The sequence below is a fragment of the Pelophylax lessonae genome, assembly GCF_965119305.1.
Source record: "Pelophylax lessonae genome assembly, chromosome: 6".
Taxonomy (NCBI): Eukaryota; Metazoa; Chordata; class Amphibia; order Anura; family Ranidae; genus Pelophylax; species Pelophylax lessonae.
The window spans coordinates 165,406,182-165,651,566 of record NC_138773.1 but is presented as its reverse complement, the minus strand read 5'-3'; the positions used below and the strand labels follow the sequence as shown (position 1 = coordinate 165,651,566).

The 245,385-nt window shown below is 43.6% G+C and overlaps 1 protein-coding gene across 1 annotated transcript; it reads right to left on the bottom strand.

Annotated features, from left to right (window-relative positions):
* Nucleotides 1-42,646: 42,646 nt before the first annotated feature.
* LOC309558683 (ectonucleotide pyrophosphatase/phosphodiesterase family member 7-like) lies at nt 42,647-235,589 on the bottom strand (the record flags this gene model as incomplete). The annotated part of the gene is made up of 10 exons (XM_082261740.1): nt 42,647-42,653; nt 42,836-42,941; nt 53,388-53,643; nt 68,797-69,426; nt 89,612-89,817; nt 104,006-104,187; nt 234,549-234,838; nt 234,915-235,068; nt 235,152-235,320; nt 235,409-235,589. 10 exons carry the CDS (start codon nt 235,587-235,589, stop codon nt 42,647-42,649), a joined length of 2,181 nt encoding a protein of 726 aa, XP_082117866.1.
* Nucleotides 235,590-245,385: the final 9,796 nt, after the last annotated feature.

Genomic DNA, 245,385 nt, shown 5'->3' with positions numbered 1-245,385 from the left:
AAATAAACAAAACAAACCAAAGATGCCGGAATGGTCATTGTCTCAGCTCTCACACTTGGGTTTTCAACTTCAATGTGTTGGAAGTGTTACCGGTAACAATGGCAGTCCCATATCAGGCCCAATGCCTGGAAATCCTGCTACATTTGCAAAATTTTATTACCGAAATGAAGGAACATTTTTTCCCTAAAATGTTCTTTTTTTAGTTTATTTAGCAAAAAATAAAAAAACCCAGTGGTGATTAAACACCATTAAAAAGAAAGCTCTGTGTGAATTGTGTGAATAAAAATCTCATATGGGTACAGTGTTGCATGGCCACACAATTGTCGTTGCTCAAAGGGTGACAACGCTGAAAGCCTAAAAATGGCCTGGGCAGGAATGGGGTGAAAGTGCCAGCAATGAAGTGGTTTAATACCCCCACAACATTGTAATTCGACTCAATCAGGACCTAAATTACTAGACCAATCCATAACCCTCCAGTCAGTGGCGTATCATCCATGGCTGCAGGGTGTTCAATGCACACGGGCCCTGGGGGGGGGGGGTTCCACTGTGCCCTGACCCACATTGCACCCATGGATGAAACAAGTCTGAGGCACTAAAGGGCGGCTGTCAATCTTGGCATACTGGCTGCTGTCACTCTCTGGGGCCCGCCCGCTGTTACCGCCTGGCACCCGCTCCTGTCACAGGGGATCTGTGTGTGACTCGACTCACAGTCACGCACAGATCCTGTTTTTGGAGTTGCGGGGACTGGGGAGGTGGGTTTGGTTTCTCTGTGGGAAGCAGCTTTGATGTCACTTTAATCCGGCACTAACTTACAAGGGAGCTCCACCGGAAAGGAGAGTGGATGCAAGTAGGCAAAAAAAACAAAAGGAGTAGGCTTGCAGATTGCCCTAAACATGCCTTGTTGATATAGCAAAAGTGTAATGTTTTGATCAGCTTTTAAATTAACCTGGAGTGGGGGGGGGGGGGGTAATTAATTATTAATGTACAGCACTCAGGGCTTAGTGTGCTGCTACTGCCACTAGTCCCTGATGCATTAGAGACCAGCAGGGCTGGCCCTACCATGGGTACTGGTGGGTCCAGGTGGAAATTTGACAGGGGCAGAAAATCAGAAGCGGACTGTGCAAGGGGGTGGGCCTGTGCCGACAGCCACAGTCTCCTGACACCAGATGTAGCTTATCACTTGCCACCGGATGCAGTGTAAGGGCTCTTTCACACGGAGTGGACCGCATTGCGATCCGCTCCGGTCCTTTTTTTTTTTTTTTTCACTGAGCGGATGACATTTGTGTCATCCGCTCCGTATGTCCGCATATCATCCCATCTGTTTGCGGATGATATACGGACATAATGTAAGTCTATGGGCATTGCGGATGTCAGCGGATGACACCGCTGACATCCGATTTTGCTTCCTTTCCGTTTTTTGAACGGAGGAAAAATAGGATTCGGTTCCCTTCCAAAAAACGGAACAGAACTGAAAGGAAGAAAATCGGATGTCAGCGGATCGTCATCCACTGACATCCGCAATCCCATAGACATTCATTATGTCCATATATCATCCGCAAAAAAATAGGATGATTTGCGGACATACGGAGCGCTGTGTGAAAGGGCCCTAAATCTGTAAGTGCATTATGTTTTAAATAAATTATTGGCTTGTTCTGACATACTGCACCATTGTAGTCTGTTTACTATCCTGAGGTGATCCTGTTTCCAAGGGGACATGTGACAATTTCATATCATCATTGTATTCCCATTGATTGAGATGGACATCTTTAGGTCACTACTAGAACAACGTATACCTCTGTTATATGCTGGTGTTGACCTCTCTATAATATGAGGGTCAACACTATCTGGTAAGCAGTTTACCTCATATTCATGTGGTGCTTGGCGATATGATTCCATCTACTTTTTATTCACTGGTGTGTGGAGAATTCTTGTTCACCCTTCATATGGATGTAGCACCCTACAGGGTAGGTGCTAGGTATAAGTATAGTGGGCCTTGGCTGCCTAACAGCAGGGCCATAATTTTCAGCTGGGCTGTCATGTCTCCCAGGTGTGACTGCTGAGAGGGGAGTCTTCCCACTGGCTCCATGAGAGGATTCTCATTGGGCAGTGGAGGAAACCAAATCAGAGGCACATTCAGGCCTGTATTTACCCCAGAAGGCAGATTCTGCCGCAGATGATTCTGGGAGTGGGTATAAGTTTGATGGGAACACATAACGCAGCGTCTTTGGTGGGAAGCAGAGTCCCAGGAGGGCGAGTACGGCTGTCTCTCCTGTCAGAAGGATCGGGTGTCTCAGGTGGTTGCCTGAGAGTACAGAGAGAGCTGAGCTGCAGAGAGGATCCGGTGTGCCGAGGACCAGCGGAGATAGAGGGGTTCAGTTCCAGGAAAGCCTTCCAAGTTCGTGAGTATTGTGAATTGCCCCTGAGGGTCTGCCTAGTGTAGAGGGGACTACTCCAGTGAAGGTCCCAGGGATCCAGGAGCCAGCTAGTGTCAAGGGGGTGCCTAGTGAGAGGACCCTGAAGTGTCAGAGGGGGTGCCTAGTCAGAGGACCCTGGAAGGAACATTTTTTCCCCAAAATGTTCTTTTTTTAGTTTATTTAGCAAAAAATAAAAAACCCAGTGGTGATTAAACACCATTAAAAAGAAAGCTCTGTGTGAATTGTGTGAATAAAAATCTCATATGGGTACAGTATTGCATGGCCACGCAATTGTCGTTGCTTAAAGGGTGACAACGCTGAAAGCCTAAAAATGGCCTGGGCAGGAAAGGGGTGAAAGTGCCAGCAATGAAGTGGTTTAATACCCCCACAACATTGTAATTCGACTCAATCAGGGCCTAAATTACTAGACCAATCCATAACCCTCCAGTCAGTGGCGTATCATCCATGGCTGCAGGGTGTTCAATGCACACGGGCCCTGGGGGGGGGGGGTTCCACTGTGCCCTGACCCACATTGCACCCATGGATGAAACAAGTCTGAGGCACTGAAGGGCGGCTGTCAATCTTGGCTGTCACTCTCTGGGGCCCGCCCGCTGTTACCGCCTGGCACCCGCTCCTGTCACAGGGGATCTGTGTGTGACTCGACTCACAGTCACGCACAGATCCTGTTTTTGGAGTTGCGGGGACTGGGGAGGCGGGTTTGGTTTCTCTGGGGGAAGCAGCTTTGATGTCACTTTAACCCGGGCACTAACTTACAAGGGAGCTCCACCGGAAAGGAGAGTGGATGCAAGTAGGCAAAAAAACAAAAGGAGTAGGCTTGCAGATTTCCCTAAACATGCCTTGTTGATATAGCAACAGTGTAATGTTTTGATCAGCTTTTAAATTAACCTGGAGTGGGGGGGGGGGTAATTAATTATTAATGTACAGCACTCAGGGCTTAGTGTGCTGCTACTGCCACTAGTCCCTGATGCATTAGAGACCAGCAGGGCTGGTCCTACCATGGGTACCGGTGGGTCCAGGTGGAAATTTGACAGGGGCAGAAAATAAGAAGCGGACTGAGCAAGGGGGTGGGCCTGTGCCGACAGCCACATTAAAGCTGCTGACTGTGAGCTTCCATGGACCATCCAAGTGAGTGAGCTGAGCACTATAACTGACACCTCTCTCTACCCCCCACCTCCCTGTCCCCCCTCTCTCTTTCCTTGTCCCCCTTCTCTCTCCCCCTGTGCCCTCTTTCCCTCTGCCCCCTCTCTCTCCCTCCTCCTGCCTCCTCTCTCTCTTCTCCTGCCCCCCTCTCTCTCTGCCCCCCTCTCTCTGCCCCTCTCTCTCTCCCCAGCCCCTCTGTCTCCCCCTGACCCATCTCCCTAGCTCCCTCTCTGCCGCTTCTTTCTCTCTCTCTCTCCCCCTGCCCCCTCTCTTTCTCACTGCCCCCCTTTCTCTCTCTCTCTGTGCCCCTCTCTCTCCCCCCCTGCCACCTCTCCCCCTGCCTCCCTCTCTCTTTCTCACTACCCCCTTTCTCTCTCTCTCTGCCACCCTCTCTCCCCTGCCCCCTTCTCTTTCTCCTGCCCCTTCTCTTTCTCCTGCCCCCCTCTCTCTCTCTCTGACCACCCTCTCTCTCTCTCCCCTGCCCCCTTCTCTTTCTCCTGCCCTCTCTCTCTTCTCCTGCCCTCTCTCTCTTTCTCTCTCTCAGCCCCCCCTCTCTCCTCCTGCCCTTTCTCTCTATCTCTCTCTCAGCCCCCACTCTCTCTCAGACCCCCCCTCTCTCTCAGCCCCCCACTCTCTCTCTCTCTGCCCCCCTCTCGCTCTACTCCTGACCACCCTCTCTCTCTCTGTCCCCTCTCTCTCTCTCCTCCTGCCCCCTCTCTCTCTGCCACCTCTCTCTGCCCCTCTCTCTCTCTCTCCCTCTGCCCCCCTCTCTCTTTCTCTCCTTGCACCCCCTCTCTCCCTGCACCCTCTCTCTGTGGCGGCAGGCAACGGTGGCAAGTGACACGCTGCATCTGGTAGCAAGTGACACACAGCACCTGGTGGCAGACGATGGTGGCAAATGACAAGCTGCATCTAGTGGCAGGCGATGGTGGCATGCTGTAATATGTAGTAATAGAAACATTGTGATTTGATCATCCTGACACCATATCAATTATGGTGTCAGGATGATTTAAGTGCCAACACCAGCCATTCGCCCGAAAAATCACCCCAGCTGCTGAATTCCTGTCAACCCTGAGACTAAACCCCCCCCCCCCCCGGTCCTTGGCAAAATTGTCCCTGAATGGCAGTTTGGAAATGTTGTCACTTTCCCTCCAGGCCGCTCTGATGTCCCATACAAAGGCTGTACCACATCCCTCCCCGGTTCAGCCAATGGCAGGCAGGCGTCAGTAGCTCAGTGGGTTCCTGAATTTTTTTTTTTTGGGGGGGGGGGGGCAGCTTTTCCTTCTTGGACCCAGGCAGCACAATGTCTTGGGCCAGCCCTGGTGACCAGTGGCAGTTAACCCTTTGAGCTGCATTAGTGGCCCCACTGGCAGCATTTATTAGCCACTTCATGATGTAGCATAAAGGGGTTATTTAACGCTGACACTGATGCCACTAATGCATCAGTGATTAGTGGCAGTAACAGCTCATTAACTCCTGAGTACTGCACATTACTAACAGCATTAATTAACACCCCCTCCCCCCCCCCCCCCCCCCACACACTCCAGGTCGCTGTAATAGCTTAACACAACACTACATCAACAAGTTACTGACTACTAATGGTGAGGGATGTTTAAAATAGCGATACCACTGACTAATAGACAAAATAAAGTGGCATTTCAGCTTAGGCGTAACTAGCCTTCAAAAATGCCACCTTCCACCTCCTGATACCCTCATTGACTAACCTATTTTCAAGCTGCACATGGGAAAGGGGGGATCACTGGAGCTAGAACATGGGAACCCATGGGTGATTTCATCACTTTAGGCTTTACCAGCCATTATCAGCACTCTCTCCTCTCCCCTGCAGCTGTCACTGACTCACAGAGGAGTGGACCAGAGCAACCTGAAAATAGGTAAGTATATACAGCACATCTTTTCTACACAGGTTAGTCAGCGTAGGTGTTAGGAGGGGATAGGGGGAATGTTTTAGGCTAGTTTGGTTTAAATTGAAATTCAACTTTAAGAGAGGTTTAGGTAGCATAACACCACTGACCACCAATGCTGGGAGTTATTATGCTGCTACTGACGCCTGTTTTGGGTGATTATTGCGGAAACTGGCACCTATGCTGGGAGTCATTATTGCGAAACTGGCACCTATACTGGGAGTCATTATTGTGAAACTGGCACCAATGCTGGGGGTTACTATTGCGTAAACTGGCACTAACACTGGGGGTTTGTACAGAAACTACCCATCCCCAGCATAGTACACCCCCCAGGTCAGTCTGTACCTATCCCCAGTATAATACACCCCCAGGTCAGTCTGTACCCATCCCTAGTATAGTACACCCCCCAGGTCAGTCTGTACCCATCCCCAGTATAATACACCCCCAGGTCAGTCTGTACCCATCCCCAGTATAATATAACCCCAGGTCAGTCTGTACCCTTCCCCAGTATAATTAATACTAATATAAGAGCAGTATATGGATGTACAGGATGGATTATAAGAGAGGTACATAGATCTACAGGATGGTATATAAGAGGGGTACATGGATGAATAGGATGGTATATAAGGGAGGTTCATGGATGTCGAGGATGGTATATAAGAGAGAAACATGGGTGCAATTTCTTAACACCGTAAATCTGAAAATAGATATACAATTGTATAAAGTCAAATTGCAGAATTGCATTTGCACATGTGAGTTATAAGCTACCATGTATCCAGGATAGAAATTTTAAAGTTTGACTGTGTTTTACCACTCTTATGACTGCATTGCACAAGTAAAACATCCCTCCCTATCCTGGTAACTTTTTCAATTGTGGTATTATCTTTAGGTTGTGATTTTGGTCCACTATAGCAACCCAGCCACTCTATGCCCTATTCATACTTTTTGGTATGGGGGAGGTTCACAATTGACATCTTTGCCCCCTCGTTTTGCACTGTACATTCCCTGTTTAACATTACCAGCTCCTCCAATAGCTCAGCTGGCAGAGCAGAGGGCTGTAGAGAAAAAAAAAAAAAACATTATCACATTCTGCACTTCATGTAAATCATCTCAGAGTCTATTTAACCACACCCCCTTTAAGCCACGCCCAATATCTAGCGCAATTTATACGATGCCCACTCCTCACCGCAATGTGCTTCGCACACCACATTTTTATTTTTGCCCATGTCTAGGGCCCTCTTTTGATCTTGCAAATGAGCCCACTGATGTCATCATATACCCCTGCCTCAGGTTCTTTTTTTTTTTAGCTAATTGTTTCAAGGCACCTAGATCATTAGGCAGCAAAGCAACCCCAATCTATACCATTTGGTTTAGATGTGATGAAAAAAGTAAACAATTTCCATTGGTTGTGCTTAAGTTTTCACACGACTGTACCTGTTCCCCTCTTTGTGGTGCTATATTGAAGAGAAATTGTCCCCTGAAGTATTCTACAGAAACTATAGTCACTACTGTTGGATGATTTCCATTTAATGAAGCATCATTCAGCATCATGTATAGTGGGAAAGGTGTGTATTCACTATCTTCTGTACAGGTGACTTTTAAATATATATGTAAAAAAAGGTAGTGGATACTTACTTCTTCTGTTGCAGAATGTCACTCCTTTTAAGAGTAATCTTCCCTCAAAGTCTTCAGAAACCAACATTACCATAAGTGTTGATCTCTTAAACCACCACTACACTTGGTAGTTTGTGCTGCCGACACCCCATGATTACTACCATGGGGTGTCGGATAATTTCTCTTCAATGGAGTGTCATTCGAGAGCATGTGCAATGAGGGTTGAATGTCCACTCTCTTCTTTACACTCTACAGTAAAACCTTGGATTGCGAGCATAATTCCTTTCGGAAACATGCTTGTAATCCAAAGCACTCTTATATCAAAGCGAATTTCCCCTTAAGAAATAATGGAAACTCGGATGATTTGTTCCACAACCATTTATTCATAAGTCCTTCAGTTTATATTCCATATAAAAAGATTATAGGTTGTGTAACCATAAAATGTCCATCCACAAATTAGAGCCTCAATAGGGGATTAGAAGCAAAATCCGGCATGAACTACAGTATATAAAACAGAAGAGAGGCGCCTCTAAGTGTAGCAATATGGTTACATTTAATGAAGGTTCAACATTTATGTCACGAACCGGCAGGACTGATAGTGGATCCTCTGGACCAGAGAGGCGATGGCGTGGGTTGTACTAGAGGACCGGTTCTAAGCAGTTACTGGTCTTCACCATAGCCCGGCGCAAGGCGGGATGGATTTGCTGCGGCGGTAACTACCAGGTCGTGTCCCCTAGTAACAACTCGATCTCTCTGGCAGCTGATATGGCGTGGTACACAGGGAGTAGGCAAGAGCGTAGTCTGATGTAGCAGAGGTCAGGGCTGGCGGCAGAGATTCAAAGGCGAGTAGTCGGTAACAGCGGGTTCGGCAACAGGCAAAGCAAACAAACTCAGTAGGGAACGCTTTCTCAGAGGAACAAGGCACAAAGATCCGGCAGGAAGTTGTGGGAGGAGAAGGTATTTATGGGTAGTGCACAGGTGAAACCTAATTAAGTCAGCACTGCCTCTCACAACCCTTAACCCTTAATAACCAGTTTGGACCAGGCACCAATCACCTGTGCACTGGTCCTTTAGATCTAAGAGACCCGATGCGTGCGCGCCCTAAAGAGTGGGGACGCACACGCCGAGACGCAGGAGCGCCGCCTGGGGACACACGCTGTGAGCGCTCCGAGGCCAGCAGGGGGCCCGGAGTGCTGAGCGTAACAGTACCCCCCCCCCCCTCTTTGGTCTCCCTCTCTTTTTGGTACCCAGGAACTCGCGGATGAGACTGCGGTCCAGGATGTTCTCCTCCGGCTCCCAAGATCTCTCCTCAGGACTGCAGCCCTCCCAATCGACCAAAAAAAATCTTTTCCCCCGGATGACCTTGGTCGCTAGGACTTCTTAGACCGAAAAAATATCAGAGGTACCAGCGACAGGGGTGGGAGAAAGAAGTTTAGGAGAGAAGCGGTTAAAAATAGCAGGTTTGAGGAGGGAGACATGGATAGAGTTATGGATTCGGAGAGAGGGAGGAAGATGGAGCTGGTAGGACACCTGATTAATGCGGCTCTTGATTTTAAAGGGACCCAAGTAAGGAGGGCCCAACTTGTAACTTGGAACCTTAAATCTGATGAACTTCGAGGAGAGCCACACTTTGTCACCGGGACTGAATTCCGGAGGAGCTCTGCGACTTTTATCATCCTGGAACTTCATACGGGCCGAGGCCTTGAGGAGGGCTGAGTGGGTCTCTCACCAAATAGAAGAGAAGTCCTGAAGGAGGTCCTCTACAGCTGGTACAGAAGAGGGAGCAGAGGTCAGAGGCAGAGGTGGCAGAGGATGACGCCCATAGACCACAAAAAATGGGGACTTATTGGAGGCAGAAGATTGCTTGAAATTATAAGAAAACTCCGCCCAAGGGAGTAAATCCGACCAATCATCTTGACGGGAGGACACAAAATGGCATAGATAATCTCCCAGAATCTGGTTCACCCGTTCTACTTGGCCATTGGACTGAGGGTGATACGAGGAAGAAAAGTCCAACTTGACTCCGAGCTGACCACAGAGAGCCCTCCAAAATCTGGATACGAACTGCACCCCACGGTCCGAGACGATGTGTCTGGGAAGGCCGTGAAGGCAGAAGATGTGTAGAAAAAACTGTTTGGCCAACTGAGGCGCGGACGGGAGACCAGGCAGGGACACAAAGTGAGCCATCTTCGAAAATCGGTCCACCACGACCCAGATGACCATCATACCATGGGAGGAGGGAAGATCAGTGATAAAGTCCATGGCAATGTGCGACCAAGGGGTCTCAGGAACAGGAAGAGGCAGAAGAAGACCCGCAGGTTTCTGACGAGGAGTTTTGTCACGAGCGCAGATCACACAGGACTGGACGAATTCTGTGACGTCTCTCTCCAGAGAGGGCCACCAATATCTTTGGGAAATTAACTGAAGAGATTTCTTAATTCCAGGATGACCGGCAAAAAGGGAAGCGTGGCCCCACTTGAGAATTTGTAACCGCTGACGAGGAGGAACGTAGGTCTTGCCGGGAGGAAGAAGACGCAGGTCCACAGGAGCAACCGAGATGAGACATTCTGGAGGGATAATGTGTTGTAGAGTGGGTATGTCGCCCACCACATCTGAAGAGCGAGAAAGGGCATCAGCCCTGATGTTCTTAGCAGCTGGGCAGAAATGAATCTGGAAATTGAAGCAGGCGAAGAAGATGGACCAACGGGCTTGGCGGGGATTTAGTCTTTGAGCTGACTGGAGGTAGGCTAGGTTCTTGTGGTCCGTAAAGATGATCACAGGGTGAGGAGCACCCTCGAGAAGATGTCTCCATTCCTCCAGGGCTAATTTAATTGCCAGCAGTTCTCTGTCCCCAATAGAGTAATTCTTCTCGGCGGAGGAAAAGGTTTTAGAGAAGAAGCCACAAGTTATGGTCTTGCCTCTGGATGACTTCTGAGTTAGCACAGCTCCGGCTCCCACCGAGGATGCATCCACTTCAAGATAGAATGGCTTGGAAGAATCTGGCCGGGACAGAACAGGTGCAGAAGAAAAGGCGGCTTTCAGGGACTGGAAGGCCTCTTCAGGGTGAGGAGGCCAGGTTTTGGGATTAGCACCTTTTCTAGTCAAGGCCACAATGGGAGCCACCAGGGTGGAATAATGAGGAATAAATTGTCTGTAGTAGTTGGCGAAACCCAGGAACCTCTGTATGGCTCGGAGGCCAGAGGGGCGTGGTCAGTCCAGAACCGCTGAGAGCTTGGCAGGATCCATTTGAAGTCCTTGGGCAGAGATGATATACTCCAGGAAGGGCAAGGAGGAACGCTCAAACAGACACTTCTCAATCTTGGCATAGAGGCAATTACTCCTGAGACGGGTGAGTACTTGTTGGACATGGACTCGGTGTTGCTCCAAATTAGAGGAAAAGATAAGGATATCATCCAGGTATACTACTACACAAGTGTAAAGAAGGTCCCGGAAGATATCGTTAACGAACTCCTGGAAGACTGCAGGAGCGTTACAGAGCCCAAAGGGCATCACTAAGTATTCAAAATGGCCGTCCCTGGGGTTAAAAGCGGTCTTCCACTCGTCTCCCTTTCAAATGCGGATCAGGTTGTAGGCCCCGCGGAGATCCAGCTTGGTGAAAATCTTGGCTCCTCTGAGACGGTCAAACAGCTCAGAGATCAGAGGCAGAGGGTAACGGTTTTTAATGGTAATTTTATTGAGTCCTCTATAGTCAATGCAAGGGCGGAGAGAACCATCCTTTTTAGACACAAAGAAAAAAAACGGCTCCAGCAGGGGAAGAAGACTTCCTAATAAACCCTCTCTGTAAGTTCTCACGTACATAGTCTGACATGGCCTGAGTCTCTGGAGGTGAGAGAGGATAAATTCTGCCCCGAGGTGGAGTAGAGCCAGGTAACAGGTCAATAAGACAATCATAAGGCCTGTGAGGAGGACGAGTCTCAGCTTGCTTTTTACAGAAGACATCCGCGAAACGGTGGTAAGGCTTGGGGAGACCTGGTGGCGGAGGAACTAGCGGGTCCCGTTTGATAGGAGCAGGCTTGAGACACCGGTCAGAGCAGGAGGAACCCCAACACAAAATCTCACCGGTGGACCAATTCAGGACAGGACAATGGCGTTGCAACCACGGTAGACCCAGCAGGAGTTCGGAAGAGCAAAAGGGAAGAACAAAAAATTCCAGAGTTTCTGTGTGTAACGCCCCAATGTCCATCCGCAGAGGCTGGGTACGGTATTGTACCGTAGCAGAGAGTCTCTCCCCATTGATCGTAGAAATGAGGATAGGCTTGGGAAGACGGATTATAGGAATTCGGTACTTGTCGACCAAGGAGGCGTGAATGAAGTTGCCGGCTGAACCGGAGTCCAAGAAGGCTGCAGCAGAGAAGAAGGACTTGGACGAAAGGAACAACTGCACGGGTATGATGAGACGTGGAGAGGAAGAATCCACACCTAGTAAGCGAGCGTTTCCCGAACGTGGGGGACGAAGAGAACAGTCCTTAAGGAAGTGCTCGGTACTAGCACAGTACAAACACAGGTTCTCGTCTCTACGACGGCTTCGTTCTTGCGGGGACAGGCGAGACCGGTCCACCTGCGTGGCCTCCACAGTGGAAGACCCATAGACAGGTGGAGGTGGACGCTGGAACACAGGAGCCAGACAAGGGTAGCGTTTAAGATGAGCTCTTTCCTTTTCAAGATGAAGTTCCTCTTGTCTCTCGGAGAAACGTTTATCGACCCTGGTGGCCAGCAAGATGAGGTTACTCAGGGTAGTAGGCAGGTCACGTGCAGCAAGGACGTCCTTAATGTCACTATTGAGTCCCTTCTTAAAAGTGGCACAAAGAGCTTCATTGTTCCAGTCCAGCTCGGAGGCAAGGATATGGAACTGAACGGCATAATCACCCACGGTAGAACTTCCTTGGGACAAGTTTAGCAAGGCAGTCTCTGCGGAGGTAACCCGGGCAGGTTCCTCGAAAACATTACGGAACTCCTGACAAAAATTCTGGACAGATGCGGTGGCTGGATCAGCGTGGTCCCAAAATGGTGTAGCCCAGGCCAGGGCCCTCCCGGAGAGCAGACTGAGGATGAAGGCTACCTTGGCTCGCTCAGACGGAAACTGTTCAGACAGTAGCTCGAGGTGAAGAGAGCACTGAGACAGGAACCCTCGGCACAATTTAGGATCTCCGTCGTACTTATCCGGCAGAGACAAGCGGATTCTGGACCCGGTGGCAACCGCTGGTGTGGGAGGTGCAGCAGATGCTGACGGAGGAGCTGGCTGTTGCTGAGTTGGCAGGAGCTGCTGCAACATAGCGGCCAGCTGGGCCAACTGTTGACCTTGCTGGGCCACAATGGTGGTGAGGTCCGCTAGGCTTGGCAACGGAACATCAGCGGGATCCATGGCCGGATCTTACTGTCACGAACCGGCAGGACTGATAGTGGATCCTCTGGACCAGAGAGGCGATGGCGTGGGTTGTACTAGAGGACCGGTTCTAAGCAGTTACTGGTCTTCACCAGAGCCCGGCGCAAGGCGGGATGGATTTGCTGCGGTGGTAACTACCAGGTCGTGTCCCCTAGTAACAACTCGATCTCTCTGGCAGCTGATATGGCGTGGTACACAGGGAGTAGGCAAGAGCGTAGTCGGACGTAGCAGAGGTCAGGGCTGGCGGCAGAGATTCAAAGGCGAGTAGTCAGTAGCAGCGGGTTCGGCAACAGGCAAAGCAAACAAACCCAGTAGGGAACGCTTTCTCAGAGGCACAAGGCACAAAGATCCGGCAGGAAGTTGTGGGAGGAGAAGGTATTTATGGGTAGTGCACAGGTGAAACCTAATTAAGTCAGCCCTGCCTCTCACAACCCTTAATAACCAGTTTGGACCAGGCACCAATCACCTGTGCACTGGTCCTTTAGATCTAAATGTCCCGGTGTGCGCGCCCTAGAGTGCGGGGACGCACACGCCGAGACGCAGGAGCGCCGGCTGGGGACACACGCTGTGAGCGCTCCGAGGCCAGCAGGGGGCCCGGAGTGCTTAGCGTAACAATTTAGCAATTCACATGGTTGATGACTAAAAGAGGCACATCTAAGAATGCAGGAAACTGGGGTAAAGCTCTCCACATAGACCGTCCTCCTCACCACCGTCAGTCTGCAGTTGTGACCAGGAAGAGCGATCTGAACGCGAGGCTTGAATCACTTGTGGAGCGCAGTCTGGAAGGGATGACGTCGATGGCAGTGTGGAGGTTATGGTCTATGTGGACAGCTTTCCCCCTGATGCCTGCATACTGCATACTTAGATGTGCCTGTTTTATTCATAAACCTTGTGAGTTGCTAAATGTTGTACCTTCATTAAATGTAGCCATATTGCTACACTTAGAGGCACCTCTCTTCTCTTTTATACTCCGTTGTCACATAACTACTTGTATATCAAAACACTGCTTGTTTATCAAGTCAAATTTATTTTTTAAATTGTGTTTGTCTTGCAAAACGCTCTCAAACCAAGTTACTCTCAATCTAAGGTTTTACTGTATTTTGTTAAAATCTCAGTCAAAAGAAATGCTTTAAACAGCAGCATTGTTCTTGTCGCATGACAGAAGGAGGACCAGTTCTGAATGATACTAACTTTATTAGGTTAAGAAAGAACCAGAGAAAAAAGGCAGATTGCAAACTTTATTTTATTCTTTGGATAACTGATGTATGACAGATCTTAGCGAAGACTTATATATGTGGTCTTAATTTAAAATAAAAGTTAAAATCTTACATAATATTTTATATTTTTCGGAAGTCTCAGGAAAGAAACAGTTGGCAAAACTATAAGCAGATTACCACGTCTACTAATGTGGATTTTGAGATGTAATTTGGCTAAATGCAAATAATTTCTGTTTCAGTAAATTTATAAAGGATATCTTTAGCTTGACTTTTTTCAAAATCCTTTAGTGTGGTTCAGAATTTTGTTATTTTTTGCCTCTGCAGAAAAAAAAGAAAGAAAGAAAATCTTTAACTACTCATCCACCATAACACACAATATGAAAACATAGGGCTACATTAATGCAAACACTGGTAGATCAACAAACTACTGCACATAACACATTATTCCTATTTTTATGGTTGATAAATTTCAAATTTCACTTTCTACTTTATAAGTGCTATGTCGAATTAAAACCAGAGATACGACAAACTTTGTACAGCTAGAGATGAGCTTGGATGTAGAGATGAGCTTGGGCATCCTCCAAAGTCATCTCTAGCTGAACTCCGAACGCGCACTCTTTCTCCATCGGGAGTTTATAGACTTCTGTTTCCTTATAGACTCAAAAGTGGAGTAGGGATATGGGACTTTTTAGGTGCACAAACACAATGTACAGAACACTATTTCATTAAAACCATAATGTTTATTTGAACCTAATAAAGTTTAAAATATTTGTACAAACATTTGATCTTGTTACCTAGATGTATACAGTATTTTAGTGGAACGCTATATTTCCGAAATGTTTTGCCTTATTTGGCTTCTTCAAAGGAGAGCGTAATGGTTCACTATTTAGGGGAAAAAACAGAATCAATAGTAAATAGTAATATAGTACAATACATTTACATTTGATACATAAATAGTATACAACAAATGGAATGCAAATAATACACACAAAGGAAAAAGAAAAAAGGAAAACGGCTGCACCCCTTATACAGGTTTAATTTCCCGCCTTACAACATATAGAGCTCCCTACCTCAAATGTTGCACCTTGTGGTGGGGCTAAAAGAAGGGTAAATTGAGAGGAGTCTGTCATATAGTGTAAGGGGGGAACTGAAACCTGTATAAGGGGTGCAGCCGTATTCCTTTTTTCTTTTTCTTTTTCCTTTGTGTGTATTATTTGCATTCCATTTGTTGTATGCTATTTAAGTCTCAAATGTAAATGTATTGTACTATATTACTATTTACTATCGATTCTGGTTTTTGCCTCAATAGTGAACCATTCATCACGCTCTCCTTTGAATAAGGTGAAACATGTTGGAAATATAGCCTGATGTCACTTTAAAATACTGTATACATCTAAGTAACAAAATCAAATGTTTGTACAACCTGTATAAAATTGGCCCTACTATGTATGTATGAATGTGAGTTAGGGACCTTAGATTGTAAGCTCCTTGAGGGCAGGGACTGATGTGAATGTGCAATGTATATGTAAAGCGCTGCATAAATTGACAGCGCTATATAAGAACCTGAAATAAATAAAAAAATAAATAACTATTTTTAACTCTATTAGGTTCAAATAAACATTATTGTTTTTATGAAATTGTATTCTGTACATTGTGTTTGTGCCCCTAAAAAGTCCTGTATCCCTACTCCACTTTTGAATATATCATAAATTGGGATGTTGGTGCCATTTTTTTATCTGGTCGTGTTCTGTTCACATAGATTTTTGGATTTTCTGTTTTCATATAGTGAACCTTTCCTTACTTGCACATATTGTCATACAGGGTTGCTTCTCAGCCCTTTTGTGTCATCAATAAAGTTATATTAAAAAGTAGAAATAATAAAACAATCAGTAAACTAAAATAATGATTATTTATAATAATAATGATAAATAATAATACAAAAAAAAACTGCTAAAAAAACACCAAACACAAAAAAACCACACAAGAGCAATACATATACTTATGTAAGACCCCTATATTTCTGAAAGTTCACCACACTAAAAACATTTCCTGCAGTATGAGTCCACCAAAAACATTCCAAAAGAGTGCTATAACGCTTTAACCAGGATTCAAGATAAAGCGTAATACCTAAATCATTGTCATTGTACAGATCGATTATGAAACTTGTGCAAACCCAGCACTCTAGCTCCACATGCTCAAAAAATGCACCTTCTTCACTTTTCACATAAAGTATCTCACAAAAGTGAGTACACTCCTTACATTTTTGTAAATATTTTATTATATCTTTTCATGTGACAACACTGAAGAAATGACACTTTGCTAAAATGTAAAGTAGTGAGTGCACAGCTTGTATAACAGTGTAAATTTGCTGTCTCCTCAAAATAACTCAACACACAGCCATTGTCTAAACCGCTGGCAACAAAAGTGAGTACACCCCTAAGTTAAAATGTCCAAATTGGGCCAAAGTGTCAATATTTTGTGTGGCTACCATTATTTTCCAGCACTGCCTTAACCCTCTTGGGCATGGAGTTCACCAGAACACAGGTTGCCATTGGTCTCCTCTTCCACTCCTCCATGATGATGACATCACAGAGCTGGTTAATGTTAGAGACATTGCGTGAAAATGTCCAAATTGGGCCCAATTAGCCATTTTCCCCTCACCAGTTTAATGTGACTCATCAGTGCTACAAGGTCTCAGGTGTGAATGAGGAGCAGGTGTGTTAAATTTGGTGTTATCGCTCTTACTCTCTCATACTGGTCACTGGAAGTTCAACATAGTTACATAGTTTGTGAGGTTGAAAAAAGACATCAGTCCATCCAGTTCAACCCATGATGTGTGTGTGTGTTTGCTGTTAACCGTACATTGTATACCTCTGTATGTTGTGGTCTTTATGGTGCCCATCTAATAGTTTTTTTAAACTATCGATGCTCCCTGCTGATACTACTGCTTGTGGAAGAGAATTCCACATCCTTACTGCTCTGACAGTAAAGAACCCTTTATGTATTTTAAGGTTAAACTGTTTCTCCTCTAGTTTTAGTGAGTGGCCACGTGTCTTATTTTATTCCCTTTCTCTGAATAGTTTGTTCCCTATGTTAGGGTCATCACCAGTACAGTATTTGTACATTGATATCATATTCCCCCTCAAGCGTCTCTTCTCCAGAGAGAATAAGTTCTGAACTCTCTCCAGCTCCAGCACATCCTTTCTGAGGACCGGTGCCCAGAACTGGATGGAATACTCCAGATGTGGCCGGACCAGAGTCTTGTAGAGTGGGAGAATAATCTCTTTATTTCTGGAGTGAATCCCCTTTTTTTCATACATGCCAGTATTTTGTTGGCTTTGCTTTCAGCGGCTTGGCATTGCATGCCACTGCCAAGCTTGTTGTCCACTAGTACCCCCGGGTCCTTTTCCATCTTAGATTCACCCAGAGGTTCCCCCCCTAGTGAGTAGCTTGCTTTCGTGTTTCAGACGCCCAAGTGCATTACTTTACATTTTTCAACATTAAACCTCATCTGCCATGTAGTTGCCCACCCCATTATTTTATTCAGGTCCACTTGTAAGGTTTCCACATCCGGCATAGAAGATATTGTGCTGGATATCCCCACCTCTAGGTCGTTTATGAGTTAATTAAACAGGATTGGTCCCAGGACTGAACATTGGCGGACCCAACTTTCCACACCTGCCCAATCCGAGTACTCCCCATTAATCACCACCCTCTGGACTCTCCCCTGGAGCCAGTTCTCTATCCAGGTACTCACCCTATGGTCCATACCTATGTACCTTAGTTTGTACAGTAAGCATTTGTGGGGAACTGTGTCAAATGCCTTTGCAAAGTCCACATACACCACATCCACAGGCTTTCCTTTGTCTAGATGGCAAATCACTTCATCGTAGAAGGGTAATAAATTGGTCTGGCAAGAATGATTTTTCATGAATCCATGCTGATTACTACTAATAATACAGTTTTCATTACTAAAATCTTGTGTGTAGTCTCTTAACATCCCCTCCAAAACCTTGCAGACTACAGATGTTAGCCTGACAGGTCTATAGTTACCCGGGATATATCTCGGCCCTTCTTTAAATATTGGTACCACGTTGGCTTTTTTGCAATCAGCTGGCACCATACCCGTCTGTAGACTATCCTTAAAGATCAAGAATAATAGTCTGGCTATCAGCTGGCTGAGCTCTTTAAGAACCCTCGGGTGCAAGCCATCCGGTCCCGGAGATTTATTTATTTTAAGTTTCTCTAGTTTAGTTCTAAGTCTATCCTCTGTTAGCCATGGCAGTACTTCCTGAGGTGTAATATTTAATTTAGCATTACAAGCTGGGTTAGTGTAGCCCCTCAATTCTTTTGTGAAGACTGAAGAGAAGAAATTATTTAACACTTTCGCCTTCTCTCTGTCCTCTGTGGCCAGCTTCCCTTCATTGTCTTTTGTGGGGCCAATGTGTTCTGGTCTCACTTTCTTACTATTTATATACTTAAAGAATTTCTTGGGGTTTTTTTTACTCTCTTCCGCTATATGTCTCTCGTGTTCGATTTTAGCCGCCTTGATTTCACTTTTACATTTCTTGTTACACTCTTTGTAATGCTTGAATGCTGCCAATGACCCCTCAACATTGTATTTTTAAGGCCTTTTCTTTTGTAATAATATGCATTTGTATGTTGGAGTTTAGCCACCCAGGGTTTAGTTTTGCTCTTTTAAATTTATTTGCCTTTGGAATGCACTGGCCAATCCCTTTGTTTAATATGCTCTTGAAGCACTCCCATTTTTCCTCCGTGCTCTTTGTTCCCAGGGTCCTATCCCATTTGATATTTTCTAGCAAAGAGCGCAATTTTGGCACCTGATCGCAAAGAACTCTCTGAGGATCTGAAAAAAGGAATTGTTGCTCTACATAAAGATGGCCTAGGCTATAAGAAGATTGCCAGGACCCTGAAAATGAGCTGCAGCATGATGGCCAAGACCAGGTTCCACCCAGAACAGGCCTCGCCATGGTCGACCAAAGAAGTTGAGTGCACATGCTCAGCATCATATCCAGAGGTTGTCTTTGGGAAATAGACGTATGAGTGCTGCCAGCATTGCTGCAGAGGTTCAAGGGGTGGGAGGTCAGCCTGTCAGTGCTCAGACCATATGCTGCACACTTCATCAAATTGCTCTGCATGGCTGTCATCCCAGAAGAAAGCCTCTTCTAAAGATGATGCACAAGAAAGCCTGCAAACAATTTGCTGAAGACAAGCAGACGAAAGCATGGAATACTGGAACCATGTCCTGTGGTCTGATGCGACCAAGATAAACCTCTTTTGTTCAGATGGTGTCAAGCGTGTGTGGCGGCAACCAGGTGAGGAGTACAAAGACAAGTGTGTCTTGCATGGTGGTGGGAGTGTCATGGTCTGGGGCTGCATGAGTGCTGCCGGGACTGGGGAGCTACAGTTTTATCGTAGCATAGAGGACAGGATTGCATGTCACTGTACAGCAGCACAATGCACCACGCTGCTGTACAGTGACATGAATGTTATTGAATGAATTGTCATTTTTTTGTGCACTTTAAATAAAGTTGGTAAAAAAACAAAAACAATAGGGACACTGTGTGATGCTAATTTCAGGCACCACAGTCACACCAGCCAGTCATTATGCCCACCCTCGCTCACCTGTCAGAGGAGAGGAGTTGTAAATGGGCCACATTTATAACATTTACAGTTGTAAAGACAACTTACAATGGAGATAAGAGAAAGCTAGGCAAATAACATCTTCAAAAAGAGGTCAGAACTCAGCAACAGCAGATTCTATAGTTCACTTAGTATATGTTTCCTTTGAGCACATTAGCTAGAGAGATATAAAGAAGCCATTCTGCAAACATCCTTCCTTTATCATCCATGAAAGAACAAAGGAATGTAGTCATTTTCAAATATTTGGGTTATTTTGATCCCTACAGGAAGTTTAGATATTGAAAAATACGAAAATGTTTAGCCAGTCCCCATATAAACCCACCTCCTCAAATACCACCCTACGAGGTTATACGCCTTTTCCTTTATTTTTTTTTTTTTTTTCATTTAAAATATTGGGCTGATCCTTTCCTTTGGTAACTTCAGTTTGAATTTTGAGAAATGCTTCTCGGGATTTTCTATACAAAGCCAGGGCAGCCATCAGAAATTTTGGGGCCTCTTACATAACTATAGGTCTGAGCCCCCCTGGGCCATGACCACTAACTTTCCCTAGAGCCCACTGGCCATCCCACAGAATCCACCTACTTGCCATCCCACCAAGTCCTTCAGTGCACCCACTGTTATTTTACAACTTAATATATGAAAATGAAAAGTGAATTCCGATTAATCAGTGCTTTCAAGATTTACCAGGAAGGAATTATATGTTGGCCACAAAAATATGAAGCATTATATCAGACCCTTGACACCTACCAATCTCTATATAGGACCCCCTGACACCCACTTACCTCTATATAAGATCCCTGGACACCTACCTACCTCTATAGAAGACCCCCTGTCCCCCTCTATATTTACAGATCCCCCCATCGCAGTGGAGTGCAGGGAGTTGATGAGAGAGGCCCGCTCTTCCATCCATAAATACTGACCCTCTCAGGAGAAGAAGACCCCTGAACATAGGAAGTGCAAGGGGGCGAATAAAAAAAGCCTCCTATCCATCCAGGAATACAGACAATTATAGGGAGACCTCCATCCAGGAATACAAGCCCCCTCTGATCACTCCACTACAGTTTAATTTAGCTTGGGGTCTCCTTTAACTGCAGGGGGTGATCAGAGGGGACCCCAACACAGAACCCCTTTGCCCACCCCCCTCCAGGAGAAGTAGACCCCCAGCTAGGAGGACTGCAGGAAGGTCATCGGGGACCCCCACACATACCCCACTGCCCACCCTTTATAAGCAAAAGGAGACGCCCACTTAGGAGGACTGCAGGGGGGTGATCAGAGAGTACTTCAGCACAAACCCCCTTGTTCACCTCCCTCCAGGAAAAGGAGACCCACAGCTAGGATGACTGCAGGGGGTGAGCAGAGGGAACCCAGACACAAACCACCCTACCCACTCCCCTTCAGGAGAAGGAGACCCCTATCTAGGACTGCAGAGGGTCATCAAAGGGGACCCACTTTTCTCCAGTAAAAGGGTATCCCCAGCAAGGACTGCAAGGGGTGATCAGTGGGGGCCCCAACACATAACCCCCCTCCCCACCCCCCTCCAAGAGAAGGAGACCTGAGCTAGAAGGATTGCAGCCAGCTGCCTTCCCCCCTCCTCTGATCGAGATAGTGAATGGTGTGTGCTGTGAGTGGGCATATCGGGAGCTGTAACACTGTACAGACATTGCAGGCGGTCGCAATTCGGGGATGAGAGAGGGAGACTCTTAGTAACAGAGCAGGAAGGGGGAAATCCTGCACTGTCCCATGGCTGCTGCTCCAGCTGCTCGCTCTGGCCGCATCAGCTCTCTCCTCCCTCACTCATACCGCCCAACTTTTGAACATGACAATTAGGGACATTTCAGAGACATAGTGACCAGCAGCGTGCTGCAGCAAAAAAGTGGGTGTGACCAAACATGATAGTGGGAGGAGCTTAAGGGCTGTGGATAAAAAAAAAACCCTGGGCTTCCTCGTACCTATAAAATTAGCTTTGATTGCTGTGCCACAAGCTGGAGCCTCAGGGATACATTTAAACCTCAACACAATAATTTAAAAAGTACTTCCAATACATCTGGTTTTGTATACACTGAAAACAAACAATGAGCTTAATGGATTTTGAAGGACCTGAGGAACCCCGGGATGGAGCCAAAAAATAAGTAGTACAGTACGTGGAGCACATAATAGCAAATGATGGTATAACAGTGGGAGTAGCTTAAAGAGGGATGATTAAACAGAAGCTGAGCCTAGTTGCAGTATACAGTGCAGCATTGTTTGAACAAATGAACAACAGAAGAAATCTTATCTCAAATCTTATCAGAAATATGCAATATAACACTTAGGGCTCATTCAAACTAGTGGTTGTAGGGGTGGTAAAACCGTGGCTTAGCCACAAGGTTTTACCACCTTGCCAAGTGCTCCCCCTTTAGCTGCAGAGGAAGCAGCCAGGGGTGTACATATGCTGCAGCCACAATGCTTTGCTTCATGGCTGCAGCAGGAGTTATATCCCCTGATACATTGGCGGGCCCCAATGCACACTGACCACAGCCTATTCAAGTGAATAGGGACGCTTTGCAAAGCACTACTTTTTCAAATCGTACCCCACCAAACTGCATAATACTGCAGTACCATATGGTTTGGTGGCCGCACACACACTGCCATTAACAATTATTGGCACCCGCGTGCGTCTCACAAGGACAGCATGATTGCATGCAGTGCAGGAAATGCACACGGAACGCGCCTTACTGTGTTCCAGTGTGAACCAACCCTTAGGGAGATAAATTTGAGAGAGGGAAGGATCACTATGGTATATGGAAGAAATGAAAGAAAGGATCGCTATGGTACATGGAAGAAAGGAAGGATGGATCACTATGGTACATGGAAGGCAGCAAGGATCACTATAGTACATGGATGAAAGGAAGGAATGATCACTATGATACATAGAAGGCAGGAAGAAAGGATCACTATGGTACATGAAAGGCAGGAAGAAAGGCTCATTATGGTACATGGAATGCAGGAAGAATGGATCACTATGGCATATGGAAGAAAGGAAGGAGGGATCATTTTGGTACTTGGAAGGCAGGAAGGATCACTATGGTATATAGAAGGCAGAAAGGATCACTATAGTACATGGAAGGCAGGAAGGCTCACTGTGTTATATAGAAGGCAGGAAAGATCACTACGACAAATGGAAGGCAGGAAAAATCATTATGGCAAGTGGAAGGCAGGGAGGATGGATCACTATGCCACATGGAAGACAGGAACACTATGAGACATGGAAGAAACAAACACTACAGGACATGTAAGGCAGGAAGGATGGATCACTACATCACATGGAAGGCAGGAAGGATGTATCACTATGGCACATGGAAGGCAGAGACACTATAGGACATGGAAGGCAGGACGAATGGCTAACTATGGCACATGGAAGGCAGGAAGGACTGATTACTATGGCACATGGAAGGCAGGAAGGATGGATCACTATGGAAAATGGAAGGCAGGAACACTTTGGCACATTTAAGGCAGGAAGGATGGATAACTAGGGCAGATGGAAGGCAGGAAGAATGATTCACTAGGGCACATGGAAGGAAAGAACACTATGGGATATGAAATGCAGGAAGGATAGATCACTATGGCCCATGAAAAGCAGGAAGGACAGGTCACTATGATACATGGAAGGCAGGAAGGATCACTAAGGCACATGGAAGGCAGGAACACTATGGGATATGGAAGGATGGATAACTACGGCACATGAAAGAAAGGATGGATCACTATGGCACATGGAAGGCAGAAAGGATGGACCACTACGGCACATGGAAGGCAGGAAGGATGGATCACTACGGCACATGGAAGGAAGACAAAGAGGGGAGAAGAGAATTCACTCACCACAGGTTAAGGCAGACACCGTGTGCACTGGCTGCTGTAATGTTCTTTCCCACATAACCCCTTCACAGACACAGCATTGGCTGCATACTGGGGGTTGTGGTCTGGCACAGGGGGATACAGGGAGAAGATGGAGGACAACTAACCTACCTCCTCCTCCCTCCCTGTATGGGATGTAGAGCCGAAGGGCAGACGACTGGGTGAGCTGTGCTGGCTGCGAATTGAGCGAGCCACAGTCTTGCCAGCTGCAGAGCAAAACGGCACACCGGACAGGGAGATTAGTGGAGTCAAGTACCGGTACTTGGCCCCACTGCGGGATTCAACTCAGATTCACAGGACACCAGGATTTACTTGAAATCCCAGGACGGTCCCAGTGAATCAGGAATGGTTGGAAGCTGATTCCTGTGGCTGGTGGATGCAGAGAAGGCAGGGAGACTGCTAAGCCTGTGCGGTCCAGTGAGCTCAAGTGCACCCCCACCCCCATAGAATAATGTTCCGCCCAGGGCAAGTGCCTGGTCAGCAGCAACATCTTGTTGGTTGGGGTCAAGACCCCTCTGCTTCTTGGGTTTGTGAGTACACAAACCCTTACAAATGACTCTCTTGGGGCCTAGATGTTTCACAAGACACAAAAAGGTCTGTCCCACTGCAATGGGTGACCTCGGTCCATATGCGTTCATTGTAAATAGGGGCGATTTCCTGGTATTTCCAAAAGGAACCAATGCATGCAATATAGATTTTGGAACCCCTGTGGGGTACACACTACAAGAAAATTTGGGCAAACGATCGTTCAATTTTGCTCATTGTTTCACAGTAGGGATGGGCCGAACACCCCCCTGTTCGGTTCGCACCAGAACATCTCGAACAGGGAAAAAGGGGACATGTATCAATGCAAAAATTAGTTTTTTTTTAAACAATCGTTTTTAAAGGAGCAGTGATTTTAATTATGCTTAAAGTGAAACAATAAAAATGAAAAATTCCTTTAAATATAGTGCCTAGGGGGTCCCCTTAGTCTGCCTGTAAAGTGGCGCATCTGTACGATGTATAGAGCCTGCTGCAGCAATACTGACATTTCTAAAGGAAAAAATGTCAATTAAACTTTCTTGGGGCTGTAATGTATTGTCGGCTCCCGTCAATACAGATAAAAAAAGAAAAAAAACTGCGTAGGGTTTCCCCCCCCCCCCCCCCCGTCCATCTCAGGCCCTTTGCGTTTGGTATGGATTTTAAGGTGGAACGCAATGCCAAAAAAAAAAAAAAAAACGCCATGGGGTCCCCCCTAGAATCCATATTAGACCCTTAGCCGAGTATGCAGCCTGGCAGGTCAGGAAAGGGGAGGGGACAAGCGAGCACCCCCCTTCTTTACCATACCAGGCCACATGCCCTCAACATGTGGGGGGATGCTCTGGGGGAGGGGGGCTCTGCCCCCCCTACCCCAGAGCACCCTGCCCCCATGTTGATGGGGACAAGGGCCTCTTCCCGACAACCCTGGGCTTGTAAGCCCGGGTACCTGTTCAAGAAACGCTGCACAACCAAATTCAGGACATGTGCCAAGCATGGAACATGTGTCACGTGTCCCTGTCGGAGGATGAAAAGAAGGTTGGTGCCATTGTGGCATACAACCATTCCTGGCTCAAGCTGCTGTGGCATCAACCACCTCTGAGCCTGCCCTGCAGAGCTGACAGAATCTCTTGCCTGGTGTGGCAACTGTCCCCTAGACAGACCAACTGAAGCACTGCATGGCATCTTTTAGCCTGACTGTTTGCGTAGCCCTTTGAACGCTTAGGGAGCACTGCTGGTTCAGAGGACAATTCAGCAGAAGAGGCCATAGAGGAAAAAGAAAAGGAAAAGGTGGAGCAGACAGATGTGGCTGAATCACCACCAGATTTTTGGAGGCGTGGTGGTGGTATGCTATAGGCCCCCCAACCAGAGGGACGAGGGTGAGGTGGACCTCATGTTACAGATAGGATTGGCAGCAAGGATGGGAAATGTCATTATAATGGGGGACTTTAATTATCCAGATATAGACTGGGCAGAAGGAACCGCGCACTCAGCCAAGGCTAGGCAGTTCCTAAATGTTTTGCAGTTCAATTTCATGGTTAATGCACCGACAAGAAACAATGCGGTACTTGACCTACTGATTACCAACAATACAGACCTGCTCACGGATATAGAAATACGGGACAACTTAGGAAACAGTGACCATAGGTCAATTGGTTTCAATATTAATTACAGTAATAGGAAACACAAGGGTAATATAAGGACACTGAATTTCAAAAGAGCCAATTTCCCTAAACTGCGCTCGCTGCTAGAAAATATCAAATGGGATAGAACCCTGGGAACAAAGAACACGGAGGAAAAATGGGAGTGCTTCAAGAGCATACTTAACAAGGGGATTGGCCAGTGCATTCCAAAGGGAAATTAATTTAAAAGAGCAAAACTAATTCCTGGGTGGCTAAACTCCAACATAAAAATGTATATTAGTGCTAAAGAAAAGGCCTTCAAAAAATACAAGACTGAGGGGTCATTGGCAGCATTTAAGCATTACAAAGAGTGTAATAAAAAATGTAAAGATGAAATCAGGGCGGCTAAAATAGAACACGAGAGACATATAGCGGAGGAGAGTAAAAAGAACCCCAAGAAGTTCTTTAAGTATATAAACAGTAGGAAAGCGAGGCCAGAACACATTGGCCCCATAAATGATAAAGGAAATATGGCCACTGAGGACAGAGAAAAGGCGGAAGTGTTAAATAATTTCTTCTATTCAGTCTTCACAAAAGAATCGGGGGGCTACACGAACCTTGCTTGTAAGGCCGAACTAAATAATACACCTCAGGAAGTGCCGCCATGGCTAACAGAAGATAGACTTAGAGATAAACTAGAGAAACTTAACATAAATAAATCCCCGGGACCGGATGGCTTGCACCCGAGGGTTCTTAATGAGCTCAGCCAGGTGATTGCCAGACCATTATTCTTAATCCTTAAGGATAGTTTACAGACGGGTATGGTGCCAGCTGATTGGAAAAAAGCCAACGTGGTACCAATATTTAAAAAGGGGCCGCGATATATCCCGGGTAACTATAGGCCGGTCAGCCTAACATCAGTAGTCTGCAAAATTTTGGAGGGGATGTTAAGGGACCACATACAAGACGTTAGTAATGAAACTGGTATTATAAGTAGTAATCAGCATGGATTCATGAAAAATCGTTCGTGCCAAACCAATCTATTAACCTTCTTCGATGAAGTGAGCTGCCACCTAGATAAAGGAAAGCCTGTGGATGTGGTGTATCTGGACTTTGCAAAGGCCTTTGACACCGTTCCCCACAAACGCTTACTGTACAAACTAAGGAAGGTAGGTATGGACCATAAGGTGAGTACCTGGATTGAGAACTGGCTTCAGGGGAGAGTACAGAGGGTGGTGATTAATGGGGAGTACTCGGATTGGGCGGGTCTGGAAAGTGGGGTCCCCCAGGGTTCTGTCCTGGGACCAATCCTGTTTAATTTATTCATAAATGATCTAGAGGAGGGGATATCAAGTACAATCTCAGTATTTGCAGATGATACTAAACTAGGCTTGCCAATATCTTCTATGCAGGATGTGGAAACCTTGCAAGCGGACCTGAACAAAATAATGGGGTGGGCAACTACATGGCAGATGAGATTTAATGTTGAAAAATGTAAAGTAATGCACTTGGGGGCCAGAAACCAGAAAGCAAGCTACTCACTAGGGGGGGAACCTCTGGGTGAGTCTAGGATGGAAAAGGACTTGGGGGTACTGGTAGACAACAAGCTTGGCAGTGGCATGCAATGCCAGGCCGCCGCAAGCAAAGCCAACAGAATACTGGGATGTATAAAAAAGGGGATTCACTCCAGAAATAAAGAGATTATTCTCCCACTCTACAAGACCCTGGTCCGGCCACATCTGGAGTATGCTGTCCAGTTCTGGGCACCGGTCCTCAGGAAGGATGTGCTGGAACTGGAGAAAGTCCAGAAAAGGGCAACAAAAATAATTAGGGGAATGGAGGACATCAGCTATGAGGAAAGACTACAAGCACTGAACTTATTCTCTCTGGAGAAGAGATGATTGAGGGGGGATATGATATCAATGTACAAATATTGTACTGGTGACCCGAGCATAAGGAACAAACTATTCAGAGAAAGGAGATACAATAGGACACGTGGACACTCACTAAAACTAGAGGAAAGGCGGTTTAACCTTAAAGTGCGTAAGGGGTTCTTCACTGTAAGAGCGGTAAGGATGTGGAATTCTCTTCCACAAGCAGTCGTATCAGCAGGGAGAATTGATAGTTTCAAAAAACTATTAGATGGACACCTTAAAGACCACAACATACAGGGGTATACAATGTACGGTTAAAAGCAAACACACACACACATCATAGGTTGATCTGGATGGACTGATGTCTTTTTTCAACCTCACTAACTATGTAACTATGTAACAAGCTCCAGCACTAAACCCTTCCCTGCATCGTTCCCAGCTGCCAGCAGAGTTACCCAGTGGGCCATGAAGGAAATGTAACGTCCCTGACCATGCCTGCTTGACCATGAGTCAGCAGTAATGTGAACCTTGCTGCTAACCGCTCTGTCCAATGAGGCCAAAACATTGCCTTCCACATGATGGTACAGAGCTGGAATGGCCTTACATGAAAATAAATTTCTTTTTGGAACCTGCCACTGTGGTACAGCACATTCTGCAAATTCATGAACGGTGGCAGATTCTACCACATATAAAGATAGCAGTTGTAGTGCTAGCAATTTTGCCAAGCTAGCATTTAGACGCTTAGCATGTGGATGGCTGGGACAGTATTTTTTTTACGGTTCAGCAACTGGGGTAGCGAAAGTTGCCTAGTGGTGAAATCAACAGGTGGTGTACGGCTAGCAGATTGGGTGCAAGTACCTGTTGCACCCATTGCTATACCATCATTCCTCTCAGTGCAGGTTTTTGAAAAGACTTGAGGTATAGTAGGGGTAGAGATCCTAGATGAGGAGCAAGGAGAAGTCTGCATTTTTTATGATGTGGGTCTTTCAGGTGCTGTTGCCAATGGACTGCATGACAGGTCATCATATGTCTTGTCAAGCATTTGGTGCCCAAGCGGCTGGTGTTCTGGTCATGCTTGATCTGCTTCAGACAGGGATTGCAAACAGCAACGCTGCAGTTTGCTGCACATGTGTTGGAAAAAGCCCACATGAATGAACTTTTGGAAGTCAGCGGGGAGTTAGCAGTGCCCTGCACCTGTGGAGCTCTGTGGTGTGATGCAATAAGGTGGCTGCCCTTAAGCCTGCCCCTTGAGGACATCCTACCTTGTGGGATGTGTGCCTCCTCCTTCCCCTTTCTTTACTCCTCTGTTCTCTCAGGCACCCAAGTACAATCAGTGACCTCATCATCCCCTCCCTCCTCGTCACTGGAGCAAACTTGGCAGTATGCTTCAGCTGGGGGAACATGACTGCTAGTTTCTTGTCCGTTATTGTCACCCACTCTCTCTAGACTCATGTTACTCCCTTCCTCAACCAAGGAACCCACATCGGAGCATTCAAATGGTTGCGCATCCTCCATCAGCATGTAACTAACACTATGACCAAATAATTCAGGTGACTCCTCCATGCATAATGGTGGGGATATTGAAGGAGTCGCTGTGGACAAGGAGCATGTGGAATAGGCCACTTTGGCAGCTGCAGTGTAAGGCAAGCTAGTATGAGCCTGGGTGACAGAGGAGGAGATGAAGAAGGATGAGGACGGTTTAATTATCCACTCCACCAACTCTTCTGCATGTTGTGGCTTGAAAAAAAAGGCCAGCACTGGGAAAAAAAAGACAAGCGTGCCCCGCCTGCAGAGGATGCACCATGTCCATGACCACCGCTTTTCACTAAGGGCACAGAGGCTGCTTGCCCCCTTTTGGTGGCCTGTGAACGTCTGCCTCTCCTTGTCAACCTTTCGGATAAGATGGGGTTTTTTGGGGGGGGGAGTTTTGTAACTTTTTATTGTAGAGTGTGGGGAGGGAATATGGTGCTTGGGTGCAATACTTTTGTACTTTGTGCACTATAAACCATTTTATTATAGTTATTTTTTAATAAAAAAAATTAATAAAGCCAAAAAAAAAAGAAAGAAAACCACTGCTAATGCAGAAGGAATAGCACATGCAATTCAGAAGGGAGGACAGCAGTTATGCCCTAAATATTATCAGTGCTGTTGTGCCACAAAAAAAGAAAACACCACTGCTAACACAGAAGGAATTGAATCTGCGACACAGAAGTGGGGACAGCAATTATGCTCTAAATATTATTAATGCTGCTGCACCACAAAAAATAAAAAAAGGAAACCATGCTGATGCAGAAGAAATAGCACCTGTGATGCAGAAGTGGGACAACAATTATGCCCTTAATATTATTAGTGCTGCTGTGCCACAAAAAAATAAATAAATTATTATTATACAAGATTTATATAGTGCCAACAGTTTGCGCAGCGCTTAACAAAATGAAGGCAGACGTTACAATACAATTTGGTACAAAGGGAATTAGAGGGCCCTGCTCGTTAGAGCTTACAATCTAAAAGGGAGGGTTAATTGATACAAAAGGTAATAGCTGTGGGGGATGAGCTAATGGAGAAAGCGAAACAGTGTATTAGTTAGTAGCCGGATAGGCTTCTTTGAAGAGAAGGGTTTTCAGGGATCGTCTAAAGATGGATAGATTAGGGGACAGTTGGACAGATTGGGGTAGAGAGTTCCAAAGAATGGGAGAAGCTCTGGAGAAATCCTGGAGGTGAGCATGGGAAGAGGTGACAAGGGAGATAGAGAGCAGAAGGTCTTGGGAGGACCGAAGAGAGCGGCTTGGTTGATATTTTGAGATCAGGTTAGTGATGTAGCTAGGGGCAGAGTTGTGGATGGCATTGTAAACTATTGTTAGCACTTTATTTTTATTTTATTAGTTGGGTGAGTGGAAGCCAGTAAAGGGATTGGCAGAGAGGGGTGGAGGACACTGAACGGTTGGTAAGGTGGATGAGTCTTGCAGCAGCATTCATTATGGACTGAAGGGGGGATAATCTATGTAAAGGTAATCCAATGAGGAGGGAGTTGCAGTAGTCGAGGCGAGAGATAACCAGGGCATGAATTAGAAGCTTGGTGGTGTCCTTGGTTAAAAAGGACCATATTCTAGCGATGTTGCGGAGGTTAAGGCGGCATGATTTGGACAGGGATTGGATGTGAGCCTGAAAGGAGAGTGCAGAGTCCAGGGTTACCCTAGCACCCTGGCATGTGTGGAAGGACTGATAGTTGTTTCATTGATCTTGACAGAGAATTCAGGGGAAGGGCCACGTTGAGGAGGAAATATTATGAGCTTGGTTTTAGATCGATTCAGTCTAAAGAAGTGGTGTGACATCCAGGCTGATATGTCTGTTAGTAGATCAGTGATGCGGGAGGAGACCGATGGGGTAGAGAGGTAGATTTGGGTGTCATCAGCATAGAAGTGGTAGTGAAAGCCATGGGAGGCTATTAGCTGACCCAGGGAGGAGGTGTAGATTGAGAATAGTAGCGGTCCAAGGACAGAACCTTGGGGGACCCCAACGGTAAGAGGAGTTGCAGGGGAGTAAGTGGAATTGTAAGTGACACTGAAGGTGCGGTGAGATAGGTAAGATTTGAACCAATGGAGAGCACAGTCACGGAGACTGAGCAAACTGATTTTTTGAGAAGGAGGGGGTGGTCAAAAGTATCAAAGGCAGCAGAGAGGTCCAAGAGTAAGAGTACGGAGTAGTGACCATTGGTTTTAGCTGTTAGTAAGTAATTTATAAGTTTTAGGAGAGAAGTTTCTGTGGAGTGCTGCTGGCGAAATCCAAATAAATAAAAATAATCACTGCTGACGCAGAAGGAATAGAACCCGTGATGCAAAACAGATAGGGGGACAGCAATTATGCCCTAAATATTATCAGTGCTGCTGCACCACAAAAAATAAATAATATAAAAAAAATAAATAAATAAATCACTGCTGACACAGAAGGAAGAGCACCTGCAATGCAGAAGGGGGGACAACAATTATGCCCTAAATATTATTAGTGCTGTTGCGCCACACGATAAAAGAAATACTGCTGATGCAGAAGGAAGATCTACCTGCGACACAGAAGGGGGAGTACCAGGGCCGGACTGGGTATGAAAACCAGCCCTGGAAAAAATGACATACCAGCCCCATAGCATTGCGTCATTATACCAGCGCAACATCATTTTCAGCGCAACCTCCCTCCCCCTAATACAATGCTGTTCCCCCGGCCCCGCCCCCTTATAAAATGCTGACCCCCCCTCCCCCTAATACAATGCTGTTTCCCCCCTATCCCTAATACAATACAGACCCCCCAGCAAGCCCCCCTCCCAATACAGACCCCCCAGCAAGCCCCCCTCCCAGTACAGACCCCTCAGCAAGCCCCCCTCCCAGTACAGACCCCCCAGCAAGCCCCCCTCCCAATACAGACCCCCCAGCAAGCCCCCCTCCCAGTACAGACCCCTCAGCAAGCCCCACTCCCAGTACAGACCCCCCAGCAAGCCCCCTCCCAATACAGACCCCCCAGCAAGCCCCCCTCCCAGTACAGACCCCCCAGCAAGCCCCCCTCCCAGTACAGACCCCTCAGCAAGCCCCCCTCCCAGTACAGACCCCCCAGCAAGCCCCCCTCCCAGTACAGACCCCTCAGCAAGCCCCCCTCCCAGTACAGACCCCTCAGCAAGCCCCCCTCCCAGTACAGACCCCTCAGAAAGCCCCCTCCCAGTACAGACTCCTCAGCAAGCCCCCCTCCCAGTACAGACCCCCCAGCAAGCCCCCCTCCCAGTACAGACCCCCCAGCAAGCCCCCCTCCCAATACAGACCCCCCCAGCAAGCCCCCCTCCCAGTACAGACCCCCCAGCAAGCCCCCCTCCCAGTACAGACCCCTCAGCAAGCCCCCCTCCCAGTACAGACCCCTCAGCAAGCCCCCCTCCCAGTACAGACCCCCCAGCAAGCCCCCCTCCCAATACAGACCTCCCAGCAAGCCCCCCTGACAGTACAGACCACTCAGCAAGCCCCCCTCCCAGTACAGACCCCCCAGCAAGCCCCCCTCCCAGTACAGACCCCTCAGCAAGCCCCCCTCCCAGTACAGACCCCCAGCAAGCCCCCCTCCCAATACAGACCCCCCAGCAAGCCCCCCTTCCAGTACAGACCCCTCAGCAAGCCCCCCTCCCAGTACAGACCCCCAGCAAGCCCCCCTCCCAATACAGACCCCCCAGCAAGCCCCCCCTCCCAGTACAGACCCCTCAGCAAGCCCCCCTCCCAGTACAGACCCCTCAGCAAGCCCCCCTCCCAGTACAGACCCCCCAGCAAGCCCCCCTCCCAATACAGACCCCCCAGCAAGCCCCCTCCCAGTACAGACCCCTCAGCAAGCCCCCCTCCCAGTACAGACCCCTCAGAAAGCCCCCCTCCCAGTACAGACCCCTCAGCAAGCCCCCTCCCAGTACAGACCCCCCAGCAAGCCCCCCTCCCAGTACAGACCCCTCAGCAAGCCCCCCTCCCAGTACAGACCCCCCAGCAAGCCCCCCTCCCAATACAGACCCCCCAGCAAGCCCCCCCTACCAGTACAGACCCCTCAGCAAGCCCCCCTCCCAGTACAGACCCCTCAGCAAGCCCCCCTCCCAGTACAGACCCCTCAGCAAGCCCCCCTCCCAGTACAGACCCCCCAGCAAGCCCCCCTCCCAATACAGACCTCCCAGCAAGCCCCCCTCCCAGTACAGACCCCTCAGCAAGCCCCCCTCCCAGTACAGACCCCCCAGCAAGCCCCCCTCCCAGTACAGACCCCTCAGCAAGCCCCCCTCCCAGTACAGACCCCCCAGCAAGCCCCCCTCCCAGTACAGACCCCTCAGCAAGCCCCCCTCCCAGTACAGACCCCCCAGCAAGCTCCCCTCCCAATACAGACCCCCCAGCAAGCCCCCCCTCCCAGTACAGACCCCTCAGCAAGCCCCCCTCCCAGTACAGACCCCTCAGCAAGCCCCCCTCCCAGTACAGACCCCTCAGCAAGCCCCCCTCCCAGTACAGACCCCCCAGCAAGCCCCCCTCCCAATACAGACCTCCCAGCAAGCCCCCCTCCCAGTACAGACCCCTCAGCAAGCCCCCCTCCCAGTACAGACCCCCAGCAAGCCCCCCTCCCAGTACAGACCCCTCAGCAAGCCCCCCTCCCAGTACAGACCCCCCAGCAAGCCCCCTCCCAATACAGACCCCCCAGCAAGCCCCCCTTCCAGTACAGACCCCTCAGCAAGCCCCCCTCCCAGTACAGACCCCTCAGCAAGCCCCCCTCCCAGTACAGACCCCTCAGCAAGCCCCCCTCCCAGTACAGACCCCCCAGCAAGCCCCCCTCCCAGTACAGACCCCTCAGCAAGCCCCCCTCCCAGTACAGACCCCCCAGCAAGCCCCCTCCCAGTACAGACCCCTCAGCAAGCCCCCTTCCCAGTACAGACCCCCCAGCAAGCCCCCCTCCCAATACAGACCCCCCAGCAAGCCCCCCTTCCAGTACAGACCCCTCAGCAAGCCCCCCTCCCAGTACAGACCCCCCAGCAAGCCCCCCTCCCAATACAGACCCCCCCAGCAAGCCCCCCTCCCAGTACAGACCCCTCAGCAAGCCCCCCTCCCAGTACAGACCCCTCAGCAAGCCCCCCTCCCAGTACAGACCCCCCAGCAAGCCCCCCACCCAATACAGACCCCCCAGCAAGCCCCCCTCCCAGTACAGACCCCTCAGCAAGCCCCCCTCCCAGTACAGACCCCTCAGCAAGCCCCCCTCCCAGTACAGACCCCTCAGAAAGCCCCCCTCCCAGCACAGACCCCTCAGCAAGCCCCCCTCCCAGTACAGACCCCCCAGCAAGCCCCCCTCCCAGTACAGACCCCTCAGCAAGCCCCCCTCCCAGTACAGACCCCCCAGCAAGCCCCCCTCCCAATACAGACCCCCCAGCAAGCCCCCCCTCCCAGTACAGACCCCTCAGCAAGCCCCCCTCCCAGTACAGACCCCTCAGCAAGCCCCCCTCCCAGTACAGACCCCTCAGCAAGCCCCCCTCCCAGTACAGACCCCCCAGCAAGCCCCCCTCCCAATACAGACCTCCCAGCAAGCCCCCCTCCCAGTACAGACCCCCCAGCAAGCCCCCCTCCCAGTCAAGACCCCCCAGCAAGCCCCCCTCCCAATACAGACCCCCCAGCAAGCCCCCCTTCCAGTACAGACCCCTCAGCAAGCCCCCCTCCCAGTACAGACCCCCCAGCAAGCCCTCCTCCCAATACAGACCCCCCAGCAAGCCCCCCCTCCCAGTACAGACCCCTCAGCAAGCCCCCCTCCCAGTACAGACCCCTCAGCAAGCCCCCCTCCCAGTACAGACCCCTCAGCAAGCCCCCCTCCCAGTACAGACCCCCCAGCAAGCCCCCCTCCCAATACAGACCTCCCAGCAAGCCCCCCTCCCAGTACAGACCCCTCAGCAAGCCCCCCTCCCAGTACAGACCCCCCAGCAAGCCCCCCTCCCAGTACAGACCCCTCAGCAAGCCCCCCTCCCAGTACAAACCCCCAAGCAAGTCCCCCTCCCAATACAGACCCCCCAGCAAGCCCCCCTTCCAGTACAGACCCCTCAGCAAGCCCCCCTCCCAGTACAGACCCCCCAGCAAGCCCCCCTCCCAGTACAGACCCCCCAGCAAGCCCCCCTCCCAGTACAGACCCCCCAGCAAGCCCCCCTCCCAGTACAGACCCCTCAGTAAGCCCCCCTCCCACTACAGACCCCCCAGTAAGCCCCCTACCAGTACAGACCCCTCAGTAAGCCTCCCTCCCAGTACAGACCCTTAGTAAGCCCCCCTCCCAGTACAGACCCCTTAGTAAGCCCCCCTCCCAGTACAGACCCCTTAGTAAGCCCCCCTCCCAGTACAGACCCCTTAGTAAGCCCCCCTACCAGAACAGACCCCCCAGTAAGCCCCCCTCCCACTACAGACCCCTTAGTAAGCCCCTCCACTACAGACCCCTTAGTAAGCCCCCCTCCCAGTACAGACCCCTTAGTAAGCCCCCCTACCACTACAGACCCCTTGGTAAGCCCCCCTACCACTACAGACCCCTTAGTAAGCCCCCCCTACCACTACAGACCCCTTAGTAAGCCCCTCCACCACTACAGACCCCTTAGTAAGCCCCTCCACTACAGACCCCTTAGTAAGCCCCCCTCCCAGTACAGACAGACCCCTTAGTAAGCGGCAGCCCCCTCCCAGTACAGACCCCTTAGTAAGCCCCCCTCCCAGTACAGACCCCTTAGTAAGCCCCCCTACCAGAACAGACCCCCCCAGTAAGCCCCCCTCCCAGTACAGACCCCTTAGTAAGCCCCCCTCCCAGTGCAGACCCCTTAGTAAGCCCCCCTCCCAGTACAGACCCCTTAGTAAGCCCCCCTCCCATTACAGACCCCTTAGTAAGCCCCCCTCCCAGTACAGACCCCTTAGTAAGCCCCCCCTACCACTACAGACCCCTTAGTAAGCCCCTCCACCACTACAGACCCCTTAGTAAGCCCCTCCACCACTACAGACCCCTTAGTAAGCCCCCTCCCAGTACAGACCCCTTAGTAAGCGGCAGCCCCCTCCCAGTACAGACCCCTTAGTAAGCCCCCCTCCCAGTACAGACCCCTTAGTAAGCCCCCCTCCCAGTACAGACCCCCCAGTAAGCCCCCCTCCCACTACAGACCCCTTAGTAAGCCCCTCCACTACAGACCCCTTAGTAAGCCCCTCCACTACAGACCCCTTAGTAAGCGGCAGCCCCCTCCCAGTACAGAGTACAGACAGACCCCTCAGTAAGCCCCTCCGCTACAGACCCCTTAGTAAGCCCCTCCACTACAGACCCCTTAGTAAGCCCCTCCACTACAGACCCCTTAGTAAGCCCCTCCCACTACAGACCCCTTAGTAAGCGGCAGCCCCCTCCCAGTACAGAGTACAGACAGACCCCTCAGTAAGCCCCCTCACCTGCGATCACATCACATGTGGTGCATGACGTCTCGTCTGTTTCACAGGAGGAGGGACCATCCTTGTCGGCGCCGTGACAGGCATTCTTCAGCAGCCGCGCCAGCCACAGCTCGCCTCAGCTCATGCACCACACAGCACCGCCGCCGATCCGCCGCGCAGGGGCAGCCGCCTCGTGACGTCACGCCGTTCACAGCGGCTGACGTAGGAGAGACGGAGCCCAGCGGGGGGCGGGGCAGTGCAGGCCTGCAGTGTCCAACCATTATCAGCGGCGCCGACGACCGGCGAGCGGCCCCAATCAATGCAGCGGCCGCCAATGCTTAAAGCGGCGCTGCGGGCGGCCTGGTCTTAAAGCGGCCCCAGGGCCGGCGGCCCATCGGGAAATCTCCCGGTATCCCGATAGGCCAGTCCGACCCTGGGGAGTACTAATAATGCATCAACAGAACCTGATGCTGCTGCTGCAAAAAAAAATATATATATCTCAATGAAAAAAAAATAGGATCAGTGGGGAGACACAGACGTGTTGTATACATCAACACTTCAGTGGCACACTATGCTATTTTATTACACAAGAATCTACACACCACCACACTACACTGACTGTACTAAACTGAATAAACACACACAATCCCCTAACTACCTGCCCAATCTCCACCCCTAACACACTATACAGTACATGGCTGCTGTGTAAGCAGCAGCCTTACATAGTGTGGGGCGTGGACTTAGCCCCTGAGCCATGATTGGCCAAAGGCTCCCTGCATTTGGCCAGTCATGGCTCTAACAGGACATTGTGCTGTGATTGGCCAAAGTATGCAGGTCAGGTGTAAGCTTTGGGCAAGCACTTAATGGACTGCGATCTCTAAGGAAGAAAATAATGTACAAAAAATGTACGAAAACGGTACGTATTACACGAAAGATGTTTCGATCTGTTCCCGTATGAGAAAAATTTAGAAGTTTGTCCCTTCGGACATTTTCGTTCAGAAGGTCAGAGTCGGCTGTCAAAAATTGTGTACACACTATCAGAAAATCATATTATTGTTCCTCGGACGAAAATGTTTGCCCGATTTTCTTATAGTGTGTATGAGCCTAATGCTGTAAGGTCATTCTTATTGGAGTCTTATACTGTTCTGCATTATGAGGCTGTCACCTTCTGTATGTCTGCAAGTCCCTTAATATTCTCTTTAGATTTTTTTTATCAGACTGTACATGAGTAATGCAGCAATCTACTTGCAGGGGTTCTATGTGGGCTTTGGCCCCTCCACATACGTATTCAAATCTGACCCTACTGGACCTCCACTTGTAACAGTGCTTGAGGCTTCTATTACCATCTCTAATTCATATTCAAAGTCTCCACAGTCTTCTAGAAGGAAGTAGACTGAGATCATCTACGAAGTACTTCTGAAGTAGTGTAGTAGATGAAGAATGGGGTTCTTGCTCCCATCTCAAGCTCTCCTGTGTTGCGGCATTGAGGCAGGTGTGTATCCTGAGCACTAGATTCCTCAAGGTTAACAGTATAAAGGGTGGCAGAAAAGCCTATCAATAACTATTCTTAAAAATGTTCCCTTCCTCTTACTCCTATCTATTTTAATCTGCTTCAGTTTGGCCACGTGATCCTGCAGCTCCAGCTCCCCTGCATCAGTGAGATGCTGCTTCAAGAGAGAAGAGGGAGCGCCGACAACAGTTGAGCCACGGGAACCTATGGGTGATGTCACGTCTCCTGAAATTGACATTTGTTGTTGAGCACTCCTTTATACGGCCGAGCCTGAGCTGCAGAATTACCTAATATGACTGGAGCAGATTTAAAAAAGGTAAGTACACAAATCTTTTTTATACAGGGTAGGCAGGATATGTAGAAGGAGGGGGAGGGAACATTTTTAGGAATTATAGCTAGGCCTTTCTTCCAGCACACAATAGGGTGCAAATGCCAAGTGCAATATTGAAGGTTGGTCAGCTTGCCTGTTAGGCCACGTGATTCCCGCTCTGGATGCGATTTGGAGTTACACAACTTTTTTTATATATCTTACCTCTGTGAATATTTATTTGGCTGTATGTTTTTACATAATAAACCTTTCCGTAATGCACTAGGTGTTTGCACCCTCCTGTGTGTTCTTTTACGGTTGTGTACTAGATTCCTCAATCTGAGGAGGGCTGCACCAGCAAAGCACACTTGAAGGACATTATTCCACGGCTACCTGATGGTCAGCTGCTTTTGGGGACTTTATGGCAGAATGCTAAGCGCTGGAAGTGATTGTGTGTTTTGTAGGCTTTTCTTCCACTTTAAAGAGTGCCTAAATTAAAGGGGCTGTAAATTCAGAAGGTTTTTTTTTTTATCTTAATGCATTCTATGCATTGAGATAAAAAGCCTTATGTGTGCAGAAGCCCCCTCACCCCCCCTAATACTTACCTGAGCCCCATCTCTGTTCAGCGATGTCCACAAGTGCCTCAGTCATCTGGGACTCTCCATCCTGATTGGCTAAGACACAGCAGCAGCACCATTGGCTCCCACTTCTGTCAATCAAACTCAGTTAGCCTATCAGGAGGGAGAGGGGGTGGGGCCAAACGGCAGCTCCATGTCTGAATAGATACACGGAGCTGAAGCTCGGCTCAGATTCCCCCATAGCAAGCTGCTTGTGGTGGGGGCACTCAACAGGAGGGAGGGGCTAGGAGCTCCAGCCAAGGACCTGAGATTAGGAAGATCGGGGCTGCCCCTGTGCAAAACCACTGCACAGAGGAGGTAAGTATAATATGTTTTTTACTTTAATAGAAAAAAAAAAACAAGACTTTACAATCACTTTAAATCATGGGTGTCCAACCTTTTGGCTTCTCTGGGCCACATTGAGTGTAGAGAAATTTTCTCGGGCCGCATACAAAATATATACTATAGTTAAGGTATATAAGTAATAAAACGCCGCCATGCTCTTCCTGCACCGCCTCGCCTCCCCCCCCCCTCTCCGCACTAATTTAACACAACTAGAGGATGACCATTGAAATGGAATTGGTATACACAGGTTTACTTCTTCTGAGAGATATTAAAGGGACAATCTAACCACCATGACCACTTCAGTGATTTGCTCATCCAATGCAGCCTAAACAGTGCGTGCCCATCCAATGCAGCCTGATCAGTGCCCATCCAATGCAGCCTCACCAGTGCATGCCCATCCAATGCAGTTGCAACCTCTGCCTACAGTTGGTTGGAAGCCAATGTGGCCTTGCCCCCGACTCGACTTCCTTCCTCCCCAGAAAAAAAAAAAATTGTCAGGGGGCAGTGGGCCGCATTGGCTGCCGTTCTGGGCCGCATGCGGCCCTCGGGCCGCAGGTTGGACATGCCTGCTTTAAATGTTTATTTTGCCTGTCCACCGCAAGTCAGGCATGGTACTAAAGTATCCTCCACATCTAAGCAGACATGAAGCCCATGTGAAACACAAGCCTAGATGCTTGCAAGAGACCATCACAGCTGAAGTGCAGGGCACCAGATAATTGTTCCAAAAGCTCCAAGTCATAAATGTTTTCGAGATGGGTCAGTTTAATTCATATAATTTATCCACACTAAAATTAATTTACAGATTTGAGTCATTGCCAATAAAGTACAGAGGGTTATGAAGTGATAACTCAAACTGATTAAGTGGGAATCCAACTGTCAGTTTTCACTCTAGCATCTGGCTGTTAACTTATTATGTTTAAAAATACCTTTTTTATGTTATTTATTTAACCTTTCTTTCCATGATGTCAGCAGTTTAGGGTGCTCCACTTTAGACTTCAGCTTTTACCTGGTTGGTGTTTTTGTTTGGACATGACTTGTCTGTCCAACTTTCTTTACAAATATCTTTTCTTGTTGGTCAGCTTAAAAGTAGGGTATACACATATCAAAATTTGGCCGGTTCAGAAGAGCTAGATTTTCGATGTGTGTGTATATCTATCTGTCTCTGTTTAACAGAAGCCGGTGATGCTGTTAAACCAGCTTTTAATCAGTGCATACAGCCAATGGCTGCAGTGTTGATAAGTGTATTCTGATGGGGTGGGGGTGGTCAGGGCCGGTTTTAGACAAAGTGGGGCCCTGGGCAAACCAAAAAGTGGGGCCCCAAATTTGCGGACATGGTACAGGACATGTCAGGGGCTGTGTGGACATGGCACAGGACATGTCAGGGGCTGTGCGGACATGGTACAGGACATGTCAGGGGCTGTGCGGACATGGTACAGGACATGTCAGGGGCTGTGCGGACATGGTACAGGACATGTCAGGGGCTGTGCGGACATGGCACAGGACATGTCAGGGGCTGTGTGGACATGGTACAGGACATGTCAGGGGCTGTGCGGACATGGCACAGGAGATGTCAGGGGCTGTGCGGACATGGTACACGAGATGTCAGGGGCTGTGCGTACATGGTACACGAGATGTCAGGGGCTATGTGGACATGGTACACGAGATGTCAGGGGCTGTGTGGACATGGTACACGAGATGTCAGGGGCTGTGCAGACATGGTACACGAGATGTCAGGGGCTGTGCAGACATGTTACACGAGATGTTAGGGGCTGTGCGTACATGGTACACGAGATGTCAGGGGCTGTGCGTACATGGTACACGAGATGTCAGGGGCTGTGCGGACATGTTACACGAGATGTCAGGGGCTGTGCGGACATGGTACACGAGATGTCAGGGGCTGTGTGGACATGGTACACGAGATGTCAGGGGCTGTGCGGACATGTTACACGAGATGTCAGGGGCTGTGCGGACATGGTACACGAGATGTCAGGGGCTGTGTGGACATGGTACACGAGATGTCAGGGGCTGTGCGGACATGTTACACGAGATGTCAGGGGCTGTGCGGACATGGTACAGGAGATGTCAGGGGCTGTGCGGACATGGTACAGGAGATGTCAGGGGCTGTGCGGAAATGGTACAGGACATGTCAGAGGATGTGCGGACATGGTACAGGACATGTCAGAGGATGTGCGGACATGGTACAGGACATGTCAGGGGCTGTGCGGACATGGTACAGGACATGTCAGGGGCTGTGCGGACATGGTACAGGACATGTCAGGGGCTGTGTGGACATGGCACAGGAGATGTCAGGGGCTGTGCGAACATGGTATAGGAGATGTCATGGACATCTAAGGGGACAGCAGGAAGGCACACTCTCAGGCTCACCTGAAATCACAACATGCTGCTGCTGGCGCGTGTCTGTTGTGTGGGACAGTGTGATAGGAGGGATCGGCATTGGCGCGCCCGTTGTTATCACTGTCAAATATATTCCAAAGAGAGCCATCACTTAGTATTATTAATATATATTCTAAAAAAAACTATATTTAAAATAATATAATAATTATATATCTTTTTTTTTTTGGATAGATGGATGGATGGATGGATTGATGTCTCATCCTATATTATGTGTGAGGCAGGAACAGGTTGCCAGTAATATATGCAGTGGTAGGGCAGGTATTTGTGGCATCACTTACTCACACAATGTCAGGCTATGAAGTGGTGCAGTCAGCGGGGGTAGAGGGGCACACAATACCCTCCTGTGTTCTCTGCTCCCCAGAGCCCTGCCAGGGAGGGTGACATTAGCATGGAGACAATGCTGTGACGCCGGGTCCCCTCTGCCTATTGTGAGAGGACAGACACGTGTATGGGTATGTAGTGTCATTGAGCGGGGGGGGGGGGGGGTGGCAGCGTCTTTGCAGAGACCTCCAGCAGGCAGCCACACAGCCAGTCACAGTCTGTTGATCCACCCGCCATGCAGCCGCCCCGTGACGTCATGCCGCTCACAGCGTAGAAGAGTAAATATCGGACGGACTGTCCGTCACTCTATCTGGAGTGCAGCGGGGGCCGGGGGCGGGGCTGCAGCGGCATCATCACAGTGGCGCGGCTCCAATGCTTAAAGCGGCGCTGCGGGCCTGTGTTAAAGCGGCGATGCGGCCCCATGTTAAAGCGGCGAGGCGGTAGGCCAGTCCGGCCCTGCCGGGGCCCCTGGACATTCGGGGCCCTGGGCAGTTTCCCAGTTTGCCCCCCCTAACGCCGGCCCTGGGGGTGGTGAGGGGGAGTCTCTCAGGTGCAATTTCCCAAAGTGGTGATTAACTGTTCAGGTTGATCCTGGGTGTCCTTTTTTATTTTTTTTTGTGGCCATTTCAGTGTTTGCTTTTGCCTTTTTCTTTAATCTAGCCTATGATTAGGCATTGAATCTTTCAGATACACCTTGTAGTAGGATTTCTATATCTTTTTAGTTTTTTTAGTGGCTGTTGCCCACCCCTCAGTTCGACTGCTTTTGGAAGTTACATACTGTATGTCTACGAATTTCTTCATTAATGTGTACTTCAATGGATGATAAATAAAGTAAAATGCATGATGGATTGAGGCAGGGTTATATGAGATCTATCTTAATGGGGCATTATACCTTAGATATATAAGAATAGCTACATTCCTGTGCCCCTCTATGGACTGTAAGAAAAAGATTTTATATTCATTATAAAAATCGTATTTTCATGTCCACCCTATAGATAACAGCCTTGTGGTTTGATGTAACAGTAATCCACCACTTTAGGATCATCAATGTGCAGCAACTAGAATGTTTAGATTTACAATTGCAGCTTATTAGTGATAAAGATTATCTTAGTACTTACTGTTTTCTTCTTTTTATAGAAATGTATGGGACATAGAAAAGGAAAACTAGAAATATCACTCCAGTTATTGCAGATAACACAATCGCAGCCACGTTCACTGAGTCATCTATGAAATAAAACAAATTATTATTGAAACACAAGATCCGTTATAGTTGTAAAAAGCTACGTTTAGATTACTTCAGCTATTCAGTCACACAAAATAGTAAAAACAGTGCTGTGATAAAACACATAGAAGTAGTGTAGGGTAAGGTTGGGGTGGGCAGCAGCCATCCTTCTAGGTTCTAACCACACTTGTACGACTTGTCATGCAACTCTGTACACATAAATTCACATGACAAGACACAGTTGGATCATTGGAAGTCGTTTAAATCTATGGGACTTAAAGTCGCAGTTTCAATAATTTTTATTTTTATTGATATGAACATAGAAACAGAACATAGAGATGCATTGCATAGTAAATAAACATTACATAAAAGAGTGTAGCGATACAGTTGACCACACAAAGAGGCGTTAGCCTGCAACCGTTCCCCTCACGTCAAATAGGGGCTACTTGCACCTGCAATAGCAGATGACAGCAACTATGAGAAAGTGAAAAGGTTTTCCAGAGAGAAATTGTCATAGATGCAATGCACAAAGGAATGGGTATATAAACACAAAACAAAACATAGAGTCCATAGAGATCAACGGTCCTACATAGCAGGACCGTATGATCTGTGCTGTTACACAGGGGAGAAAGACAGGTGGCTTTGTTTACATTAGCCGCCTGCCTTTCTCCCGCTGTATCCGACGATCCCGAGTGACCGGCGGACATTGGGTCCGCCGGTCACACGCGCGGGCTGCTTAGGGAACGAACGGGGGCGGGAGCGCGCCTCCTGCGGCGCGCGCTCACCCCCTATTGGCTCACAGGCTAGTGACGTACCGGTACATCACTTTGCCTGTGAGGGGCTGACCGCCACCGTATATAGTCGGGCGGCGGTCGGCAAGTGGTTAAGGTACAGACTGACTTTGCTGCATTAAGGGGGGCAATGGATAAGGCCATGTATTGTAAAATCTTAGATGACAACCTTCTTCCCTCAGCCAGAAAACTGAGGATGGGTCTTCCAGCATGACAATGACCCAAAACATACCGCCAAAGCAACAAAGGAGTGGCTCAAGAAGAAGCACATTAAGGTCATGGAGAGGCCTAGCCAGTCTTTAGACTGTAATCCTATAGAAAATGTATTGAGGGAGCTGAAACTTCGAGTTTCCAAGCGACAGCTAAGAAACCTAAAGTATTTAGAAAAGATCTGTAAAGAAGAGTGGACCAAAATCCCTCCTGAGATGTGTGCAAATCTGGTAACCAACTATAAGAATAGTCTTACCTCTGTGCTTGCCAACAAGGATTTCTCCACCAAGTACTGGGTTATGTTTTGCTTGGGGATCAAATACTTGTTTTACTTACTGAACTGCAACTCAATTTATAACATTTGTTTTATGGGTTTATTTCTGGATTTTTGGTTGATATTCTGTCTCTTTTTTTTTTTTTTCAATCAATAGTTTTTATTAAGATTCAAATATAAATGAGAAACAAAAAATCACATTAACAGAATGTGAAATAAGTAAAGAAAATAACCACAACAAGGTAGAACATTATCCAAAAGTAGATGGTACAGTGTTCAAGTATCAATACATGCATGCATGTAAATGTCAATACAGTTTGTACCGATGCAGAGAGAAGACGATAGGCGTTGAACCACCCCGACTCAGAACCCCTAGGGGAACAATGTCACTAAGTCACGGGTCGTCCCCACCTCCCGACACTCTCAAGATCAATACAAATAAAGCTAAGCTCAAAACAAGTGGAACTAAGCTAAGTAAAGGGTTAGATTATAAACTTCTAGTTTCAGGTGTCAAATTGGGCCATTCCGACCAAGCTTTTTGAAATTTGTGATGCGTTAAAGTATTGAAGGATAAGGCTTTTTCCAGTTTATAGTTTATAGTTCTCATTAACCAAGGTGATTGACTCAGAGAGATTCGGGGTGTCGGTGGTTTTCCATTTTCGTAATATTAAAGTCCTAGCTGCCGAAAGGAGATGTACAATCATTTGTCTATATGCGAGTGGATATAATTCAATGTTTAGATTTAGTAAAGCTAATTCAGGTTTGGGAGGCGTTAAGATTCCAGTGATGGATGCCATACATTGGAAAATTGCTTTCCAAAAGCTTGTAAGGGAGGGGCACTCCCAGAGGATGTGTTGTAGGGTACCAATTTTACCACATTCTCTCCAGCATAGTGGAGAGAGGGAAGCATTCATTTTGGATAACCTATAGGGAGTGAAATACCACCTATTCACAATCTTAGTTATCATTTCCCAATGATTTGTCTAATGTGATAATTTGTGGGTAGAATTGATCGCTATTTGCCATTGTTTTACGGTGAAAGATTGGTTAAGCGTTTTCTCCCACTTCAGCATGTGTTATGATTTGGTTTTGAGGGAATCAGATGTAAGGCAGGTTGATATTCTGTCTCTATCGTTTAAAATACACCTATGATAATAATTATAGACCCTTCATTTCTTTGTAAGTGGGCAACCTTACAAAATCTGCAGGGGATCAAATAATTATTTTCTCCACTGTATTTGGGGGACAAGGATGGAATGGAACTACAAGTCCCAGGAAGAGAAGGATCTGGAGAAGGAGGAAAATGAAAGGTGAAGCCTAGAGATTAAGGCAATCACATTAAAGAAAGTGAAAAGGGACCATCTCAATGGGCATCTGGGTCAGAGATAGAGAGAGAGAGACTCTGCTGCCAAATATACACATATGTCACAGCTATGAGTGAGTGCAACTGCTAGATGCTGAGTCACTGCTGACATCACCGGTTCAATAATTAAAACTCTAACAATTATACATTTTGTGATGTAGTTGACTACAACTGTTCTAGGACTTACTGTAATACAATGTACTAATATAATACACTAATACACAATACATAATACAGTAATGATATGTATATTTCATTTTTTGATGTAATGTTATAAGAGAGGGGCACTAGACGATTACAGTTCTGTGCTTTTTGAGCATTAGGAGTGAAGATGCTTTAAAGGAATGTAATAGTAAATGGGATTAATGCACACATACAGTAACTAGTCAAAAGGAAGGCTGTCAGAACCATTCCCTGTGCTTTCAAAATTTGGAGTTGGCTTATGAATGGAATTGATTTTGTTATTGAGCAACAAAGTAAGATCTCTCATGATTTTTTTAATGTATTTAGCTTTCGTTATACAACATTCGTTTTCTCAATGTTTATAAGCGATCCTAATGATCTGTTCATCACTTCATCACATCTTGCTCTCAGAGATACCTGTGAGAATAGTATTGTTCTTTCATGATACTTTTCTGCAGCAGACCTGTCTTCCTGGTACAGTAGTAAACAAAAAATAGTGACAGTGTTGATCTGATGCTCAATTAACAATTAAGCTGTCAGAAAAAAAAATGACAGTAGCAACAAGGGACACAAATATTGTGAAGCTAACATGCAGAGATGATAACTAATGTTGAATCTATCATTTTCCTTCACAGTCAACATCTCTGTGCATGGCTGTAAATAATTGTTTTTCGGGAAGGATTGGGGGTTAAACCTGTGGCTATAAGTGTAAGAAAATTGCTGTAACAGTAATGGGTTTATAGCTTGAGCCTTCTTGCTGTATACATAGTTACATATGCCACAATCCAAAACCTTGGTACACAGGTAAAATTTTATTTTCTTTCAATGCAGCGGGGCTAAAAAAAAAAAAAAAAAAAAAAAACAGACAGATCGCCATACTAACACAAGCGATCTTAGTGTCTCCTTCTCTGTGCCTTTATATTTTGACATGGGGACTGCCCCCCTGCCAGAACACACTGATTAGCGCTTGCAGCCAGTGATCAGATGCTGTTTTCCAGCATGTCACTCACTTCGACAAAAGCTTGTCTGCCAGAAAGACAGCTGTACACACTGACCGCATGTCGGTTGGTTTCTGTTGAACCGCCAGATACTTGCCGATAATCTACCCATGTGTACCCAGCCTTATACCCACAAAATATAATTTGTGAAAAATGAAATTTTTCCACTATATGTCCTTTCCTGCACACAGCCTACCTTGAAGAAGAATTTCATTAACATAGTCAATATCATAGCTCCCAACTGTCCCTGATTTCGAGGATCCGGCCCTGATTCAGAACAAAGTCCCTCTGTCCCTCTTTCCTCCTTATTTGTCCCTCATTTTGGTCTGATTAACCACTTTACCACTAAGCCTATTTTTGACACTTTTTGTTTACAAGTTTAAATCCGTATTTTTTGCTAGAAAACGACTTAAACCCCCAAAAATTATATATATTTTTTTAGCAAAGACTCTGGAGAATAAAATGGTGGTCATTGCAATATTTTTTGTCACGCGGTATTTGCGCAGCGGTCTTTCGAACGCCATTTTTTTGGAAAAATTACGGAAAATAACATTGTACTGCATTTAAAAAAAAACTAAACAGTAAATTTAGCCCATTTCTTGGTATATTGTGAAAGATGATGTCACGCCGAGTAAATAGATACCAAACATGTTACAGTTTAAAATTGCGCACACCCGCGAAATGGCGACAAACTACGGTCAATAAAAATCTCCATAGGCGATGCTTTAAAATTTTTTAACGGTTACCAGTTTAGAGTTAGAGTGTAGCTCTTTTTTTTTAATTATTGCTCACGCTTTGGCAATCGCGGCAATACCTCACATGTGTGGTTTGAACAGCGATTTAATTTGCGGTGCGACTTCCAGAAACGTTTTCTTTCGTGCACGAGCTAACGGCGACGGGGGCAGCAAAATTTTATTTATTTTTTTTTTTTAATTTTAACACAGGTTTTTAAAAAAAAATAAAAAAATCTGATCCCTTTTATTGCTGTCACAAGCAATGTAAACATCCCTTTTGCAAGGAGGAACAGGATGAGCACTTCAAGAGTGTATATGACAAGCGCTGTATGGGTCTATGCCAGCATTTGTTACTGGGGTGAATAGGGGGTTAAAAAAGGGGAGGGCTTTACATGACACCCATATAAAGGGGGTCTGATAAAGTATTGAACAGTTCAGATAAGTTCAATAAGTTTAACGTCTATATGGTAGTGGCAGCCATCTCATCAGAGAAGGAAGGGCTCTGTAAGGAGGAAGCAAACACAAAGAGCAGCGCTGATTTAAGTGTAGAGTAAAAAAGCAATGGTACACTTTATTAGAATGCACTCTAATTTTAGTGCATTCTAATAAGGAGTATCATTGATTTTTTACTTTACAGGATGAGCAATGCCAGAGCCCTACAAAAAGACCTTCAGCAGGCTACTGGTGTGAATGTCTCTGACCAAACAATCAGAAACAGACTTCATGAGGGTGGCCTCAAGGCCTGACGCCCTCTAGTGGGCCCTGTGCTCACTGCCCGGCAGCGTGGAGCTCGATTGGCATTTGCCATTGAACACCAGAATTACAGATGAGAGCAGTTTCACCCTGAGCACATGTGAAAGATATGAAAGGATCTGGAGAAGCTGTGGAGAATGGTATGCTGTCTGTAACATTGTTCAGCATGACCGGTTCAGGGGTAAGTCAGTGATGGTCTGGGGGGGCATATCCATGGAGGGATGCACAGACCTCTACAGACTAGACAATGGTACACTGACTGCCATTTGGTATCGGGATGAAATCCTTGGACCCATTGTCAGATCCTAAGCTGGTGCTGTGGTCCTGGGTTCCTCCTGGTGCACAACAATGTCCGGCCTCCTGTGGAAAGAGTATGCCGCCAGTTCCTGGAGATTAAGGAATTGATACCATTGAATGACCCCCATACTCACCTGACCTAAATCCAACAGAACACTGGGACATTATGTTTTGGTCCATTCAATGCTGCCAGGTTGCACCTCAGTCTGTTCAGGAGCTCAGTGATGCCCTGGTCCAGATCTGGGAGGAAATACCCCAAGACACCATCCGTCGTCTCATTAGGAGCATACCCCGATGTTGTCAGGCATGCATAAAAGCATGTGGGGGCAATACAAACTACTGAGTACCTGTCACGTACCTGGTCCTGAAGCCAAAATGCTGAGAGGACTCTCCTTGCGGCTGAGTGCTTGGTGTCCCTGAAGGTGGTAACAGGAAGCACGAAGCCCAAAGTAGCAGGGATTGCCAGCTGTGCCCCAGATGAGGGTTGGTGGTAGGTAGATCTCTCTGCAGGTGAACACCAGAGGAGGTGAGCACTAGGACCCAGGAGTGCTGTGGAAGTTGCAGACTGCACACAGCAGGAAGTAGTTTGTAATGGAGAGTGCAGCTGGCAGGATCAACAGGTAAGTACTGGAAGCAGGTTCTGCAGGCTGGGTACAGTAGGTGGGTATCAAGGCAGATCACAGCAGACAAGGCACAGCTGAAGGCATAGTCGGGGACAGAAGCAGAGGTCAGTAAGCCAGTGGTCAGCAGATTGGATAGCAGAGTCGTGGTTAGGCAAGCCGGGGTCATACACAGGGCAGATGACAAGAGAAGATCCGTGAACAATCCGAGGTCAGAGCTGGGAGCAAGACAAGAGGAATCCAAGAACAAGCCGGGTTGACAACAGGTGATCAGAAGCAGCAACAAACACAGGAAGCTGGAAACAGGAACGTGAAGACCAGTTAGCAATGTTCATGTGCCACAGATATCCTTTTAAAGGCCAGAGGGTGCTGGGATTGGACGTCCACTTTGTGCGTCAGCACGCACACGTCTTCGCCCTAGCGGACGTGCGTTTGCAATACGTGTGTGCGTATTCATGCGGGCGCGGCCATGTTGAGAACTGGTTAGTGTGTCAGGTCTATGAATGTTTAATCTCCGGCTAGTTCCCTGACAGTGCCCCCCCCCCTTATGGGCAGCCTCCGGATGCCCAAACGTGACACCTTCTCAGGGTTTCTGTTGAAGAATTCTTGCAGTAACCTATGGGCATGAATATTTTCCTCAGGCTCCCATGAATTTTCTTCAGGTGGGTATCCCTTCCACTTAACAAGATACTGAATATGTCTTCCTCGCTTTCTGCAGTCCAGTATTGCTTCCACCTCAAATTCGGTTTCCTCGCCAATAGTAACTGGAGGTGGCGGTGGGTCCTCCCTTCCTGGTAAACGATCTGGAACAGCAGGTTTAAGAAGAGACACATGGAAGACTGGGTGGATTTTGTAAGATTGCGGAAGAGAAAGTTCGAAAGCCACAGGATTGATCATTCTTTTAATTCCAAAAGGTCCTATGAACCTTGGTCCCAGCTTACGAGAAGGACAGGGGAGTTTTAGGTTGGCCGTAGACAGCCAGACTCTGTCACCAACCTTGAAGGCCGGGTTCTCCTTTCTCTTCTTATCATAATTCCTTTTATAGTCACCCTGGGCCTTTTGTATTGCCTCCTGCAGGGTCTGGTAGTTCGTAAAGATGGAGGATAATCTATCTTGTACTGCGGGCACATCAGTTTCTGGTAGAGAATCTGGAAAAAAGCATGGATGAAAGCCATAGTTAGCCCAGAATGGGGTTTGGTTGGTGGCCGTATGCACTGAGTTATTGTAGGCAAATTCAGCACAGGGGAGCAGAGATACCCAGTTGTCTTGTGAAAAGGTGGAGAAACACAGAAGATACTGCTCTAAGGTCTGGTTGGTCCTCTCTGTCTGACCATTGCTTTGTGGGTGGTAGGCTGAGGACAAGCAGACATCAATATTTAAAGCTTTGCAAAGTGTTCTCCAGAATTTGGAGGTGAATTGCACGCCTCTGTCCGATACAATGCTTTTGGGCAAGCCGTGAAGTCTCACTACTTCTTTAATAAAAGCCTGGGCCGTGTCTGTGGCCGGAGGTGTGCCCACCATAGGCACAAAATGCGACATCTTAGATAATCGATCAATGACTACAAAGATGGATGTGAATCCCTCAGCAGGAGGCAGGTCCACTATAAAGTCCATTGACAACATCTTCCAGGGCAAATCAGGAATTGGTAATGGTCTTAGCAGGCCCCAGGCTCTGGTGTTACTTCCCTTATTACGAAGGCACGTAGTACATGAGCCAACATAATCCTTACAGTCCTGACTCAGGCCTGGCCACCAAAAAGATCGTTGAATGAGCTCAATGGTCTTGTGTACCCCGAAATGACCTGCCAATTGATGGTCATGACATGCCTTCAGGACTAGGGTCCTTGCCTTTTGTGGAACGAAGATCTTGTTATTTTGCCAGAAAAAAATTGTCTTGTTTTTTCAAGGAACGAACTTCAGACTCCGGACACTGAGTGGAAGCTTGCTGGATGGCTGATTTTAAATCAGGTTGCAACAACAAAAAGTTTTGTGGTGAAAGGATGGTACTGGAGGAGGCTACTTCAGGGGTCTCTGGCAACATTCGTGAAAGTGCATCGGCCTTGCCATTTTTTGACCCTGGCCTGTAGGTGATATGAAAATTAAATCGGGAGAAGAACAAAGCCCACCGTGCTTGCCGAGGCCTAAGGCGTTTAGCAGTCCTGAGATATTCCAGATTCTTATGATCTGTAAATATCATCACTGGATGGGCAGCTCCTTCCAAAAGATATCGCCATTCTTCTAAGGCTGTTTTGATAGCCAGTAGCTCCCGATCACCGACATCATAATTTCTTTCTGCTTGACTCAGCTTCCGAGAAAAAAAAGCTGCCGGATGGAGCAAGGCTTTAGGCCCCATACATTGTGACAAGATTGCCCCAGTGGCGACCTCTGAGGCATCAACCTCCAAGACGTAAGGTAGAGCAGGGTCTGGGTGCCGAAGTATTGGAGCGGAGGTGAAAAGAGCTTTCAGTTTATTGAAGGCCGCCTGGGCTTCCTGGGACCACTGGAATCGGGAATGTTGACGTGTGAGCTGGGTAATGGGAGCAATAATGGATGAGAACCCTTTAATGAATCTCCTGTAAAAGTTGGCGAACCCCACAAATCTTTGAATTCCTTTTTTATCCACTGGGGCAGGCCATTCCAGGATGGAAGACACCTTTTGGGGGTCCATAGCAATACCATCAGTGGATATAGTCAATCCTAGGAACTGGATGCTTTGTTTCTCAAATTCGCATTTCTCTGCCTTGGCGTAGAGTCCATGTTTCCTGAGGGTAGACAAGACTTTCTTTACGTGCACACGATGCAATTCAAGAGATGCAGAGAAGATGAGAATATCATCAAGATAGACTATAAGAAAGTGATCCAGAAATTCTCTAAAGATGTCATTTACAAGGTGTTGGAAAGTGGCTGGGGCATTGCAAAGTCCAAAAGGCATCACAAGGTATTCAAAATGTCCGAAACGGGTTCGGAAGGCCGTTTTCCACTCGTCGCCTTCTCTAATTCGGACTTAGTTGTATGCGCCTCGTAGATCCTGTGCGGCTTGTGTGAGGGCTGTAACTTGTTGGCACAAAGCCTCTAGCGGAGACGCACCTCTGTCGGCTTCAGACATCTTATGGCTGACTGGTACTGTCACGTACCTGGTCCTGAAGCCAAAATGCTGAGAGGGCTCTCCTTGCGGCTGAGTGCTTGGTGTCCCTGAAGGTGGTAACAGGAAGCACGAAGCCCAAAGTAGGTGGAAGCAGGTTCTGCAGGCTGGGTACAGTAGGTGGGTATCAAGGCAGATCACAGCAGACAAGGCACAGCCGAAGGCGTAGTCGGGGACAGAAGCAGAGGTCAGTAAGCCAGTGGTCAGCAGATTGGATAGCAGAGTCGTGGTTAGGCAAGCTGGGGTCATACACAGGGCAGATGACAAGAGAAGATCCGTGAACAATCCAAGGTCAGAGCTGGGAGCAAGACAAGAGGAATCCAAGAACAAGCCGGGTTGACAACAGGTGATCAGAAGCAGCAACAAACACAGGAAGCAGGAAACAGGAAGCTGAAGACCAGTCAGCAATGTTCATGTGCCACAGATATCCTTTTAAAGGCCAGAGGGTGCTGGGATTGGATGTCCACTTTGTGCGCCAGCACGCACACGCCTTCGCCCTAGCGGACGTGCGTTTGCAATACGTGTGTGCGTATTCATGCGGGCGTGGCCATGTTGAGAACTGGTTAGTGTGTCAGGTCTATGAATGTTTATTCTCCGGCTAGTTCCCTGACAGTACCATTTTGAGTTGCTGCAATGAAATTTCAGCAAAATTAACTAGCCTGCTTCATAATTTTTTCACTTTGACTTTTGGGGTGTCTTTTAATTCTCTGTAGGTTGATAATTTTAATTTCCATCAAACAATGTGGCATCCTTTTATTCCTAACACATTACCAAGTCTATATCAGTATAGATATCCAGCATGGTATTTTTCCCCATTGAGCTCTGATGTGTTCTCGAAGTGTTCCTTAAATTTTTTTGTGCAGTGTATGTATGAATTATATGCAAACAAAATGGCTAGGCCCTGACTGAAAGCCAGAGCTGATGGTGGTTTGTAAGGAACAGTGTGCTTACAGGGCACATAACGAAAAAACAAAAATTCAAATAGTACAACATGAGGGTAAGATAGATTATTTCACTGAACCATGTAATAATTTTTGAAAGAAATAGGTGAAGTGGCAAAATAAAAATTGGGTTTTTACTTACTCTTCTGGTCTTTTGACTGGTCTTCAGGGTCATTTGAAACTGCAAGTAAATCTTGGGTAATTGTGAGGGACCCATTGTGGGGCTCAGGTATGATACCCAGAAGTTTACACATCAGAGGGTATATGTGTATGCTTTCAAATGGTTCAGAAGTGTAATTCTTCTTGAAATCTGGACCAAACGCTCGGAATATCATTTGCATGTCCATTTCTTTGTTGTCAAATCCGTGATCTCCCTTGTTAATATATAAAATGAATCTCTGCAGAATATAAAAAAATACTATGTGATAAAATATAATATAAAATGATATTATATACTGTATGTCAACTAAACAGTTATAATTTGTGCAGTGAACTACAGTATACACAGAGTTGTTTGAGTTGTATGTGTATATTATATTTATAAAATTCTTTAAGCATAACGGTATTTCCTTTTTTACTGTTGTGAGGTACTCACCATCACTGGGAGTGAAAGACAGATACTTAATGGACACTGGGAATGTGGTTTGGATTGCTTTAAATGGGTTCGGTGTTTACACTTTTAATATTGTGTATTGTACTACAATGTCCGAGACGGACAGTCTTTCATGGCGGCAGCTTCCTATTGTCTGTGTATTGAGGTGTGATGTGTATTCTGTTAAGCCTGACTGTCCCATTGTTAATTGTTAATGAACTCACATATTGTTTCTGTCCAGATGGCTAGATAATTAGTTTAGGTTAATTCTATTTCTGTATACAATTTCATCTGCATATGATAATGTAATCAGACAACCCTTGACCTGTGTGTGGTAATTTGATCAGGAGGGGGATGTCCATGCTATAAATAAATTCTGTGCGACTGTTCAATAAAGGAGAAGGTTCCACAAACAAGCTAAGTTGTCAGCTAGCTTTGTATTGGGGGCGGCTGGAAAATCTGATATCTATGTTCAAGACTGAAGGAAACAGACCTTTTGCAAAATTATTAGCATCTGCAGTGTGCAGGTTGATGTAGGCTCTTGTGATGTTGAAAAGTAAACATAGATGGTTCGAATCTTAAATGGTTAAGCAGACACCAGCCAAGATTTAAACTATGTATGGGTAGACTGATTCTACTCATGTTGCTTGATGGATTAACTTGGGTACAACCAGCCTGTCAGATTTTTCATGCTATAGCCGCTAGCAATAAATACTGTATGTTGAACACAATAATCACTGTGTGAACACAATAGCTACGTGGGAGGGTTTCCCCATCAACACTGACTGTGTTGATAGGGGAATTGAGTGAAGAAAATCGGATCATATATGACCAGCCTTACCCAGTCAAACGCATTTGCAAACCCTCATTTTAGATCCAGTGCCACGAAGTTCCTGAAAGAATATTTACCTTTCACTTATATCTCCTCCATTCTTACCTCATTAGTTGTCTGAGAATACTCAAAGTCATTGGAGCCAACACATAATTCTATAATTCGAATAAACAGCAAGGGGAAAAGATTGCCAAAGGAAATAATATCTAATCTTAAATTATATAACTATAGTTAGCATAAAACATGCCCCTTTCATTTACTTTTAACGATATGAATAATTTACATTTTAAAGCGGTATTAAAACCAAAAACAAAAATCGAATATATTGCAACTTACCAATCATTAGATGTAGTGGCTGTATTAATTTCCTTTTTTTAAGGTTTTTTTCCTCTCTGTTTTCCCCTGGTGACTTGGACAGCAACACACCCCCTGTATTATACAGACTATACAGACAGCATTTTGGATGAATAAGCACAGGGGGCAGATTTGGACTGCTCCATTGTCAGTTTGGGGAAGTGTTGGATGTACTAGCAGGTATAAAAACAATAGCACACTAAAGCTGAACTCCAGCTAACACTTTATAATCAGTTACAGTAATGTTTTTTTTTCCTTTTGTGATAAAGGGTTTACACACATAAATAAAAGCTAATCATTTTAAGCACTCCTGTCAGTGGTAAATAGTCTTATCCCTTTAACTGCAAGAGAATAACAGACTAATAGGCTGGATCACCAGATAAAAACAAAAGAAAGAAACAAATACAGTCATCACATTTCGGAATTGGTAATATGCAATATAATAAATGTATGCTTTGGGGTTTAATACTGCTTTAAGGCACATAATATATGAGGTTAAAAAATGCACAAGCTCACATTTTTTTTCCTATACTTTATTAAATGTTTGCATATTTTTCTGGGTTGAACAATACGGCCTTATTAAAAAGTTTGTATATGTGTCGGAAGACTCTCAATTAGTAAAAAAACAAATGACACATAAAATACAGCAAATGCATGCCAGTTCCCATGTGCCTTTAAGCTGTAATCAGGAAAACACTTTGGGGAAGTGTATAACTATAAAGATGATCTACAAGTAATCACTCTGCCAAAGACAATGCTACTGATACTGAAACATCTAGTTTCCTGGTACACCAAAAAGTAATCCTAAAACATAAAGTCCAAAAAAAACAAAGCCTGGAAAAGAATAAACGAATACTCAGGAATCTACTATTAGTTTACCCCTCACTTATTGCTAAACATTTCATCATAGGTGCCAAACAGGATTATTATTCACAAAACTAAAAAAAAAAGGTTATAGGCACAAACCCAGGAAGTGCTATGATACAGTAAATATATGTTTATTCATTAAAGAATACAAAAATAATAAAAATAATAAAACTGTCAACTATGCTTTATGAAGAGGTTTAGGTAAAGTTGTCTAAAAAAATGTTTGAGATACTAAAAGAAAGTGCTGGAGGAGCCTAATCCAGCATTTACTAATCTCAGTAGAAATAAGGAGACATGTAATGTATGAAAACAATAAAAGAAACAATTATGCACATAAAAGTCAAAACAGTTGCTATATAATTGTTGACATTCAAACTATTGTCCATATAAGTGTTTTATACCAAGTACTTTTATGTCCCTCCCCAAATACTATTATAAAGTGAACCTGTAGACCGGGCATCACTAAATGGCGGCCCGCAGTCCGCGTCCGGCCTAAGCTACTGCTGTATCTGGACCGCCGTGACCGCGCCATTTAGCTGACGATTTTGCACCCCAGCCTCCGCTGCTGTCATTAGCAGAGCGGATGACGGGAGGCTGGACAATTCTGGACTGGGGGAGGAACCAGCATTGCATGGAGAGAGGCAGCTGCCTGAATGAACTTTTCACATTAACCAGGAGGCAATTGGCTGCTAGGAGGTGGTCCTAGCAACCAATCACCAGCTTGCTAACATGAAAGGTTTACCTGGCAGCTCCCGCACCCCATCTAGTGCTGCTGTGCCTCTGTCTTCAGTTCAGGATTGTCCTGCCTCCTCCTTTCCACTCTGTGTAAGGTAGGAGAGTGAAGGGAGGAAAGGACATGACTGTGAACTTGTGAAGGATGGGTCATGTACAGGGGGTCAGTGCTGTGTGTGGGAGGAGGAGGGGGGGGGTCATGTAAAGGGGACAGTGCTGTGGAGGGGATGTGAGGGGGGCAGTGCTGTGGGGGGGATGTGAAGGGGGCACTGCCGTGGGGGGATGAGAAGGGTCAGTGCTTTGGGAGGGATGTGAAGGGGGCACTGCTGTGGGGGGATGTGAAGGGGGCACTGCTGTGGGTTATGTGAAGGGGGCAGTGCTTTGGGGGGGATGTGAAGGGGGCACTGATGTGGGGGGATATGAAGGGGCAGTGCTTTGGGGGGATGTAAAGGGGCAGTGCTGTGGGGGTGACATGTGAAGGGGGACGATGTTGTGGAGGGGTATGTGAAGGGGCAGTGCTGTGGGGGGATGTAAAAGGGGCAGTGTCGTAGGGGTGACATGTGAAGGGGGACAATGTTGTGGGGGGAAGTGAAGGGGGCAGTGCTATGGGGGAGGATGTAAAAGAAGCAGTGCTGTGGGGGTGACATGTGAAGGGGGACAATGTTGTGGAGGGTATGTGAAGGGGGCAGTGCTATGGGGGGGATGTGAAGGGGGCAGTGCTTTGGGGGTGATATGTGAGGGAGGGACAGTGTTGTGGGGTTGTGAAGGGGGCAGAGCTGTGGGGGAATGTGAAGGGGGCAGTGCTATGGGGGGGTATGTGAAGGGGCAGTGCTGTGGGGAAATGTGAAGGGGGCAGTGCTGTGGGGGGTATGTGAAGGGGGCAGTGCTTTGGGGGAATGTGAATGGGGCAGTGCTGTGGGGGGTATGTTAAGGGGCAGTGCTGTGGGGGATGTGAAGGGGGCAGTGCTGTGGGGAGTATGTGAAGGGGCAGTGCTGTGGGGGTATGTGAAGGGGGCAGTGCTGTGAGGGGTATGTGAAGGGGGCAGTGCTGTGAGGGGTATGTGAAGGGGGCAGTGCTGTGGAGGATGTGAAGGTGTAGTGCTGTGGGGGGTATGTGAAGGGGACATTGCTTTGGGGGGGATATGTGAGGGGGGGGAGTGTTGTGGGGGATGTGAAGGAGGCAGTGCTGTGGGGCGTATGTGAAGGGGGCAGTGCTGTGAGGGGTATGTGAAGGGGCAGTGGTGGGGGGATGATATGTGAAGGAAGACAGTGCTGTGTGTGTGTGTGTGTGGGGGGGCTGATGTAAAGGAGGACAGTGCTGTGCGGGGAAAGTGAAATGGGCAGTGCTGTGGAAATGATATGTGAAGGGGGACAAGCAGCTGCAAGAAAAATGTGCAGGAGCACCAATGGCTCTTAAATGCACTGAAATACAAGGTACGGTTTCCCGCACACGGAAATTGCATAGTACAAATGCACCATGGAGTTTCTATGTGGCTGCATTTTTAAAAAGGTGCCAGGGCCTTTTCCCAGCAGAAAATGCAGGCACATCAGCCCATTCAAATGAATGGGCTGTCGTGCCTGTACACCTGGGTGGTGATGTAAAGAATCTGAGTCATAGCACAAAAATGCGATTTGGACCTCTGCTGGAAAATGTGTTTATTATTCGGACCTCCGTGAATTTTAATTCATTACCCCTGCGGTAGACCTTGTATTGTAAATAAACATACTCTCTTTGGAGCTGTCTGAAGAGAATAGGGGGTGGGGGAGTGAAGAAAAACATAAGTAAAACATGAGCAAAAGAGCAGAGAGCTCCATCTTTGGACTGCATGTAATGACTCAAAACTCATATGCATAAGGCAATGCAATTATGACTATTTCTTCAGAAATTAGTCTCGCTTGAATCTTTCTTTTGATCCTGTTCAGTGCAGGAGAATTATTCATTACTCTCTCAAAAATCTTCTGTTAGTACCAGAGTTCAGAAGACAAACCCATGGTTCTTCATAAATGCTTTCCTCCTGTATCAGATCATTACTTGTAGGCATGTTTTAATGAATGTAGCTAATTCCTGCAGCTGGTCCAGGCTGGGGAAGGGATTAAAACATCTGGGTTCTCTTTCTTTTTGGTTCAGGCCCATCTGTGTTATAAAAGAAGGAGACCGCTGGGAGAGAGGGTGCGCTAGGATAGTGCTGAATTTACCAGTAGCCAAGGACAGCATCCAAGTCATGGACAATGTCTATATGGATTCTCAGCTCATGGAGGTATGCCTGGGCCACTATGCTATTTTAGTTTGATTCAGGGACAGGATGTTATTCATCTTGTATTATCATGATGCCTTTCTACAGTAAAGTTATGTTAACCGTTCTAAGCCTGGTCTGAGATTATTCAAAGGGGCGCATGTTGGTCCTGGTATATTCCAAAGAACCTGGGTCTGTAATTGCATTTTGGGGTAATAAGTAACATTATTACAAGAGGTTAACTTGGCAAGACAAGGCAGAGGAGTGTAGTTGCTATGGATAAGCAAGTGGAGAAATAAGCTACAAGGAACCAGACGTTACGCGTGGTACCTGGTAAGGTGACAGGTCCTCCAGTAGCAAGGGGTTGATGTTCTGAATCCCTCCCCAGCATTCCATCTCCCATAGTAACTGGGAGCAGACTAGCATTATGGAGAACCATGGCCTGGTCATGTTGTACGATAAGGACAGAGTAAAGTAAAAGCACACATGAGGTCTACACAATGTGCTTGGCCGGACCTCATTTTGTTACTGGGAGTGAAGTAACAGAGATAAGCACCTCCCTCCCAATGGAAACATACAAGTTGCAGTGTGTAGTGACATGGGACAAGTCACTTTTCAGAGGAACTCTGCACTTCATTACTGCACGCAGTGAATGCTCATCTCTAAGTCGGGAACTGCTTTAATGTTAGATTTTTCACGTGACCGCAGTCTCTGCCTGGTCCCAGGCATTGATGAGCATGCTCTATGTGAGATTTGCCTCATGTGCACGGGCACAGTAGACCCCGCCTACATGCTGGAGATGCCAAGAGGGACCTGGAGATATGCTGCATATATTCTGGTCCTGCCTAAAATTGTTCTGGATATATATAATATTATAGTTAGAAGCAAAAATGGCAGATCCTGCCCTCACAGAGGACCCTTTTTTTATCTACTTTACAATTCATGCATCCCACAGAAAACCTATTGTAGATTGATTTTATGCTATCTTCTTAGTGCCAACAAAGCATGCGTCCCTTTGAGGTGGAATAGCACACAACCCCATCCCTGCCTATGTTGGCCATGAAGGTGGAGGAAATACCCATAATGGAAGACTTTATTAATAGACATGAACTCTATTCGAAAACTTGGTTTTACTGGAAAGCATTAATCTTCTCTGATGAAGGAAAATCTGTCTTGATGGATTCTGGTAATTGTTTTTTGCTCTGGACAGTGCCTGTTCCCCCCCCCCCCCCCACGCCTTTTTTTTTTCTTTATCTCTATTTTTTGAATACTAACTTATTCTTAACATGACTTACTCCTCTATCCAATCTCACTTCTACTTTGTTAGAGTCAACTTTGCCATACATCCTGATATACATTGCTATTACTTGAGGTCTCTTAAGCATGGTCACAATAGTGATTTATAAGCATGTCTGCGTTTGATGATTCTACTCGTCTATGCTGAAATTACTGGGTAAGATACTTCTTTACTACTTTGTTTGTGAAGTACTGGTAACTCTCCCTTTTCAGGGGAAGACTACTTGTGCTTGTTGCAGGAGCAGATCCAGGTGGGTAATGGGGCAATTGCCCCCCCGGGAAAATAGTGGGCTGGCTGGTGCCCGGCGGGTGAGCGGATGGGCAAGCCGGTGAGCAGGCATGCCAGTGAGTGGGCTGGCAGGTGAGTGGGCGGGCCAGTGAGTGGGCCGGCAGGGGAGCAGGCGGGCAGGGGAATGGGTGGGCAGGCCAATAAGCGGGCGCCCTGCATTACCGCAGTTCAGCTTTTGAAAGAACACCGTCCTCACTGTGCAGCCATGGGCAGCAGAGAGATTACATTATCTCTCACTACCCACCTTCACTCTGGGACACTGGGAAGTGACAATCCGCATCTTAAGGCAAGTGACAATCCATATTTTGTGGCAAGTGACAATCCACATCTTGTGGCAGGCGATGTGGCAAGTGACAAGCTGCATCTGGTGGCAGATGGCATGGCAAGTGACAAGTTGCATCTGAAGGCAGGTGATGTAGAAAATAACAAGCTGCATCTGGTAGAAGGTGATGTGGCAAGTAACAAGCTGCATCTGGAAGCAGGTGATGTGGCAAGTGAAAAACTGCATCTGACGGCAGGTGACATGGCAAGCGACAAGCTGCATCTGGTGGTAGGTGACGTGGCAAGTGACAAGCTGCATCTGAGGGCAGGTGACATGGCAAGTGACAAGCTGCATCTGATGGCAGGCAACGTGGCAAGTGACAATCCACATCTGGTGGCAGGTGACGTGGCAAGTGACGAGCTGCATCTGGGGGCATGTGACGCGCCCAGGGCTCCCACTGATTCTGCATTATGGTGAGTTGAACTATTTCATTTTATATTACAGTGTAATAGGAAGAATAATGTGCTTCAATTATCCTGACACTATATCAACCATGGTGCCATGATGATTGAAGCGCCAACACCAGCCATTGCCCCGAAAATTATCCACAAAATAACGCAACCATACCCCCACCTCCCCCCCAGGACTTGGCATAATTTTCTTCAACTCAGCCGGTCCCCAGTGCCAAAAAGGTTGGGAACCTCTGCTCAAAAGACCTGCGGGGAGATCACGAAGATCTCCCGTGAAGTTGATAAAAGTGTTAAGACTGCCGCCACTGTCACAGCTGGCCTTAACACTTTCATCACTGTGGTTGGGAGGTCTCACTATTCTTCCCTAACTCCTCCGTGCTGAAAGTTGCATCATTTTAATAGGTCACTTCCTCTCTTCCTCTCAGCCGCAATGGAGGGAAGAATAGTGACACTGTTTGACAGGATTACATTTCCAGGGATTGATTAGGTAAGCAACACCTTATTTTATGGCAGTGCCCCTCCCGAGACTAGACTCTGGATCCGCCCCTGGCTTGTTGACTGTTCTTTTTTATTGTGACGCAATCTGTACTAAGTCTATCTAATGACTGGTTTAAGGTCTTAACTTTTGGCTTATCTGGAATAAATAAAGAATTTAAAAACTCATATGCAGTATTTCATAGTTTCTTGGCTAATTAAAACTTAAAGCGGAGTTCCGGGCAGAGAAACGTTTTTTTTTTTAACATACCCCCGGGACAGTCAGGGCTAGCACATTCCACAATGGCTAGCCTCTGATCTGTCCCGGTTCGCACTTACCTTTTAGAAGAAATACTTACTTAGAAGTTTTCTTCCACAGCGTTTCCATCTCGGTTGTGGGCAGCTGAAGCCGGCGCGGTCCTCTTCTCTGTCTTCTTCCGCGTCTTCGTGTCCCAGAATGCGCTGCACCGGCCCCTCTCGTCACTTCCGGTGCGGCGCCGCATTCCTAAACAGCTTCTGGGCATGCCCAGAAGCTGTTTAGCAGGGGAATGCGGCGTCGCCCGGAAATGACGAGCGGGGCCGGTGCGGCGCATTGATTCCTGGGAGCTATGACGTTTAGCTCCCAGGAATCATTGCGAGGCAGGAAGTGACGGGGAGAGCCTCGGCGCTGGAGGAGGAAGCTGTCATAGGTGAGTATTTACGATCGTCAATTACAAGGTGAGTTTTAAAAAAAAAAAAATCTAACTATCCAATTCCTTTTCAGGTTAGGCTGAACTAGCGGACGGGCACAAAAAAAAAATATCGTTTTTGTGCCCGGAACTCCGCTTTAAGAACATTTTTTTTTTTTTCAAAATGTATTTTTAGTCCTCACCTTGACCACTACCACTATACAAACCACTATACACTTTCTTTAGTCACTAAATGTTGCATGTGAAAACAATCCGTTTAGACAGTGATATGCTTCAAATTGTTTATGCTAATAAAGTTTTTGTAGGTAACACAGGTAGGGAAAGGCTCTCAACTATAAACAGTAGCACTGTTTACATTTGTGACCACTGTGATTGGCTACCACAACGATCATAGGGCACAGATCCACTATGATTGGCTCTGTGCATTTTACCTATGACCTACACATTACCTATGAATGATATTTATGCCTGATACATAAGCTTTCTAAATCACCTTCAAATAGTTTTATGGCTATTTTCACTTCTGTTACTCTTTTTCCCCTTCCATTCTATAGCCCATTTCTCTCTACTCTGTAGCTAACTACTTTTTTTTTTTTTTTTTTTTTTTTTACTTTTATTACCCTATGTGTGTGCTTTTCAGAGATTGTTGTCTTTGCAGAGTTGTCTTAACATTCTGCTAAACATTTATGTTTTAGTACTGCTTGGACTAAAAAGAAGCATGTAGACTCCCAAAGTTTTGTCCTGATATTACTTGTTAGTGCAAATGAGAAATCAAGTAATGAGGATTCAAAGTGGGGAATATCGAAGAGATATAGCTGAGAAAAATATGAAAAGTCCTGTGACCAAACACTTTAACCTCTTGCCTAAGGCATATATGCAGAGGCAAGAAAAGTGGGCTTAGACGCCCAGCCACCACATATATGCATCCACAATGCCCTGAGGTTGTGTGCTGAGAGTGCGTTCACTGTATGCTCGCTCACATTACAGTGACCTACAGTAGCTGTCATCGACAGTTCTAAGGTCATGGCTTCTGAAATCATGTGACTGTTGTGAGCATCAAGGAGTTAAATTAATTCAGCAACAAACACGGCTGAGTATAAATTCTGTGATAAATTCTTTTTCTAACATGTCATTTGCTGTACACACAGCAAATTTGATAAATTACCTTTGAGGAACTACAATTTATGAAGCACTTTATGGCAAATGGTTTACAACCATTACTGCACGTTTCCTCTCTTCATATAGTTAATGACCTGACAATATCTATATCTTTGCATCCTGTCAGGATAGGGATGTTCATCCACGATGCTCGCTTACTGGGAACAAATTCAGAGTGGACAAAATAAATCACATAAGTATGTGACTATTTAGTTATTATAAGCAAATACCTCTGAATGACACAATTTTGCTTGTAGTCCAGAGTTCGGTAGTAAGTCAGTATTTCACTAATCTTCTAAGATTCCTTTTGGTAATTAAATTATTTATGTTGTTTTCTTTGTTTACCCGATTTCTGAATATCTTCTTTCCAGATTGCAGACAATTATCACAACTATTGAAAAATGACTTACAAAAATGATTTACTCGCTGACATTCATTAGAAATTAGGGGTAACACTTGGGTGCTTGGGGAAACCTCTTCAGCATTACACCTCCCACAAAGTTCTAGAGGCTTCCTATTTGTCTATTGCTTCTATTTTATTTTTGTTTGGTCTAACCCCTTCTCAGGAGATCTTTTGTCCAAAACGCTCAATAAGAGTTCTCAACAGATGACATTTTTTAGGCTTCAACTTTCATAAATGCTTTGCTAATCTTTAGAAGGCTGTCTCTAAATGTTGAAATGTTCTTGAAACAAAGAAGATGATTATGTCATCCAGATAGATAAATAAATGTGTCACACAGACAATATTCCATGGCATTTTGAAAGGCGGTGGATATGTTTGTAAGTCCAAATTGCATTAGTTTAAATTTGAACAATACCACGGGTGTATAAAAGCAACTTTTTGGCAGATCTTTCTCTGTCACTGGAATTTGCCAATAACCACTTGCCAAGTATTGCGTTGAGAAGAATTGTGCCTTCCCTAATGCTTTTATGATGGTTTTACAGTAAACCCCCGCTCCATCGCTGTTCAGTTTTTGCGGTCCCGGTATATTGCGGGTTTTTTTGTAATGTTATTTTACTATATAAATCATTAAAAATGAAACATTTTTGTGTTTTCCATAGCTCTTGCTATGTCTCTCAGTATCTTTTTTGTGTTTAAATTAGTTTCTATTGTTTTAAAAGTGTGTTTAAAGACCTTAAAGCGGTAGTATCCCGCTTTTTGACACTTTCACCTACAGGTAAGCCTATAATAAGGCTTACCTGTAGGTACAAATAATATCTCCTAAACCGGCACGGTTTAGGAGATATTTACAGTGCATGCAGCCGCTCGCGCGAGCGGCGCATGCGCTCTGAAGGTCCGGGGGACCTTCAATGAAGTTGCCGGGAGCTTGCCGGAAAAATCACTCCCGCGCGCATGCAGTGACGTCATCGCGGCTCCGGCCAATCATCGCGCCGGAGCCGTCTCTTCCGGCCAATCAGCGCGCCGGAGCCGCCGAACCCGGAAGAGACGACGAGGGACCATGGCAGCGCCCGCAGCGATGTCCGGGGGTCCGTGTCGGGGCTTCGTTTTAAGGTAAGTTACACATAATGGGCTAGTATGCGATGCATACTAGCTCATTATGCCTTTGTCTTGCAGGTTTTTTTTTTTTTTATTTTTTTTTTTTATTGAGTTTACAACCGCTTTAAAATGCTTTTACACGTACAGTAACAGTAAAAAAAACATGCCTACAATGCATTTTAATAGGGTTTTTCTATTTCGCGGATTTTCACTTTTCGCGGCTGGGTCCGGAACGTAACCCCGCAATGGAGGGGGGTTTACTGTATTTGTGCAAGTGCTGCTCAGTGCATCTGCATCTTCATCTGCATCTTCTAGGTGCTGGGATGAACTCAAGATGGCTGAAGATCCCATATCCAAAAGAACCCAGCGAGGTAGCTTGCAGACATCACATTGCCGGAGTACAGGGGAATATAGTTCTACATCAAACAGAGCTGGCGGGGCCTGTTGAAATCTTCTAGAAAATCAGCCTAGACAGTAGAAGCACTTAGGTCATTGATCGCTTATGCTGTGGCTTAACTGTAGAATCTACTGGCAGAAGAATGCTTTAAAAAAATGCTTCTATAGATGCTTAGAAGAAGGGCTTTTCTTCTTTCCTTTACATGAGCTGAGTGTTACACCTTATAAGCCCAAAGCATCCTTAATTAAAAGATAATTTTCAGTTGTGTCACTGAAAAAAGCTTATCCTACCACACTTCTGTCTTCCAGCCACAACTCTCAAGAATGGTCCTGATCTCCCTGCACAAGTGCCAAAATGCTTGTATAAACGCTAAAATAAAAGCCTTCAAAATGTCCAAAGACAGCATACTTAGTATCTCCCTCACCATATAAGCACAATGTTGGTTTTTGTTCCCCTTTTCCATTTTGTTACATTGAATTTCTGTATTTAAAGTGCAAATAAACTCTGTTTTTTACAAAATCCATTCAATTTGAAAAAAAAAAATAAAAAAAAAAGAATCCATTCAAATATGTATTCTCAAATTAAAAAAAAAAAGTCCCTTCCATCGCTCTGTCTTCACCAAACTTCCAAAATATATATATATTTTTTTGCTGCTGTGATATAACTTCATATTAAGAGGGTAACTATGGTCCCACTGTATGTAGGAACCTAGCCACCATCTCTTGCTTGCTCCATAGATGGACTAGGGACTAAGGACATAGAGCAGTACACATCACCACAACTAGCCTCCACTGCTCGTTCCAAACAAATAGAAATTAGGGGGGGGGGGGGGGGTTGGGGCAAAGGAGAATTTCGGAAGCTCAAGGATGCTGTTAGTAGGCAGGAAAACACAGTAAGAATGAATGAAAATAAATTACAGGGTCATTAAGTGGTGGATTTGTGTAGATTATGTTGGAAGAAAAAGGATATCTTTTAGTATCACTTTAAAACCTCCTTCAAGCGTATCATAGACTTGTCAAACTGTACCAAGTTGTTACTTTGCATCAAACTGCTAATAGGTTTATGGGATTCTCAGTATCATTCACATCAGCTATTGACCAAACTTAGTATTTTCCTGATTATTACATAATTATATTTTTTAATTCACTATTTTGTGTTATGCAAAATTCCTTGTGCTGCTTTAATCCCTGTATTTTACTGTACAGCCATGACCCTTATTTAGAATGTTTTTAACATTATTAGAGAATTCTATTGCCCTTGCACTTTTGCTTGGTGGCGAGCAAGGTGGTTTATTTTCTAAAGGCAAATTGACTGTGCACTTTGCAAGTGCAGTTTCTCCAGAGCTTAGTATATGATGTGAAGTTTTACTTTGCAAAGAATACCGGATCACATGCAAGAAAAATAACAAAAACAGCATTCTTGCTTGCATGTGTTTGGATGATGGAAATCAGCAGAGCTATTTGCCTTCAGGAAATCAACCCACATATACTGTATACCATAGAGCAGGGCTGTCAAACTTGGTTTTATCATGGACCACATAACCATTATGGTTGCCCTCAAAGGGCCGGTTGTATCTGTAAGACTATATGTCCAGTTCACCCTACTCCCCCTTACAGTAAATGTCAAGAGCCCCCCCACCCTCCCTTACATCACAGTGCAACCCGCTTACACTTGTGCTGCTGTTGGTAATGACTGGGGGCAGAGCTTGTAAGCAGAAAGTGCAGTGTCTGGAGGAGGACCAACTTGAAGGCTGGGGGGGCTGAGGCTGCATGGAGAAGTGGGGTGGGGGTGGAGATGAGGGGGGTGCCACAGCTGCAGGAGAGGTGCGAGGGCCACATAAAATAGCCTGGTGGGTCAGATTAGGCCTGCGGGCCTTGTGTTTGACACATGTGCCACACAGCATCCACTTGTAACCAGGCTTTGGAAAGAGGTAAACCTTGAAACGCGGCTCCTATTTTACCCCCACTCAGACATACTGTATACTGCAGACTCTTCTAGAGGTGCCATCAGTGGACTGACACTTCTACTCGTTTGGCATCTCTGGAGCAGGTATCATCGTTAGAGTCACCGTAATTGTTGGGTTTTTCTCATTGCTCTTTAATCACTCAAGATACCGACATGTACTTACCCCACCCTCCATCATTATCAAGCCATTTTTTTGTTTTAAGTGTTATGATAGTTGACCAACAATTACTTTGTCATGCTACACCATCAACTTTCTTTTGCTGCTTTTTAGTAACCACTTTGTTTGTATTTTTACTATATAGAGAAAAAAAGACAAAACATTTGAAAAAGAAGGTTCTCTAAGGCCCCTTTCACACTTATGCGACGCGATTTTACCGCGATTTTGTGGCGCGATTTTGACGTGACTTTGCCGCGATTTTGACGCAATCTTGAAAGCAATGGCTATGGCTATGGCTCAAAATGCAATCAAATCGTGGCAAAGTAGTGCAGGAACTACTTTGAAGTCGGTGCGACTTCAAAACGCACTGATATGAATGGGGCTCATTGAAAATAATGGAAAACGACTTGTCATGCGATTTTGCGGTCCAAAATCGCGGGACAAGTCGCACTAGTGTGAAAGGCGCCTTACTGTCTGTTAGGCAGAGTTCACACTGGCGGGCATTAAACATTAAAAGCAGTCGTTTGAGAGGCGTTAAAAATGAGCCTCAAACGTCTATGCACAAGATACAATAGACAGCACATCGTGCTGTTCATACTTTCAAAACATGAAGCGTTAGCGTTGCTTCGCTTCAAAATTAAAGCCTCATGTCAAGTCAGGAGGCGTTTGAAGACTTTCAGCGCCTCCCATGCAAGTCCATGGTAACGCTTCGCAAATCTGGCAGGCATTTGCGATGAGGTTTTGGTGAGGTTGCGGCGCATTCAAATAAGTTTATTTCTATCACTTTCCATTGTGGAGCAGTTTTAACGCGCTTTAACGGTCATCAAATGCGCCGAAACCATGCATAGGGAATTTATGGAGTGTTTTTAACACTTGTAAAATGCCCCATACTCATTGACTCATTGAGGCCTGTCTGACGCCCATACTAACGCCATACAAACACTATAGGAGCGTTTCTTAAGTGTTAGAGATTTAGTCAAGTGTGAATAAGTTCTTATAAAACATATCAGATCAAAATGCCAGGACAGTACAAACATCCTCAAAATAACCCCTTTATAGATAGATCGTATTATTAATGGCAATAAGAAGTCACCCTTAAAATGAGAGTTTATGGTTATATAGTTTATGATTTGGTAATGTTGACATATTCATGTGAAGTGTGAATTTTAATTTTAACTGCACTTTAGCAAAGGCTTGAAAGGTGTAACTGTGTCTATACTTTTACATTATAAAGCACAAACTAAGCAACAAAGACAACACCAAAACATATAATGATTGCACTTACACTGTTCACACTGTAGCCGAGATCTCCATAAAGCAGAAGTGGTAATATACGGTTGTGCTTGGAAAAATGGAAGCGTTCTGGGAATTCCTCCTTCCTATATACATTTAAATGAGGATGTGCACCTTTAAGTTTTTGATAAACTTCTTCTTCCCGACCTTCTTTTGGTAAAATCATACCAAAGCCGCCATAATCCAATATGTCGAACTTCACAAGGTCTTTAAAAGTAATGTACTTGGACAGTAAAATCTCTTCTGATACATTAGGTTCTTTCACAACGGTTGTCATGCCATGGTCAGATGTAATAATTACATTTAATTTACTTTTTAAGTTGTTGTTCTCAATGGCATTTAAGAGATAACCAATGGTTCGATCTATTTGCTTTATTATTGTTTTCCTCTGCTCAGTTTCTGGACCCCATAAGTGGCCTGTTTTATCAGGCTCTCCATAGTAGAGGGTTACAAAGTCAAGGCCATCATCAGTGAACCATTTCATAACTATATCTATGTTATCTCTCCATTCCTGCTCGTCACTGTCAGGATGGTCTGACAACTCCGCCAAAGCTTTATACACTGTTTTCCCACTGTAATTAGCATTTCCTCCCGGAAAATGAAGAGAACCTGCTCTTAACCCCTGTAAAGAGAAAACAAGACAATCAGATTGAAGGAATGTGTAATAATGTTAAATCAGATCTAATGAATCTAAGCTATGACAAGCTGCAATTGCATGACACATGATGGATACATTCAGTAGGTATCACTTTTACCACAAAAGGCACAATCTACATGTTAAGGCCCGTACACACGTACCGATTGTCGGCCGTAAATATTTGGCCAACGTCCGATCGGCCGATTGTCGGCTTGTTAGTATGATGCTTCCGACAACCGACTGCGACTTTTCGGCCGAACAAAATCTGGTGTGCAGGCTATAAAATTTTTGTAGGCCAACAAAGAACGGCCGATTGTTCATCAGTCAGTACAGATTTCGGCCGAAAGAGCAAAGCAGATGAGCAAGACTGGGCATGCTCAGAGAAGAAAAAACACACGGAAAGTTAACCATCACATGACATCACTGCTGCAGTCGGTTGTTGTTGGCCGACAAAATTCGTGCGCAGTCTTTAGCACTTTTCAACCTACACGACAGCACCGGACAAAAGACGGCCGATCGATCGGCCGACAATCTGTGCGTGTGTACGGGGCTTTAGTTTGCATGTTTTCCCTTTGTTTGCCTGAATTCTATTTAAGCCCTCTAGTTTCATCCTACAATGGTTGCTCAATAAATTTCTGATTAACAAATGCATTCATAAGCTCTAACAAGCAGGGCCCTCTAATTCCTCCTGTATTGAATTGTATTGTAACTGTATTGTCTTCCCTCACATTGTAAAGCGCTGCGCAAACTGTTGGGGCTATATAAATCCTGTATAATAATAATAATTTCCACCTATTTTGGATTGCAGTTTTGACGTTTTTTAGCGTCAAGCATTCAGTTTGACTTTACACTATTTAAACTATTTCTTTCATTCCTTCTCTGTAACCTCAAAAATCACCTCATCCCAGTAAGCAATTTTAAAATCTGGCATAGTGTAAACGGGATTAATAAAATAATTTTCTATTATGAAAGAGCTGTATTATTTCTATTGTATCTTATTAAAAATAATGTAAAGTGCCTCCAAATAAAAAAAAAAAGTTAACTTGCGAAAAACAGCATTCACAAGTGGTAATAATTTTGAAAACCTTGTTTTTTTCTATATTTCACAATTATATTGTATATAAACATGGGGGGCAGGCGTATTGGCGGATTCTACATATTTCAGGATTTAATGCTAATATAAAAACATGGAAGAGCAAGCTTTTGAAAAATTGAAATAGCCAGTCACTTGGTCAACCATTAAAATGCTTTGCCAAATCAGACCTGGCCTATTTCTGTTTGGGGGTTATTACGATGTTTCCTTATGAGACACCACTCTACCCTCTCAACTAAGACTAAAAAACAAAGAATGAGTGCTCTATATATACACATTAATACAAAAAAGGGTACCCCCAATGGTTTGGGACTTTATATGCCACTAAAACACTGAAAAATTAGGCAAAGGAGTATGTAAAATACAATTTTATTACATAAAGAAAACCAACAATAACTACATACACATAATTATATATATCCAGCAGACAACTGGATATGCGTAAGGTTAAAACTTGCATGCAAGGACAGACCAGTATCCATACAGAAGACTCCTAGGCACCATTGGTGGAGAGAACTGGACAGGACCCTACGCGTTTCTGGTGTAAAAACCCTTCTTCAGGGGTCAACCAAAGTTCAATGCACTAACTGTACCAAAGGAAGTCCTCCTATAGAGATAACTGGGCTGTCAATTAACAACAACTCACCCTAGCTCCACCGCACTGTGGGAAGATAAAGAGCTATGTTTCGGTGCTCAGGCTGAACGTCCAAACCAAATGTTATATGAATAAAGCCGGCACACGAAAAGGCTTCTTCCAAGTGAAATTCTTTATTTCAGCATGGATAGCGGTGACAACATGACAAATTCTGACACGCTTCGGCTTTACGCCTCCCTCATAGCATGTACATGTACAATAAAATCAAACTTATATAATGTGAAAACTACTCCTAAAATTAGGGGCGGTATAAACTTAATTGCAATTAACATCAATACATAACACCAGGGGAGAGGTGGTGTGTTCAAGTCGGTCAAAAATCAAGAAAGGTGTCCCATAGGAAAACAAACATTAAGTGCCGGTCCACACTTATGCGATGACAGACACCGCATGCAATTCGGAGCGCACTGCTCCTAAAATCCCATGCGATGTCTGTGCGATGCACACTCAGCCACACAGATTGCATGGCAGAATTAGCATCTGAATCGCACCGAACACGCACAGTGCGATCCGACTCATGCGCGAACTGTCTGCTCGCACCGCGACACGCGAGCTGCCCCGGGGGCGTCGCTAACTTAGTATCGACACCCCAGCGATTCGCATACAGAAGTGCGAACCGCCATGCGAGTTCAATGCGACGCAGGAACCTTGCAGTGGAGTCGCGGGGTTCCCGCATCGCACAAGTGCGAACTGGCACCACCCCTTAATAAAATTCACAATTATTTCAAGAAAAGGTTTATGTCCATCAACAACCCAGGGGGACTGCTAGTGCCTGATGGAGGGAGGAGCCTGCTAATGGAGCTGATCCCAACGGCCTGCTGAGTCTCTGAGCCACCGCCCAGAGAGATGTGAGGGAATGCTCTCTCACCTAGCCTCAATGCCTGCCTAGCTGGATCCCGCTGCCCCCCCACCCACCCCGCTACCCGGAGGCCCCGACCCGGTCCTGGTTGCCGACCCCCCCTGAGGCTTGGAGGAGGGAGAACGAGCACCCTGGGTCCCTCCGGGAGACTGGAATCGGCTGTGTATTGGAGAGGTGGCCGCCGAGTGCAGGAGCTGCTGAGAAGCTGGGAGAGCCGGCATCCAGGATCAGGAGAGAAGGTTTGATTGGAGTGAACACCGTCGAGGGGCCAGTGCTGGAGGGATCCAGTCTGGAGAGACCCAGCAACATTGGATATCGTAATCATCCCCACCATACCACTCTACAAGGGACGCCACAGATTAGCCGAAGGGGACTGGTGAGAGGGGAAACCCCCCAGAATTTTCATATGAACGATATCAAAACAGTCTTTCTTAAAAATACTATCATCATTTTGGAGTGTATAAATTAAGAGCTAATGTGACTGTGATGGAAAAATGGTGTGGGACCCTGCTTGCTTGAGTGCGAGAGAAACCCCCAGAGAGGTTGTACGTTTATTTTTTAACATCAGCTCTTCTTAAAAAGCACTGTCTTATTATCATCTATGAGTATGTAGCTTAATAGAACAGAGGGACTAATCTGAAAAAAGTGCGGGACTATGCTTATTTAAGCGAGAGGGGAAATCCCCTAGAACCCCCCTGCGTTGGATCATAAAATCAACCTTCCTTGAAGCACTGTTAAATTATCACCCAGGAGTATATAGCTTAAAGAGTCAATGAGACTGTTGAGAAAAAATGTGCGGGACTCTGTTTACCAAAGTATGAGGGGAAACCCCTATAGAATTGCACTACATTTGATCTCATTCCTGGTCCTTCGTGAAAGTATCAGTATATTTTCATCTATGAGTTTATAGGTTAATGAGTCAGAGGGATGGTTCTGAAAATTGTGCGGGACGCTGCTTACTTATGGTAGAGGGGAAACCCCCCAGGATTCTATTCCACATGATCTCAATATCAGCCCTCCTTGAAAGTACTGCTGGATTATCTTTCATGAGTGTATAGCTTAAGAATTGTCGGGACTGTTTGGAAAAAATGTGTGGGACTCTGCTTACTTATATAACTTAAGAGCTAATGTGACTGTGATGGAAAAGTGGTGTGGGACCCTGCTTGCTTGAGTGCGAGGGAAACCCCCCAGAGAGGTTGTACGTTTATTTCTCAACATTAGCTCTTCTTAAAAAGCACTGTCTTATTATCATCTATGAGCATGCAGTTTAATAGAACAGAGGGACTTATTTGAAAATAGTGCGGGACTATGCTTATTTAAGCGAGAGGGGAAATCCCCTAGAACCCCCCTGCGTTGGATCCTAAAATCAGCCTTCCTTGAAGCACTGTTAAATTATCACCCAGGAGTATATAGCTTAAGAGTCAACGAGACTGTTGAGAAAAAATGTGCGGGAATCTGTTTACCAAAGTATGAGGGGAAACCCCAATAGAATTGCACTACACCTGATCTCATTCCCAGACCTTTGTGAAAGCATCTGTATATTTTCATCTATGAGTTTACAGTTTAATGATTCAGGGGGATGGTTCTGAAAATTGTGCGGGACACTGCTTACTTATGGTAGAGGGGAAACCCCCCAGGACTTATTGCACAGGATTTCAATATCAGCCCTCCTTGGAAGTACTGCTAGATTATCTTTCATGAGTGTATAGCTTAAGAATTGTCGGGACTGTTTGGAAAAAATGTGTGGGACTCTGCTTACTTAGGGAGGGGGGAAACCCCCTAGAATCCTCCTTCATTGGATATAATATACCGGCCCTCTCTGAAAGCAAAGACATATTGTCATCTATGAGTATAAGGCTTAAGAGAAGGTGGGTTTGTGTTGAAAAGGTTCGGGACTCTGCCTGTTTGAATGAGAGGGGAAACCCCCCAGAATTCCTATATGACCAATCTCAAATACTAGCTTTCTTAGAAAGCACTGCTACAGTATTTATTTACGAGTGTATGCTTAGGAGCCAGTTGAACGGCCCTGGAAAAAGTGCGAGACTCTACTCACTTGGGTGAGTGCGGAGGCCCCTCAGATCTTGCTTGCGCGCATTGAGAGATGTGCGGGAGTCTGAGTGCTTGAGTGAGAGGGGAAACCACCAGGGTTTTCATACGTTTGATTTCAACAAACTGCTTCCCCTGGTAGCACAGCTATATTATCATGCGTGAGTCTATAGCTTAAGAACTAGGGAGACTGTCGTGCAAAAAGTGTGGGACCTCTCTTACCTGAATCACTGAATGATATATATGATATTTAGTTCATACTGAGACATAAGAGGAAGCTATACTGAGGGCTTATTCCCCAGAGCCGAATCCACAATGAGAGGTAAACCGGCAAAGGAAGTGGCAGGGAAACCTCCAAAAACTACAGCAAGCCCAGGAACAATTAAAAAATACATGACATCTGAGGGAAAAGATCAAAACACACAGCAAGAGGATCAACCGGTTGTTAGACCCAAACAAAATACAGAGGGAACCAAGAAAATTAAGAATCAAAAGCATATAGGAGTAAGTGGAGAAGAAAGCCTACAAGTGTCAAGAGAAAGCAGTATAACAATAGAGGATGGAGACATGAATAGAGAAGAGAAATTTAATGAAAAAGATTATCCACCATCAAAATCAGAAATGCGGGAAATGTTTGCCAGCCTTGAAAGATCCATCAAAGCCGAGATGGCTACCTTACACGTCGACTTTGGGCATATTCTGGGCAGAGTAGAAGAAATAGAAGAGAAGGTGGAGTCCCAAGGAAAAGAACTAAAAAATCTAAAAGAACAAATGAGAAAAATGAAAATGGAGCAGAGAAATATATTATACAAAATCGAAGATCAGGAGAATAGAAATCGTAGAAAAAATCTGAGAATAAGAGGATTACCAGAGAAAGGGCCAACAGAAAAATTAGAAGAAACCCTGGAGAAGTTATTTAACCCTCTGCTGGGAAAGGCGACCACAGATAAAATTGAGTTTGAGAGAATTCATAGGTTGCGTAAACCAACCAATCTACCAAAAGAGAAAACAAGAGATGTGATTGCAAGATTCCATAAATACGAGACAAGGGCCCAGATCTGGGAGAAAATGAGAAGTAGACCGGAATTAAAATATGACGGGGAGGACATTCAGATTTTCCCAGACCTGGCAAAAGAGACAATTAACAGAAAACGCATTCTTAGACCAATGGTAGAAATATTAAAGAAAAAAGATATACAATACTTTTGGAACTTCCCTGCAGGCTTAGGAGTGAGAAGAGATGGGAGGACAGTACTACTTAGATACCCAGAGGAAACCAAAGACTTTTGTGAAGCAGTAAAAATCCCACTCATAGATATTCCAGGCTGGACAGACCAGGAGTGCCCAGAGGAAGAAGTTGATGAAGGAGAATTGAATCAGTGGAAACAGAAGAAAAAGATGAAAACAAAAGGATGAAAAGGGACTGGGGGGACCGGGGGGATTGGGGGAGGGGGGGAGGGCTGGCGGAAGAAGGGGAGGAGGGGAGGAGGAGCAAGTAAGAATAAAAAACAGGTGGCCCTATGGAGATCAGCGGGCCGTCACCATTAGACCCTACGGTAGGGAAGATGGGAGGGAACGGTGACCACTAGCAGAGCTCGACCTCGGCCACAAGTCGATTGGAAAGGGAGGAAGGAGAATCGACAACCCTGATGGAGGGACCGGGAATAGTTGGGGGAGGGGAGGGTAGGGGTGGGAAGAGGAAAGGGGAAGAAAGAGGGAAAAAGAAGTCAATAGATCAAAACGTCTCCTATAAGAAAATACAAGAATTAAGAGAACCCAAAAGACAAGAAAAATCAGAGGGATTAATGCCATCTCTTAGGGATCCCTGGTGTTGGTTGAACAGTTTTTATGGCCACCTTAGAGTTGAAGAGATGATAGAGAAAGACAGTAATGAAGATTAAGAAACAATGGTTATAGTTAACATATTATCTTACAATGTCCGAGGTTTAAACTCTCCAGAAAAAAGGAAAAAAATTTTAAAAGAAATTAGTTATTTGAAGGCAGATCTGACATTCTTACAGGAGACTCATTTATCTCATGCAACTAATATTAGATTATATTCTAAGAGCCATCCTACCTGGTATTACGCGGACTCACCCGGGAGGAAGTCCAAGGGAGTAGCCATTGGCATCTCTAGGGACCTTGGATTTGCTCTCGAGTCGAGAATGGTAGACCCAGAGGGAAGATACCTCTTTCTAAGAGGAAAAATAGGAGATGAAGATTTGACCCTAGTAAATATATATAGCCCTAATGAGAGACAAGTAGACTTCCTAGGTAAAGTACTGGGAAAATTAATGGAGTTTAAAAAAGGAGGAGTCATACTGGCAGGGGACCTCAATCTCTGCCTCGACCCTAAAGTAGATACCACATCAAAAACCCTACGGATAAATAAAGTACAGGCAAAGAAAATAAAGGAAAAATTATTTACAAATCAACTGGCAGATATTTGGAGAATTCTCCATCCGAAAGATAGAGATTATACATGTTACTCAAGTGCACATGGAACATACTCAAGATTGGATTATATACTAATCGAACATAGGTGGATCGAAAGGGTAAGCGAGGCTGAGATTGGGGTCAAGACTTGGTCGGACCATACCCCCATTATGGTAAAAATAAAAATGGCGAAAGAGCGGCCTAGGATGGATGCTTGGAAAATAAATGAGGAGATTTTTGGAGATAAAAAGTGGGAAAAAGAAATAGTGAAAGAGTTGGAATTCTATTTTCAAATAAACGATACAAAAGATGCACCAAAAGACATGGTATGGGAAGCTCATAAGGCTTATATGAGGGGCATATTTATCTCAAAGGGGACCCAAAGGAAAAAAGAAAGAATAAAAGATAAGATTAGGCTAATGACAGAAGTACATCAATTAGAGCAAAAACATAAAAATACACAAGATATATTAATAAATAATTTACTTGAGGTGAAGAGAGAAGAATTGAAAGATCTACTAGAACAGGAAATAAAGCAGGAAATGAAAAGATGCATAAAAGAAAAATACATTGAAAGTAATAAGGTTGGGAAAAACCTAGCAAAAATCCTGAAAAAGAAGAAAGGAAAAAATTTTGTAGATAAAATTAAAAATAAAAATGGGGAAATAATTCAAACAACGACAGGAATAGCCAAAGAATTCCAAAACTACTACGCAAATCTGTATGCAGTAAAGAAAGGTGAGATACAGGGGAATGAAACAGAAAGGAGGGAGAAAATCAAAAAATACCTTGTAGACGCAGGATTGACAAAGATAGATGAGGAAAAGTTAACATTCCTAGAAAGACCAATCTCAGAACAAGAAATAGAGAGAGCTATTAAAGAAACGAGTCTAGGTAAAAGCCCAGGACCGGATGGGTTTACCATAGGTTATTATAAAAAATTTAAGGACATTTTAATCCCAAGATTTAAAGAATATATAAACGGAATAGGGACTCAGTACGAGATGAGTAGAGAGGCCCTGTCAGCATCAATCACAGTTATACGGAAAGAGGGAAAAGACCCGGTACTATGTTCTAGTTTTAGACCCATCTCCCTACTTAATGTTGATACTAAATTATTCACAAAAATTTTGGCCACTAGAATGAAGAACCTAATGGGGGAGTGGATACACAATGATCAAGTAGGATTCATCCCGGGGAGACAGGGACGGGACAATGGGATAAAAACTATACTGTTGATAGACCATATGATAAAAAGCAGAGCTCCCAGTCTACTTCTGTCAATAGATGCGGAAAAAGCATTTGACAGGGTAGACTGGGAGTTCATGATAAACACCCTAGTGGAGTTGGGAATAAAACCTAGAATGTTAGCCTGGATCAAAACTTTGTATAATCAACCAACTGCAAAGGTAAAGGTCAATGGAACTTTATCAGACTCGTTTAAAATGCTCAATGGAACAAGACAAGGATGTCCCTTGTCTCCGATGTTATTTGTCTTATCTTTGGAATCACTACTGGCAACTATTAGAAATAGTGTGGACATCGGGGGCATAAAGGTGGGACAAGTGGAGCATAAGGTATCTGCCTTTGCAGATGATATCCTGCTTTACATAAGTAATCCGAGGATTACTTTGCCCAACATAATTAAAATAATGAAACAATATGGAGAACTATCCAATTTAAAAATTAATCAAAAAAAATCAGAAATATTAAATATTAATATCCCTAAACAAGAAGAGGAGATGTTAAAAAAAGAATTTCAGTTCAACTGGAGAAAAGATGAGATTAAATACTTAGGGATAAAATTAACCCCAACTCCAGAAAAACTCTACAAAACAAATTTTCTAGAACTTCTGAATGAAGTAAGATCAGAATTAAATAGATTATCTCCGAGAATTTTTTCCTGGATAGGGAGAATAAATACGATAAAAATGATAATCCTGCCAAAAATTATATATAAATTCCAGATGATTCCGATTTCATTACCTCAAGTATTTTTTAAAACACTGAAAAGATTAATATCCCGCTTTATTTGGAAATACAAAAAGCCAAGGGTAAAGTACACTACACTATGTAAAGGTAAGGGACAAGGGGGATTAGCCCTACCCGACTTTAAAAATTATTATTTTGCAGCAATACTCACAAGGGTGATAGAATGGACAAAAAAAAATAATGATAGAAATTGGGTGGTAATAGAAAGCACGATGAGTGGTACACACCTAGCAAAAGTTATATGGATACCTGAGAGGTTTAGAAATCTGGACACTAACACGCATATAATCACAAGACATGCTATTAAGGTTTGGGATAATATACATAAAAAAGAAAATTGGAAACACAATTCACCACTGATCCCGTTACAGGGCACAAAATTTTTTGCACCAGGGGAAGAGAAGGAATTGGGTAAATGGATAGAAGAAGGAGAAGCACAATTAGGGGATATAGTAGAGAAGGGGAAAATTATAACCTTGGCGGAGCTGAAACAAAGGAAAGAAAACTGGAAGATAAATGAGTGGAGGTATATCCAACTAAAGCACTTCACATTGTCACTACCGCAGCCATTGAGAGATAAAAACGACCTCCGCCCTCTTGAGCAATTATGTCTTAAAGATAAGATAATAAACAATATTTCGAATGTGTATAAAATACTATTAACAATAACAAAAGAGAGAGGAATAACATTAAAAGAAAAATGGGAAAGAGACCTCGGCCCGTGTAGTAACAACAAACAGTGGGATAAGAGCCTTCAATTAGTACATAAATCCGCGATAGACACCAACACGGAGGAGATGAACTATAAATTGATCACAAGGTGGTACAACACTCCTGATAAGATGGGAAGAATTCAGGTAGAGAGTTCAAGACTTTGCTGGAGGGGATGTCAGATGGTAGGGACTATAGCCCATATATGGTGGGAGTGCCCAAAAATTAAAGTATTCTGGAGTGAAGTTATAGAATTAATAAGTAAAATTACTAAAATAGATATTCCCTTGGATCCTTGGAAATGCATGTTTCATGGAACCCATATGTCAGTGAAACAATATAAAAAAACATTACTCCCTCACTTATTAAACTCAGCTAAGAGCTTGATTCCCTTTAATTGGCAAAAAGAAGAGGCCCCCTCCAGGAAAGAATGGTTGTTAAAAGTAGAGAAAATAAGAAAGTTGGAGCAGCTGAGGACCTGGGAGGAGGAAGAACAGGGGAATGAAGAGGAGATTTGGGATGAGTGGCAAGAGTTTAAGGACACAAGGGAATACAGAGAAATAATAGGAGTCGAATGATAAGAAGAGACGGGGGGGGGGAGGGATAAGGAAGGGAGGGGGGGAAAAAAAAAAGGGATAAAAGGTAATATGTGTAAAATGTATATGAAAAAATTCTCCAGCGATTGGAGTGTTGTAAATAATTTTTTACCTGGAAAATTTAATAAAGAAATATAAAAACAAAAGGTTTATGTCCATCCTATTGTTCATTCCACTAGGTGCTCTTGTATTTAGCTTGGGTATCCACCACACCTCACGCTGTAGTAAAGTGCGGTGTATATAGCCTCCTCTAACTGGTCTTCCAACCTGTTCTAAACCAAAAAAGGAAAAAGAACTAAGGTTACCTCCATGGATTTCTCTGAAATGTTTAGACACACTAGAAATATTTTTGTCATTGATGTTTGATGCATCATTGAAATGTTCAGATATTCTTACTCTTAAAATCTGAATGGTGCATCCAATGTACTGTAATTGACAAACACTACATTCTATGATATAAATGACCATTTTAGAATTGCAGTTTATAAGACTTTCTTGTAGAAAAGGAGATCACATTTTTACTTTTTTTATGTCTTGCACATTGTTTACATGTGAGAAAGCCACATGGATATGATCCCACAGTCTTCAACCAAGAAGGAGATGTTCGAGGACTGTGGGAACAAAAAAGTGAAGGTGATTCCTAAAATGGGAGCTCTCCTACTGGAAAAATTACAACCTTGCTGTAAAATATTGTACAGTGCGTTATCTGTATATAAAATGGGAAGGCAACGTTTGCCAATTTTCACTATCTGGTCATATTGTGCTGAATATGATGTTACAAAATGTATGCCTTTTCTGATTCTGCGAGAAGAAAGTTTTCTATCTTCAAAGACCGGGTTAATTAACATATTACTTTCTTTCTCATTAGCTAATCGATTACCTCTATTTATAAACTCTCCTCTATAATTACGTTCTTTTAATCTATCTGATATAATCCTGCATTCTTGTAGGTAATCTTAGTCCTAGGAACAATTTCTATCAGCCCTGGTGAACTCTCCTATGGGTAATGCCCACACAGTCTGTGGAGGATGGCAGCTATTGGCCAGCAACAACGAGTTCCCAGCACTTTCTTTTCTAAACATTTTGGTATTTACTGTGCCGTCCTCCTTGTTACCTGTCAAAAGAAAATCCAAATAGGCAATTTGTACTGGATGAAAGTTATGTGTGAATTCTAAATTCAGATGGTTAGAATTTACGTAGCTCATAAACAAATCAATCATATCAATTGGGCCCCTCCACACGAGGGGAACATCGATGGGCTCCAAGTTTTCTCCATCTTTGGCCAATTTATACATGGGGTGGTGGGAAGAAAATTTTCTTTTCTCTAACAGCAATCCATACAGGAACCAGATTGAATGGTACTCACATTTTATAGATGATCTGATCCTCATGTGGAGGAGCCCAATCGATATATCGCATAAGTGTGGACCGGCACTTAATGTTTGTTTTCCTATGGGACACCTTCCTGTTTTTTTGACCGATTTGAACACACCCCCTCTCCCCTGGTGTTATGTATTAATGTTAATTTCAATTAAATTTGTACCGCCCCTAATTTTAGGAGCAGTTTTCACATTATATAAGTTTTATTGTACATGTACATGCTATGAGGAAGGCGTAAAGCGAAACGCGTTAAATTTGTCATGTTGTCACCGCTATCCATGCTGGAATAAAGAATTTTACTTGGAAGAAGCCTTTTCGTGTGCCGGCTTTATTCATATAACACTGGATGGGTTGTAGCGTCTGTGCCTAGAGGTAGAGGCCTGTACTGTGAACTGTTATGAACTCTAGCAACTGAATACAACAAAGAGGCTTGAAGACAATTGCAGCATTGTGTGGGTTAGGAACCCTCTCACCATGTCCCACAGCGCAGCAGGGCAAAGCGATGACCTTCTGTTTGGAAGGGGGCCCCCTTTGTCCTTTTCTGGTATGGCTGATGATCAGCTCGGCTAGATCTGGCCTGGGCATGCATGGATCCCCTCTCTCTCTCATTTGGCTTTCAACACAGCCTCTCGCATCTACCCCTCTGTGTTCCTGGGCTTTTCCCTTTTTATATGCTCCCGCCCCTTTGTTATCCTCTTGGACAGTGTAGTTCAGCTTCAGCTAATCTGTATGAAAGAATCCATTTTACAGCATAGTCCCAGCATCCCCAAACATTCCTGTATAGGCTGTTTGATACAGTTCTGCATAACAGTAACATAACAGTAGCATTTCACAGTGTTACAATTTTTTTCTAGAGTTTAGTAGACAGGTGCATTTTAATGGCGCATATAATGGCACCTGTGCATTCTCCCTGCAATCACTGCAGCCGTTTAGTTCACCCAACGGCTTTGCCACAAATGTTTTCCCAGTAGCATGCTGGTGTCACTGGTCAACTCTGCTTGACGTGTTGTGTTCCAGTCAGACTTCCACAGTAGAATCAGCAACTGTACAGTTTGAATAGAGTCACCTCTTGGTGTTATCACAGCAACCCCTGAAGTACATTTCCTAAAAGCCAGATTAACATGATATTCCGACATGATATTCTGAAAGTTCATGAAACCTGGTAGTAGGAGGAAGGGCCCTATGACCTCATGCACATGGGTGTAGTAAAAGAGTTCTACATATGCTGAATCTTTCTGCCAGGGACCAGAAGAAAAATCCAGCCTTAAAAATGCTCGTTTGATGCCTAATTACACGTGTTTATGTGCATTTACAGATCTATGGTGTTAAGAAGCATATGCTCAGAAAATGTATTCCATTGGCTAGAATATTAATTTATTCCAGCCATTAGAATGTGTTTGCGCATTTTTATGCACTTTTATGTGCGTTAATGGGCGTTTACAAATGTGCTTCTCTGGTAAAGCAAGTTTGGGGCTTTCGTTACGCAGAAATTCAGAGTACAAATATGAAGCTGCATTCAGAGGTGAAAAACGTGTCGTTTTTCACGCCCATATGCATGAGGTCTATTCCAAGGTTTCCACAGGGAGCCACTAGATGTCCCATACCAGTGTGTGCACTGGTATGGGACCGATTTGGTATGTTCCCTGCCACTCATGAGGGTTGTCACAAGTGTAAATAAGGCCAGGTGAGTGGAGCTCCCTCGGCAAAGAGGTGGGAAACTTTCAGTGCTGTGGCGAGGAATAGAGGATGTCTCTTCCTTTTTGTATTACAGATCTGTGGCAACCTGTTTAAGTATGAGGCTACCATTATACTACATTGTATATGACTGATGGTTTATATAACATTCTTCAGGAAAGGCAAAAATCTTGTTAAAGTGGAACATCCCCCAAAAGGGGAAGACACAGTGATTAGAGCCAGATGATAGCCCCCCCCCCCTTCCCCTCGCAGTCTTCTGGGACACATTACAGGACACAGAAGATTATGTGACCATTCACAAGGTCCAATGCAGCTCGTGCATGCACAGTAGGAAACCGGCTATGAAGCCGTAAGGCTTCACTGCCCGTTTCCCTTACTTGAGATGCAGGCACCTGTACCCTAAGCTGATTGCAGAACTGGCTTGGGTGAGGACATCGCTAGATTCCTGGACAGGTAAGTGTCCTTTTATTAAAAGTCAACTTCTACAACATTTGTAGCTGCTGACTGAAATTTTTTGGGGAGCTTGTAGCTTCTCTTTAGGGAGCCTGGTGAGGCAGAGTGGACTTGATAGAGGTCCTTGGTTCTGGTCAGGCCAAACTGAGTTGCCGACAGGGTTTCCAAGAGGTGAAGTCTGTAAATCTATTCCAGGTAACCAAAGAAACTCTGGTGGGTTTATTGCTAGAGAACCACAGGTGCCTTGTGGATTGCCTGAGCTAGTAGGTTATAGTAGTGTAGTAAGTTATTGCACACTGCATGTGGTCCTATAACTTAAAAATGACATCACAAACAGGATTCCACAACCCTATTAGACAAAACTGATGCCAAGAATGAGGAACTACCACTCCAGTGGTACTGTTAAAGAAGAAAAAAGTGAGAGAGAGAGCTGGACACTGCCGCACATGTTTAATATGATGACCATGAAGAGACCCATGAGGCTAAAGAGGAACTGTATTCCTGATATGGACTAGGGCCTTGGACAGGGGGGGGGGGGGGGTTCCTGGTACCTTCTCCGTAGGAGGGCTGTGCTTCCTCTCCTGACTATTGTGTTGGGACATCTCAGGGAGACCTTCCTGCCTCGAAAGACAATACTGAATCGGGGATTTTGACTTCAACCCAGGGTTCAGAGGGTATGGCAACCACAGATAGAACCCTGGCCGAGGACACTATTGAGAGCTTCCTGGTGGCTGCTAAATGAGAGACCAGTTATGAAAGAACATGGACTGTCCCTGAGACTGGAGAACAAGAATTTGCTCCCCTGTGAGCATATGATCTTGAGTTACTAAAAGGTGAGGTATAGCCTATCTTAAAATTAAAAACAAAACAAAACAAAAAAAAAAAAACACAAGGATTACCTAGACCAGTGTTTCTCAACCTTTTTACCTTTGAGAAACTCCTGGCAAACATTTGGGGATCTCGGTGTACCCATGAAACGTTTACATCTACAGCTCATGGAACACTGGTATGATCAATGAGCTGTTGATAATAACAATTATTTAGAGAAATAGCATGAAATAAAAGAATAAATATTAAATATACCTATTTATTGTAAAACTTGTGCTTTCTTTTTGTCAGAGATGCTTCATTCTCAGTTCAACTTGAGATAAACCGTGTGGGGGGGGGGCAGCAGGGCAGAATGCAGGGGCTCAGAAGGGCACATTACATGAGGGGGAAGCAGGGCACATTACATGAGGGCATGGCACATTATGTCGGAGCAGGGCACCTTACATAGTTAGTGAGGTTGAAAAAAGACACGTGGTGGGAAGGCACATTACATGAGGGCAGGGCACATTATGTGGGAGCAGGGCACATTAAATAGGGGTAGGGCACATTATGTCAGAGCAGGGCACATTACATGAGGGCAGGTGTCTGGAAGGGCATGCAAGTAGACAACTTGGTTCCCCTAGACAGACTTTTGTGCCTCTTCACTGGCTAATTCCTGCTTCCTCTTGTACACATAGGAATTTGGCTAATACTTATGCGAATGCATATGGACACATGCACAAACGAATCAGCATGCTCATTTGCACAGGTGACAGATGCTGACGCCAAATGGGCTATTTAAACTAGGAATAGACCGATATATCAGGGACCGATATGCCCTTTCCCCGATATATCGGTTTTGGCCCTGGAACTGGCCGATATTGCCGATATTTTTGTGACGTCATTCTGCCTTCTTAGGCCGCCTCCCTCGCCTTGAACAGCCTCGTTTGGAGTCGGGACTAGTCTCGCGGGAGTGTATCACGGCCATACACCCACCCACAGCAGCCTGGTGCCAGCTAGCCTATAAGAAGGTGTTCTGTTTAAGGGTCAGAACTTAAGATGGTTAGATGGTCAAGACAAATTTAGGGACTCAAATGTAAAAGGTAAATAATAGCAATTTATTTGTGAAAAAATCATATGTGTTTACATAACCGTTCAGATATTGATCATTTATATAGTGTATAACCAGTATATATATATTTGTTTATACTGGTTATACACTATATAAATGATCAATATCTGAACGGTTATGTAAACACATATGATTTTTTCACAAATAAATTGCTATTATTTACCTTTTACATTTGAGTCCCTAAATTTGTCCTGACCATCTAACCATCTTAAGTTCTGACCCTTGAACAGAACACCTTCTTATATGCATTTTTTGGTTAGGTCGGACATGTATTATTGAAATACAGGGACCTATCATAGCAATCCAAGTTCAAACGCTCCTTATATCAACCTTATACTATGGTGCCAGCTAGCCACCCACACCCACAGGCCCTGTGCCAGCCAGTCACCCACCCACCCACAGGCACTGTACCAGCCAGCCACCCACAGGCACTGTACCAGCCAGCCAGCCAACCACCCACAGGTCCTGTACCAGTAAGCCACCCACAGCCCCTGTGCCAGCCACCCATCCACCACAGGGTGCCAGCCAGCCAGCCACCCACCACAGGGTGCCAGACAGCCAGCCACCCACAGACAGGGTGCCAGACAGCCAGCCACCCACAGGCCCTGTACCAGGAACCCACAGGCACTGTACCAGCCATCCAGCCACCCACCGGCACTGTACCAGTCAGCAAACCACCCACAGGCCCTGTACCAACCAGCCACCCACAGCCCCTGTGCCAGCCACCCACCTACCACAGCGTGCCAGCCAGCCAGTTCCCCACCACAGGGTGCCAGCAAGCCAGCCATCCACCACAGGGTGCCAGCCAGCCACCCACCACAGGGTACCAGCAAGCCACCCATTAAGCATTAAACAAAAATGAACATGTTCAGTACCAGATTTGTGTCAAAAATTGTCTTTATTTTTCAAAACTTTAAATGTACAAAATATCGGCTCATATCGGCCGATACCGATATGTTGTGACCAAAATATTGGTATCGGTATCAGCCCTGAAATAACCATATCGGTCTATCCCTAATTTATACTGTCAGTGCTCAGGATCAATGCTGCTGTGTCTTTCAGCCTTCCCTGTATCCTGTGATCCTGTTATTCTGTATCCTGATTACATGTTGATCCGGCTTGTCTGACCACTCTCTGAACTCCGCCTGCACTGATCCTGGCTTGTCCTTGACCTCCACTTCTGTCTGCTCCATTTGCTTCTCTTCTACCAATTGGCTCCTGACCTGGCTTTTACCCAGACTACGTCTTCTACTGGCGGCTTTCATAAGTCCACCAGTGGCGTGCTGTTCCCTGTTGGCCCCTCCTCCTTTCCTGTCCATCCCAGATGATATCACATACAAGCACCTGGGATGGACGGGGGGAGGAGGGGCCAGTGGATAGCACACTACAGCAAATAGTATGCCAGCCACTTCCCTGCCTATCTTTGCATGTGTCAATACGATCTACCTGTCAGTTGCCTACGACTGACAGGTAGATCGCTGTGGAAACCCCTGGGGACCTCTTGAGAAATCCTAGGATTCAGCGGAACCCTGGTTGAGAAACACTGAGCTAGACTTTAATAGTAAATATGGTGTAAGAGACAATATACAGGAATGGCCAACAATAATCCACAAAATCTTTTTTTTTTTTCTTTTTTTCTCTTTTTTTTTTCTTTTTCCCTTCTTTCCTTTTCCTTTTTAGTTTTCAATCTTATTTTATTTGTTTATTTTATAAGGTACAAGTATACAGAGAAGAAGAAAAAAAAGGAAAAAACAATATAAAAACAAAAGTTCCCCCAAAAACCCTCTTGCTTATTACCAATTCTCTTAGTGCACAACATTTTATAGTCAGAGTGTAACTACCGAACATTCAGGGTTAGATGAATAAAAAAATAAAAAAAAGGGAATGATTAAGTTTACTAAACCTTTATATATTCTTAGTGAGACTAACTCATATCTATAATATAATTCAGGGACTTCATGACCTAGTACTCCTCTAAATAGAACACCTAATCCAGGCTTACAAAATCATTCAATCAAAGTACTTAATTCGTGTGGGTTTTTTTTTTTTTTTCTAACTAATTGTGAAGGAAGAGGATCGAGGAAGGGAGAAGATTAGGGGGGAGAAAGAGAACAGAAAAATAAATAAATTAATAAATAAGATAATAACAAAAGTGGCGTACCAAAAATATTCAAAGAAGTTCATATTACATATTAAATACGTATTAAATATGTACTCCGCTATGATCCCTGTCCACCCTCAATGGGTGTATCAGAAACCCAATCGACAAACTCTGCTGAGTTTCGAAACTCCAGCCAAAAGGACCAAGTATTCTGGTAATGTTCCAAATCACCAAGTTCTTGTGCAAGAAGTTGTTCCAGAGCTTTAATTTTATCTACCTCCATTGCCCACTCCACTAATGATGGCATTTGTAATTGTTTCCAATATCTTGGGATCACATTTCTCATAGCTGCCACTAAGTGGCGTAAAATATTTGATTTAGCCGCCTTAATAGACCCCGGCATAATCGATAACAAAGCTATCTCAGGGGAAGGAATCACTGTAGTTTCTGTCAGTCTGCTATACAAAGCAAAAACCTTTTCCCATACTTTCCAGACTTGGGGGCAATGCCACCATAAATGTAACATTGTACCCCTCTCCGAAGAGCATCTCCAGCATGCATCAGATAATGTGGAATCTATATATCTAATAGTAACTGGGCAACAATACCATCTGGTCAATAATTGAAACCCCTTTTCTTGAATCCTAGTATCTACTGATAGTCAGTGGGTTAAAACGTAACTCTTGTGCCAGTCCAACGGGGAAATAGTATGCCCAAGTTCCCGTTCCCAAACAATTGTGTAGGACGGGAATTCAGGGGGGGGGAAACTTTAATCAATAATCCATATAACAAGGAGAGTACATGCCTAGGAGGGTCCCTATAAAGAAGCATATTCTCAAATTCTGATGGTTCCCCTTTTACATCTGTCAGAGAGGAAAAGTTACTTAAATATGAGGAAACCTGTCGCCTCCACATCCACGATGTTGTGTTTTGTGAAGGTTCTTGAGCTAAAGGGTCAGTCAATAGTAATGTAGGATCTGCTTGTAACAATTGAGCTAAACGACGATGGTCCTTTTTATTCCATGGACCAAAACGAGTACTTGCAACAGCCACTGGGAATTCTGGGGTCCCAAAGAGCGGGGACATTGGTCCCCGAATCTTGGAGATTGACCCAGATTCTACCACATTGTCCCAGATCAGTAGGGTCTGATGTGTTAATCGGGCCAGTAAAGATAATTCTCCTCGGTAGGTTGTTGGTACCCAAGGTACGGCTTGTAAATCAAAGGGCTTAATATATTGCTCTAATTGGACCCACAATTTAGATGAAAAACCATGGAACCAATCCACTATACATGTAAACACTGCTGCTTTATAGTAAAGAGAAGGGTCAGGTGCCCCAGCACCTCACTTATCTTTCGGAAGGGACAGTATCTATTATCGTAATCTAGGACGACTAGAATTCCATATAAACCGAGAGAACAATCGCCGAAGTTTAATGAGATATGTAGATGGAATAGAGATTGGATTCGTCCGGAACAGATATAGGAAACGTGGAAGTACATCCATCTTTAGGACATTTATCCTTCCAAACCAAGAAAGTCTTTTAATCGAATAAGACGATAGATCCTTTTGAGTTTTACATAATAAAGGCTCATAATTTACAGCGAAAAGCTCAGATGCCTTAGTGGGGAGAGTAATCCCCAGATAACGAATGGAAGTAAAATTTGTCTTGAATGGAAAAGAGGACGAGAGCTGCTGTAGGGTACTTATAGATAGAGACACATTTAGGATTTCAGATTTGGTAAAATTGACTTTAAAGTTACTCATTCTCCCAAATTCCTCAAACTCTTGTATAATTATCGACAATGAACCATTGGGACGAGGGACAAATAATAATAGGTCATCTGCGTAAAGAGCCAATTTAGAGTGAATAGGACCAATTGTCACTCCCTATATAGAAGGGTTATTCCGTAGAGCTACAGCCAAATGCTCCATTGTTAATACATACAAAAGAGGAGAGAGGGGGCATCCTTGTCCTGTCCCGTTTCGGATCTTAAATGAAGAGGATAACGATCCATTAATTCAAATTCTTGCAAAGGGGGATGAGTATAAGGACATGATCCATCATATGTGATCCCAACCCAATCTGTTGGAAAGTCAACCGGAGAAATTGCCAATCTACCTTTTCGGCATCTACCGTTAACAGGCACATCGGAAATTTTGGGAGCATGCATAGTCCATCAAAAGAAGAGTTTTTAAAGTATTATCTCTTACCTCTTGGCCTCTAACAAAGCCCACCTGATCCAAATGAATCAGCCGGGGCATTACAGGCTGCAGTCTATTTGCTAATACTCTGGCAAAGATTTTAAGATCAACTCTAATCAAGGATATGGGACGATAGTTTGCACAAAGGGATGGATCTTTATCGGGTTTCAAAATAGGCAATATTTGGGCCTCCAACGTCTGAGATGCAACAAAATCTTAATGAAAAAAAGTAACAAAAATATATTTTATTCCCAAAGCTGATACATTTGAATTTTTAAGAAAAATCACCACAGTCATATCATGCCTAACACACAGCCAATTTGTATATTCCCCTGGGATATAATCATTCCAGCATTTGGAAGATATACCCAACGGCAAAACATGGCTTATTATGTCCAAAAGAACAGACGCACATGTTATGTCCCATCACAGAACTACTACTTCTACTATTAGGACCAATAGTATTAGGATTGCATAGATTTGCATTAATTCATATTACATTGAAAAGCAGAAATGCACTTAACATAGGCAGATGCAATGTTTAAATGAAGCAAACTGCAAAAAGCACACTACTTGACTTGGGATGGGTACACTCTCTTACTCTGTATCTACGGAGTCGTTTTTTTGAAAAGTTGATGGCTGCGCTGGACTGACCTGACCGATAGAGGGTCTGTGGGTAGGTGGTAGGTGAGAGAGGGTCACTTGGGGAAATTAACTCCCAATCAATCTGGCCCAACTGGATGAAAAAAGGCAGTGGACCCTTGTTTAGGGGTCTGGGCTGCTATCTTAAGATACGGCCTAGTGGTCGTTTCCAAAGTTTCTAGTGGTAGTCGATTAAAAGAGCGCCCAAAATCAGCAAAAAGAATCCCACTTGGATCAAAAGATCAACATGTCCTGAACATTTTCTGCTACCAATAAAACAACAATCTTTTCATCCAAGTGGGATTCTTATTGCTGATTTTGGGTGCTCCTTTAACCACTTAAGGACCGGAAGATTTTGCTGCTTAATGAGCAGGCCCTATTTTGCAATTTAGCACTGCGTTACTTTACCAGACAATTGCGCGGTCGTGCGATGCTGTACCCAAATAAAATTGACGTCCTTTTTTTCCCACAAATAGAGCTTTCTTTTAGTCATGATCACCTGTGCAATTTATATTTTTTACACTATAAACAAAAAAGAGCGACAATTTAAAAAAAAAAAAAAAAAACAATATTTTTCACATTCTGCTATATAACATTCCCAAAAAAAATATAAAAATCAAACTTTTTTAACATTTAAGGCCAATTTGTTTTCTGATACATATTTTTGGTAAAAAAAAAAAAATCGCAATAAGCGTATTTTGATTGGTTATTGCGTCTACTAACTATGGGAAAGATTTATGTCATTTTTATTGTTGTTTTTTTTTTTTACTAGTAATGGCGGCGATCTGCAATTTTTTGTGGGACTGCTACATTGCGGCGGACAGATCGGACCCCTAACTGACATGTTTGACACTTTTGGGGGTACCAGTGACATTACTACAGTAATCAGTGCTAAAAATATGCACTGTTACGTTACTGTAATAATGCCATTGGCAGGGAAGGGGTTAATACTATTAGTGATCAAGGGGTTAAATGTAAGCCTAGGGGAGTGATTCTAAGTGTGGGGGGGGGGGGGGGGTTGGGCTTGTGAGATCATCACAGGGACATATGATCCTATATAGAAGGATCACATAGCCTCTGTGATTACTTCAAGGAGAATGACGGACAGCTGTGTTTACATCACCCGTCTGTCCTTCTCTGTCAGCGGGGGGAGATGGCGAGTGGCCAGCGGCCATCGGAGCCACCTGTCACACATACTGGCTCCCCGGCTGACGAGCAGGGGTGGGAGCGCGTTGCCGGCAGCGCGTGCTCGCCCCCTAGAGTCTCCTGAGCGAGCGATGTAGCACTATGTCGGTTTGCACAGGAGCGGCCGCCTGCTGCAGTAAATCTGCGGTCGGCGGTCGTCAAGTGGTTAACCGAATACCACTAGAATCTGTATCTATGGAGGAAGCCATAGTTGTCTCCCTGATTTAAATTAAAACATGTCTTCCTCAATATTATATGGGGGGCCGGGGGTATTAGTAGTTTACAAAAAGAAGATATCATTTATGTGTTCTTTCAGCTCAGCTCACAGAAAGAGACAAGGACACTGCATTTCTGGCAAGATGAACATACATTTTCTGTTTTTGATTGTCAAACGGACTCCGCTTTTTTCAGCGGGGGATCGATCCGCCGATCCCCCGCTGAGCAGGAGAATGACAGCTGTTCTCTGCACTGTGTGTGGAGACACAGCTGTCACAGCCCCATAGATCTCTATGGGGGAATCGGATGAGAACGGACCGTCGGTCCGTTCTCATCCGATCCCATCCGATCCGCCGGACGGATGGAAAATAGGGTTTCCATCCGTCCAGATTTGACAGATCGCATCGGATCGTGTGTCAGCGGACATGTCTCCGCTGCCATCCGATGCCCCATAGAGATGCATGGGGGGACCGTTCAGATCCACAAAAAAAACGGACAGATCTGATCTGAACGGTCCGCCTGTGTGAAAGGGGCCTAATCCTGAAAAAAGAAAACTATTGCAACCACTACAACTATGAGTTAGGAAACAGCAATATTTAACATTTTTATTCTTGGGTTTAGATATCCTTTAACGTCAAAGGGAAGACAAAGCAGAGCTCCAGCCAACAATACCAAGATGAAAAGGAATAGCCCATTAAAAGACACAATAACAAAATTAGCTTTCTTTATTAAATATTACAGGACACAGAGTAGCTCTTGTATTTCTTGCTCACATGGTTAAGCGCCACCTACAGATAATTGGACACTGGCAAATGACAGCAAGTCTCCTCTTACATTACCCCTCCCATATAACCCCTCCCATACAGGTCCTCTGTTTTTTTTTGCCAATGTCTGAAGGTGATGGTCACTGCTGTACTTTTCCATGGAGGGACGCACAGACCGCTACAGGCTAGACAATGGCATCCTGACTGCCATTAGGCATCAGGATGAAATCCTTGTACCCATTGTCAGTCCCTACGCTAGTGCAGTGGGTCCTGGGTTCCTCCTGGTGCACGACAATGATCGGCCTCATGTGGCGAGAGTATGCAGCCAGTTCCTGGAGAATGAAAGAATTGATACCATTGAATGGCCCCCACACTCGCCTGATCTAAATTCAATAGAACACCTCTGGGACATTATGTTTCCGTCCATTCAACGCTGATAGGTTACACCTCAGTCTGTTCAGGAGCTCAGTGATGCCCTGATCCAGATCTGGGAGGAAATACCCCAGGACACCATCCGTCGTCTCATTAATGAGCATGACCCAAGGTTGTCTTTCATGCATACAAGCACGGGGGGCCATACAAACGACTACCATTTTGAGTTGCTGCAATGAAATTTAGGCAAAATGGACAAGCCTGCTGCATCATTTTCTCACTTTGATTTTCAGGGTGTCTTTGAATTCAGCCCTCTGTAGGTTGATCATTTTCATTTCCATCAAATAGTGTGGCATCCTTTCGTTCCTAAGACATTACCCAGTCCATATCAGTATAGATATCCAGCTGATCTGATGTGTTTTCAAAATGTTTCTTTAATTTTGTTGAGCAGTGTATAACCTTATGCAGTGGGTTGGGCAATGATTTTTTTCCCCAGTAGGGTGTTATATGGGTCCAGGAAAGTGAACCCCAGTTGAAGTCCCTGAAGGCCCTATTGAGGCACAGCCTGCTGTGGGTCCTACAGTGAGCACTGATATGTGTCCTGGTAGCCTGCTGGTACTCCCCTATAAAGACCCTCCCCCTTTCTCCCTGGTGATGGAAGGTGTGTGGTGACTAAAATGGATTTTTTCTTTTGTCTGGCTGGAAATGTGTGACATCCTTTCGTCCCTAACACATTACCCAGTCCATATCAGTATAGATATCCAGCATTATATTTTTCCCCAATGAGATCTGATGTGTTTTCAAAGTGTTTCTTTAATTTTTTTAAGCAGTGTATAACCTTATGCAGTGGGTTGTGCAAGTTTTTTCCCAGTAGGGTGTTATATGGGTCCAGGAAAGTGAACTCCAGGTGGAGTCCCTGAAGGCCCTTTCGAGGCACAGCCTGCTGTGACAGGTGAAGGATGGACCTCTTGGGAAGGGAGATGGGTCCTACTACGCCCTGGTAGCCTGCAGGTACTCCCCTGTGAAGACCCTCCCACTTTCTCCCTCGTGATGGAAGGTGTGTGGTGACTAAAATGGATTTTCTCTTTTATCTGGCTGGAGATTGTTTTTTAAGTTTTTTCACCATTCTGTACATTTTTATTTTTAGCCTCTTAGCTGTGTGTGATTATAATACTGTGCAAGTTTTTTCTGCTTGAGCTCGTAGTGCAGGGGGGGAGCGGGTTCAGCATATGGGCCCTCCGTCCTTGCATGTGTCTTTGCAATCACACTACATGATCAGGCATGTGGGGACGGGGTGGAAGCAGCATAAGTCCCATGCACCGGCAGTATCAGGTCATGCTGTTCAAGCGTGTGCATGGCGGACAAGATATGATGTCACAGGCAGAAATGGAGGAGAGAAAGCCGTATTGTTTGCACCAATTTCCAGGTTTAGACATGTGGGGAAAGACACACAGAGGTACAAAAACAGAGGCAGAAGCGCTTGCAGTCTATACTGCTGGGTACACTTGACAGGCCCTGTCTAGGTCACATAAGCACGCATATTTGGGGGGCACTGTGTTGTCTCTGAGGGTACCAGTACACTGTTACTTTTGCACAGTTTCATCTCAGCCTTGTTGACCTGAACCTGCTACCTGTATCCTGTTTACCAGTACAAGACCCGGCTTGCCCTGACTATCCTCTGCTCTCCGCCTGCACCGACCTCGGCTTGTCCCTTGACCTCCGCTCCAGTCTGCTCCTTCTGGCTCCTGTATGACTGTTTGGCTTCTGACCCAGCTTGTCTCACTACGCTCCTGCCACCAGCACCTGTTGCCTGCATACCTGCTCGGGACTTACCCGGCTATCCCTGTCTGTGGACTTCAGCCTGCTTCCAGCTACATCAGGCACTCGTGCTACTCTATACTCGGCACCTCCTGTCGGCACTATCAGGGGTCCCGAGTCAGAGACATAAGAGAGGCCTTCCTCACCATTCAGGCTCACCTCCAGGTACGTGATAGTACAAAGCAGCCAATGTCAGAGCCTGAATGAGGAACCTCTCCAATGGACGAATTATGCCATCACCTGGTGGCACTTACACAGTCGGTCAAGGACCTGCAAGAGGGCTATAATCGACTTGAGGGACGTGTCCAGTCATTAACCTTGTCATCTCCTGCAGCTCCTGCATCTCCTGCTTCTGGAGGATCTTCTGCCTCACCGGCTGTAATGTTTTTGCCACCAGAACCCCTGGTACCAACCCCGGAAAGGTTTTCAGGTGATCACAGCAAATTTAGATCCTTTCATAACGCCTGTGAGCTATACTTTGCTCTACAGCCCAGTACCTTCTCCCTGGAGGCTACCAAAGTAGACTATGTTATTTCCCTTCTGCAAGGAGAACCCCAGTCCTGGGCCCACCCTCTACTTGAACATAAGGATCCTTGCCTATCAAATCTGAACTTGTTCTTCGGAGCAATGGCTGAGTTGTATGAGGACCCTCAGAAGACCAATACTGCCGAAGCGGCCCTTTACATTCTTCAGCAAGGCCGCAGAACGGCAGAAGATTATGCGTCAGACTTCAGACGCTGGAGTGCTGACACCGATTGGAATGACGCCGCCCTCCGCTATCAATTCCGATTGGGACTCTCCGATCCTCTAAAGGACGAATTGGCCCGTGTGGGGGTGCCAGGTGTAACGCTCCTGCGTTTCATGTATGGTGTGGATTTTCAGCTGCAGAAATATTCCACTTCAGTAGTCATGTAAGAGAGATGCTGAGATACCATTCCCAACCTCAATGACTCATCATGTGTGGAAGGTCTTAATTCAGCTAGTAAATACACACACTCAACAAGCTGGATCCTAGAGTGACTTTATGTATGTAGTAACACAGTGATGAAGATTTAAGAGACAGGTTGAGTGGAGGTGGTAGGTGACAGACACTTGAAGGTAAGACAGTAGCAGATGGATGCAGGTAGGTTTAGCAATCATGTATGGTAGCAGATGACAGAGTAGCAGGTGGACATACAAGAGTGATCAACCCAGTGCAGGAATAAGTAGCAGTAGTCTTAAGAGCTAGCAATCTAGATATGCAGATGTGATAAATAGTCTTTACTATGCAGAGCTAGATAGTGTAAGCTTAGTATAAGTTTATAGAGGGTTCCCCTGCGGGGTACTTAGCACTAATAGCAATACAGCCGAAGGTTGGTTCAGGAGGAGCGGATGATCCGGAAGCGGGATGCAGGGATCAGCGCAGCGAGGTTCCGTCAGCGAGGTATGCTTGCAAGCACGAAAGCTTCAAGCCAAGTTAGCATCCAGGTAAGGGTGTTTGAACGAACACATGTGAGTGAGAACCGGCGCTTTAAATAGCCATCTAGTCCGGCGCTGAGTGACGACAGCTTCAGTCTTAAAGGTGTATGCGCACCTTTCCAAAAGAGAATGGTGGGGTGCATACACTTGTGAAAAAGAGTAATTTAGGGTACCAAAGGTACCGGAACATTACACCAGGTTCTCTGGAAGCTCTAATTAATCTGGCTATCCAGATCGATCGGCGCCTAAAAGAACGCCATTCAGAAAGGGCTGGTGAGCAACTTCGACCTATGTGGATGATGCCGCGAGTCTTCCGCCCTTCAGGGCCTACACCCTCAGTCTCTGCCACACCTGCTGCTGACATTTCAGAGCTGATGCAGCTCGGCATGCTTCGGCCTTCTCTCTCTCCAGAAGAACGCCAACGCCGTCGGTTGAACGATCTATGCCTGTACTGCGGAGAGAGTGGACACTATGTGAGATCCTGCCCCGCCAAGAGCCGTAAGTAGTTAACTCTCTCTTCTATCAACCAGGAATCGAGTTCACACAACTCCTCTCACCTGACTGTCCTTGTCTCCTTACAGCTTCCAGAAGGGGCTATCCGGGTACCCGCCATTATTGACTCTGGAGCCTGTAGCTGCTTCATCGACCAAGAATTTGCTAACCAATTCAAGGTCTCTTTAAAGCTGAGATCTAATGGAATGGCAATCCATTTGGCAGATGGGTCACGTATAAAATCTGGGCCTGTCACTCAAGAGACTCTTCCCTTACCTGCCACCATATCTGGCAACCACAAGGAACTTCTACGCCTGGATGTTATCACTTCCCCCTTATTCCCTATCATTTTGGGAATGCCATGGCTACAGGCGCACAACCCATGTATCAATTGGAAAACAGGAGAAATTGAGTTCCTATCCCCTTACTGTCGACAGCTTTGCTTCTTCCAACAACCTCTTCAACCATCTTCACTGCTATGCATGGAGTCTGATGATGAAGCTCGTTCCTCTGTTCCTGTGGTCTATCATGACTTTCTTGACGTCTTCAGTAAAAAAGGAGCAGAGACTCTTCCTCCCCTCAGACCATACGACTGTCCAATCGAGCTCCTCCCTGGAGCCGAAATACCTTTTGGACGAATTTTTCCCCTCACAGAGCTTGAACTCACAGCTTTAAAGGAGTACATCGATGACAGCCTAAGGAAAGGTTTTATTCGCCCTTCCACGTCCCTGGCAGGAGCAGGGATTTTCTTTGTGGAGAAGAAAGACCACTCCCTCCGACCCTGTGTGGATTACCAGGACTTAAATAAAATCACAATCAAAAACCGTTGCCCCTTACCCCTGGTACCAGAACTATTCCAGAGACTTCGTTCTGCTACCGTGTTTACCAAGTTGGATCTACGTGGAACATATAATCTGGTGCGAATCCGGGAAGGTGACGAGTGGAAGACTGCATTTCGTACTCGTTTTGGGCACTTCGAGTACCTTGTAATGCCCTTCGGACTCTGTAATGCCCCGGCCACCTTCCAGCATTTCATAAATTATATTTTTCGAGACTTTCTGGACTTATTTCTCATTGTATATCTTGATGATATCCTGATCTTTTCTGTTACCTTGGAGGATCATCATGGGCATGTAAGGAGTGTTTTGGCCTGACTCAGGCAACATGGCTTATATGCAAAACCCGAAAAATTTGAATTTAGCCGACAGGACATTCAATTCTTAGGTCTGGTTCTTTCCACAGAGGGCATCAAGATGGATCCGCAAAAAGTGTCTGCCATTTTAGACTGGCCAGCCCCCACAGACAAGAAAGGGGTACAACGGTTTGTGGGGTTTGCAAACTTTTATCGGAAATTCATCAAGAACTTTTCTGCAATTATTTCTCCTATCACCCAGTTGACCAGACATGGTATTCGGTTTCAGTGGACTCCTGAGGCACAAACCGCTTTTGAAACCCTGAAGACCCTATTTACCTCTGCACCTGTGCTCCGACATCCTGACCCCGCTCTACCTTATGTCCTGGAGGTAGACGTTTCCGAGTCAGCAGTTGGAGCAGTATTATCCCAACGCCAAGGAGCCGAGGCCCTGTTGCATCCTGTTGCCTTTTTCTCACGTAAACTGTCTCCTGCAGAAAGGAATTATGACGTGGGTGATCGTGAACTCTTGGCAATTAAAGCAGCTCTAGAAGAATGGAGGTATCTTCTAGAAGGAGCAGCTCACCCAATCCTGGTATATAAAGACCATAAAAATCTGGAATACCTGCGAGCTGCGAAACGTTTAAGACCATGTCAGGCCAGGTGGGCTCTTTTTTTTTCAAGATTTTCTTTCCACGTTACCTATAGGCCGGGATCAAAGAACACTAAACCCGATGCGCTCTCCCGCATGTTCTGTGAAGCGGAAGAATCTGTGATCCCAGATACGATCCTGTCTTCGGGGAACTTCTTGTTGCTACAAGAAGGCTTACTATCCCAAATCAAACAGGCATCTAGAGGAATGCCACCTCTTCCCGGAGTTACTCTACAAATTAAGGATGGACTTTTTGGGCACAATAATAAAATCTTTATTCCCGAAAGATTCCGGGTCAATATTCTGGGCCTCTGCCACGATCACACACTCGCTGGTCACTTTGGTATCCGCAAGACTACTGAACTGCTCCAGCGTACCTTCTGGTGGCCTAGCCTAGAAAAGGACTGTAGGAAATATGTTGAGACCTGTGTCACCTGCATTCGGAACAAGACAACCAGAACTAAGTCTTGGGGTCTACTCAGACCTTTGCCAATTCCAGACAGGGCCTGGAAAATTATATCCATGGACTTCATTGTGGAACTGCCCCCATCCGAGGGTCACACTACCATCTTTGTAGTCGTTGATCGACTATCCAAGATGGCACATTTCCTGCCAATGAAGGGTACACCATCAGCCGCAGATACTGCCAAAATGTTCATTAGGGAGATTGTAAGATTGCATGGAGTTCCTACTAACATAGTGTCTGATCGTGGGGTGCAGTTTACCTCCAAGTTTTGGAAATCCCTTTGTGAAAAATTGAGAATTTCACTATCCTTTTCTTCAGCTTACCACCCACAGACCAATGGCCAGACAGAAAGGACTAATCAGACCTTGGAGCAATATTTACGCTGTTTTTCCTCTTATTCACAGGATGATTGGGTAACACTGTTACCACTGGCCGAGTTTGCCTACAATAATTCTGAACATTCTGCTATTAAGCAAACCCCGTTCTTTGCCAATTATGGCTACCATCCTTCCTTCCTGGTCACCACAGTTCCCGAAGGGTCTGTTCCTGCTGTGCAGGACATGGTTAATTTTTTTACCTCCAATAACAGATTACTACAGGAAACTATGGCCAAAGCTCAAGAATGTAACAAGAGGTTCTATGACAGAAAAAGAAGAGGAGAACTGATCTTGGAACCTGGTGACAAGGTATGGCTGGCCACAACCAACCTAAAACTAACCTGCCCGTCAAGAAAACTTGGGCCCAAGTTCATAGGCCCCTTTCCAGTTAAAAGGAAAATTAATGATGTGACCTATGAATTACTGTTACCTGAGTCTTTTAAAATCCACCCTGTCTTTCACGTATCATTGCTGAAATCTACATTTCCGGACCCTTTCCCTGGACGGATAAATGGGCCTCCTTAACCCGTGCTAATCGATGGAGAAGAGGAATTCGAAGTAGGATCCATTATTGATTGCAGGAAAAGAGGCAACCTAGTCCAATACTTAATTAAATGGAAAGGTTATGGACCTGAAGATAATTCCTGGGAGCCTGTAACCAATATTCATGCAAAAGACCTAATCCAAGCATTCAAACGTAATTACCCTGAGAAACTAGCCCGTTTGGGCATCCAGAGGCTGCCCATTGGGAGGGGGCAATGTAAGAAGAGGTTTTCTGTTCAGAGTTGTGTTTCTGTTCAATCCCGCCGGGACTTGGCTAATGCGCATGCACGAATGCGCGAACGCACGCACGCGCGCGCACGCAAGCACGCGGGCACGCAAACACGCAACGTGACAGATGCTGGCGCCAAATGGACTATTTAAACTCAGCTCTTGCTCAGCTCCAGTGCTGCTTTGTCTTCAGCCTTGTTGACCTGAACCTGCTACCTGTATCCCGTTTACCAGTACCAGACCCGGCTTGTCCTGACTATCCTCTGCTCTCCGCCTGCACCGACCTTGGCTTGTCCCTTGACCTCCGCTCCAGTCTGCTCCTTCTGGCTCCTGTATGACCGTTTGGCTTCTGACCCGGCTTGTCTCACTACGCTCCTGCCACCAGCACCTGTTGCCTGCATACCTGCTCTGGACTTACCCGGCTATCCCTGTCTGTGGACTTCCAGCTACATCAGGCACTTGTGCTACTCTATACTCGGCACCTCCTGTCTGCACTATCAGGGGTCCCGAGTCAGAGGCGTAAGAGAGGCCTTCCTCACTGTTCAAGCTCACCTCCAGGTACGTGATAGAACCTCTACTGTAGTGATGCTACACATACCCCATACTGTGGTTAAGGACTCAAGTTCTTTGATGATATGCCAAATCCTCACATGTACCCCTTGAATAACTTCAGACAAGTCTCTGAGCAGTTAAATCAATGTTTACTGTAATTTGGCAAACATGTACAGTATAACATGCAATAACATTATGTTCCTAAGTGAATCTAGTCTCTTAGAAGAAATTCCATGCTTGGTAGTGCTCCAGAGTTGTCCATGTTCCAGGGTCATTCTGAAGAATTGGCATTCCAAAGGTCCCAGAAAGTGTTTACATTGGTTACCTATGCGTTTTCCCAAGTGTTCACTGGAACCCCTTTAGGACCTGAACCTCTTCACTTTTATAGAACACGGGAGGAAGGCTAGACTGCAGCGAAAGCCCATGCACACATTGCAGAAATGTGGCAAAATATTAACCCCTTCCCTCTGACCTGGGCAGCCGGGTGCTAACTTTATGCAAAGTAGGATACCTGCCTACATGCTCATCTTAAAATATTGACCTGTAATGTAATGAGGCCAACGTGTGCCTTGACCTCTATTTAGAGCTTCACACCTCCATGGGGAACTCCTGATCCTTCACCATGACAAAGTGGTCTTTTGGCCTCAGCCGTTTTTCTTGCCAAAGGTGGTTTTGGCTTTTTTTCCCAGGCCTCATTCACTGGAGGCCAATGCCCTACACACTTTGGATGTGGCTCAGGCTGTCAGAATGTATCTGCAGTTGACTTCTGCAGTCAGCCAGTCAAACTTACAGAAGGGCCAAAAAAAACGGGTCACCCAGCTCCCAAGTCTACTATTTGACATTGGATTCATCAGGTTGTCTCTTAAGCCTAAGGTTTAAAAAGAAAGGCTTTCTCTTTTTCTGTGATGGCACATTGTGACAGGAATAATGGTTCTTTCTGGGTGTAATCAAGCTCAGTAGCACAGGTCACAAGCTAAGGTGGCTACTTGGTCCTCAGTTCATACTTCTATAAGGTTTTACCAGGTAGATGTTAGAGCCTCTGAGTATTCTGCTCTTGGTTACAGTGATTTACAGGCTGCTGTGTAGTTCTTTTTGGCCTGTTGGTGGTTGCTGTGTATCCCTCCCCTCATAGGCATTGATTTAGGACATTCCAGTGAGTAAGGAACAATAGAATTGCTCAGTAGCACAGGTCACAAGCTAAGGTGGCTACTTGGTCCTCAGTTCATACTTCTATAAGGTTTTACCAGGTAGATGTTAGAGCCTCTGAGTATTCTGCTCTTGGTTGCAGTGATTTACAGGCTGCTGTGTAGTTCTTTTTGGCCTGTTGGTGGTTGCTGTGTATCCCTCCCCTCATAGGCATTGATTTAGGACATTCCAGTGAGTAAGGAACAATAGAATTGCTCTGTGTCCCATGATGTACTACGATTAAGAAACTGTAATTTCTGTCTTACTGTTTCTTGGACTACATCATTGGATACAAAGCTGAGAAGAGATTATATAGGAAGAGACTTTCAGCCTTTTGCCAGTGTCCAATTACCTGTGGCACATAACTGAAACTATGGAATAATAGAACAGTTCTGTGTGCCGTGATGTACTCCAAGAAATGGATTTTACATGTAAGCCAAAAGTAAATTTTTTGTTTGCTGCAATACTTACTTTTAGTCTAGATCATGGATGAGCTCGGGCGTGTTCGAGTTCGTACATGCCCGATCCCGCCAGGAAGCCGACACTGCACTCCGCTAATCACAGGCAGTGAGACATTTCCTGATCAGCAGCTGCACAAATCAGGGAATGTCTCACTGCCTGTGATTAATGGAGTGCAGTGTCGACTTCCTGGCGGGATCGGGCACATAGCAACTCGAACAGGCCTGAGCTCCTCTCTAGTCTAGATATTTTCTCCACAGTATTTTTTTTTTGCCACTAGATGTCCTTGGTCTGATGGCCAGCATCATTCAACCTACTTCTTCCTTGTCCTGCCCCAGCCTATGACTTAATCATGAAAGGAGAAGCAGTACAATGATGAGTTAATTTCTCTGTCACTCTGCTTTCTTTTCCTAATGACATGTGTCTTCTCTCTCACACTCCAGCCCTGCTCTACAGATACTGCAGGAGACTGATACAAAGAAAAATTCAGATACATACACTGAATCAGAGTGTACAAGTGCATTTATTGGTGTTTTATTGATTGCAGAGATGCAATAATTTGTGCTTTTCATATATGCCTAAAGTTTAACTTTAGGTGATGGGGGCTTAGGGTTAGGCACAGTTTGTTGCTCTTTGACACTTTATAAAACCTTGGTATTTGCCTTATTTTCAGCACCAAAAGTCCCGAACCAAAGACCACAGCACTGGACTCTGGAAATGGAAAACAATTGTACCAGAACGAATACTCTCTGTTCCATCTATACTGCAAGAGGATGTAACAATGGGGCAGTAGACAAGACAAAGAAGGGAAGTAAGCCATGTGTGCCTTTACAACAGATTTTTTGTTCAAATAAACAGGCATAAACTGGCCTTCTTTAGATCCACTTCAAATAATAAAGCACATTTAACAGCTAACTGAGCAAAGAACAAATATGCAGCTCTTACACACAGTCAAGCATGCCCTCATTAACTTGCTGAAGTAAAGGGATCTATTTATTATAGCAATCCCACACTAAAATGGACAGCTCTGCAACACGGTGGTTCCTGACCAATAGCTTGAGGACTAACTCAGCTCCTTACCAATCTAGAATTGGGGCTAAGACCCAACAGTCCTTATCAAGTTGGGTTCCTGTCCTTGCCTTTTCTACTTCCCAACAAATGGCGCATTTGTAATGCAGAACAAGGTTTATATAGCCCTCCTGTGTCCAAGATTGCTGCCCAAAGTTTGTGACAGTTCTGTGTCAATATATGACACAGGCTTACATAAGATTTCATTAAAGATTCTACTTGGATCCCATAGTAGATAACACATGAATCCTATAGAGGGCTCCCCCTAGCACCTGTAGTAAACAGCATTCATTTAGACTGGATTCACACTACAACAGACAGATGCCGGAGTGCTTTACCGATCTGAAAACTGTCTATTGGGGAGCAGCGTAATGTGCTGAATCGGGCACCATGCTGCTCCCCTTTTTTTTTTCAAACTTTATTTGAAGTGTACAAAATGAAAACTTTAATCATGGTGCTGTAAAGCAGCCCAATGTAGTGTGCTGCCATACGGTTCTTGCCCTAGGTTGTATTACAGTGTGAATGGGACACACAGGAAACAATTGTTTTCTGTGTGTCCTTGCGGTGACAGACGTTTTACAATGCAGTAAAATATCTGTCATCGCACAATGTGTAAATTAGGCATTAGTAATAATAGAATCAGAGCATCACTCCTCAACATCGCTGGCCAGATGGAGCAGATGTGCACTGTAGACACAGCACACTGTTCCCTGTCACCTGCCTACACACAAATACCTTTTTTTAATTGTTTTGCAGTTATCTAATATTATTAATATCTAGGATTTTTTACTTACCAGTGATCGTAGTGAAATGAGATGGAGATGTCATTGTTACAAATGGTGGGGTCACATGTTTTGCTTTCACACCTATTTCAGCCAGGTAGTCCAGTAGTGGAGTGTCAACATCTTGGTCGTAATTCCAACGAAATCCATCGAAGGATATGACAAGAAGCTTGTTATGTGTTTCCTTTCCATTTCTAAAAATGGGCTTGCAAAAAATAATGGTGAAAAGAAATAAAAAAAGAACAACAAAATAATTATATTTCATGGTGGAATATAGATGGTGTACAGTTGTAGCTCAGATCTGCTGTCACTGAAAAATTTGTATGTCAGTGACTTATCAGTTGTTTATCAGGCCAAAGCTCACTTAAGATAGTTATATCTTAACACCCTCTCAAGCATTGCATCTTCATGTAGTTTGTACTTATGTGCTGTTTACCTAGCTAGTGGCTGAGAATAGAAGAAAACATATACACTATATCATCAAAAGCCTGCTTTACATGCACATGAACTTTAGCGACATTCTATTCTTAGTTCGTAAAGTTCAATACTGAGTTGGCCCACCCTTTGCATCTATAACAGCTTCAACTCTTCTAGGAAGGCTGTCCACAAGGTTTAGGAGTGTGTCTATGGGAATGTTTGACCATTCTTCCAGAAGTGCATTTGTGAGGTCATGCACTGATGTGGACAAGAAGGCCTGGCTCACAGTCTCTGCTCTAATTCACTCCAAAGGTGTTCTATCGGGTTGAGATCAGGACTCTGTGCAGGCCGGTAAAGTTCCTCCACCCACACTTGCTCACCCATGTCTTTTTGGACCGTGGTGTGTGGCGTTGTGGGGTTGAGGAACTTGACTGGTCAGCACAGAGTCCTGAGCTCAACCTGATAGAACACCTTTGGGATGAATTTGAGCAGAGACTGTAAGCCAGGTCCTCTTATCCACATCAGCGCTTGACCTCACAAATGCCCTTCTGGAAGAATGGTCATACATTCCCATAGACACACTCCTAAACCTTGTAGACAGCCTTCCCTGAGGAGTTAAAGCTGTTATAGCTGCATAGGGGGGGCCAACTCAATATTTAACCCTACAAACTAAGACTTGGATGCCATTAAAGTTCATGTGCGTGTAAAGGCAGGTGTCCCAATACTTTTGGTAGTATATTGTATTTCACTGGCAATTAAACAATTGAAAAAATTCAGTTTTAAAGTGTATGTCAAGCCAAAGCTTAATTTTTTTTTTTTTTTTTAATTTATGGATAAGCATAACTTACTTAATATAAGGAGCTTCAAGTGCGGCTCCTGACATCATTGAAAAACCATACATAATATTCTGTGAATGTAATGCTACAGAGAGCTGTGAGAGACTGCAGACAATATATACAGTATCTCACGAAAGTGAGCACACCCCTCACATTTTTATAAATATTTTATTATATCTTTTCATGTGGATAAATTACACTTTGCTACAATGTAAAGTAGTGAGTGTACAGCTTGTATAACAGTCTAAATTTACTGTTCCCTCAAAATAACTCAACACACAGCCATTAATGTCTAAACCACTGGCAACAAAAGTGAGTACACCCCTAAGTAAAAATGCCCAAATTGGGCCCAATTAGCCATTTTCCCTCCCCGGTGTCATGTGACTCGTTAGTATTACAAGGTCTCAGGTGTGAATGAGGAGCAGGTGTGTTAAATTTGGTGTTACTCCTCTCACAATCTCATACTGGTTACTGGAAGTTCAACATGGCACCTCATGGCAAAGAACTCTCTGAGGATCTAAAAAAGAATTGTTGCTCTACATCAGGGGTCCTCAAACTTTTTAAACCAGGGGCCAGTTCACTGTCCCTCAGACACTGTTGGGGGCCGAACTATAGTTTGAAAAAAATATGAACGAATTCCAATGCACATATTTTATTTGTAGTGCACAAAAAAACAGGAAAAACAATAAAACATTTAAAAGGAAGAACGATTTTAATCAACATAAACTTATTGGTGTTTCAATGGGAATTATGGGCCTGCTTTTGGCTAATGAGATGGTCAATATCTGGTTCCATATTTGTCACTGCTAGTCGTAGCAAGTGATGCAAGTGTTCATCAGTTAGTCTGGATCTGGTTGGAGATTTCAGATGTTTCATTCAGGAAAAAGTCTGTTCACAGACATAGGTGCTGCCAAAGATGGTTGCAATTTTGAGTGCATGGTTCCTGAGATTAGGATATGTCTCAGAGGGGAGAGATGCATAGAAATTACTAAGCAGAGTTGTATAAAGTACTCGAAACCCATACTTGAGTGCAAGTGTACAAGTGCTCGATCAAAAAGTGACTTGAGTAGAAGTGGAAGTGCTCGATCAAAAAGTGACTTGAGTAGAAGAACTAAAGTATTCAACATTTTTTGTACTTAAGTATTGCAAGTAGTTTTTTAAAAATTTTGCTACTCAAGTACTGAAAGTAAAAGTACAAGTACTGTGTTATGTAGTTATTAAAGAAAGAAGTCAAAAGTTTGAACATCATATTGTTTTTTATTATTTCAAATGCAGCTTTTATTTATACATACAGTAGCATTTATTTTCGTATGCGCTGATAATACCCATGTTTTGAGCTTCATGAAACCTGCCATCTACTGTTCTGGCAGTGGTAATTTTTATAATAGTAACGAGTAACTATGCAGCACAAAAAAAAAATATTGGAGTAGAAGTATTGAAATCATCGAAAAAATGTAGTGAAGTAAAAGTGGAAGTAGGAGAAAAAAATTCTACTCTAGGAAAGTACAGATACCGCCTTTTGGTACTTAAGTACAATAGTGAAGTGGTTCTACTTAGTTACTATACATCTCTGTTAGTAAGGCTGCTTGATTTGAATGCGTCTTTCAGAGAGTCACAATTCTGTAGTTCAGCCAATTCCATTTGGTAAATCGGGTCAACATTTTCAATGTCAACAGAAAATGGGTTCCGGAAAAGCTGTATGTCCCGTTCATGGAGATGAAGCTCTTTAAATCTAAATTGAAACTCCTTTTTTCAAAATTTCTGTTTTTTCAGCCAAAAGGTTTTGAGGAGATGGAAGAAGTTTTCCTCCTTCACTTGTTTAATGAGGTCTAATTTTACTTGAAATGCTTTCACATGTGAATGCATATCACAGATGAGCTTTCCACCTCCACCTGTGCTCTCCACAGCCCCCCCGTGTCCTCTGCCTCTCCCCCAGTGCTCTTCAGCTATCCCAGTGCTCTCTGGTCCCCTGTGCTCTCCACCCCATGCTCTCCTGCCCCCCTGTGCTCTCCATCCCACCCTGTGTTTTTTCTTCCTCCTGTGCTCTCCGACCCCCCACCCCCAGTGCTCTTCAGACTCCCCATGTGCTCCCCAGCCCAGCCCCCCCCCCCCCACAAGTGCTCTCTGGCCCTCCCTGTGCTCTCGTCCCACCCTGGGTTTTCCAGGTTCCTGCCTGTGCTCTTTGACCCCCCCATGCTCTTTCCCAGCTCCCCTTACCTCTGCACCTCTGATGGATTCCCCCCTACCTTCTCCTGGGGGATCCATCAGGATGGAGAGTGGGCAAGGGGCAGGTTAACATGTCATGGGCTGCTCCGTCCAAAATGCCTGGGCCTATTTTTTGTCCCAGTCTGGGCCTGGTGGCCAAGATGGTTTAACAGGACATGTTCCACTCAGAACAGGCTTCGCCATGGTCGACCAAAGAAGTTGAGTGAACATGCTCAGCATCATATCCAGAGGTTGTCTTTGGGAAATAGACGAATGAGTGCTGCCAACATTGCTACAGAGGTTGAAGGGGTAGGGGGTCAGCCTGTCAGTGCTCACACTGCATCAAATTGGTCTCCATGGCTGTCGTCCCAAAAGGAAGCTTCTTCTAAAGATGCTGTACAAGAAAGTTTGCAAACAGTTTACTGAAAACAAGCAGACAAAGGACATGGAATACTGGAACTATTATAAGTAGTAATCAGCATGGATTTATGAAAAATCGTTCTTGCCAAACCAATCTATTGACCTTCTACGATGAAGTGAGCAGCCACCTAGATAAAGGTAAGCCTGTGGATGTGGTGTATCTGGACTTTGCAAAGGCCTTTGACACCGTTCCCCACAAACGATTACTGTACAAACTAAGGAAGGTAGGTATGGATTAGAAGGTGAGTACCTGGATAGAGAACTGGCTCCAGGGGAGAGTACAGAGGGTGGTGATTAATGGGGAGTACTCGGATTGGGCGGGTGTGGAAAGTGGGGTCCCCCAGGGTTCTGTCCTGGGACCAATCCTGTTTAATTTGTTCATAAATGATCTAGAGGAGGGGATATCTAGTACAATCTCAGTATTTGCAGATGATACTAAACTAGGCATGCCAATATCTTCTATGCAGGATGTGGAAACCTTGCAAGCAGACCTGAACAAAATAACTGGGTGGGCAACTACATGGCAGATGAGGTTTAATGTTGATAAATGTAAAGTAATGCACTTGGGGGCCAGAAACCAGAAAGCAAGCTACTCACTAGGGGGGGAACCTCTGGGTGAGTCTAGGATGGAAAAGGACTTGGGGGTACTGGTAGACAACAAGCTTGCCAGTGGCATGCAATGCCAAGCCGCCGCAAGCAAAGCCAACAGAATACTGGGATGTATAAAAAAGGGCATTCACTCCAGAAATAAAGAGATTATTCTCCCACTCTACAAGACTCTGGTCCGGCCACATCTGGAGTATGCTGTCCAGTTTTGGGCACCGGTCCTCAGGAAGGATGTGCTGGAATTGGAGAAAGTCCAGAGAAGGGCAACAAAAATAATTAGGGGAATGGAGGACATCAGCTATGAGGAAAGACTACAAGCACTGAACCTTTTCTCTCTAGAGAAAAGACGATTGAGGGGGGATAATGATATCAATGTACAAATACTGTACTGGTGACCCGAGCATAAGGAACAAACTATTCAGAGAAAGGAGATACAATAAGACACGTGGCCACTCACTAAAACTAGAGGAAAGGCGGTTTAACCTTAAAGTGCGTAAGGGGTTCTTCACTGTAAGAACGGTAAGGATGTGGAATTCTCTTCCACAAGCAGTCGTATCAGCAGGGAGCGTTGATAGTTTCAAAAAACTATTAGATGGACACCTTAAAGACCACAACATACAGGGGTATACAATGTACGGTTAAAAGCAAACACACACACACGCATCATAGGTTGAACTGGATGGACTGATGTCTTTTTTCAACCTCACTAACTATGTAACTATGTAACTATGTAACCATGTCCTGTGGTCTGACGAGACCAAGAAAAATGTATTTGGTTAAGATAATGTCAAGTGTGTGTGGCTGCAACCAGGTGAGGAGTACAAACACAAGTTACATAGTTAGTCAGGTTGAAAAAAGATACACGTCCATCTGGCTCAACCAATAAAAAACAAAAAACAATTAAGAAAACCCAACCATACAATCCCATATACACAATCCTAAACCCACAGTTGATCCAGAGGAAGGCGAAAAAACCCCAGCAAAGTGTGTCTTGTCTACAGTCAAGCATGGTGGTGGGAGTGACATGGTCTGGGGCTGCATGAGTGCTGCCAGCACTGGGGAGCTACAGTTCATTTAGGGAACCAAGAATGGCAATATCTACTGCAACATACTGAAACAGAGCATGATCCTCTCCGTGAAGACTGGGCCGCAGGGCAGTATTCTAACATTATAACGATCCCAAACACTCCTCCAAGATGACCACTGCTCTGCTAAAAAAGCTGAGGGTAAAGGTGATGAACTTGCCAAACATGTCTCCAGACCTATACTCTATTGAGCATCTGTGAGGCATCCTCAAAATGGAAGGTGGTCTCTAACATCCACCAGCTCCGTGATGTTGCCATGCAGGAGTTCTTCTATGCAGGATGTGGAAACCTTACAAGTGGACCTGAACAAAATAATGGGGTGGGCAACTACATAGCAGATGAGGTTTAATGTTGAAAAATGTAAAGTAATGCACTTGGGTGCCAGAAACCAGAAAGCAAGCTACTCACTAGGGGGGAACCTCTGGGTGAGTCTAGGATGGAAAAGGACCTGGGGGTACTGGTAGACAACAGGCTTGGCAGTGGCATGCAATGCCAAGCCGCTGCAAGCAAAGCCAACAGAATACTGGGATGTATAAAAAAGGGGATTCACTCCAGAAATAAAGAGATTATTCTCCCTCTCTACAAGACTCTGGTTCGGCCACATCTGGAGTATGCTGTCCAGTTCTGGGCACCGGTCCTCAGGAAGGATGTGCTGGAACTGGAGAGAGTCCAGAGAAGGGCAACAAAAATAATTAGGGGAATGGAGGACATCAACTATGAGGAAAGACTACAGGCACTGAACTTATTCTCTCTGTAGAAGAGACGATTGAGGGGGGATATGATATCAATGTACAAATACTGTACTGGCAACCCTAGCATAAGAACCAAACTATTCAGAGAAAGGGAATACAATAAGACACGTGGGCACTCACTAAAACTAGAGGAAAGGTGGTTTAACCTTAAAATACCTAGGGGTTTCTTCACTGTAAGAGCAGTATGGATGTGGGATTTTCTTCCGCAAACAGTCGTATCAGCAGGGAGCATCGATAGTTTCAAAAAACTATTAGATGGGCACCTTAAAGACCACAACATACAGGGGTATACAATGTACGGTTAACAGCAAACACACACACACATCATAGGTTGAACTGGATGGACTGATGTCTTTTTTCAACCTCACAAACTATGTAACTATGTAGGAGTTGAAGAGGGCTCCAGTGGCAACCTGTGAAGCTCTGGTGAACTCCATGCCCAGGAGGGTTAAGGCAGGACTGGAAAATAAGGGTGGCCACACAAAATATTGACACTGTGGGCCCAATTTGGACATTTTAAATTAAGGGTGTATTCACTTTTGTTGCCAGTGGTTTAGCCAAACTGTACACTCACTACTTTACATTGTAGCAAAGTGTAATTTCTTCAGTATTGTCACATGAAAAGATATAATAAAATATTTACAAAAATCTGAGGGGTGTACTCACTTTTGTGAGATACTGTAGTAGTTGCGGGCGACTGGGGACATGCTTCAAGAGACAGTCATAGAACAGAGACAAAAGAGATCACTGCAACTACAGCTCTTTATTTAAATCAATGCTTCTAAAATCGTTCTCCTTACAGCTCTCCTAAAAATTATTTGTGCCACATTTGATATTTCTTTCAGCAAGATCCATTATGAAAGATCCGAGTGAAATAAATAAATAAATAAGTATATTAAAAGAGAAAGGGGTGCACTGTATAGAAAAAAGTATGATGGAAAGAAATAAACGAAACTATTTAATTGCTAGAAACCAGTTTGAAAAATATTTTCTTTCACTAACCTGAGTGGGCACCTAGGTAATCAAAATGCAGAATGTTGTAAGCTAGGGCCTCCAAGGCTACACAATAAGTGCCAAAGAACTACATACAGTCCCTGAGCTGCAGGTTGGGCACCAGGTGAGTGAGGAATGGTTAAGACCCCAATCGTTTTTATTTTTTTTGGGGCATCTTATATAGTTGTCTCTATTGAGGCCATATTAGTCTTCCTTTCACCTGTTCCTTTAACAACTCTAAAAGATTGTACTTCCCATAATTTTCGGTACAGAATTAGTGGTCACCAGGACAAATAGGGAAAGTTTATTTTCCTAGCTTGGACACAGACAGCAATGACAACCTGAAAGAGTTTCAACACTTCCTCTTTCTATCCAAAAATTACCAAAATGGTAAAAAGAAAAATATATTAAGGCAAAATGAAAGCTTACTGGTCAGGGTACCCTTATACAATCTGATATTTATTAAAGAACATCATCTGATTTTATTGCTGTTTGTGTCATTTTCATTGTCACCTCTAGTGTTAACAAGATAACAAGCATCTACAGTACTACTTTTTGTTATTAGAAATGTGCGAGTATGTGGGGACATTTTTGTGATTGTTTAGTGACTGTTTTCTTTCTATGTAGTGAATGTAATTACTATGTCAGAATGTTTATACTGAACAACAAAAACTCGAGATTGTTTATTGGCGCTAACCTGAAGATAAGAGGAATACAATTTTGTGCAAATATATATATATATATATTTATTAAATAAAATCAGTGCAGAATAATATCAAAAATATAACTTGTAATAAACACAAAATGCGGAACAAAATTAAATAACATGTATCACACAGGTAATGTGAAAAATGCAATCAAAGAATATTATTATAAAATATCAAAGTAACCAAAACCCATAACTTCTGGAATGGGGTTAATAGCTTCTCATGAGCTCTCAAAATATGAAAACAAAAGTTGACAGATTTGACACTTGACCTCTCTCAGCCAACGGATATTCAAAACTCAATGTTTAAAAAAAAAATGCATGGACAAAAATTGTTACACCATGCACCAAGACTTGTTAGAAGTCAAGATAGTTTTTGATAGAATAAACTTTTACTAAGTTCATTTATTTTGAGAATACATTACAACTGCACCATTTACTATGGACTGAAATCAGACTCAAGGGGATATAATACGTATGTGTATAAATTCCCAAGATTAAAAAAATAGACCAGTCATACTGCAGCTAGAATGATCTAAATTCAAATCTTGATGCTATAAGGATAATAATGGTTCAGTCAGATGTATATGGTAAACAAATTGCCTATAGAAATTATTACTTTACTAAAGACTTCAATGTCTGTTGCCTGGGATGTCACCTTTAAATAGCCTGCTTCAGCTTCAAATGTCTCCCATTAGTGTGCCAGAACGTCAAAGTACCCCTTTGTCAGTGGGTCCTACACTATCCATAAAAAGAAGGATGAATCCAGCCTCTCTAAACCATTGGAGATACGTATTCCTTACTGGGATAGATGTGCAACTGCACTATAAGGGACTCCTCCTATATCTGCTTGCTAGTGGATACTGATAGAGTACAGGTGTGGGAGGGTGGGGTGCTTAACCCCAGAAGTCTGGTCAGACCGAATACATAACAAATAAACAAAGAGCTGGGGGGGCACACCCTGAACATGCATTTCTAAAGTTGGTGCAGCTATGAACCAAGCAACATGCATATTTACAGAGAATAGCGCACACATGCAAAAGAAATGACTATCAAATATAAAGGCAATCAATAAATAAAAATATATTTATATATTTGATAGTCATTTCTTTTGCATGTGTGCGCTATTCTCTGTAAATATGCTTGTTGCTTGGTAGGGATGATCGAACGGTTCGGGTCGACCATCGGTTCGACCCGAACATTGGATGTTCGATATTCGGCCGAATACCGAACTTTTTGCGGCAAAAGTTCGGTATTCGGCCACCAGAACCGCCCAAAATGCACTGGGACAGGAACTGGGCTTTAAAAGCCCGTGATTGGCCCAGAAACGTCTGCAAAAGCCAATGAGGGGGCAGGAGTCTCCTAGGAACGTGATTGGAGTGACTACGGGGACCAGAGGCCAATCAGGAGTGAATACGCCCCACACTATATAAGATGGCCCCGCCTAACCCCTAGCACAGTTATCCAGAGCCTGTTGAAGAGAGTTGAAGCAGTTCTGTCTGACTCCTGCTTGCTACACTACATTTCCTACATATCGAGTGGTTCTAAAGCTCCATATAGCAGAATTGTATTTAGCTTACAGCCAGTGTAGTTAGATACAGCGATTGTGCTGGTTCTTAGAGTTAAAAAAAAAAAAAAAAAAAAAAAAAAAACTTAAGGGACAGTGTCAGTCTTCTGCTGTATGGAGCTTTCTATTTAGTGGAAAGGGATATCTAGTGTAGTTAGGGAACTTTGTACTACATTAGTTAGATTTGAAAATTTAGTTTCTGTAGGGAAAGTGTGAGGGTTCTGTTTAGTGAGCACGTGGCACAGTGCTGCTGTATCACAGCAGGTATACGTGCTTGCTAGGCAGCAAAATACAGTGACAACTTAACGCCTGTTGTTCAAAGCGTTAGGTGCACTGTACAAAAGCCTTTGCAACTGTGCGTGACACGCAACTGCTGTGCTGTATCCAGCGACAACTGTGGGTCGCATAGCAGTGTGCGTTTTTCACCGCACACAGTTGCCAACGCATCAGTGACAACCTAACGCCTGTTGTTCAAAGCGTTAGGTCCACTGTGCAAAAGGCTTTGCTACTGTGCGTGAACCGCAACTGCTGTGCTGTATCCAGCGACAACTGTGGGTCGCATAGCAGTGTGCGTTTTTCACCGCACACAGTTGCCAACGCATCAGTGACAACCTAACGCCTGTTGTTCAAAGCGTTAGGTCCACTGTGCAAAAGGCTTTGCTACTGTGCGTGAACCGCAACTGCTGTGCTGTATCCAGCGACAACTGTGGGTCGCATAGCAGTGTGCGTTTTTCACCGCACACAGTTGCCAACGCATCAGTGACAACTTAACGCCTGTTGTTCAAAGCGTTAGGTGCACTGTACAAAAGCCTTTGCAACTGTGCGTGACACGCAACTGCTGTGCTGTATCCAGCGACAACTGTGGGTCGCATAGCAGTGTGCGTTTTTCACCGCACACAGTTGCCAACGCATCAGTGACAACCTAACGCCTGTTGTTCAAAGCGTTAGGTCCACTGTGCAAAAGGCTTTGCTACTGTGCGTGAACCGCAACTGCTGTGCTGTATCCAGCGACAACTGTGGGTCGCATAGCAGTGTGCGTTTTTCACCGCACACAGTTGCCAACGCATCAGTGACAACTTAACGCCTGTTGTTCAAAGCGTTAGGTGCACTGTACAAAAGCCTTTGCAACTGTGCGTGACACGCAACTGCTGTGCTGTATCCAGCGACAACTGTGGGTCGCATAGCAGTGTGCGTTTTTCACCGCACACAGTTGCCAACGCATCAGTGACAACCTAACGCCTGTTGTTCAAAGCGTTAGGTCCACTGTGCAAAAGGCTTTGCTACTGTGCGTGAACCGCAACTGCTGTGCTGTATCCAGCGACAACTGTGGGTCGCATAGCAGTGTGCGTTTTTCACCGCACACAGTTGCCAACGCATCAGTGACAAATATGCCTGGTAGACCAAGAAAAGGCATACGTGGCCCTGCTGCGGAAAGGGGCACAGCTTCTAGGGTGTCTAGAGGCAGGGGTGGACGTGGTGGTCAGTCCTCAGCCAGGCCACCATTTGGATTGTTCTCCGGCAGTGGCCAAGCTATACGTCCACAGTATGTACAGGAGGTGGTGGACTATATGAACAAACCCTCATCATCGGCATCATCTGCAACTACAGTGACCCAGGCAGAGAAAAGTGGTCAGTCTTCTGCAGTTGTCAGAACAAATACAGATGAGTCCATGTCCACCTCATGTCCTCCCTTAGACCCAATTTCAGACATGGCAGAGGAGTCAGCTGAGCTGTTTGACCACAGTGTCGGCCATCTACTCCAGCCTGATGCTCAGTCCTTTATGGAGTCTGATGTTGGGTCTGAGTTTGAGGAGGAGGCAGAGCAAACAAGAGGGGAGAGCAGACGGCCCGCTCCATCTAAGGCCGCACCTGTTGTCTCCCAGGCCAGGCCTGATGCTCAGTCTTTGATAGAATCAGATGTTGGGTCTGAGGTTGAGGAGGAGGCAGAGCAAACAAGAGGGGAGAGCAGACGGCCCGCTCCATCTAAGGCCGCACCTGTTGTCTCCCAGGCCAGGCCTGATGCTCAGTCTTTGATGGAGTCAGATGTTGGGTCTGAGGTTGAGGAGGAGGCAGAGCAAGCAAGAGGGGAGAGCAGACGGCCTACTCCATCTAAGGCCGCACCTGTTGTCTCCCGGGCCACTATACACACCTCATCTTGCTGGGCCTTTTTTGAGACATCCCATGCAGATAAAACAGTTGCGATCTGCAAGATTTGTAAGAAGGGTATAAAACGTGGCAAAAATGTCAACCACCTGGGTACAAGCTGCCTAAACAGGCATTTGACAACCCACCACTCGGCCCGTTGGCAGGAGCATTTAAAGAACCCACAAAAGGGCCAAAGATTGGTCAGTCGGCCTCCTAGTTCTCCTCGCGCTCCTCCTCATGCTCCATCTGCTCCACCTGCTCCACCTGCACATCAGTCTGTTCCTGGCCCTGCTATAGTCACTCGTCACCTGTTGGCAGCCTCCACTGGCAGGGATGATGATATAGCAGGCAGTGTCGCATCTACCTCCAGCACACCACCAGCTGTATCATCTAGACGCCAAATTTCGATTCCACACATGCTGGAACGAAAAAAAATGTATACTCCCCGCCACCCACATGCCCAGCGTCTAAACAGTAGTTTGGCTAAACTACTGGCTCTGCAACTATTACCATTTAACCTGGTAGAGTCTGCTCCCTTCCGTGACTTCGCAAAATGTGCAGTTCCACAGTGGCAGGTGCCAAGTCGGCATTACTTTTCCCGTAAGGCCCTGCCATCCCTATACCAACATGTGGAAGGCAATGTAGTGTCATCCCTGGCCAAGTCAGTCAGCCGTAAGATACACTTGACGGCTGACACTTGGTCAAGCAAACATGGGCAGGGACGGTACATTTCTGTCACTGCTCACTGGGTGACACTGCTTGCCAGTGGAAGGGATTGTAGCCAGGGCTCGGTGCTGCAGCCAGTGTTGCCCCCACGTCTGCAAACAGCTGGTGGTGTCGCTGATCCGGGTAGATCGATCACTTCTACCCCCTCCTGCTCCTCCTCCTCTACCTCCTCCATGCCCTCCTCTGCAGAATGGTCCTTTGAATATGATGAGATACCACGTAAACGTTCAAAGGGCTATTCTATGTCTCAGGCCAAAAGGTGTCACGCAGTGCTGCAGCTTGTGTGTCTAGGGGACAGGCAGCACACTGCCCCTCAGATTCTTGGGGCTCTGCAGGCACAGGCCCAGAGGTGGTTGACACCACGCCAGCTGCAGCCAGGGATGGTGGTTACTGATAATGGGTCAAACCTCCTGGCCGCCCTTCGTCAGGGAAAGTTAACCCATGTGCCATGCCTGGCGCATGTCCTGAATCTCGTGGTACAGCGGTTTTTGAACTCGTACCCGGGAATGCAGGATGTGCTAAGGATGGCAAGAAGGGTGTGCAGTCACTTCAGGCGGTCGTACAGTGCCACTGCACGTTTGGCCGAAGTGCAGCGCGAGTTTCACCTGCCGGTACACCGCCTCATCTGTGACATGCCCACCCGCTGGAACTCCACCTTGGCTATGCTGCAGCGCCTGTACACGCAGCAGAGGGCCCTCAATGAATACCTATGCGAGTACGGCACCAGCACTGGCTCTGCGCGCCTGGGCTTCTTTTCACCACGGCAGTGGCTTTTGATTAAGGATGCATGCGCTGTCCTCTCGCCATTTGAGGAGGCCACAAGGATGGTCAGCCGGGACAGCGCATGCATCAGTGACACCCTACCGGTACTGTTTTTGTTGGAGCACACTCTGCGTGGCATTATGGACAGGGCACTGGAGGCAGAGCAGCAGGAGGAAGAGGAGGACTTCCTTGCCTCTCAAGGCCCCCTTTATCCTGAGAATCCTGACCCCATTATGCCTAGCTCCCAGAGGCCCGAGCAGGATCCAAGGGTGGAAGAGGAGGAGGAGGACGATTCTGCGGGAACTTTTGCAGGGTTTGAGGAGGAGGAGGAGGAAGACATGCGGCAATCTGCAAGGCCTAGTTTGACTCCCTCGGGACACTTTGGAGTAGTACGTGGCTGGGAGGAGGAGGAGCCCGTTGAAGATAATGTCGTTATGAGTGACCCCGAGGAGTCAGCTTCTCAGGCCTTCGCTAATTTGCGACGCATGGGAAACATCATGCTCCAGAGCCTGCGAAAGGACCCCAGAATCAAGGCCATTAAAGAGACTAACCACTATTGGTTGGCCACCCTACTTGACCCCCGGTACAAGTGTAAAGTCTCGGAGCTTTTCCCATCCACCCATAGAGTCCACAGGATCAAATCCCTTGAGGACAGTCTCAAGAGGAATCTGGTGAACATGTTCCCCGACTCCCGTAGGGTGCAGGGGCGGGGACAACCTACCATGGATTCTACTGGTGGTCACGAGAGGAGCGTTGGAGAAGGCGTGCGGTTGACGGATGCCTTTCGGTCTTTTTTTAGTCCTCACCGCCCAGGCCTCTCAGCTGCCACATCGCATCGACAGCGTCTGCATCACATGGTGGACGATTACGTGAGGGCACAAAGTGACACAGAGGGCTTTTCATGTGACGAATCCGATCCACTGGCATACTGGGTCTTAAGATTAGACCACTGGCCAGAACTGGCCCAGTATGCCATGGAGTTGTTGGCCTGCCCTGCTTCCAGTGTCCTATCGGAACGGGCATTCAGCGCAGCAGGAGGATTCGTCACAGACCATCGAACTAGACTCTCCACCGACTCAGTCGACCGTTTGACATTCATTAAGATGAATCAGTCGTGGATATCAAGCTTTGATGCACCTGATGCAGACCTTGTAGACTAGGCTATCGTTGTGATGTGGCAGTTGAGCCTCAGTTTAAGCCTGGACCATGGTGCCACCCTCAAACCCTCCTCTCATTCTCTTTACGTTCACAGAACCTCATTTTGGTTATGACAAAAACGACAATGTTTGCGCACCTGTTCCACAGGTGCACACCTTTACAATTTTTGGGCCTCCTTCAACACCAGCTCTTTGGGGTTAAGGTGGGGAGGCTATGCTAAAACAAAAACGACAATGTTTGCGCACCTGTTCCACAGGTGCACACCTTTACAATTTTTGGGCCTCCTTCAACACCAGCTCTTTGGGGTTAAGGTGGGGAGGCTATGCTAAAACAAAAACGACAATGTTTGCGCACCTGTTCCACAGGTGCACACCTTTACAATTTTTGGGCCTCCTTCAACACCAGCTCTTTGGGGTTAAGGTGGGGAGGCTATGCTAAACAAAAACGACAATGTTTGCGCACCTGTTCCACAGGTGCACACCTTTACAATTTTTGGGCCTCCTTCAACACCAGCTCTTTGGGGTTAAGGTGGGGAGGCTATGCTAAACAAAAACTACCATGTTTGCGAACCTGTTCCACAGGTGCACACCTTTACAATTTTTGGGCCTCCTTCAACACCAGCTCTTTGGGGTTAAGGTGGGGAGGCTATGCTAAACAAAAACTACCATGTTTGCGAACCTGTTCCACAGGTGCACACCTTTACAATTTTTGGGCCTCCTTCAACACCAGCTCTTTGGGGTTAAGGTGGGGAGGCTATGCTAACACAAAAACGACAATGTTTGCGCACCTGTTCCACAGGTGCACACCTTTACAATTTTTGGGCCTCCTTCAACACCAGCTCTTTGGGGTTAAGGTGGGGAGGCTATGCTAAACAAAAACTACCATGTTTGCGAACCTGTTCCACAGGTGCACACCTTTACAATTTTTGGGCCTCCTTCAACACCAGCTCTTTGGGGTTAAGGTGGGGAGGCTATGCTAAACAAAAACTACCATGTTTGCGAACCTGTTCCACAGGTGCACACCTTTACAATTTTTGGGCCTCCTTCAACACCAGCTCTTTGGGGTTAAGGTGGGGAGGCTATGCTAAACAAAAACTACCATGTTTGCGAACCTGTTCCACAGGTGCACACCTTTACAATTTTTGGGCCTCCTTCAACACCAGCTCTTTGGGGTTAAGGTGGGGAGGCTATGCTAAACAAAAACTACCATGTTTGCGAACCTGTTCCACAGGTGCACACCTTTACAATTTTTGGGCCTCCTTCAACACCAGCTCTTTGGGGTTAAGGTGGGGAGGCTATGCTAACACAAAAACGACAATGTTTGCGCACCTGTTCCACAGGTGCACACCTTTACAATTTTTGGGCCTCCTTCAACACCAGCTCTTTGGGGTTAAGGTGGGGAGGCTATGCTAAACAAAAACTACCATGTTTGCGAACCTGTTCCACAGGTGCACACCTTTACAATTTTTGGGCCTCCTTCAACACCAGCTCTTTGGGGTTAAGGTGGGGAGGCTATGCTAAAACAAAAACGACAATGTTTGCGCACCTGTTCCACAGGTGCACACCTTTACAATTTTTGGGCCTCCTTCAACACCAGCTCTTTGGGGTTAAGGTGGGGAGGCTATGCTAAACAAAAACTACCATGTTTGCGAACCTGTTCCACAGGTGCACACCTTTACAATTTTTGGGCCTCCTTCAACACCAGCTCTTTGGGGTTAAGGTGGGGAGGCTATGCTAAACAAAAACTACCATGTTTGCGAACCTGTTCCACAGGTGCACACCTTTACAATTTTTGGGCCTCCTTCAAAGCCAGCTCTTTGGGGTTATGGTGGGGAGGCTCCGCCAACACCAAAACTACCATGTTTGCGCACCTGTTCCACAGGTGCACACCTTCATAATTTTTACGCCTTCTTCAACACCAGCTCTTTGGGCTTACAGTGGTATGGCTCCGCCAACACCCAAACAACAATTTTTGCGCACCTGTCACACAGATGCATATCATTGTAATTTTTTTCCTTACAAAGGCAATTATTGCTTTCATTACCAGCACTTTCATAGGGATATGGTGTCAAGGCATCGTCCGCACCACCAAATGCCCAATTTTTAAGCATCCTTTACTTCTATTCAAAGTCAAGAGACAACACTATTCATCCAAAACATCTCTAATCTTGTTCACTCTGCACTACATTGTGGCCCCTACCCCTAACCCTCAATGTATCCGTGCATATATGTCTGTTTCTTGTGAGATTTCAAGTTAAAGTGCACCAAACACCATTTTACATGAAATAAAGTGCAATTACATACATCTTTGGACTTCTTGAAACATTTGGTAATAAAAGCCCCATTGTGGAAATACACCCGTTAATTATATGCACATTTAAAGAGACAGCACCTTTTTCCAAAAAAACCTCTAATCTTGTTCCCAGTGCACTGCATTATGTCCCCATCATACACATTGGCTGAGCCGTTGATTAGGAGCAAAAGAAAGGTGCGGTTAAGCAAAAAAGTCATTTTTGAAGGTTTGGTATGCTGTAATTCTGGTTCTGGACATGCTACAGAGCTGAAACTTCACAGGTACAACTTTTAGACCCCCCAGACACTAAATCCAAAGAAATCTCTCTTTTTTTTTTTTTTTTAATTTTTTCAATAATTGGCTATCTATCAAAAACGACAATTTTTAAGAACTTTTTTTTGTGTGATTAATAGTCCCTGGGGCATGACCCAGAACCCTAGGCACTTTTTAGGGGCATTTATTGGGTTTTAGGGCTTAAAAATGGTGTTTTTTGATTACAGAAGTTCGGGTCCCATTGATTTCAATGGGGTTCTGAAATCCGAACCGAACTTTCGTGAAGTTCGGGTGTTCTGGTCGAACCGAACTTTTCAAAAGTTCGATCATCCCTATTGCTTGGTTCATAGCTGCACCAGCTTTAGAAATGCATGCTCAGGGTGTGCCCCCCCAGCTCTTTGTTTGTTTTTTATGTATTCGGTCTGACCAGACTTCTGGGGTTAAGCACCCCACCCTCCCACACCTCTCCTCTATCAGTATCCACTAGCAAGCAGATATAGGAGGAGTCCCTTAAGCCCCGTACACACGTACCGATTGTCGGCCGCAAATATTCGGCCGCTGACCGATCGGCAGATTGTAGGCTTGTTAGTATGATGCTTCCGACAGCCGACAGCGCATTTTCGGCCGAACAGAATCTGTCGTGCAGGCATTAAAATTTTTGTTGGCCAACACCAGAACGGCCGATTGTTCGCCAGTCAGTACAGAATTCGGCCGACAATCAGCAGATTTGCAAGACTGGGCATGCTCAAAGAAGAAAAAAGACACGGAAAGTTAACCATCACATGACATCACTTCTGCAGTCGGCTGTTGTTGGCCGACAAAATTTGTGTGCAGTCTTTTGCACTTTTCAGCGGACAGGACAGCCCTGGACAAAAGACGGCCGATCGTTCGGCCGACGATCGGTACGTGTGTACAGGGCTTTATAGTGCAGTTGCACATCTCTCCCAGTAAGGAGTAAGTATCTCCAATGGTTTAGAGAGGCTGGATTCATCCTTCTTTTTATGGATAGTGTAGGACCCACTAACAAAGGGGTACTTTGACGTAGTGGTGGGCTTGAGCACGATATGGCCATATGGTAGGACTAAATCCCCATTTTTATTAATTGATTGCCTTTATATTTGATAGTCATTTCTTTTGCATGTGTGCGCTATTCTCTTTAAATATGCATGTTGCTTGGTTCATAGCTGCACCAGCTTTAGAAATGCATGTTCAGGGTGTGCCCCCCCCCCCCCCAGCTCTTTGTTTGTTTGTTAGTGTGCCAGAACCTCATCCGAGCTTCCTACTTCCTTCCTGATCTTTTCAATTCTCCCCATCTCTGACTTACATTAGACTCTTATCTTATGGAAATGTGGGCGTTGATTTTGTTTTCCACATGAAAATATGTCAAATAGGGCCTCATTCACTATGTGGCTCTACCTTGCATTTATCAACAGGGGGTACTGTTTGTCTGTATAAAAGTTTGGGAAATTTAATTTAATTCAATTATTTTCTCAAAGATAACCTTCTGACCTAAGCCTTGGAGAAAAACTTAAATCTTATTGAGGTTTACCCCCATGTTACTTCCTGTCAAGAATACCGTCTACCTTGTAATATATATTAATGAACCACTGCAGTTAACATTGGAATCCACATACCACTTATTTCTTTACACATAAAAAATAATGGTATACATATCACCCTATTCTACTACATATTTAAAGCTTATACCTACTATATCAATAATAATACACATATAATTCAAGGAGTACCTCCCCCCAATATATAATCAATATCGGTTGAATAATATAAAAGTGAATATATATAAAACATTCCTAGAACTTATTCAATTAAGTAGGCCTATGTATATGCTTCATATAATAATATATAATATAATAATGCTTCATATAATAATAATTACTACAAATAATAATAATGTTTCCTCAAGCAGATTTTTAAATGAGCCCTAAAAAAAATGAAACACCCTAATCCCTTGTTTATTGATGAAATCAAGACAAGAATGACATCACTCTCATTATAACCCAGCCTGGCACCATGGCTAGTCCTTATCTTGGCATGTTGTCTGGGCCCCTTTAACCACTTGCCGACCGCCGCACGACTATCTACGTCAGCGGTCAGCCCCTCACAGGCAAAGTGACGTAGGGCTACGTCACTAGCTTGTGAGGGTCTAGGGAGCGAGCGCGCGCCCCCGGAGGCGCGCTCCCGCTCCCGAGTGGTCACGGACCCCCCCCGCGCGTGTGACCGGCGGACCCGATGTCCGCCGGCCACTCTGCGATCGGCGGGGGAGAGGGAGAAAGTCAGGCAGCTTGTGTAAACAAGCTGCCTGTCATTCTCCTCGCTGTATGAGAGCTGATCATCTGGATCTACTATGTAGATCCGTTGATCACTCTGCATACAGCTGAAGCCCCAGCCAATCACAGTTAGAATCACGCCCCTAGGGACACACACAGCCCCTCCCTCTTAAATAAAGTTAACCCCTTCACTACCAGTGTATTTTTACAGTAACAGTGCATATGTATAGCACTGATTACTGTAGAAATGTCACTGGTAGCCCCAAAAGTGTCAAAAATGTCAGTCAAGGGTCCGATCTGTCCGCCGCAATGTCGCAGTACCGCAAAAAAATCGCAGATCGCCGCCATTACGGGTTTAAAAAAAAAACAACAAAAATGACAAAAATCTTTCCCTTAGTTAGTAAACGCAATAACTTTTGCGCAAACCAATCAAAATACGCTTTTTGCGATTTTTTTTTACCAAACATAGGTAGCATAAAACAAATTGGCCGAAAATTTTTAAAAATTTTGATTTTTACATTTTTTTTGGGGGGAATTTCATATAAAAAAAAGGGAAAAATATTGCTATTTTTGCAAAATGGACGCTCTTTTTTTGTTTATAGCGCGTGATCAAAAAATCGCACAGGTGATCAAATACCGCCAAAAGAAAGCTCTGTTTGTGGGAAAAAAAGGACGCCAAATTCGTTTAGGTACAGCGTCGCACGACCGCGCAATTCTCCGTTAAAGTCACGCAGTGCCGAATCGCAAAATACCCCCTGGTCGGAATGGGGGTAAAATCTTCCGGGGCTTAAGTGGTTAAAATATTGACCTGAGAAGGTCTTTGCTAAGCCTCTATGATTTTCTGTAAGAATCTTTACCCAAAGACAATTAACTTACATTCACCTCCTGATAAAATGGCTGCCATGATGCCCATATAACAATATGTATAAAATAATATTCATGGGCCTCATATGATTCCTTTTTAGCCCCAATAGTTCTGACAACTAGAATGATGCATAGTAACATAAGGTAAACATGAGTTAAAGTCTCAGCAGGTTGTGGTAGGTTCAGGCTACTATAGTATGGATATAGCAGACATTACTTTCATTACTGCAGGCTGCTCCTGTTTTCCTCCTTTGCTGCACTCATATTATTTGCATTACACTTCTGAGCCAGGAAGCAAAGAACCGTGGGATTTGTAGTCGTGTATTCAGCTATTACTGGAAAGCTTAATCCCTTTCAGACTACATTTCCCAACAAGCCACCCACCAGGAGGGGGATTATGGGAGAGGCTATAAAAGAAGTTTCCCAGCAGGCCCGCACTCTTTTCTCCCTGGGATCGATCTGTGGGCATGCGAGCTCCGCTTGGCTGCTGTGTTCATGGCCTGCCAGGAGCCTGGGGGCCATTGCTGTCCCCATCTATGAGGGATCACATTGCTGTGCAGTACCCATCCTTGCCTTTCAGGAGGTGAAGACTCTGGGTCACTGCCTATGTGTGCTGAATTCCTTTAGGATTTGGTGAGCGGGCTAAAGCCCAAGTGCCTTTCTTGTCAACAACATACAACAAATGGACCCTGCATGCAAACATCATAATCTGGATCTCAGAGAAGATCGTCCCAGCTATCATACCTAATGTTTATTTGCTAACTGTTAGAACTTTCTATTCTTTTTTTCTGGAGATACCCCCCTCCCCCCACCGCCCCTCTACATCTTTGAACTCCAACTCCACTTCCGATGAACACTATTTCAGGCTTGATGCTTGGATTACCTGTGTCCCATCATCTGCAAGGGTGTGAGCTGGCCTGAATACTACCTGAATCCCCTCCCAATAGGAATAGAATTCCCTGCAGGCCAGTCACCACCTTAGTATAAGTGAGTTATCTGGGCCCATTTCCATTATTTAGTGTTTATTATCCCTTCTGCATATTTAACCATTATTTTCTATTACTGTCTGCTTGTTATCATGTACTGTATATACCTGATTGCAGAGTGTTCAACTCAACCAGCTTTGGGCGCAGTTCCTGGGATTGGCTGACGTACACCTTACTGCACCCTTTTTTTTGTTTTGTCAATACATAAAGTCTGCTGAGTTCAGCTTATACTGTGTCTGTAGTTCATTTAACCACTTAAGCCCCGGAAGATTTTACCCCTTTCCTGACCAGGGCCTATGTTGCGATTTGGCACTGCGTGACTTTAACGGGCAATTGCGTGGTCGTGCGATGCTGTACCTAAATGAATTTGATGTCATTTTTTCCCCCACAAACAGAGCTTTCTTTTGGTGGTATTTGATCACCTGTGCGATTTTTTGATCATGAGCTATAAACAAAAAAAGAGTGTCAATTTTGCAAAAATAACAACATATTTTTATATGAAATTCCCCCCCAAAAAAATGTAAAAATCAAAATTTTTTAACATTTTAGGCCAATTTGTTTTATGCAACATATGTTTGGTAAAAAAAATCGCAAAAAGCGTATTTTGATTGGTTTGCGCAAAAGTTATTGCGTTTACTAACTAAGTGATAGATTTTTGTAATTTTTGTTGTTTTTTATTTTTAACGAGTAATGGCGGCGATCTGCGATTTTTTTTGTGGGACTGTGACATTGCGGCGGACAGACCGGACCCTTGACTGACATTTTTGACACTTTTGGGGTTACCAGTGACATTACTACAGTAATCAGTGCTATACATATGCACTGTTACTGTAAAAATGACACTGGCAGGGAAGGAATTAACTTTATTTGAGAGGGAGGGGTTAAGTGTGTCTCTAGGGGCGTGCTTCTAACTGTGATTGGATGTGGCTACTGGTGTAAGAACAGAGATCAACGGTCCTTCATGGCAGAACTGTATGATCTCCATTCTTACACAGGGGAGAATGACAGGTGGCTGTGTTTACATTAGCCGCCTGCCTTTCTCCCTCTGTAACAGACAATTGCGAGTGCCCGGCGGACATCGGGTCGGGTCGGGTGAGTGAGCGGGAGCGCGCCTCCAGCGGCGCTCGCTCGCTCCCTAGAGCCTCACAGGCTAGCGACGTAGACCTACATCGCTTTGCCTGTTAGGGGCTGACTGCCAACGTAAATCGGCGTTAGGCAGTCGGCAAGTGGTTAAAGGGGTATACATCATGTCAGAACCTAGAGTGTTAGAAGGGCTGGGAAGTTCCCAGGGTCAGGGCAGCACAAGAGGACATGAAATTTCCAGTGGCTCCTATGGGGGGTAGCGCTACACTTATAATATTCCTGGAACCAATTTTCTGTTAGAAACAGGAATAGTCTGTTTTGGGAAATGGAGCCCTGAAGGACATCTATGTACAGACAGCCCTATCATTGGCCTACCTTGGGAAACAACAGCAAATGGGCAAGGATTGCTTATATGTCCCTCAATAAAGGGTCCATGTATAAAATATTCACTGTTTGGATGTGACAAACACTGAGGCTGGGTTCACACTGATGCGGTGCAGGAACCACAGCGTGTGTCAATATAAAGTTAATGACACCCAAAATCAGTTTGGATAATGCAGTGCGAACTGTGGAATCAGACAAAAAAGGGTTTTGCAGCTTTTTTGTGCGGATCCAGTACAAATTGGGCCATACTTTATGTATGACTCAATTTGCACCGCACTGAATTTGCATGTCATTTGTACAGGAATCTGCTGCGATTCCTGTACAAATGACATGCGATGCGGTACACCACATCGGTGTGAACTCAGCTTTAGAACAAATATCTCCATATTTCTATAATATGAATATTTACTATATCCAGTGGCATCTATTGGAATTTCTGGGAAAAAAAATATGCATTAATGGGCACTAGACGTTGGTGATATAGGCACTACATGCATTCGAGAAAATACTTCAATTTTCATTCTCATTCTCATTGTGTTGACGTTTGTCACATTCACACAGCATTTTGTACATAAACCCCTGGTGTGGTCTATGTCCTAATGAATGTAGTTGCTAGGAATAATGGTGCACTCCTCTGTAGATTTTGAATAATTCCTGATACAGCTTCCAATGTCTAGGTATCTTTATTTGCTAAGGCTGTAAAGACTTCAAAGGTGTTTGTACATTCCATGGTATGCTATGGATCAGAGTACTGTAATATGGCACACTGATTATCTTCAAGGCCAGGCAGCTGATATTAGCTTGAATGTACTGTAAAACTTCAAAGGTGGTTAATGCAATCATATTCAGACTACTTACTGTATGCATGATCATTTGTCTCCTAACTAGCTATTACTGATTTTATACTTGTGGTGCTTGCTATATGAATATGGTTTAAATGAACTGAAAAGGTAACATGGAAACTAATAACAATAGACAGGCTTTTTAGTAAATACTTCTTTTCATATACAACTTAGATCTCAACCATTTGCATTACAAATGGTTGTTAAGGAATTTTTCATAGGGAGGTATTTTATGCATGAAATTCCTAGTAGCACTCAGTAAGAGGGGTACATTTCCAACAGAATATTTCTATCTGTTCGATCTGTAAAGTAAAATTATTTTTATATCTTATCATGGTTTGTGGAAATAATAAGATAAACAGAACAAAATTGAGACTTTGTACATAGAAAAAAAATGTTGATGTCGTAATCTTTTTTATTTCTTCTTTGATAAGTAAATATTACGTTTAAATCTGGCACCAGTTCCTCAATTTGCAGATTCTCAAATATCTGTTGGCTCTCTTTCATCAAACCACTATCAAAGTCAAGTTAATTATCTTACCTTTATTATCTATTATAATGAAATTAAATATTCGGAGAAGAAAATGTTTTAGAGAAGTTCCAAGGTGGCTAAAGCAATCATTAATGCTGGCCTGTTTTTTTTGGTGTAGCATGGCTCTGGCATCAAAATCATTGGGGCAAATTTATAGAGCAGTATATGAGAAAATCATGCACCAGAAGGATTCACCTGCAGTGAATATCTAGTAAATACAAACACAAAGAAAGGGCTCTGAGGAAGAGGCACGGCCTTGAAAAGCGTCAGCCCTCCGTCTACATGAGACATTGGACTTTTCTATTGATGCTGCTCTTTGGAATTGATATGCTGGTCTATCACGCATGTTTGTGAGTAGTTGATTTTAACTTATGTTATTAAAAAGCCCGCTGAGGATAATGCGCTAGGCTGGTGCGCCCTTTCTTTGTGTTTGTATTTACAGTGTTTTCGACCACCCCGGTCGTAGAGGGCAGCAAGGTTTAGCCATATGGGATGCCAAGTGTGAGTTCCAAGATTGAGGCAGCCTGAGGACCTGGTTCTGAGCGCAGGAGCAGGGTGCTCAGCATCACTCTTTTTTCTGGAGTGAATATCTAGTGAATGTCACATGCTGCTTTAGAAATACACTATATAACCAAAAGTATTGAGGCGCCTGCCTTTACATTCTGGGAAGGCTGTCCAAAAGGTTTTGGAGTGTGTCTATGGGAAGGTTTGACGATTCTTCCAGAAGTGCATTTGTGAGGTCAGGCACTGATGTTGGATATAAGGCCTGGCTCGCAGTCTCCACTCTAATTCATCCCAACGGTTGTTTATTGGGTTGAGGTCAGGACTCTGTGCAGGCCAGTCAAGTTCCTCCACCCCAAACCCGCTCATCATTGTCTTTATGGACCTTGTTTGTGCACTGGTGAGCAGTCATGTTGGAACAGAAAAGGCCATCCCCAAACTGTTCCCACAAATTTGGGAGCATGAAATTGTCCAAAATGTCTTGGTATGCTGACGCTTTAAGAGTTCCCTTCACTGGAACTAAGTCAAGTCAAGCCCAACCCCTGAAAAATAATCCCACACCATAATCCCCCCTCCACCAAATGTTTTGGACCAGTGCACAAAACAAGGTCCATAAAGACATGGATGAGGGAGTTTGGGGTTGAGGAACTTGACTGGCCTGCACATAGTCCTGACCTCAACCCGATAGAACACCTATGGGAAGAGTCAGAGCAGAGACTGTGAGCCAGGCCTTCTCATCCACATCAGTGCTTGACCTCACAAATGTGCTTCTGGAAGAATGGTCAAACATTCCCATAGACACACCCCTAAATCTTGTGGACTGCCTTCCCAGAAGAGTTGAAGCTGTTATAGCTGCAAAGGGTGGGCCAACTGAATATTGAACCCTATGGACTAAGACTGGGATGCCATTAAAGTTCATGTGCGTGTTAAGGCAGGTGTTCTTATACTCTTGGTAATATAGAGTATGTCGCTTGAACTTTTAATAGTTTTTGTTTCTGGAACTCCCTAAGATTTCTTCTTTTTTTTTTTTTTTTCTACACATATGCATGTCTGGGAACTTTTCAGCTTTAACACAGAAATGCTGTAAATTTGATGCAGATGCTGGACCATTACTGGAATCCCTAAATCTTTGAACTTCTTATTCCGGTGATGTAAAATGTAAACAAAGCGCAGCATGTGTGCTGTCATTTCTGAGTCAAGCACTCTGAGGTGTGACTCAGTACTGCTGCAGAGGGAAGTGGAGGGAAGACTACCATTACGCGCAATCGCCGTGCATGCAATGTTTGTAAACTTACATGCAGCATGTGTGACGTCATTTTTGTCAATCAAGCATGCTGTGCTCTACATTGACTGGAAGCCTGTAGAGAAGGAGGGAGGGGTTTTGTGTATGAGCAGAACTGTCTGATCGGGGTGAGTGGGCGCACCGCCAGGATTGAGGTGAGTTCTCAGCAGGTGAAGGTGGCATGTTGTAGCCCAGGGGGTGGAAGTAGAGACAGGACAGCCCAGGGAAATCAGTCAGTTACTTGGTGGCAGCCAGATACAGTAGAAATAACTGGCTGCTACTTATCCACTTTCAGTGACATTAACCACTTCTGGACCAGAAGATTTTCCCCTTTAATTACAAGGCCATATTTTGCGATTCGGCACTGCGTTACTTTAATTGCGCAGTCGTGCGATGCTGTACCCAAATAAAATTGATGTCCTTTTTTTCCCACAAATAGAGCTTTCTTTTGATCACCTCTGCGATTTTAATTTTTTGCGCTATAAACAAAAAAAGAGCGAAAAAACAAAACAATATTTTTCACTTTCTTCTATAAACATTCCCAAAATAAATTTAAAAGTCAGAATTTTTTAACAGTTTAGGGCAATTTGTTTTCTGCTACAAAATGTTGGTAAAAAAATCGCAATAAGCGTATTTTGATTGGTTTGCACAAAAGTTATTGCATCTACTAACTACGGGAAAGATTTATGTCATTTTTATTGTTTTTTTTTTTTCTTTTACTAGTAATGGCGGTGATCTGCAATTTTTAGTGGGACTGTGACATTGTGGCCGACAAATTTGGACCCCCTAACTGAAATTTTTGACACTTTTGGGGGGACCAGGGACATTATTACAGTAATCAGTGCTAAAAATATGCACTGTTACTGTAATAATAACACTGGCAGAGAAGGGGTTAACACTGTGGGTGATCAAGGGGTTAAATGAGTACCTAGGGTGCGTGTTTCTAATTTTATGAGGGTTGGGCTTGTGGAATGACCATAGAGACCTGTGATCCTATATAGAAGGGTCACAGGCGCTCTGTGATCATTCCAGAGAGAACGGTCAGCTGTGTTTACAACAGCTGACCGTTTTTCTCTCCTAGCGGGGAGCCGCTGCAGGTGCCAGGCGCCAATCGGAGCCACCTGCCCTGTGCATCGGAGTCCCTGCTGCTGAATGGGGGTGGGAGCACGCTGCCGGCGGCGCGTGCTTGCCCCCTAGCTGCAGGTGCGCGACCGACGTAGACCCACGCCTCGCGCAGGAGGGCCAGCCTGCCTCAGTAAATCTGCGATGGGAGGTCCGAAAGTGGTTAAAGAGTCTATTTAGAAAAAAAATCACTTGAATGTTTGTGCAAGTGTAACAAGTATGTGTAACTATTTGCTAACTGCTAAATGTTTTGCTTCACACTGCAGCTGGAGATTCATTCGTCTGAACACCCATTTGTTTAGCTGTTTGCACAGGAATCTCCATGAGTATACAGTGCAGAAGTCTCCCTCATTATTTCCCCTGCTGGTTGAATGTTCTTAGCCTATAGTTCTAGGCTATTTTCTCTATTGTTGAATGTCAACTTTAATGGCAAAGTGATATTAGACACTTGTGTCACCTATGCACTGCCAGGGTCCGCCCAGGGAATGGCAGCACAAAACCCGGAAATAACCAGAACGTGTTGCTTTTTTTTTTTTTTGTCAGTGTTTATGACAAGATTCTGGAAAAATTAGCTTTAAATGTGTTCATGATATGGCAGTCTTCTTAAAAAAGCTGTTCTTCATTAGTGTATTGCTTTGCTGTGGAAGTAAATCACAGAGCTGACTTTTACCTTTGCATTGTGATTGCACATTGCCCCTTTTATCAGTCATAGGTAGCTTGTATCAAAGTGATGATACTTAGAAGAATTGGAATACTTGCCAATAACTGATAAAATCCATTATCTCTAAATTGTGTATGTGATGGTTTAACCCTTTTTTTTATTGCCACTTCCATAAAAGTTTTAGTGAAGCAGAATTCCATACAACATGACAGGTCAACAAATTTTACAGTGGCTGGATTTTAAAAAAAACATAAGCTTATGCTTACTTTAACTACATTTGTTGATTTACTACAGGCAAATAGAATATGCACTTTGCAGTTGCACTATTTTTCCTCAGAGCTTAATAAATGAGGGGAAGCTCTGCTGATTTCCATTATCCAATCATGTGCTGTTTTTTTTAATTTTTATTGCATCTGTTTGGGTATTTTTACAAAGTGAAGCTTCACCAAATTCTTTAAGCTCTGGCGTAAATAAGTGCAACTGCCCTTGCAAATTACACAGTCTAGTTACCTTTAGTAAAACAACCCCAAGACTCTCCAGTTAAATCTTGGATTATTAAAGCGTTTGTTACCCCAACACTTTATATTCCTTTTATGTGCCTGCTGTACTATATACTTGTATGAGTAAGTATCATGTTCTCTCTGTATTGCTTCCTTTGTGTGAAATCTTTGGTGTTCCTGCTAGTCCCCTTGCTTGCCTATTAAAAACTGACCACACTAAGCAGGAGAGCACATTGTGGTTAGTTCTTTAGCTATGCTGGGAACTCAGTGTACTCTCCTCCAATGATCAGACTTGTCCTGACACACCCCCACTGCACAGCCATTCACTGGGAAGCTCAGTGTGCTGCTGCTTCTCCTCCTCCCAGAACAGAGGGAATGTGATAATTTATAAAAATTGAAAAATATTTTAATAATTTTTTTTTTTTTATATTTATACAAAAATGTTTTGCCTTTCATTTCTATTTTGAACCGAATGGGTTGTTTTACAAGGTGATCCTTTACAATTACTGTTAAGCCTAGTACACACAAAACTGACAGCTCAGGAGGAGCTGCTGTACTAACCATCCGCCGTAAGTGCAGCGATCTCCTGTGTTTTTCTTTTGTGTTCTGACAGGGGGACGGACCCCCACTTGAACACTTCGGTCAGCGCTATCAGCCATTGGCTGACAGTGCTGATCAGGAGTCGATGGGCAGACCTTTTTCGGTCATGTTTCTGTTAAACTAACTGCAGTACACACGGGCTGAATGTCAACTGTTTTCTATTGAACTGGCCAATGCCACCCGACATTCGGCCCATGTAGAGTAGGCTTTACTGTGTCCAGGTTTGTGGATATGATTTGACTGTCAATTACATCCTCAACAATAAATGCAACTCTACTCCTTCATTATGTTGAACAGTCTCTCAGTGGCCCTGAAATAGCTTCTTCAGTAAATTTTGTTCTGTAAAGTATCTGTATTCTTCTGGATTAGCACCATGGGGACCAAGAAAAGAACTCATCTCAATGACAGCTGTTTTAATTGAATCAGATCACCCTGGTAAGCCTTGCAGGTCAGTAATTAGGTCAGTCACCACCCATTGGCGACCTAACAGTTTGGGCACCTCACCAATAAAAAACAAAAAATAACTTGGCTAGTATACTGAAATTATTTTTTTGCTGATAGATAAATATAAAAAGTAAAGGAATGGAGACAACTGTTTCATAACTGGGGGAAATAGAAAAATGCCACACACAGCTGTTACATAACTGGAGCAAATCAGATTACCAATCACCAATTTTGTAGCCGACACTTGTTATGTATCTGACCCTAATAGATGAACTTGCTCTGCACTTCCTGGGAGACAAATAAGTAATTGCACACAACCATAAATATAGAGTTATATACTATTTCAGCCTGATTTTTTGCAAAGCACACATTAGATCTCTAACACATGCACATCCATTCAGTCTTCTAATACACATGCACAAGCTAAAGCTGGATAGTTGGATCAGCAGTGACCAGCCAAATTGAAATCAATGTAAGGATTGACTGCTCCCATACTGAGTTGTCCCATTGTCTGTAACCGCTGCCCCTGACGGTCTTTGAGACAGGTTCATGATTTACTAATATTGTACCCTTAAGCCCCGTACACACGTACCGATGGTCGGCTTACAAATGTTCCTCTTTTCTCCCCGGGATGTCGGTGTCTGCTGAAAAGTGCAAAGACAGCACAAGGACAGCACAAGAATTTTGTCCGCCGACTGCAGAAGTGATGTCATGTAATGGTTAACTTTCCCTGTGTTTTCTATTTTCTGAGCATGCCCAGTCTTGCAAATCTGCGGTCTGTCGGCCGAATTGTGTACTGACAGGCGAACAATCGTCCGTTCTGGTGTCGGCATACAAATATTTTCATGTTTGCACGAAAGACTTTTGTCCGCGGATTGTGCGCAGACATCTGTCGGAGGCACCATACTAACACGCGTACAATCGGCAGATCCTTCGTCCACCGACGTTTGTATGCCGACGATCGGTACGTGTGTACGGGGCTTTAGTTCTTACAATTATTGGTTTTGTACTATAGCTGTTTTACCCCCTTCCGGTTCTTACTTCTAAACACCTTACATGGATATTTGCTTCCCTCCATAGCCCTCTGGTAGAGATTAGTGACTTGGTTTGGAAATCTTCAATTGCCTTTCCTACAAGTCCCCCTTGCCCTTTCCTACTACCTAATTTCCTACTACCTACAGCTCCAGACCCAGTAAAAGTTATCTCTCTAAACACTTTCCTAACCCTACCCCCCTTTTTTCTGCTCACCTCTACCCTCCCCTTTCATTCTTAACTCCACCATTGATTCTTGGATATATAATATATATATATATTCCTTTTTGTTTTTGCTTTTTACCATTCTTAACCCGCTTGTAGCTTCTGTCCTCTTCTCCTCATTCCTTTTACTGCTTGGGGATGGTACCCAGGGTTCCACCACCCACTCCTTTAAAACTTTGTTCTTACAATTGCTGCGAAAATTGTTGGCGCTATATAAATCCTGTATAATAATAAAAATAGGAATAATAAAATGTCAGTGGCCTGAACAACCAATCTAAATGGGGACAAATCCTATACTCCCTACACAAGTCCAAAGTTGACGTTATACTGTTCCAGGAGACCCATTTCTGTGCTGACCGACTCCCTACCTGCTCTTGGAGATTTTACTCCAGATGGTATCACAGTGTCCTCCCATCAACCAAAGCCAGGGGCATATCCATCGCTATACACAAACGCCTCTCAGTCCACTCTTTGGAGCATGTGACTTATCCCAATGGCCAATATGTATTTTTGAACTTTGGAATAAGCCATACAAATTTCTTTGTACTGAACCAGTATCCAATCACCTCCGTGACCTGCTATCAGCACCTTTTGGCAGATTTTGCAGAGGGCATGATACTAGTACGGGGTGACTTTAATTTACGTCTTGAACCCCTCCTTGATTCTTCCTCCCAATGTTCCCAACTATCCTACAGTCACCTTAGGTTCCTTAAGAAACAACTCCATAACCATCACCATCTGGATCTCTGGCAAACACTCTACTCTAAGGCCTGTGACTACAAGTATTTTTCATCTACCCATCTGTCCCTGGGTATTGGATCCTTCTTTGGTCCAACCACTCTACTCTATTTCTGACTTTACATTCTCCACAAGCCCCCTGCTCTTAATGACCCCTTATTGACTGACTCTCTATGTCAACAGGTGCAATCCATAATTTTATCTCCGACAATGCCACTGATGAGACCCCACTGCTGGTGCAATGGGAAGCCCTTAAGACAGTGCTTTGGGGAGTATTTTTCCAACATGAGGCAAGGCATTAATGGGAAGGGTCTGAATGTATTCAGAACATGCTTGCTAAACAGCAGTTCTTAGAGACCGTCACAAATCCTCTCTATCATAAGAACTGCTTGCCTCTATCTCTGCCACTAGATCCATCGCTGTTACAGCTTTATGAAGTTTCCCATTGGCAGAAACTGTTTTGACAATAAATGTGGCTGATTGTTGGCCTAATCTCTTCATCCTCGCTCCCAGGTGTTTATCTCTAGCATAAAGACTACCACAGGCAATTTGACGTTGGCTCCACCTTTACTTTGCAAAACCTTCCTTGACTATTTTTCAGCCTTGTAAAACCTACCCTCCCAAGCACGGGAAAGTGACTCCCTGTCATTCCATGATCACCTTTGCGATTATATTCAGGAGACTGCTTTACCAACTATTGATGTGGATACCATGGAATCTCTTTACAGCCCCTATTCTATTGAAGAGCTGGTAAGCACTTTTTCTTTGACCCCCTTTGGGCAAGAGCACAGGCCCAGATAGATTTTACAAGACCCTTAAAGAAACCCCTGCACCTTTATGCTGCACGTGTTTAATTTAATCACTGCTCAAACTTTAGAAGCTCACATTTTACTTCGTCCTAAGACCAACAAGGACCTGAATCTCTGATCTAGCAACCCATCTCTTTAAGTAGTGCAGAAATGAAAATCTATGTCAAAATGATTGCTACCTGCCTGCAGCCTCTCCTCTCAGATTTGATCCACACAGACCAAGTGGTGTTTGTCCAAAGAACCTGCAGACATCCTTGGCTTCTAGCTTGGAGGAATTCCAGTGGTACAGTGAATTTAGCAACTTCAAAGTCAATTTCACAAAATCTGAGATTCTAAACATGTCTCTGCCTCCACGCATGGTGCAGGAGGTTCAGGACAACTTGTCCTTCAAACTTTGCTCTGAGTGTCTCAAATACCTATGCATAAAACTTCTGAAAACTACATGCCTCTCCTTTGCCTTGAAGGATCTTAAACATTATGATCGATCCATATACTCATGTTTTGTCCAGATTAACATAATAAAAATGAATATCACGCCATGTTTTTTTTTTTTTTATCTCTTCCAGACCCTGCCTATAGCGATCCCTTAGCCCTTCTTTTAGACCTTGCAAACTGCTTTCACAAAGTTTATTTGGGGCCTGTGGAAGCCAAGACTTCACAGGATGATTTTAACTCTTCCCAAGCAGAGAGGTGAGGTAGGGGTGCTAGACCTCTGCTTATATTATGCAGTGGCAGGTCTCACCCGCCTTGTGAATTGCTTTCACAATTTTTCCACCAAGCAAGGGATGTCAATAGAACAGGCCTTGTGTGACCTCCTCGCCCTTCCCTGGATAGTTCATGTGTCTAGGGGCCCACCTTCCTCCTTTTCTCTTTCAATTAGCCACTTATTGTGCACGTGGCATGGCTTGACCCTAAAACTTGGTCTCTCTTTGCCTGTGGGTCCTATGACTCCTTTATTCAGAAATCAATTGTTTCCCCCAGCCCTGACTTGACCTCACTTCCTTAAAGGAACAAAAATACTTATAGGGGAATACTCCATACGGGACAACTTCCTCTGTTTCAGCCCTTCACTACCTTGAGGCGAGCATCTTTTGCCCAATAGATAGAATATAGACAACTTTGCTCCTTTTTCGGCTCCTTCCCTAACAAGGAATCAGTAACCAGGGACCCTGATCCACTGGAATTCCTCCAGGATTCTCCTCCATACACATGCTTTCCACAGTATACCAAATTCTCCTCTCCAGGCTTCACCCCAACTTTCTATCATATACTTCCAATGGGCCGCTGACCTTGATGTCAAGTTGTCTAACGAAGTTTGGACATAATCAGTTGCCCTTGCTCATTGTTTGTCCCTAGCCAGTAAACCACAAGAGACCAACTTCAAACTGCTCACCTAGCTTTACAGGCTATGCCTCTCCATTCCTGATCTTTGCTGGTGTTGTCATGCTGATTCTGGCTCACTGCTTCACTTTTGGACCTGTCAGTCCCAAATACGCCACAGATAATTCTGTATTCTGTTCTACCTGGCTCATTCAAGCATATCAAACGCTGTCTTTTATATCATTGTTTAATAAAATCTGACACATCTGACATTCGGCATGCCCCTTGGAAGACGCCACCGGTGACGAAACGTGCTGGGATAGGATTTTGCATCTATTTCATTAAATTATTTTTATATGATTGATTTTTTTCAATGATATATTTTGATCATAATTTATTCACTGCATGTTTAGTTGTTTTCATGCCACATTATTTACCATATGATTATTGTAAAGGAAATTTGTACATCTTGTATATTATTGTATTATATTTTGTATGTATTGCACACTGCACTCATTGTGCACACGGCACTAATAATGTTTTCATTACATGTTTGCATTCTTTCGAATCCTGATTAGAATGACCCTGCACATGTTCCGCCCCTTGTTACCATAAAAGTACAACTGTAATATTAACCACTTGCCTACAGTGCACTTTCACCCCCTTCCTGCCCAGACCGATTTTCAGCTTTCAGCGCTCTCACACTTTGACTGAGAATTACTCAGTCATGCAACACTGTACCCATACAAAAATTGTGTCCTTTTTTTCACACAAATAGAGCTTTCTTTTGATGGTATTTGATCAATACTGGGTTTTTTATTTTTTGTGCTATAAATAAAAAAATACTGAAAATATCGTGAAAAAACGCATTTATCTTTGTTTCTGTCATAAAATTTTGCAAATTAGTCATTTTTCTTCACAAATTTTGGCCAAAATGTATACTGCTACTTATCTTTGGTAAAAATAACCCAAGTAAGTGTATATTATTTGGTCTTTGTGAAAGTTATAGAGTCCACAAGCTATGGTGCGAATCATTGAAAATTGATCACACTTGATCACACCTGATGTACTGAAGGCTTATCTCATTTCTTGAGACACTAAAAAGTCAGGAAAGTACAAATACCCCCCAAATGACCCCTTTTTGGAAAGTAGACATTCCAAGGTATTTAATAAGGGGCATGGTGAGTTTTTTGAAGTTGTAATTTTTTCCCACAATGCTTTGCAAAATGAAGATTTTTTTTTTTTTACAAATTGCCGTATTAACAGGTTATTTCTCTCACACAGCACATGTATACTTGCAACTACACCCCAAAACACATTCTACTACTCCTCCTGAGTATGGCGATACCACATGTGTGAGACTTTTTCACAGCCTGGCCACATACAGAGGCCTAACATCCAAGTAGCAGCGTCCGGCATTCTAGGAGCACAAATTACACATATAATTTCCTGACAACCTATCGCACTTTTGAAGGCCCTGGAGCACCAGGACAATGGAAACCCCCATAAAATGACCCCATTTTGGAAAGCAAACAGCCCAATGTATAATTTTTGAGGCATAATGAGTCTTTTGAATATGTCATTTTTTTCCACAAGTTTTTGGAAAATGTGGAAAGAAAATGAAAACAAATTTTTTTTACAGAAAGCTGTCCATTTATGCAATATTTCTAACACATAGCATGTACATAGCAAAAATTGCACCCCAAAATACATTTTGCTATTCCTCCTGAGTATGGCGATACCACATGTGTAACACTTTTTCACAGCCTGGCCACATACATAGGCCTAACATCCAAGTAGCGCTTTACACAAAGTTGTCCATTTATCCACTTTAAGACTGGGCCTATTTTTGACACTAGGTGTTTACAAGCTAAAATCATTTTTTTTGCTAGAAAACTACTTGGAACCCCCAAACATTATATTTTTTTTTTAGCAGAGACCCTAGAGAATAAAATGGAGATCATTGCAATATTTTTTATCACACCATATTTGCGCAGCAGTCTTCCAAATGCGATTTTTTTGAAAAAAATTCACTTTTTTGAACAAAAAAATAAGAAAACAGTAAATTTAGCCCAATTTTTTTCCATAATGTGAAAGATAATGTTACGCCGAGTAATTAGATACCCAACATGTCATGCTTCAAAATTGCGCATGCTCACAGAATGGCGCCAAACATTGGTACTTAAAAATCCCCATAGGCAACATTTTAAAAATTTCTGCAGGTTACTAGCTTAGAGTTACAGAGGAGGTCTAGGGCTCAAATTATTGCTCTCGCTCTAACGATCGCGGCGATACCTCACATGTATGGTTTGAACACAGTTTACATATGTGGGCTGGACTTGTGTATGCGTTTGCTTCTGCGCACGAGCTAACGGGGACAGGGCGCTTTAATTATTTTTTTTTTTTCCTATTTATTTTATTTATTATTTTTTTATTTTTACACAGTTTAAAAAAAAAATGTTTTGATCATTTTTATTCCTATTACAAGTAATGTAAACATCCCTTGTAATAGAAATAGGCATGACAGGTCCTATTTATTGTGAGATCTGGGGTCAAAAAGACCTCACACCTCACAACTACACTAAAAAAGAAAAAAAAAAGAAAAATTGTTGAAAGAGGAAAAAAAAAAGAAAAAAAAAAAAGCGGCCCTTTAAACCGGTTGCTAGGCAACGTCTTTTGACGTAGCTCCGGTCCTCCAAGACCATAGAGTCGAGTGAGGGCCATCTTGCCCTCACTCGACTTCCTGTCTCTGAGGATCCGGGACCGGATAGTGTTCCCCGCTGCCGGCGGGTCCGGTAAGCTGGGAAAACGTCTGGGACGCGGCAAGAGGGGCACCTCTTCCCCTGCACCGTAAGGGTAATTCCGTGGCGAATCCGCCACTGGGACCACCCTTATCTGAAAGCTGACCGCCCGCCGTTTCAAAAAATATCGGGGTTATGGGGGCTATCTGCTGCCATAACCCCAGTATTTAGCTTTTAATGGCCGACGCATATAGTCGTTAGGCGGTCAGTAAGTAATTGCATGTATATGGCAAACAGGTGACGATGACTGATGGGGTGACAGGTGACGATGACTGATGGGGTGACAGGTGACAATGACTGATGGGGTGACAGGTGACGATGACTGATGGGGTGACAGGTGACGATGACTGATGAGGTGACAGGTGATGATGATTGATGAGGTGACAGTTGACTATGATTGATGAGGTGACAAGTGACGGTGATTGATGGGGTGACAGATGATAATCACTGACGGGGTGACATGTGACGATGATTGATGGGGTGACAAGTGACGATCACGGATGGGGTGTCAAGTGGCGATGATTGATAGGGTGACAGATGACGATGACTGATGGGGTGACAGATGACGATGACTGATGGGGTGACAGGTGACGGTGATTGATGGGGTGACAGGTGACGGGCGATGGTCACTGATGGGTGACAGGTGACGGGAGATGGTGCACGGCGGTACTGATGGCAGTCTCTGGTGACCGGTGAACTTTAGGCTACCTTCACATGTGAGCGCAGCGATCATGGGCAGAATCACTGCAATTCTGCCCGCGATCCAGAAATCATTGCAAATTGCGGGGCGCCTGTGCGTTGCCCGTGATTTGCAATAGCACCCCAAACGCTGTGCGATGTTGCTGCGATTTCCGCCTGCCGAATCGCGGTAACATCGCGCAAACAACGCATGACGCCCCAAAGAAGCTCTTGTACCTTTTTTGGGCGTCATGCGATGTTTGCGCGATGTTACAGCGATTCGGCAGGCGGAAATGGCGGCAACATCGCACAGCGTCTGGGGTGCTATTGCAAATCAGGGGCAACGCACAGGCGTCCCGCGATTTGCAATGATTTCCGGATCGCGGGCAGAATCGCGGTGATTGACATGTGAACGTTATGGGTGTCAATTTCTGGGCACTGATGAGGTGACTGTTGGGTGACAGGTGACATTGGGGGGGGGCTGAGGACTGTGTGGGGACCTTTATTTTTGTGATTTTACTTTGTTACATGTGTACAGAGCAGTAACTCACTATTTCTAGCTCTTCTCCCCTCATACTGGAAACTGTATTAGGAGAGAAGAGCTAGTAACAGTCAGTTACTGCTCTTTGTTTACATTTTGTGATCGGCTGTGAATGGATTCACAGCCGATCACATAGTAAACAGTCACTGTCAGTGACTGCTTACTACCGCCGGTGACAGCTGTGTTCCTACGGAACACAGTGCCACCGACATGACCGCGCTGCGCGCTCCCGATCGCGCATGCGCGGTCATCTCCCGGGCGCCTCCATTGTGATCGGCTGTGTCATTGGAACACAGCCAATCACGTGGGAAACAGCCACGCCCATTGGCTGTTTCCCCCCTGCCGGTGACGGGGGGTGTCCCGGGGACACCCCGACACCGGCAGTGCAGGGCGGCGCGCACGCGATCGCGCGCCTGCCCTGCTTAAAGTGCCGCCGTCATATGACGGCGGCCCAGGATAATGGTCGCACCGCTCCACCGTCATATGACGGCGGGCGGGCGGCAAGCGGTTAATGTGATACCTACATAATCATGTGTATAAAAACCTTCAATTGCGTCAAATAAAGCAGATCAGTTATTTTAGAAAGACGCAGAGTGTATCTTTTTGTGTCTGTTCTCTACTGCTGTAGTTATTAATTTGGAACCACTAATCAATATGAGGATAGGAGTTGCCTATCTATAAAATGTCCAGAACAATTATTCATGATTGCACTATTAAAATTTAGTGCCGCTTCTTATTTTATTGATTATTTATTAGGTCCTTGTTTGACCACTGCCAGATTGGTCATTGCCCTTCACTGCAGAACATCAAGTGTTCTGACCCTTCTGGTGGAGGAGATGAATCATAATGAATGCATTGAGTCACTCCTGGCACAGGAATTGGGAACCTACAAACATTGCTATCAGACCTGGCTTCTGCTTTTCCATCCTCCCTGGTGAATCCTTCTTATGGATGCCTCCCCCCAGGTAGTGTTATCCCCCTCCCCCTTTCTTCCCTTCTCTTCCACCCTGTACCCTCTACCCCCTTCCCCCATACCACCTCACCCCTTTTTCCAATTTTCCTTCCCTCTTCCCCTCTCCCCTCATTTTTATTTGTTTTTTTGGACCTTGGAACAGGGTGGGGCTGTAAGACGGTCCTCCTCAGCGTCCGCCAACCATTTTTTCTCAGGTTTATTCTTTGCTCATTTGCCTTGTTTGACTCCCAACAAATTAAGTAGCACGCCATTGTTTTTGCTGGCCTATGGTGAATGCTTTATGTGCGTGCTTATTTATTTGTATATAATTTACTGTGTGGTCCTGGGCTTAGTATTTTGTACTGTACACTGGCCATGCCCAGTCCCGGGTTGTACACCAATGTCTGTTTGATTTGATTATTATTGTATTTTTATTCCTATCATTTAACTGACCATTCCCCTTCTCCACTTTTGTGCTCCTGTTAATGCACTTCCCTTTTAAATCATGTTCTGAACTGTACATTTTTCCCTGTACCTTGTGTAAAATCTTTAATAAACTCAGATTAAAACCAAATTGTCCCCTTATGAAATCAAGGTATTGATCAATTAGCAGTGACATGAACAGGTTCAAAACAAGATTACATAGCATCAAAAAGTCCATATTAGCAAAGCTTTAGGTCATTGACCAAACTCACAGTTAGAAAACAAGCTGTGTTATGGCCATACAAATTTAATAGTCAGACATGCTATATAATAAGCTGATATATCTTAGATGGATGACATGTTGTACATATCAGGTTATCAAACAACTTAAGTCTATCAAGCAAATTGAGGCTGATGAAGGAGGCATTGCTTGCTTCTGAAACGCGTTCCCATTGGCTCTTTCAGCGGGCGGGCTGACAGCTTCTTTCCACATTCTGGCTAGAGACACTCTCCCTGGGTGGACATCCGAACACCTGATGGTCCATCGCATCAATACAGGGCTGCCTGACACCGGCTCTCCTGGACAGATTCCAGGCTCATCAGGCTCCCTCCATATGGCTTGCTCTCTTCCCACTCCGGACAGAGACCCTAGCTCCTGGCTCATACTTGGACAATCCCATACACCACAAACTGTGATCCTCACCCCCACCTGTTTGTGGGTGCTATTGTTGTCTATATTGACTTTTATTTTTAATACATTGCGCTACACTATGCCTGCTTGGGCCTCTCTTTCCCTCCCTTCTTGTATTCCAGATTGTGAATCCTCAGCCAACAGTAAAAGGCCGCCTTGCCAGCACTGATAGTGTCAGCCAGTAACATACCAATTGATATTTATTCCTACACCTCCAGGAATAATACTTTTTTTTGTTGCTTATTAATTACTTGCTAAACAACATCCTATGACCACTAGGGATGATCGAACGGTTCGGGTCCACCATCGGTTCGGCCCGAACATTGGGTGTTCGAGGTTCGGGCGAATTTAGAACTTTTTGCCCAAAAAGTTCGGAATTCGGCAACCAGAACCGACCAAAATGCAATGGTTCAGGAAATGGGCTTTAAAAGACCGTGATTGGACCAGAACCATTAGCAAAAGCCAATTGAGGGGGCAGAAGAATGCTAGGAATGTGATTGGAGTGACTAGGGGGTCCCTAGACCAATCATTAGTGAATACGCCCCCCAGTATATAAGATAGCCCCGCCAAATTCCTAGCATTGTTATACTGGACATGGAAGAGAGTGGAAGCAGTTCTGTTAATTTTACTTTAAAAGTGTCATTTAGCATTTATTAGTGTGAGGAAAGGGATATCTAGTGTAGTTAGAGTGCTCCTTTACACTTTAGTTAGCTTCAAAAATTTAGTTTCTGTAGGGAAAGTGTGAAGTGTCAGGGTGACCGTAATGTAGTGTAGGGTGAACTGACACTGACTGCTATGGCAGGGTGACCAAACCCTTCCATAACAGGGTGACCGCAATAGAGAAAAGCTATTTTCTCTTAGCTGACTTTCGTTTCTGTAATATGGCTTCGCCGCCGCCACCATTTTTGGCTGCAGGTGTTGCTAGTGCTTTTTTGAGCTTTGTTTGGAGTCAGACATGACATCTGAACATGTGTATAGGGGGTATATATACACACCCATGTCTATATATATACACCTGCACATATATAGGTGTGAAAGGAGCAGAAAAACTACTTGCGCTAATGAAATAATTAACACCAATATATTTCTGCTCCTATCACACCTATATATGTCTAGGTGTGTATATACATATAAGTATGTGAGTATATACACCACTATACACAAGTTCAGATGTTTTGCCTGCCTCCAAAGACCCCAAAAATTTTTTTTGGGCAGTTTTTTGGGTTCTTTGGAGGCAGGCAAAACATCTGAACTTGTGTATAGTGGTATATATAGCACTATACACAAGTTCAGATGTTTTTCCTGCCTCAAAAGAACCCAAAAAAATGCCCAAAAAAAAAACGCCTGCTATTAAACCGGCAAGGTGTGAAAAGCGAGAAGCCATATTCCAGATCTATAATTGCACAAATACAAACAATCTTCTTTTTTATGGTTCTAGACATGCTACAGAGCTGAAACTTCACAGGTACACCTTTTAGACCCCCCAGATACTAAATCCAAAGACATTTTTTTATTTTTTTTTATTTTTTTATTTTTTCAATAATTGGCTCTCTATCAAAAATCTATCAAAAATGACAATTTTTAAGAACTTTTTTTTTGTGTGATTTGTGTCTGGGGGGGGGGGGGGTCTAAAAGGTGTACCTGTGAAGTTTCAGCTCTGTAGCATGTCCAGAACCCCCCCCAAAAAAATCATATAAGTGTAAAAGCGGGGTCCCACCATCCCTGCTCTACACAAAAATTATCTTTTTTTCTGGTTCTGGACATGCTACAGAGCTGAAACTTTACAGGTACTCTTTTAGACCCCCCAGATACTAAATCCAAAGATCTCTTTTTTTATTTTTTTATTTTTTCAATAATTGGCTTTTTTTTATCAAAAATTACAATTTTTAAGAACTTTTTTTTGTGTGATTAATAGTCCCTGGGGCATGACCCATAACCCTAGGCACTTTTTAGGGGCATTTATTGGGTTTTAGGGCTTTAAAATGGTGTTTTTTGATTACCGAAGTTCGGGTCCATTGATTTCAATGGGGTTCTGAAATCCGGGCCGAACTTTCGGGTAGTTCGGATGTTCTGGCCGAACCGAACTTTTCAAAAGTTCGATCATCCCTAATGACCACAGGATTGGAGTTAGCGCTGCAGTGTATTGTTTTTTGTGCTTCCACAAATTATATGCATAGTTTATAAGCAAAATACCAAGTCCTAATGTGGTATACTCAATTTATAAGACAATGTCAACTCCATGTGTTTCATTCACAGTGTACTGTGTAAGTCTGTCATGGTAGATCAATGATGAGAAGGGCTCCTTAATGGAAGTAGCCTCATTCAGGACACATTTTGTTGCTCACATGGTCACAGAGTAGTGTAGTTTTCCATATATGTTAAAGTGTTACCCAAAACCTATTGTTTGAAATTTCCCACAATTATAGGAGAACAAACTTGACAAAAACTCTAACCCTTCACCACCCTATCCAAAACAAAAATTGTTTTGGCTATTGATAGATTGTTGTAGCATGTGAGCATGAATGTCTTTTGGCCACGGGGTATCCTTATTTGGCTTTTGTATACCTGTACTTCTTTCTTTGTTACTGTATGCAAGTCATTTTAAATTGGCAGCATTTGGTTATCAATCTCCACTATTATGTTGTTTCAACAACTCCTTTGTGAACAAAAAGGAATGACCATGAAGATAAAATTTGATTTAATATATTTAATTTATTCAGTTTTTCATTTAATTTGGATTTTGATGTTTTATGGGAATAAAAGAATTGTAGCCATATGTTTTTTTTTTCATCCATATGTAGGATATATTGAAGTTTAAAAAAGCTGTAAGATTTCATAACCAATACAGTTGGACTTTGGATTTGTGATCTGTTATTATTGGAGATAGAATATATATTACCTTTTCTGAAAAAAAACTGAAATGTTGATAAACAGTTTGTACGTATACATATAGGAAGAACCAGATAAGCCACCTGTGACAAAATCACTTGTTCTGTGTTCACTTGGGGCATTTGGGATTCAAACCGCAGGAGTGCAGGACACACACTTCTGCAACGCATTACACTGGGAGCATAGTGATGGTGTAACAGGCTGCAAAAAACAAAACAAAAAAAAAAAACAGAAGAGTTCTGCCTGGAGTTGAGCTTTAATGGTGAAATTAAATGATGTTCACCATTAAAGCTCCACTCCAAGCAGAACTCTTATGTTTTGTTTTACTATTACTACTATACTACTTTAGGAGCTCCCTAAGCTCCGCTGAGCTTTTCTAAAATTTACAGTGAGCAGCTTCACTTCTGGTCTCCTGCTACTTCAGAATGGTGTCTGTTAACAAAATGTATTACTGTGTTTTGCCTCCGACCATTCCCCTCATTTTGCTGTGCCGTTCACAAAGCACAGCACAATCATTATCACTGTGATGTGCTTTGTGAATGGCATGGTAGAGTAAGGGGAGCTGAGGAACAATGAAGCAGGAACATGTTTCAATACAGCCAGAAGTGCAGCTTCCTGTTTTACTATTCAGAACAGCTCAGCAGGGCTTAGAGATCTCGAAAAGTAGAAAGAAAAACATTAGAGTGTTAATGTGACTAGAGAATAATAAAAAACAAACATAAAAAGAGCTGTGCTCGGATTCGGCCATTAAATTGTTGGTATGATAGAAACTGTCCACAATGCATATATATAGGGTTAGAGGCTTTAACATATTACATATTATTTTATGGAAAATAAAATATTAACTTGTAGAATGTGTAACGCCAATTTCATATGACATGGATATTATACACATGTGTAATCTTATTGTAAGCTCTAATGAGCAGGGCCCTCTAGTTCCTCCTGTTTTGAACTGTATTGTAACTGTATTGTCTTCCTTCACATTGTAAAGCGCTGCGCAAACTGTTGGCGCTATATAAATCCTGTATAATAATAATAATAATAATAATAATAGACCACTTGAAATTTTTGTTTACCTAAACAGTGGCTTATCTTAAGGTATTGAAATAAATCCATGGAGCTCATTTATTTGTCTGCCTGTATTTGAGAAAAGGTTTTTAATTTACCCTTTTCTTAGAGGTCATTTATACCTCTTCTTGGGTCTGTCAGTGGAGTTGGGAGGTTAATGTCAGGTATCAATAATGTAAGTGTCAAGATGGGTATCCTCAATGGAGTTGTGGGGGTCTGTTTCCAGTGGGAAGCTACAAATTTCCACCATGTGTGCGTGACAGCTTTAAGCGTCAGTGGAAAATGGTGGGGAATTTTGCCTTTGGGGCCCCTGCTATGTAGCAACTCTAAGATACTTTTGTAAACACACCAAAGCTAGTTGAAACCTGAATCAGCACCTCATATTCCTCATCTCTGAGATAGGAATACAGCTCGGACCTCATTTAAAATATCTAGGAACATTAACATAAATATTGATGTACAACCTCCATGGTCCATGATATGTCAAAAAGGAAACATGGAATTTTTGTTTATGTATTTAGGGTAATATTCTACTAAGAATCACTCAATATCCGCATATATCTAAAAATCTAGGATTATAAGACTATAACCTCATGAATTATAGCCCATGAAATATATTCAAGTCGTTATTGTATTGTCTTCTGGCATTCATCTAGTATATAATATGTATTAATCTGATTAGAAATATCCCATATGTAGAAATGGTTTAAATATACAAATTATTGTGTTTAGAAAAATATATCCATCTAGTTTTCTTTCTCTACCTAGATGTATAATTATCATAATATATATATACATATATATATATACAATATCTCACGAAAGTGAGTACACCTCTCACATTTTTGTAAATATTTTATTATATCTTTTCATGTGACAACACTGAAGAAATGACACTTTGCTACAATGTGAAGTAGTGAGTGTACAGCTTGAATGACACTGTAAATAACTCAACACACAACCCATTAATGTCTAAACCACTGGAAACAAAAGTGAGTACACCCCTAAATAAAAATGTGCAAATTGGGCCCAATTAGCCATCTTCCCTCCCCGGGGTCATGTGACACGTTACAAGGTCTCAGGTATGTTAAATTTGGTGTTATCACTCTCACTCTCTCATACTGGTCACTGGAAGTTCAACATGGCACCTCATGGCAAAGAACTTTCTGAGGATCTGAAAAAAGAATTGCTGCTGTACATAAAGATGGCCTAGGCTATAGGAAGATTGCCAAGAACCTGAAACTGAGCTGCAGCATGGTGGCCAAGACCATACAGCGGTTAAACAGGACAGGTTCCACTCAGGACAGGCCTCACCGTGGTCGACCTAAGAAGTTGAGTACATGTCCCCGAAGGAAGCCTCTTCTAAAGATGATGCACAATGAAGCCCGCAAACAGTTTGCTGAAGACAAGCAGACTAAGGGCATGGATTACTGGAACCATGTCCTGTGGTCTGATGAAACCAAGATAAACCTATTTGGTTCAGATGGTGTCAAGTGTGTGTGGCGGCAACCAGGTGAGGAGTACAAAGACAAGTGTGCCTTGCCTACAGTCAAGCATGGTGGTGGGAGTGTCATGGTCTGGGGCTGCATTGGTGCTACCGACACTGGTGAGCTATAAGTCATTGAGGGGACCATGAATGCCAACATGTACTGTGACATACTGAAGCAGAGCATAATCCCCTCCCTTCGGAGACTGGGCTGCAGGGCAGTATTCCAACATGATAACGACCCCAAACACACCTCCAAGACGACCACCGCTTTGCTAAATAAGCTGAGGATAAAGGTGATGGACTGGCCAAGCATGTCTCCAGACCTAAACCCTATTGAGCATCTGTGGGGCATCCTCAAACGGAAGGTGGAGGAGTGCAAGGTCTCTAACATCCACCAGCTTCATGATGTCGTCATGGAGCAGTTGAAGAAGACTGCAGTGGCATCCTGTGAAGCTCTGGTGAACTCCATGACCAAGAGGGTTAAGGCAGTGCTGGAAAATAATGGTGGCCACACAAAAGTTTGACACTTTGGGCCCAATTTGAACTTTTTCACTTAGGGGTTACTCACTTTTGTTGCCAACGGTTTAGACATTAATGGCTGTGTGTTGAGTTTTTTTGAAGGGACAGCAAATTTACACTGTTATACAAGCTATGAACTCACTGCTTTACATTGTAGCAAAGTTTAATTTCTTCAGTGTTGTCACTTAAAAAGATATAATAAAATATTTAAAAAAATGTGAGGGGTGTACTCACTTTTGTGAGATACTGTTTAGGTAAAACATCTATTCTTAATCAATAACATTTTTTTTAAATATTGCTGCATTAGAAATGTATACTCATCTGATGACCTTACCAGATCTCCTAAACATATATATATATATATATATATATATATATATATATATATATATATATATACAGTGTGAATATATATATATATATATATATATATATATATATATATATACATATATATATACATATATATATATATATATATATATATATATATATATATATATATATTAGAAATATCACATGGCCACACTTGTATCATGAGAAAGTGAACAGTCCTACAACAAGTTATTAGAAAAAATATATCCCTTGTCTTAGAATGACACGTGGTGGCTAAGAGAGGCAATGCCTAAACAAATCACAGTATTAATATTTAGACACATGAACCTATGAAAAGAAGTTCCACCTTCTGGGCTAGGCTTATTCAATTTTTATGAGCTCATTGTCCAGAACGGACGCCAAGACTCAGCTCCACCTTGACGAGATGCCATTTTGGGAGAGGCAGCCATCTTAGGGGACTCTGGTAAAGATCATTGTAAGCCAGCAGCCATTTTGAAAGGGTATTTATGTTACATTGATCTTTCCTGATTAATGGATTATTTGAAAATACATATTATTGATTTCTTGTAATATATAATATATATAATAATTTATATATAATAATTTATATAATTATTTCCCCGATATAATAACCATCTTAGATTTTTCCTTAATTTTATTTTTGTTTTTCCAAATGTTTTCATCTTTTGTTTGGCGCTATAATAGCAAAACTTTTGTTTGATTTTACATAGTTTAACTCTTACCCTTCCTGTAGAAGGGTAACTGTTAGGCTGCGTAAATAGCAGACTGGTAGTTCATTATAAATATATGGTTATTGTGTCCATGGGAAGAAATTAATCCTTTTGTTTCATTCATATGGCATAGAAAAACCCATTAGCAAGTGTTGCAAATAATTTTGTATTTTATGTAAGATTTAAATTTATGTCCATCCATAATTTAATTATTTATTGTGACTACATGTCTAGTGAATACATTTTTCATATTTAGTCTGTATTTATATAATTTGATCTGTGTTTTTGAAAAATAAATTTGATTGGTAAAACTACTCATTATAAATATTGTTTAGGTAATTCCTGACGCAAATGCACAACAATATACTGTAAGCCCCGGTTCACACTTCTGCGTGTGCGGGGTTCGCATGTCATGTCGGAGCGCACTGCTCCGACATTACATGCGATCAGCTGTGCGGTGCGAGTTTAGCTATACAGTTTGTATGGCTAAATTCGCATCGCACCCGCAGCAAACACGCACAGGAGGCATTTTTGCTGCCGCATCAGGATCGGATCGCACAGCGGTTCACACTTGTGCGATCCGATCCTGTGCGAACTGCACGATCGCACTGCGATATGCGATCAAACTGGGGGTGTCGTTAAGATTACATTGACACCCCCAGCGGATCGCATATGGCAGTGTGAACTGCCTGGGGTGCGTGTGCGATGCGGGAACAGGCTGCGAATTCGCAGCCTTCCCGCATCGCATCAGTGTGAACCGGCACTAATCTTAGCATACTAAGAGAGAAGGCAGTTTATACTGTGGAGCTAGGGAAGTTTCTACCACCAGAGTTGATAATTACAGAATGGTTCTTGTGCTAGAAACATGTGACCCCTGTTAAAGTTTTTGACTGATTGTAATTCACTGCGCTTGCATATCTCTCATCCTATAACTATTAGTACACAGTTATATTATTTACACCTAGGAAAGAATCCAGGCTATTTTTTTTTTTTTTTTAAAGCAATCTAGTGAACTGGCCAGAACCACCTCTGGAGGGAATCTATTCCACATTAGCTCTTACTGTGAAGAAACCTTTTCATATTTGGAGACTAAATCTATTTTCCTGTAGATGCAAAGAGTGCCCCTTGTCCTCTGTGATGACCTTAAATTGAATAACTCAACACCAAGTTCACTATATGGACCACTTATGTATTTATACATGTTGATCATATCCCCCCCTTAATCTCCTCTTCTCAGTATTAAATTCAGTTCCTCCCATTTTTCCTCATAGCTGAGCTTCTCCATGACTCTTATCAGTTTGGTTGCCCTTGTCTGCACTTTCTCCAGTCCCTGATATCCTTTTCAAGAACTGGTGCCCAAAACTGAACTGCATATTTCAGATGTGGTCTTACTAATGATTTGTATACGGGCAAAATTATATCTCTCTCTGGAGTCCATGCCTCTGTTAATACAAGAAAGGACTTTGCTTGCTTTGGAAACTGCAGCTTTGCATTGCATGGTATTATTAAGCTTATGATCTATCAGAACACCCAGATCCTTCTCCGCTATGGATTCACCCAGTTCTGCTCCCCCGAGTATGTATGATGCATGCATATTCATATTCCCCCAAGTTGATAACTTTACATTTATCAACCTTTAAACCTCATTTGCCACATAGTTGCAGAATGAAACAGTGCTTTGAGGTCGACTTGTAAGTTGGAGACATCCTGTAAGGAAGTTATTCCACTGCAAAGCTTGGTGTCATCTGCAAAGACTGAAATGGTCCTTTTATTCCTAGACCCTATATCATTTATAAAGGTATTTCAAAGTAAGGGTCCCAACACTGAACCTTGGGGTACACCACTCATAACCTTAGACCATTCAGAGTAAGAATCATTAACCACTACTCTCTGAATTCTATCTTTTAGCCCAGGGCTCGACAAACCCCGGGCGCCAGGTCGCATTGGTGACTAGAATTAGCGACCTGGCGCATGGGGTGCACTGCAGGAGCTGTCCTGTCCCTTTTGCGCCCCCCCCCAATCACTCACCGAGTGCACGGACTTCCGCACCGTCCGAAAATTGAGGCCGGGGCTTTTTGGCCTTCTTCAGTGAGAGAACGGGGAACTGGCACCCTCTAGTGGTGGCCGGGAGTTTGACAAGCAGTAACTAATGGCTGTTTCCCCTGCCTGTCCTCAATGCCTGTCCATCTCCTTCCCAAGAGGAGACGAGAGGGAAGTTTTTGCAGGCTTCATCTCCCTGTCCACTTACCTTTGCTTAAAAGGTAAGTGGACAGGGAATGTGGTTATTATTATTATTATTAATAATTATTATTAATTTATTTTTTTTAATTATTAAAAAAAAATAATATTTTTTTTAATTATTATTAAAAAAAATATTTTTCTTTTTTCAATTATAAAAAAATAAAAAATAATTTATTTTTCTATTTTTTTTTCAATTATTATAAAAAAAATTATATAATAATATAATTTTTTTTTCCTCATTGCCATGCCACAGCCGAAGGCCCCGTTCACACGGGCTGTCTGATCAGGTCCGTCTGTCAGTTTTTCAGGCAGACCTGATTGGACCCTTCAGTCTCCTTTATGGAGCGGTAATCTGCCGCCATCTGATCCTGTCTGCCAAAAACAGATGCTTTTTTTTTTTTTGTTTTTATTATACTCAAGGAAATGCACAAACAAGTAAAAATAAAATATCAATTTTTTATAGTTTTTGGACAATTAAAGTACAACACTGGTGGCACTGCAGAGGTTACTGCAGCATAAAGGTTGCAGCATTCATCTGCAGGCAGAAGGTCTCCAGTATCCATGGTGACCATTATGTCATAGCTGACATCACATTCTCTGATCTCGTCCCCTGACATCTATGTCATTACAGGACACTGCTTTATTGACATCAGAGTATGGAGCCACAGCACTTGCAAGGGGACTCTGACTCTCCTGGAGGTGTTGAATGTTGAAGAGTCTTAGGTTAGGTACACACTGTGAAATTTTTTTGCTCAACCAGCAGGCTGAGCAAAAAACACCTCACAGATTCCTAAGATTCCTATTTCCACACAAGTGAGGCGGATGCAAGAATCTCCCCCAGCTGTGCCATTGTATTCTGACAGTGGGGACTCCTCCCCTGTCCGAATACACTGATCAGCGCTGTGGCCATTGACTGAAGAAGCTGGCTGAATGCAAATTTTTTAGCAGGACCATCCAACAGAACCTAATTTAGAGATTGACTTCTGTTGATTAGAGCCGGCTATACACAGACTGAAATTTGGCCAGTTACTGCTGAACTGGCCGAAATTTGACCAGTGTGTACTCAGCTTTACTGAGGTTGCAGCCCTGGAACGGAGGAGAAATAGACAACATGAGCTTGATTTTTTGTTTGAATTAAGTTCCAAAATCCATAAAAACTTACTTGAATCCCCTGCCACATGAGCTCTGGGGACCTATTATGGTAGCAGTTACTTGTGGTCTGTAGCTGCTTTCTGTCCTCTTGTTTGGTACAAACTGTGATTTTTCTTTTTTTCTTCTCCTTGGCTTTTCTTTTGAATGCTACAGGACCCTGTGTTGGGCCCTCACAAAAGCTAAGGGGCAGCACCCATGTCACTAGGCAGAAAATCTGCAGGCCATTACAGAACAGACCCTACAACACTAGGGTGTAGAAGAAAGTAGACATGGGACCAAACGTATTGTTTGACCAAGGTTTGGGTATCTGGAACTTTTAAATAAAACCTTTAACCACTTTAACACTGCTCACTGTGCTGCTACTGCGGCACAGTGGCTCGTTATCGTCCGGCGACGTAGACCTACGTCACCAGTCATTCCTCTCTCTCGGCGGCGCGCGCGCGGCGCCGTAGGCTCGCTCCCGCTGTATTCAGTCACAGCGGGAGTCGGGCCAGGGGAGGAGCGGCGGTGATCACCGCTTCTCTTCCCCAATCGTCGGGGATCGAGTGTGGAGATCCGCCCGCTTGTGTAAACAAAGCGGGCGGATCTCCTAAGTGACAGGCAGGGTCAGATTGCAGGATTCAGCATAGCTGAACCTGCGATCTGTGCCCGTGTCACATAGTCCCCTCCCCCCACACACGTTAGTAAGCACCAGGCATACATTAACCCCTTGATCACCAATAAAAGTTAACCCCTTCCCTGCCAGTGTCATTTTTACAGTAACAGTGCATATTTATAGCACTGATTACTGTAGTAATGTCACTGGTACCCCCAAAAATGTCAGTCAAGGGTCCGATCTGTCCGCCGCAATATCGCAGTCCCGCAAAAAAAAAATTGCAGATTACCGCCATTACTAGTTAAAAAAAAAACAATAAAAATGACATAAATTTCCCGTAGTTAGTAGCTGCGATAACTTTTGCGCAAACCAATCAAAATATGTTTATTGCAATTTTTTTTACCAAACATATGTAGCAGAAAACAAATTGGCCTAAAATGTTAAAAAATTTTGATTTTTACATTTTTTTGGGGGGGGGGGGGGGAATTTCATGTAAAAAAATGTGAAAGATATTGTTATTTTTTCAAAATTGTCGCTCTTTTTTTTGTTTATATGTTATATTGTTTAAAAAAAAATCGCACAGGTGATCAAATACCACCAAAAAAAAGCTCTATTTGTGGGGAAAAGAAGAACGTCAATTTAATTTGGGTACAGCATTGCACGACCGTGCAATTGTCCATTAAAGTAAAGCAGTGCCGAATCACAAAATATGGCCTGGTCAGGAATGGGGTAGAATCTTCCGGTCTTAAAGCGGTTAAAAATACGCTCATTGAGAATTTTTTTGTCAAAGACATGTAGCTAAATACATTTTGGCCTAAATATATGACAAAAATTTAATATATTGGATATTTTTTAACTGTCAAAGTAGAAAAATATTGTTATTTTTTCAAAATTGTCGCATTTTTTTATTAATATCACAAAAAAATAAAAATCGCAGAGATGATCAAATACCACCAAAAGAAAGCTCTGTTTGTGGGAAAAAAAGGACAGACATTTCATTTGGGTACGGCGTTGCATGACCGCGCAATTGTCAGTTAAATTAGCACAGTGCCAAATCGCAAAAAGTGGCCCAGACGTAAGACAGCAAAATCCTCCGGTGGTAAAGTGGTTAAAATAGTATATAATAGGTTTCAAGAAAGTGCAATATATTGCAGGTATGGGAATGCACAAAATATTTTTTCCTAATGTGCATAGTGATTCTCTTTATTATGTTTATGCAGGCTCTCTGGTAATTGAAAATAAATTCAAACTATAAAGAAAGATTCATATCCTTGTACTATGTTCTGTTTAATGACTTCCATTCCAGAATGACCAACCAAGAATCAAGAGAGATAAGAAGATCATTGCAATAATTTAATAGAGGTATTTGTAAAACTCATTGACAGAGGTTTAGCAAAGTTCAGAGCACAAAGTTTGTTCTGACAACACACACAGGCTTTTTCATATATGGATAAGATGAGATACAGAAACAAGTGAGTTACAGTTCACAACATGTATGTTGACTACGGTGCCTAACCAGTATCTAAATATTATCTACCTAATATCAATTTACCTTAGCATAAATATATCACTGTACACGTCACAAGGGTAAGTACGTCACTGAAATATATTTATAACCACATCTGTTCTCTAAGAACGACATATTTTTTCAAGCTATACTAAACACGCACTCTTTAATTTACATTGTACCTTCTATCCCTGTATGTGGATGATTGCACTGTAATTATTTTAATTAAAAAAAAAAAAAAAATGTTAGTACCTTCTTCCTGATCAATATGTAGCTGTTACATGACCCAGATCTTTCCCTGCTTGTCTGCAATAGTATAGTATAGTCTTATATATCTTAAAGTCCTCTGCTGTTGGTCACATGTTAAAAAACAAACAGCCTTTGGAATACAGAGTAAAAATAAATAAATAGTATTGATAAACTGTTTTAAAATGGCATACAAATACACAGTATCTCACAAAATGAGTACACCCCTCACATTTTTGTAAATATTTTATTATATCTTTTCATGTGACAACACTGAAGAAATTACACTTTACTACAATGTAAAGTAGTGAGTGTACAGCTTGTATAACAGTGTAAATTTGCTGTCCCCTCAAAATAACTCAACACACAGCCATTAATGTTTAAATCGCTGGCAACAAAAGTGAATACACCCCTAAGTTAAATGTCCAAATTGGGCCCAGAGTGTCAATATTTTGTGTGGCCACCATTATTTTCCAGCACTGCCTTAATTTCTCTTGGGCATGGAGTTCACCAGGGCTTCACAGATTGCCACTGGAGTCCTCTTACACTCCTCCATGACGACATCACGAAACTGGTGGTTGATAGAGACCTTGCGCTCCTCCACCTTCCATTTGAAGATGCCCCACAGATGCTCAATAGGGTTTAGGTCTGGAGACATGCTTGGCCAGTCCATCATCTTTACCCTTAAATTCTTAAGCAAGGCAGCGGTCGTCTTGGAGGCATTTTTGGGGTCGGTATCATGTTGGAATACTTCCCTGTGGCCTCATCTATGAAGGGAGGGGATCATGCTCTGCTTCAGTATGTGACAGTACATGTTGGCATTCATGGTTTCCTCAATGAACTGTAGCTCCCCAGTGCCAGCATCACTCAGGCAGCCCTGGGCTTTCTTGTGCATCATCTTTAGAAGAGGCTTCCTTCTGGGACAACAGCCATGCAGACCAATTTGATGCAGTGTGTGGCGTATGGCCTGAGCACTGACAGGCTGACCCCCCCACCTCTTCAGCCTCTGCAGCAATGCTAGCAGCACTCATACGTCTATTTTCCAAACACAACCTCTGGATATGACACTGAGCATGTGAAATCAACTTCTTTGGTCGACCATGGCGAGGCCTATTCTGAGTGGAACCTGTCCTGTTAAACCGCTGTAGGGTCTTGGCCAACGTGCTGCAGCTCAGTTTCAGGGTCTTGGCAATCTTCCTATAGCCTAGGCCACTACTTTACATTGTAGCGGAAGTGTCATTTCTTCAGTGATGTCACATGAAAAGATATAATAAAATATTTACAAAAATGTGAGGGGTGTACTCACTTTTGTGAGATACTGTATATTTAAAATGAATTTTTTATTATTTTGTGGAAATAACATGGTGTAGATGGATTTCTGTCAGTCGTAGGCTGTTTCTTAGAATAAGAGGGAGGTGAAGCCTCCATGAATCTATATATAACATCCCGCCCCCATTGTGTTTAGCTGGTTAGTGGGCATGGAGGAGGAGGGAGGGAGTGGGCTGTCATTTACCACTCTGTATATGCCCACGTGTGTGACTCTATAGTCACACGGGTTGCTCAGATGTAAAAGAACAGAATTTCTATTGCTTATACATTTAAACATGCATTTACTCATTTAAACATTTTTCCAGCATTACATACTGGTGCATAGACACTGAGCACCTTGCAGAGGCAGATAATGCATTTTGACCTCTGTGACCACTTTGACAGCCTTGTGCTGTCTGGGAGTACTGTGAGTCCAGTCTGGCATGATTATGTGCTTGTCCACGATGGCCTGGGCTGTCAGGAAGGGGTTTGGATGATGTTAAGAAGAGGACTGGTATTGAAATGCAGTTAGATGAGCCTGCAGGGGCCCATGCCAGAGGTGAGCTGAATCTTGAAACAAAATCAGCTTTTTAAACTTTATACCATGAAGGACTTTTAATTTTCCAAAAGCAGAGTTGGACGTTACCAGAAAACAGCTGGTTATTCTATTGGAAATTCCAAAAAAACAAGAAACCAATACTATTATTAGACAACTAATTCAAAGTGTATATGGTGCTATAATTCCGTCAATACATTTAGTCTACCTAAAATCAAAACAGTAACCAGTAACAAAGGCAATACAAAATAATCTCCTTCAATAGACATTTTATGCTAGCTGTTATTGAAATGTACTCTTATTTTACTCAAAAGAAGGTAAGCTTTCTTATGCAAGTGGAGCTTCCCTTAAAGAAATGAGGCGTGGCAGGAAAAAAAGTAAAGGGAAACAAATAGGTAGTGAGGTAGAAAAGATGTCTGATTGTATACAAAATGTCTTATTGTATTCAAAATGTCTGGTTGTATACAAAATGTCTGCTAAGGTATTAATCTCATTGTCTCTTTTGATTTCCTGACATGTATCATGAGCTTTCAAAAGCTAGAAATATATATTAGCTGAGATATTTCCGCACTTCCCTATCTCTCATGAAGAGGAACTCCGTCTGGACATCTTGACCACAGAACAATTTATATCTGAATCAAAAGTCCCTTGGATAATTCCCTGATGAACATTACAGAAAATTCCCTGATGACAGAAAATCGCAATATGGATTAACCCTGTGCTTACCATAATGAATTGCTAATCCTGATTGGACAATAATGTATACGTCAGATGTTAATACAACCTACTTTTATACGTCATATAGTATATTTAAACTCTAACACGATGTAATAAATTTGGTCATTTTGATTTAACCATTTTGAGTCTGTCTGATCTCATAATAAATAGCTATATATATTTCTGATTTGGTATCACTGACTAACAGGTAACAGGTATTTTGTACCTGAGGAAAAATCCACAACAGTAGCCTGCAAAATATGGGGCAAGGTAGGGAAGCAATTGAGCGAGCATGTATGATATATTGTAGGACAGGTAGGTAATCTGCAAAAGAAAAATCTACTAAAACTCAAAGATATCAGTTATCTTACCCAAGCTTGCACACGTTTTTTTAAAAAGGCTGCATATAGGACTGAAAAATTGAGGGGGGGGGGGGGGCTACATTTTGTCAACATAGTATATAGTCTTGTGAGTCTGTTCTCCAATGTAAATAATTTATTTTGTTCTCCTTTATATGTTCCAACATTAAATTGGAGACCAATCTAGCTAGACCCTGGTCTATATTAGCTATACTACACTGCAAAGTCAAAAACTACCCTCTTGTATTAAAACCTTAAATAAATCTCCAGGCAAAGCAGAAAACACCAACCCCCCCCCCCCCCCTTCCTTATGTAGTCACTAGTTAGTTCAGGAAGAAATACATAATAAAGTTTGTTGTTATACCAACTCAAGCCTTAATTTGTGTTTTTCACTGGCACAGCTTTTGGGAGCAATGACCAATCGACCCAGCATTGTGATATTCCAATCATTTGTTTTTTTTTTTTCCAACAGCTGCTGCAGTCTTGCAGTCATCAGTCATCAGAGTACCCTGGCACTAGACAGTCAATAGGCACCCAGGCAGTGATGTGGATACCCAAAAAGGACCCTCCTTCACTGCAAGGAAGAATATAGAAGTCTTAGGTCCTGGCAGCTATTGTAACCACATGTTTGGGTATTTCTGCCATTTAAAATATTTTAAGGGTATTTAAAGGGTAGCCTGGCAATTAATTTGAGGGAGGAGGTGCCTGAAGTTTCACTTTAAAAAATTCAAGTTCAGAGACACCACGGTCTGTTGTGAGTTTAGGAAAAAGCATAAGAGGCAACACTTAAATAGCACTTACAGTTGGGTCTATAAATATTGGGACATCGACACAATTCTAATCTTTTTGGCTCTATACACCACCACAATGGATTTGAAATGAAACAAACAAGATGTGTTTTAACTGCAGACTTTCAGCTTTAATTTGAAGGTATTTACATCCAAATCTGGTGAACGGTGTAGGAATTACAACAGTTTGTATATGTGCCTCCCACTTTTTAAAGGACCAAAAGTAATGGGACAGATTAACAATCATAAATCAAACTTTCACTTTTTAATACTTGGTTGCAAATCTTTTGCAGTCAATTACTGCCTGAAGTCTGGAATGCATAGACATCACCAGACGCTGGGTTTCATCCCTGGTGATGCTTTGCCAGGCCTCTACTGCAACTGTCTTCTGTTCCTGCTTGTTCTTGGGGCATTTTCCCTTCAGTTTTGTCTTCAGCAAGTGAAATGCATGCTCAATCGGATTCAGGTCAGGTGATTGACTTGGCCATTGCATAACATTCCACTTCTTTCCTTTAAAATACTCTTTGGTTGCTTACGCAGTATGCTTTGGGTGATTGTCAATCTGCACTGTGAAGCGCCGTCCAATGAGTTCTATAAGGATATAGTAAAAAAAAAAAAAAAACAGCGCTCATATGTGAATGACAAAAATGCCCCATTTCATAAAATAAAATATTTGTGTATAAATTAACTCAGTGTCCTATTCCACCGAATAGGCAAATCAATATTAATAACATAATAAAAATGAATTATATATAAAGTGATTTGTGCACAATTGGATAAATATAAAAAATATAAAATATATATTATATAATAGTGCAATAGTAACAGTCCTTGTGCAAACAGCAAACACTAGCTGTTAGTAAGTGATAGTGCTCCAAACGGTGATAATATTCAAGTAAATTCCAAAAAAGTGCAGATTCGTGCTATGTAAACAGGTGACTTTAGTGGGTATCTGGAGTGTGAGTATCCTCCACCTTATACGCTTCCCACTTACCAAATGACCCCTTGGGGTCTCGCGTAGGTAAGTGGTCTCTATCGGTCAGCTCGCAGGGGTCCCTCTACTCAGGATGATACACCAAGGGTTGTTGTCCTAGGGTTTGAGATATTCTTATAGGGGGGTTCTTATAGGGGGGTCCGCTGTGTCCCTCAGTATTAGAATTGTGTCGATGTCCCAATATTTATGGACCCAACTGTATGTATGGGGGCCCTAGGGATGTGATCTGGGAGGAAGGAAGGTAAAAAGTTTGGAAACCACTGACCTCTCGGCATGTACAGTATCTCTAAAAAACTTACTTGAGAGCTGTCAAAATTATGTACCGTATATACTCGAGTATAAGCTGACCCGAATATAAGCCGAGACCCCTACTTTTACCACAAAAAAGTAGGAAAACGTATTCACTCGAGTATAAGCCTAGGGTGGGAAATGCAACAGCTACTGGACCCAACTAGACCACCAAGAGACACAAAACAGGGGCTGCAGGCATGGTACAGGAGATGGCGCAGGTCATGGTACAGGCATGTCACAGGTCATGGTACAGGCGTGGTATATGCATGGCACAGGTGATGGTACAGGCATGGCACAGTAGGTACAGGCATGGCACAGGAGATGCAGTGCTGCGGGCATGGTACAGGAGAATGTCCTGTACCATGCCCGCAGCACTGCATGAGGAAATGCAGGGGCTGCGGAGGAGTCTCACTTACCTGTCGGTGAGGCGCCGTCTTCGATTTAAAAAGCGCGCCGCCAATACGTCACTGCAAATGCGCCGCCGAAGCTCGGGAAAGGCCGAACACGTTTGGCTATTTCCGGGCATGCGGCACATGCGCAGTGACACGTCGGCGCCGAGCGGCGCCATTTTTAAAAAGACACTCTAGCCAGTGACTCGAGTATAAGCCGAGGGGTGCATTTTCAGCATGAAAAAACATGCTGAAAAACTCGGCTTATACTCGAGTATATACGGTAACTACAAATTGAAGTAATATCTAATGGATGATCTCAATTGTAGATAAAGAACCCCAAAAAGACCTGCAAAAAGCAAAGAAATTGTCACCATATATACCCCAGGAACAACAGAATAATTATCAGACTTCTCCCTTTAATACTGTGGTTATACTAGATGGGTTTATTACAATATTAGGTGAAAAGCTGCAGCAGGGTTTTAATTAATGTTATTTATTGCTTATTTACTGTAAATTGTATGGTCAAAGTTTTGATTTTATTGTTTCTGCAAAACATGAAAACACATTTTAAATTAAGATAAAACCAGGCAACTATTCATCCAAATGAATAACACTGAAACTCAATAACTGTTTGTTAACTTATGCAAATTAATTTTGGAGTAATTAAAGTCAGACCTTGTCTTCTTTGCAATATTTTATACAAAATGCAATTTGTTTGAAAATAAAATCTTTTTTTTTCCAGAAAGGTACTGTGCACAAAGTTGGGAAATAACTTATCAGCTCAAACCTGAAACAACAACATACTTTGTCAATATAAACCTCTTTTTTAACAAAGCCAGCTTTTCCTACATTGTCTGTGGAAATATAATTGTTAGCTCTTAAAAGAACAAAAGAAATGTACTTTGGCAAAAGGGTCTTTACTTTTAGTAAAAATATTACAGGTTGCAATGCACCTAATTTTTGAATAGACTTTTAAGTCCTGGACCTAGAAAAAGTATTTTCCAGTGTTACTTAGACCATTCTTTGATAATATAGTTTCAATTTAGAAAAACTGTATATTTAATGTGCTCAATAAAATTGTGCATTTCAGTGACACGTTCATTTTCTTACTTTCTAGATATCAACCTAAAGAGGTGTAGCATCCAAACAGCCAAGAAAATATTTCCAGAACCCCATTCACCTAAAATATAAACGGCCAGAATACAGACCCTTAGTTTTACTCTCTCCTTTTTGTCTAAGACCCTGTCTTTTTTCACACAAGATGGTTTTGATATGTTTTTTATACATATATTCCCTTACTTTATTATTATTCCAGTGACTTCTGAATTATCTGAGTGGCTCCAACCACTCAAGGAAAATTTGGACCAATGATGGATCATTGTGGTGCCCACAATTTGGTTGGCTTCCGCCTACATTTCTCTATTATTTCCTTTCTTTTCCAATGAATTATGCTCTCCTTGAGACCAGACATCCTTCCTTCGGTTGACACCGATTTTAACTGACAGTCCAGTTGCCCCTACAAAGAAAACTGTCTTGGGTAGGTATCGACTTCTAAAGATATGAAATACAAATTTATTTTCACATCATATATAATGTACTGCTTGTTCTGTATTCTGTACAGTTTATCAATTTTGGAATATTAATATACAATTTATGCCCATATATAGGTAAACATTGTGTATTGAACTTTGGTTGACCCCTGATGAAGGGTTTTTAAACCCGAAACGCGTAGGGTCCGTTCCGGTTCTTCCTACCAATGATACCCAAGAGTCTTCTGTACGGATACTGGTCTGTCAATACTTGCAAGTTTTTTAAGTCTGTCATGTCCAGCTTGTTCTAGACATACATGTTTGTGTAATTAATTTCTTTCTGTTTTGTTATCTAATAAATTTGATTTTATACGCATACTTTTTGTATTCTTGTTCAGTGTGTGAGTGGCATATAAAATCCCATACCAATGGGGGTACTTTCCTTATATAGTTTTACTCATAGAGTGTCTATCTCCAGCAAAATACAAAAGACTGGTTTTAAAGCGGCAGTAAACCACAGCAACCGAAAAAGTATGCACCGCATACTAGCACATTATGACAGACTTCTCCCTTTCCTGTACTTAAAGATTCCCCCTCATGGACCTCACGCACACTTCCTGGGAGGGTCATCTAGCTTCTTTACTCCTTAATAGTGACTCACGGGCAATAAATGTGAAACCTAACCTTATCTTTGTGTACTTATTAAATTGGTAGTTTGCTTACAATGAATCCTGAAGGATTCCATCCTTTGGCAGATCAGTTGGCAGGCATAGGTCATAACCTTGTATGTAGTATGCTTCTGGCTTTCAGTTGTCCTCGTTTGCTAACCATCCTCAAACTCTTATTGTTGTATCATGCCTTGATACGTATTTTGTGGTACATGGATATTGTATCCTGTTTTTTGCTTATGGTCCACCACTTTCCATCCATTCTGTCCTTGTACAAAATTAAATTTTTCAAAAAACAATAAAAAAAAACAAACAAAAAAAACAGGATGAGAGAGCAGCTAGCAACAGAGTAACAGCAAGCAAATCGGCATCACTAATACTTTTCTACCCAGAAAATGATGCAAACTAGCAGCAGAGCCAATGACCCTGAACAGACATGATTTTATGTTATAAACAGGCAAAAAATTTGGGGGAGCATACCCATGTATTTCTAAAGCTGCTGCAGCTATGAACCAAAAGACATGTATATTAAAAAAGAATAGCGCGCAAATGCAAAAGAAATTACTACCAAATCTGAAGACAATCCATAAATAAAAATGGGGATTTGGTCCCACCATATGGCCATATCGTGCTCAAGCCCACTACTGCGTCAAAGTACCCCATTATCAGTGGGTCCTACACTATCCATGAAAAAGAGATGAATCCAGCCTTTCTAACCCTTGGAGATAATACTCCTTGCTGGGAAAGATGTGCAAATGCACTACAGGGGACTCCTCCTATATCCAGTTGATGGTGGACACTGATTGAGTACAGGTGTGTGTGGGGGGGTGGGGAGGGTTGCTCAACCTCGATAGTCTGGTCAGACCTTATCTCCAAGGGTTAGAAAGGCTGGATTCATCTCTTTTTCATGGATAGTGTAGGACCCACTGATAATGGGGTACTTTGACGCAGTAGTGGGCTTGAGCACGATATGGCCATATGGTGGGACCAAATCCCCATTTTTATTTATGGATTGTCTTAAGATTTGGTAGTAATTTCTTTTGCATTTGCGCGCTATTCTTTTTTAATATACATGTCTTTTGGTTCATAGCTGCAGCAGCTTTAGAAATACATGGGTATGCTCCCCCAAATTTTTTGCCTGTTTATTATGTATTCGGTCTGACCAGACTATCGAGGTTGAGCAACCCTCCCCACCCCCCCACACACACCTGTACTCAATCAGTGTCCACCATCAAGTGGATATAGGAGGAGTCCCCTGTAGTGCATTTGCACATCTTTCCCAGCAAGGAGTATTATCTCCAAGGGTTAGAAAGGCTGGATTCATCTATTTTTCAAGGATAGTGTAGGACCCACTGATAATGGGGTACTTTGACGCAGTAGTGGGCTTGAGCACGATATGGCCATATGGTGGGACCAAATCCCCATTTTTATTTATGGATTGTCTTCAGATTTGGTAGTAATTTCTTTTGCATTTGCGCGCTATTCTTTTTTAATATACATGATTTTATGTTACACTTTCATCACTAAGGACACTGCCAGACTATTTTCCACATCTGGGAAAGGTGAAAATGACACCAGATTGTATTTTGGATGAAGCATCTTAGTGTCTGGTATTAGATGTTGATGGGGACAATGAAACTGATAATGAAGAGGAAGTCAAAATGGGGTGGGGGGGGGGGGGGGGGCAAGGAGCATAATGTCTGTTAAAATGTAAGCATCAAGGGTGATAAGGAAGGTAATGCCATTAGCTGCAAGCATTGCTGTATCAGAAATATACAAAGCAGCTGCTCACAGTGTTTAAACACACAACAGAGACCCATTCCTTTACAAGATGAGTTTCAGGATGTTATTTAAATTAGTTAGAAGTAATCTTGCAAACTGACTTTGACACTAAATGACATTGTTGATTCAGGTGCTTCATCCCCATCACTCCCATTTTGTTGTTTTATAGGTCACTATATGTGCCTCATTTTTTTGATGGTACACCAATTTTACATTTTCCCAAAGTGCCTTCAAACTCCTAAAGGGGAACTGCAGTCTGCTCACATAATTTGTAATAAAAACATCTTTGCTATTCTGAAGCTTATCCAACCACATTGCATGTTATTATTTTATATGTTCTGTGATTCTGTACTTGCCAAATATGCTACAGAAATCGCCCTACACTAAGTCTGGCTGCAGCCATTTTAGCTGAAGCTGCTGACTGTTCACTTAATGGATTTACACACACACACACACACACACACACACACACACACACACACACACACACACATACACACACATATATATATATATATACTGTATATACAGACACACATATATACAGACAGACAAACACGCACATATATATATATACAGACAGACACACTCACACCACTGTTTGCCTACACATCTCTCCTCTCTGGATGAATACACATGGATCTCTGAAGTCTCTTGTTATCTCTGCCCTCATCCAGCCCCCTCCAGCTCTGCAGCTATCATCTGCTTTCCTATGATTCATCCCTCCTCACTTGCTGGCAAACTCTCACGAGAGTGAGAGAGAGAGAGAGCTGTGCATTATGTCATTAGCCTACGCTAATGACTAGTCAAGAAAGAGCAAGTGAGCTGTATAAAGTTTTTTCTATCCAAAGTTAAAACAACAAGGGCAGAGGATTTAATAAATAGAAATATGAAAAAATGACTGAAGAGCCACTTCAAGTACGATACCATTTAGGATATATGTCTATGGACTAAGCTGATGGAAATATATGTTGAAAGCATAGGATGCCTTATTTTAAAGGTTTCCCTTTGGTATCTGTTAATCACACATTGGTAGTCTATTAAAAAAATGTTTAGAGAGTAGATCATTTTTAATTTTACTTATGTAAATCTGTTTTATTCAAAAGTTTTAATTTTAAAGTTTTGTTAATTAATGCAGAGTAGATATTGAACCTGGAGTGTGCAACTCACAAAAAGATTGTTTATTGTGATCATCAGTTCCATCTAGTGGTCATAAAGCTCCGCACCAGGCAATAAGCTAAAAGAAAGCATTATATCAGAGTGGAAATGTTATGCTCTTAGCTCTAGACCAGTCTCCAAACTTTCTAAACAAAGAGCCAGTTTACTGTCCTTCAGATAAATTAGTAATTGAAAAAAAACAAATAGGTGTATATATTATAATTAAGACTGTGTAAAAGTTACACAGTAGAGTTTACAACTGTGTCTGTGTGTATATATACATAATATATACATACATATATATATATATATATATATATATATATATATATATATATACACAGTATCTCACAAAAGTGAGTACGCCCCTCACATTTTTGTAAATATGTTATTATATCTTTTCATGGGACAACACTGAGGAAATTACACTTTGCTACAATGTAAAGTAGTGAGTGTACAGCTTATATAACAGTGTAAATTTGCTTCCCCCCCAAAATAACTCAACACACAGCCATTAATCCATTAATGTCTAAACTGCTGGCAACAAAAGTGAGTATACCCCTAAATTAAAATGTCCAAATTGGACCAAAGTAGCCATTTTCCCTCCCCGGTGTCATGTGACTCGTTAGTATTACAAGGTCTCAGGTGTGATTGAGGAGCAGATGTGTTAAATTTGGTGTTATCGCTCTCACTCCCTTATACTGGTTACTGGAAGTTCAACATGGCACCTCATGGCAAAGAACTCTCTGAGGATCTGAAAAAAAGAATTGTTGCTTTACATAAAGATAGCCTAGGCTATAAGAAGATTGCCAAGACCCTGAAACTGAACTGCAGCACGGTGGCCAAGACCATACAGTGGTTTAACAGGACAGGTTCCACTCAGAACAGGCCTCGCCATGGTCGACCAAAGAAGTTGAGTGCACATGCTCATCGTCCTATCCAGAGGTTGTCTTTGGAAAATAGATGTATGAGTGCTGCCAGCATTGCTGCAGAGGTTGAAGGGGTGTGGGGTTAGCCTGTTGGTGCTCAGACCATATGCTGCACACTGCATCAAATTGGTCTGCATGGCTGTCGTCCCAGATGGAAGCCTCTTCTAAAGACGATGCACAAGAAAGCCTGCAAACAGTTTTCTGAAGACAAGCAGATTAAGGACCAGGGTTATTGGAACCATGTCCTGTGGTCTGATGAGACCAAGATAAACTTATTTGGTTCAGATGGTATCAAGCGTGTGTGGCAGCAACCAGCTGAGGAGTGCAAAGACAAGTGTGTCCTGCCTACAGTCAAGCATGGAGTTGGGAGTGTCATGGTCTGGGGCTGCATGAGTGCTGTTGGCACTGGGGAGCTACAGTTTTATAAGGGAACCATATATGCCAACATGTACTGTGACATACTGAAGCAGAACATGATACCCTCCCTTCAGAGACTGGGCCGCAGGGCAGTATTGCAAAATTATAACGACCCCAAACACACCTCCAAGACGAACACTGCCTTACTTAAGAAGTTGAGGGACTGGCCAAGCATGTTTGCAGACCTAAACCCTATTGAGCATCTGTGGGGCATCTTCAAACAGAAGGTGGAGGAGCGCAAGGTCTCTAACATCCACCAGCTCCGTGATGTCGTCATGGAGGAGTGGAAGAGGACTCCAGTGGCAACCTGTGAGGCTCTGGTGAACTCCATGCCCAAGAGGGTTAGGGCAGTGCTGGAAAATAATAGTGGCTTCCCAAAATATTGACACTTTGGGCCCAATTTGGACATTTTAACTTAGGGATTTACTCACTTTTGTTGCCAGCGGTTTAGACATTAATGGCTGTGTGTTATTTTGAGGGGACAGCAAATTTACACTGTTATACAAGCTGTACACTCACTACTTTACATTGTAGCAAAGTGTAATTTCTTCAATGTTGTCACATTAAAAGATATAATAAAATATTGACAAAAATGTGAGGGGTGTACTCACTTTTGTGAGAAACTGTATATATATATATATATATATATATATATATATATATATATATACGTATATATAGTGGTATCGGGGTGATTATACTCATGTGGTAGATTAGATCCACAAAAGTACTCCAGCGCTCAATACAAGATGCTCCCAAGGACACTTGGTGCGTAATGCTTCCTCAGGATCAGCCCTCCACAGATGGGGAAATCTTCAGTAAACTGCAAAAAGCACACACAGGAGGGCGCAAGCTCCTTGTGCATTATCACCAAACAATTTATTAAAACCCCACGACCAAGTAGATATTCTTAAACATATAAAAATAGAAGGCATGTAACATAGTTTTCCGACCAGATGGTCTAACGATGGTACGAGGGTGGCAAGAAGAAAGTCAATGCAGTTTGTGAGAGGCCATGTGGGGGACACAGCAAACATGTGGAAGAAGGTGCTCTGGTCAGGGGAAACCAAAATTAAACTTTTTGGTTTAAAAGCTAAACTCTATGTGTGGCGGAAAACTAACACTGCACATCACCCGGAACTCACCATTCTCACTGTGACACATGGTAGAGACAGCATCATGTTGTGGGGATGCTTTTCTTCAGCAGGGACAGGAAAGCTGGTCAGAGTTGATGGGAAGATGAATGGAACCAAATACAGGGCAATTTTAGAAGAAAACCTCTTAAGAGTCTGCAAAAGACTTGAGACTAGGGTGGAGATTCACCTTCCAGCAGGTCAACAGCCCTAAAAATACAGCCGGATCTACAATGGAATGGTTTAGATCAAAGCATATTCATGTTTTAGAATGGCCCAGTCAAAGTCCAGACTTAAATCCAATTGCGATTCTATGGCAAGACTTGATAATTGCTGTTCACATATGCTCTACATCCAATCTGACAGAGCTTGAGCTATTTTGCAAAGTAGAATGGGTAAAAATTCACTCTAGATGTGCAAAGCAGATTCATTATTAAAAGGACTTGCAGCTCTAATTGCAGTGAAAGGCGGTTCCACAAAGTATTGATGCAGAGAGGCTGAACACAAATGCACGCCAAACTTTTCAGATATTTATTTGTAAAAAAAAATTGAAAACCATTTATCATTTTCCTTTCACTTCACAAGTATGTGTCACTTGTTCTAGTTTATCACATGAAATCCCCCCCCAAAAAAATTACGTTTTTGGTTTGAACATGGCAAAATGTGAGTATGAATACTTTTTCAAGGCACTGTTCCTGAAAGAATTCAGAAACCATCCCATTAGGTTTTACTGCCTACTTGACTTTTATAAAGGAGTGTGATCCACTGTTGGAAAATTGGGTCAAAGCCAAATGCAGACATGACCTCCCTCACATACTGCCAATCAACTGAAACAAAGGCCTCCAGACACACAAGCATACCTCCAGTAGATACCTCATGGCCAAATTGCATATGGGTATAAACCCTTCTGAGGTTAATATTTGTTGCCTTACCAGGCATAAAACCTGTTTGGTCTGGTGAAATAACATGGTGAATAACCGACATAAGTCGACTAGCCAATATTTTTGTGAGAATTTTAAAATCCATATTCTGCAGGGAGATGGGCCCATAAGATGCACACTGAAGATAATCTTTGTCCAGCTTGGCTATGAGTACTATATGGCTCATTAAACGAGAAGGGAAGACATCTACGCTGGAGTCAATCCTGAAATAGTGAGAGAAGCTATAGGGAAAGTAAGTCTTTGTAATGTTTATACCATTCAATTGTCAGCCCATCAGGGCCGGGTGCTTTCCAGTTAGAGAAAAAAACAATCGCTGTGGCTATCTCCTCCACCTTAAAGGAGACATCTAGCAGATCATTGGCCACAACTGGCAAAGTGGGTAAATAAAGCAGCTCTAACAAAGCTAAAAGGTCCTTCTGGGAATATGACTGTAAAGGAAAATATAGGTCTGCCTAGAAGGAGACAAAAGACCTAAGGATCTCATTTTAGGAGATTAGTAGGTCGCCAGATGAAGAATAAATACAAGGGATGACTGTTAAGGGTTGAGTATCCACCGCCAGGTTAGCCAACAACAGCTCATTTTTGTCCCCTTTTCTCAAAAATTTGCTCCACTGTATTTCCCATAGAGTTATGAGTAATCTCTTGGTAATGCAAGTATAATTCTCTCCCAGCAAATTACAAATCAGCCAGCGATTCAGAGGAGGTTAAGTTAGCATGAGCCTAGGCACATTCATTTCTTTTCCTTATCCTTGAACAAGGTGGTGGTGGGATTGTGCTGGGTTCTAGTTGCATTAATGGCAGAAATATACACCCCGGATGACCTCTCACAGGCATCCCATTTTATCTATGATGTGGAGAATCCCAGGAGGCCTGCTTTCAAGCACCAGTCACTTTGGTTAATAAAGATGGGATTCATTCTTACTACACCACAGGAGAGAGGGTTTTAGATGCTCACGACCATATGCATACTCCAGGACTCCATACTCTGCTAAACAAGAGAAAGCCTTCAAGTCACAGCCAGGATTCTTCTAGTTCAGCATCAACATGTCAGAAGAGTAAGTTACTGCACTCTTAACCTCCAGAACGAGTCCACTATCTCCTATATGTGAGGTTCCAGCTTCACATAGCCTTGCAGATTCCTCCAATAGGATTACCTTCTGGGATTTCATCCTGGACCAGCTTGCTTTCCCACAGGAAGGGCCATCTGCAGACTTAAATCCCTGGCCTAGTCTTCTAATGCACACAGGGTAAAGTAGGTATAGTGCAGCTTTCTACAGCACACCTCCCCAGGTCTAAGCCCAGGGAGTAAATGCTCCTTCTCAGGGTCACCCCAAATATTTATATCCATCACCATCATGCTACACTGACAATGAAACTCCTAGTAATTGGCTGAAAAAGGATATAAATATTTATAACCAAATCCCAGCAGAGACAACTAACAGTCAGGGACTGAGCCATTGCATACAATACAATCCACATTGTTTGATTACAGCCAAGCAGTCTAAATTTAGAAACAGTCCTGCTTTTATGACAGGGAGGCTACAGAAGCATCATTAAAAATAATAAGAATATTTAAAGAATATGAATTCCTGCATTGGAAATGGTACATTCTACAGTAAACGTGATTCAGAAAGAGTTAAAGCCATTTAAAGGGAGCATTGCCTTTGCTTAAATGGATAAAACTGAATAGCACTTTGAATAAATTGGAGAATGAATTTGCACATATTAAAGAGGCTACATTTTTTTCAAATTCTTTCTTTATATAAAAGTATAAAGCATCCAGCAGAGCAAAGCACTACAGAATAGGAACTATATCTCACATAAAACAAAAATGATTCAAATTATCATGGTGGTATAATGCTAGATACAGAAAATGCAAGATATTCTGACATCAAGAAAACAAATAAATTCCTACTTCCAAAAACAAGGAGATAACTGTATATATATGTCAGAGTTTGCTCAGGCGGATGCTTCAATTTTTAGAGGCAAAGAAATGAGAACAGGGAAACTAAAGGATGCCTATTGGCGGTAAGCACTAGGTCCTCCAGAGCATTAATACTCCTGACTTTATTAAGCCACAAGGCAATGGAAGGAGGATTAGGATCTTTCCAGCACAAGGTAATACAAGCTTTGGCGGCATTAATCATTTGTCGAAGGACTGATTTCTTGTATGTCTTAAGTGGAATTTGTGAGCAGTGGAGCAGGAAGAAGGCAGGATCCTCCAGTATTCGTAAATTGTTGAGAGATCTTCTGCACCTCCGACCTATACTCTTTAGGTTTCGGACAAGACCAAAAAATGTGAATCAAAGTCCCCTGTTCCTAGCAGAATCTCCAGCAATGATCCGAAGCCCCCGGAAAGTATTTACATAGAAATGATGGGGTGAGGTACCAACATGTTAATAATTTATAATTGTATTCCTGAGTACGCATACATATGAAGGATTTCAGGGCAAGGTGGATGATGTTCTGACGTTGGTCAGATGTGAAGGCTCTATTAAGATCTCTTCCCCATTTGCTAAGGATTGGCATAATAAAATCATCTAGAGGGGAGAATAATAATGCGCATATCTTAGACATTGTCCGCTGACTTCAGAAGTTTGCTGGGGGGTCCTAGGGTTCCAAGATAATGATGTAGCTGCAGCGCTTGCAAGAAATTTAACCTGTACCGTCTGTCTGACTATGTCAATGTAAAGACTGTGGGCTAAGCATCAGAGATCAAAAAATGAGAAGCTTGAAAACAACCCCTCTCACAAAGACTGTAAAACATGCCAGACGCTGAGCCTGGAGGGAAGCTAGGATTCCACAAGATGGGGAACAGTGGAGATTGAATGTAGGAAAGCTCAGGATTTCAGCAAGCCATGGAGCCATCTCGTAGTGTGCTGATAGTGGGATGCATCTTAAGGGAAGTCGGTAAGGTAACACCACAGCGCCCTATGCAGGGGGATGGGGCTGAACTGCTGCTCAATGGCTGTCCAAAGCTTATGATCTCCATGTCTACATCAGCCAATCACTCTGCCAAGGTGGGCGACTTGGTAGTATTTAAATGCATCCAGAGCAGCTACTCCACCATAACATTTAGACAACGTTAAGAGGCGTCTACAAAGCCTGGGTTGTTTGTGAGCCCATGTAAACTTAGAAAAAAGGACATCGATTTGACGAAAGAGGGAATGGAGATAGGTAATGTCTGAAAGAGAAACAAAAACTTTGGTAAGATACTCATCTTCATGATGTTACAGCGGCCAAACCAAGAGTGCAGGCCTTGATTCCACTTATCTGAAGGTTGCGGACTTTACTGAGTAAGGGTGGGAAATTCAAACCAAAGGTATTGGCTGGGTTTGGAGGAATGTGGGTGCCTAAATACTTTAATGCAGAAGATGCACATTTACAGTTGAAATTAAGTTGTAATGGGAAGGGCAGGGCAACTCCCATGGCTTCAGATTTGGTAAAATGTATTTTCAGGTGTGATAAAGCTCCATAGCGGTCAAATTCCTCCAAAAGATTGGGCAGAGAGATATGCGGGTTAGACAGGGAAAGAGCAAGTAATCTGCAATCTGCATAAGCAGAGACTTTATGGTTGAGATCCCCCACCTGCAAACCCAAAATTTTGGGGTTTGAACGAACTCTATTCCGAAAGGGCTCCAACGAGAAGGCAAATAGCAAGTGTGAGAGGGGGCTAAACTGAGTACCGTTGGATAGAGAGAACGGCTCAGAAAATACCCCATTTGCCTTGACTGGGGCCTGTGGGGCAGAGTACACACTAGAGATCTACTGAAGCATCTGATCACCAAAAACCCTATGTCTCAGGACCATGAACATGAAGGCTCAGTTCACCCTTCTCAGCATCAGTACTTAGAAAAATGCAGAGAGAACCAGTGTGATTGGTGAAGTGGACCAGGTTGAGGACTTTAATAGCATTGTCTTTCTCTTCACGAGAGGGAATGAAGCCCACCTCGTCTAGGTAAAAGAGCTGGGGCAGCTAGGATTGAAGACGGGCAGCAAGAAGCTTGGTAAAAAGCTTCATGTCCACTTTGAACAGTAAGATCAGTTGGTAACTGTCACAAACCGATGGGTCCTTCCCCTCCTTTGTAATGACTGAAATATGTGCCAAAAGTGTGGCCAGGGGAAAGAAGTAGACTGTTCCAGGGCGATAAATACTTTGATCATTTGTGGACCTAGCAAGGGCAGTATTGCCTTATAATATTGTATGGTAAATCTGTCTGGGATGGTGCTGTCCCGGGTTTGGTAGCCTTCACTGCTGTTTTCAATTCCTCAATTGTAATAGGGGCTTTTAGGTCGCGACAGACCGGAGAAGGAAGGTGAGAAAGGTGTGCAGAGGAAAGGTATTTTTTTTTAAAAAATAAGAAGATGGGGGAGGTGGTGAGAGGTTCTACAAAGAGGAATAGAATTCCCCAAAAGTCTGCGTGATGTCTTTAAGCAAAGAAAGGTTTCGTCCATTTGCCCCATTTAAATGAGGTATATTTGAAGCCATACATTGGTCTTTAAGGGCTCTGGCCAGCAACTTACCTCATTTATCACCAGATTCATATGGCAGTTTCCTGCAGGATTCTGAACCCGCTTTGGCTTTGTAGCGAAGAAGGTCTGATACCTGCAGACGAAGGTGAGCAAGGTTGTTCCCCAAAGAAGGGACGAGCATCTTCTTATGTTGCAGTTCAAGGGCCTGGATGTCAGCAAGCAACTTTGTCAGTTGTGCTTCCCAAACTTTTTTAATAAGGGATCCATTCTTGATCAGGATCCCCTAGATGACAGCCTTGTGGGCTTCCCACGCTATACAAGGGTCACTCCCTGGGGTGTTGTTCGAATGAAAATACGCTGCAAGTTCTTTAAAAACATTAGTTAAAATCTCGGGGGTCTGTTCCAGACTTTTATTCAACTGCCATCGCCATTCCGGGGAAAAAGTCTAATTAGACAGGGAAAGATGTAACACGACTGAAGCATGGTCAGACCAGGTTATATGCCCTATAGAAATATCAAAAACAGAAGAGAGCAGTTGGGGGGGGGGGAGGACCAAAAATAGGTCTATACAAGTGCGGGAGTATTTTTACAGAGGCACCATCAAAGTCAATCTCCCCTACCACCCCCCCTCCCACGCTTTGCGAAGGATGAGATCTTTATGGGATTAACGATGTAGGTGGCATTTCTGGGTCTGTTCAGATCTGTCGAGCGGGGGCCAAGAGCCCTCAGAACCCTGTCAAATTCCAGGTCCTGGGGGGTACTGAGGTAGCGAGCTGCATATCGCCAGAACTGTGGGTTGTAGGGACTCCTGTCCTAAAGCTTCTGGGATGCCCTGGAGTCACAGGTTGTTGCGGCGGCTCTGGTCCTCAAGCTTCTCCAGGTGCAGAAAAAACGATCAAAAGGATAGAGCCAATGTAGTAAAGGTCAGATAATGCACCAACTTCTCCATAGTGTAATTGAAGAGAAGAAACAAGGGATATCGTGGGACTTTAATGGTGCGTATATTTCATTTGGATATCAATACTTAACAGGACACATAATTTAGTTTAAAAAGGAAAAATAATTTTCCAATTTTATTAAATGACTATGTTAAAAAAAAACACTTAATATGATATACACAAGCACAATACAGATAAAGGAATTTCATGCCTTTACAGACGGCATGAAGAGAGGTGGCTTCTGAACGCTATGTAGTTTGGCCGGTTTCGCCAATTCAGGCTTCCTCAGAAAAGTTAGCGTAGGCAGGAGTCCTTCTATCAAGTAGAACATACATATGTCATTACAAACAAAATAATACTTTACCCAAATTTATACACAAAAATATGCAACACCAAATTACAACGATGTTCATGCATAATGACCAAATTCATCCCACAGAAACCCAATATGTGAAAAAACTGATCCAAACCTGTGATTTAGAGCAGATATGGAGGAAATAGATGTATGTGGGCCCAAATTTCTGCAGAACACAGGTACCCAAGGACCATGCAGGTGTAGCCGCTAGTGGTCTCCCGCAGAGGGGGGTAGTGTAGGAGCAAAGATATAAAATTGATATCCTAATAAGGCACAATGTACTTGATTAGCTCTTAATATAACTACAGTTAGCTACATTTAAATGAATTATATATTCATATATAAGTGAAAATATATATGTATACTGAAAGTTACTTACTAGGTCAAAAAGTGGACCAATTAAATTGCATGTAGCTAAACCAAGTATATGTTGGTCACAGAACGGGCCATTAGGGTCTATGTTGGTACAAGGGTTTAACAAAATCCTAGTTGGCATAGGTTTTCCTTCATCTTTTGTGACATTAAACACCTCAAAGGGGTATATATGTGTTGCCGAGGAGAAAAAAACAGTAATAGGAGTGCCACTAATGGTAAACAAAATAAGGCCCAAAAATAGTATGTTCAAAATGCCCCTGTCATCAAGAGGACAAAGATGCCATAGTAGACCACGTCCACCTATAACAGACAAAAAAGAGGTCCAGATGTATAGAATTAATATAAAGGCAAAAAGTTCAGGGCAGAGATGAATCATAAAATGAATGAGTAGGGAGGCAGGCAAGCTACCAACCCCCATTTAAAATAATATTCCATACCATTTGCCACAAAAGTAGGGGATATCCACTCCGGACCGCAGGCCCAAGGTAAATGCTGAATTCACTGGATAGGGCTCCTTTTATATCCCCCTCCACTCTGCCGACGTTGGAGCGTCAATACAGAATGCGGACGGTTGTGGCTGAATGGCGTTGCACGCCGCCGGAAGACAGCACCGCCATCGAACTCCCGCCGGCTCCACCCACAGTCACTCCCCTCCAACCCCTAGGGACCTGGGCAGAGGAAGAGGCGGGTCAACGGCGGGGCCCGGCGCACGTACGGTGTCACCAGCGTGGCGCGACCACGCAGCTAGAGAGGCGGTGCCCAGACCCGACGAGGCAGAGTTGCCATGGGAGCCTGAGACGCCTCGGGCGTCCATACGGGAGCCTGGCGCAGCATAGACCCACAGATGCCCAGACAGTGTCTCACAGAACCTGGAGCTCACATAAAAGGGCAGGACAAAAAACAGGGACTGGGACAAATGTAAGAAAACAGACTGAACTGTTGTAAATCAAACAAAAATTGGGATTCACAGGACAGAAGGCTCAAAAATGGATTAACATTTACATATTAGTAAAGACCACACAATAATTACAAGATGATTAAATGTATGCGATTCATGATATAATTATAACAAGGTAATGACTCTAACAAATACCTCAAAATTGAGAGACAAAATTTATAGAAAAAAAGAGGAGATATATTATAAATTGCAATACCTTCACATCAAAATTGAAAAAAATGTGCATTAAATGAGTACTTTCTAGTGATCCTGAGCACAGGAGCACAGACATTGCACCGGGGAAATATAGAAGTAGCAAAAAAGGGGATGTGTAGTAGTGTAGCCCACTCAAAGAAACAGACAGACAAAATACAGCACAAGGAAGATGTTAAAGGAAAGGTTTGAAGCTGATTCCCTCATTCAGGTCAGGATGCTTAGTGGCCTGTAATAAATAAATCCACCTAGTCTCAATCTCAATCAAAGGGACGATCAATATCACCACCCCTCTCATGTGAGGGGACATGTTCAAGCCCAAAAAACCCACAGGATTTTAAACAAAGTTGTGGTACAGTCCCATATGACAACTTATGGGGGTCTCCATTTTTTTTTTGATCAGGGATACATGATCCTTTATTCTTTTAATCTTTTATTCTTTTAAAGAATGGGCGTTTGGTCTTCCCCACGTAAAAAGTATTGCAGGTACATTTGAAGAAGTATATAACTCCTATAGTTTGACACGTCATTTTGTATTTGGGGGACCAAACAGACCCATTTGGAAGTTGGGCAGAATGCCCTGTCATGATGAAGCGGCAATAGTTGCATCTTCCACAGGGGAAGGTACCCACTATGCCACGATTTATAGGAGTGTTAATTGAGTGTTAATTGTATAGTGACTTCTGACTAAACTGTCTCTTAGGGATTTGGAGCGTCTGTACGTTATTTCAGGATACTTTTTGATATGTTTGCTGATTTTCTAATAAGTACCAATACTTTTGATAAATATTCCTTATTTTCTTGTGTTGCCTGCTGTAAGTGGTAATTACCCTAGTAGTATTCGGGGTGGGGTCTCTATTAGGTTTATATATAAGTGAAGCTCGATCTCGAGACTTTACTCGATTGAATGCCTTTTTTTAGGCTGGTTTTGGTATATCCTCTACATAATAGACGATCTCGTAAGGCATTAGCTTCTCTAATAAAGTCAGGCTCAAGAGTACAATTTCTCTTGAGTCTGAGAAATTGGCTGTAAGGAATGCTCTTTATTAGAGAAGCTGGATGGGAACTTAATGCATGCAATATTGTGTTGCCGGCTGATGGTTTCCTATATAAAGTAGAGCATAGATGGCCAGATTGATCGACAAAAATCTCAACATCAAGAAAAGTAATGCGAGTAGGGTGACATGTATGGGTGAACTTTAAGTTGTATGTATTGATATTTAGGCTACTGAGAAACATGTCAAGGTCACATTTTGATCCTGCCCATAACATAAAAACATTGTTGATATAACGATGCCAAGAAATAATGTTGGCAGTATACTCCATCCTGTCATCCTCAGCAAAGAGATCAGGCTCCCACCCCCCCAGGTACAGGTTCGCATAGGAGGGAGCACATTTGGCTCCCATAGCGACTTCCTGCACCTGGAGGTAGTGGGAGCGTTTAAAAAGAAAAATGTTGTTGGTGAGAACAAATTCCAAAATCTGTGTGATGAATTTATTGTAGGGCCAAGCTTCATGACCACGGCCCCTCAGTTGTTCCTCAATTACTTGAATACCGCGGGGTGGAGATATTCATCCGCCAAGGAGCATGCATTTTCCGTAAGAGACCCACAACCCCAAATAATCGGGCGGCCTGGTGGAGATGTTATATTTTTGTGAATTTTGGGTAGGGCATAAAAAGTGGGAATTTTGGGATTGGGCGTATTGAGAAATTTGAGGGTGTCAGCATTTATTAAACCTTGTTGGAAGGCCGTAGTCAGCAGTTTTCTAAACTTGACCACACTTGACTGTACAAATGAGAAGGACACTGGTTGGTACCAGTCGGTATTTTTCAATATGTCGTAACACATTTTTTCATAGTCAAGTGTGTTCAAAATTACAAGGTTTCCACCTTTGTCTGAAGGTTTTATGACTATCTCTTGATTAGATCCCAGAGACTGAATGGCTCTCCTTTGATTTAAAGATATGTTGTGAACTGGTCCAGTTTGCCAGTTCGTATCTTCTATAGCTTTTGTGACCTGGATCACAAAGGCCCAAATATTGGGGTTTCCTTGGAGAATGGGGAAAGATTTTGATTTAGACTTATAAGTCTTGGGAGAAGCGAATAGGGGAGCAACCGGAGCTGGCTCCTCAAGGGAGGAATCCTCTGGCTCAAGCTTATCTCCTATGTGCCCCTCCTCCCAAAGATCCATAAGGTCATGTCTCTTCTCTTCTCCAGGTGCAGCTGTAGGGATGTGACATGGGAGGCCTGTGAGGTCTGGGCCCATTCCAGTTGTAAGACATGGTTCTCCAGGGAGGCCATGGATGCTTCACCCGTGGAGATTCTGTCTGAGAGCAGTTGTACGTCAGCCCAGACTAAGTGCAGGTCCCTGCGGTGTGCCTCCTCGGAGGTCCAGCGCCTCCATGTCTGTCTTTGTTGGCAGTGCCTGAAGGAGGGATATTAAATCAGGGTTTCCCAGTACAGAAGCCAAGGCAACCGATGGTGCCAGGGAGCTGGAAAGCCTGATAGGGACTCCAAGGAAGCCAAAGAGGCAGGAAAAGCAGGAAGGACCGCAAGTGGGGAAACCAGGCGAGCTGCGTCACGTGTCTCCAATGTGTGGGCATTAAATGTGGAGGACTGTGAGGCGGGGAAGAAGTGCTGGATCTCAGACTGGGAAGAAGCTCTGTGAAGACTACCTTTCTCCACTTTGCAGAGCTCATGCCGGGGAGTAAAGCTGCATCAAACAAGCTGGATTGCTGAAGAGATGGTTGGAGCTCTGGCAGCATGCATCTCTAGTCCGCCATGTCCAGACCACGCCCCCCATAAGACTACATTAGATAAACAAGACTATGAGCTGTCTAAGATGTAAAGTAAAATTGGGGTTGTGCAAACTGCAAGGGTGCTAAGAGAAAGAGGACAACAGATTTGGATCATCAAAGGCATTTAATTTTAAGATCTAGCTCCACTCCAGTTTCAGCTAGTAAGTGTGTTAGCTTTCTGAATGTGGAGTGTTAAACCCTAGATACTTCTGGTTCTTCAGGGGATAGAAGTTTAAAATGAAAAAAAAAAAATGAAAATGAAACATTTTCAGATGTCTCAACAAAGGGAATAAAAAAATGTATGCATCACAAACAGACACATAAAATAACAAAGGAAAAGAGATAAAGTTGAGTACTACAGAAGTGTAAGAAATGGAGTAAAGGTAATGTTTCAATGGATGACGTGGACATTGTTCTCAAAACTTTGGATTTTCAGCTTGCCAAAAAAAGTAATTTATTGCCACATGGATTTAATTGCACACCCTCAAGTAGATTTGAATTTTTTCCTCAAGGTTTGGTCCAAACACAAGTTATGACCGAACATTGGCTGTTTAGGCATTTGGATAAATGCAGTGGGAGCTTACCCTCATACTGTATATATATATATAATAATAATTATATGTAATATACAGTATATATAATAATGGTATTACTTCTGCCATTACACACGATTGTTTCCCGCTATCAACATGTCCACCATAAAGTCCAAGTGGACTTGATGACTTTATATAATTAATTCCCCATTTGTGTTTGCACAGTATCACATTCAGCACAGCAAGTTATTAATTAGTACCTATCTGTAGACCTGAGCCGTCTTTGCCCCTACAGAAAGCACATGTGTTCAGTGCATCCAAGTGCAGGCAGTCCAATTCATGTCTATTGGGATGCACTCAAACCGCTGTCACATTGGGACAGGCGGCTGTATTTGTGCAGCTGCTGCATCCCAAAAGACATGAATGTGACTGCCTGCATGGAGTGCACAGAATTTTTGCTCATTACATGCAGGCAAAGATGGCTCTACACCTATGCTAAAGATAAGTACGCCTGTGTGAATGAGGCTTTAGTGATACCCCTACCAACGTACTCCCCTCCCCTCATCAGTATGCCTCTGCAAGGAGCCACTGTCAGAGGTGCATGAAAAGGTCCGACCTGCTTTTATTGTCACAGCTCGATGGCGGTCTGTGTGCTCATAGTGTTCCTATATAAACAAGTTTGCAGCTTTGTAATTCCACATAGATGAGAACCCAGCATTCACATTGCTTTTGCTTAGGAAAGTATGACAAACGGCACGTGCAACTGCTAGCTGGCAACTAAGGGTTAAGCCAGCTAATCAGAAATCCCTGTAATCTTGCAGCTCTGGTGGCTGTTGCTCCTCTGTATGGCTCCTGTTTGTCTCAATTTGCACCAGCTGGGACTGAACCAAAGCAACGAGCTGTGCACAGTGTGCATAAGGTGCCAGGTAAGAACTTAGGGGGCGGGGTTCTGGGTTAGTGCTGCTCAATCCTGAGAAAACTGGAGAACTGAGCCAATAACGAGCTAGCAAGATTACTGTGGTAACATTAGCTATCAAGTCACAGTCCAGCAGGAGGAAAAGCACCCTAAAAGTACCTACCAGGTGGGAACACACACAAGCAACAAGTGCAGACTCTGCAATTAGATGCCAAATGCTGTCCCAGCAGAAGGAGGCTCTGCCTATGGCGCTGTTGTGGGACCAGTTCTGTTTATATTATTTATATATTATATCTGGGTTGGAATAAATTGTTCTGTTTTAGAGCATAACTTCTCCACACAGGATAAAGCAATTTTAGAAGACCCTGATAAAGCAGAGGAGTGGGCAGCTACATGGCAGATGAGCTTTAATACTGAAAAGTGTAAAGTTCTTGTTATTTCTAAAAATATGCCTGCTAGATCTCTTCAGATACTCTGCAGATCCAGAATGGATCTGGAGATGCTTGTAGATCACAGAGGCTTGGTAAAGGAGCAGGGGGGCTCTGAAACACGTAGCCATGCCCCTTTACAGCTGATTGGCGTATGATGTAATTTCTGGTCCTGCTTTGCACTCCATGGTGGTCTCACTTCTTGTTTCAGCTGCTCCATGGTGTCTTTTCTATACTTGGCTGATCACTTTGACATTGGGACTACTGACTCCTGGAGCACTACTCCACTGGTGGTCAGATGATTATCATGATAAGCACTTACATCCATTTCTCATAAGTGAGTTACCACCTGTCTTTATATTTAATAAAGGTTCCCAATTGCTACAATTCGTTTGGCACCTTTTGTGTTCTCATTTTTTTCAGATATTTATTATTATTATTATTTATATATTCATTATTATTATTAATTTATTAATATTTAGATATTTTTATAGATATTTATCAGTCTGTGAGGTGCTGCAGCTTATGTACATCGGGATTACCTCTTATGGACTTTTAAGGATTATGTTTAATTTATTGCCACACCTATGGCTCTTGCCTATTGTGCCATATTTACTTTCTTGTAGTATCGAGAGAAAACTGTTTCATCTAAGGCCTCTGAAGAAGCAAACGGAAGGGTAACCCTTTCAAACGTCAGGACCAGGACAATAAGGGGGGTCAACACCAAGCAAAAAAACGCCCCACTGAAGCAGAATCCTCAATGGGTTCATCAGAGAGTAAAGGTAAGACACCCTGGGGGGGTCCCAAAGCTGGCACACATGGGGCTGGATCTAGGATCACGAGGATGGCCCAATCAGCCACCAGAGATCTGAGGACCAAACCTAAAATCAATACGCAGGATGATGGTCTTTTTTTAGACAGGGAGAAAAACCCCGCAATGAAAGTAAGCTTACAGAAAGGAATAGAACCATACATGACCAAGAATGCCTCAAATTCGAATCAGAGTCAACCTCAACTTTAAATATCATCAATTTATCTTCTCATTCCCTCACTCTTGAGGAAAGGGAGGTGCTGTCTTTAGGTTTATCCTTTTGCCCTACCCGATCGATAGATAAGTTTGAGGTAGTGAAGGATTTCCATCTTTTTGCTCAACTTCTTCTATTCAAAAGCATATACTCCAAACCTCCTGTCACAGAGATGGCTGTCCAACCCAATCTCACGACAGCAGATTTTAGGGCCATCAGAGACCTGAATTTGTTGCTATTGGAGAGTGGCCTTGACAGAAGAAGAGGAGGATGATTCAGAACCTGCAGCAGAGCCATTATTGGCCCCTCATTTATCAGGTTTTCGTAGGGGCTCATCTAAGTTTCCCTCCTTTAATTCCAACCCTGCACTAGCATTAGCACTAGCATTATTTGTCAAACAAGTAAACAAAGATATAGAAACCATGGGCAATAAAATATGTACACTAATTTAAATCCAGATCAGAGTGTAGCCCTCAAAACTCTCCAAAAAAATGCCCACATCACCATCAAGCCCTCCGATAAGGGTGGGCAACATTATCCTGATGGATAACGAGGAGTATGAAAAGATGTGCCTCAGGATCCTGCAAGACCCGAGATGGTACAGACGGTATCTGCCTCCTCTGAATTCTATCGCCTTCAAGATGAAGCTGGTCAACGTGGTGTCATCACCAAGGAGATCTGGGAATATGCCCATACCAAGCACCCCAGACTCCCGACACTATATGCACTCCCCAAAGTGCACAATAGTCTGGACGATCCACCAGGGAGGCCCATCATATCGGGGAATGGCAGCATTTCAGAGGGCGTCAGTGAGATCATAGACTCTTATTTACAGCCACATGTTTCCAGTCTGGCTTCATACACAAGGGATACTTTGCATCTTCTCCAAATCATTGAGAATTTACAAGTCCCACAATCTGCCCTTCTAGTTTCTTTAGATGTGGAATGTCTTTATAACAGTATCCCTCATAATAAGGGGATCTTAGTGGTCAGACAAGTTCTTGGTCAGAGATGCACGGACGACTGGGTACTCAACAACTTTATTATATCCATGTTGGATTTTATTTTGAGAAACAATATATTTCTTTTTAGGGGCTCCCACTACCTCCAGGTGCAGGGAGTGGCTATGGGGACCTGTTGTGCCCCCACATATGCCAACCTGAACCTGGGGGAGTGGGAGTGCTCTTTCTTCTCAGATGAGGACATGTCTATATACACTTGCCATGTATTTTTATGGCAAAGGTATATAGACGATGTGTTCCTTGTCTGGGATGGTTCCCCTGCTCTTCCTTATGATTTTCTACATCATCTCAATAATAACAACTTTAATCTGTTTTTCACCATGGTTTACAATTACCATCAAAACAATTTTTTGGATTTGACCATCTTCAGGGATGAGGAGGGACGTTTTATGAGTAGGCTGTACAGGAAGGAAACTGCCGGTAACACAATCCTTCATGCTGGCAGTTTCCATTCTGAGCCACTCAAAAAATCTATTCCCTACAGTCCGTTTCTCAGGGTACAACGAAATTGTTCGACCCCTGAGGACTTTCAGACTGAGGCAGATAACCTTACTCAGAGGCTTCTGTCTAGAGGCTATACCAAATCGTGCCTCAGAAAGACCTTTAATAAGGTGAAGGGTTTGGAGAGAAAGAATCTCATTTTCAAACCTCACAAACAGAAAGGAGAGGAAAAGGTGAGAATAATTACTTGTTACTCCAGCGAACATATGAAAATACACAAGGTTCTTAAAAAGCATTGGGGTATCCTTATGGGAGATCCAATTCTATCTAAATTCATCATGGAGAGACCTTCGGTTGTATTCAGGAGAGCAGGCTCCATTGGTGAGATGCTTGTCTACAGTGAATTTAAGGGGGACTCCAGCAGTGATCCTTGTAAGGTTTGGGGGACCTACCCATGTGGAACGTGCTCCTTCTGCCCCTTCATCCAGAGAAAGGTGAAATTTACCCTCCCCAATGGTAAAGATTTTAAATTGAGACACTGCCAACTGTAGGACCAGGGGAGTGGTTTACTTGGTGGAATGTGTATGTGGTTCCTTCTACGTGGGAAAGAGAAAGCAGGAGATCCATGTTGGGTGTTGGACCGCATTCACATTCCAACAAGAGGGGGTGATTGGAACAAGCTATTGCTCCAGAGGGAGGCACGTTGGGTTCGAACTCTCAATGTGACTGTTCGGCCAGGCCTCAATGAGATGGAAAGCTTTAGGCCATTCCTACAGGGTTTCAGTTCTGGCAAGACTGATTGATCCCTTCCCTCGCCTTTTCCTTTTTGGCCCCTCCTCTTTTTTCCATTCCCCTTTACACCCCCCCTTTTTTTTATGATTTCTTGTGACTCTCTCTCAATATGATCGCTAACAGGGTTTTGTTATTTGCGCTATTTGTGTCATTTATGATATGCTCTGTTTATTTATCTATTTTCTATATTCAAAGTCTGAAAGTTTATTTGGATTACCCACTCCCTATTGCAATTGGATACCCCGGATATACCAGATATTTATTATTGCATTATATATATTTATTTGCCCTTCTTTTGATGGTCATATCCTCACTTCATTGTGATGGGTCCCCCAGTTCACACACATGGCTTGAATGTCCATATCTTCCCGCCTGTCTGATTATATAATTTCATTATTTTTTGATTATTGCCAATCCGCTCTGCCACTCTATTGTCAGGGATCTAATTTCCCCACACCCTGGCCCAGCACAGGTAAGCCTATCCACTGCCAGTGGGAGGCGATTTGGACAGCTCAGACTGTTTGGACAAAGGTTTTTGTCTATTTGGTGTTGGGCGTCCAACCTTTGTCAGCGGCTATTGGTTCTCATAGGGTCTCCACCCGGCGGCCGCACTGTGGAAGGATCAGCGTCACATGGTGACACGGATCTTGCTGACTTCCGGTCTGTTGTCTCCATCAGGCTGTCGCCTACTGATGACAACATCCAGTCATCACTCTAGGGGGAGGTGTCTGCACGGCTTTCCCGCCGGGCATGCGCACCATATGAGGACGCCGAGGTCCGCTATCGGCGCCATTTCCCTTTGCTCTCACGGTGAGAGGGAGTGATTTCCTCCTCTCCCGTGAGGATTACCATCTCATCTACAACCATCAGGTCATACATAGATCTACTTGGAAAGTTTTGTGGAAACTGTAGCTTTGACTGGTATGCTCCAGTCGCCAAGTGTATTCAATTCAAGGACTCTTTCTTTTCCACTATTGAATCCTCTATTTGGATGTATCTTTTTGTGGATACTGATATATATATATATTTTATTGTTTCTATTATAAGGGCACCGGTTAATACTGGGTGAAAAATTTCAACCTTGCGGTCCTGCTGGGATGTGGTATTATTCCTTGGGGGGCTGAGTCCCTTCTTTATCCCTTACTTTGGCAGAATTGGACTTCTAGAATCCCTTGAACATTTGGCAAAACCCAGGAGGGTTCTTTTCCCCTATAATGCCTATGGATTTTTCTATTATATGGTTAGTGGTGATATAGCTCTATGTGTATGTACTTCTGGGGGGACCCAAGAGATGAGGATGTATGTGACAAACATAAATGTTTTATTTCCTATTACAGAAATGGGACAACAATATTTTCCCTGAAGAAGAATTGAACTGCAAGTTCTTTTAATATTTGAAATGCGTTGGACACTCCCTCCTCATGGAGGTGTATTGGGTCCCTTTCAAATTTGGTCTAAACTTTTGTCATGCCTTTGATTGTAATGTAATTGGTGTTTTTGCACTGTTTTTATCATCTTTGAGATTTATGTGATTTTGTAATTTTTATGAATAACCTTAATAAATGTTTAATTTTTATTTAATGTGTAATAATTGCCCTTAAAATTCCAATTTAGAGGAGAAAAATATTCTTGTAGATCTGAAGAAGCCACGTGGCCACACAAAAAGGCCTCATGCACACAGGAGTAAAAAACACCACTTTTTTACTGATTTAAAATTAGATGCATTGCTGTCTATGGAACAATGCACACAGTTGAATAAAGATCAGCAAAACAGTGATAAGTACAGGGCCTTAAAACAAAAATAGAAAATTTTACATTTGCATGCAAGAATTTACATGCATACGGGTATTTACTCATCTATAAGCATGTTTACCTGAGTATAAATAAGTATAATACAACACTGGCAATGAACATGAATATTACTCGTCTAAACGCTTACGTGCCTATACTCATGTTTACACAAAGTCTTTATGGAACATTTTACTCAGGATCTTCAACAAGGATTTCTGTCAACAAGATCCTGAGTATAAACTTCAGTAAATTATTATGCCCGTGTGCAACTTAATACAAAATATTATGCCCGTGTGCCTAAAGTTTTAGATGTGTTTTTCAGTGAATGCAATATACAGGGATATAGGAATTTGTAGTGAGCACACACACAAACACACAGCAAGGTTGCCAACAATACGTAAATTTATAGACAGTTTGTAAATTTAGAGCTATTTACCACTGTTCCATAAATGTCAATTACAGAAGGTGGCTGCCTGTAAAAAAATTCAAAATGTTGCCGATGCATGCGCAGTGCCGAAGCCGACCGAATGACACTTGGCTGTCTTCGGTGCGCATTCTCACTGCGGCCTTAAAACAGGTCCGTGCTTTGGCAGTGGGCATTTCTGTGATGTCATGATACACGACAGTTGGTGTGCATAAAACTGTGCGACATGTCTCACCAAACGCCATTTGTATCGCAGGACTCCAGGGGGGAAGGACTGGTTTCCGGCCTCTCCGCTCGTTCAATTCTTGGAATGTTGCTCTGCTGTCCCTGCTGCTTTCCGTGACTGCTTGCCCTAGGCCTAGTCCTGCCTGCTAATGCCACTACCACTCAGCCCCACCACCGCCACACAGTGACCTATACCACCTGTTCCCAGTGCTCACACCAGTGCCAAGGTACAACCCACACAAGTTGGTATGTATTATATTAGCAATTTGCAAATTAGTGCTACGAGTGCAAAACTGTGAATTTTGAAGCAAAATTGCAAATGACCAACAGTGACTACCTGTGCCCAGCCCCCACCACCAGTGCCTATTATATTAGAAATTTGCAAATTTTGTGAGATAATTGTGTGCAAGAGCAAACTGGTGTTGTGTGTGCAAAAAGGTGAATTTTGATGCAAATTTGCAAATAGTAAGATCATTGTGTGCAAGTGCAAATTATAAGTGCTGTCTGTGAGTGCAAAACTGTGCATTTTCATGCAAAATTGCAAATGGCCAACATACTACTAGGGCAATAATGAATGAATACAATGGTCATTGGGTGGATGGGGCAGTATTATCTCTCTGGGGCAATTATGAATACTTGCAATGAATGGAGCAGTCTACTGGTGGCAATAGTGAATGAATACAATGAGATGGAGCAGTCTATAGGAGGAGGACTGCAGTGGAGAAGCACCAACAGTGACAGCTATAAAATAAAAGATTATAGGCTAGCGCTGAGGATTACGATTGCTCTGATATCTCAGTATAGTAAGCTGCTGCTGGTATGAAAGGTGATGTGCCTTAAAAAGTGTATAGTGAAAAAATACCTGCGCTGCTTCCCAGAGCACACTAATAAATATCAATAAATATCGTGTATAAATTATGTGTGTAAAGTGCTAGTGCTTAAACTAAAATCACATGGTTCCTATACCATAAATATCAATCAATATGCATTAATACATATAACATAAACTTGAAAGTAATAAATGTGAAATAAAATCCTTCAATCAAACACGTGTTCAAATTATGACAGTCTTTGTGCACAACATAAGTCCAAAGTGCTTCGTGCTCAATATAATAAGTGCCGGTGCTCTCTGTACACGAATAGGTGCTCCCCTCTCGGTCCCCTACTCACCAGAAGCCAAATAATACACCGCTTTCAGAATTTTCTTTAGATGAGAAGAGCCTTATTGGACCATCAACTGAACAGCTTTGCTGTAGATCATAACATCCAGGTATTGCTCAAAAAAGAAAGAGATGCTGGCATCGTGAAGTATGTAACAACTTTATTCGATGCACACAATACAAGATACACTTACAGTGTAGCAGAGGTTCAAACGCCTATACACTCATCCCACGGGTTGCCATGCAATGGGCTGTGTTCCTTCCCCGTGTCCCCGTATGCCGGAAGATGGATGTGGTTGGGCGTAATACGTATTCGGTCGGACGGCTTGACGCGTTTCGCTCCGCACACAGAGCGTTATCAAAAGTAACAGCTATACTAACATAAAAAAATTTAACAATATTCAGCCCAAACATGCAAAAAAATGTAAAAATGGAATGCCAGCTAAGCACTAAAAGCTCAATACCATAAAACCTCTGATGAAGTCCCACTGATGAAGTCCGACCCACGGATATAACGCGTATCGGGGGAAGAGCAACGCATGTTGTCACCCGCGGCCATCATTTTTTCTTTTATTATTAACACTGTTCATATGCGCTGGTTAGTGCTTTCATTGTAAGTAGAATTTTATCTTTATTCAAATAAACTGAATTATACAGAGAGCACTAGATTGCATCTTTTGTATTCATATATATATATATATATATATATATATATATATTGTAACAGGAAGTCAGCTAAATCTGGGAATGTAGTCACAGGAAGGAGATACATTTCCACCTGACTTAGAAAGTCCATTAATTAATTTAGGGTGTTGGCTACAGAGCTAGCCAGCAGGAAGTTGAAAGGCCTTCACCTGTTCAGAATGAGGGAGTTAAGGCTCTATAATTTGTTCAGAAAAATTCCTATTGTTTGCTGCCTCCAGAAGCTGCATCCTGAAGCCATGTGGGCTGGGAGCAGGAGGACAGTCAGCGTGTGCCTCCCGACAGGATGTGTGGGCCTGGGAGAAGACCCCCCGGAGTGATGTGTGCCCGGGATGGTAACCAAGGGTGAATACGTCTCAAAGGTGAGAAGACGAACTGTTGATGTGAAAGAAACAAAAGGACTGTGTTGCCCTGTGAAGCTATTATAAAAGGACTATTGAGTGTCCGCTGTAGGACAAGGAAGTCTGCCCGACGGTAGGTTGGAGACAGACACTTAGGCAGGTTCCAGTTGTGAGAAGGTAGCCGCCCACAGAGGCAAGGATTTATTTTCTGTTTTATTTTATTTTGGATGTTTTGCTGCATACAGCCTGGTGAAGAAAACACCATTTAATAAACCACACTGTTTGTTTGCAAGCACTTGTCGGCTACCTCTCTGGGAAAACGCACCCCCCAAGGGGTCATCCACACCCGCCACCGAGCTAATCCCTTACATATGGTGGAGGTATGCAGTGGGCATAAGCAGAGATCCCTGCAAGGAAGTGCAAATGTTTGATGAACTTTATCTGGTGCATGAGATTGCACAATCTATGTGTGCAGGAGAGAAGATCCTGACAGAAAAAAAAAGTGTTTTAAAGAGACAGCGGTCTCAAAATTATTTGATGAACTTTGTTGTGTCTGGTGCAAGTGACTGCACAAACTGTGTGTGCAGGAAAAGAGATCTTGCAAGAGAGAGAGAAAAACTACATGTGTTAAAGAGACAGTGGTCTGAAAAATTTTTGCTGGACTGTGAAAAATTTGTTTGTGGAGTTATTGAAGATGGGGCGTTCAAAACGCCTGAAGAATGCAAAGATAGATGAAATGAGAGACCGGATTCTATGGATGGAGGGGATGTTGCCGTCTGAACCAGCCCCATCCATGCCTAAAGAGAGTCTACTAAAGAGGAAGGTTGTTGTCCCTAGCAACACTGATGAAACCGCTATGGAGACGCAGTGTGCTCAGATGAAAAGTAAACTCAAAATGGAGGAGATGTTGAAACATCTGATTATATCAAATGCAGCTCAACAGCAAGCAAATGCAGCTCAACAGCAGGCAAATGCGGATTTTCAGCAGAGCTTTGCAGCTCAACAAAAGGCTCATCAAGAGAGCATGGCAGGCTGGAAACAGAGACGCCAGCAGCCAATGGAGGCCATCGGTTTGGAGGAAACCGAGTATGTGTGCAGGGCTGAGTTGGATGCCTTGCAACGGAAAATGGAAGAAAAGGAACAAGCCTTGGAATTGCTTAAAATGGAGCATAGAAACTTGCAGGAAATGAATGAACTACTCAAGTCTCATGTGTTACAGTGGGAAGAATCCACTGCTCTTCTTTTGGTCGAGTTGCAAAAACGCAGAGAGACTATAATGGAGAAAGATACCATCCTCATGGAAAAGGAAAGTGAAATTCAGACTTTGCAGAAGCAAAGTATGGCTGATATGTTGGAGTTGCGTAATCAGCTGAAAAAAAGTCTTCAGTCTTTGGGAGCTACAAAAATAGACCTGCAGGAGTCGCAGGAACAGAATGTCGCTCTGAAAACGACATTGTCTCTCAGCGACAACGAGAAAAGTGAAAGAGAGGCTAAATTACTGAGTACTGTGTATGAGCTCACTACTTTGAGCAATGTGGTAAATGAATGGCGTGCGGACTGTGAAAGTTGGAAAGGGGAAGCCCAAAGTGTCCAGCAGCAGTTAAAGGAGAAAGAAGCCTGTGTGGCAGAATTACATTCTTATTCCCAGATGCTAGCCAATGAGGTGAAAGCTCTTATGCAGGGAAAAGGAGATTGTGAACATAAAAGGGAAAAAGTAGAGGCACAGCTTCTGGAATCGCAAGTCAAGGTGTCAGAAGGTGACCGATTGTGTGCTAAGCTGTCAGAGAAGGCAAACCGACTGCAGGTTGAGTTGGACAATGTTACAAATCAGCTTTCTCAAGCAGACAGCAAATCTAGAGAAATTGCGGAAGATTTTTCTATCTTGGAATCGCAGCTGCAAGACACGCAGGAACTCTTACAGGAAGAGAGGTGTCAAAGGCTGAGTTTTAGCACAAAGCTCAAACAAATGGAAGATGAGAAAAATGGCTTCCTGGAACAATTAAAAGAGGAGGCGGAAGCAAAGAAAAACCTATCAGAGCAAGTCGCAACATTGCAAGCTCAGATAGCGGATATGAAAAAACGCATGGAAGAAAGCGTTGGTTCATTACAGTGTGTTGAAGATGTGAAAAAGAAGTTTGATCAGATGCTTGGTGAAGAGAAGACTGTGTCTGCAAAATATGCAGAAGAACGCGCACGTGCAGAAACGGAGGTGCGTGATAACGAGAGCAAAGCCCTGTTCTTGGCTCGCTCTTTGGAGGAAGCTCTAGAGTGTAAGGCTGAACTAGAAAGTGTTAAACAGCTGCGTACAGAAATGGAAGAATTGGTCAGCTCCAAGGATGATGTTGTGAAAAGCGTTCAGGAGCTAGAAAAGTCTAAGCGAGCCTTAGAACAGCAAGTAGAAGAGATGAAGATTCCGTTGCAGGAACTGGAAGAGGAATTCCAGGCAACAGAGGATCTGTCCCAAAGAGGGGATAGTGTGCCTGATGCAGTTTTTAAAAGGATCAGTGTTTTGGGGTCTGTCCTGAGTGAGCCTCAGAAATGTGACGACATGTGGCTTGAATCACCCCTTTGGAATAAACCGTTCCTTCAAAAACTTCAAGCATTGGAAAATGTATCATTAGAACTTCAGCAAACAAAGGAGCTGAGTAAGAAATGTGGTGATTTCTCAGTTCAGGCTGAAAACCTAGTGGAGAAAACTAAGGCTGTTGGTGAAAACGTGAAGCAAATGAATAAGTGCCTTTCAGGGAGTGTTTCCAAAATGGAACTGGTGAAAGACGGGTGGCAGAAGTTTGATCGTGATCTTGAGATGCATTCCATGTGGAATTCAGATAGAGAAAAAGAACTAGGTGACCTTGAGCGGTCAAATAGTTCAGCAGAAAGTGCATTGAAGAAACCTGTAAAAGAATGTGTTGCAGTTCCATGCTTCTTCACTGATGCAGAGAGGAGGTCTATAATGGATACCACCCAGATCGCTGGGTTCAACTGTGTTGTTGCCTTTGACCCCTATGTTGGTGGAAGGAAAGTTGATGATGTTCTGGTTGGCTTCTTCTGTGAAGAGTTTGGCAAGAAATATAAACTGAATATCAAATCAAATAGTAGGCCTTTACTGCGACTCGCTCAGGAGGGCGAAAAGTTTAAGAAGTTGATAAGTGCAAATGCTTCAGATCTGCCTATGAATATGAAATGTTTGGTGAATGATATTGATATCTCTGGGAAAAGGAACAGGGGTCACTTTGAAGAAATGTGTGACAGCCTGTTGTCTCAATTGGAAAATCCTCTGCACAGCATCTTAGAGCAAGCAAAGCTCAAGAAGGAAGATCATTCCCTTTTACAACAAAAAGTCAATGATTGTGTACAGATGTATGGAGAGGCAACTCAAGTCACAGAGGGATGTCAAGAGTCCCTACTTGGAACAAAGCTTAGTGAAGCAAAGGTTCTCAAAGTTTTGTGGAAAACATTTATGGATTGCAGAGAGAGGCGTCTTAAGAATGTTGAAGACATTAAGACTAGCCCAATTGAGTTGCCTATGGATCACGGTCCTCCATGGTGGATTGGACAGACGGTTATGAGGGACAAGCTGTCTGACATTTATGAGAAAGCTGTCAATGAAGATGACAGAAACGAGAAGGAGCGAAATGATGCCAAAAATGCAGTTGAAGAATGTGTATATGAGATGAGAGACAAACTGTGTGGCATTTATGAGAAATCCGTCAATGAAGATGACAAAACAGTTTCATCCGGAAGCTTGAGGATAATAGGAGGCTTATCAGTGAGTCAGCAGTGCTTGACACATGCGTGCCTGGAAATCTGTGTCCCAACCCTAGGGTTGAAACAAGAGGGGGGGGTATGTAACAGGAAGTCAGCTAAATCTGGGAATGTAGTCACAGGAAGGAGATACATTTCCACCTGACTTAGAAAGTCCATTAATTAATTTAGGGTGTTGGCTACAGAGCTAGCCAGCAGGAAGTTGAAAGGCCTTCACCTGTTCAGAATGAGGGAGTTAAGGCTCTATAATTTGTTCAGAAAAATTCCTATTGTTTGCTGCCTCCAGAAGCTGCATCCTGAAGCCATGTGGGCTGGGAGCAGGAGGACAGTCAGCGTGTGCCTCCCGACAGGATGTGTGGGCCTGGGAGAAGACCCCCCGGAGTGATGTGTGCCCGGGATGGTAACCAAGGGTGAATACGTCTCAAAGGTGAGAAGACGAACTGTTGATGTGAAAGAAACAAAAGGACTGTGTTGCCCTGTGAAGCTATTATAAAAGGACTATTGAGTGTCCGCTGTAGGACAAGGAAGTCTGCCCGACGGTAGGTTGGAGACAGACACTTAGGCAGGTTCCAGTTGTGAGAAGGTAGCCGCCCACAGAGGCAAGGATTTATTTTCTGTTTTATTTTATTTTGGATGTTTTGCTGCATACAGCCTGGTGAAGAAAACACCATTTAATAAACCACACTGTTTGTTTGCAAGCACTTGTCGGCTACCTCTCTGGGAAAACGCACCCCCCAAGGGGTCATCCACACCCACCACCGAGCTAATCCCTTACAATATATATATAGATGAAGTCACATGGAGAGTCTCCTATCCATGGTGGGACTTCCATACAGGAGTTTACATCAGATGTCCTGGGATTATGCTGTGTGACCTTTTTGGTAGAGTCTGGGAGGTGAGAGGCAGTGTTTGTCTGTGGTGGGTGGGCTGAGTTTCACCATACACACCCGCATGGTTTATGGAATCACTATTCATCCCGCAGTGGCTGTGTTACTTTCCTGTTACTTTCAGGCTGCTGATGGATTTATCTATCTGTATGCTGAGCTATACTATCATGTTTGGTTTTTCTCCTTCTCTCTCCCTTTTTGTGTTGTTAGCATGGATCTCCCTGGACTCCCAATCATGCCTGGTTTAACTGGCCTATGCCATCACCTCCTCCAACTCCTTTGCTTTGCCTGCTGCCCTCTTTGGATCAAGTGAACTGCACCAAACACAAGGTCAGCTGTCATCCTACAAGCAGAAGTACTGCCTGCCTGCTAAAGCTCCTCCTGAGAAGCATTCCCCTGGCTTCAAATTATAGTAAGCAAATACACAATTTGCTGCGGTGTGCTTTTTCAAGAAATCATCTGCTCTAGTTGTCTCATGATTGGTTTTCTCCTTCTCCCTCTTTGTGCTGTAGGTTGGTTCTCCTTTCTCTGGTGTAGTGCAGACTCTATACTGGCCTGGCTGTTCAACCCAGGTTCTGATCCCAATTTAGTGCAAATGGGATATTTTCAGCCAGGTGCACAAGAGGTCCACTCAATCCTTCATACAGTGAGCAGGCTTATAGTGTATTTTAGTGTTTTTTTTGTTTTTGTAGAACTTGGATAGGGATTGGGAAAAGCCTTGTGATACCCAGAACTAACAAACTTAAAGGGGGACACTAAATAGCAAATGGTTAACTGTGGTACAAAAAGGTCTTCTATAATGGAAATAGCAAACAATTCAGCACAGGGGGCTCCCACCATGGATAAAATGTTGTTCCTGCGAGCTAAACGGGTCTAGCACTTCCATGGAACAATCCTTGCAGGTCTGGAACAGTCACTCTCGCAAAAAGGGACACAATGGCAGTCTCCCAGGATTTCTCCCAGTCCTACTCACTGAGTCACTGATAAGATCCTCTTTGGACGTTGCCTGGTATCTCCTGTGACTTGGGGGTGATACTTCAGCTCCTTGGGGAGCAAAAATCATCCTGAACTCCTTGCAGCTTTTCAGAACCGTGGTAGGTTTAACAGCACTTCCAGGCTGGGTCACTCTCCAGCAGGCAAAATACCCTAGTGCTCTATGCTCTGCACCCTATATACACCTCTAAGCCCTCTGCTGGTCATTCTTCCAGCCAGGGATTGGCTGAGGCCATATACAAGGTCAGCCCAGTTCTCTACCCTCTCCACCCACTATGGTCCAGTGATTTCTAGAAAGACAGGGGGAGACATGAAGCCTGCAGCTGCAGAGCCCATACTAGACCAAAAAAATCAAACCAGCTCCACTGGCTACAGCAGAGCCCCAAAATAAAATTGGCCTACCTTTACTAGCATCTAATTAGGCAGGCTCTACAATGGACTACCAGTCACGCCGCTTTAAGCAGCCTCTGCTTGTTCCACCGTCAACACCTTGCCGTGCCTGGTGCCCTTCTTCCCTCAAGTGAACTGCACCAAACACAAGGTCCATTTCTACCTACAAGCACAAGCACCGCCTGCTGCAACTTCTCCTGAGTCCTGAAACAATGCCTTTGGCTTCATAGAATGGTAAGCAAATACACTATTGGCATCGGTATACTTTGTCAAGAAATTATCTGCTCCAGTGAGTCTCATCTCATGTTTGATGTGCTCCTTCTCTCCCTCTTTGTGTTGTAGGTGGGTTCTCCTCTCCCTGGACTCCCAATCACATGATTTTAACCAGCCACAGCCTGTTCTACCACTGCCTTGCCTTGCCTGCTGCCATCAGTCCTCCTTCCATCAAGTGAAAAGGAGCAAACACAAGGTCTGCTGTCTGCCTTCACTTCAAGCACAAGTGTCGCCAGCGTGCCTGCTGCAACTCCTGTCCTGGGACATTCCCTTTGGCTTCATACAGCTATATCATACAGAGGGCAAATAGACAATTCATTGTGGTGTGCTTTCTCAAGAAATTATATGCTAAAGTCTCATGTTTGGTTTCTCCTTCTCCCTCTTTGTGTTGTTAGGTTCTCCTGGCCTGACACTCATGTCACTGCCATTGACCAGCCACTGACCCTGCCTCCATCCATATCCCTTTTAGAACTCTGTTCTCAAGTATCTATTTTTGGAAGGCAGTGTTTTGTGAATGTCTATTTTGTTTATGTGGGTGGGAACTTGGGTGGGGACTGAGAGTCTGGGGACTGTCACTGAGGTCACAGCAATCTAATTTACATAGTTACATAGTTACATATAGTTACATAGTAGTTGAGGTTGAATAAAGACAATAGTCCATCCAGTTCGACCTGTGTAGGCGCGCATGGCCATAATCATCTCTCATACCCTTCTCTCATAATGTTCTGATCCTTGAGATGTAAATCCAAGAGTCTTTTGAAAGTAGCCATACTTCCCACAGAAAGTAACTCTTGTGGTAGAGAATTCCACAATCTTGTAGCCCTGAATTTTTTTTCTTCTACCCTGGAAAAGTCTACAGTGTGTTGAGAAACTAGCGGTATGGCTCTACAAACACCACCACCACCAGATTAGACAATTAGCTTATCTAACAGTAGGTAGTTTTCTTTCACACCAATACAGCACACATACATTTTGCCTTTGCAGCCTACTGTATAAGGCAAATGGGTAACACAGACAAATAACATGGTTTTGTTTCTTATTTTTTGAGGCACCTTCAAGACTCCAAACCAATCTTTACACATGATGCATCTAATATGTCAGTTTTCAGTATAGCTTTCCTGACTTTCGCCAGACATACAGGCATCTGCAACACAGAAGACAGTAGTAGGTTAGTTTATACAGTTGGTTACTAAAATTTATGAGGGCTCAGTCTGGGCTGGTTTAGTTGTAGTTTTTCTAGAGAATTGTGACAAGATTTTAAAGGGCTCTTCGATTTCATTTTAACCAATTAAGCCCCGGAAGATTTTACCCCCTTCCTGACCAGGTTTTTTTTGCGATTTTTTACTGCGTGACTTTAATGGACAATTGCACGGTCGTGCGACGCCCTACCTAAACAAATTTGACGTCCTTTTTTTCCCACAAACAGAGCTTTCTTTTGGTGGTATTTGATCACCTGTGCGATTTTTTGATCATGCGCTATAAACAAAAAAAGAGCGTAAATTTTGCAAAAATAACAATATTTTTCACATTTTTTTATATGAAATTCCCCCCAAAAAAATGTAAAAATCAAAATTTTTTAACATTTTCAGCCAATTTGTTTTATGCTACATATGTTTGGTAAAAAAAATCACAAAAAGTGTATTTTGATTGGTTTGCGCAAAAGTTATCGCGTTTACTAACAAAGGGAAAGATTTTTGTCATTTTTGGTGTTTTTTTTTTAACGAGTAATGGCGGCGATCTGCGATTTTTTTTGCGGGACTGCGACACCCCCCCCCCCCCACGGGTGATTTATTATTGCTTTTCTCATGCCCTTTTTTGTTATGGTTCTTTTTACTATGTATGTCATGTATCCATTGCACCCTCTGTGGGCATTTGATGGGAGACACAGTTTTATCTTATTTCTATGTTCCTTATCTTTTATATTACACTGTACATGTATGTTTTTGTTTGTTCGGTTCAATAAAGTTACCTTTAAACAACAAAAAAAAAAATCTGCAAAAACTATGCTTTCCTTTCCTAATGGGGCAGCTGAGGTAGGTCATGTGTTTTCATCCAGCTGGGGAGATTCAGGCTGGGTTTACACTGGTGTGAACACAGACATTGCATGTTATTCGCACCACATTGCTGTGCAGATCACATGTGATGTCTGTGCGATGCAAATTCAGCCATACAGTTTTTATGGCTGAATTTACATGGCATTTGGACCAAAATGGTACAGGACCCTTTTTTGGTGCGCATTCGAATCGGAGCGCCTGGGTGTTCACACCCAGGGGATCCGATTCCTGTACCATTTCACAGTTCACACTGTGATCTGCGAACCGATCTGGGGGTGTCATTAACTCTACATTGACACCCGCAGCAGTTCGCAGAGGGTAGTGTGAACTGCCTGCAAGTGACATGTGATGCGGGAACCCACACTGGAATTGCGCTGGTTCCTGCATCACACAAGTGTGAACCCACCCTTACCCTCTATTTGACCTGTTTACAATTATGTGAAAAAAAGTATGATCAAATCCATAACAAAAATAGAGGGGACCCCTATTCTGGTGGCTTCCTGGGATTTACCCTCAATTTCTGTGGTGGGCATGGAGCTCAAATTGAAGGGAAATCTCCCCAGTTGGACACAGGTGACAAAACTGCTGGGTTATATTAACCATACCTTCATGTAAATAGAGAAATGTTTTTTGCCTTTTCTTATACCTTAGAGCCCATTCACATTAGCGCGACTTATCAGGTGACTTGTCAGCCTGACAAGTCGCGGTTGGTCGCGGTCCATTGAGTAGTACAGGACCCGTTCTAATAGGAGCGACACAAGTCGCTCCGACTTAGAAAAAGGGTCCTGTACTACTTTGGGGCGACCTCGGAGCGACTTGCATAGACTTCCATTATGTGAAGTCCCTGCAAGTCGCGCCAAAGTCGCCATGCACAGCGGTGCACGCGACTTCACAGGTCGCCCCCCGAAGTCGTGTCGCCTCAGTGTGAACCGGCTCTAAACACATTGCTAATAGCATTCGTTAGACGTTTTTGGCCTAAATATTGATATTTGCACTGTTTTGCACTGAAAATGGTAATTTTATATATTTTTTTGAAGTGTCAGTAAAAAATGCGGCTCTGTCAGTCAATTTCATGTGTTTTGTCAGTAAAAAAATTGGTGTTTTTAGTAAATTTTTGGTGTCCTGTCAGTAAATTTCACTTTAGGAGGTTGGCAACACTGACAAACACTGAAATGGATGGACCCGTGTTTATACTCAGCCTTACTAACTATGTAACAAAAGAGCAGAAAAGATCAGATAGATTGTGAAATAAAGCCCCGTACACACGTACGGATCGTCGTCATACAAACGTTCGTCTTTTCTCCCCGGGATGTCGGTGTCTGTTGAAAAGTGCAAAGACAGCACAAGGACAGCACAAGAATTTTGTCCGCAGACTTCAGCTGACTGCAGAAGTGATGTCATGTAATGGTTAACTTTCCCTGTGTTTTTTATTTTCTGAGCATGCCCAGTCTTGCAAATCTGCGGTCTGTCGGCTGATTTCTGTACTGACAGGCGAACAATCGTCCGTTCTGGTGTCCGCAGACAAAAATTTTCATGTTTGCAAGAAAGACTCTTGTCCGCGGATTGTGCGCAGACAGCTGTCGGAGGCACCATACTAACACGCGTACAATCGGCAGATCTTTCGTCCGCCGACGTTTGTATGACGACGATCCGTACGTGTGTACGGGCCTTAAAAAGCATGTCTGGACAGGTTAGAGGGAGAAAGGCCAATGACATATGTGTCCCAAATGTATCTTGGATACAGTGATGTGCTTTGTGCATCTTGTAGCCTGAATGTGTGGGGATCAGATTTTTTTAAAAATTAAATTCATGATCACAGTGTACGATTTTTGTGCAGAAAGTGTTGTTGGACCACCTTTGGGACTTGCATGTTTACATTTAGTCTTTAGGGTCTCTTAACTAAGTATAGCATGTATATACCCATATAAATATGTTAAATATGGTAAATAAAAGAAAGTATACGTTTTGATTTTGCCATCAAACCTCTATGGTTTGCTATCAGTTGCATCATCAGCACTTTGTAAAACTATGTTTTAGTGATTAGACATACAAAGCAACAAAATAAAACAAAGCACTTCAAAGCAATCAAACTTCTGGACTGCTCCAGCTGCTCCCTTCTGTGGACCTCCCTTTCTCATGACATCTGGCAATCATAATTCTTTCAATCCTATCAAAACATGCATAGAACCCATCTTAAAGGAAGGTGTATACCTATACCTCACATTCTATGTTATATTCCTTGATATTTCACTACATTGTGATTTTACAGTACAGGCACTTCTACAAATCTTGACAACAACATCATCAGCAGTAATCAGCACGGGTTTACAAATGGGCGTTCTTGTCAAACCAATCTCCTAACATTCTACGAGGAGGTGAGCTGTGAGCTAGATAGGGGGAGACCAGTGGATGTGGTGTACTTGGATTTCGCTAAGGCGTTTGATACAGTTCCCCACAAGCGCTTAATTTATAAAATAAGGTCTGCAGGTATCGATAGCAGGGTTTGCTCTTGGATACGGAACTGGCTAAAAGGGCGTGTCCAAAGGGTGGTAATAAACAGCGCATACTCAGACTGGTCTGAGGTGGTAAGCGGGGTCCCCCAAGGCTCAGTCTTGGGACCAACCTTGTTCAATTTATTCATAAACAACATTGAGGTCGGGATCAGTAGTTCGATATCAGTTTTTGCAGATGACACAAAATTGGGCAGGGCAATTACTTCACAACATGAAGCAGATATCCTACAGAATGACCTGGACAAAATAACAGAGTGGGCAACGACATGGCAAATGAGGTTTAACGTGGAGAAGTGTAAGGTTTTGCACTTGGGGACTAAAAACATAAAAACACAATACACGTTAGGAGGGGAGCCCTTGGGGGAATCAAAAATGGAGAAGGATCTGGGAGTCTTGGTTGATGATAGATTAGGAAACAGCATGCAATGTCAAGCGGCAGCTTCCAAAGCCAACAGAATATTAGCATGCATAAAGAAAGGGATGCATTCCAGAGATAAGACTATAATCCTTCCACTTTATAAAACTCTGGTCCGACCGCATCTGGAGTATTCCGTCCAGTTCTGGTCGCCAGTCCTCAGGAGGGATGTGTTGGAGCTGGAGAGAGTCCAGAGAAGGGCAACTAAACTAATTAGGGGATTGGAGGACCTTGACTATGAAGAGCGTCTACAATCGCTCGATTTATTCTCCCTGGAGAAGAGACGTCTGAGGGGGGACATGATAGCAATTTATAAATATCTTAATGGGGATCCCAGCTTAGAAAAAAAGCTGTTCATTCGAAGGGATTGCATGAGGACTCGAGGGCATACAATGCGATTAGAGGAGAAGCGTTTTAACCTCAGGCAACGCGGGGGGTTCTTTACTGTTAGGGCAACAAGATTGTGGAATTCTCTACCACAAGAGGTGGTTTCTGCGGGTAGTATGGTGGCTTTCAAAAGACTCTTAGACTTACATCTCAAGGATCAGAACATTCAGGGGTATGTGAGATGATTACAGCCACACACACCTACACAGGTTGAACTGGATGGACTATTGTCTTTATTCAACCTCACCTACTATGTAACTATGTAAAATCTTGTTTTCGGTTTGTATTTATCCTTTTAATTGGTAAAACATTTTTTCCTATGTGGAGTTCTATATGTAACAAAAAGACTAATTAGCTACCAAAGCAGAAAGTAATTCACACTAAATCATCCCTCTCCCATTGTGTGAACTTAGAAATACAAGTTGAGCAGAGGTATACATTTGGGGGTGGACTACTGCTTTTTTAATGCTAGTGGCAGGAGAGGCAGGTAGAACTGAAGCCAATGTATGACTCTAGGTAAATAAAAATATTTCAGCAAAGCAAATACAAAAATGTCTGCACTCACCCTAAACCCTTTCCACCTAAGCTGTATATCTGCTGCATAAAAAATATTAAAAATAATCACTAGAAGCATACTGAAAATTATGAGCAAATCAGGAAACAATTTGAAAATAAATTAATAAAAGAATGAATGTATATTGTAAACTAATTATTATTATTAAACAAACATTTGTGAACAAATATTTTGATCAGTAGAAAAAATACCAAAATTGCTGCACCTGTGTAAAATCTGATGATGGTTTCATTCTTGCTAATATAGCTTTGGCCACTAGATGGCAATGTGGTATCAAAATCCCACTTCAATTAGATGCAGGAAAAAATAGTGTTGTTTTGTGTGCACTTAAAATCTGATGGCTTGGATTTACTTCCTTTGTTCTCTTTGCGTCTCTTTTTTACCTCAAATGACTTCACTAGATAGAACATAATAGTGAGTCAAGAAGAAATGGACAATTACATTATATATTTTTTCAGATGTGAATAAAATGTGTTAACTATACCCAATGCAGGCAGAAAAAAAAAAGCTGAGTCTCTAAAATATAGTGATGCTGATGTTGTTGTTTGGCATTGAGAAATGCTACCATTCCTCTTATTTTCTTATGTTGTGTAACAGTTTAGATGCTCAGTTGTAATTACTTTTATATCAAAACATGAAGGTTTAGATCCCTTAGCCACATGCAATTGCCTTGACAACGTTTTTATTCCTATCTGATAAGACTCGTTGTTACAAATGCTTGCATCATTGTTTATAATGCAGTAATGGCAAAATAAGGAAATAGTGCATTAGCTGGTGCTAGGTTACCCCATTATTTCCAGACATGACATTACCATGAGAGAAGATGGCAGTTGATGTTAGCTGGGAATTGGAGGTCAGCTTTCAGCATAAGGGACTCAGGGAGCTATGGGAAATGTGTGACAGCATCTCCTTGGGTCTGGGAGTATACCTTTAGGGGTAGATTGTAGAAGCATAAGAGCAATATTAATCTTCAGATGACCCTATGTCACATATACCAGATCCTTTTGGTTAAATTTAGATAAACATTTTAGGTTATAAATGGCATACCAAGCACATCTGGCTTCTGGTGCTGATCATTTTTCAATGCCCCCCCCCCCCTCAAAAAAGTAAAAGGAATTGTGCTAATACTGGAAGGGGTTCAAAGTTCTGAAGTTAAATAAAACCCTAGCCTACTCACTGTTTACACAGTACTTGTACCTACAGTCTCAGAAGTGCCCCCTCCCACCAGTAAAATGTTTTATTCTGTGTGTGATGATGTAATGTTCACATATAGAAAAATGTTAACGATTTCTGTGAAAACCAATGGAAAAAAGGGGTAATACTGAAGCCCAACAGTACCAATAAAAAAAGTAGTGCCCAATGTTCAACCCACATGGCCTTTTCATAAATCAGTCTTTAGTGACAGGATAACACCGGAGTCTGTGTCATGGCTCTGGCCTGGGAAGTGCTCCATGGCTAACTATCACAGTAAACAAAGGTCTGGAAAGCACCACTGTGCAGAACCTAGTTCCCAAAGTTCACATTCACTGTATAGTTCATATTCCTATCGCACACCTTCCTGGTTTGTAGGCTCGTGTATATTGGGTGCTGAAGCGATCACCAGTTGGCAACTGGATTATTTACAAGTAAATACATATTCGCCAGCATATTCGCCAGCACACCAAGGATCTTGCAAAAAATAGTGCAACGTTTCGGAGCCGCACAGGACCCCTTCGTAGAGGTCCTGTGCGGCTCCGAAACGTTGCACTATTTTTTGATGTGATCGTAACTTGAATAAAGTTTTTGGACTGCTTTTGCAAGATCCTTGGTGTGCTGGCGAATATGTATTTACACATTCACTGTATGTCGCTCCAGTGCCCCCCCCCCACCTTAATCTTGCAACTTCTTAATTTCCAGGATCGGAATGAAATCCTGAGAGCGGCAAGAATAGCGGGTGAAATTCTCTACCGTAACAACTGATTGATGATGTTTCCTGACTATTTGATTTGGTGGAGACTCAGAAGCTCGGAAAGATCCTTTGACTCTGTTAAAGCTACTCTTCGTACCGAAGGAATCAAGCACAATGTCTTGTTTCCGGCCAAGCTGAGGGTTGTGGATGGGGAAACATTGAGATTCTTCACATCTCCTAAGGATGCTGCAGCATGGCTGGAAACTCTTCCATTGTTGGGATGATCAGTATGTCCATACCACTGCTTAACTACCCTGTATTTGTGCCTTTGTCTACCCCGTATAGGTGTACCCATCCTGTTAACTGGGCATACCAGTTGGTGCAGTACCGTTACACCTGATCATTACTACAGGGGATCCTAGGAATGAAGAACAGTTTTTTCTTCCCCTTGTTATGTTTATTCTTAGTGACATGTTCTTCTTTTCTAAGCAATGTTTTTGGAATATCTATCACTTTTCATGCTACAAGTTTAAGTCCAGGTGATTACCCAGAACGTGATTACTACTATTGCTCCAGCATCTCCTGTTGGTGACTTCATGTATACTGCTCTTGACTGAAACAGTAGACCCCCAGAGCAGAAGTCTGTGATGAGTCAGTGAACACTCCACATCTAACTGCATGCTCCCGTCTCCTTGTTGCCATAGGGCTAGTTTTTGGGGATCCAAGCAGCCACACCTTGTGGGTACTGCGGGGTGGGGGGAATGGGATGTCAGCCGTTAACGACTGTTGGACCGTTTTTGTTTCCTAACGTTTTTTTAGTTTTTTACTATTTACATGCAATGTATGTTCCTTTATGACATGGTTTGCTCCTCTCGCTCCACACGATGATACTGCTATGGGGGTACGATTTGGTGCTCATTGGAGTGCTGGAGTACGTGCTCCTCTTCCTCCCTTCACACTCAATTATTTTCCCTCTCTATCATGGCTAAGATCTCTATAGTGTCCTGGAATGTGAGAGGATTAAACCCTGCTGTGAAGAGGTCTCTGGTTTTTAAAATTCTACACAAATTCTCTCCCCAGATATGTGTATTGCAGGAGACTCATCTCCTAGGCTCCCTCATTCTAGGGCTTAAACAGGCTTGGGTGGGTTCCCACTACCATGCATGTACTCCAGCTGCTCCAGGGGGGTCAGTGTCCTGGTGCACAGGTCGTTCCTTTTTCAACTGCTAAATATCAAGATCTAGGGGGCCGCTATCAGGTTTTGCATGCTCTGATAGCCGGATTCAAATTGGTACTAGTGTGGGTGTATTTACAGCCTCTGGTGGATGTCTCACTACGTTATGTTATTAACTACGGGGTTGTGGAGGTATTATTACTGGGTGACTTCAATTTGACCCCTTGCCTGGATTTGGACAGGCTCCACTCTGCCTCACACCAGTCTCCCGGCTTGGCTCATTTGGCAAATATGTTCACCCTTACGGACATATGGCGACACTTTCATCCCACAGACAGAGAGTTTATGTACCACTCGTCTTCTTTCCAGATGTTATCCTGCATAGACTTGGCATTTGCCAGTCAGGCCATGCTTCAGAGAGTCTCAGAGGCTTCTATACTGTCTAGGGGAGTCTCTGATCATGCCCCCTTGATGATGCGGTTATAGATGGGCCTCCCTGGGGAGAGGTTGTGGAGACTGTCCAGATACTGGGTAGCGGATCCCGATATTCAGGAAGCCATCCAAGAGAGTGTCTGTCAGTTCTGGCTGTTTAATGTGGATTCCACTATCCCCACAGTGACCTGGAATGCATTTAAAGCTTGGACGTGGGGGGGGGGGGGGGATATGTTTCACGCATTGCTGAGGCACAAAGGGAGTCTGAACGATCCCTTAAGCGGCTGGAGGAGGAGATTAGGCAAAAGGAGGCTATATTTGTGGCACATCCTGATCAGAGAACTTATTGGGCCTGGCAATTTGCTTAGAGAGAGGTGTCGCTATTGCGGGTTGAGATGACTCAGAAGTCAGATGACAGATTTTGGAACTATTATCGCGACCTGTACTCGTCCCGCATAGCGTATACCTCTCAGGAGTTGTCCTCCTATCATGACAAAGTTGAATTCCCCACGCTTGACCTAGAGACCTGTTCTCATTTGGATCAAGATATTACCCTAGAAGAAGTGCAGATAGCTGTGGGTCAACTTCAATCAGATTAAACTCCTGGTGTAGACAGGCTCCAGACTGAATTTTACTCACAGCACCTGGACCTACTTGCCCCCAGACTTACCTCTTTATTCGAACAATTTTTAAGCTGGACTCTATTCCTAACTCTATGGCTGATGCGGTGATGGTGTTGGTGCCAAAACCAGGAAAGGACCCTGAGGAATGCTCCACATATAGGCCAATATCATTGATCAATGTAGATGCTAAGATTTCAAGCAAAAATCTTGGCTAATCAGCTTTCCACGGTGCTTGACAAGCTAATTGGTGTTGATCAAACTGGGTTTATGTCTGGGAAGGGTACCAACATCAATCTTAAATGCCTTTTCGAAAACCTCTCAACCGACCACAACAATGGGAGACAAAGAGTCATTGCCTCTCTCAATGCGGGAAAGGCAGTTGACTCGGTGGAATGGGGGTTTTTGTGGGAAGTTTTACGCCGATTCGGTTGTACTGAGCCCCTAGAGCTCGGGTCCGGACTAATGACAGATTATTGGTGACCTTGCCACTGCAGAGAGGGACCCGCCAGGGATGCCCCTTGTCTCTATCCCTTTTCGCTATGGCTCTGGAGCCATTGGCCATTCTCATTCAGGAGTCTCCTGTGGTTGAATATCTGCAGATTGGCACCTTAGTAGAAATTATATCTCTTTACGCGGATGATGCACTCCTCCTCCCTAGATTCTCTGAAGATTCTCTGGGATATGTATAAATTGGGCCAAGTCGACAATCTTTCCCTTAGACCCCCAGGCTCAATTAGAGACAGGTGCTACCCCCCTGGTTTGGGTACATCAATCCTGGTACTTGGGTATCCATAGTGAAGGACCTTAAGAGTTTCACTGATTTTAACGTAGCTCCACTACTTTCCCTACTATGGCCCAAATGTTCCTCATGGGCCTCCCTACCTTTGAATCTCATGGGTAGAATCAACCTCCTTCAAAAGATTTTTCTCCCCAAATTCCTTTATTTTTTGTAACTTTGTAGGGAGATAGATAGATGTGTGAGAACCCTACTACTGGGCTGGCTGCCCTTGTAAAGGTCCAGTGGTGATTTACGCTTTCACGGGGCTAATGCAGTGGTGTGTCTGGAGGCAGCTACCTTGGGCTCCCAATCTCCCACTCCCCACTAGAATGATGCTCAAGGTATGGGTTGTTGCCAGGCGTAGATTCCTTTGACCCAATAGATGGTCACCCTTTTGCCCAATTTGGGGGAACCCCAATCTTCCACATGGCCAAACATGGGGTTAAAATTCTTCGGGACGTGTTCTCAGCAGGAGGGTTAATTCCCTTTTCTGACCATAGGGCCAAGTTTAAATTCCCAGAGTGGATGCTTTTTCGTTACTTCCAGCTGCGTCATGTGGTCCGTGCCCAATTTTCGACCCCCCCAAGCCTCACTATGGACCCCATCGAGGAGCTCCTTGCACAAGAAGCATTATCTAATCCCTTATCGGTTCTCTATCTAGCCCTGCTGAGTGTTGACTCTCCCAAAATGGAGCAATTGTGGGACCTCTGGAAGACTGACTTGCCTGACCTTGACAGAGAGGACTGGGAGGACTTATTTGAGGATAGTACTAGGTTGTTGATCTCTTCTACAGATTAGCTCATTCAGAATAAATTTCTGCACAGCATTTACTATACTCCCCAAAGGTTGCATGGTATATATCTCATTAGGTCGCAGGACTGTACTCACTTTAGGGATAGTGTGGGTACTTATATCCATATGTTTTGGACCTGTCCACAGGTGACCCGATTTTGGGGTGTGGTGGTGAAAATTTTTAATTTCAGCCTACAGCTGTCCCTCCCAGTGTCTCCTGAACTGGCCCTTTTAGGCATTAAGGTTGATGAACAGAGGCCTAGATGCACCAAGTTGTTGCTTTCATATCTATTTTACTTTGCTAAAAGGGAAATTATTCTTAAGTTGAATTCCCGTTCCCCTCCCTCAGTAGGTTCATGGGAAACATCTATTAATGCTTCTCTTCCTTTTTTTAAGTTGACCTATATAAGCAAGAACTGCCCTAAGAGGTTTGAGAAGGTATGGCAGCCATGGTCAGCTTAGAAGGGGTGATCTCTCCCTGTGGTTGGTGTAACCTCCTGTCGGTGGCTGCAGTGCCGAATCGAGCTGATCTGGATGAAGTGTGTTCCACACACTATTTACTGTTTAGCAGCATATGTGTAAGAGGTACGTGTTGAACTCCTATTGTAGATGCTTGTTAATAATCTTTGTCTAATGTGCAATGCTCTGTTTTGTATTTAATTCAGTCCATTCTGTAAATTGTCTACCATATCTTTGGTTCAAAAAAAAACCCTGAAGTATACAAGAGAGCACTATTTGTCCTCCTTTGTTATGCATTGCATATGCTACTATTTTCCACGAGGAGAGAGCCAAGTGTGATCTAAGGATAGTTGTCCCATGCACCATGAGCTACCCTGCCATTTTAACCTCAGCCTAATAATGGGGACATAGGAGAAGGTGAGTTGCCATTTCTTGAGTACGTGGTGATTGCATGCTTTGATGGTAGTTGGGAACAGGATCTCACTTTCATCACGCACTGGTGATTGAATGGTCGGTGAGGTGTCCAAGCTTGTGGTTTTTATGCGCTATTTATATTTCCCTATGTGAGTGATTTGATGCTACTTTCTACTTTTTAACTTGAAATATACACAGAGCACTATTTGTCTTCCTTTTTATACTTTTTTACTGTATAGGCCATCAATTCTTATGGGGAGAATGCCAAGGGATACCTGACGATAATCGTTTTTGCACCATGAATCACTGTGAGTTTTTAATACCAGCAGGAGTTATTCAAAAGCGCTATTGAACCTCATTCTAATAGTGAGGTCACATAAGGAGGTGAGTGGCTATTTTTGCACATGGTTTTAATGCATTTGGGTGATATTCAGGAGGAGGATCTCACTATTATTGCACACTGATTATAGGAGTACAGTGAAAAGAACTGTTTATGGACACTCACTGAACTTTATTTGTTGCACTGCACTATTATTTTTTAAATATTGGGTCTGAGTACAGCCTTCAAAGCTATTGCTGAGGATAAACAGATCTGGATAATTGCATAAGGAGACTAGCTCAAGCAGCGTGTAGAGAAGTCTTGACTGAAGAATACAATCTTGAGAAAAACCTTTCTTAGTAGAGGAAAAAAAGTTCATTATTATCCTAGGACACTAGCAAAAATCTAAGGCATGCTAGGAGTAAAAGTGGTTATACCAGAATGGTTGGTGTTTAATTTCGTTTAACAGTGTTCATCCTCCTGTAGGTGGCAGTGTAACTCAGGGGTCAAGTAAGAAAATGCACTCCACTCACTGAACTGTTTTAATCCCTTCAATTATATGATACAGTATCTCAGTCTTCTCTTACAGTATATGACATTGCAATTCAGAGTGTGCTAGAGAAAATTTAAATTAAATCTTTGTCCCCAGTACTCATCATATTTCAATCCTCAGAATATTAAACTTCATAAGTATATTTCTTTCTCCAGTGTTTATCACTTAGCAATCCTCAGCATGTTACAGTAAAATTAGGAACTGGCCCTGTGTGTTTTTGTTATCCTAAGGATTGCCACTCATGATGCCACTACAGGATAGAAAGTAGTAGAATTCTGCATACTGAGAACTTATACATAAAAAACCTATTAGCTGTCATGCTTAACCCACTGCTGATCAGTATCTCTACAGGGCTAGAAAAAAGGTCTGTCAAAAACAGGACTTCTCCAACACAACTTTATTTCTCTCTAGATTCTAGTTAAAAGTCAAAATCACTAGGTGTCAAAGTTTGTCGAAAGCTGGCATATAAAGTTTCATCCATGCATACAACCACTACGACAACTAAATGAAAGTCTCGCCATAGCAGCGAAGAAGGGAAAAATGAAACTATAGTGACATATTATTTATTGTAAGAAATATTTAAAAGCAAGGCAATACTAAAATACAATTCTCTAATGTGGAAACAATAAGATCAGAATTTTAAGAAATGGGAAGACAATTTGAAATAAAGTTGGTGAGAAACATTTCTATAAAAGAGAGAATATTATGAGGATAAATTGATTAGAGTGGATAAGGACCTTGAGACCCTATGTGGCCCCAAAATGTCAATTTACTGCCTGACACTTTAATAAAGCATTTTGAATTGAAGATTGATATACTGGTGACTGTTCTGGGACCTTTTTACAGAAAATCAAGTTTAAATAGGCAGATAGGAAATTAAACAAAACATTTCGGAGTGTTAGATTATTAATAACTTTTTGTAACCAATCTGCCAGACCAAAAAATATCCTTAAACAATTTTGGAGGGCAGGATAATGTCACCTAAAGAATTCTGGGAGACCAACCTATAATTACATTTAAGATGGTTGACTGGTGTACTAACTATAGAAATATAATAGACCAATGGAAGAATTTATATGTTAAGGTTTTTAATAGAGTAAACATAATATAGGAGGTGGAAATAAAAACAATAACCTTTATCCTAAGAGGTCCAGAATGCAGACACCCAATGAAAGGAACTATGTCACTGGCTGGATCACCAGGTGAAATAAAGAGGGAAAAGATTATATAAAGAAAACTAATTCAACCACCACATCTAAAGAATTGTAAGCTGCAATATATAATTTTTTTGTTTTTGGATTTATTACTGCTGTAAGCTCATGCTAAGGAAAAATTAAAGCAAAGGTTTTGGGTTATATTGTTTTAGGGTTGGGGTTTGGGGTTAGTGTTGCAATCTTTAAGGAGGAGTTATATTTTTTTCTGTAAAGTTTTGATGGGTTCTTTTTTTTTTCTGGGTCAGTGGCATGAATTTGTTGCTGACACAAGCAAAGCTGCCCTTTGTTAGAAGCATATCACAAAATACTCTTGTCGTCTTGTTTACTGCACAAAATCACTACGCTGCAAAGTGTACCAAAGTTCCACATCCCCAACTCCCACATTGCCATACCTTTTCGTACAGTTTGGCAATCCTCTGTTTTAATCATGTCTGGAAGGCCTACAGGGAGAGACAAAGCAGCTAGTACAGGGTGAGTAGCTTCTTCAACCTACTTTTTGAATGAAAACAAAAAAAACTATTAATGTGTAGGCAGCTTAAATGATTGAAAAAATATACCCGCTATAGCTCTTGCATTACTTTATTTACTTGAGGAAATACAACACACAGTACTCCAGGCTCTCGTCTATCGACCATCAGTGGGTCCTAATCATAGAAAAGGAGGAATCAAAAGAAGACATACTTTAAAAGCTTTTCAGCCAATCCGTTAGTTTTCACATAGGTATAGACTGAACTAATCAACACCTGGGCATATAAACTATAACATTTCCAAGTTTTAAAATAAACATGTGCAGTAATAAAATGTATGTCATCTTTTGATTCTTTCTTTTCTATGATTAAGACCCACTGAGGGTCAATACACATGAATCTGAAGGACTGTATGTTGTATTCGCTCAAGTAAATAAAGTATTGCAAGAGCTACACTGGGTGCCGGCTATATTCATTCATGCACATGTGTTGGAGGTGATGCACCGCACTCGCAGACATGGATACCTGATACAGGTGAGCAGCAGTTTGTTATAAACAGTTTGTTATAAACATGGACAGCTTAAATGCATCCAGAAACTCAGAAGTTGAAATACAAAAGTTGTTACATCATTGGACCTGGTATTCCCAGAAATGGGTGGGGAAGAGGGAAATGGGAAGGAATAAAGAGGGAAAGGTTTAGAGAAGGAGTAGAGTACTTTTTACTTTGTTTATGACAACAAAAACAATATTACAGAATTACCAACTCCAGCCACTGCTGGCCTGTCACCATTAAACAGCAAAAGGGGAAGACAGTGCAGACCTCATGATGTTGTAATACATCTATGGCTTTATTAAACAATGGTTAAATATATACTCAGAAAACAAGAAAACAAGCCCACTGCATCACAAAACACTCCTGGGAGCAATGGAAGGATAACCAGCCACAGGGTCTGGGCCACTGTGGAGCTGGCTGATAGGGTAGAGACTGCACAGGATGCCAGGCTTCTACACTCCCACTCAGCTTCCTCACACTCATTTCTGGTCCCCTCATGGTGCAGGGTCACAGGACGCATTTTGAGGACTCCTACTTTTGAGGAGTAATTGAAATGAGTCCTATGATCCTATACCTTTTGGGGACCACCATCCATGGAGTTCTGTCCATTGGGAACAAGAAAGTCGAACAGGAGTGTAGAAGCCCGGCACCCCGTGCAGTCTCTCACCTGGCACAACAGCGGCCCAGACGCTGTTGCTGCTCATCCTTCCATTCCTTTCCAGGATTGTTTTGTGATATAATGGGCTTGTTTCCTTTGGTCTATATGTGCTTTTAATATCACTTTTGTGAGTATATATTTTATTATAATTTAAAAAAAGCCTTGGATGTTTTACAACTTAAAGGTTTTGCGCTGTTCTCCCCATGCCCTGGTTTGTGTTTTAGGTGGAGTTCACTCTTCTGCATGTCAGCAGCATTCCTCTTAGTGTTCAGGGTTTTTGTCTAGTGTTTGGGCTACTCACTATGGTTCTACTTTGTTTTTGTTTTTTATTGATGTAAAGTGTCATACCTCTCATCATTAAACTGTGGCCTAAAAAAAAAAATCTTACCTACTATGTGTGGAGTCAGTAAAATATTGAAAAGCAATACATTCTTTTGTTCCTTTTTTTTTTATTAAACACTGCCTGGCATCTCTTCTGTTCAAAATATGGCTAAATAAAATTTTTAATTATTGTTAATGAAGTCAGTACATTGTTTTGCTGTATTTTTTTTTGTGAAATCAACTTTAAAGTTGATTTTCTTAATAAAAGCTGATTGTTGTCTCTCTTGTTCAAAATACAGCCTAGTATAACTGGCTAACTACTGTCCAGGTAGTTACTGAAATATTTTTGAGCTGCAAAACTGTATGCAGTCGTTCATTTGTGAAAAGCAACCTACAAGAGATAGTTTAAATATTGCTATTGCAATGCATACAATATTCCTTCATTTCAGCAGATAAAAAGAAATACTTTATTTTCATTTTTGTCCTCAAAACCTGAATTAGGAAACTTTCTAGCAAATTAAGTTTCCCAGAAGTTTCTTAAAATTACACTTATGCAGGCCCGGGTTCTGGCGGACACCAGGGAGTTGGATTCTCTTAGGGGGACCCTAGGGCAGTGCTTGAACAGCAGGGCTCAGGACAAACTCCGGTTTTGGGCACACTGGTTCTATGAGCATGGGAACAAGTGTGTGCAGACTGTTGGCCCGTATGTTGAAGAAGCGCTTAGAGGCCTGACATGTCCACTCCCTTGTCACTCCATTGGGACGCGTGGTCAGCTCTCCTCAGATTGTAAGGAATTTCAAACATTTTATGAATCTCTCTACCATATTCCTACCACTGGGGGGGGGGACGGGACTCTGGTTTGCCTCAGCTCCCCACGGAGACCTTGACTGACTTGGAGTCGCCGATCACTGTGGAGGAGGTGGGTAGGATCGTGTCCGCCCTTCCCCAAGGCAAAAGCCCGGGACCGGAGGGCTTCACAAATCTTTATTACAAGAAAGTGTTTTCTGTCCTTGGTGATCACCTGTGTAGGTATTTTAATGCCGACACTTTAGACTCCCCGTTGCCACCGGAGGCCCTTGTGGCCCACATTACTGTGTTACCCAAGCACTTTTATTGTGCTAACTATAGGCCCATCTCCCTTCTTAATACTGATAGGGTTGAGCTAACACGGACTGTATTATTCGTGTTCGTACCGAATAATTGGATTTTTGTTACCCGAACACGGACACGAACACTTTACTGTATATTCGGGTAAAAATCTGTGTTCGGTCGTTTTATTTCCGGGTTTTGCATGCTTTGGCGTGCTTTTCATGGCGGACTTTCAACAGCCAATCAACAAGCATTTAACTGGTGTGCCTAAGCCATCCCAGCCATGCCTACAAATGTATCAGTAGCTGTGATTGGCAGTTTGAAGCATGTGACCAAGTCTTCATAAGTTCGAGGCAGCGCCGCTGCGGCGTCATTCTGCTGTTTAGATCAGGGAGAGAGCACACATCAATGTGCTGGCTGCTGATTAGGGACAGACAGGAAAAAAAAAACATTTGTGTCCGGATAGAATTGAGGGACAGGTCGGAGTGTGTTAGGCAGGGCGAGTTGTAGGCATTTTAGGGAGAGAGTCTGCTGATTTTTTAGGGACAGTGCGTTCTACAAACTACAATCGACATTGCTGTGTGGGGTGGGGTTTGCAGTCACCCGATCTACGATCTTATCAATCCTGTTAGGGAGACAGTCTGCTGATTTTTAGGGAAAGTGTGTTCTACAAACTACAATCGATATTGCTGTGTGGGGTGGGGTTTGCAGTCACCCGATCTACGATCTTATCAATCCTGTTAGGGAGAGAGTCTGCTGATTTTTAGGTAAAGTGTGTTCTACAAACTGCAATCGATATTGCTGTGTGGGGTGGGGTTTGCAGTCCCGATCTACGATCTTATCAATCCTGTTAGGGAGAGAGTCTGCTGATTTTTAGGGACAGTGTGTTCTACAAACTACAATCGATATTGCTGTGTGGTGTGGGATAGGAGATAGGCAGGTGTCAGTGGTCCACATCCATTTTGCTGTGTGTGGGCTGCAGTGAACACAATCTTTTTGGGGTGCAGTGAACACAATCTTTTTGGGGTACAGTGAACACAATCTTTTTGGGGTGCAGTGAACACAATCTTTTTGGGGTACAGTGAACACAATCTTTTTGGGGTGCAGTGAACACAATCTTTTTGGGGTACAGTGAACACAATCTTTTTTTGGGGTGCAGTGAACACAATCTTTTTGCCCACTGAGGAGGAGGGAGAAAAGTATTTTTCTATCAGGCACTGTGTGCAGCCTTTTTCCTTCAGCTGTGCTGTGCTGAGTGACTGATCATACACTGCTGTGTTCAGTTCACATGTGCTAATATTGAGTGGTTTCAAAAATCATACACTTTTTTTCTATTCCACTATTCAATATACAGCCTTGGGTTAAAAAAAATTAAATTGTGGCCTGCAGCAGAGCTGAATGATATTTGGGGTTTTTGGGGTTCATCTCATACTTCTGAAGATTTGAGGGTGCTGCCTGTTCCATACTCCTCCTACTCCTCATCCAGCCTTTTAGGGGTACAAACAATAGTAATTGGGGCCTAGTGTGGTTGTGTACGTGTGATATACATACACTTTTTTTGATCATATTTCCTATTCCGCTATTCAATAAAAACCTTTGGGGATCAATTAAATTGCGGGATAGTCTGTGTCGGTACGTGTGAGATACACCTTTCCAATTTTTTGGGCGCATCTCATACTGACGAGGATTTGAGGGTGCTTCAGTCTGCCTCCTGCCTGTTCCGAACTCCTCCTACTCCTCATCCTGCCTTTAGGGTAGAAAAAATTGTAATTGGGGCCTAGTTTGTGTTTGTACGTGTGAGATACACCGTTTTGTAAAATTTGTCCTATTCCGCTATTCAATATACACCCTCTTTGAGTGTAAAAAATTAAATTGCGGGATAGTCTGTATCGGTACATGGGAGATACACCTTTTTAAATTTGTTTGGCGCATCTCCTTCTACCGCCGAGGATTGCAGGGCGCTTCAGTTTGCCTCCTGTTCCCAACTCCTCCTACTCCTCTTCCTCATCCTGCCTTTAGGGTACAAAAAATTGTAATCGGCGGGGCCTAGTCTGTGTTTGTACGTGTGAGATACACCGTATTATAAAATTTTTCCTATTCCGCTATTCAATATACACCCTTTTGGAGTGTAAAAAATTAAATTACGGCATAGTCTGTATCGGTACGTGTGAGATACACCTTTTAAATTAGTTTGGCGCATCTCCTTCCTCCGCCAAGGATTGCAGGGCGCTTCAGTTTGCCTCCTGTTCCCAACTCCTCCTACTCCTCTTCCTCATCCTCCCTTTAGGGTACAAAAAAATTTAATCGGGCCTAGTCTGTGTTTGTACGTGTGAGATACACCATTTTTTATCCTATTCCGCTATTCAATATACACCCTTTTGGGGTAAAAAACATTAAATTGCGGCATAGTTTGCATATTTGACTGTGAGATACACCCGTGCGATACTGTTGTTGTTTTGTTCCGCTATTCAATAAACACCTTTCTAGGGCAAGATCTTAAATTACAGAAATATGAGGAGACCGTCAAATAGGGGCCTTGGCCTGGGTCGTGGTGCTGCTGGTAGAGCTCCTGTTGCAAGGAGAGGACGTGGTCGATCTGTGCCAGCTACACGCACAAGTGAAACACCTTCCTCAAGTGTGAGTAGGTGACAGAACCTGCATCAGTATTTGGTAGGGCATCATACGCCTCTAGAAGTGATGAGGCCAGAACAAGTGGAGGCGATAGTATATTGGTTTGCTGCTGACAGTGCCTCCAGTTCCTTCACATTGTCTCCCACCCAGTCTACTGCAGAAAGGTCAGAGTTGGCACCTGCAGCCGATGTCCAACCGTCTTTCACCTCACCCCCTTGCAAATCAGGCAAGCAGTCTGAGCCCCAAGCCATACAGCAGTCTCTTCTTCTTTTTGATGACTCTGTCAGCAGGGTTTCCCAGGGCCATCCACCTAGCCCTGCCCCAGAAGTGGAAGAGATTGAGTGCAGCAATGCCCAACCACTTATTTCTCAAGATGAGTACATGCAAGGACCATCGCAGCACGTCTCCGATGATGACAAAACGCAGGTGCCAACTGCTGCGGCGTTCAGCATTGTGGAGACCAACAAGGAGGGCAGGGGCGAAGACTGGGTGGAAGATGATGTGGAGGACGATGAGGTCCTCGACCACACATGGAATGAACGTCATGCAGGTGACCTGAGTAGTTTGGAGGAAGAGGCGGTGGTCGCACAGAGCCACCAGCACAGCAGAAGAGGGAGCAGGGTGCAGAAGCGGAGCGGCCGTGCCCTAGACACTACGCCTGCTACTGCCCAACGCAGCAAGAGAACGAGCGCACCAAAGTCAGCTCAAAGGAGTTCTCTAGCGTGGAAGTTCTTTAGAAAATGTGCTGATGACAGGACACGAGTGGTTTGCACCCTGTGCAATCAGAGCCTGAAACGAGGCATAAACCTTCTCAACCTGAGCACAACCTGCATGATCAGGCATCTAAGTGCAAAGCACGAGCTGCAGTGGAGTAGACACCTTCAAAACCAAGAAACGTCTCTGGCTCATCCTGCTTCCTCTTCTGCTGCAGTCTCGGCCGCTCCAGCCACATCTGTAGTGATACCGGCACCTGCCACCCCGCAAACAGAGGATCTGTCAGCAACACCACCACCTGGGTCACCAACCATCTCCACAATGTCCCGTGGAAGCGTTCAGCTTTCCATCTCCCAAACACTTGAGGAAGAGGAAGTACCCCCCTACCCACCCGCGATCCCTGGCCCTGAATGCCAGCATTTCAAAATTCTTGGCCTTTGAAATGCTGTCATTCCGTCTGGTGGAGACGCACAGTTTTAAAAACCTTATGTCGGTGGCTGTCCCACAGTACGTCGTGCCCAGCCGCCACTATTTTTCCAGGCAAGCCATCCCTTCCCTGCACAACCAAGTGGGGGAAAAAATCAGGTGTGCACTGCGCAACGCCATCTGTGCCAAGGTCCACCTAACTACCGATACGTGGACCAGTAAGCACGGTCAGGGGCGTTATATCTCCCTAACAGCACACTGGGTAAATGCAGTGGCGGATGGGCCTGAGGCGGATAGCAATTTGGCGCATGTCCTTCCACCACCGAGGATTGCAGGGCGCTTCAGTTTGCCTCCTATTCCTAACTCCTCCTACTCCGCTTCCTCATCCTCTACCGCCTCCTCATCCGGGCAGCGTAACACCTTCACCACCAACTTCAGCACGGCCAGGGGTAAACGACAGCAGGCAGTTTTACAACTTGCCTGTTTGGGGGACAAACCACACACCGCGCAGGAGTTGTGGAGAAGCATGGAACAGCAGACAAATGAGTGGTTGCTGCCAGCAAGCCTCAAGCCCGGCCTGGTGGTGTGCGATAACGGGCGAAATCTCATAGCAGCTCTGGGCCTAGCCGGTTTGACGCACATCCCTTGCCTGGCGCATGTGCTGAATTTGGTGGTGCAGAGGTTCCTTAAAAACGACCCCGATATGTTAGAGCTGCTGCAGAAAGTGCGGGCCGTCTGTGCGCACTTTCGGCGTTCTCACCCTGCTGCTGCTCGCCTGTCAGCGCTGCAGCATAACTTCGGCCTTCCCCCTCACCGCCTCATATGTGATGTGCCCACAAGGTGAAACTCCACCTTGCACATGCTGCAAAGACTGTGCGAGCAGCAGCAGGCCATAGTGGAGTTTCAGCTGCAGCACGCACGCGTGAGTCGCTCTGCGGAACAGCACCACTTCACCACCAATAACTGGGCCTCCATGCGAGACCCGTGTGCCTTGTTGCGCTGTTTTGAGTACTCCACCAACATGGCCAGTGCCGATGACGCCGTTCTCAGCTTAACTATCCCACTTCTATGCCTCCTTGAAAAAACAATTCGGGCGATGATGGAAGAGGATGTGGCACAGGATGAGGAGGAGGATGAAGAGGTAACATTTCCAAGGCTTTCAGGGCAGTCATTCGCAAGGGGCTCCGAGGGTGGGTTCCTGCACACACAAACGCCAGGGACACAATTGTCCAGCAGGGGCACAGTTCTGGAGGAAGAGGAGGATGAGGAGGAGGAGCTGGAGGAGGAGATGGAACCATGTTCACAGCAGGGTGGCACCCAGGCCAGCTCATGGCCATCACTGGTGCGTGGCTGGGGGGATACAGAGGACACGAACGATACATCTCCCACAGAGGACAGCCTTTCGTTGCCTCTGGGCAGCCTGGCACACATGAGCGATTACATGCTGCAGTGTCTCCACAACGACCGCCGAATTGCCCACATTCTAACTTGTGCTGATTACTGGGTGGCCACGCTGCTGGATCCCCGTTACAAGGAAAACGTACCTTAATTCACTCACTGGAGCGCAATCGCAAGATGCGCGAGTACAAGCGCACGCTGGTAGACGCGATGCTGCTGGCATTCCCACCTGACAGCGGGGCCACAGTGGAAGCACAAGGCAGAGGAGGAGGAGGAGGAGGAGGAGGAAGAGGTCGCCAACGCAACCAGGGCACCGCCAGCACCTCAGAAGGCAGGGTTAGCATGGCCGAAATGTGGAAAAGCTTTGTCAGCACGCCACAACAAACAGCAGCACCAGCAGCTCATATTGAACGTCTTAGCAGGAGGCAGCATTTTACCAACATGGTGGAGCAGTATGTGTGCACACGCCTACATGTAGTGAATGACGGGTCTGCCCCCTTCAACTTCTGGGTCTCCAAATTGGGCACATGGCCTGATCTTGCCCTTTACGCCTTGGAGGTGCTGGCGTGCCCTGCAGCCAGTGTATTATCTGAACGGGTATTTAGCACGGCTGGGGGCGTTATAACAGACAAGCGCAGCCGCCTGTCCAGAGACAATGTGGACAAGCTCACGTTCATTAAAATGAACCAGGCATGGATCCCACGGGACTTTTCCGTACCTTGTGCAGAATAGCGATGGATACCGACCTTACCCACCCATTGTTCCATTTTTGCTCTCACTCTTTTGGGGTGTACCCTCATTTAAAATTTGTGAAAAGAAGCAGTGTTAATGTAGGGGCTATTGGAGCGGCAGCTCCAGGCCCCTACCTTTTATATAGGCCCCGGGTTGGCCATATTCACTGTTACCGCTCTTCTGTCACTTGTAAACACAGAAGTCTGGCTTCTATGCTTGCTTCCCCAGGCAGCTCCCTCAGAACCTCCCCACACAGCACGAAGGCCGGACAAGGAGGGACAGTTGCCGATGCATGGATGTGTTTATGGGCTTCAGAGACAGCATCCCATGTTGAATTAAGCATGCATGGCTGCACCCTTCCTCCTCTGGGTGCATGCCAAGGCATGGCCCTTAAGGCCCTTCAAAATCCTCAGCACCAAGCCCATGATGCTCTTAATCCGGCCCTGGTCCTCCTCCACCGCTGCTTCCACCTACACCGCCCATAGGTGTGCGCAGCCTATTGCATTAGGGTGTGCACCCCAAAGTTTAAATACACATGCATGTGTTTGCCTACATGTACATGGCCCCGATACGTTACTCTCCCTGCTGGCAAAGTGAAATAGAGCAGAGCAGGTCCGAGGGAGATCTTTCCCATCTCCTCACTGGCAAACAGAGCGATAATGCTAATGTGCCCTAGGTGATTAGGGTGTGCCCAGGCACACCCGGAACACCCTGTGCGCACGCCTATGACACCGCCACATCCACCACCACCTCAACCTCCCTCCTACTCCATATGGGCCTCGTCCTTCAGAGATGAAGAACATTGTTTTATTTTTCTGGTTTTTTTTGTTGTTTTAAGTTATTTCCCTATCCACATTTGTTTGCAGAGCACTTGCCATGCTCTTAAATACGTTTTGCTGCCATTTGCAGCACTCTAGCCCGTTCCTTTGGTGTTTTAGAGCCATTTTAGTGCCTGAAAGTTCGGGTCCCCATTGACTTCAATGGGGTTCGGTGTCCGGGAAAAGTTCGGCAAAAGTCCGGGACACGGACCCAGACTTTTTTTTAAAGTTCGGCCGAACCCGCTGAACACGGACATCCAGGTGTCCGCTCAACTCTAAATACTGATACTAAAATTTTGGCTAAAGTGTTGGCCTTACGCCTTCAGGACCACGTCACTGCCTTGATCCACCCCGACCAGGCAGGATTCATGCCCTGTAGAGTGGCCCGCGAAAATAACATACGTGCCCTCCAAGTCCTGCATTGGGCACAGCATGGACCAGACCGGGCTTCGAGTGTGGTCGCTGGACGTGGAAAAGGCCTTTGACAGGGTTGACTGGACGTACCTGTCGGAGGTCCTTTGCTTTGGCCTTGAGACACGGATGTTGGGGTGGATCTTGGCGTTGTACAATGGACCGAGGGCCAGGGTCGGGGTGAACAGCTAGTTATCGGATGCCTTCCGCATTTATAATGGTACAAGACAGGGGTGCCCCCTGTCACCGTTGCTCTTTGCCCTGGCCCTGGAACCATTTTTATGAGTTGTACGAGCCACAGGTGATATCAGAGGGATTACTATGTGTATGGTGGAACACAAGTTGTCAGCTTATGCAGATGACCTTCTGTTTTACATTGGCCAGTCCCAGCTCTCTCTCTCGGTGCTCTTTTACGATAACTACACGTCTTTGGATATTTCTCCAATTTTAAATGAATAATGACAAGTCAGAACTTCTGCCTATTCACATCCCTTCGGGAGTGGCAGAAGCACTTCGACGTTCCTTTGGCTTTAAATGGAGGGAGTAAACCAAAAATAGTGATGCGCCAGTCAAAGAATCATGACCAGTGTTAGAATAAAACTCATAAATAAGTGTCCATATAAAATAGAACAATAGGTAAATAAACTCCCAGGTGATCTTGTGTATAACTCTCAGTGAACTGTGCACTCCCAACACCGAGTGAATTGGTCTCTCACCTTCAATTCAGACCCTATCATGGGTCAGTACCAGCGTGATAGTATATACAGGGATCTCCAGATCACACAGACTTTAGAGAGCCTTTTCACCTTCAGAGCAATTCCTCCACTCTAGACCTTGTCATGGATCACTAACAGCGTGGTGGTTGCTTCTTAAATGGAGGGAGACCTCACTCCCATATTTGGGTACCCATATTACCCCTGACATGACTGTGCTATATGACCAAAAAAATTGGGGACATGGCGAATCGCATTGACGCTGACCTGGACACATGATCCGCGTACCCTCTGACTTGGTTTGGGCGTATTAACGTGCTCAAGATAAATATCTTACCAAGACTCCTGTACCTTCTCAACACTGTCCCTATACAGCTGCCGCAACTGTTTTTCCGGTGCCTTAAGTGGTCCTTCCTGAAGATTTTCTGGCATGACAAACACCCAAGACTGGCACACGCCATACTGCGGAGACATAAAAGAGAGGGTGGGGTGAGCCTGCCTGATGTTTCTTTGTACTACAAAGCTATGACCCTAGTGCGCATTCTGAATTGGGCTAATAATGCCTCCACCAAAACCTGGGTCCCGCTTGAGAAAACTATGGCTGGCAGGAATTTAGCAGGCACGCATGGATACCGGCAGCCAACAGGGGTCTCTCAGAGTGGACTTCCCCTCCAACGAGGGCCACCTTCGGGTGTGGAACAGACTTAACGCAGGGGGCGATTATTCCACCGGCATTTCTCCTTTCGCTCCACTGGGTGGCTATGCATGGTTTTCCCCGGGGCGAAGACTCCCGCTTCTTTCAGACCTGGGGGGATGATGGGAAGGCTTTTTGTGGGAAATTTGCACCATCCGGACAGTTATTGTCATTGGACACCCTGCGATCTCGTTTTGGCAATTTTCCACTGTCCTTGTGGCGCCATAGACAGTTAACGGACTTTATCACGAAACGTCCCACTCCACCTTACTCGATAGACACGCTCTCCACATTTGAAACATGGTTTACACAGACTCCGGACTTCCGACACTTACTTTCCAAATATGCATTAACTAATTCTGAGTACGGTTTCTCGTACCATTCCTTATTATATTAGGGACTAGGATAGAAAGCTGGACGTAGTGTTCTCGTCCCAGCAGATCACCAAGATTATGCATCTGGCACATGTTTTTCTATCAGTACTCAAGTCCAGGAATCCTCCTATAAGTTTCTCTCCCAGTGGTATAGGACACCCACTAGACTGGTACAGATGTTTCCTACCACAGACCCCAAATGCTGGAGGGGATGTGGCCAGGAGGGCACATTCCTGCACATCTGGTGGGAGTTCCCCCTACTTAGACCCTTCTGGGATGATATAAGCCTCTGGATCCAGAAACTGTCCATCACTCCAATACCTTTTTCATGATGTGCAATCCTCCATTAAATGATACAAACGTAGTGTCACCCCATTTTTATTGATGGCTACCAAATGTTTGATTCCCTGACACTGGAAAAAGACTACTTGCCCCACTCTGGCAGAGTGGAAATGAGAGGTGAATGGAGTCATGGATGCGGGACAGAGGGTGATGACTCTCAGGGGTCAGCAATCCTTGCTCATGGACATATGGACGGGCTGGATGTTCCACTCTGATGAACTTCCGGATGCCCAAAATGGTTGTGCTTGGACAGCGTGCTCGGTTTTGGGTACGGGCCGTTATCTCTTCTCATACCGGCCTCCCCCCAGCCAGCTGCCCCTCTTTTGGCCATGTCTCTCACAGGCCCCCTATTCCCCTCTTTCTTCTCCCTGTCCACCTACCTTATCACGGCTCCTTAGGGAGCGGTTGTTCCCCCTTTCTTGACTACCCTTTTGTTACTCAACCTATCTGTATACTACTAATGTGGCAGCTTTATTCAATTCTTTATCATGTCAGCTGTCATGCAGTTACTGGGCCCCCCTGGGGGTTCTTCCCTGGGAGCCAGGCCTGGACAGTTGGGCAGGAGTTTTATGAGGTTTTTTCTCCATTTGGCCAATGAGCACACTCTACACCTTGAGCTACACTGCCCCCTATCTCTGTGATCACTGACAGTTTTATGTGCTGCAAATGCCAAAGTACTGTTTTCCATGTTATACTTTTTTGTTGGTTATAATTCTCTGTACTTTGTTTTTGAAAAATAAAGATTGTAAAATGTTTTTGAAAAATAAAGATGGTAAAAAAAAAAAAAAAATTAGACCTATGCGGTGTGTACCATATTCTGTTTTGATGTGAAATATACAATCTTTACATTTTTTTGGATGTCATCCACAGCTAATTGGAGATGATATCTGCAAGAGATTGTATGTTGTGTGTAGCATATTAATTTTGTTTTAATCATAAAATCCAGAAAAATATACACTTACATTTGTTTTCTTGACAACCACCTAATAGAAACTGTAATACTGTGTATGCTATATGTAGACCTTATAATCCAGGCACCTAAAATAAACTGTAATACTGTGTATGCTATCTGTAGCCTTATAATCCAGTTTTAATCAGAAACATATAAACCTATATTTGTTTTTTTTTTTTTGACCACCAAAGCTAATGAGGCTTAGGCAATAGGGCCTACAAGAAATTTTAAAATGCAGCCTACTCCAACTGCTGAAATTCTCTTTGTATTGTCTGTACAATGTTTCTTCCCTTTTTCTGGGACATGTACACATTTAGCTGTTAATTGTTTGAATAAAGTGTTACATGTTGTGTTACTCTTTCAAAATGCATCCTATTTCAAATTCTTTATTGCTGAATGGAATTATTGAATCTGTACAATATTTCTAGTTACTGTATGTCTCAAAGTATACATACGAAACTGTATTTAACAAGAAAACCTGACTCACCCCTTCATCTTTCATTTCAGCCTAGTAAAACCTTTTAAATAATGTGCAGCATGTCTGTCTAATAATTCTTGCTTTCTGACATTTAACACTTTTTAATTTTTATTCCATGATAAAATCTCCCTCATCTTTCCCTCCTCCATTACTATCTAGGAAAAAAAAACTTACGTAATGTGCAGCATATCTGTGCAATATGTTGGTAAAATTATTGGTAAAATATAGATAATTATTAATAAGACATTTTAAATATTATAAATGGACAAATGTTAACCCTGTAATTGTACTTTCCCTATTGTACAATCATTTACTATTTATCTCTATTTTCTTTTTCTCTCTCTAGTGAAAATGGAAAAACTCTAATAAAAATATTTTTTTAAAAAAAGTACCTTTCCTCTTCAACTTTTATTGCTGCCTAGTAATACTACTAATATGATGTCTGTGCAATATAGCTCCCTTCTCTGACATAATACACTGACATTTTTTGTTTTATGATAAAAACTGCTCATTTGTCCGACTTCCATTGTGACAAGTAATGTCATTGTGATATTTGTGGGATGAGGTAGGATGCTGGAGAACATAGTCTTTATTTTGACTTTAACAGGCTTGTCTTTGGACACATTAAATAAACATAAAATCAAAAAAATACATGTTCTGTGCTTCAAACAATTGAATAAATGGCATACCCCCTTCCCCAGCAGCTGTACAAATATCACAAAAATGATTAAGGAAAAAATCAATAATACAAATATACAAAATAAATAACAAAACATTCTACAGTTCAAAAATCATTATCCCAAATAATTAATAGTGAGAATCAACAATACATCTAATGAAACAAATGGTCAGTGCCTTTAATCTACTTATTCTTTTAAAGGGTCAAAATAAGAAGTAGAGTTTATTACCTTTGGGATGCTCTAGTGGAGTAAATCTGGCACATTACTTTATCTAATCCAGTTTACAAATAACTTGTGGAAACAGCTTGCACTTTGGGAAACAATTTGCACTTTGTGGATGGAGTTTGACCAAAAGCACTTTACTGACAATTCACCAAACCATATTTTTTCAGATAACATATTTTTTTGGAAATGCAATTGTGTTTTTTGCTCAGAGTTTATTGGTGTATAGGTATTAGTATGTAGGGCTTTTCCTCCTCAGATAATAGGTGTAGGTACTCCTCCCCCACCCATGGGTGACCCTTGTTTCTGCTCCTACACACTTCCCAGCATCATCCCTTTTTAAAGAATAGAACCCCAGAAGCACTATTAGATTCCTCAGCCAGAAACAAAAGAGCAACAATAAATCCTAAATCAGAAATAAAAAATCATAAAGCAGCAGCAATAGATCAACCAATAACAATAATGAATGCCCCTCCAGCACCAATAGATCCTTGCAGCATAAACAATAGACCCCTCCTAAGCTAATATACAAATGCACAATCTACCAGTCAGCACAGGGAGGAGTAGTAAATTAAAGAATACAAATCATAGCAATCAGCTATAGAATTTGCTGTAGGAGTCAGGACAGGAGTGTAGGCAGTAAGGTGTCAGGACTAAGGAATAGCACACCTAGAAACAGACATATGTTGTTGATGCAGAATAGGGAATGTTCAGCATAACACACTGAATGAGCGGGACAAGAACAGGAAACATAGAGCAATAGGAAAGATATTGTGAGACAAATGAGATTTTGTGGAATAGGAAATGTACAGCATGGCATAGACTTTGTGCTGCCTGGGTCCAAGAATTAAATGCTGCCCCCCCCCCCCAAAAAAAAATCACACCCACCAAAAGGCGCCTATATCCATTATTTTATATAAATACTACATTTAGAAAATATTATATATTTATTGTTATCTTCTTTCATAACTCAGCACCGGATCGGTTCACTAAACATCCACTGTCTGTCCTCAGTCCTCCTGTCACTCCTGTGTCTGCCGCGGCCACTGCCCTAGAAGATGCGCTGATGTCATTGCGCACACCACGATCAGGCAAGGGACGTTCCCTGGAGGAGACGCTCCACCTCCTTATAGTCATCAGTTTGCACTATGGGAGGCAGTACGAGATGGGGAAATGCAAACTGATGACACACAAAACTACTGGAAAAAAAATCTTGGAGTCAATTTGCCACCCCTCTCCAAGTTCAGTCTGGATCCAGTGGTCCCAGCGGGACCCATGATAGCGCCGGTCCTGGGCATATGGAATAAGGTGGTGTGGAATAGGGAGTAAACAGCATGGAGTGTGGAATAGGAAACATACATCATGGCACATGGAGTGTACTGTACTACCAGAGGTATTTTTGTACCCTAATTGAATTAATCCCAGCTCCATTCAGCCCTCCATCAGTACTAACTAGCATTAATTGCAGTGACACCAAAGGTTATTGGACCCCTGTTCCCAGAAATGAGGAGAACTATTTACCCCTTTTGTTAAGCGGTGGCACTTTCAAACTTCCAAGTGCAGACCTTCAGTAGCAGACAGCTCAGCTGATTTCTGCTGTAAGATGTTTATAGAGGGCCAGGGCAGCGGAACACTTAGGCTGTTTCACACCTGAGCGTAGTGTCTTTAGGCATTATTCAGTAGTTATTTTGTACGTTTTTATGTACAATTTGCATGTTTTTATGCAGTGTTTTTGAACTTTGGTGTTGTTTTATTAGTCAATAGAGGAAGATGAATAGAGGAAACTATAATTTTGTTGCGCCATTTGTTGCTAGGTTTTTCAGCATTTTAAGCTTTTTCGTCAGCTTTTATGTCTTTTTTTTAATCATTATTATTTATTCATTATAATTTTTTTTTCGTTAGGGTTAGGGTGTTAATACTACTTCTACCACAACTACTACTACAATAATAATATAATAAGAAATAAATGTAAAATAAATACACAAACTAACAAAATAATCATAAATAAATAAATAATAAATCAATACAATAAACGAACAGTATGTAATAATTAATAAATAAGTAACCCATAACATTAACCCCTAACCCTTAAAAAAAAAAAAAGATAAAACAATAAAAACATAATAATAAATATCTAAACAACCTAACCCTAACACAATATAAATACATAAGTTGTTATATAATATTGTATCATTATTATTATTAATATTATTAATCATATAAATAATAATAATAATAATGATATCAATTTGTTTTTTTGTTCGGGTTTGGGTGTTTATTTATTATTATTATATTATTGTTATTTTTATTTATTTGTTTGCAATGTTAATAGTAATAATAATAATAATAATAATAATAATATTTAGTGGATGGTAGCATTCATATAAACACTGACCTCTTGATTCGTTGATTGATTTTTACCATATGTTGTTTGGGGTAATGATTTGTACTTATATTTATTTATTTATTTTAAACGGTATAGGATTTATTTATTTTAATTTTTTATAGTGCTGTATATTGGAATTGTTCATGAATCGAGCATTAACAATATTTCCTATGTCAACTCAATAAAGTTCTTAACACAAAAGACACTGGCCTACTTCAGTCATGTAATGTCCATAAAGCAAACAAAATTCCAAATATATAGCAGCACTAGCATAGTAGTAGCCATCTCACCAAGACATGTAGGAAATAGACCTCCTTGTGAACATGCTAAACCCAGGGCAGCCTACAGACACCTTCCGTTCCTTTCTCCTCGTCCTATTTCTTTTTCACCTTCCCCATTCAATAACCCTGCATTGTCTGTACCTGCCATCCAGGATTAATCCATTCTTTTTATTTTTTTATTTCATGTTTTTATTGCAAAACATTGAAAAAGTACAGAAAGTCACACAAACGTGTTGTACAGAATTGGGTGGAGGCACTAGAGGATCTCAGACAATGGACCCAAAAAAGAGTTTCAGCATTATGATGCTGTCTATTGGGTCTGTGTTTAGGAGTGTATCTATGGGAATGTTTGACCATTCTTCTTGAAGCGCATTTGTGAGGTCACTGATGTTGGACGAGAAGGCCTGACTTGCAGTCTTCACTGTAATTCATTCCAAAGGTGTTCTATCAGGTTGAGGTCAGGACTATGTGCAGGCTAGTCAAGTTCCTCCACCCCAAACTCGCTCATCATTGTCTTTATGGGCCTTGCTTTGTGGACAGCCTTCCCAGAAGAGGTAAAATTGTTATAGCTGCAATGGGTGGGCCAACTCAATATTGAACCCTACAGACTAAGACTGGGATGCCATTAAAGTTCATGCGCTAGTAAAAGCAGGCTTCCCAATACTTTTCACAATATATTGTACATGTGAAAAAGGATATTATAGTATAGGTTACTGTTCTGTTCTCACTACACGTTTGCCCCTGGCGTGTATGTAGCTCAACCTACAGTTAAACCTTCAATCCTATAATAACCAGTCTGTCTGTAACTTTAGGCTTTATTACGATGAACAGATGGTGGTCACACAAGAATAAGATATACTGTAGATAGGATATGATATACGGTGAAACTAGAAATAAACAGATAAGAACATGCAATCAGTACATGAACATAAACAAGATATGCACTGAGTATACAGCTAACAGTTCACAGGCATACCAGCAATGCTTCCTAGAAGGTTTCAGGGATTTTCCTCAAGAGCATGAGATGCAGGCCTAGCTGGTCCCAATGAGGTGTCTGAAAATGGAGACTTTTCAGTAAGAGGAGTAGCTAGTTACCAGTGATACAGAACAGGAAATGTGCAGTACCATAGAATACTGTTCATCAGCAGTCATTTGTTAAGAGTGGCATCTTGTGGCCAATATCGGTATTGCAAGTTCCAAAGATATTATTTCTTCCTTAGGCTGAAGCCATGGCAAATACCATTTTATCTTCTGGTTCAGTCTACATACTTTGGAGTTTTGAATATAGTGTGTTGTGTGGCTGACTAAGGGGGAAAGGATAGTAGCCAGATACTTAGCAATGTTATATGTGACAGAATTGAGGCTGCTGACAATTGGTCTTAGGCCCCTTTCAAACTAGCAGCCTGATAGAGTCATCAGTGAGTTTTTGAGGCAGACCCAATCAGACCTTCCATTCTACTCTATAGATAGGTAGGTGTAAACGGACATGTGTTCGTTTACACCCACTTGCATCCAGTCCGATCTGATTCTCCTTTTCCCTCTAGTGGATCAGTTTGGAAGGCACTCAGATGTAAACGAAGGGGGTTTGTTTACATCCGACTGCCCATAAAGGAGGAGAAGAGAACAGGCTATGTCTATGTTGGCTCTGCATAAGCAAAGGGGACACGGACCAGTCATCTGCCTGCTCAGCGGGCCTTAGACACATTATTTGCATATCTTAGGAAGTACGTACAAGCAAAGTGTGGCTTCCTCAGAATAGTGGTTCAAGTCCGATCAATGACTTTTAACTTTTCTAGCTGTTATATACAGTCTATCACCTTTTTCTTTTAATAGCTAATGAGGTTTCTCCTTAGTTACTCAAGTGTATGCATAATTGAGAAGAGTGGTAAGTGGATATATTTATAACCATGGTGCATCTCCTCTTGTCTGTTGGCAGGATGATAATGCTCAGATCCCTACTAAACAAAGGAAGAGTCATCTAATGTGTAAACTTAGAAGGAGGTACTTTGGCACTGGACAGAACCACTGAGACCCTCATACAGAATTGTTCATACTCTTCTACCAGTATGTGGTTGGTATGGATTGAAGATTCTGCAGCTGTGATGATATTCAGTGCAGGGACATATCAGGGTGCTACAGCAAAGTTTAGTCACTTGGTTAAGATTTCCCTTCTTGGCTATGTAAGCTTCCTTATCTGAGAGGTTCTTTACCCATTTTGTCTTCTTGCTTTGGGGTATTCTGCCATTACCATTTCTCCTCCAGGATAAGTTCTCAATTCTGAGTTTTTTTGCTGGTCCATAGTAGCAAGTTGGGAAACTTGTTGATCTGTTATTCCTTGCCCTTAGCATAATGGGCTAGCTGAGTTTGTTATTTTTAATTCAACCACTATTTCATGGATCCTGGCAGGTAGTTTTGATGCTATTTCATTTTTTCAGCTTTTTGTCTCAAAGCACCACCAGTGAAGTGGGTCTGTCTCACCTGTTCATATAACAGTTGTTTTGAGCCCTTTGTAAAAATATATTGACCCTATGATCTTTGATTGTAGAACCCAAGAACAAAATGCTAGAGGCAAGTCCATGATGTCAACATCTGAGTTTAAAGCATAATTGATTCCAGCAATACGCCCTAAAATGATTGCCATTATGTCCTTGACCTGGACAAATAAGAACTGTCATAGATTTGCAGGCTATAGCTTTTGATGAAGTACCCTGAGGATGGCATATTTGAAGATGACCAAAACCCCAAGGTGTGCTTTTAGAGAATCATCATAAGTTAATATAAACACCATCCTTAGGTATGGCTTTGGTACCATTAATGGTTCAATAACCTTACAAGCCCCCAAAGAGAACAAGAGCAAAGTGGAGTCACTGTTTATCTTCTCCCAGTGCCTGGGGCCCCTCAATAATGAAATTCACCTGCTCTCTTGCCTATATCAGGAACAGATTTTGAATTTGGGCAGTTTTGAATAGTTACCTGGGCATGTTTAGGCCAGAATGGACGACCTAAGAGGAGAGTACCCCAGTACTGTAAGGCAGACATGCTAACCTTTAAGACATTTTGCTATTATCCAGGATATATTCTTTCTGATGGGCACTCTGTTTACTTGCAGTACAGCATGTCTGTGCAGTATTTCTAGCTCTTGTTTCTGACATTACACACTGTCATTTTTATTTATAAATAAAAAGTGCTCCATGATGTGTAGCCTGTCTGTGCAATATTTAATTTTTTTTTTCCAAATATTTTATTTATGCAAAATAGCACATACAAATTAATTCCAAATCAATACATCACTTTCATTACTTATCCATAGCATTAATAAGCTACATCAACAAAAAAGAAGATGTTAAGGCTCCATGAACACAGGGCGTTATAAAAACGTGCTCAAAAGCTGTTTACTTGACGCCGGGAAAAAGCGGCGTCAAAAACGCGCGTCAAGCCGCGTTTTGCATTGGCGTCATAGCGCGTTTAGGCGCGTTTAGGCGCGTCAGCGCTAACAAGCGTTTTTTAAAGTAAACACAACTTTTTACATAAATTCACTCACATATTACCCAGAATTCCATAAAATATGATAAATATCACATGACTATGCCATTTTGTGAGGAGAAACTGAGGAGAGAGCATTTGTTTTGAGGAAAATGGATCCTGTGATTCAAAAAATCGATGAGGCAATCCTTCTGATTGCTCTGCATAGGATGCGGCGGAGGAGACAGATGGAGGAGGAGGAGAGAAGCAGCAGACGGCGTAGATTCTGGGTACATCCCATTGTATCCCAGCGTCCTACGTTGGGGTACTTTCAGAGCATGTACACCCATCTTCGCATGCATCCTGAAAAATTCTTCAACTTTACAAGAATGTCAGTATCTGTCTTCGATGACCTGCTGGGGATGCTCAGGCCAAGGTTAGAAAGGATGGACACCAGGATGAGAAGCAGTGTGTCACCAGAGGAACGACTGCTCGTGACACTCCGGTAAGTGATATTTGCTTTGAAAGGGGGGTTAGTGCCTGTTCACACATATGCAATGTCACACATTGCATGACATTGCATGCATGCAATTTGTACCGAACTGCTATGCAAATCGCATGCGATGTCTGTTCATTGCGATTTCTTGCAAACCGATTGCATAGCTTATGTCGCATTGCATGTGTACAAAATGTATTGCGTTGTATTGTTTTGACACTCCCAATTTTGATCTTTTTTAGGTTCCTTGCTACAGGATCGAGTTTCGTGTCCTTACACCACCACTTTCTTCTTGGTGTCTCGACGATTGGCAAGATAGTCCGAGAAAGCTGTATGACAATATGGGAGGAGCTTAATCAAGTCGTAATGCCGGAGCCAACTGAAGACCTCTGGGAAGCAGTGGTTGATGAATTTTGGGAAAAAACTCAGTTTCCCAATTGTCTGGGCGCACTGGATGGCAAACATATCAGGGTCAAGAAGCCTCCTCACTCAGGTTCGTCATATTTTAACTATAAAAAATACTTTTCGGTGGTCCTGCTGGCATTAGCTGATGCGAATCTGCGTTTCATTGTGGTTGACGTTGGAGCATATGGCAGCCAGAGTGATGCCCGCATTTTTCGTGAGTCAGCGTTTGGACGTCGGCTAAACGAAGGAAGGTTCAACATTCCAGAAAGAAGGCCTCTACCTTGTACCGAGGAACCAAGCTTACCATTGGTCATGGTAGCGGACGAGGCCTTCGGACTTAGTGAAAATATAATGAGGCCATACAGTGGCAATTGTCTCAGCGACAGCCAAAAAATATTTAATTATCGTCTCAGCCGTGCACGCCGCGTTGTTGAATGTGCCTTTGGAGTCCTGACAGCAAAATGGAGAGTGTTACTCACCTGCATGCAGCTTGATGTGGAAAATGCCATTAGGGTGGTCCTGGCATGCTGTGTTCTCCACAACTTCCTGCGGGAGAAGGAGAGGAGCACCGTTGAACCGGAACCCCGAAACCAAAATCAACGGGTGCAATATTTGGACTTGAGGTCAACGGCACGGGTGATAGGCATTCGTAACCAGTTTGCCGATTTCTTCTTATCACCTGATGGAGAAGTTTCGTGGCAAAATGATTTTATTTAAAAAAAATGTTGTATCTTTCTAAGCTCTGCCTTCTTGTTTTTTTAGAAATAAAGCAATTTAAAATTTGGCAGTTCTTTTCATGTCTCCCATTTCTTCAGTTCAGCTGTGCCTTGTACCTTGTTGGGCAGAAGAAAAAGAGTCCTTTTCTTCTGCTTGAGGCAAGCGTATGATACCCCTTTTTGGGCTGCACTTACGCTTGCCCCAGGCAGAAGAAAAAGTGTCCTTTTCTTCTGCTTGAGGCAAGCGTATGATACCCCTTTTTGGGCTGCACTTACGCTTGCCCCAGGCAGAAGAAAAAGAGTCCTTTTCTTCTGCTTGAGGCAAGCGTATGATATCCCTTGTTGGGCTGCACTTACGCTTGCCCCAGGCAGAAGAAAAAGAGTCCTTTTCTTCTGCTTGAGGCAAGCGTATGATATCCCTTGTTGGGCTGCACTTACGCTTGCCCCAGGCAGAAGAAAAAGAGTCCTTTTCTTCTGCTTGAGGCAAGCGTATTATACCCCTTTTTGGGCTGCACTTACGCTTGCCCCAGGCAGAAGAAAAAGAGTCCTTTTCTTCTGCTTGAGGCAAGCGTATTATACCCCTTTTTGGGCTGCACTTACGCTTGCCCCAGGCAGAAGAAAAAGAGTCCTTTTCTTCTGCTTGAGGCAAGCGTATGATATCCCTTGTTGGGCTGCACTTACGCTTGCCCCAGGCAGAAGAAAAAGAGTCCTTTTCTTCTGCTTGAGGCAAGCGTATGATACCCCTTGTTGGGCTGCACTTACGCTTGCCCCAGGCAGAAGAAAAAGAGTCCTTTTCTTCTGCTTGAGGCAAGCGTATGATACCCGTATGCTAACATACTGCTGAAGTGTACCTTAACCCCAAAAAAAAAAACATACAAATTCTCGTTTAAAGATTTATTAAATGAACAAGCTGGAGTAACAAAACAAAAAAGAAAACTGGAGTAACAAAACCAAAAAAGCTCAAGTTTATAACTGCTGATATTGAGCAGATTGGTCAGCAGGGCTCAGATGAGGTGATTGGGGACGGGGGACAGTGGATTCAGGGTGGGAATGGGTAGGTTGGGGCAGGCGCTCATTCCCAAAGTCCTGGGGATGGTAGGGTCCTTGGAAGGCAGGGGGTATGGCAACATTGGAGCATGTTGCATGTCCTGGAGGAGGGGGAGGAGGAAATTCCGTGGGGAAATGTGGGGAGTAATAGGAAGGGTAGGAATGGCCAGATGGTGGCTGCCATCTAGGCTGCTGATATGAGGGGGGTGGTAGCATTGCTACAGTCCTGGAGGACATTGAGAGATCCTGAAGAGCACTGGATGGATCGCTAGGTGGTCGCCCACCACTTAATTTTGATGTACGATATTGCATAGCAAAAACGTACATGCGATCCATACAGTGCCTCTCCTCGGGTCCACCAATCTCCTCCAGGACGTGGTACAGGTTCCGCGCATTCAAAGGATCCAAAAATGGGTCCACGACGCGCCTCTCATCCCTCACTTCCTGCAGCAAGGCTACCACCCTATCCTCTGTTTCAGGGGCGAACATGCCACCCCTCTGGCGCTGATTGCGGCCTCTGCCACGGGTACTGCCATTGCCACGGCCACGAACTTCCACCTGGTATTCTGGTTCCTGGCGGATGCTGCTGGCAGGTGTAACCTGGCTCGTAGATTCCTGTGAACAAAAATGGGCATGTTCAGATTGGTACATAGACTGACAGACAGAAGAGACATAATGGACAGATAATTACCTGTGCTGGTGATGGGCTTTGGGAAATGGAGAGATTGGGGGATAGCACCTCCGCTTCTGTTACACTCCCACTTTCTATACAAGCTGCATCTGGAGCATCCACCTCCTCCTCCTCCTCGATAGGATCCCTGTGGTCTGAAATGTTTGATGTTGTTCTATAGAGAATTAAAACAGTGAATGTACATTTTTTAATTTTTGTTAGGGTATATGTGACATAAAAAAAAAAAAATTAATTTACTCTCTTGCATTTTGCAGCATTGATCGGCGCAGGAACGCTAGGTTGTTATGAAATGAATATTGTTTTCTGGGTGGAGCTGCTGCTCCACTCCGCTGAGATTTTTCTATTTCTGTCAAATCTCTCCTTACTCTGTCCCGTATTGATTTCCAGCGCCGTTGTAATGCTTTGGCTATGGAAAATTGAAAAAAGGGTTAATATGCTTTCTAAAAAATAAACATAGCAAAGGAATTAAAAAAAAAAAAAAAAAAAAAACTTACTTCGTTCTTGTTTTGATGAATTGCTCAGCCGGGCCCAGTCTGTTATGAGAGCATTTGAAATTTCCCTCCAGATCTTTGTTTTACGTATTCTGTCATTATATGATGGGTGGGATAAATCCCAGAGCTCTGGATTAACTTCAATTGCTGAAATCAGCTCTGCCTGTTGAATGTCAGTAGCCATGCTTCTTTTCCACACTTTCCACTCTTCTCAACAGGGGCAAAGGTCTCTTGGGTAATGTGGGCATGTATTTGCTGTTTTCCATGTGATTACAGTCACCAATCACATTTTTTCTGTATTTCCTGGTTTCCAGGTCATTACAATGACCAATCACAGTTAAAAAAAACAAAAAAAAAAAACGCTTGACGCTGCTTGACGCGCGTCGTGCCGCGTTTAGCCGCGTTTAGGCGCGTTTAGTAGCGTCAGGCGTTTTTTGCAGCTTGACGCTGGAGCTCCTGAACCCACAGTTTCTGGGTTTTTTTTGGAGCTGTAAAACGCCTATGCCACTTGGAGCTCCTAAAAGCTCTATGTGTGCATGAGTCCATAGAATAACATGGATGGGCGTTCTGCAGCTGCAAAAAAAAACGTCTGACGCTGCTAACAGCAGCTCCAAAAACGTCCAGTGTGCATGAGGCCTAAATGGTAATATATTAACTGAGAAAAGAGAAAGAAAAAGTAGTAATAGCCACCGAAAGAACCATAGAAAAACAGATCCTGAGGATAACGTTCTACACGTTTGGCTACCACGGATGTCACAATAACCACTTCACCTCCTTCTTAATTTTCCAAAAAACAAAACAAAAAACAAAACAAAACAAAAAAAAAGGGGGGGAGGGGGGGAAGAGGAAAGAAAGGGGGGGGAGGAGGGGGGGCCTCCTTGGATTCACCTATAATAAAACTATTTATACTGAGGGGCTAATTCCCTGGACTTCAGACTCAATGGTGGCTGTTGGACTCACAGGGCACAATAAACTCCGCCCTTGTTCTGTTAGAACATACCTGTTCCATGCACCCCACGTTTTATTATAGAGTTGCTTTTTAAATTGTGCAGGAAGACGTAGGTCTTCCATTTTATTAATGTCTTCAATTTTACGGACACAGTCACTAATCGTTGGAGGAAGAAGTGTCTTCCAGAATAGGGGTATACATGATTTAGCTGCATTCAAAATATGAAACAGGATCAATTTCTTGTAACTCTCAAGGGACAGGGTAGAGATGTGTAGTAAAAAAAATGCCGGATTATTCGGCATGTCCCTCTCAGAGAATTCTTGGGCTAGCGCAAATACCTCTCCCCAAAAATGAGCTAACCGTGGGCATTCCCAAAAAATATGTAAAATGGTTCCCTGCTCCTCCTGGCATCGCCAACACCGATCTGAAACATTTGCAGTAAACTTATGCAGTAAAGAGGGCACCCGATACCATCGCGTGAGAAATTTGTAGTTAATTTCCTTCACCTTAGTGCAAACAGGGGTTTCCAATGCCAATGTAATTATGTCACTTTCCTGTTTCGCCGTAAACCTGCAATTAAGGTCTCTTTCCCATTTTTCCAGACAGGGCAATCGTTTACCCTCTGGAGGTAGAGCCAATAGATGGTAAACTTTGGATAGTAAATTCGGTAACACATCATTACCAACACAGTATTTTTCGAAACAACATTAAGTCCCTAGTTAATAACTTAGGAGTTGGGAGAGATTGTAGAAAATGGTGCAACTGGATGGCATTCCAAAAGGGTAGTCGGTAGGGGCCAGATAAATCAATAAGGCCTGCAATAGTGGGCCAACTGCTGTCCCGAACAAAGTTTGAGGCCTGTAAGAATCCCTTTTTCTTCAAGTCTCGCAAGAACTGAACTGTAATCCCCGGAGGGAAGGCTGGATTGCCCAGCACCGGAATCAAGGGTGAATCAACTGTTAGCGAAGATCGTTTTATTAATAAGCTAGAGACCTTCAGAGTTGAGCAGATTATAGGGTGATGCACAATATCTTGGGGCAGATGTTTATAACACCATATAGCACCTCCCAGATCTACCTCTGATTGTAATTGTTCAATATGTGCCCATAGTTTAAAACTAGAGTGTCGGCTCCAGTCAATAATTCTTCCAAAATGCGTTGCCTGGTAATATTTATAAACATCCGGGAGGGCTAAACCACCTTTTGATTTAGGCCAAGAGAGCTGAGCACGGGAGATACGAGGTTTTTTATTGGCCCAAATGAAACGAGTAAATAGCGAGTGGACTCTTTTAAGGAAAGAGGAGAGAATAATGATAGGTAGTGTCTGGAATAGATAAAGCAGTTTGGGGAGTATGCACATCTTTAACAGATTGCATCTCCCAAACCATGAGTGTAAGCCCTGTTGCCATCCATCCAGCAGTGCACTTATACTGGTTAGTTGGACAGGAAAGTTGACCCTATAAGTTGCAGATAGGTCAGAGGGAATGTTTACGCCCAGGTATTGAGCTGTATCGGTCCATCGGAACGATATGGTGGATTTTAAATGGGAAAGCAAGCTTGATGTTTTATCAATCCCCATAGCTTCCGATTTGTTATAATTTATTTTCAGATTAGATAACCTACCGTAAGTATCAAATTCACGTAAAAGGTTCGGAATAGAAATCATTGGTTTGGTCAATGAGAATAATAGGTCATCGGCATAAGCAGAGACGTTGTGCTCAGCCTTCTCTACCTTTATCCCCGAAATGTCTGGGTTTAAGCGTACCCTACGTAGAAAGGGCTCTAGAGACAATACAAAAAGTAAAGGAGACAGCGGGCATCCCTGACGCGTGCCATTTAATTATATGAAACGAGTCAGAGAGAAGTCCGTTGGCCTTCACTTGCGCTGAGGGGTCAGAGTAGACCTGAGAGATCCAAGCTATCATGTTTGCCCCTAGTCCAATATGACGTAGGACTGCGAACATGAACCGCCAATTGACCCGATCTAAAGCTTTTTCAGCGTCGGTACTAAAAAAAATGCTGGGTGTATTGGTTTTCAAAGCTATATGAACCAGATTCAACACTTTAATAGTATTGTCTCTTGCCTCCCTCTTTGGGATAAATCCCACTTGGTCTAGATGGACCAATGAGTCCAAGTGGGGCGAGAGTCCTAATGCCAAAAGTTTCGTAAAGATTTTCAAATCAGAATTTAGAAGTGATATGGGGCGGTAGCTACCACATGCTGCCAAGTCCTTCCCTTCTTTTGGAATAAGGGATATGTGCGCCCTCAAGGTGTCACAATGTAGGGAAGCGCTCGATCCCAAGTCATTAAGAAGGGTAACCATATGAGGGCCAAGTATCGAGAAAAATTTACGATAATAAAATACTGTAAAGCCATCAGGTCCAGGAGCCGAATCCATCTTCATGGAATTTAGTGCGCAGCTTAGTTCCTCTAGGGATATTTTCGTCTCGAGTTCTCGCTGAACTTCTACCGGAAGAGCTGGAAGCTCAGCTGACGCGATATATTCGTCCATTTGGAATATTGGTACATTGCTATCTGGTAAATCATATAGAGATGCAAAAAAGTCACGGAAAGTCCGAGTTATATGTTGTGGCAAGGACACCTTCTGTCCTGATGGAGCGAGAATATAGGGGATGCAAGCTACCCGCCTCTGTTCCCGTACTGAATGTGCTAATATCTTTCCACATTTATCTCCCGAGATGTTGACGGCACCTCTACAAATCTGCCTTCACTTTAAAATATAGGAGGTCGGTAACTTGTTTACGTAACAAAAATAATTCCTGTTCCACCCCCATACTTTGACGTTTTTTGTGCACTAGTTCTAAATCGTGAATCCTAGTCAAGAGAGAATTCAGGATTTCGTTTCTTGTTTTCTTAATACGGGCTCCGTTTGTGATTAAGATCCCCCTGATTACCGCTTTGTGTGCTTCCCACACAACGCCCCTATCGCAATCCGACGTTTCATTAGAGGAAAAATAGAAATTCAGTTCTTTAGAGACCTCCTCAGCTACTGTCGGATTTTGTAAGAGGCTCTCATTAAGTCTCCAGAACCGCATACCTGTCGAGGACACTTCAGACAGGGCATAACTTAAAGTAATAGCTGCGTGGTCTGAGTACGTAATGGACTCTATACCAGTCATCTTAACTGCATGTAGGTCATGGTGTGGAATTTAAAAAAATTGATCCTCGAATAGGATCTATGAGGGTGTGAAAAGAATGTGTAATCCCTTTCTCCTGAATATTGCAGGTGCCATATGTCTAACAGTTGATAATTATGTATCGTCTGCAAGATCCGCTTGTGTATGCCAGGAGAAGCCGAGGAATGCCCTGTCGACCTATCTGCTGCGGGGATCAGTGATATGTTGAAATTACCTCCGGCGATCAATAGCCCTTCTGAATACTTTGATAATTTAGAGAGAGTGCGTGTAATAAAATGATCCTGATTATCATTGGGTGCATATAGCGTAGCCAAGGTAACCACAACATCTCCCACCCTGCCCTTGAGGAACAAGAAACGACCCTGATCATCTTTGCAAGTCTGGGTTAATGTCCACGGTACCCCTGCTGAGACTAATATTGATACACCCCTGGATTTTGCTGTCCCACTGGTCGAGTGGTATGTCAGTGGGTAATACTGATTTCTCAAGACCGGTAGTCGATCATCCCTAAAGTGGGTCTCCTGGATAAAGGCTATGTCCGCCTTACGGTGCCTAAGATCGTTGAGTAATAGCCTACATTTTTCTGGGATATTTAGTCCCTTTACGTTTAATGAAAGAATCTTTAGTGTGTCCATGAGGCCAAGGAAAGAAAGAAAGGGAAAAAAAAAAAAAAAAAAGAGGAAAAGGGGTAGGAAAAGGGGGGGGGGGGGAGGGGAAAAGGAAAAAAAAAAAAAAGAAATAAAAAAATTTAACTATATACGCAGAAATCCTGCGAACTGCGCACTGAGGTAAATCCTCAAAATATGCGCTGGCCTAAGAAGGGAGGTGAGTGGAAAAGAAAACGGGTATATTTAGGAGCCTGGTCCTACTCGTCCGGTCCAGCTAATTTTCAAATACATTCATATACAGTACATATTATATGCAAAATTACATAAATCAAGATTCATGCAAGAAGTGCTTTCAAGAGAAAAAAAAAAAGAAAGAAAAACACACCACAGTGAGAAAAACCACGAAATTTCATAATCATCATTTCTTCAATGAAATATTTGTTATACCAGCCCTAAAAAAAAAAAAAAAAAAAAAAAAAGGAGACAAAGGCTGGTATAAACAAACTCGGTTGCACCGTTACTATTGCCCCCTTGTGTCAGCAGGAAATATTCAATGGTCTAGTCTTAGAAATGCCCCAACTAGTCCAGTGCTTATTGCCTTTCCTCTCCACTTTGCGAGTCTGTAAATTACTCTATTCCCAACCTCCCTAAGCCCGGGTCATCCATCCTGTCCTGTTCCTGTCACCTGGCCTAAACTACTAATGAGGTGTGTCGGTCTGATCATCCCTCGCTAATCTAAACGGGGCAGCACGCCCCGGGATCTCCTTCATTTTGGGGGGAATGATCGAGATCCTCAAGAATAGGGTGCGGTTTTTTAAAGCCGATACACAGTTTAATCTATTCCCCTACTAACTGTGTTGCTAGGCCACTCAGTATTTATGTAACTCTTTTCAATATTACATTGAGTGACTTATAAAAAAAAAAAAAAGGGGGGTGGGAGTCGTAGCAAATTCCCTGCTATCTCGGGGATCCTCTCTCCCCTTTATCCTTTGCTCTTTCTTACCCCTCTTCCCATCCCTCTTCCTTCAACCACATGTCATTACTTCCTCAATGGTGCAATAATACCCACACATAATACGGGCTCTAAATAAGTATGAGTACCTATAGAGCTGTAAAGTTAACTAACATATATGCAGTCCTTTGAGGAAAGATACTCTGTTCCGTTCATATGGGAATTTGCATTAAGATTATTTTCTCCCAAGTCACATCAATTTAATTCCCAACCGAAACAGTAAGAAGGAAGCTTAGGGATGGGATGGGATAATTGGGCACATGAGGAGATTCTAAGGAGCACAGTTCATTATCTACTATCTTAAAGATATACTTCTCCAATTTATTCCCCAGGGAGCAAGTTTTAATAGGAACAGTCTTCTAATATGCACAAAAAAGAATCTAGCATCGATTATAAATCTTTCCTCTTTTGTACGTTTGCAGCGATATCCCGGCAATATCCCAAGCTGTAGGGAACAAGTAGTTGTCCATATTATGGACCGCTTCAGTTAGAGAAATGCACAGTCATAACAGAGAGGGAACACTGCAACGGGGGCTAAGCAATGGTACAACAAAACTGTAAGAGTCACTCTCTTACTCACTTATGGTGAGTGTTCCTCTCTCCTGTGCGACAGTCGTCATGTGCTCCTGCGATTGCGGTTTATGCAAACTGAGTGTCTCTGTTACTGACTGCTGCAATCGAGCCCTAGAGCGTGGAGGGGGCTGAAGCCAGTCCTGTATCTTAATGGGGGCTGTATCCAAAAATAAGAAACAAGCCTTCAGATCATCCCTAGAACGAAGAGTGAAGGAGGCAGCTTTCCGGAATGAAACAGAAAACGGAAAGCCCCACCGATATGTGAACCCCAGCTGCTTCACTAGGTCTAATAGGGGGCGCAATAGTGCTCTGCGAGAGAGAGTAGCTTTAGAGATATCTGGCAAGATTTTAATCTGCATACCACTAGTATCCACCATATGTAGATCCCACGCTTTCCGGATAACCAATTCTCTATGCTGGTACCTATGGAACCTAATGAGCACATCTCTAGGTCTATTTGGGTCCTCAGATCTGCGACCTAGGGCTCGATAAACCCTATTGAGTTCCAGGTTGGATGGTAGCGCCTCTCCCAAAAGTTTTGACAGAATATCGGTCACGGTGGTCATTAAATCCTCTGCTGCCGTGGACTCCGGGAGAACTCGCAAGCAAACATTGTTTCGTCTCCCTCTGTCCTCCATGTCCTCCGTCTGTAATTGGAGGGCAGTGGAGTGTTCCAGTTGGGATGTCAGGTGAGATTCTAATGCACTAATCCGTTGCTCCATAGCACATGTGGCGGATTCTTCCACATGAATCCTCTCATTTAAAGCCCCAAGTTCATTTCTAACTAATAAAATGTCCTTTTCATGAGCCTCCTCAATGCGGCTAACCATCTGCTCAAGATCCGCCTTACGTGACAGAGAGCTAAGCAATAAACGCAACTCCTCATCCACTTTCAGTGTCACCGGGTTGCTAATATGCTGGCGTACTCCCTCCGTTGTTAGAGTGGTGGTAGGGAGGGTTGAGCGGAGAGGTATAGAGGGCTGTGGAGGATCAATCAAGGCAGATGCAGACGCCATAGAGTCTTTATCTAATACACGGTTCATACTTCCATCCGCGCTGGGCAAAGCTGGATTCATAGCTGGATTCATCACAGGCAGCTCCTCCGCTGCTGCGACCTGCACAGATGCTAGCGGTGTCAACGGTATCTGCGGTATCTCCAGTATCTCCGGTATCTGTGGTATCTGCGGTGTCAGCGGTTTGGCAAAAAAGCATTTGAGCTCTGCCCGAGTCACCGGTCTGTTAAGGGCGCTAGTTGGTCTGTGGGCGCTCTTACTCCCCCGCTTTCTCGCCGCTCGCATTCCTCCTGTACAGCGCTGTAATCGTAGCTGGGCCGGGCGAGTTAGAGGACGGAGCTCATGGAGAGCGTAGCTTCACCCGTCCATTTCCGGTCACGCCCCCTTAAAAAAAAACGCAGTACAGCATGTCTGTGCAGTATTTCTAGCTCTTGTTTCTGACATTACACACTGTCATTTTTATTTATAAATAAAAAGTGCTCCATGATGTGTACCCTGTCTGTGCAATATTTTAGGCTCTTCTCTTTGACAAATATGCTGCCATTTTTATTCTATGACAACAAAACTGCCTCGTCTCACTCTCTTACATTGTGGTCAATTAAAAATGCCTACGTAATGTGCAGCCAGTCTGTATAATATTTCTTCCTGTTGTTTCTGAATAATAGACTCTAATTTTATTTCTGCACTTTACTATATGTCTTCTTATTGTCTCTGAAATATGAGACTATTTTTTGTTTCAGCATAACAACTGCTTCATTTCTGGAAAATACAGCATGGTACTGCCCTGAAAGAAGAAAAACTATGCTATAAAGCATGCTTTGCTGCTGTTTGGCAATTGTTACGAAGATGAAAGCTTTAGCTTTATCTTTTTCAAAGTGTAAAACTTCCAATAGATTTAAAACTGTTCTACCACTTCCAACTCTTAATTCTGGCATGTTACTGGTAGATAAAAAAAAAAACAGGTGCTGCAGCAAAAGCTATCTAATAATTACTTTTTTTTCAAGTTGAAATAAATATGATTGGGTGCTGCTGCTGTATGTAAGCCAAGGAATCATGTAAAAGTAAAAACATGCATTACAAATGCAATTTATGTGATGCCTAAATTCCCTGTTGCAAAGGCTGCCTCAGAGAGTTGTAGTTTAACACCATATACAGTATGTATAGCTTAAAGTCATTGCCCAAGCATTTCAGGCTTTGTGCTTTTCCCATGTTTTCCTCACAGAGGGCCCTGTTCCTGCTAAATGTTATTTTTTTAAAACGTTTTGCATTGGTACATGGTTGGTGTAGCTGCTGACTTTTAATAAACACATACTGTAATCACCTGTCCCACGATCCAGCGATGCCACCGCCCGAAGCCTCGCTCCTCTCCCTCTCCTTTCGGCGGTGCCGGCATCTCTAGTGTGGGCACCTGGCTGTGGCAGCTTGCGGCTTCACAGCTGGGTGCGCACTCCGCATGCACGAGTCGCGCTTTACATCGTGAATGGCAATCTTCTGGGACATCTGACGTGTCCTAGAAGATTGCAGGGAGGGAGGGGAGAGGAGAAATTCCACTCGAGCCTCTTAGGCTCAAAGTCAAATCTGTTAAATCTAGGTACCCCCCCACCCCCCCAAAAAATGTCATGCCAAATATGGCATGCCAGGAGTATTTAAAGAGGAAAGAGGAAGTTCCACTTTTGGGTGGAACTCCGCTTTAACCATTCCTTGCCTATTAGCCTTGAAAATTAGCAAAACTGATATTCAAGATACCCCCCCTTGAAAATTACCAAATCCAATGTCCTGAATTAATAAATTGTGTTAAAGTCAACATTTTCTGGAATATAGAATGTGATGAGTGAACCAGCCTCTGTATCAAACCCAAGCACATTCTCACACCACTATTTATAATCAAGTCATAATTGCAATTTTGAAAACTGAGATTTCAACATTCTTTAATTCTACATACAGCCCTTAGAACTAAATCTCAATAATCATCATAAAATCAAGAATCTTGCCAAAGACCTTAGCCTTTACAAACATCAAGATTTAGCATCAAGCCTTCAAGAGTGAAATCTATTGTGTAAAAACATATGCATTCTAGTTTTTTAAGAAGCAGGCTACTACAGCATTGAGGACACTTAACATTTTTGTGATTATATCACTGGTTTAATACTTTCAATAGGGACAAAAGGTTATCCAAAAGAATTTCATCTGTTCCTAGACTCATTCCAGTTGCTCGTTCAGTCAGAATGGAAGAATCCTAAGAAAGTATGGAAATAAGTATAAAGAATATCGATGACTAGAAGATTTTTTTTTGATGATTAGGAGATTTTTTTTTGCTGTAAAATTGCTGGCACGGAAACTGTCAATTTTGCTAATTAGGCTGCTTAAGTGAAATTTGGTGTAAGAAAAAGATCTACTAGTACTGTTCTTTTAAAGGGTGTCCTTTTTAAGTGTATTTAGGGTAGTTTATTGTTTTTTCTTTACAATCCCTTAAAATGTGTTTAATTACTTTTATACCATTTTTGCTTTCTGAACAAAACATAAAAAAACAAACAAAAAACAAACTAAAAAACAAACAAACATACTGTATACTGTACATACAGTATCTCACAAAAGTGGGAATACCCCTCACATTTTTGTAAATATTTTACAATATCCTTTCATGTGACAACACTGAATAAATGACAC